At 37.8% G+C, this 244,390-nt stretch overlaps 10 protein-coding genes, 2 long non-coding RNA genes and 3 pseudogenes across 19 annotated transcripts in view; 3 read left to right on the top strand and 12 right to left on the bottom strand.

Moving 5' to 3' along the window:
- Positions 1–3,390, top strand: part of LOC138939447 (G-protein coupled receptor Mth2-like) — a 30,669-nt pseudogene extending 27,279 nt beyond the window's left edge.
- LOC138939448 (uncharacterized) overlaps positions 1–3,739 on the top strand; it is a 188,168-nt gene extending 184,429 nt beyond the window's left edge. Inside the window, exons 2-3 of the long non-coding RNA XR_011447858.1 lie at positions 3,436–3,545; positions 3,651–3,739. This is a non-coding gene — a long non-coding RNA (uncharacterized lncRNA). The remainder of the gene's footprint in view (positions 1–3,435; positions 3,546–3,650) is intronic.
- Positions 3,740–21,525: 17,786 nt separating this feature from the next.
- On the bottom strand, positions 21,526–22,966 carry LOC138939528 (stromelysin-2-like). The gene is made up of 2 exons (XM_070307384.1): positions 21,612–22,966; positions 21,526–21,559 (listed from the first exon to the last, which is right to left on the bottom strand). Exons 1-2 carry the CDS (start codon positions 22,964–22,966, stop codon positions 21,526–21,528), a joined length of 1,389 nt encoding a protein of 462 aa, XP_070163485.1.
- An 11,218-nt stretch (positions 22,967–34,184) lies between these two features.
- On the bottom strand, positions 34,185–36,374 carry LOC138939527 (uncharacterized). Its single transcript, XM_070307383.1, has 3 exons — positions 35,839–36,374; positions 35,158–35,631; positions 34,185–34,842 (listed from the first exon to the last, which is right to left on the bottom strand). The coding sequence occupies exons 1-3, from the start codon at positions 36,372–36,374 to the stop codon at positions 34,185–34,187; spliced, it is 1,668 nt and encodes a 555-aa protein (XP_070163484.1).
- A 13,294-nt stretch (positions 36,375–49,668) lies between these two features.
- On the bottom strand, positions 49,669–50,868 carry LOC138939526 (uncharacterized). The gene has a single exon (XM_070307381.1). The coding sequence runs from the start codon at positions 50,866–50,868 to the stop codon at positions 49,669–49,671; it is 1,200 nt and encodes a 399-aa protein (XP_070163482.1).
- A 7,780-nt stretch (positions 50,869–58,648) lies between these two features.
- Positions 58,649–61,512, bottom strand: LOC138939525 (uncharacterized). Its single transcript, XM_070307380.1, has 5 exons — positions 60,416–61,512; positions 60,174–60,340; positions 59,670–59,769; positions 59,003–59,437; positions 58,649–58,910 (listed from the first exon to the last, which is right to left on the bottom strand). The coding sequence occupies exons 1-5, from the start codon at positions 61,510–61,512 to the stop codon at positions 58,649–58,651; spliced, it is 2,061 nt and encodes a 686-aa protein (XP_070163481.1).
- Positions 61,513–67,084: 5,572 nt separating this feature from the next.
- Positions 67,085–194,062, bottom strand: LOC138939439 (uncharacterized). 8 transcript variants are annotated; one of them, XR_011447851.1, is made up of 5 exons: positions 193,820–194,062; positions 189,974–190,123; positions 152,642–153,274; positions 151,987–152,160; positions 151,612–151,683 (listed from the first exon to the last, which is right to left on the bottom strand). XR_011447851.1 is itself a non-coding variant. In XM_070307224.1 (3 exons), the coding sequence occupies exons 1-3, from the start codon at positions 193,847–193,849 to the stop codon at positions 67,145–67,147; spliced, it is 336 nt and encodes a 111-aa protein (XP_070163325.1). In that variant the 5' UTR covers positions 193,850–194,062; the 3' UTR covers positions 67,085–67,144. The 8 variants fall into 8 exon arrangements, 2 of the variants coding, with proteins under 2 accessions (XP_070163325.1, XP_070163326.1); XR_011447855.1 differs by lacking the exon at positions 151,612–151,683 and adding an exon at positions 190,394–190,455 and having other exon boundaries at positions 151,895–152,160; XR_011447852.1 differs by lacking the exon at positions 151,612–151,683 and having other exon boundaries at positions 151,895–152,160; positions 152,642–152,944; positions 153,112–153,274.
- Positions 83,997–96,437, bottom strand: LOC138939489 (uncharacterized; annotated as a pseudogene).
- Positions 111,151–111,908, top strand: LOC138939397 (uncharacterized). The gene has a single exon (XM_070307146.1). It carries the CDS (start codon positions 111,153–111,155, stop codon positions 111,906–111,908), a length of 756 nt encoding a protein of 251 aa, XP_070163247.1. The 5' UTR covers positions 111,151–111,152.
- On the bottom strand, positions 113,947–114,982 carry LOC138939344 (uncharacterized). The gene has a single exon (XM_070307033.1). It carries the CDS (start codon positions 114,742–114,744, stop codon positions 114,025–114,027), a length of 720 nt encoding a protein of 239 aa, XP_070163134.1. The 5' UTR covers positions 114,745–114,982; the 3' UTR covers positions 113,947–114,024.
- Positions 194,063–215,357: 21,295 nt separating the features above from the next.
- On the bottom strand, positions 215,358–215,953 carry LOC138939458 (uncharacterized). The gene is made up of 3 exons (XM_070307255.1): positions 215,762–215,953; positions 215,537–215,696; positions 215,358–215,456 (listed from the first exon to the last, which is right to left on the bottom strand). The coding sequence occupies exons 1-3, from the start codon at positions 215,906–215,908 to the stop codon at positions 215,401–215,403; spliced, it is 363 nt and encodes a 120-aa protein (XP_070163356.1). The 5' UTR covers positions 215,909–215,953; the 3' UTR covers positions 215,358–215,400.
- A 762-nt stretch (positions 215,954–216,715) lies between these two features.
- LOC138939459 (uncharacterized) lies at positions 216,716–218,041 on the bottom strand. Its single transcript, XR_011447861.1, has 3 exons — positions 217,885–218,041; positions 217,557–217,639; positions 216,716–216,772 (listed from the first exon to the last, which is right to left on the bottom strand). It is a non-coding gene; the product is annotated as an uncharacterized lncRNA (long non-coding RNA).
- A 615-nt stretch (positions 218,042–218,656) lies between these two features.
- LOC138939523 (uncharacterized) lies at positions 218,657–220,715 on the bottom strand. The gene is made up of 2 exons (XM_070307379.1): positions 220,652–220,715; positions 218,657–220,587 (listed from the first exon to the last, which is right to left on the bottom strand). Exons 1-2 carry the CDS (start codon positions 220,713–220,715, stop codon positions 218,657–218,659), a joined length of 1,995 nt encoding a protein of 664 aa, XP_070163480.1.
- A 713-nt stretch (positions 220,716–221,428) lies between these two features.
- On the bottom strand, positions 221,429–223,899 carry LOC138939467 (uncharacterized; annotated as a pseudogene).
- A 9,883-nt stretch (positions 223,900–233,782) lies between these two features.
- On the bottom strand, positions 233,783–240,694 carry LOC138939522 (nose resistant to fluoxetine protein 6-like). The gene is made up of 13 exons (XM_070307378.1): positions 240,574–240,694; positions 238,393–238,640; positions 237,739–237,932; positions 236,471–236,574; positions 235,923–236,147; positions 235,623–235,836; positions 235,305–235,470; positions 235,135–235,214; positions 234,958–235,053; positions 234,770–234,899; positions 234,397–234,571; positions 234,000–234,142; positions 233,783–233,929 (listed from the first exon to the last, which is right to left on the bottom strand). The coding sequence occupies exons 1-13, from the start codon at positions 240,692–240,694 to the stop codon at positions 233,783–233,785; spliced, it is 2,043 nt and encodes a 680-aa protein (XP_070163479.1).
- Positions 240,695–244,390: the final 3,696 nt, after the last annotated feature.

The following is a 244,390-nucleotide window of genomic DNA, read 5'->3' as shown; positions in this document are numbered from 1 at the left end:
AAGCAGTGGGTATCAACGCAGAGTACTGTTAAAATTCGTCCCCCACCCCCCACCTCCTGAGGGGGGGGTGGGGGACGAATTTTAACACTAATGTATTTCCCCCGCGGAAGGATTAAATTTTGATTATAACATTTTTTTCGTTCAGTGTTTATTTTTCGAGATATTTCAAAGTTTCAGGTTAAAAAACTCACCCTGTATATTTTGCTTAAAGGTTAAAGCAAGCAACATTCTTGGATATAATAAAATCTTTACTATTGAATAGTATAATTCGAAAAAATTAGAAAAATATAATGGTGACTTCGAATATCTTAAAATTATGGTACATTTGCGTACCATAACGAAGTGCGATGGAACAATGTACGCTGATACGAAATTATGGTACATATACTATAATTATGGTACGGTTGAGAACGCTGCTTGGGGATAATCTGTAACTGCTCGGTGGCAAGCTCGAGAATATCGCTGTCAACCGATAGAAGAAGAAACATTTTTGAGACTGAGCGGTTTCGATCCGGTGCACTTCTATAAATAGGGGCCCGATGACTGATTTTCCAAAAATCTGATTCGAGATTCGCAAGAGGAAACATGCGGTTCGTGCGACAAGCGACGATAATCAAAGTGACAAATTTTGACGATAAAACACGAGTAACGTCCAAGAAAGAAATACGCAAGCATGGAAACATGCTGTTGATTACTATACGCGGTATCATTTGCGGTCCTTCGAATTGCGGTAAGACTAACGTGTTGATAAGTTTGATAAAAAGTCCACACGGTGCACATTTCGAGAATGTGTATGTATACTCGAAATCGCTTTAACAACCGAAATATCGATACTTGGAAAATTTGCTATTATCGATCGACGAAATTGGTTATTTTACGTTCTCTAATAATAGTAACGTTATTTCACCAAGCGAGGCGCTTCCGATTTCCATTTTTATCTTTGACGATGTGGCGTGCGATAAGCAAGATATGTTAAGAGAATACTTCGTAATGGGTCGACACTCGAGCGTCGATTATTTCTATCTTTGTCAAACGTATGCCAAGATACCCAAGCATTTCATACGGGACAATGCAAATTTACTGATTTTATTTAAATAACATGGTACAAACTTAAAACATGTATACAACGATCATGTGAATATTGACATGTCTTACGATGATTCTCGTGCATTCTGTCAGAAATGTTGGCAACACAAGTGTGGATTTGTAGTGATTGATAAAGACAGTTTACAAACTAATGGACGATATCGAAAAGGATTTAACAATTTTGCAATACCGTAAAGTGGTTAGTCGCTATTGATACATCGATCGAGCAACGTCTAAAATTTTTCGTCCGAGCGCAACATGACGACGACGATTGACAGTGACGATCGTGAGAAAATTGCGAGAGAGATTGTAAAAACGAGCGAATCAATCCGCAAAGAATATCGTTCTTTAAAAACTGGTCAAATGGAGGAAGATGTCGCATTGGAGAAGCACATTAAACCAATTAGCCTCTAAAACAGCTTGTCAAAAATGCAATCAATGTGGAATCTAATGAAGCGAAAATCGAACCATTGAGTATGCTGGAAAACAAGCATCTGAAAAAAAAGTTAAAGTAGGAACAAGCGAACACGGTCAAATATATCATTAAACGATTCGCTAATAACTTCTACTCCAAATCAATCAAAGCGTAAGCAAATGAAACAATTATCGAATATGATTACTTCTACTCCGATAAAAGATGTACAATCAAGTCAAATATTGCACGAAGGATCGTCTTCATCTGTGGAAGAAATTTTCGAAACCACGCCTGAAACGTTTGTGACGTCGGTTCAACATCTATTACAAACGTCCGAGCATCAAAGTACATTGCGCACATACTTGGGCCCACTGGGGCAAAAATATGTAGAAGCTATTTTGAGTTAAGATAAAGATAACAATATGGATTATGTATACAGTGTTAAATTTCGCAACGAAGGAATGATGATGGGTGATACAATTTTTGATGTGGATGAAGATGACAATATAATTATCGGTAGAATAAGATACGTGGGAACACCAGGTCTCTACGAGTTAATTTTCAAGAGAGTGCCCGACAGTGATGTATAGACCGACAATGATAAAATTAAATACAAAAATATTGTTGCGCCCCCGGATTTGCATGCTGAATTTGTTCCCTTTGACGTTTCCGAGAGATCGTCGTCAGGGGGGTTGTTGATAAACAACGGTTTTTGGATGTTTCCTGACGCCATGTCGGATTTGGTCCGGAGCTGTCGTGCCGTGACGACATTTCCTCCAACGGCTGGCTATCACGCGCGGCTCATACGAATTCTATTACTGTTCAATATTCTCCTTTACCTGTTCCTATTATTAAAGTTCTCTTACTTACGAGTGCTTATTCATTTCGGGCGTGAGTTAACGTGAGAGTGGGAGTGTGACCTTCTGAGAGCGCAACAATATATTACTGGCGACAATGCGCATAGACGTGGCAATGATATGCATAATCCAGTATTAAGTAACAAGGGATACAAGTATAAAAAAAAAATATATATATATAATGATATGGTATATATATATATATATATATATATATATATATATATATATAATGATATGGTATATATATATATATATAATGATATGGTATATATATATATATATATATATATTAATTTATATGTATAATATAAATCAAGCGACGCGGTAGAGTCGCGACGCCAAGTATATAAAAAAAACATTTCGGTCAACGGTTTGCTTATGTTGCCTATATACAGGGGTCGCGACGCTACCAAGTAGCTTATCCGGAGTTTTACGTCTAATAAACTTTCGATTAAAATTCCTCAGGAACCAAGCCGTTAATCAAAAATCTAACGGCACTTTTCTTATACAATGTGGATGCAAGCTTTCGATTGCGACCAGTTTGAATAAGATTAGTGCAGTCAATCCTGAGGAATGATAATCGTATACCAGAAATGTGACATTTTTCGTTCTTCTTCATTATCATAATAATAAGGTAAGTTTCAGACTCTCACGTACGTATGTTCGCACGCACACACGCAAAGCGATTTTGTTCCTCAAGGCGCATTTGCAGCGCTCATGTACGATTATTCGTTTGAGTGTGCAAATACGCCTTGAGAGACAATGTGTATGTGCGTGCATACGTATATATGATACGTTTCAAGCAGTACGCGGTAGCATCGCGACGTCAAGATATAATAACGTTATAAATAAGGTTAATGTTCGTGACGTCAAGATATAATAACATTATAAGGTTAATGTTATATTTGAATCTGCTGCAGAAAATATATTTGGTCCTATCGAGTAAGTAGATTGAAATTTTGTATATATATCTCCTTATATATATCTGCTTATATATGTTTATTTATTGTTTTATAAGTATATTATTTCTTGATTATATCTGAATATTGTCTAAATTATAGCGCTTATTTGCAGGATAGAGCAAAATCAATCAATCCTTTCAAGAAGGCCGGTATACTTTTAGCTGAAGAACTTTGCTAAACAGCGTAACATATTGGGTTATAGAGATTTGGCAGTAACAGACAGTAAGTACAATATAGTAGCACATATAAAACATTCAATAGCACATATAAAACCAGATATGTAAATTAAATTAAATATTAAAATTCTGTTCTTTTCATTGTACACAGATAGAGGGAAGTGACCATAAAGCACTTAACTTCGGATGGACATAAAAACGATTAATAACTGTCGAGGTAAAAGAAATATTTACTATTTATAATGTGGTAAGGAGAATCCTTGTTCTTATGTTAAGTGATTGAACTGAAGTTGAATTCAATGTGTTGAATAGCTTGAAATTTGTGAAACACGAATACCGAAAATAAATTTAAGCTATAATTATAACTATATAGTTATAGCTTAAATTTATTTTCGGTATTCGTGTTTCACAAATTTCAAGCTATTCAACACATTGAATCACGTGTAATATTATAATAGCATGTTGCAATGCGAGATATATATTCATAAGTTTTATGAACATTATCAGAGAGAAATCACTGACATTATTACATTTTTGATAAAATCGTAGGAATTTACAAGTTTTACTTCACAACTATATAATCAAAAATATAATAATGTCAGTGATTTCTCTCTGATAATGTTCATAAAACTTATGAATATATATCTCGCATTGCAACATACTATTATAATATTACACGTATGCACAGGAAGCCAAAGTATTCATACGTGGTATTTCTTTATTATTCTCAAAGTGGATCTTACTGCAACAAAATTTTGATCGTTTTAATTTATTAATCTGTTCATCAGTATACATACATAATATGTATACTTTGGCTTTCTTTATACGTATAACTATATTACATTATTTAAGAAAAAGAAAAATCTATGATAATTATATATCACATTGCACAACATGCTATTATAATATTAGTTATACATATGCGAAGAAAGTCAAAGTATACATACGTAGTATTTATTATTCTCAAAGTGAATCTTATTGCAACAAAATTTTAATCGCTTTAATTTATTAATCCGTTTGTCAGCATATATACGTAGTATATGTATATTTTGGCTTTCTTTGCATACATATTGAAAGACAAAAGGACGAATTAAGTGTGACTTGAAAAGAACTATATTTAATTATAATGAATATACATATATTTCACATTACACATATATCTCGCAATTGTACAACATGCTATTATAATATTAGTTATATGTATGCAAAGAAAGCCAAAGTATATATATACATAGTATTTATTATTCTCAAAGTGGATCTTATTGGAACAAAATTTTAATCTCTTTAATTTACTAATCCGTTTGTCAGTATACATAGTATATATATTTTAACTTTCTTTGCATACATTTAACTGATACGTTATTTTATAAAACAAAAAACTTATGAATATATATCGCAATATCAAAACATGTTATTATAATAATAGTTATATGAATGCAAAGAAAGCCAAAGTATATATACGTAGTAGTTATTATTCTCAAGGTGGATCTTATTGCAACAAAATTTTAATCTCTTTAACTTATTAATCCGTTTGTCAGTATACATAGTATATATGTTTTAACTTTCTTTGCATACATATAACTGATACGTTATTTTATAAAAAAAAACTTATGGATATATATCTCGCAATATCACAACATGTTATTATAGTATTATACGTATGCAAAGAAAGCCAAAATATATATACTACTCCAAAATATACATACGTAGTATTTATTATTCTCAAAGTGAATCTTATTGGAACAAAATTTTAATCGCTTTAATTTATTAATCCGTTCGTCAGTATACATATATAGTATATATATAAAAAAATCCCAACATGTACGCAAAAAAAAGTTTAATATCTATCCCTACAAAATAACTTTTAAAAAAGTTTTTCCTTGAAAAATAATTTTTATACAAAATAAAAAATTGTTGTGCCTCCGGAGAGGCACGGTAGTTGGGATCATTTGCCGGAAGGAATTTAGGAATTCGGGCTCCGCCTGAGAACTTCACTGTTTTTATTTGATTAGAAATGACACCCTTGCATTTAAATAATTATATTAATATCTATTTTATTTGTGACTTGGCTTGATTACAATGTTCCCGCACTTTCGCTCGCGTCGCGTATCGCGATAACGGATATCTTAACGTGCGCGTGTCTAGAGTCGAGTTTCAGTCTCGAGACTCGCCTCTCGCTTCTTCATATATATTTCTGCCGACTGCGTGGCTATTCAATATTATAATAATTATTGATACTCGTTTTGACACTCGCGGTTGTTAGAGATATTGCTCGCGTAAAGGAATAAAGATTGCCCGTTTGGTAGTTATTGTGACTACTATTAATTAATGATCAAGATTGTCCGCGTAATATTAATGGTAAAGACTGCCCGCCGTTCGTTAGCGGTGGGCCTTTTTATTAACTCCCTTTGGCTACTCGGGAGGGGGTCGTTTAGCGACAAAGCTGTGTGTCGTGTCGCTTGATTTTGGCAATATCCGGATGCAAGCTAAGAAGTTCTAAGTAGGACTTCTTTGCTTGCACTTTCGCAATTTCTTTATTCCTTTTTATTTCGCTTTTAAGTAGGACTTCTACGTTGCATTTTCGCAATGTCCTTCTTCCGCTTGCCCTGATTTCCGCGTTTTCGCAATGAAATGATTGCACGGTCGTTCGGGCTTAACGCGTGGCTCGCGTTGTCAGCGCTTTGTTCGGTCAACGCTCGTAACGTGATCTGTATTCGCGTTACACGTTGAGCAATCATATAAAATAATATGTATTTAGAATAATATATTTAATAATTCGTGTATAGCCTGTTCGGACTATAACAAAATTAAAAAAAGATTTTCCTCTAAAAAATAACTCTAAAAAATAAAAACCTTTAAAAAATCAAAAATCAAAACTAAATGAAATCAATAGTTAACTAGCCAAGTATTTAGAAGCAATTCAGTTTATAAAGATTTGTAATTCTAAATAATATTTGTCATAAAATCAATTTTGTATTTATAGAAATGTTATAGACAGATTCACAGATTCACGAGTTTTTATGAAATTAAAACACATTTTATTTTTATTAACAGAAATCTGATTTTCAAAATAAGTTCAACAATTTTTAATATTGTATATCACAAATTACACTATTATAGAGTTTATTAAGGGTATTATATGCTATAATATCAAATCATATTGTTGATGTTAAGTGCGATTAAAATTCTTTTGATTTGCAAAGTATATCTTATAGGATGTATAATTTGAAAGAAAATTGTTCGTAAACTCAAAGTCGTATAAAACAAACTTACACCAAAGCAAAGTATAAAAACTTGGCGTTCCCCGGGTCGCATTAAGACGTGTATATATTATAAAAATATAAAATTATTTTAATTTCTAAAAATATATATGTAATAATTTTCATATAACATGAAATATTGTATGATACAAATCTGGGATCATATATATTTTAATACGACTCGGGCACGCCAAGTTTTTATACTTTGCTTTGGTGTAAGTTTGTTTTATGCGACTTTGAGTTTACGAAAAATTTTCTTTCGAATTATACATCCTATAAGATATACTTTGCAAATCAAAAGAATTTTAATCGCACTTAACATCAACAATATGATTTGATATTATAGCATATAATACCCTTAATAAACTGTATAATAGTGTAATTTGTGATATACAATATTCAAAATTGTTGAACTTATTTTGAAAATCAGATTTCTCCCAGATAGCACAAAACATCCTCAGGATCATCCTGAATATGTCCAGGACGGTTCAGAACATTTGTAGGATGTTTTAAGATATTATCATAAATATATTTATAAAAATTTAATATTCATACATAATTATTTTTAGTTGTATCGGCTATTTGATATAATTTAGAAATCTTAGGTATTATAATAAATATTAATGTCCTATAAATGTCCACTGGATAATCCCTGGATGTCTGTAGGATATATCTGCCCTGTCTATTATATTGGATGTCTTTTGGATTTCCAGAGGACATATATATGTGCTATTAATTGTTAACATTAATTTCGTTCAATATTAATAATTGAATTTGATGCGCACATTTTCATATATCCAAAATTATTATTTATTTAATATTTCATGAGAAATGTTACTGTCCGCAACATTCCAAAAAGTTTACAAAAAATAGTATTCAACCGCTAGTTTGTTTGTTTACCGCTATGCGACGCGCGAACTTGTATTTGAGATTTGGTCATGAGAATTATATAAAGCTTGCAAAGAGCAACTGACAGGAAATTATAAATGTAATTATTTTTTATCAGTTCAATTTCTGATGCAATCTCAACATAGGGAATTCAGATATTGGATTGTTTAGAAAATATTACACGACTCAAATCCGGAAGCTAAACCTAAAATATTCATATACAGCACGAAAGCCTCAAATATTAAAGAACGTGAACTATTTTTAATATTAGATTTTTAGTATTGGCAGTAAATAACAAAACATAATTTTAATTTATATTTAAATTTTAAAATTTGCTCTTTTTTTGAAACATACAAAAAATATCCCTAACATATCCTATAAAAATCCTTAGGATGTTCCACAGGATCTCCCTGGATTCTCCAGAGGTTAGTATACGGCTATCATTTATTCTTCCTCAGGACATCCAGAGGAGATCCAAGGATTAAAATGGGATATCCTGAGGATATCCTGCATGTATGTCCTGGATGCCCTTTGGACGTCCTAAGGACATCCTTGTGCTGTCTGAGCTGTTAATAAAAATAAAATGTGTTTTAATTTCATAGAAACTCGTGAATCTGTGAATCTGTCTATAACATTTCTATAAATACAAGATTGATTTTATGACAAATACTATTTAAAATTACAAATCTTTATAAACTGAATTGCTTCTAAATACTTGGCTAGTTAGCTATTGATTTCATTTAGTTTTGATTTTTGATTTTTTAAAGGTTTTTATTTTTTAGAGTTATTTTTTAGAGGAAAATCTTTTTTTAATTTGTTATTTTGTATAAAAATTATTTTTCAAGGAAAAACTTTTTTAAAAGTTATATTGTAGGGATAGATATTAAACTTTTTTTTGCGTACATGTTGGGATTTTTTTATATACTTGGCGTATTTTTTTTTATTAATTTATTTAAAAAATACTTCTTTTATAATATCATTTTTTTAACTTATGTTTTATAATTTTACAACATTAGTAACTCACTTCTTTATTTTATAACTTTATTATACTAAAAAAAGCTTTTATATAATTTTTATTGTAGATATATAATCACACACAATGTAAGTTTAAACCAATATATTTATACGCAATTTATTTATATTTAAGTGCATTAAAACAGATTTCTTTCTGTAAGGCTGATCTTACGAATCATGCAATTTTGAATTCAGCCGAAAAAATATAATGTTATATAATTATAATTATGATATAATTATGTCAGATTTAAAATTTTATCAAGGAGATCAAGTTTGGCATGTGTGTTGCAAGCATACGCCTTCGGCTCATCCATTCAGTAAATGATTGAAATAAGGAAAATGTCAAGGAGAAAGAAGAGCCTAACATATTTTAAAAATTTCCGGAAGTTTCAAATGGCAGATATATATAAAGCTAGCACAGGATGTTAAATCAGTGTAGTAAGAAATTTCCGAGCTGTAGCTAGAAAAATAGTGTATCTTTCTTCGACATGAATTTATTAGTAAGTCTAATCTTTTGTGCAAATAAAACGCATTATGTAACGCAGTGTTACGAGATCTGTATACGCAGTAACGAATCTACTATTTCTGTAAATCAAATATTTATGTGAATCAGCATACAAGTAATTTCTCTCAAACAATCAACAAAAAAAATTGTTTTGGTTTAAAACTAATTGATAATATTGAAATGTAAAAATTAAGTAGTTATGTCAAATTATCTAATATTTAGTATTATTGATAAGGCTATATAACTTAAACATTTCAATTGACTAATAAATAAGTATATAGTAGAGTGTTTACAACAAATGTTTCTCTCGAAAAGTTTCTTTAGAAAATATAGAATTTGAATTTTCAGTCATCAATATAAACGTTAATATAGAATATCGTATATAGACTAATTAATATATTTTATTGCGATTTAACAGATCACAATTACATACTAATTGTACAGAAATTAGTTGTACACACATCATCCGAGAAAAAGTCATATTGCACTTTACCAGATTATACATATATCATAAGACAAAAATATTATATTATATTAATAATAAGTTGTTTTTCAATACTAATTATATATATGTCTAATTTGGACGCATTATATATATATTTATACTACAGAGATATATTAGGTATGTTTATTTAAAACGTAGACTTTTATGAAACAACGACTTTAATCCACATTTCGGTTGAATATACCATATAAATAGATTAAGACCCTATTGTTTGTTAATTGATCTTGTCAGTATATTTATAAATATATTTAAGCATTTTTCGGTATTCTTTAATACAATTTAAAATAAATTTACGATAGATGATTTTTAAAAAACTATATAATTCGTTTTTTTCAGATAATCACTTTATGCGTTCTAATGGAAATAGCAGCGATTATAGCAGAAACACGAAGGTTGTCTTCTGTAAGTATTACAACATCGTATTTTTTAAACCTCACTACTGGCATCATGTTAAAAGTATTACTTTTTCACGGCTAAATAAGTCTTTTTGCAACTACAATTACAATGATATCGGTATTCAGGCTCAAGAAAACGGTCATCTCAATAATGTAAGCACCGAGAAAAAGATCCTGGAAACGCAAAGTGAAGGTGACAACATTTGCATTTACACTCCCAACAATAACCAGATAAAGATAAACGATCATCTCACTGATGTGATTACCGACCAAAAGGTCCTGCAAACGCAAAGTTCCAAGTGCACTGTTAAATTAACGACAGAAAATGTGCCGAATATACGGATTTTTCCAAAAATTCCAGATAATAAGAAACATGTGCAGCTTATATCGCCTTCCATATTTTCACAACGTTCGCCACCAACGCCATCCATACCACCCACGCCATCTACGCCACTCATGTCATCTCCACCTTCATTTTTACGTTACTACTTACCAAGCAAGTCTTTTTAAAGCTATAACACTGATAACGGCATCCAAGCACAAGAATATTGTGTCAATTATATAGGCACCGAGCAAAAGGCCCTGGAGGCATCAAGTAGCTACAGCTATTGTGACACTATGGATAATGATTATTCTCATATGTAATTAATGAAGACGAATCATATCACTAATTAAAACTCTTCAATATATCGCTGAACAACTTGAAAAGACGAGGAGTAATAAGAATATTGAATTGAAAATATAAATAGAATCGGCAGTGAGCCTGGACAATATGAGCGATCAGAAGAATTCGACATGCACTTGATCGCAAGCGCGTGGAGTACACAATTCTCGAAGTCAGCAATCTCAAGATCCTTCTTGTGATTATTTTTGTATTTTTATACTTATGTATATTTTTATTTTTTACATCTATATACATATAAGAAGAAAATCCTATAATATATTCTGTAAATATTATTGCAGTATATATAAGCATTTATATTTCTTATTAAATTGATATTTATCAAGGGTTATGACAGGCAATAGTACCTGGTTTTTTAATCATTACGTCAACGGCTGCTTACAATATTCTTTAACAGAAGAAGCGTTAATAATGCAATAAAATGTGTATGTGTATGTATGTCAAAGCTTTATAATTTAGAAAGTTTTATATACTACGCGCAAATTTCTTCATGCGTGAGCGTCGTTTTTTCCGAAAAATTTTATAACCTATTACTTTATAAACATATCGATTTAAAATCTTGCCAAGGCGATCAGGTTTTGCATACGCGTTTGACTTACCCGCAAACATGGTTTATCGGAATGAGGAAAATGACTAGAATGAAGAAAAAAGAAGAGCCTAAAGTGTTCCGAAATCTTTAGATAGTGTATATATAGAGCTTGCACAAGATATCAATGTAAGATATCTTCGAGCTACAGCTGTAGCTAAATAATATTTTTTTTTCGTAACATAAATTTATTAGTAAGTTCAATTTTTTATGCGAATGAACGCAATACCACGAGATTCGTATATACGCAGTCACGAATTTACTATTTTTGTAAATAAAATATTTTTGTGAATCAACACGCAAACCATTTCACTCAGTAAATATCAAGAAAAATCAGTTTTAGATTAAGATTAATCAATAATTTTAAGATGCAGAAATTAAATAGTTGTATCAAATTATCTAGTAAACAGCATTGAAACAATTATATTATTTAAACATTTTTAATTAAGTAATAATTATATTATACAGATATATAGAACAAGTTCTTACACAATAAATGTTTAAAATATATAAGTAAATCATACATAGTCTGCTTCTCTTAATATGTTTCTTCTGGAAATATAGAACTACTTGAATAATCTCTAATCGTTAATTATAACTTTCTTAATATTTTATTGCAATTTAACCAATTATAATCACACATTAATTATGGAAATATGATTAGTTGTACGTACATACATCACCTTTCAAAAAATAATATTACAAAGTGCTTTACCAGATTATATATCGTAAGACGAAAATATATTCTACCGATAATAAATTACATATATATTCTTCAGTACTAGATTATTATAATTAAAGTTTGAACACATTATATTTGCGTTACAGAGATATTTCGGTGTTTCTATCACTCATTAATCAATTTCGTCAGTATAAAATATTCAGGAATTTTCTTATATTTTATAGAAAAATAGAATTTAAATCATATTTGCAGTTTAAAAAACTATATGATTCCTTATCTTTTTAGACAATCACATTATGTGTTCTGATAAAAACGATAGTGATAATAGTGAAAACAGAAGGATTATCTGTAATAAACTCTTATGATGTAAATCAGCTCAAATTCTATCAATATACTACATATATAGTATTAGTACTATGTATAGGGTTGCCAGATTTGAAAATCCCGAATGGAGGACACGAAGCAGTTTTATCAAAAAAAGAGAGGACATAGAATGGGCAGATAGATGAAAATGAATAAATATTGCAGCTCTAATTATATATTTATTATATATATACTGTGACGTTGCCGTCTCGCGCGCGTCCACCGGATCCCTCTCCAATCGCGAAGCGCGGATTAAAAGGCCGCGCCAGTCGAAAAATAGCGAGAACCGTACCGTTGTCTCCAGAGAGGCGTTATTAATCGAGATTTCGTGCTTTATATTAATTTCGTTTATTATTTTATTTTCGTACGAGTATTTCTTAAGGGAGTCTCTCCGGCGGAGAAAGAGAGAGCGGAAGATCGCTAAAGGATAACAGAAAATACGACCGTCAATCAAGGACGATCTTCGAGGGGCAAGCAGCCAGCAATCCGGGAATCCAAAACATCTAACGGCCAAACTACATCACGACGGGATCAGGACCCGCACACGTGATGCGCAACGCACGGGACAGCGAGAGGATCCTCGCGCAAGGACCCAGGCCCGTGCGGATTCGGTCCCCGTGGAGGGATTGCAACCATGCTCCCGATGGAGTGACACGGCCCTAGGAAAAGACGATCGAAGGGATTGCAGCGATACTTCCGGCCAAGCCGTTCGCCCTAGACTTCGCGACGGCCTCGCGAAAAGGGTCCCAGCGAATTATTGTTTGAAATACCGGGAGCGCGTGCATCTCCGATACGACGGTGAGCACACCGCCCGCCGGCCACAGCGCGTGATAACGCGCGATTGGTTATGATAATACGCACTCGGATAATGTGCAGCCCCGGCTGGCCCAGAGATATCGATTTTGGATCGCGACGATCCGGGATGAGACTGGCGTGAGTTCGCGTGCGAGATAGCGGCGTATTCGATAGAGGCGATCTAGGAAGGACGAGAGCAAGCGATAGCGAGGCGGACGCAAGCGGAGAGGATCCCAGTGACCAGAAGCCCAGAGGAGCGGGCCCGAGAAAGCAGACGTCGACCCAGGGGCCATTCCAGAAGAGCTATCAAGCCAGTGAGATTATCCTCCGCCCAATTAGCCACGCGCGATCGCGCCCGGAAGTCATTTCGTTCTGTAGTCGTCGCCATGAATTCGTACTTTGATGTACAGGCTAAACCCGTTTCTTTAGTTTAGATTTTCGCGTCACGGCCACGTCGCCAAGCGATTCGAGCCCCGGAGCCTCGAGAGTATCGGTTTCCGCGGGTTGAGACATTACCTCGCGTTTTAATAATCGTATGTCGTCTCTCTGGAGATTCGGATTCCGCATATTGTAATTGCGTTGGTTCTCACATATTTAGCCTTTAAATCTCGTTCGTGTCGTGTGTCGGTTGTTTGAGTGTGAGTGTGAGTCGCGTCAATTCGTTATATTACTTTGGTATATCGTTTGCAAATCTCTGCGTTTAGACTTTATGGGCACGTTCGGTGCAACTTTCTTTCGCGATTATATCGCGAATTGTGAATCACGTGACTTCGAAGTGTGAAATTTACGATACAGATTTCTGTTTCAAAATTGTGAGCGCATTTTGTAGGCGTTTTCTCGCGATTCTCGCTGGAACAGCGAGAGAGAGTGTGTGTGTGTGCGAAGCGTTCGGTATTGCGTGTTACGTTTGTTCGGATTTAAAGTATGTCCGCGTGCGTTAATGGCTTGTTAGTTCTAAGTTGCGTGTTAGTTTGTAAGTAACAATAGCGGGCGATACGGTCGCCTTTGGAGATTGGATACCGAGAATCGGATAGATTCTCACCCGACTTATAATCAACCTCTAATTATTTGTTATCTCCGCGGTGCGAGGCGTATTTAACGCCGAGAGCAAATTACGGCCCATTTAACGGGCCAACATCGGCGTACGCTCTCCGGGATTTTCACGCCCCATTTCTAACACCCACTCTCGCCTCCGCGTTTCTTTTATCGTAGCCGAACATCCGCGCGGTCTTGATCTGCTATTTTCAAGGAGTTTCGGCTCCCGCTATTATAATAAATCTGTTATTTCTTTGTTTAATTATCGAGTTTATTTTCAGTTGTGTTTGTCGCTCCTAGTTGTATCTGTCGCCTCTTGCACAAATTATCGCGTTAGATCAACACTCGCTCTGCCCCTCTACCGTTAGGCGAACTAGTCAGCCCGTGGCGAATTCCGACAATTTCTTTCGCGTCTATTTCGCGTTTATTTTGCGTGTTTCGCGAATTGATGCATGAAAGACCGTATCTGGCGCCCAAGTTCGATTTTCGCGAGTATCTCTCAGATATCGTCACGGTACGCGTGGAACTCCTAACATTCCGTTCTCCCTCGGCGCGTGGATCTCTTTCTCCGTTTTCCCGTTTTTGTCCACGACTCTTCGGCGTCTCCCGTTCGGCGAATTAGCTCCTCTGCGTCGCAACTTACATCCGCGCGACGGGAAGATCGAAACGGCGGACACGTATATCGTTCAGCTGCGAGACGAAGATAAAAGTCGTCGCAATATATATAATTAATATATTTTAAACTATATCTATTATATACCGTATTATATCTATTGTCTAGAAAGGAAGCAGGGAGGTTTCTAGTTTCTTTTTAAATAGTACCTCTTGACGAAAGAAAGGGGAAAAAATTTTACTAAATTGGAGGACTGTCCTCCCGATTGGAGGTTCGGCAACCCTAACTATATACTAGGGTTGGGAAAATTACTTCATAAAAGTAACTCGTTACCGTTACCCGTTACCAATTTTAAAAAGTAACTCGTTACTCAAAGTAACGAGTTGTTACAATTTCTGTTAGTTTTTTTATACATAACGCTATGTTTACATACAATTTTTTTTTTTAATACAAGATTAAATTAAACACTAAAAATTTTTAAACATTGTCTCATAAAAAAACAAAATACCAAAATGAGTTTCAGTAGTTTTCATGTAATGTTGCGTTCCAACATTCTTATAAATATATTTCTTTGTATGAAAATTATATCGAGTAAATTCGAAAAAAGTAATGATAAAAGTAACTGTTGAATTCGTTACTCGTTATCGAAAAATGTAACGAAGTTACTATTCCCATTACAAATAAAATTTATAACGACGTTACCGTTACAGTTACCGAAAAAAAGTAACTGTAACGATAACGGCGTTACAAGTAACGCGTTACTTCCCAACCCTGCTATACAGAGTGTTTCAGAACAACCTTCCGTCCATAAAATAACATATTTCTGATACAATTCTAAGACGATTTTTCCTTTACCAAAATTTAAATTGAAGCGTAATTTTTGAGTTATAAGCAAAAATAGTTAAAAATCACGCGTCGAGTACAGAAGGCAAGCCACCGCATGAGTCGCTAACTATTTTATCTTATAACACAAAATTGTACTTTAAATAAAATTTTGGTAAAGAAGAAAATGTCTTAGAATTATGTCAGGAATACATATTTCTTAAAATAATGTCACTTTAGCGAAAGTTGTTCCGGATCGTCGATCGCCGGACGCTGCAATCAGCTGATTGCTATATGATGTGTCTATGGCGGAGTGTGTGCGTAAAAGAAAGAACGAGACAAAGAGAGAAAGAGAGAGAAGAAAAGGAAGGGAAGGAGGGAAGGAGGGAGAGACGTTTATACACACGTACGCACGTACGTATACACTTTTTTCTCGCTCTCTTTTTCTCTTTTACACAACACTCATACAGTCTCATTCGGTCACTCATTCACGCACTCATTCACTCACAGCGTAGCAAATCTTCATATTACATATTGTTGTTAACTGCTGAACAATTATTATTTAGCGACGGACCGCGGAGACTGCGCGACCACATTGTTACGCGGGAAGGCCGTGTTTATTATGACGGCGCGCGAGATGTGCAAGAAACAGGGTGCGGTTGGTCGGGCGTGTACACGGCAAGGCCGTGTTTATTTTGGCGGCGTGCGGAATATAATGCAGTGACACCCGACAGGTATTTCGGCGCGGTTATTATTTTCGCGAATACGGTAACACTGTGGCTATCGTTGCCGCATGTGTTATCCGCGTTTACTCAGATGTACTGGGGAGGCGATTGGAGATCGAGTATCCTCGATCGGACGGAGAATTCTCCGTCCTTGCTTTCGTACATGGAATCGAGGATAGCTCGTCGGAGTCGAGAAGTCTCGACGAGGCAGCGGACTCGCAAAACCCCGGTCTGTCTAATTGGAGCGGTCGGATAGTAGACCGTAATCTAGGAGAGCGGCGAACACTCCTCTCTCGTCGAGTTGGTCGGAATTGCGTGAGGATTTCGGAGACGGCACGGAAACCAAGAATGCTTGTCGGACGCTGCGAACTCTTCAATCTCACGTTTCGTCGTTGCTACGAATTCTAGGATTAGATCTGGTATAGTATCTTGGAGTGTACTGCTCGAGCGGATTCAAGTACCGGTCTGGTGCTGAGATGTAATCCGGCGGCCTTTTTATACCAAGCGCTTAACGGTAACCGTATCGCTTATTCAGGTAGGGGTAACGACGCGTTGTTTCGGGATCGGTAATTAGCGATGCGCGCCGCTACCCCGCGGCGGGAGAACGTCGCAGCGTTTCGGTATTGGAGCGCTCGGTACTTTTCGAAGACGTTCGGCGGTACTCGGAATTCGGGCCGTAACGACAGCCGTATAACGGCTGTACGGTATCTCCGTTACAGTGTTCATTTATGCAACGTTTAAAATAGGGCGCTAAGCGTCTCTGCCACTGCCCGGCTGGTGTTCGTCGGGCGGCAGACTTCCAGCTGGTCTACGTGCCGGGTAACAATGGGGGATGCATTGTTACAAGCACTACGCCAAAACCATTGCGTTACTATCCAAGACCAAGCAAATCTTGTTACAATTACAACTATAACACTAATACTAACATTCAAGCTGTAGAATACGGTCATCGTAATAATGTGAATACCAATCAAGAAGCGTTGGATGCGTGAAGCAACTACAGCTACACTGATAACGAGGGCGACACCTTCAAAATCTCATATATAGTTAACGAGAATAGATTTCAGCCAGAGGGTGTACCACTCTACCCACTATACTGCTACTATCTATTTCGATATAATCAACAATTAGAAACTCTGACACTCTAAGGATATAGAGTAATTAAATAAACAATTGAGCTTTATATCACGTAGGTTCATCTCATGCTCCAAATTTTGAATAATTAAAAAATTTTATATTAAATTTATGCGCGTACATTTGTTTTTGTATTAGTTGCATGAAAGAAATATTAAATTAAGAATTAAATAATAAATTAAGAAATTAGTACAAGTACAAATATACACACATACAAATATGTAATAAGAAGACATTATTTTTTTTCTTTTTTCGGCAAAATCTCCTAAGATTGATCCGGTTTTATTCTAGCACTGTTATCGTTGACGATATTATGGTCGATTTTAGTTATTTTACTAAATTCAATAAGACTATTGCTGGTTTCAACTTTTCTTTTCGAGTCGAACAAAAAAAGAACGCGCAAGAAACATGTGCCAGCACAAATAAGAAGATGCGACTACCGAGGACGATAGTTCATCGGTAGTTTTAAGAAAACAGTCTACCATATCTATATACTATTATAAAATTATAGACATGCAACAATTATATATACAAGATAAAATTCCATTACCATACTTATGATATCGTTGATCTACTGATTTGAATGTGACAGCGACATAAATATCTGAACAAAGAACGATATCACTGCTCGTGAATACACTGCGAGAAAAGCGCACAAGTAACATACATACTGCCGCGAGTATTATGACGAGACTACTGTGAACATCGAGTTATCTATAATGATGAAGAAGCAATCTATTTGCTGTGGAATCGTGTATAGCGATGATTTGAAAAAAAACTTTATTAATAAACTTTCATGCATTATAGAAAGATAGATTAATCGAACAATATCATAAAGGATATTTATCTATTTAGAACAATAATATTCAATAAACTATATTTTTCGACAGTACCAAAGTATTCAAAAACATTTTATGGAGCGATTAGAAAAGAGACAAATAACGAAGATTTTTTACTTATAATAAATATATGATGTAATCGAAACCTCGAAAAACAATTAATCCGGTACAAAAGCAAGAAAAATTTGCTTTTTTTTTAATCTTACTTTATAGATGATAATATATTTGTTAATAGCTGATAGTAAATGTTAGGTAAGCTCCGGTTTGCAATTATCCATATCTCACATGGCGCGCATTAACACATAAATCATTAACAATTATTTTTAGAAAATATCGAAGATAACGATGATGGTTCAAATTGTGCCGACATGTTCATTATCCTGATTTTTGACTCTTAGAAAAATGGTGCAAATATCAAGGTATATATAGGGTGTCCCGCAACGTGATGTCCACATTTAAACTGTATATTCTTTATGTCATTCTAAGTCAAAAAGTCTTAATACATATATGCTCTAAAGCTTGTTTCGAAGTTATAAAGAAAAAATGCAAAAGTAGTTATTTCTCACACTAATGCGAGAAAAGCACCATTATGACTTACCTTACCGCACTAGTAGTGCGTAAATAACAGATATTACAAAAAATATTGTATGTGTGACATGTGCGGAAGACAACGAACTATGTCGCGCATGAAGTTGCCGCATGAGCTGAAGCGAATATATTCGACATAATTCATTGTTTTCCGCACTTGCCACACAAGATAATATTAATAAATTGACTATCGTTTTAAATGGAAACATCGCATAAACATAGCTTAGAAATTTCTCTTACCTACCAATCATGCGTACATTTTCCAATGAAGAACATGCCGATATTCATTTTATTTATGGTTTCTGTAATGGTGACACATGTGCAGCAGTAACAGAATATCACTGACGGTTTCTCAATCGCATAGTACCAGAACGAAGAGTTTTTAGCAATGTCCACCGAAGCATTAAATTTACTGGTAAGGTCCTAAATAAAAATCTTAAGAGAATCTTTTTTCGTTATAACTTCGAAACAAGCTTTAGGGCATATGTGCATTAAAGCGACATCGTCAAATCGAAGATGTGATACTAGCGACGGTGGACAGAACTCCTACTATTAGTATCAGAAGACTTTCGACAAACTAACGTCTCTAAAACGACAATTTCGAAAATACTGCGTGATTATGATTTATACCCATTTTATTTTATGAATATTCAAGCTCTTCAACCAAATAATTATCCTGCACGCATCAATTTTTGTCACTGGCTTTTAAGAAATCGGCAAATATATTCAGTAGGATAGATAGGCCGGTTTTGGATCAGTTTTGTGTGAGTGTGAGAGAGAGGGTATCGTTGGGGAGTAAGAGAGAGAGATAGTTTCGGAGCAGCTTGTGGGCGCCCGAGGGATGGAGAGCGGGCTGGGCGGGTGCGTGGGGGGGTAAGTAGGGTGAGAGGGGAAGCGCGGTCGGGGGGAAGCGGTGGGTACGAGTCGCCGAGAGCGCTCGAGAGATGGCGCTCGGGGGGTGGCGCGCCCGACTCGCGACCTCGACGCGACTCGCGCCCCTAGCGCGCGGTCCGCCGTCGCGATTCTTTAGGGGGGCGCTTCTAGCGCGCGATCCGCCGCTTCTAGCGCGCGATCCGCCGTCGCGATTCTTTAGGGGGCGCTTCTAGCGCGCGATCCGCCGCTTCTAGCGCGCGATCCGCCGTCGCGATTCTTTAGGGGGGCGCTTCTAGCGCGCGATCCGCCGCTTCTAGCGCGCGATCCGCCGTCGCGATTCTTTAGGGGGGCGCTTCTAGCGCGCGATCCGCGAGCGGGCGGCGGGCGCCCGGCGTCGAGGGGGCGGGGGATCGTCGGTGGGCGGTCGAGCGGACGGAGGGGCGTCCCTAGTCGCTTTAGCGATGGCGAATCTTCGAAGGGTGGTGAAATAAAGAGACGTCGTCGTTCGAGCGAGAGAGGAGAGGTGTTTTTATTGTTTTCTTTTACAAATTTTTTAACGTATTAATAATACGACGATACGAGTACGCGAGCGAGCGTATCACGATTCTCCGAAGAGCAGAGCCTGCAGTTCGCAATCGATTATATCGTTGCGGTCGAAGTTATCGCTCTCGCGTATCATCGCGGGAATAAGCGCCTTATCGCGAGCGCCCGCCGCGATGTCGAGGAAACGAATTAGCTTGTTGTCCACGCGCGTGGTTAAACCGCTTAAAGATGCAACGATGCAGTTGACGCAAAGTTCCAGATTTAATATATTTACGACGGTGTTCTTCGATACGGCTAGGCGAATTTTAGGCGTTTCGAGACGAAGTATTCGGAGATTGTTGAGTTTGCCGAATCGTAGCGTCAATTGTCCGATGTGTATTGGCGTCGGGCGCGCCTCGTCGCGCTCGTCGGAGCGAAAGTGCGACAGGAGCGTGGGTCGTAGATCGAGCAGTTCCTTCCACGTATCCGGCGTTAGCGAGATCTCTTTGCCGTGGCAATCTCCGAGGACGATTTCTACGAAGGAGGGTCGGCTGACGTTAACGCTAATTTCCAGATGTTTATATGCGGTTTTGGTCAATGGATAGCGTCTTCCTAAGATTCTGAGCGGTCGCGCGATCGAGACGTCCGCGTCGTGTTTTGGCGTTCGATCGCGATCTCGTCTAAAAAATAGATATGAGCGATGAGAGAAACGGTGTTAGCGAATTATTAATTCGAATAAATGTTCGATAGTTTTACCCATTGTCCATTTTAGCTTTCTTAGCGTATTCCGCGCTATCTTCGCGGTCTCGTTCGGTTAGTCTCGATCGATCGTCGAATGAGTGTTGCTGTTGCGGTTGTCCTCCCATTGTCGCGTACATCGTCGCTCGTTCTTTCTCGTTTGTTCTTTTTCGCGCGTTAGCTTCGGTGTTCTTCGTTAATAATGAAGCGCTTAATGGATGAGCGGTCTTTATATACTCGCGTAGAGATCGCTTCTTCCCCTTTCGCGCGTTTTCTCTTATATATTCTATTTTTAAAAAATAACGGTAGGGTCGCTCTAGTCGGTCTCGTCGTCGATTCTCTCTTTCTCGATCGTGTCGCTGAGACGATAGACGCGACTAAGGAGATCGCGTAATTGCCTTAGCAATCCATCCGTAGGACACTCGATGCCGAGCGCGTGTAGATCGAAAGGACCCGCCGAGGTTACGGTATTTGTAAATTCGTTGAAGGCGTAGAACTGACGTTTGGCGAAGAAATATAGATTGCCATCGATGTATCGGAAGGCCGACGTTATCGCGGACGGAATTCCGGGAAATATATCTTTTAATGGAGCGTGTCTAATGACTATCATGCGACACTCGTCGATTTCCGCGACTTTATCATCGTCGTATACAGCGTAGGTTCGTCCCGTGTGCGTATTTATCGCCGCGTTGATTTTAACGTTTCGGGGAAGTCCGATATCGTGGAGATATCTCGGCCAACCCGATTTTAGTTTAAGACTGGGATATTCCGCGAGGTAGATCGAATCGTTCGCGAATAGAGCGAGATCGCCCGAGGGTCTTCTATACGCGGCGGATAGACGCGTGAAATTCGCCGGTAGAAACGTCGCGTAATCCGTGAGCGTCATGGGTCTACCGTAACGTTTCTCGGTTATGTCGACCGACCATATGTTGCGGCGATTAGCTATATATAATCGATGATTCATTATTAGCGCGGCGTCCACGCGTCGCAATGCGCAGAGATCCGCTCGCGCTGGATCGGTCGGCGCGACGCTCGTCGTCGCGGGCGTCGCGGTGGTCGCGGGAGTCGCCGTTGGATAATTTTCGTCGTCGTGAGATCCGTACAGATTTTGTATAGCGAGAATGTCTTCTATGCTCAGCTTAACTGGAAATTGATTCTCGATGTCGGGTATATATGGGAACATTATAGAGTCATTGCGCATACTATGCTGTAAACCCAATGCGTGGCCGATCTCGTGCGTTAGCGTTTGTAGCAGGTGATGCGTGTCGGGAGGATTTTTGTTTAGATACACGTGCCACGGTTCGGAATCGTCGACGTGTATCTCCGATGTGAAATCGGTTGTTCCAGAGGGAAAAAACGCGTGAGCTAGGGCTCCTCCCGGACCGTCGAAAGCTGCCGGGCAAATACCGACGTTTCGACGATTCGCGTAAGTGTGCGCGCCCGTTCGATACGATATTAATATATCGGGGTGTAACGGGTCGCGTGCGAAAGTTAGCGATGAGTTCGCCGCCCATAGCGCGAACGCCGTTTCGGCCGTTCGCGAGATTTCCTCGCTAGCCATCTGAAAATTCCACGCGAGACGCGTCTTCGGCCATTTTCGCGCGATTGGGCTATACGCGCGATCGGGAATATCTGCGAGACCGCATCGCGGTTTACGCATAAGGTGAAGCGTAACGGCGTTTAACGCGCCGTTTCCCGATAATTGATAATATTCTTGAAACAGCGACAGCGCGCGACGCAGAGACGTCGCGTTATCGGACGACAGCGATTCTCCATCGTCTTTTAGAAAACCGTATACGCGCAGAAAACGAAGCGCCTCGATTTTTTCCGAGTCGAAGGGCGCGGCGACCGTCGTAGCGACGAGTATTGTCGCTAGAGTGAGAACCGTCCTCGTGTTAGTCATCGCGCGAAGCGGGGAAGACGCGATAAACTGTTGAGAGACACCGAGCGCGATTGATTCGCGCGTTCCGAGAGACGCCTATTTTTATCGGCGACGAATAATGCGGGTGGGGAGAGGGAGAGGGAAATGCGTTTCTTTCGACGTCGAGCGTTTGGAATACGCGTTATCTAGCGGACGCGCTCGAGTTCCTCTTTTGTTTTTTCTATTTTATTGTTCGTTTGTCCTCTAAGAAGGACATTCGATGAGCGATTAAAGATATCCCTTCCAACGATACGCGTTATCTAACGGATGTTTTCTGTTATTTCCATTTTATTATTCGTTTGTCCTCTAAGAAGGACATTCGATGAGCGATTAAAAATATCTCTTTCAACGATGCGCGTTATCTAACGGATGTTTTTTACGTTTGTCTCCTAAAAAGGACACTCGATGAGCGATTAGAGATATCTCTTTCCGGTAATTAGAGATATCTCTTTCCGGTAACGATAAATTAGAGATACCTTTTTAGATATCCCTAGATACTTTTTTCCGGCGATGATGATCTTATTGTTCGCAGAGTATTCGGAATGCGCATTATCTAACGGATGTTTTTTATTATTTCTATTTTTATCGTTCATTTGTCCTCTAAAAAGGACACTCGATGAGCGAGTAGAGATATCTCCTTTCCGACGACGAAACGGTCGCGGAAGGAAGACGCGGCGCGATCGATAAATTGTACCGCAACATCCCGCGCGTCGATCTTTATAAAACGCGAGATCGTTTCGAGAAGCGTTAAAGTATTCTCGTTCGCGAGATAACGAAGCTCGAAACGACGGAACGCGAAGTGACGAGAATTAAAATCGGTCGTGATCTGTTCGATATGGAACGAATCGAACAGATCATTAACGCGGCTGATTATATTAACGTAAACGGGGACTTAATCGCGATAAAATCCTATGTTCTGGGAGATCTCGCTACGGATTTGCGTGTGGAAGCGCAAGGTGTTATCGATAATAGTCCGGATTCGTTTAGACTCGCTTTCCAGTTAAACGAAGACGTAGATATCGCGCGTTTAATGTAAGTATCTAATTGAAATTATAATAAATTATAATAAATTATAATAAGTTATAAAAATTATAATAAATTTTATTAATTTTTACTTTTATTAATTTTTACTTTTGTATTTTAGACAAGAAATAGAAAGCTGTGTAAAAACAGCGCGAGAATCGCTCTATGAGTTAATAAATAAAACGAGAACTATGCTCGCACAAGCGCAAAGCGTTCACAGCGCATTGCGCGACGCTCGTCGACGCGGCGAGAGCGATTTCGCCGTTCCCGAAATTAGGCGAGTCGTCACATCACGGATCGATGGGGAGCCCGAATCGCGATCGATCGGCGAACTCGAATTACGATCAATGGAGAACGAGGCCGAACCAGCGACGGTTAACGAGAGTAAATCGCAGACTAATGTACGATGGGCGAACTATGAGCCCGAATCGCAACCGTTCGACGCGGAATAATTTTAAGCGTTAATAAAGCGCATTTGTAAGATAATTTTTATGAATAAATGTTATATATTAAGCGAAACGTTGATTTTTTACGCTTTTCTTCTTCCGTATCCTCTCGTAATCATCTGTGTCCGCATTAAGTATATTTAAATAGATTTAAAATCTCTTTACTTTAAGTTTATTATGCAACCGCGATAATCTATGGATAATTATAAATTAAGGTTTTATTAGATTTAATTTTTGAGATTTGATATATAAAAATGTAGTTTAAATATAGAATGAAATACTTAATAATTAATTCAATACATTATAATTATATATAAAATTTAAAATATTCTATAATTAAGTTTATTATGCGATCGCGATAAAATAATATCTATGGACAGTTATTATAATTAAATTTGTTACGCGACCGCGATAAAGGATGCGACCGCGATAAAGAAAAAACGCGGTTCGTTCGTATAACGTATATTTTGCAACAATATATAACATATTCGTGATTAAATTTATAGATTATAATTTAAAATATATAATTAATTTGATACATTATAACTTAAATTTATATAACTTAAATTTATATAACTTAAATTTATATAATATAATATAAAATCAATCGCTCATATTGCGCAAACGGTCGCGTCGCTCGAACCACCAATCGTGCAATTTACACGCGTTTTCTAACGCGCAATTTTTCGCGTGGTATCCGCAATGAAAGGCCCGCGAAGCGTTCAGAGTCTCCAGACGTTCGATGTCTTCGTAATCGGCGTCGATAGTCTCGACAGAAACGGCTATATCGCGATCGTCGGCGACGTTTCCTAAGATCTCGATTAACCACTTCTTCTTCTCGTGACCTTTGACATAGATCTGCACCGTCGAATCAGGGTTAGATCCTCGACATATGGCATCTCGAACGAGTTTTTTCATCGACCCATAATTTGTGTGTCCATCATTCCACTTTAGCTGATGATGATTCGATATCAACCAACACGCTCGCGATTTTTCCGCTCTCGTGAGCAAATCCCACGACATCGGCGAGCGAAAGATGTGATGCGTCAATTCTACACCATTTCTTAATACGGCTACTTCTTTCACGACGAATTTTTCGTTAACTACGAAACCTTGAAGATCGACAAAAATCGGTGTGTCCATCGTCGTTGTTAGCGATACTCGAAGTGTTTCTTTCTAGATTTTTCTAAGCGTTTTATTCTGTCTCCATATTTTTTCGAGTATCATTGCGCTTACACGATTCTGCGCACGACATTAGTGAGCGGATTGTATTCTACCACTCGATCGTAAATAATAAGACAGTAAGCTGTGGTATTAGAGGGGATGTTTTCCTTGCAGTCGAACTCTATGCGAACGTCCACAGTGGCGCTTTTAATTGACTCATTCTGTCGAGAACAGTCGATGACTACGAGTGGGCCGTGAATTAAAAATTTATCTAAATTTAAGAGCGTTTCGTCGTTTTCGCATCCGTAGTACGTTTTTCGAAATTTCGAATACATATCGTATAATACGGCGATTTTATGTTTATCGAAATCTAAATTCATGTCATCGTAAGGATAAAAATCGGAATTAAGATACAGTTTGACATTAGTTAGTTTACAATTATCGAATAAAGAAGGCTCCTCGGACAGAACGTTCTTCTTTCCAGATTGTAGCGCGAAGATAACGTATCGCGGTTTCTCGAGTTGTGTTGCCGCTTTGACGGCCCACGAGTGTTTGGTCGTGTTCTGTAGAAGCGGAAACTCGTAAAGATCCCATGAGCGAAAAGCGACGCTCAAATATCGTCCACTATCTAACGTGCGCAATAATCTTAATTTATTAACATCATTCAATACTATATGAGGCATTCGCCATTGTATTTTTAACAAAACGATTTTAGGTTCTTGCGTTTCGCGCGATATGACGCAATTGTTATCGTTGCGCGCTCGTATTAAAATAAGCTCGTGTCGCGCGTTGATCACAACGCGCTTGTAATCTTCGCAAAAACCTAATAGTACGTTAAGAGGTACGCAAAAATTAAAATCACCGATTGACGAATGAGTTGTTGCTAATAAGTCCCATCCAGCGTGTTTTAATATTTTACTTCTTTCGACTGTCAGCGACGCGTAATTTTTAATCGTACTCGTTATTCCAACGTTTCTGTTTCGATCGATCTCTACGCCATCGAGCTCGTAGCGAATTTCCTCGAACATAAACGCCGCGCAATTGTTTACTAATCTCGTTATCGATGCGATTTCCTCTTGCGCGCTCGATGTTTCCTTCGATTCGAGTCTGCCCTCAATGTAGATAAAACTGTCGCAAGGTAACGTATACAAATCTTGCTGTTGTATAGGAATTCGTATCTCATCGCTATTTCCGAACGTAGTATTGGCGTAAGGGTTGTACGTGTGAGTTTCGATCTTGACGATGCGATCGTCGAAGATTGGCTCCCCACTGATACTTAGAATGTCGCACATTCCGCTTTTTACGAAGAAGCGGTTTTCGGCACGACAAAACCCAAAGAGCGCAGAAAAGTCTCATTGGCAGCGGTTAGTCTTCCTCCCTTTTTTCTTCTCTTTTCCGCGTTTAGAGGTGACGCGACAGCGATAATAGGTGCGTTTCTCGCATTCGATCCATTCACTACGAGCATCGCGCGCTTCTCTACCGTTTTCGTCGCACGTGTAGACGAATCGTAATTTCTTCGCCGCGAAAATCGATCAATTTTCCGTTTTGGTCCACAACATGCACGTTTATATCGGTAATGGTCCGTGCGATGATCGGAAGGTAAATGATCTGCGTTGGAATTTCCGACACTTTATATCCGGGTGGAACGTTAGGCGCGAATTCGTGTATAGTATGCGCGGATTTGTCGTTATGATACGCTCCTGTTGTAACGTTGCACTCTATTCGAATAAGGTTAATGGCCATAATATTTATTGGCTTATCGGATGCGTACCATTTATTCGGTTGTAATACACGAGACGAGAAACCCAGGAGCGAACCGATATTATCGGGTTTTGTAAAATTTACTCGATATGCGCATTTAATTTCGCTTCTCATAGTGTTATCGTTACCGCGAAGCGTTATAGAATTTTCACTTTTATCGCCATTCTCATCGTCTTCGAAATAATCGTCATCAACATCATATATGTAATCATCATCGTTCGTTTCCGGTTTTTCATTTTCGCGTTCTCGTTCCTCCTCTCTCGCTCGTCGTTTATGACGAATCGCCGCTCTTAGATACGCGTTTATAGCGCTTAATTCGTAAGATCCTATTGGAATTGCGATAATCTCGTCATTATTATCGAAGTAAAATTTATTATTCGTAGAATTTATATTCGGTATCGTATTATAAGTTTCAAAATTGGTTAAACCTAATTCGTAATCGTCGTCGTTTAAATCGAGAGGCGGAAAATAACTCGCCGCGAGAATACTGCTTCGTCCGGAAAGAGTGAGAGTTAGCGACATGATCGGCGAGAGCGATCGAACTGCGTTCGATTGACAAATAACGGTTGATATTATAGTCGACGATTCCTCCAATCGACTTCTCGGAGAAATCGAAGACTCAATTGTCCGCAAATATTCTGATCGCGCGTCTGCTCGGAGCGACGATTGTATCGAATGTTCGCGTCGCGCCCGAGATAACGCGCGAGTTCGCGTGGAGGACGAAGATCGCCGAAACCGTCGTAGTAAATTGCGTCGTCCCCTTTTTTCGCGTACGCTACCCAATGAGTACCCGGTCCGGATGCGTCGTCTAAATTCACAATGCCGTTCTCATCGCGGCGCGCTTGCGACGGAAGCGCGTTGCGCATAAACACACCTCTAAAATGAGGTACGCGCGAGAGTATCGCCGCGCGATTTAATTGTTCGTTCGTTGTTGCTCCGACGGATGGGAGAATCTTTAGCGTCTGTTTACGCGAAGTTTTTTTTTAGCTCTTCTTCTCGTTGAGGACACGCCACTTCCACGTTTGTACGGAGCGAGATATAAACCGCGACCTTCCATCGCGCGATCATGACGCTGCAACTCTTCCAGTTGTTGTCGCGCTGCTTTGCGATCGTTCACCGCTTTCGCGATTCCCGCCGCTCCTCCGGCCAAAGAACCGAGAGCTCCTAATAACGATAGCAGGGGTAAAAAGCCGCCGCGTTTCGCTATCGGAAGCGTTCTTTTTCTCGTAGCGATTATTCTTCTTTTGTTCTTTTTTCTCTTGATTTTCGTTGTACCCATTCCAAGTTTTGTCTTTGATTTCATAGCCATCCATACAGCCGCCGCGGCGGCTCTCTCGCCGAGAGTCGAGTCTTTAGCCGCGACACGTTCGCGCGCTTTTTTGGCAAGCGCGTGGTCAGCGACGTGTCGATCAGCGAGCTCGCCGCTCCGCGAGTACGCGATATCGTGCTCGCGGCAGGCCGCGTCCAGAGGATTGACACCTCGATCGCCTCGCGCGAGTCGTTTCGCAAGACGAGTACCCGGCCCGCAAAATTGATATCCAGGTATATGTAGTTCGAAAGGGAGTGCGTTTATCGCTCTATTCAACAAGCCAGCGCCATGACTCACACCGTACTGCTGTTTCGCGAATTGCATTCGCCGCAATCTTTAACAAGCGGCGCCGGACCGTCGATGTGTGTTCGTTGCCAAGGGCGATTATAATGCTCTAGACATCGACGGTAGCGCCGCACCTCCGGATCCACTTTTATATATTCAGGCAGTTTCTCCCACAATCGTTCTACGTAGCGACCGAAATGCTTTAGTAAAATTATTTTCGGAATATACCGCAATTGATCGGTGGTGAAATCGAGAATATCGTCGCCATCTATTAGTAAGATAAACATTTCGATTCACCGCGCGCAATTCGCTACTGCGCGATTGATGGCAATCTATTCATATATAAATTAAAAAGTCTCGCCCTGCCTTACGCGAGTGTATCGCGCACGCGCGCAGCAAGAGGAATGCGTTTCGTGCGGCAACCGATCGCGATAAAAGTGACGAACCTCGATAATAAAACGCGACCGTCGAAAGAAACGCGTAAACACGGTCGTCTATTACCGAGCGCTATTCGTTGCGTTATTTGCGGGCCTTCTAGTTGCGGCAAAACAAACGCATTAATAAGTTTGTTGGAGAGTCCGCATGGTGTACGCTTCGAGAACGTTTATGTTTACTCAAAGTCATTGCAGCAGCCTAAATATCAATATTTAGAAAATTTATTAACACCGATGGAAGATATAGGTTATTTCACATTTTCTAATAACTTTGACGTTATTTCACCCAGCGAAGCTCTCCCGAATTCGATATTCGTATTCGACGATGTAGCGTGCGACAAACAAAATACTATCAGAGAATATTTCGCTATGGGTCGACACTCGAACGTCGATTGCTTCTATCTGTGCCAGACGCATGCTAAAATACCGAAGCATTTGATTCGAGATAACGTTAATCTGTTAATTCTTTTTAAACAAGATGGTACTAATTTACGTCACGCATACAACGATCACGTGAACACGGATATGTCGTACGAGAATTTTCACGCGCTATGTCGCGCGTGTTGGCGATATAAATATGGTTTCTTAGTAATCGACAAAGATAGCGCGCTCCGCGCTGGTAGATACAGACGAGGATTTAATGATTTCATTGTACCGTAGAACGATCAGTTGTCGCGAATACGTCGAACGCGTCAATCGCTCTCTCGCGAGTTAGAAGAAGTTGCAATGGCCTCGACGGATATCGGCGAACGCGAAAAAACAGCAAAAGAGATAGCTAAAACGCGCGCATCGATTCGTAAAAAACACAGAGCATTAAAAACTGGAAAAATGGAAAGCGAGATCGCGATAGAGAGTCGTTTCAAACCGATCGTCGAACCGCTGCGACGCATCGCTGATCGCGCTGAGCGAGACGAGATAGAGCGAAATGAAATTAAGCGCGAAATGATAAAACAAGACGCAACCGACATTTCACCCTCAACGAGCGTCGAGGAAAAATGGAAAGATGAAGCACTAACTCCCGTTTGGAAAAAACCTAAAGCGAAACGAATACGCGCTCGACGACGATTGAACGCCGTTTCTACTCCATTAAACGAATCTTTCGTCGAAAGAGACCCATTCGCGCGAAACGAAACCGAAGAATATGAAACGTTCGAATCCGAGAGTCTCGAATCGCCCTCGATATCCGAAATACCCGTTAAACAAATTTCGCGAATTGCTCAAGATCGCGAAATATCGCACGGTCGACTAGGACCGTTAGGGCGAAAATATATGGGGACTCTTCTCGGCGGAGAAGCGCCGAACGAGATTGATCACGTTTACGGAGTTTACATCGGCGAGAAAGGTGCGATGCTCGGCGATAAGCGATTTGACGTAGACGCGAATGATTCCATATTTATAGATGAGATTAAATATGTCGGTACTCCCGGTTTGTATGAATTAATTTTTATGAAAATTCCTAATAGTCTCATATATACAGAAAAAGATAAATTAACATACAGAAGTATATTGTTAACAACGAACGCTCATAGACGTGATCATGACGCTAAAAAATCTGTCTTAGGAAATAAAGGATATAAATACAAATTTATTATCGCTCCGCTTATTCATAACAGCGGCGCGAAAAAAACAGGCGCGGGTCGCGTATCGTCGACTATGCGTGTCACGGACAATAAAATCGATTACGTCCATTGGGACGATCCAAACGAATTAGTGGATCGTTTGCGATTATTAGACGCTTCGCGTCGAGCCGGCAACAACGCTCACGAAAACGAGATTCTATCGATAATCGAGGAGCTTCGCGAAACAGGAGCGATCGTATAAATCGAACTGTCGCGTGGATGACTGTCGCAGTCGTACGCGGAATTCGCGATGTCCGTGAGCAAATTTGGCTCACCTTTAAAAAATCGAGGCTACGACGCGAGAACCGGAAGACTACGTCCGGCTATCGAGTCTCTGCGAAGTTACGTGCGCGATAACGCGCTGTGTCTAAGCTCTTCCATTGAATACGACGCGAGAGAGCGTAAAATAAAACGCTTGGCTCAACCTGAGGAGGACGCCGATGCGACAAGCAAAAGCTACGTCGAGGGAATCACATCGCAATTAAGAAAAGACGCGAACGAAGCGGGACAGGGCGTCATTCTACTATTCACGAGACTCGCTCAGCTCGATAGCGCTTTAGGTAAACGAATAGACGTCGCGGAGAGTTTCGTTTCCGAGATAAAAACACGCGATGACGTTCTGAGTAAACGAATAGACGCTGTGGAAAATTCCATTTCGAGAATAGAAACGAGCGTTAACGCTCTAAATAAACAAATCGATGTTTTAGATAAACGAATCAAAGGTTTAAGCGATCAAATCGAAGTCGCGAAAAAAACTATATCGCTCAACGCGACGGAGTTCTCGACGAGAAACGCGAACGATCGTAAAATAATGTTCAATCAAGGTAAAACAATACGAGAACTAAATCAAAAATCGCATATCGCGGCGAATTCCGCAGTGAAATCCGAGACGAAGATACGAGAATTGGAAAATTCAACGTCACGATTGAAGAGAGACGCAGACGAGCTATCGGGAAGAGTGAAAGAACTGGCAAAGATTAGCGGGAGCGGCGAACCGCTCGAAAGAAAGATTAGCGAGAGCGGCGAACCGCTCGAAAGAAAGATTAGCGGGAGCGGCGAACCGCTCGAAAAAGAGATTAGCGGGAGCGGCGAACCGCTCGAAAAAGAGATTCAATTCAACGTTATTCTCGAGAGAAAGAAAAAAGAACTATGAGCGTTAAAAAACGAAGACTAGTCGAGGAATTGCACGCTCCCGCGAGAAGAAACTTCTCGCGTCGTCGCGTTGCGGTGCGCGGGTACGACGACCTATGGCAAGCGGATGTGGTCGAGATGCGTCCTTACGCGAGACTCAACAAAGGCCACAACTACATACTCACCGTTATCGACGTATTAAGCAAATACGCATGGGCTGTACCGCTTAAGAGCAAAAGCGCAAACGAGGTTACTCGAGCGTTATCTAAAATAATACGAGACTCTAAGAGGTGTCCGAAAAATCTACAGACCGATAAAGGAAAAGAATTTTACAATGCCGATATGCGAAATTTTACGAAGAAGCACGAAGTAAATCATTATTCGACATATTCGGTGATGAAAGCGTCGATAGTCGAACGATTCAATCGTACGCTCAAAAATTTTATGTGGAAGTATTTCACGTTAAACGGAACGTACAAGTGGATCGACGAGTTACCACGACTCGTCGAGGAATATAACACGCGAAAACATCGCACTATAAATATGAGACCTGTCGACGTAACTCCAAAAATTGCCGATAAACTTTTAAATACTGTATACAGCAATATAAATGGACGAATCGCACAATTCTTGGATAAATAAAACAGCTGTATTATGATAAAAATGTATTTTTATTAAATAAAACTACATATTATACATATTATACATATTATATATTATACGAAATTGTAGACATGTTAAAACTAAAATAATCGTATAATTATAAAACAAGGAAAATCTTAGAAAAAATTGTAGACATGTTAAAACTAAAATAATCGTATAATTATAAAACAAGGAAAATCTTAGAAAAAATTGTAGACATGTTAAAACTAAAATAATCGTATAATTATAAAACAAAGAAAAAAATAATAACACAATACAATTAAAATTAAAACTTGTGAAAATCGATTAACCGTTTAAATAATCGATTATAGAGTAATTATCATTATTAATCTTTAAATCGTATGATTATAAAACAATCGTAATTTTGTACGAGTTCTCTCTTGCGCTCCATATAAACTCTTTCTCGCGCCGCTACGCGGCCGCCATATCCTGCGTTCTCTCTTTTGCGCTTTATGCGAACTCTTTTTTATATTTTATATATATTCTTCATCGCATTGTTAAGCGAACATCGTATCTCGCGGTAACTTTATTCTCGCGGTAGCTTTATTCTCGCGTTACTCTATATATAACACTTTCAAGAATATAATAAAGAGTCATGGAAATCATCGATCTGTCCAATTCGCGGCTAATCTCGACTCGATTTATGACAAATTCTCGCATTCTATCTCGTTTGCATGTAGCATGTAGCATAATATATGTTCGATGCTAATGAAGTAGAATGCGAATTTGTCAAATCGAGTCGAGATTTGCCAAGACTTGGACAGAATGGTGGTTTCCACGACTTTTATATCGCAAAAATACAAAAAGTTCATTTTTTCGTGTTCTATACGAGTTCTCTCTCGCACCGCTACGCGGCCGCCGTATCCTGCGTTCTCTCTTTCAAACTTTATACGTACTCTTTCTCGCGCTTTGTATACATTCTTTATTACGTCACTATGATAACGCTAAAACTCGCATTAACATCTTTTTCACATTATTCTATATAAAACACTTCCGAGAGCATAATAGAAAGATCGTGAAAATGTACGATCAGTCTTATTTATAATAGATTTTATATCTAATACCTATTATATATAAGACCGATCGAACATTTTCACGATTTTTTATTAAAATCTAATAAATAAAACCGATTAATTTTTATTATTTTATTAAAATCTATTATAATAATTATATTCAAATTATATTATTCGCGCAAATTTGTTCTTCGAAACGATTCGTAGAACGTCCATCGATGTTTTTTCGACGCAATCGTGAATTATATCGAAAATACAATGATAATATATTATTTATAAAATATGTTTATACTAAATAAACTACTAACTAAAGTTTAAATGTTTTAAGAAACGTATAGTATTTTTTCGCTCCCTACAACGGTATTTTATAATATCCCCACGGTAACGTATCCGTAGTTCCCGATATCGTGTATCGTTTGTCATCGTGCGGACTGAGCGCGATTTTCAATTCCGATACTGTATACATCTCGTGTAACTCGGATCTTATACAAAACTGCTCGCGCTTCATCTCGATCCCCTGTCGAAGACAGCGCGCGTAATCGTCAAACGTTATCGTTCTCGCGACAACGCCGCTCTTAACACCCTTGATTCTTTTTGTATCGCTTTTACCGGCGACTCGCAGCGCGTACATTTTCGCTCTAAGTCCAATAAATTCGGTCATAATCGCGCCAGCGTTCTCATCCTTCATCGCACCGGATATTTTTTTATTAGCGAGAGGCATTCCATACGCATTGTCCATTGCGTAATCGCTCGTATCGAACTTGTCGATATCGCGCTTCATATTCTCGTATATGTCCTCGCACTCGACGCGATAAATGAGACTATCCGTATCGGTGTACATTATTTTACACTTATCTCGATACAATGGTAGCATGTACTCGTAGTGAAATTCGTATAAACGAATTTTAGATATATCGAGAATACACATACCTACATAAATTGGTTTATTGAACTTAATCTCGAGTTTACGCAATTCTACAGCTACGAGATCCTCCGCGAAAACGCTTCTACTGTGAAAATTCGGCTTCGCGATCATCGCCTCCGCGCCGTATCGCCCGTCCCATCGAGTCACGAGTCGAACATTCGAATGATTGCGCACGTTTTCCATAGTTTTGCCAAACACGGCATTATTCATTAATTTGTATAGATTTTTCTCAAACTCATTTTTCGCGTTAATTCGTAATCGTGTATTCAGTTCGATGTATTCGCGCAACCATGAAGATTGCGCGAATCGCAATATTCTGTGTATTTTCGTAATGCGTAATCCGTGTCGAACGCATTGCTGCAAATTGCGATAATATATCACGTAACGGTTCTTATCGTACAGTGTGGCGAGAAGCTTCTCGTCTCGTTTTCCGGGCGGCTTATCGCGCGTCGGGCAGAATGGCAAGTCAGCGTGAGAATCGTGAAGGTCGGACGGATATGCAAGGTCGACCTCTAGAATATAACCGATAGGCGAGTCCGATGTCACGGACATTAAGTCAACGCTCGTAACGTTATCGACCCATCGAAAATTTTCGTAAGGCAACGATTGACACATCGCCCATCCGTACAAATTATTTATATCGAAGTACATGAGATACGACGATGGTTCCGAAGAATCGTATGACTGTAAATATTTGTTATTAGCGCGCGCGTATCTGTTGGAACATTGACTTAGCCCGCCGCGTATTCCACGCTCCACGAACATTACCATATCAATGTCGGTTAATAATTCGAATCGCACACTCGTATACTTCAACATAGCGTCCCATGTGTATCCCGGTAACGTGTAATAATACGCGGGATCTAAATTATAACTTCTCATACACGCGTCACGAAAATTTTCGAAAACATCGGCCAATAGAAGAACGTCGGTCTTTAAATATAAATCGCTATAATCGCCTAACGTTTCGACGCGAAATCGCTCCCAGACTCTTATCGCGCGCGCGTAATCGTTCTCAGATATCGCGTCACCGGTTAGCGAACTGTGAAAAGCCTCGCGCGGCGGTAGACGAGTCTCTAACAATTTATCTACGTCGTCGACATACTCGTACGGAAATACACCCTTTCGCGCGAGAAGCTCGAAATCGGCGTCGCTAAGATCGGAAAATTCCGAACGCGCGATTCTCAACTCGCTTTTGTCTAGATACGACGCCAATTTCTCGAGACTCGCGCTTAAAAATTTGAAAGAATCCACGAAACGCAACTTCAAGCGTTTTCCGAACCATCCCTCGTCCCACGCATCTTCGACGTTCTTCGTGAAAGAGATATACGTTTCTTTCGTTATCGGCAATATTTCCACGCTACCGGGAAAAGCGTTAGCTACATCTTTAATGATAAAATGCGCGTCGTAACCCGATAAATTGTGAAAGAATACGGGAATTACGTAAGTATCCTTATAATTTAAATTACAATTCGAATGAGCCGGACCTCTGTACCGTCCAGTCAAATGACAGTGATCGCGCACGCGAGCGTCTCCCAATTCGAACGGTTTCTCGCATATGCTGCAGCGCGTCGCGTTTACGAATCTCTCCCATTCATCCGATGTAAGATTCGTCATAGGAGCATCGATATCGAGAACAGTTTTCGCGCGAAGCGCTAGATCGTGCAGTTCTTTAACGAACCACAATACGCAATTTTCACCGCGATAAGCTCTGTAAGTAGAGCTAACGCCATCGAGCGCGCATCGCGCGTAATATCCGGCGCTATAAACTTCGTGATGCTGAACGATAGATGTATTCGACGTTCTCCTCTCCTCTTTCTTCTTCAGCACGCATTCGAGATCAGCGTACACCACGAATGGAAGTCGCTCCTTTCTACTATAGTTACGAAACTCTAACCATTTGTCGTCTTTGGTAGGAAGGACTATAGCGCACTCGTTCATCCTTCCGCAGTCCACGCTGTGAGCCGATAACTTATCGCTCGTTCGAAAATAGTGCATGCACCTGCGACATAACGCACATTTTAAATCTCGCGCATTATCAACATCGCGCGACGATTTTTTTAATTAGTACTCACCGATCGCATATATGCGATTTATGTCGTCTACCGCTGAGTTGCGAGCCGACGAGTCGCGACAAATTCTTAATCCACGCGAAATGCGTCGCGTCATCTCGTCGCGTCATATCGTCAAAATACAACAGATTAACGTGTCTGTTCTTTTTATCGTCAGTGAGACGCAAAGGAACAACGCGACAACCGTCTTTTCCCTCCTTTTTATCTCGAACGGTATACACATTAATAGATATGTCGTTAATACGCTCGAATCTAGTAATTTTGTTCAAACTCATAGGAAATTTAACGCCCTTCAGATTCAGCACCGTCGTGTAATGCGGGTACGAAGATTCCCGACCCACGTTTTTTTCAGCTGGATACAGAGCGGCGACCACCGCCCATGCGAAACACGCATTGTCATTAGATTGCACGTTTATCACCGCTTTCTTCAACGCGATCTCTCGCGGCAATTTAACGCGACATCCCGCGTGCATAGGATTGTATCTGTTCACGTTCACGGTTAAATTGAATATTCGCGATAACGCCCATCCGCTATCGCGCTCCTGAAATTCTTCCAACGAGGTTAGAGTAGCGTCGACCACTCGCTTCTCGTACCACTCTCGCGAGTCGGAAAGAGGTAGAAGCGGATAATTCTTCGTGACAATAGTCTTAACATCGATCTTGTCGCCCGAAACGAACTCGCCAACAAATACGGTATTGACCTTAACACCGTTATATTCATTCATAACATCGCGTATTCGATCGAGCACGGTATCTCTAGCGTCCTCGAGAAATCGTCGAGGTTCGATATAATCGAAATTAATAACCGCGCCGGTTAAAACGCGTCTAGAGAAAGCCGTCTCGATCTCGGACCACGAGAATCCCTCGCGTTCCTCTACGCCGCCTCCCACGCGTTCGAAACGTCGACGCAGATCGTCTCTCGCGCCCGTTAATCGAACGATCCGAGCGATAAGAGAATTGATCGCTCCGGTCGATCTCCCTCGGCGCTCTCCTCGACATCTCTCCCGCAGAGACTCGAGACACTCGTCGCACCGTCGCGCCCACGCGCGATACGCGTTCCCCGTCGCGACGTCCCGCGCGCTATCGAGAAGATCGCGCGCCTCCATCTCGTCACTCGTCGTCTAACGAACGCCAAGATTTTTTACAAATAAACCACGTCTCCTCCTCGTCGTAATTCTCGATGTAGAACAAAGCTCTCGTCTCGCAGCCGGCGCACCAATTATTCGACACGTCGAAAACCTCGTCGACGAGATCGCAAGCGGGCACCATCTCGCTATACACCGTTTTCGTCACGTGCGTCGATACGCTCTTCGCGAAACTCGAGCTACGCGCGCAATACGCGCAATATCTCTCGTTCTCCTCGAAATACTTTCCGTTCTCGAATCGGCAACCGAACTTAAAGAAACAATGCACGACGTGATTCACCTCCCACGAAAATTTCGGAATTCCGTATCGCTGTCTCCAATTGCGATAGAGCAAATAGCCATCGGCTCCGACATTCGCGAAAGGTTCGTCGAATCGCGTCTCGCTCGCCTCTCGCACGAACTCTTCCGTGAAATCGATCTCTTCTATACAGTACAAACGATCCTCTATATAACGTTCGCGTAGTTCTTTCTTCAAACAATTCGGTATCTCCAAATTCCGTATATCCTCGACATTTCCGATTCGAACGTTCACCGCTCTTCCGGCTAATCTCGTTAAAGCGCTCGGCGCGCGCTTCATCGCGCCGCGAAATATCCTCGAACGTACTAACACCTCGAGATCATCGCGGCGTCCTTTTATAACGAGGAAAATAGCGAGGACGCGCCCCCGATTAACCGAACCGGATACTCGCTCTCGGACGCGCGACGTCGTCGGAAAACGAAAAAAACTCGCCCCGAAACGCGACGAGCGCGCTCGCGCTAACGCGCGCCTCGAGAGGAGGAGAGCGACGAGGGACGCCCCTCCGTCCGCTCGACCGCCCACCGACGATCCCCCGCCCCCTCGACGCCGGGCGCCCGCCGCCCGCTCGCGGATCGCGCGCTAGAAGCGCCCCCCTAAAGAATCGCGACGGCGGATCGCGCGCTAGAAGCGGCGGATCGCGCGCTAGAAGCGGCGGATCGCGCGCTAGAAGCGCCCCCTAAAGAATCGCGACGGCGGATCGCGCGCTAGAAGCGGCGGATCGCGCGCTAGAAGCGCCCCCCTAAAGAATCGCGACGGCGGACCGCGCGCTAGGGGCGCGAGTCGCGTCGAGGTCGCGAGTCGGGCGCGCCACCCCCCGAGCGCCATCTCTCGAGCGCTCTCGGCGACTCGTACCCACCGCTTCCCCCCGACCGCGCTTCCCCTCTCACCCTACTTACCCCCCCACGCACCCGCCCAGCCCGCTCTCCATCCCTCGGGCGCCCACAAGCTGCTCCGAAACTATCTCTCTCTCTTACTCCCCAACGATACCCTCTCTCTCACACTCACACAAAACTGATCCAAAACCGGCCTATCTATCCTACTATATTCAAAAATTTTATTTTTGACGACGAAGCTACTTTTTGATGACGAAGCTACCTTTACGAGAGACAGCATTACAAATAATAGAAACTCACACGTTTGGTCATTACGAGAAGAAAATCCTCATGCTATTACTGAAACACATTTTCAAAATCGATTTTCAATGAATATCTAGTGCGGTATAATCAATAATCGTTTAATAGGGTCCATCATTATTGAAGATCATTTAAATGCTGAACGATACTTGCATTTATTACAAGAACAGAAGTCCAAACTTCTTGAAGATCTGCCTTTAAACATTAGAACACAAATGTGGTTTCAACAAGATGGAGCATCACCTCATTCTAGCAGAATTGTCACGAGATATCTAAATGAAAAATTTCCTGAGCGCTGGATTGGCCGGGGAGATCCAATAAATGAGCCTGTAAGATCTCCCGATCTATCTTCTTTGGATTATTTTTTGTGGAGGCACTGTGAAATCTCTAATCTATGCGGATAAGCCAGTCAATCGGCAGCAGTTATTAAATAAAATAACAGACGCTTGTAATAATATACGTAACGATGCGGAACTTCTTTTGCGTTCTATAACATCAATAATTCAAAAAGTTGAAATATGTGTAGACCAAAATGGTGGTCACTTTGAACAATTTAAAGTAGTTTATAAAGTAAATTATTGTTTAATTATCGTTTAATTATTGTTTAACTATCAATAAATAATATTATCTTTAATAAATAATATTGTTCTTGTTTTATGCAATTTTGATTTTTCGCTATAACTTTGAAACAATCGACTTTAGGACATACCATATGTGTATTAAAACTTTTTGACTTAGAATGACAAAAAGAATACACAGTGTGGACATCATGTTGCGGGACACCTTGTATATACAGAGTGTCTATACTGGTTATATCAAAATCTATGGAACGTACAACAATTATTTGGATCTCATTTGAAAGATAATTTAATTTTCTACAACTTTTGATTCGGTACTTTTTGTTAAAAGACGCACATTTTTTATGATATTTGGAAAAATGTGTAAAATAATCACGATTTCAGAGGCTTTTGAGCGGTAACTTCTTAAAAAAGTATTTTTCGATCCATATTTATAGGAAATTTTTTATTCAGAATTAATGATCGCGTCGTAACCTTGAGATGACCGTACGCGCGATGAGATGAAAATGCCGGGACCGCCCAGCGCTGAGCGCGGAGTGCGCGTAACACGATTCCGCAGAATCGTTGGAGGACAGACGATCACAAACGGAAAGAGAAAGAAAAGAGGCAGGATTATGCACTCAACTAAACCCTCTAAGTTTATTTCAGGTCACAAAATTAACAATAGCTGGACACTTGGTCGTGATACTCGACACGCAGCGGAGAACGAGATAGCGCTGGCCGACTATATCATGCGAGATTGACGGCTTAGACGATCATCGGAAAGCTTCCGTTTCGTGTCCTTTTCACTGCCGAGTAATAGCGCGACAGAGATCTTGTCGCGAAAGCGATTGATGAGATTCTTCGCAATTAGCGCGAACTGGATTAGCGCCCGTAATAACAACTACTTTCGACGCTGAGACGAGCCTAGGCCGATAGACGCGGGCACGAGACACAGCGAAAATGTGTAGTCGGCAGGCGAAATCGGGCGCAAGACTGACGAAACGATGGGCAAATTTTTACGGCATGGAATTCCGCCGGTTACTGTCGCTAAATTTCGATGATCTCATTGGCGGTGAGAAACATCGCGCGATCGTCTCGGCGTATTGCGAATGATACGAAAAACCGGCAAAATCGTGAAAGGAATAGCAAAAAAAAGGGGGGGCCGAATGCGAAAGAAAGCGAACGCGGGTTAGTTGTTTACGCGCTCGCCCGCTACCGAATTTCCGATCCAAAATATTTGCCTTAGCTATCGCGATATAATTTTGATGAATGTTCGAGAATAATTTTTAACGGGCAAGTTTGAACAATTAAATTTTCTATAAGATCTCAAAGTCTGGCTGGAACGGGGCCACCCTGTATAGATATATCTTATACATATATTATATAACGTTATATTATAAGACTATTACTATATAGAGATTTTACAAAAATACAGCATTGCAAGCACATACTATTTATATATATATATATATATATAGTTCTAAGGAACAACGTGTCAGAGGTAACATACGAACGCCTGTTACTCCTTTATAAAAAAAAAAACAATGGAAATCAAAACAATCAACACTAGAGAACTGCCGCGAGAACACCTCCCGGTCCTAATTACGAATATGGAATCGCCGCTGCTTTTCTGGGTGCGACTCAGACGTAACGAAAGCATGGAAAAATTTGAAGGAGATCTCAACTTTCAAATGGCAGGACGCGTCGTCTCGCCTTATGAGTCACGAAATAAAATGCGGAAAAGCCGTCGCCGTAAAAGACGAAAAAATCTGGCAAAGAGGATTAATAACTAAAATCAAAAAAACAGAATTCCTAAATGAAATCTCTCTTAAAGATATTGGTAGGAAAATTTATCGACCAATATATAAAGTTTATAAACTAAAAGACAGATTCAAAGAGCTACTGTGGCAAGCAATTGCTTGCGATTTAGCTTACATAGGCTCACTAATGCCTTCACCAACATGGTCTGAGGAGACCAGGAAGATGTATCGTCTCATCTCGGAGGATCGCAAAGGATGAATAAACATAAAGCTGCCCCTCTGGGATGGAGCTGCCCTGGTCAAATTGGAGATAAAAATGTTGAATCTCGAAGCAGTTTTTAATTTTCAAGATGCATTGATTTGATTGGGCCTCACCCAACGCAACACACGGATTGCCGAACATGTGTTTCCAGCCATATAATAAAAAAAAAGAAAAATACATATGTATATGTCAATCACGTTAGATCACTATTCATTATTATTTGATATGATTATTCCTTATTATATTAGTATATACGTAGATATTGTTAAGTATTATTGCATTATATAAATAATCTCCATTTGTTATGTTACGTCCAGACTCAATGGAAGGAAGAGTCAGCGGGAGGGCGTAACCTACTTACCTCGAAACACACTCTCTCTCTTTTCCGAGACAAGTGTTTCCGAGTCGAACGAACCATACAGGGCCTTAGACAGGTCAACGACCGGGAGGGTCGCTCTACTCTATCGAAAGGCCGTTCCATCGGTGGTCCCTTTTCGGTAAAGGAACTGAATCCTTATTACCCAGGATGGGACCCTGTGCGATTTCGGGTGACAGGAAGGAGGTCGGGTTAATAAGTTACTCGAATTTTAAAGTTTTAACGCTACATTTATTCAATAGAAAAAATAAATGAATGATCTTAAAGAGAATAAAAGTTAGTAAAGAACATTTAGTTCGGTTTATGAAAGCTTATGTGTAAAATACATTTTAAATTCTAATGTGTAATTGTAGGTATCCGTGTGCGTGAGTGTAGGCAAAGGAAGATTATGTTCTCGCGGGTGTTACAATAAATACGGAGGACATCAACCGGAATTAAACGGGGAGAATAAAATTTAAATTCCGGTTGGAGATTTACAATATAAAGTTAAATAGTTATAAATTATAGAAAGAAAAGGAAAAATTAGAAAGATAAGGGAAAAGGAAGGATGACTATTAAAGATCCCGTATTAGTACGGTAGAGGGGGAAGGGAACTTCATCCAGAAGACCTCGATAGGGACGGCTAGAGGAACTGGAGAACTAGGGACAAAAAATGGGATGATTGAGCCAGGTGGACTGGTTCGAAGGATAAGATGGAATTGGTCCAGGTCCACTATATCTGGACCGACGCGATAATCCTCGTCTGTAAGAGGGACAGAGTAAGGGGGGAATTGACTTAGGAGATATCGGTACCAGTCTTCCCTATCCCGGTCTTCGAAAAGAGACCCCAATTCTCCTTCGGGATCGGAAGATTCCGATTTGAAGTCTTCCGGTTCCTCTTTGAGGTCGGGACACTCTTCTACGAAGTCCCGGAGGGCTTCTTCGAAATCGTGAGATGCTCCTGGGAGATCGGACGATCCAAGGCGGAAAGAGGAGGGATTCGAATGGGTAGGAATCGCGGATGAGGAATCGATTGTTTGGAGAGAGGTTGTGGATGATCAGGGAGAAGAGGGGGAGTGGGAATTCTCGAAGGTTGAGGTTGTTCGGAAAGGATAGGTCGACTGTCAGAAGGGGGAGGGGGAGTGGGAATTCGCGATGGTTGAGATTCGAGAGAAGGTGAGTCAAAACGCTTGGGGGAAGAGACGGGAAAGTAGGAAGGAGGTGAATAGTCAAAAGAAGAACTAGGGGGGCAAGGGTGTGTATTGTGTGTCTGTGTGTTGATTAAACGCTGGACTCTTAATTTAAAGGAACGTTCATCTAAATTTAATTTATTGTAATCTATAATAAAGGTGGGATCCGCGGACGCCCGAGCCAATAGTTTCCGGATCTTTTTATTTTCCCGGTTGCGAATGTGTTTCGCCCAGCACTTAGAGCGTTTTGCTGGAGTTGTTTCCACTAGGAACACATGCAAGAGTTAACAGAGATATTGATGCTTAGTTAAAGGAAACAGTTTGATAATAATAAAATAATAAAGAAAAATGGAGAAAACTCTTACAGATCACATTTAATATATATATTTCTTTTTGAGAAACAGGGGAAATAAAACGATATACAGAGAGAATTATTATGGAGGTAAGGAGAGAAGATTTCCTTCTGGGCTTGCCAGCTAAGTATGAATGCCAATCATGCTATTACGCCAGGATCCTGGCTAATCACATTTAGGGACTTGCGAAGAAGAAAGGATTGCTCGAGTCTAACAATAAGCGTGAATGCCAATCTTGACAGTGTTCAAGATCTTGGCTAATTAAACCTATGCCTATGGACTCGCGAAGGAGAAAGAAAGTTCAAAGGGAGAGAGACAAATATTTAATAACCAGAATTTTATTTAATCAAAAATTTAAATTAAATTAATAAATATGTATGCATGGATTTTAATTAAAGGTTCTAACTTAACAACAACTGTTTTCTTTGAGAGGAAGGGAAGAAGGGTAAGGGAAAGACAAAACACAAACAAAGGGAAAAGAAATCTTTGGTAGACGCACTACTTGTTGTGTGCAAGGAAAAGATGAGTCTCGATAACCGAGTGACCCTCCGCCTCCTGTGAAAGAGCCGACTGGAAAATTGGTTCGGAGATCCGCCCGGTTCCTGTGGTGTTGGTTGATGCACTCAAGGGCACTCGTCACTTGTCCGCACGATTATAAAACTGTTAGCTCGTCTACCGCGAAACTCCTTGCGCTCGCACGATCGCAGAGAGGACCTTTTGAATCGAGATGCGAAGATGGACTGACTCTCCTGAGGGAGGATTTCGCGTACCTCGAATCCTGGCGTCTCTTCGCGTACCCTCTCCATTAGGCAAACAATATTCCCTTTTTTACCCAATCAATCTTTTGAATGGTGCCCCTCTCATGAGTTGAGAGTGTCTCCCTTCCAAAAGAATGTTCCGGAGATTGCGCTTATTGGTGTAGGCTTTTTGTTTTAAAAATTTAAGTCTCGCCCACTGGAGAGTCCGCCATGATCGGCCAGGTTGATTATTTACTTGAATTTTATCTCAAGCACATAACGCGCAAGGGTGGTCTAGCAGCCGAGCTCGTGGTGTCAATTGTCGCACGTTTCGGTCGCGGATCATAACTACGTTGATAAAACATAGCTCCCGTTCTTAGAAGGACCTTTGTTCGAGACTCTTCTTATACCGCGTTTTCACTAGCGGCTCTCAAGAAAAAGAAATTATCTGGTCCGTTTGTTTGTCCCTTGCATGCGCATGGTTTAGATTTCGCGCCTTCTCATGGTTCGAGTAGCTTTTAATTGTTGTTTAAAATTCCTGGTCTTCTAGCGGACCGTTGTGTTCGAATATTTATCGCGCATGGTTTAGATTCTGAAGTATTAGTCTCGCCTGCTAGATATTCTTTCAGTTTATTGTTTACGCCAAGTGCAAAGAGTTCCACAGCGTAGGTTTAATGTTACATGAAAGAAAAGAATCGTGGAGTCCACTGGACGTAACAGTTACAAGTATTCACTATAACGAAAAGTAGAACCATTTTACTTCCATCTTATGGCATGAATGTTTATTCACCGACTGCAGAAAAACGTCAATGTATCATCGCCTCTCGAGAACCCTTGAAATACGAGGAGATCATGGGCAAACTGACGAAGCAAGATTACAAAACCACTCCAAAATTTAAGGATATTTCATGGAGCTTCGATGTGTTATAGTATTAGATCAGCTTTACCAGAATATGACTAATAATTATAAAATCTGCAACTCATGTTATGACCGGATATCAGATGAACTGATAATTTCGTATGTCCTTGTGCTATCGCACAACTTAGTATATAAAAATTCGGCTGAAAACCAAACCGGAGGTACATTTTGCCATGAACTCACAGTAACGGTCAGACCTGCACACGAATGCAATGCCTGTATCGAAGAATACCCATACACTGACAAGATCTATCTAGAATATCTAGACGAAGGATGGGGAACAGCCGTTCTCAACCGCTGTATTGAAGAATAAGAAAAGAGACGGAACAAAAACCCCTTGTTTTTCCTCTTGAGGCGATGGTCACTCAAACGCGTCCACTCTTTATCCTTTACATTTTATAAACCAGAATGAAAATGAGCTCTACCGAAAAAAAGAGAAAAAAAACATGCTTATCCTTCATTATTATTCAATTAATAGTGTTATAGGGACAGTTCTAACTCAGGTCCTCCGAGGGGAATGCGGGGCGAGGGGAAACCGCGCGGGCGAGGGGGTATGACGTCACGCGGGCGGAGGGGGATTTTGTGGCGCGGGGGACTGACGTCAGACGGGCGGGGGAATGCTTATCGCGGGAGCATAATCGGCGGGGTGTATTACAAAGGCGAGCGCCGATTTCCGACTGCTCGAGAATTTATAAACATTATAAACAAATATCGTCTCACACTGTAGCGCCGATGTCCGGCTGCTATAATTTATTATAAACAAAATAAAACCAACGCGATAGATGAAAAATATACAATGAAGAACGAAGGTAAACATTGCCGCAGCAGATCTGGATTTTTTCGATGCGACAGGACAGTATCGTCAGAGTTAGCAGAGTGAACGTCAGTTAGAAGTGAGAAGTGTATTAATTTTGAAGAGAATTTAAAAAAAATGCCATCATTAATAGAAATGGTGTTGCGCCGCGGGCTATGAAACGCGGCATGGTGGGCGGAGGATGTAGCAATAGGGCTGTTGAGAGCCCTATTAAATTTAGTGGTGTTCCAAAGAGTAAGTAGCATATTTTATTTTATGTCATATTAATCATTTGTAATATATTAATTATTTGTAATATATTACAATATAATTTTGATTTATAGTACGACTTGACTCGCGAGATCCAGATTCCTGGATTTATAAATATTGAACACCGACAAATGATTAGAATGTTGCGGCGGCACGAGTGCGATTTGCGTGAGGATATATGGGAAGACAACGACCCCGACGACCTCTATTTAACGTTAAGACGTTTGTTTGGGCTCGAGCCATACGAGGAAGACGTGGTGGAAGAACCGTGGGGACGAGCCTCCGAGTAAGAGGTCGTAAAATTAATCGTAAATATATATTTTTAAAATTTTAGAACGTTCAAACTAGATATTTTAATAAGACATATTTTTTTCTGTTTCAGATGGAGCGCCGCCTTATATTTTATTTTTATTTTATCCGTATATTATATTTTATTGTATTTATCCTTATTATATTATTATATTTTTATCCTTATTATATTATTATATTATCCTTATTATATTATTCATTTTATTATTATTTTTATTATTTTATTATTTTTATTACTTTTCATTATTTTTTTATATTTTATATTTTATATTTTATACTTTATATTTTATATTTCACACACACACACACACAATTTGTATTATACACACGTTTTTAAAATAAACATTATTATATATATATAATAATTATTAAATATATTAATAATCATTAAAATGATTATTTCTGCACCTTCTTCTTTCTTTTTCCCACATGCATGCCTCGCATTATCTCTCTTTTTCCCGCGAACGTATCCTTTTCCCAGGCCAATGCGAACGCTATCCTTCTCCTACACGCGTGCATACCTCGCGCTATCCTTCTCCCACACGCGTGCATGCGATCGCCTCGCGCTATCTCCCTCATACTCACCACCTTACGAATGCCGTATCTCGTATCATCATCCACGCGCATGCCTCGCGCTATCCTTCTCGCACACCTATAGAATGCTATCCTTTTCCTACTCGTGAACGCCTCGCGCTGTCCTCCCACACGCGTGCATGCGATCGCCTCGCGCTATCTCCCTCATACTCACCGTCTTACGAACGCTATACTTATCGCACCGACTTACGAACGCTATCCCTTTCCCGCGCTCATGCGAACGCCTCGTGCCGTCCTTCTCCCACGCATTACGGCATCGTACCTTAAGATCGCGCGTGCGGTTTGTACTGAGTATATGCAAGGAAGGGAAGCGAAAGAAATACATAATCATTTTTTTTTTCAGTTTTTAACACATTTATTTATTTATTTATATTACCATACATCACCCCGTCTCAAGGTTTCAGACAACATTTTATCCACAGCATAAGCTAATAGTTCGCAATCTATGATAGATGTTTTATCATAAACTTCGCGCAAGATTTTGACCGCAGAATCTCTCTCGGTGCCGAACATACTACTTTGCAAACTCCGAACAAATTGATCGAAACTCTCATTTACAGCTTTTAGATTCTCGCACAGCTTCAAATATTCGTGATTAACACAGTGTTCGAGTTCGAATAAGAAAAATATAGTTGACGGTTTCATGTACAAGCAAGAATCGCGCAACGTAAGTTTGACAACACTCGCATTACTTATTTTAACAATCTCAATTGTTAAATCGTTAATCCATATCGGTGTATGATTAGGCGCTTGTACAAATTGTTCAATGTCCGCTCGTTTCAGCATTAGCGATTCCCATGTATCGATAGACAAAACGATTCGGTTGCCTCGGTTATCGCCCAGATGCAGTTTCACGTAAGATGTTATTCCAACGCTGATTCCAATATCCAAGTATTTATAAGCAGTGCGCGTCAAAGCAAATCTGCGTACCAAAATACGTGGTTTACTGCATCTGAAAAATACAAAAAAAAATGAAATAGCATGGAAAAAAAACATATATGAAAAATATATGAAAAATATATATAAAACATTTGTGATACTTACAAATCAAGTGGTTCCTTGTACGGCTTAATTTCATCTCGTGGTTTCTTGCACGGTTTAATTTCGTCTCGTGGAACGTAGTAATTCACGCGTTTGCAACCGTTGCAACTGGTGCTTCCTTCAGCGGAGTACATTTTGTCTCTCGGTTATGAGAAGTGGACCGTTGGTACTAGCAGTTGACGCGACACTGATCGTATAAAAAATTAATCGAATATACGTGACGCTTATTTTTCAAAAGTATGATGTGATGGGAGATCAATGCTCTGAAAATTTAGGAGAAGGGGAAACGGTTAATGTATGATGCGATGGGAGATTATTGCTCTGAAAATTTAGGAGAAGGGGAAACGGTCAACGTATGATGCGATGGGAGATTATTGCTCCGAAAATTTAGGAGAAGGGGAAACGGCCAACGTTAAAAAGAATTCTTAGAAACGATTCGCGAGGAAAGGAGTGGGGAGAATAAGAAATAAGAAACATTAAATACGTTTACACATTTTATTTATAAAAATATTGCATTTTTTTTTGGTGTTGCGACCACCAGTTAAATATTTTTAATACATTCTGTAATGCACAATTCTTAACATGTTTTTCGCATCGTATAGTAACATCTAGATTATTTAAAGATTCAATATCTTCGTAATCAGCATCCAAAGTCTCGATGATTAAATTTTCTCTTGCAAGATTCTCAAGCAAATCCACCAGCCATTCCCGTTTCTGGCATCCCTTGACGTACACGAGAGTCGACGTCTCGTCATTCTCTTCTGTTCAAAGCACGACTGATGTAATCAAGCGTTTAGCCATGCTGTACGGCACGTTTCCGTCTTCCCACCGTAATCCATGGTGATTCGCGATCAGCCAGGAAGCGCAGGATTTGTCGGATTTTGTGAGGAGATTCCATGGTAGGGGGTATGTAAAAATGTAATGCGCCAGAACGGTCCCCTTTCTCAGCACCGCCACCTCCTTTACGACAAATTTCGACAAATCCCGACGAAGAATCCTTGTAGGTCCACGAACGTTGGTACAGACATAACGTTTTTCTTTTTTATATCAGCACGTCGAGAACAAGACTGCGATTGATCCTGATGTATTATAGATTTTATATCGTCTCATTCCCCCATACTTAGGTGATTTTGCGCACAACATTGATCAACGGGTTGTACTGAATCACGCGATCGTGTATGATGAGGCAGTACGCTGTGGTATTCGGCGGCACGTTCTCCTTACACTCGAATTCCAATCTCACATCCACAGTTGCGCTTTTGACCGATTCGTTTTGTCGAAAACAATCGATGATGACGAATGGACCGTTACGTAAAAATTGCGTGACGGTGAGACTCGGCTCCAGATACTCGTATCCGTAATACTTTTTGCAGAAACGTTGATACGTGTCGTACAAAATCGACCATCTGTTTTTATCGAAATCCAAATTCATATCGTCGTACGGATAACATTCCGAGTTCAGATAGAGTTTCACGTTGGTCAATTTGCAGTCGTCGAATCGACTCGTATCCTCGGACACGACGTTCTTCCGACCTGTCTGCAGAACGAAAACAACGTATCGCGGCTTCTCCAGCTGAGTCGCGGTCTTAATGGGCCGCGAATGTTTGGTTGTACGCTTCAATAGCGGAAATTCGTACAGATCCCACGAGCGGAAACCCAAACTGAGGTATTGTCCGCTTTCCAAGGCGCGCAGCATCGATAACTTGTTAATCTCGTTCAATACGACGTGCGGCATTCGCCATTGTATCTTGAATATGTCGATCACAGGCTCCAACACCAAATTTCCAATCAGGCAATTGTTGTCGTTGCGCGATCGTATTAAGATCAATTCGTGACGAGCGTTAATCTCCACGCGTCTGTAATCCTCGCAAAATTCCAATAACATGTAGAGCGGTACGCAAAAATTAAAGTATCCATTCGTGTTAGTAGGCGAATCCCAGCCGGCGTTTCTCATAATCACGGTTCTATCGGATGATATCGTTACATAGTTCTTGAGTGTGCTGGTTATTCCCACATTTCTGCTACGATCAATCTCCACACCGTCGAGTTCGTATCGAATCTCATCGAACATGAACGCGACGCAATTATTTCCCAGTACAACATCAAACCCTTCAGCTGGTTTGTTTATCTTTAGTTTTCCCTCGATGTATAGAAAACTCTCATACGGCAACGTATACAGATCCTGTTGTTGTATGAGTATTCGTATCTCATCGCTGTGCTCAAACGTCGTATTGGCGTAAGGGTTGTACGTGTGAGTCTCGATCTTGACGATACGATCGTCAAAGACCGGCTCGCCTTCGATGTTAAGGATATCGGTCATGTTTTCTCAGATATTTCGCACCGCGAATCCCAAAGATTGCAAAAATTCAACGTTTGACGCGTTGAGTTTCTTTTTCTTGGCGCAACCGAATAATCGAATATTAGCGAAGGTTGACGTTGTTGTTGTTGTTGTCGTGTTATCTCTCGCGTCTTTCGCTCCGCTCAACACGAGCATCTCATGTATCGCGCGCTAATTTTGTCGCCGTCGTACGTGCAATCTGATGGTGATCTTTTCTCCTCGAAAATCGAGCAATCGTCCGTCTTGATCCGCAACGCGTATCGTTAGATCCGTAATGCTCCGCGTGATGATCGGCAGGTAAATGATCTGCGCCGGCGTTTCCGATATCTTATATCCTAGCGGCACGCTCGGTGAAAATTCATGTATCGTATGAATGCGTTTGCCATTGCTGTACGCACCAGCGGTCACGTTACACTCTACGCGGATAATGTTTACGTTGATGATATTAATCAGTATGTCCGATTGGTGCCATTGTCCCGGCAGCAATATACGCTTCGACGAGAATCCCAGCAGCGATCCAATGTTGTTGGGTTTGTTAAAGTTTACTCTGAAAGCGCACTTGATCTCGCTATTCATCGTATTGTAATTAGCACGGAGCACTATCGGGTATTCTACAGCCTCGTCTTCATCACCGTTCGCTCGAACGGTCTCCTCTCGGGATATCATCGTGATATCACCGCGTTTGTCGACACGATTGCCAGAGCGAACTACGCGTCGCGGGCGTTTCCGTGAAATTGCACGTTTCAAAAACTCGTGTATTGCGTGTATCTCGTACGATCCCTCGGGAATCATAATTTCCGTGTCATCCTCATCGAAATAAAATTTATTATTCGAGGAATTCACGTTCGACATCGTATGATAAGTCTCAAAATTTGTTAGACCGAGCTCGTAATCACCGTCGCTCAAATCTATGGCTGGATGGTAGTGTGCCGCGAGGACGCTATTCTTCCCGGTCAGCGTGAATGTCATAGATATGTCGGCAAAACTGTTTAACGAATACTGAGTCTTAACGACGCATCGTCAGGCTTTAAGTTCACACCGATTGTCGTCGACTGTTCGGAGAAACCGCAGACACAATTGTCCGCAGATGCTTTGATCGTAAGTTTGAAAGGATGTGCGATTGTACTCGATCTTCGTCACATTCCATCCGAAATATCGCACCAATTCATTCGGCGGTCGAAGATTACCAAAACCGTCGAAATATATAGCGCGATTTCCCCTCTTTGCGTACGCTACCCAATGAGTACCCGATCCTTTGGTGTTATCCAAATTCACGATGCCGCTCTCGTTTCGATATATACCACCAATCGGTAACGAATCACGCATGAAAACCCCTCTAAAGTACGGTATACGCATACGTTTCGCCAATTGTTCTAATTGTATGTTCGTTGTTACACCCGTGGGCATTTTTAGCGTCTTTTTGACATTTTTTTTTCTTCGTTGCCACTCCTTGTCCACGTTTGTACGGGCCGAGATACAGTCCCTGTCCGTATTTATACGGAGCGAGATAAAGCCCGCGACCTTCCATCGCGCGATCGTGACGTTGCAGCTGACGGCGCGCGGCTTTGCTGTCGTTCACCGCCTTGGCCACGCCAGCCGCTCCACCGATCAAGGATCCAAGCGCGCCCAACATCGGTAGAATCGGCAATACACCGCCTCGTTTCGCTGTCGGAAGTATCCGTTTTTTCGTCGACTTTTTCCGCGTAGTCCTCATCTTCGTCTTCGTCTTCGTTTTCATACCCATGCCGATTTTTGTCTTGGCTTTCATCGCTACCCAAACAGCTGTAGCTGCGGCTCTCTTACCGAGAGTTGAATCTTTCGCGATGATGCGAGTTCGTGCTTTCTCAGCGAGTATCCTGTCAGCCGTGTGTCTCTCGGTAAGATCGGTGTGCCGGGAATACGCTGTATCGTGCTCGCGACAGGCCGCGTCCAATGGATTTATACCCCGATCACATCTCGCCAATCGTTTTTCCAAATGAGTACCCGGACCGCAAAACTGATAGCCGGGGATATGTAACTCGAAAGGAAGGGCGTTTATCGCACGATTTAATAGGCCTCTACCTATTTTCGTTGACATTCGCCGCAATCTTTTATCAACGGTGCTGGACCGTCGATGTGCGTTCGCTGCCACGGTTGATTGTAATGTTCGTAACAGCGCCGATATTGTTGAACCTCTAAATCCGCTTTTATATGTTCCGGAAGCTTGTCCCACAGGTAGTGGACGTGATCGCCGCACATTCGCAGCAGAACAATTTTCGGCACAAATTGTAACTGTTCGGCGCTCAAATCGCAAATATCGGAAGGTCTCCACAGTAGGACGAACATTTTTGTTACTGAGCGCTTCGCGGTTCCGCGCACCTATAAATAGGCGTTCGATCCATCGTTCCTCAGTCGATAGTGTGAAAATGAGATTTGTGCGACAACCTTTGGCGATACGCGTGACGAATTGCGACGACAGATTACGATCGATGGGGGACAACGCGGAGATGCGCAAGCATGGTACGATGCTACCGACTACTATACGCGCAATCGTTTGTGGCCCCTCGAATTGTGGTAAAACCAACGTTCTGATAAGCCTGTTGGAAAGTCCGCACGGTGTACGTTTCGAAAACATGTACGTGTACTCAAAGTCGTTGTAACAACCAAAATATCGATATCTGGAGAATTTGCTGACATTGATCGACGAAATCGGCTACTTCACGTTCTCCAACAACAGTGACGTCATTCCGCCGAGCGAGGCGCGTCCAAACTCGATTTTCGTGTTCGATGACGTGGCATGCGATAAGCAAGATGCTGTGAGAGTGTACTTCTCAATGGGCCGGCACTCGAGCGTCGACTGCTTTTATCTCTGTCAGACGTACGCGAGAATACCTAAACATCTGATACGCGACAACGCGAACATGCTGATTCTGTCAAACAGGATGGTATCAACCTGAAACACGTGTACAACGATCACGTGAATATTGACATGCCGTACGATAAATTTTGCGCGTTGTATCGCGATTGTTGGCAGTGCAAGTACGGATTCGTAGTGATAGACAAGGACAGCTCGCTCAACGATGGTCGATACAGAAAAGGATTTAACGTGTTCGCGATACCGCAAAACGATTAGTCGTTGCCGATACATCGTCGGTGGTGAAATGTAAGAGAGAGAGAGAGAGAGATTGACATTTTTTGCTTTTCCGCGATGGCTGCGATCGATAAGAGCGAGGATATTCGCGAGCGCGAGAAGATTGCGAGGGCAATTGTGAAAACGAGCGAATCGATTCGCAAGAAATATCGCGCTTTGAAGACCGGTAAGATCGATGAGGATATCGTGTTGGACAGGCGCTTTAGACCTCTCATCGAGCCACTACGAAAGATCGTCGACAACTCTAGCTCGATCGCGGTGAAGAACGAGCCGGGGAGTAACACCGACGCGGGGATCGAAACGTTATCCATCCCGAAGCGCGAGAAAGATGATGCGACACCGCAAAAGAGAAAACGATCTAACGTCAGGTCGGATCGCTCACCAGCACCGCATAAATCGAAACGATCGGACCCTCCACTGGATGTACCGCCGACAACCTCTACACTGTCCGCATGAATGAGAACCGTACAACTTACAATGTCCGAATTACTCGGGAACGAGGATGTTTTCGAAACCACGGACGACTCGCTCGTGACATCCGTCCGAAATCAGTTGCAAACACTGGAAGGTCGAGAAACGTTGCGAAATCAGTTAGGTCCGCTGGGTCGGAGGTACGTCTGGCCTGTCCTGAGCGGCGATCGAGAGAGCGGTATTGACACCGTGTACGGTGTTTATTTCGACAACGATGGAATGATGTTCGGTAATAAACGTTTTGACGTGGACAACGCGGATAACATAATTATCGACGGCGTACGATAGGTCGGCACACCTGGTCTTTACGAGTTGATCTTCAAAAAAGTCCCCGACGATGTCATCTATACGGAGGATGACAAGCAAACGTACAAGAGTATGCTGTTGACGACGAACGCGCATAAACGCAATCACGATGCGCAGGGTCGATTAATGGGCAACAGGGGATACAAGTACAAAGAAATAATTGCAAAGCTGATACCGATCGAACCCAAAAAAACAAAATCTGGAAAAGGATTATTCGCGCTTCGCGCGATGACGCCAACCGACAACAAGATCGACTACGTGCACTGGGACGATCCCAACGAGCTGGTAGATCGTTTATGATTGCTCGACGCTTCGCACCAAGCGGGTCACAACGGCCACGACAACGAAATCCTATCGATCATCGAGGAACTTCGCGAAGCCGGTATTATTATAAATTAAGCGGTATCTCGACAAAACTAATCAATCAATCTACCGACGTCACTCGCATCGATGATGCGCATCAACAAATTTGGAATATCCGAGCAGAGTAAAGACGCGACGAATGCCATTCCATATCGTCGATGGAACGGATTAATGAGAAATTTCGTGCGCGATAACGCTCTGTATCGCACCGTTACGGACTTTGACGCGAGGTCGCGCAAGATTCGTCGTGTAGCGCAACCTGTGGCTGATACCGACGCCATCAACAAACTGTACGTGGATCAATGCGTTAAAACGTTGAGAAATCAACTGAAAGAATTAGACGAGAAGCTTGCAGCGTTAGAGAAAAACGTGCGAACGTTACAGATTGTGGTACACGAGCTTCGGCGTGCGAATATCGCTAGATTAGAAACGCCAACGAACGCTAACAAAACGCCAACAAACGCTAACGAAACGCCAACGAACGACAACGAAACGTCAACGAACGCTAACGAAACGTCAACGAACGACAACAAAATAACGACGAAACGTTAACGAAACGTCAAAGAACGCTAACGAAATGTCAACGAACGACAATGGATGACAACAAACGGTTCACGGACAGCTACGGACGGTTCACGAACGGCTACAAACGGTTGAAGGACGGCCGAACGGTTCAGGAACGGTTGTCGGACGGTTATCTAAAAGCTCAGGAACGGTTCAGGAACGGCTGCGAACGGGTCAGGAACGGCTACGAACGGCTATCGAACGGCGACGAATGACGGATGACAAAGAACCACTATTGAAAGACGATGAACGGGAATAAACGGTTATTGAGTGGTTAAAAGTTAGAGATATAAATTATAATGTAATCTCTTTACACGTATTATTAGCCGCACCGCTAAAAACATGACATCGTTAAAATCCAGCGGACGTAAAAATATCGAGAAGCTACGACTCGTCGAGGAACTGCATGTTTCGGCGAGAAGAAATTTTCCCCGAAGACGCGTCGTAGTGCGGTGTTACGATGACCTGTGGCAAGCTGACATCGTCGAGATGCGTCCGTATTCTCGTTTCAACAGAGGTTACCACTACATACTCACCGTCATCGATGTGTTGAGCAAGTACGCGTGGGCCGTACCGCTCAAGAATAAAGGCGGAAGCGAGACGGCTGATGCTGTCGCAGAGATAATTCGAAATAGCGAGAGGCGCCCGAAAAATATGCAAACCGATGTGGAGAAGGAATTTTACAACGCCAACGTCTCGTGAAGAAACACGGCATCAATCATTATTCCACGTATTCGGTGTTGAAGGCATCGGTCGTCGAACGATTCAATCGTACGTTAAAGAACGATATGTGGAAGATGTTTACGCTTAACGGAACTTACAAGTGGGTCGATGCGTTGCCGCGACTCGTATCGGATTACAACGCGCGCAAGCATCGAACGATCGGCATGCGACCCGTCGACGTTACCCCCGCGATCGCCGAAAGACTCTTAGATACTGTGTACAGCGCGATAAAGATCGCGGGTCCGGCAAAGTTCAAAGTAGGTGACCCGGTACGCGTTAGCAAGTACAAGACGATCTTCGAGAAGGGTTACACGCCAAATTGGACCACCGAAATGTTTAAGATCGTTAAAGTGCAACGTACTAATCCCGTAACCTATCTACTCGAGGACTATCGCAAAAAATCTGTCGCTGGAGCGTTCTACTAGTACGAGTTGCGTCGCGCGACTTATTCGGACGTGTATCTCGTGGAGAAAGTACTGCGCAGGAGAGGTGACAAGGTTTACGTCAAATGGTTGGGATTCGATGGATCGCACAACTCTTGGATACACAAGGACAATGTGGTTTAATTCGTACAAACTGTATTTTATTTTTAAAATATATAGAATATGAAATACATATAAAGTATCTGAAATATAAAAAATATATGTAAGATGTTTACAGCATATAAAATATAAAATATAAAAAAGAAAAAAAAGAAAGATAGAAATATATATTTCTTTTGTTTTCCTTATACATACATATATACATACATTACATACATACATACATACATACATACATACATTACATACATACATACATTACATACATACATACATACATACATACATACATACATTACATACATACATACATACATACATACATACATACATACATACATACATACATACATACATACATACATACATACATACATACATACATACATATATACATACATACATACATACACATACAGACATACATACATACACATACATACACATACATACACACATACATACATTACATTGCATTACATTGCATTATATTGCATTACATTGCATTACATTGCATTATATTGCATTACATTGCATTACATTGCATTACATTGCATTACATTGCATTACATTGCATTACATTGCATTACATTGCATTACATTGCATTACATTGCATTACGTTGCATTACATTGCATTACGTTGCATTACATTGCATTACGTTGCATTACATTGCATTACGTTGCATTACATTGCATTACGTTGCATTACATTGCATTACGTTGCATTACATTGCATTACGTTGCATTACATTGCATTACGTTGCATTACATTGCATTACATTGCATTACATTGCATTACATTGCATTACATTGCATTACATTGCATTACATTACATTCCATTATATGGTATCCGGTAATGTCCCCACGGTAGGGTGTCGGTCGAATCAGGTACGATATATCGCTTGTCGTCGTACGGACTCAGGGCGATTTTTGTCTCGCTGATTGTGTACACTTCGTGCAATTTTGATCTTATGCAGGATTGTTGTCGAGTCATTTCAATTTTATCGCACAGATACCGCGTGTAATCGTCGAACGTTATCGTTCTCGCTATGACACCTTTAACCTTTTTTGTATCCTTTTTACGCGTACATTTTTGCTCTAAGTCCAACAGATTCAGTCATGATCGCACCGTTATTCTCGTCCTTCATCAAACCCGGCACTTTCTTATTCTCGAGCGGTATACCGTACGCGTTGTTAGCCGGATAATCGCTCGCGTCGAATCTAGCGATATCGCGTTTCATATCCTTGCACTCGATGTGATAAATCAAACTGTCTGTATCGGTATACATTATTTTACAATTTTTGCGATATAACGGTAACATATACTCGTGGTGAAATTCGTATAAACACACTTTCGATATATCGAGTATACACATACCGACATAGATCGGTTTATTGAATTTCACCTCGAGGTTGCGCAGTTCAACGGCGACCAAATTTTCTGAAAAGACGCTCCTGCTATGAAAATTTGGTTTCGCGATCATCGCCTCCGCGCCGTATCGCCGGTCCCACTTTGTTAATAATTTTACATCGACGTGATTGCGCACATTTTCCATAGTTTTTCCGAATACCGCGTTGTTCATTAACTTGTACAAATTTTTCTCGAAATCGTTTGTCGCGCGCGTTCTAAACCGGATGTTGAGTTCGATGTAATCGCGGAGCTATGCGGATTGAGCAAATTGCAATACGCGATGTATCTTTGCGATGCGAAGACCGTGACGCGTGCATTGCTGCAGGTTGCTATAGTATATGACGTAACACTTCTTATCGTATAAAGTCGCGAGGAGCTTGTCCTGCCGCTTGCCGGGCGGCTTATCGCGCGTTGGACAGAACGGTAGATCAGCGTGTGCGTCGTGAAGATGTTGCGGATACTCCAGATCGACCTCGAGAATATAACCTGTGGTTGAATCCGAAGCGATCGCGCTAACGTCAAAGTCAGAGATGTCGTCGACCCATCGAAAATCGGCAACGGTTGACACATCGCCCAACCGTACAAGTTGTTTACATCGAAATACATCATGTACGACGATGGTTTCGATGGGTCGTAAGACGGCATGTACTTGTTATTGGCTCGCGTGTATCTGCCGGAACATTGGCTCAGGCCACCGCGTATTCCCCGTTCGATAAACATAACCATATCGATATCGGTAAGTAATTCGAACGTAATATTCGTATGTTTTAGCATCGCATCCCACGTGTATCCGGGAAGAGTATAATAATACGCGGGGTCGAGCCCGTAACTCTCGATACATTTGTTGCGAAAATTTTCAAAAACGTCGGCCAATAACAAGACATCCGTTTTTAAATACAGATTGCTGTATTCGCCTAGCGTTCGAACGGAGAACCGCCTCCAAACGTTTTCGGCGTGCGCGTAGTCGCTCTCGGATACGGTGTCACCGGTCAAAGAACTATAAAATGATTCGCGCGGTGGTAAACACGTATCGTGCAACCTATCGACACAGTCAATGTATTCGTATGGAAAGACACCTTTTCGCGTCAATAAATTGAACTCTTCGATCGATAAATTTTGAAATTTCGATTTTAAAATTTGAAGTTTATCATTATTTAGAAACGATGCCAATTTTTCGAGACTAGTACTGAGAAATTTGTACGAATCGATGAACCGTAACTTTATATCGCTTCGCCAATCTGATTTTTCGGCGGTATCTGAATGAAATATACTTTTCTTTCGTTATCGGTAGTACGTTGATCGAGCCTTCGAACGCGGTAGCTATTTCCTCGATGATAAAATGTGAATCGTAACCGGATAAATTGTGAAAAACTATTGGAATACAAAAAGAGTCTTTATAATTTAAATTGCAGTTTGAATGCGCGGGACCTCGGTACCTCCGGGTAAGATGGCAATGATCGCGTACGCGTGTATCGTCTTGCGCAAACGATTTTTCGCAAATGTGACAGTGTGTCGCGCTGTGAAACTTTTCCCGCTCATCTCGCGTTAAATTAACCATGGGGACATTCGTGGTTAAAATAATCTTTACGCGTTGCGCTAAATTTTTTAATTTTTCCACGAACCACGAAACGCAATCGGTACTACGGCGAGAATAAAACGCAGATAACGATTCGTCGTACGAACAATGTACATAATAAGCTACGCTAAATACTTGATGATGCTGAAATGTGTACGTAGACGCCATCGGATCACCGTCGGTCTTCCTCAGCACGCACTCCAAGTCGGCGTATACGACGAAGGGAAGTCGCTCCTTTTGTTGTAGTTGTTGAACTTGAGCCACTTGTCTTTATCGCTCGGTAACCGGATGGCGCACTCGTTCATTTCTCGGCAATCTACAATGTGCGACTGCAACTTATCGTCCGATCCAAAATAGTGTAAACATCTGTAAAAAAAAAAAGAAATAATTAATTTTTCTTTCATATATTTTATGTATTGCATTTTTATTAAATAAACGTACCGATCGCAGATATATTTTTGGCCATCACGTTTGCTCAGTTGCGAGCTCACGAGGCGGGATAAATTCTTGATCCACGCAAAATGTCCTACGTCTTGCGAATCTTGCATGTACAGCAAGTTGACGTGTCTGTCCTTTTGCATCGAAAGACGTATCGGGACAATGCTATTCTCTTTCTCGATGCAGTATACATATATCGAAATGTTGTTGTGAAGTTCAAATTTTTTAATTTGACTCAATGTCATCGGAAACTCAATGTCTTGGAGATTTAGCACTATCGTATAATGTGGATACGAAGATTCCCGTTCCGCGTTTCTTTCAGCTGGATGTAGAGCGGCGACCACCGCCCACGCGAAACACGCATTGTCTTTAGATTGCACGTTTGTTACCGCTCTCTTCATTGTTATTTCTCGCGGTAATTTAATATGACACCCCGCGCACATTGGATTATATTTATTTATATTTACAGTTAAATCGAGAATTCGCGACAAAGCCCACCCGCTATCGCGTTCTTGAAATTCTTCGAGCGAGGCAAGCGTGGGCTCGACGACGCGTCGCTCGTACCACTCGTGTAAATCGGACGTGCGAAAAAGTTCATAGTTTCTGGTATTTACACTTTTATTTACGCTCTTATCACCCGACACGAATTCACCGTTGAACACAGTGTTCACTTTCACATTATTATGTCTTTCCATAACTTTTTGCACGTGTTCGAGCACGATGTCTTTGGCGTCCTCGAGAAATTGTCGCGGTTCGATATAATCTGCGTTAATCACCGCACTGGTCAGTATACGGTTTTCGAACGCGGTATCGATTTCTGGCCAAACGAGTCTTTCCGCGGTATTGTCACCACTGTAATCACCACCGCTGTGTATAAACCGTCTCTCTAATCGAGTCCTCGCACCCTCGAGTCGCGCGATTCTAGCCACCAAAGATTGTCGAACTCCGATGGAGAGTCGCGGACGCTTGACACGACTGTGTTCTTCGAGCTGTTTGATAAATTCCTCGCATCGCTGCGCCCACGCAAAATACTCGCCCAAGGTAGCGACTCGACGCGACAGCTCCAACAGGTCGCGTTCGGTTTGCTCGGTGTTTTCCATGTTTTTATTATTATTATTTTTTCACACTTTTTTGCCAATGTTTTTTTTTTACTGTGTGCAAATTGGGCACATATTGCATGGAAAGATCTGATACATCGGAAGTCTGCAATTGGAGCAGGACCGGCCACTTATCGCGTCGTATATCTCAATCACATGCTTCCGAACAGCATACATGTGTCCGAAATCAGTATCTGCTATGGAGATCATACACGAAGCACATACGGCAAAAGAACCACCCGTGGAATAATAAAAGTATATAGCACAACACTTTGTACGTCCGTTTAGCGCAATAATTTGCGAATGAGGCACTATCTTGTCAACACGTTCCGTAAGGTCCTCGCTTTGATCACTCTTGTAATTACTGTCATCCGACAATGCGTGATCTTCGTCGGACGATTCATCTAATATTACCTCGAAAATATTATCTATTTCCATTTTTATGCAGATTATCACAAGATCTTCCTCTACACCGAACACTTGCCACACAAAAATTTACAAGTACCCGTCGTACCTCTTTCAGGCGATATACGGACCGCAAGCTTTCAAATCGCATACTGAGTTTTTGACACCCTTCGTTCTTCATTATATATTTTTAATCTATCGTGTTATGGTATCGCGAAACGTATTCCGACAAGCGACGCGATAAACAGCTCTTCCTGGAAAAAAAGATGAAAAGAGCACCGCGATGGTTCTATCTTGTTTATATTATTTATAAATTTTCGAGCAGCCGGAAATCGGCGATTGCCTTATATTTCAGACATCGACACCCGCCTTTTGTAAGTACACCGATAAACATGCCCCGACGCGAATTCTAGCAGCCGGATATCAGCGCTACAGTGTGAGACGATATTTGTTTATAATGTTTATAAATTCTCGAGCAGTCGGAAATCGGCGCTCGCCTTTGTAATACACCCCGCCGATTGTGCTCCCGCGATAAGCATTCCCCCGCCCGCCTGACGTCAGTCCCTCGCGCCACCAAAATCCCCCTCCGCCCGCGTGACGTCATGCTCCCTCGCCCGCGCGGTTTCCCCTCGCCCCGCATTCCCCTCGGAGGACCTGAGTTAGAACTGTCCCTATAACACTACTTCGATTATACGCATTATTAGCTAATACATTTGTATATACATTAAGAGGTCTTATTTTTCCTTATTTGTGTTGATAAATAATTTATAATCCACAAGTATATCTCCAAATAAATAAGATATTAAGTATATCTCTAAGTATAATATTAAGTTATATATATATTTCTAAATAATTTAGATACTAAGTATATTACCTTCCTCCCCTTCAAAAAAAAAAAAAAAAAAAGAAATTATGTACAAGAAGAACGAAAGAACGAAGGAAGCGGTTTTGGAGGTCGCCTTCTCTTTCCTTTTTCTTAAAAATTAAAGGGGGATTAAAATTTTAACTTTTTAAGATTTTAATATTTTGTAAGATTTCAGAAACCGCATTTAATTGCGGCAATTGAATGCGATCTTTCCAAGTATGTAACTCAGAAAAAAAAGAATTGTCAAAAATTTTTTTTGTTGCAAATGTTGCATCCCCAACATTTATCTAAGGCGGGGGATGTTACATCCAGTGGACTCCGCGATTCTTTTCTTTTACGTAATATTAAACGCCTACGCTAGAATATCTAGCAGGCGAGACTAATATTTCAAAATCTAAACTGTGCGTGATAAATATTCGAACAAAGGTTCGCTAGAAGATCACAAACAGCAACTAAAAGATACTCGAACCTGAGAAGGCTCGAACTTTAAACAGTGCGCAAAAGACAAATAAATGGATCAGATAATATTTTTTAAATTCCGCTAGTGAAAACGTAGTATAAGAGGAGTCTCGAATAAAGGCCCTTCTAAGAACTAGAACGATGTATTATCGACGTAATTATGATCCGCGACTGAAACTCGCGACATTCAACACCACGTGCTCGTCTGCTACACCACCCTTACGCATTATTTGCTTGAGATAAAACTGAAGCGAATAATAAAACTGTCAACTTAGCCGATCATGGCGGACTCTTCAGTGGGCAACATTTAATTTTTTAAAACAAAAGCCTACATCAATAAGCGCAACCCTGGACTTTCTTTTGGAAGGGAGACACCCTCAACTTATGAGAAGGGCACCATCTTAAAGATTGATTCGTTAAAAAAGAATATTGCTTGCCTAATGGAGAGGGTACGCGAAGACACGCCAAGATTCGACGTATGCGAAATCCTCTCTCAGAAAAACCAGTTCATTTTTGGCTCTCGATCAAAAAAAAACCTTACACCGAGTTTAGTTCAGCAGCTCGCTCCGACTTATCGAGTCTTCAAGCCTATTCTCGCAGTTCTGTCTGCGATTATGATAGTGCAAGCAATTCCTTTTTCGATCTGTATCCAACTATATCTTTACCGCTAGATACAGTTATTATCAGTGCTCTTCAAACAATTAGTTGCTAGCATAAGCATTATCTTTTACATAAGGCCTTAAGAAGTTAAATTGTGAGTGAAAAGCAAAACTATTCAGTGTAAGAGTCCGAATTGTGTTGTAAAACCACCTGCGACTACACCGATCTCCATCCAACCTGACAGCAAGATCTTCCCGCCCCCGCAAAACCTTTGTGGTTTAATTTAACAACGCTCTCAATAAATAGTAAGTCATTAAATTTTTATCTTCATCATCTTTTCATCATTCAATTTTAATTTTCATCTCCTTTACTTATTCTCCCTTTTTCTTTTTCTGAAATGATTCTTGGATAATAAATTTTATTTTATTATTAATTTCGATTTTTTTTACTCTCGTAAACTGTCTAACCCCTTCGCGGAAACATTACTTCAAGTCTCTTCTCTCACATCCTCGCTCGTCACCAAGAGTCACCTGCAATTCGCAAAGCGATCCGTGAGTTCCTCATTCGTCACCGAGGGTCACCTGCATTTCGCGAAGCGACTCGTGACTCCCTTCTTCTCACCGAGGGTTACTTGCATTTCGCAGAGCGACTCGTGATTTCTTACTCGTCACCGAGGATCACCTGCATTTCATAGAGCGACCAGTGACTTCCTTCTCCTCACCGAGGGTCACCTGCATTTTGCAGAGCGACGCGTGACTTCCGTCTCTTCGCCAAGGGTCACCTGCACTTCGCAGAGCGACTCGTGATTTCTTACTCGTCACCGAGAATCACCTACATTTCGCGGAGCGACCAGTGACTTCCTTCTCCTCACCGAGGGTCACATATGTCTTACAGAGGGACTCGCGATTTTATTTAGTCCCTCTCTGTGGCTTTCATCTCGCCTAACTATATAATAAAAAGAAGATATAATAAATATATTAATAAAAATAAATAAAAAAAATATATACCAGGTATATAAATATGAAACCGGAATTTTTGTATAGAAAATACACGTTTATTGTATGAAAATGATAAAAAATATTTTATTCGAAGTATTGCCCATTGCTAGCTATACATTTTTCCCATCTCTCTGACAATTTGTGGATGCCACGCCAAAAAAACTGTTGCTCCTTTGAGGCAAACCAGTCATCGAGCCATTTTCATACAATTTCGTAAGAAGTGAAGTGCTGCTCAGCAAGTGCGTGTCCCATCGATGCAAATAAGTAGTAATCGGATGGAGCCAAGTCTGGTGAGTAAGCCGCATGCGAAAGTATTTCCCAACTAAACGCCTCAATCGTTTCCTTGACCGGTTTTGCTGTGTGTGATGGTGCATTATCATGAAGCAAAATCACTTTGTGTTGCCTTTTTTGCTATTCTGGTCGTTTTTCACGCAAAGCTTGATTCAAATCGATCATTTGTTGTCGGTAACGTTCAGTATTAACGGTTTCGCCAGGTTTTAGCAGCTCTTCAAACTTTTTCGGTGGTCTTCCACGTTCTTCGTTTCTCACGTCAAAATCGCCACTTTTGAATTTTTTAAACCACTCAAAGCACTGTGATTTACCAAGAGCATGCTCACCGTAAGCTTCGACAAGCATTCGATGCGATTCTGCAGCAGTTTTCTTCAAATGGTAACAGAAAATCAATGCTGTCCGCAAATCGTAGTTTCCAGGCACAAAATTCGACATGTTCAACGCTATTAAAAACTATGCTGTTGTATGAAACTTGTATTGTTGTAAGTTGAAAATCTTTATCAGATGTCAAAACAAGAAAATGGCGCCAATGACGCGGTTTGATGGTAACTACATTGACAGCTAGGGTCATCTATGGGCAAATTCCAGTTTCATGTTTATATACCTGGTATATAATTATATATATGTATATATATATATATATATATATATATATATATATATATACATACATATATATAATTATATACATGTATTGTATATGTATATAAAACAAAATATAAAACACATATACTTTTATATACCTAATATTTAAATAACAACTTTTATTATCCGGATATAATCCTTAAAACAGAAACTCCAAAAATTATTTCACATTTCCTTCCTACCATACAATATTATTGTTAATATTACTCATTTACGAATCTTTCCTTAGTGGAAAGAGTAAAACGGTCTTCCCGAGCGGCAACTAAATACTAATGTAACCGTCGCAATAGGCGGCTTAAGAAGGAATTGGCTCGAGCGTCCGTAGACCTCAACTTTGTTAGAAATTTCACTAAACAGCTAACTCAGCAAGATTTACACAATATACAAGTACACAATACACAACCTCGCCCTCTTTCTTCTGCTTCCTCCCCTCCTTCTTATTCTCCTATTTCTTCTCCTGAGCATTTTCACTCAGCTTCTCTCGAATCTCAATCCTCGCGAATTCCCATTCCCCCTCTCCCTTATAATTGTCCACCTATCGTTTCCGAACAACCTTAACTCTTGAGAATTCCCACTTCCGCTCCCCCTTCTGATTGTCCACGTATCCTTTCCAAACAACCTCAACTCTCGAGAATCCCCATTCTTCCCTCCTCCTCACGCCTCGAATCGTCCGATCTCCTAGGAGCGTTGCATGATTTTGAGGAAGCTCTCCAAGACTTCGCGGAGGAATTACCGGACCTCAAAGAAGAACCAGAAGATCCCGAACAGGGATCTTTCGATACCGAAACAACAGGCTAGACAAAGCTGGTATAGGTACCTCCTAAGTCAATTTCCTTTTTATCTTTACGGACGATGATTATCGCATCGGTCCGGACATAGTAGACCTCGATCTGTTCCATTATATCCTTCGTACCAGTCCACACGGTTCAATTATTCCATTTTTTGTCCCAGGTTCCCGATTTCCTCTAGCCGTTCCTATCAAAGTCTTCTGGATGAAGTTTCCTTCACCCTCCATGGTACAACTTCAAAACCTCCAATAGTCCCCTACCCCTTTTTCTCCCTACTTAAAAATTTTTCTCCTTTTATTTTTTATATCAGTATTCAAATTAATTATTGTAAATTGTCAACCGGAATTTAAATTTTAGTTTAATTCCGGTTGATGTCCTTCGTATTTATTGTGACACCCGCGAGAAAGTTTCTTTTTCATGCACCTACACACATACACAAACATATTAGATCTTAAGCAAATTTATTTTATAATAACAGTTTATTAAATCGAATTAAATGATTCATTATTAAATTCTATCTTTTAAAATCATTCATTTTTATTTTTGAATAAATGTAAAGTTAAATTTTAAATGTGAGTAATTTATTAACTCAACCTCCTTCCTGTTGCACGAAATCGCACAAGGTTCTGACCCGGGTAATAAGGATTCAGTTCCTTTACCAGAAAAGGACACGCATCGTCTAGCGTTTGTCTAGAGGTAAGTAGATTACGCCCTCCCGCTGACTCTTCCTTCCATTGAGCCTGGAACGTAACACAGTATATTACCTCTGTTCATGATGCATGTAGAAAAAAAATAAAGACACTTTCATTGTATAATTCAACTCCAAGCTATCAATTAAGCTTATTAAAAATACAATCGTTTCAGCCGTTATTGAGGTTCGCTAATCTAAGGTACTCGCAACTGTCTGACTCGCATATAGATACCCGGAGTGCCTCGCAGCTTCGCGTGAACTTGACGCGAGATACTACCATATCTCTTAATACCTCGGACGATAAACGGATTTTTGTTTGACGAAAATATTTATCTCACGTAAAAGGTATATACAATACTTATAATTAACATATAAAAATACGAAAACGAATCACATGAAATATCGATGGATTATTATTTTTAATAGAAAAGTTGTAAATCAGTTACGAAGAAAATATATATTTTGTGTCCGGAAAAGGTTAAGTTTCTGAAATTTTTAAGTACATACACGTTTTAAAAACGGCTCAAGTAAAAAAATTGTTTAATAAAAAATGTATTATGGGACAAAAGTAGAGTAATAATAATAAATAGCTAAGATGTTTAATTTATTCAAATAAAGATTCCGACCGGAGTTGAGCAAAAATTGTCTTTGCTATTCTCTAAGTCTTTTTAGGATGTGATGTGATTTTAATGTGTGATATATATTTCTATCGGATAATTTTAAGTTCAGTTCGATAGACTTCTCAAAAATTGTCTTTATTCACATTTATAACAACCAAAGTTATTAAAGTAATATATTTGGGTCGATAAGAACAATTATCTAATTTTTTGGAAAATGTGGCTGTTATGAATATAATTAAAGACTTGATATTTGATTCGAGAACATTTTAGAAAGAGTTAGTGGGTAAAAGTGACGTTTATGGGATGCAGCCCCGATGACGCTGATCTTGGCATATGTTGTCAAGGTCACCCTCCTGAGTAACCTTCAGAAGATTTTACCCGTCGCTCGTCTTTTATTAAAAAGTTGTATATAGTATATTTCGGCATGAATTACTAAGCTTATATTCTAAAGATAGAGAGAAATTAAATTAGAAAAAGGTTTGGGTTAAATTATTTCTTCCGGAAGTGGAACCCACCGTAGGGAGGGGGGGGGCAGAACCCACTGTTTTATGCATACACTTTTTAATGCGAAGTGAGGTTCCACATGGGTTTACAACTTTCCACGCGAAGAAGTAGACACATTGGTTTGCGTTGAACCTCGCTTCGCGTGGAAAGTTGTAAACCCATGTGGAACCTCACTTCGCATTAAAAAGTGTATGCATAAAACAGCGAGTTCCGCCCCTTCTACGGGGGGCTCCACTTCCGGAAGAAATAAAGTAACCCAAACTTATTTCTAATTTAATTTCTCTCTATCTTTAAAATATAAGCTTGGTAATTCATGCCAAAATATACTGTACAGGGTGTACCATTTTAATGTCCCACCCGAAATAATTTTTTTATTTTTGATTGTAGAAAAAATGTTTCAAAAGTAGCATGACTTCGAGAGGGCCACATGATAAAAATATGGACTTGAGCTTGAGTGATCTTTTCAAGGTGAGATTAATGTGATTAATGTTTTCTTAAACGGAATTCCCCATTTTTTATTGCACATTCATGTATCTTATCTCGAGAGCTTTTCAAAACACTATAATGAAGTATTTTTTCATTAAGTACTTTTTGAGTTATTCTTGAGTTATTTATATCTTAATCTGACATTCTTGATATAAAAAATATAATATCTCATTAAATATTTTGTTTTCTGTATATAAAAATATTACGGTAAGATTATCGAAAACTAAATATTTTATAAAATATTTAATTTTTTATATTAAAATATGTCAGATTAAAATATACAATAATTCAAAAAGTACTTAATGAAAAAATACTTTATTATAGTATTTTGGAAAGCTCTCGAGGTAAACTATAAGAATATGCAATAAAAAATAGGGGGTTCCGTTTAAGAAATTAAAGGTGTCGTAACCCGACCAATCTTTCTTAATATCAAAAGATAAAACAAGCAAAGTAGAGAAAAGATTAGGAAAGAGTTTACTAAAGCAAAGAATTAAAATTAGGGAAAGAGCCCAAGAAAAAGAAATTAAAAAAGATTATTAATAAAATAAAGTAAAGATACGTGACTAAAGAGAAGGAAGTCACGGTCAAGTTTTCAGAAGCTGAGTAAGCAGCTGACGAGACAGACTGACAAGCGGAGCACGAGACATGCTTCGGTTAGGGACACCACACTCCTCCCTAATCAATAACCTAATTAATTAAGATATATAATAAGCGCGAGATGCACCGCGCGCAGCTTAGCTTAGCTCAATAACATAGCTCGTTAACATCGCTCTAGCTCGTTCAAGTACGGTACATATCGCGCCCGGCTATTATAATCGCGAATAAGTGAAAAGTGCATAGAATCTTGCAAAATATATTAATTTCTACCTAACGTCCGGGAGTGTCTTATTTGGAGCGTGGATCCTAATCCTTTGGGCGTACAAATCCCGAAAGACCTCTTCCTTAGCGGCTAGAGGCACAACAAAGGTGTCCTTGACTTGACCTTAACGATGCCATCCAAGGTCAAATCAATGACACCATCTTATGTTCCCCTCAAAACCATATAATTTTTGTTCAAAACGTTTTTCTCTAAAATGCTTAGTTTTTGAAAGAAAAGGGATGTACAGGTGGTCTAGGACACCCTGTATATATATGATAGTGATCAAAACAATCATATTATTCACAACAATAATATTATTTCCGAAAATCAGCAAGTGAATAAGAAAAACACTCATCCAACACCACTGCCATTATTAAAATGTTTATTGTCAATAAATCTACAAACAACGAAATAATGCAAAGCAAAGAATTCTATCCTAATTCTAACAAAAATATTATAAAAGAAGCCTTAGTCATTTCAGACACTCCAAGCAAAAGTTAGTATAAAATATTATATTACAAAATTATATATTTTATATACAATAAATTAATACGAACAAAATTACTTATTTTTATATTATGATAACAATTATTATACGTGTGTCCGAAAATATGTATTATATCTTTTTTGTAGATGTACCACTGCCTGAAATATTGAGACGACTAAATCAAATATTGGCAAAATTAAGTTCAATAGATGATCGGCTCTGCAAACTAGAAGAAAATAATACCCAAAAGAATAGAGAAATGTCAGTTTTACAGGAGTTTATAGCTCTACCTTTAAAAACCAATGAAAAAATTCAAGATATGGAGAGGAATTTCAAAAACCAAGACTTTTTCGAACGAATGGTAAATATTTTATATATACTGTGACGTGACGTTTTTGGGACGTCCGTCACAAGGGCCGAATGACCCGATCGGGGGCGGTTTTTCGGGGTCCTGCGTCTTCCTAATTTAGGGAGAGAGCGGCCCGATGGTCAGATCAGCGGGATCTGACTTTCGGTTAGGAAAAATCGAAACTGTAAGCTCGGAATGAGCCCGCGAATTGTTTGTCGGCACGAGGTCGAGCGGCGGGATCCCATCCGGCGGAAGGAGAGGAAGAGAGAAGAGCGACGGCCAAGAGCGGAAGTCCAGGACACCAAGGAAACAGGAGACGTCAGGTCGTAATTGTTAACTATTAAAAAACACTTTTAGTGGCTAGTAAACATCGCTGCCGGTAATGTATATTTCTTACGGCAGGAAAGGAGAGCGGAGGGCCGGAATAATCCGGCCAAAGGGGAGGCCACTTCACCCGCACGAAGCGAGGGAGTCCCAAGGACGGAGCGACGAGCGGACTCTCAATCCGGAACCTATTCGATCAAATAGGAAAGAGAGCCGATCGGGCGCAGCCGTAAGCCCGCACCTTTAAGCCGAACAAGAAAATCTTGGAAACTCCGGGGCGATGAACCCACCAACACGGCCGTCATGACAACAAGGATCGCGAGGACCGCAGGACGGCCCTGCGTAACGCGAAAGCGCCACAACTGGGATATAGCGATTTATCGCGCCGGCGTGTCTCCTGCAGGACTCTCGCTCGGCACTGTTCGGCGAGCCTTGAAGAAGGACGCAGGTCGCCCAGAGCGTACGAGCGAGAACGAGATCGCTAAGGAAAGATCCGAAATATTCCTGCCGGTGGGACGAGCGTCGTCGACCCGAGTTTGCTGCCGATTTATTGTAGGTAATTAATTCGGATGAGTCGCGCCCTTAATAGTTGTCGAGCCACGCGTTTTGGTGGATTCATTTGGTGAATAGTTTTGGTAGATTAAGTCGCACGGCCGACAGGCACATGTCGCTCATCCGAATTATGTAAAATAGGCTCTCTCTATTCATTTCGCCGCCGCCGACAGTCATTAATGTTAGTCTCGCGTTTGTAATAATTGTATGTTGCGCCTTATCGGGATTTTGCGATCACGCGATCGATATTCCGACTCGCGCAAAATATTGCGCCGCGCGACTCGTACACCACAGTCGTTATCGATAGTTTCCGTATTGTTTCTGTGTATGGTTAGCGCGTGTTTTGTGAGTAATGTAAGAAATTGGAGTCAGGAGGAAGCGAAATCCTAAAAATTCGTACAAGAAATCTATCGGGTGTCTGTGAGCCCGCTATTAGTTTCCGCGAGTCATGCGAGTTAGATATTCGGTATTTCAACGGAAAGGTCACCGTCATTGTTATTGAGACGTATATCGGCTTACCGCGAGCCGGACCAACGAACCGATTTGAGTCGTACAACCTAGTATTTTCTATTATATCGAAGCGGATTCACGAGCGTGCGTAAAGTAGTTACCGGCGTATTCGAGAGATTTCTTTAGCTGTCGCGGCCTAATTAAGTCTCGTACGGCGGAAATCCTCGCGGCCGAAAAGTCGAGTTAATGCGCGTAAGACGCTCGGTAATTTGATACTGTTGCGCACGGTCGTGCCGATCTCCGCGGAAATAATATATCTTATTCGCCTGTAAAATAATTACTGTCATCCAAGGCTATTATTTATACGAACTGCTCTATACTCTTGTTTCTTTCGTTTTAATATATTATTGTTATCTCTATTATAATACATCGAATGCTCATTTTGGCTCCCGTGTTCTCGATTCTCAAGAATTCTCCCGTCTTCCCCAAACCCCCTCCTCTACCATTTCGGGTATACTGAATAGCCGCGGAATTTTGCCGTCGCGTTAATTATCGGTCGCGCGATTATCTTTTGGTGTTGCGTTTTTCGTGAATGGTGCGGCCGTACCTGGCGCCCAACTTGGTTTATTCGCGATTCCGGGAATTTTTGTGGATCGCGAGATCGATATTCGAAATACGCGCCGAAGGTGTACCGTGGGCATCGGAGAACCGCCCGCCGAATCAATAATTATTAATTAAATAATTTTTAAAAGCAATTTACGGTTACAATACATATTGTGGCGGCTCGAGAAACCACCACAATTACGCACGAACTACCCGGTAGACGCGCGAACGAATTCTCACGCGCGGAGCACGTGAAACCCGCGCGCGAGCACCGCGCGAGCCACGAAGGCTTACCGTGAGGCGGCCACGAGCGGGAGTCGGCGCCAGCAAGTGAAATCCAGTGAGTGGGGTTTATAAGACGGCGCAAGCCTTCAATTCGCAGCCCGCTCTGACTGCGGAGAGGACCTCCTGCCCGTTAGTCAGTCCGAGCTCACGAATTCTTTTGCATAGCGACAGCCTACGCTGCCTCCTGTATTACCACAGGACCTGAGTCTTCCTCGACCACAGCTGCCTCCCACTTCACCCGGGACTAGTCGGCAGCCCTTCAGTTGGAGAGAAAAGACACCAGGACTTACAGGCAACCATACGTGTACGAGCTTCAGGGAGTGGACGCTACACCCGATAGAGCTGGCGCCCGTGGAATTCACCCGACCGCCACGCTTCTCTTCCTGAGTCAGTGGGACATCCGGGTACGGCGATACACGTCACCATCGACGCCGTGGGGTCTGCCACCACCGCTACTATCACCGCTAGCGGCCTCTCCACTTCACCATCGAGACAATTGGACACAGTCGCAACCGGCAATACGCATCCATCGCGGCACTCAGTGCCCCTCACGGGAATTAGCGGACAGCGGAACTCAATCCGACAGTGACTGGGAGACCAACACCCAGGAGACGGCTACGCAGACGGGGACGGACCGGGAAGAGCCTGGCTATACGCCCCCCCAGGACTACACCAGCTCTTCCACCCTCGCCCGAGCTACTGCGCATCGGTTCCCTCCACGTAACCAAAGCCGAGCCGCGTATCACTTGGCGGGAACGCACACAGCGTTAACCCGTAAACGGCCCTTTTCAGGGCCACCACAATACCTAGAAACTGTAAATATACTATAAATATAATTTTATCATTGACAATTAGAAAAGAAGTCTCGTGATTGACTTCACCTCTGTACGCTCGACCTATCCCTCGCGCCATCTTCTGAAGGCGAACACGCCTCTACATACCCACACATATATTACATATATGATGACATATTTTAAAGTTCATATATAAGGAAAAAAATATTTACCATTCGTTCGAAAAAGGCTTGGTTTTCGAAATCCTTCTCTATATTTTGAATTTCTTTATTTGTTTTTAAAGGTAGAGCTATAAACTCCTGCAAAACTAATATTTCTTTATTTTTTTAGGTATCATTTTAATTTTCTTCTAGTTTGCAGAGCCGATCATCTTGTTACGTCCAAACTCGGGGAAGGATGAATCGACGGAAGGGCGTAACAACTATCTTTTATTATCCCGAAGTTTAAACGTCTCGTGGCATTTGGAATCGGGTCGAACGAACTGACAGGTCCGCAAAGCAGATAAACGACTGAGTCGTTATTACACTGTTTTCGGAAGTTCGCTCGGCGGTCCCTTTTTGGTAAGAGAATTTAATCTCTTTTACGCAGGATGTGACCAAGTGCGATCTTTATCTAGGAACGAGTGGGGAATTAATAAAAGGTTTACTTGATTTTAATTAACAACTTTAAATTTATTCATTTTAAAATTAATGATAGGTATACATGAAAAAAAAGAATAATAATAATAAAAATATAATGCTGCTTGAGTTCTTAATATGTGCGTGTGTGCATGTGTGTATATGTTTAATTCGCGGGTGTTACATTAATACGAAGAGCATCAATCAGAATGACGAGGGAAAGTTTCTACCGTTAAATTTTAGGTTCTGACTGGTTAATACAATATGAAGATTTAATAATAAATAAAAAAAATACATGTGTGTGTGTGGTAGAGTGAGTAAGAGAATGCGGTATGGAGGAGGGAGAGAGAGAGAGAGAAGGGAGATTTTTTGGCTTTAGTTAATCCTGGTAGGACGAGTCGGCTTCCAGGTCGGGTAATTCATTGCAAAACTTCTTTATAGCTTGCTCGAATTCCGATTCTGAAAGGGGAAGTTGGGGATGAATTGTTCAGGAGGACAGTAGATAGGGAGGAGAAGGAATGAGGGGAAAGCGGAAGTTCAATGACTGGGGTGATATGTTCGGGGAAGTAGATTGGGGAGTAGCTGGGGGAGGAGTAGTTAGGCGAGAGGGGAAGAGTAGGTCTAACAGATACTGATATTGAATTGTTAATATGAGTAGCGCAGAATCTGCATTTTACAGGCGTTCGAGTCCTCTGACTCCTGCGAATGACTGTTTGGCTGGGCAATAAGGTGTGAGTAATGCCGGATCTGGTTTTCACTATAAAACCAGCGTTAATATAACGTAATACGTTATGTCTCGCGAGGGTTAATAGCGCAAAATGAATTGGATGAATGTGACTTACTTTTTATCCCGTAGATGAAGGTGCGGATTTTACTAAGGTGTTGAGTTGCTGGGTTCCAGATTAGTCGGGTTGCAGTCAATCAGCGATGAGTGCACTGGTATAAATTTTCTAATTTGTTTTTCACGGTGCCAGAGCACTTAATGAAACTTATGTGAAACTGGAGAGTACGCACGCAAGTAAGTAAGTGAATGGCCCTTTGGGTCCTCTTTTTATATCTCTTTTTTAGGGGTGTATTCTAATTTCTAAGAGTGGGAATCTTCCAAGTTTCCAACGAATTAAAAATTATGCTAGTGCCCTCATTAGGCGGGGTGTTTTTCCTACTTTTCGAATTTTTACCCGTGGTAATCGTCGATTGGTGATCTCGATATCAGTTCAAGTCTCTTGAGCATTAGATTTCCCTTGCGCACGTGATCTGATTAGAAAAGGTCTTACTTCTTTATGATTATTTTTATTTTTATATTAATATAGCTGTCGTTACTGAATATGTCGTCACAGGAGTTTCATCATTATTGATTTAGTTACGTTTGTCGGATATTTTCTTAGAAGGAATTTTATTATCTTTTCGATATCAATTTATTCTTCCGCTGGAAAATTCTATTTCGAATCTACTATTTTTTAAATTTACTTTTAGGCGACCGGCGCGGTTTCGTCACCGGTCTCTCGCCTTTTTCCCACGGTTACTCATAGATTTTGATATTGACAAATGACTAAATGTTTAAAGAATTGCGTGGCGCAAGATGCTCCATTTACTGAACGACTCATTTTTATCACCGATCGATCATCGTTGCCGCAACGTTGCGGAAGGAAGGAATCGTGGAGTCGCCAGGACGTAACAATCTATTGAACTTAATTTTGCCAATATTTGATTTAGTCGTCTCAATATTTCAGGCAATACATCTACAAAAAAATATATAATACATATTTTCGGACACACGTATAATAATTGTTATCGTAATATAAAAATATTATAAAATTATTAAAAATATTATAATATTCAATTATTATAATATTAAAAATATTATAAAATATTATAAAATTTATTGTATATAAAATATATAATTTTGTTCTTCTTCTGATGCATATCCACTAATGGATGTTAGCGATCACATTTTCCATTGCCTTCCTGTCTCTTGCGGTGCCTATCAGTGACTGCACGTCCCGCAATCCCGTCCACTGTCTTATATTTCTCAGCCAAGACATCTTCTTCCTCCTCATGCCCCTCCTGCCCTCAATCTTTCCCTCAATTATCAACTGTAGAAATTGATATCTTTCGCCTCGCAGTACATGTCCTAGGTAAGCTGTTTTCCTTTTCTTTATTATATTAAACAGCTCGCGTTCTCTGTTAACACGTTTGAGAACCTCCTCGTTTTTCATTCTTGCCGTCCATGGCACTCTAAGGATCCTGCGATACAGCCACATTTCGAAGGCTTCTAATTTGTTGATAGCACTTACTTTCAGAGTCCATCCCTCCATTCCATAGAGAAGCACCGACCAAACATAGCATTTCACGAATCTTATTCTCTTATCAAGGTCAAACTCTGAACAGGTTAACACTCTCCTTAATTTTAAGAATGCCTGTCGGGCCTGCTCTATGTGACATTTTATCTCACTGTCTGATGCCCAATCCTCGAACAAACATGTTCCCAGATACTTGAATTTGTTAACCCTTTCTATGGGTCTGTTATCAAATGTTATGCTGGAATCATTGAATGCGTTCAAGTCTCTGGCCACGACCATGAATTTCGTCTTTTTGGAATTGATATTCAAGCCCATTGACTTACTGTGTTGTCCTACCACATTAACCAGGTGTTGCAAGTCGTCTATATTGTCAGCTATTAAGATCGCGTCGTCGGCGTAGTGGATGTTATTAATCTATACTCCATTAACCTTGATCCCCATTTCCTTCCCTTCCAGGGCCTCCTGAAAAATTGCTTGCGAGTACATGTTGAATAGGAGTGGCGACAGCACACATTCCTGTTGCACACCTCTCCTAATTTGTATGGAGGCGGACATGTCATTATCCACTTTAACCCGTGCAGTTTGGTACCAGTACAGGCTTTCAATACATCGGATGTCCTTTTGGTCCACATCGAGTTTTTTGAGGAGTAACATTAATTTGTGATGTTGCACCCTATCGAATGCCTTTTCGTAGTCTAAGAAACATAGGCATATATCTTTCCTCTGATCGTAGCAGTTCTGAACGAGAACTTGCGTTGCGACCAGTGCCTCCCTTGTACCCAACCCTCGTTTAAACCCAAACTGTGAGTCGCTTATATCTCTTTCACACTTTTCATAGATTCTTTGGTATATTATTTTTAAGAATATTTTTAGAGTATGACTCATTAGACTAATGAGCCTGTGGTCTTCACATCTCCTTGCGTTGGTCTTTTTAGGCAAGGGGACAAGGGTGGAGGTCAACCACTGTTCCGGGTAACGACCGGTGTCATAAATGATGTTAAATATTTTTTGTAGAGCTGTGATGCCCCTCTCGTCCAAGAGCTTGAGTATTTTCGATGGAATTTCGTCCGGCCCAGCAGCCTTGTTAGATTTTGAACCTTGTATGGCCTTTTCTATCTTTTCTTTGGTGATTGAGGGACCCGTTAGGTCGGCAATTTCATTCTCCTTCTCCTTCACGAGTCTGTCATCGTGAAAAAGGTTCTCTAATTTTGTTATATAATATATAATACTAACTTTTGCTTGGAGTGTCTGAAGTGACTAGGGGTGAGACACTGAGACCCGGTTCCACAAATTCTAGTTTAAACCGAGCTTAACTGAACGGCTGTTAAGTTTAACGTTATAGTTGAAGTATTGCGTTTTATAACGTATTTTTAACTGTAGACTACGTAAACCTATACTCTGTACGAAAAAAGTCTTAAAAATTTAACTTTCTTCTCAAACGCGGAATGTGATTGGTCAGTAATTAATGAAAGGCGCGAAAACAAGTCGCACGCTGGGATCTCATATGTACACATTACGTGTATATTTAGCACAGAATTTTATATTGCGTAGAAAACTTAGAAGCGAAATACAGAATGTCGAAAGTGCAATCAGCTAATAAAAAAAGATTACCAAATTTCTCAAATTTAGAAAAAATAAAACTAATCGAATTAATAGAGCAGGAAAAAAATATTATTGAAAATAAAAAGACTGACAACGTAAGTACAAAAGACAAAAAGAATTATTGGATAAACATCACAAAGAAATTCAATAGCGATTGTATCTCAGGACATCGAGATATGAGTTGTCTAAAGAACTGTTGGGATAACTTGAAGAAAAAAAGTCGTAAACATTATGCTGAAATTTGTAGTGAAATTTTCAAAACAGGTATGTCATATATTTTATTAAATATTAATTTTATTTATTTCATCTACATTTTAAAAATATTAATATAAATCATTGTATACATATCATATAAATTCAGCAATTCGTACAGGTAGTGGAAAGATGAATATTATCGAAGACCCTATTGCTGAAATGATCAAAAATATTATTCAGCCATCGGTTGAAGGTTTACAAAATAGATTTGACAGTGATTACATGCTAGGTATATAAAATAATTTTATATTTTTCTTAGAACATTTTTAAAATCAATAAATTTAAAATTTGTAATTGAAATAAAAGAATATAAAGATTTAATAATATGTGATGTATCGTAGTCACAGATGATCCACAGTGCAGCAAAGAGTTGGAAAATGAAGATTTTTATCAAGTTGAGGTATACATATATATTCCAAATACTTATTTATTTCATACACCCGATATTTAAAATATCATTAGAAGAACTGTTGTTTTGAAATACTTACATTTATTATAGATCCTCGAAGAAGAAAATTTAAATGCGGTGACTTGGGTTGACTGGACACTAGCTAAGTTGAGTTCTCAAAAGAGCAAAGAATTGCAGTTTTTAAACAATAATGAAAATGACGATCCGTTGACACTTGGAGATATTGAAACAACAACAAACTTTACACAATCTTCTAAGGAAAACTGCAATCCACTAACAAACAGCTCATCACGACCAAATTTAAAATATAAGAGAAAACAGCCTGAAATAACCGCTTCCAGACGAAATGAACGGTTTTATGATTTTGCACAATCTTCAAACAACAATGAAAATGACGATCCATTAACACTTGGAGATATTGAAACAGTTTGTGCACAGTCTTCTAAGGAAAACTGCAATCCACTAACAAATAGCTCGTCACGACCAAATTTGAAATATAGAAAACAGCCTGAAATAACCGCTTCCAAACGAAATGAACGGTTTTATGATCTTGCACAATCTACAATAAATTCGAGTTAGTGGAATTAATAAAGGAAGATTTTCGTAAAATATCGTCAATACAAATATCAATTTATGAGAAACAATTAGAAAAAGAAAGACTTTATATTGAAATCCTTAAAAAACAGTTGAAATCTTATGAAAATAAATAAAATTGTTTCTTTTTTCTATTATTTTTATAATTCCAATTTGGATTGTTACGTCCGGTAGACTCCACGATTTTTTTCTTTCATGTAATATTAAACGTCTACGTTCTGGAACTCTTTGCACTTAGCATAAACAATAAACTAAAGGAATATCTAGCAGGCGAGACTAATATTTCAAAATCTAAACCACGCGTGATAAATATTCGAACAAAGATTCCCTAGAAGATCAAGAATTTTAAACAGCAATTAAAAGATACTCGAACCATGAGAAAACTCGAAATCTAAACAGTGCGCATGCGACAGATAAATAAATAGATCAAATAATATTTTTTCTTGGAAGTCTTCTAGTGAAAATGAGTTATAAGAAGACTCTCGAACAAAGGCCCTTCTAAGAACTAGAGTGATATTTTATAAATGTAACTGATCCGCGACTGAGATCACCCTTGCGTGTTATCTGCTTGAGATAAAACTCAAGTGAATAATAAAACTGTCAACTTGGCCGATCATGGCGGACTCTCCAGTGGACGAGACTTAATTTTTTAAAACAAAAAGCCTATACCAATAGGCGCAACCTCCTGAACCTTCTTTTGGAAGGGAGACACCCTTAACTCATGAGAGGGGCACCATTTAAAAAACTGATTGGTTAAAAAAGAATATTGCTTGCCTAATGGAGAGGGTACGCGAAGAGACGCCAAGATTCGATACGCGAAATCCTGGCTCAGAAAAGTCAGTTCATCTTCGACTCTCGAAATAAAACACCTTTACACCAAGTCTTCAAGCTATTCTCGCAGTTCTATCAACGATTGTGATCATCTTTGAAAGTTAAATTGTGAGCGAAAACCAAAACTAATCAGTGTGTTAAGACTCTTAATTGTGTCGCGAAACCACCAGTAACTGCAGCGATCTCCATCCGACCTGACAGCACGAGCCAAGATCTTTTCACCCCGCAAATCATTTGTGACTTAGCTTAACAACGCTCTCAATAAATAGTAAGTCATTAAATATTCTCATCTCTTCCATTTTTCTTTTCCTTTTTTTTCTTTACCTGAAATGATTTTTGGATAATAAATTTAACGGAAACCTTAGCGGAAACATTACTTCAAGTCTCTTCTCTCTCACTCTCATTCGTCACCGAGGGTCACCTGCATTTCGCAGAGCGACTCGTGATTTCCTCACCCGTCACTGAAGGTCACCTGCATTTCGCGGAGCGACCCGTGACTTCCTCACTTGTCACCGAGGATCACCTGCACTTCGCAGAGCGACCCGTGACTTCCTCACCCGTCACCGAGGGTCACCTGCATTTCGCGGAGCGACCCGTGACTTCCTCACTTGTCACCGAGGATCACCTGCACTTCGCAGAGCGACCCGTGACTTCCTCACTCGTCACCGAGGGTCACCTGCATTTCGCGGAGCGACCCGTGACTTCCTCACTCGTCACCGAGGGTTACCTGCATTTCGCGGAGCGATCCGTGACTTCCTCACTCGTCACCAAGGGTCACCTGCATTTCGTGGAGTGACCCGTGACTTCCTCATTCGTCACCGAGAATCACCTGCACCTTGCGGAGCGACCCGTGACTTCCTCACTCGTCACTGAGGGTCACCTGCATTTCGCGGAGCGACCCGTGGCTTCCTTCTCCTCACCAAGACACATATATCGTGCAGAGAGACTCGTTATTTCAATCTCTCTTTGTGGGTTTCATCTAGCCTAACTAGATAATAAAAGGGAGATGTAAGAGATATACTAATAAATAAGTAAAAATATATATATATATATATATATATATATATATATATATATATCAAGATACAAAGCACCTCTACTTTTATATATCTAATATTTAGTTAACAACTTTTATTACTCGGATACAATCTTTAAAACAGAAACGCCAAGAATTATTTCACATCTCTTTCCTACGATATTATTGTTATTATGACTCATTCACAAATCTATCCTTAGTGGAAAGAATAAAACGGTCTTCCCGAGCGGCCACTAAATGCTCGCGTAATCGTCGCAATAGGCGCCTTAAGAAGGAATTGGCTCGAGCGTCCGTAGACTCAAATTTTGTTAGAAATGTTATCAAACTTAAGCTAGTTCCGCGAGACTTACACAATATACAAGTACACAATACACGACCTCGCCCTATTTCTTTTGCCTTCTATCCCCTTTTCTCTCTACCTTCCAATTTTCATTTCCCCAATAGTTTATGTCAATAATTAAAACCACATATATCTATATTGTAAATTTCCAGCCGGAATTTAAACTTTAGTTCCTCCATCTAATTCCGGTTGATGTCCGCCGTACTTATTGTAACACCCGCGAGAACATAATTTCCTACACATTTTACCTACACTCATGCACACGAACACACCTACACATTAGCATTTAAGAAAATGTATTTTATTTATATATATATATATATAAAATTTCGTAAATCCAATTCAATGTTCATCACTTAAACTTTATCTTTCTTTAAAGAACTTTTTTTACATTTTCTTGAATAAATCTAACACTAAAATTTAAATTCTAGTAATTTATTAACCCGACCTCCTTCCTGTTATCCGAAATCGCACAAGATCCTGTCCCGGGTAATAAGGATTCAGTTCCTTTACCAGAAAAGGGACCGCCGAACGAGCGGTCTTTCGATAGAGTAAGAGCGACCCTTCCGATCGTTGACCTATCTGGGGCCCTAGTCTGTTCGTTCGACTCTAGGAGACGCATTGTCTAGCGTTTGTCTAGAGGTAAGTAGATTACGCCCTCCCGCTGACTCTTCCTTTCATTGAGTCTGGACATAATAAGATAGCATGTTTTTATGTTAAGAGTTTTAATCATATAGCATGTTTTTATGTTAAGAGTTTTTATATTTATGTATTTATTGAAACTGTTCTGTTATTTTGTTTTATACTTAGTATTAAAGAAACTTTAAATTTTTATTGTAAAGTACCAAAGAACAATATTAATAAGCAAAATATATTGAAATAATTTATTTTCTATTAGTTATATAAATCCTATTAATTCTAATTTGGATTGTATTGAATGTATGTTAAAAAATTTTGATATTTATGTATTCATTAAAATTGTTTTGTATCGCTTTACTTAGTATTAAGTGTACAAGTTATCTTACATGAAGTATCAAAAAGAAACTAAATTGTTATTTTGAGATATTAAAGAACCTCTATTAATATGTACAATATGTAAAAATAAGAATTTATTTTATTATTATACATATTTAATATCTCTCAAAAAATACAAATGAAAAGTTAATTACATGTATATCTTTTAAATAAAAGTTTGATACTTGATAATACAAATTTTTGTTCATTTTTTCTCATGATATCCGGATAATTCAATTTCGTTAAGACACTTTTTGCAATAGTCCTTTCTTTTATAATCGGGTGGTCCAAAATACAGCATTTCTTATATCTAATGTCAGTGGATGTTTTATGTTTAATAAAGCCATGATCCATAAAATAACCTCGTCAACTTTCTGCAAAGGCTATATTTGTTTAACCACCAAAACTGATTGCTCTACAATAAGCTGAAAAAATTCAATATGTTAAAATAATAATAATACATTTTTTAATTACTTTTTAGCGGGTAAATTAATGGTAAAATAATAATTTTCGCATACAGTAGTGTATCTAGGCCGGTTCTAAGCCATGGTCCTCTGAGGGGGGGTGAGGGGTGAGGGGAAACCGGCGCGGGGGGGATGACGTCACGGGGGAGGGGGGTGACGTCACGGGGTGGGAATGACGTCAGGGGGGGGGTATGACGTTACTGGGTGGGAATGACGTCGGGGGGGGGGGTGAAGTCATGGGGGTGAGTATGACGTCACGGGGGTGGGAATGACGTCATGGAGTGGGAATGACGTCACGCGGGGGTGACCGCGGCGGAACGGTAGGCGCGGGGTCCGCGGAGAGGGGGAGGGGACCGCGGCGGAACGGTAGGCGCGGGGGCCGCGGAGAGGGGAAGGGGGACCGCGAAGGTACGATGCCGCGAGTAGGTGTGGCATTGGTGTTGGAAAAGGATGACGTTCGCGGGAGAAAGAGATAAAGAGAGATAGCGCGAGGCATGCATGTACCGATGAGATAGCGCGAGGCGATGCGAGAGAGAGCATACGCGAGGCGGTGCGAGAGAGAGCATACGCGAGGCGGTGCGAGAGAGAGCATATGCGAGGCGGCGCGAGGCAATCACAGGCACGAGGGAGAAGGATAGCGTCCGCATTGGTGTTGGAAAAGGATGACGTTCGCGGGAGAAAGAGATAAAGAGAGATAGCGCGAGGCATGCATGTAGGAAAAGGAAAGAAGAAGGTGTAGAAATAATTGATACTTTAATTACAATTATAATAATAATAAGTTTATTTCATAATTGTGTGTATATTACAATGTGTGTGTGTGTGTGTTAAAATAAAAATAAAAATAATAATAATAAAAATATATATATATATATATATATATATAGGCGGCGCTCCTTCTGAAACAGAAAAATATTAAATATTAAAAATTAAATTTATATTAATATAATATTTTTTTAAATAGATACTTACATTATCCTCCTGGAGCCGCAAGCTCTTCCTCCCAATCCTCCTCCCAATTCTCCTCCACCTCTTCCTCTAAATTTTCTTCCTCATCTGACACCTCTTCCTCTTCCTCTTCCTCCGGCTCCCAATTCTCCTCTTCTTCATACGGCTCCAAGCCGAAAAGAGGCCGTAAATAAAAAATGTCTTCGTACTGCGTTGGGTGCACGCATGCACACTCGCGGGCTTCGCGAGTGTCACCCCACAAGCTTGCGTGCACCCAACGCAAATTTCCTCTCATCCACCGCATGTATCGGCGGTGGATGACATCAATTTGCACGAACTGAAATATATTATTAATTAATACATATCACACATAATGTCGCATACACGTGTCCAAAACACTGAACACTACTTACCAGATTAAGACGAAACATTTTTATTCGCCGTTCTTTAAGTCACTCACTTCTGACTGTCAAACACTTTGTGACGAACATAACGGGATAGACATTGTCTCAAACATTTTATAGTAGGAGATGTATCACTTACGAAGAACGCTTACTCTCAGCTCTTGATAAGAAAACAAAAGTTAGCATGTTTTCACGAGCAAATATCTAAAGCCTTTTAAATATGAATAATATATTATAATATGTAAACCACTATCGAACGACTATCGAACGGCCATTGAACGGCCATTGAACGGCTATCGAACGGCTTTGAACGACCATTGAACGGCTTTTGAACGGCTTTGAACGACTATCGAACGGTCATTGAACGGCTATCGAACGGCTTTGAACGGCTATCGAACGGCTTTGAACGGCTTTGAACGACTATCGAACGGTTTTGAATGACTATTGAACGGCTATCGAACAGCTATCGAACGGCAATCGAATGACTATAAACGACTATTGAACGGCTAACGAACGACAATTAAACGACAAAACAATTATTTATACACCATTCAAATATTTAAAGTCTATGTGCATGTACTGAAATGTAACATCCGTAGCCTGATAAGGTGGCTGACGCCGCTATCTAACGTCACGTACTGAAATTTAATACTCGCATACTGGGATATTAAAGAGGAAAAGGGAAGAATAAGAGAGAATAAAATATATTTTAACAATAGTTTATTCTAAATAATGTTTGGGTGAATCTTTATGATGATTCGTCCACCAAATGAATATTTTAAATACATTTTGTAAAGCGCAATTTTTCAAATGTTTTTCATAACGCATAGTATTAGTAACATCTAGCTTATTTAACGAAGTGATATCTTCATAATCCGCATCCAAGGTCTCAATAATAACGTCGTTTCTCGCATCATCGTCAAGTATATCGACCAACCATTCTCGTTTTTCGCATCCTTTAACGTACACGATAGGAGTTGCTCCATCTTCCTCTTCCGTCGCACCCATCACAGCTCTCGTAATCAAACGCCTAGCGAAGCTGTATGGAATGTTTCCATCCTCCCATTGAAGTCCATGGTGATGTCCGATTAGCCATGAAGCTTGACATCTCTCAGATTTTGTAAGCGCACGCCATGGTACGGGACTTGCAAAAAAGTAATGAGAGAGAACAGATCCATTTCTCAATATCGCTACTTCCTTCACGACAAAGTTTCTCCCGATAATGAATCCCTGCAGATCCACAAACGTTGGCGCGATCATGCTGATAATATTACCGTACAATTGCAAGAACGATGTACGACTGTTGCCGATCATCAAAATCTCAATCTTTATATATTTTGACATTGGAGGGGATATTTGCTGATTTAGGTAATTTTACGAACTACGTTGGTCAATGCGCAATATTCGACAACGCGATCGTGTAAGATGAGACAATAGGCGGTAGTATTTGTCGGTATATCCTCCTTGCACTCAAACTCTAATCTCACGTCCACGGTGGAATTTTTGACAGACTCGTTTTATCGCGAGCAATCGATAACCACGAGAGGATCGCAATGTAGAAATTTTGAAATGTTTAATAGCACATCATCATTATCACATCCATAATAAGATTTGCGAAAACGAGAGTACATATCGAACAAGAGGGCGAATCTATTTTTATCGAAATCTAAATTCAAATCATCGTAGGGATAAAATTCCGAGTTTAGATAGAGTTTAACGTTGGTCAATTTGCAGTCGTCGAATGTAGTAATATCTTTTGACACAGCATTTTTTCTGCCAGTCTGCAGCGCAAAGATCACGTATTGCGGCTTCTCCAGCTGAGAGGCGGCTTTCACGGTCCACGAATGCTTGGTTGTATTATGCAATAGAGGAAATTCGTATAGATCCCAAGAGCGAAAACTGATATTCAGGTATCGCCCGCTTTCCAACGCGCGCAGCAAGGATAGTTTATTGACCTCGCTCAATATTACATGTGGCATACGCCATTGTATCTTGAATAATTCGATAACAGCTTCAGCTGAAGCATGTCCAAATATGCAATTGTTGTCGTTGCACGAACGTATCAGAATTAATTCGTGACGAGCGTTGATCACAATTCGATTATAATCTTCGCAAAAACCCAATAGTATGTTTAGCGGCACGCAAAAATTGAAGTAAGATTCAACAGCATTATGTGACATATTCCACGCAGCATTCCCCAAGATTTTACCTTTCTCGGTTGTTAGAGAGATATAGTTTTTAATCGTGGAAGTTATTCCAACGTTTCTGTTGCGGTCAATCTCCACACCGTCGAGTTCATATCGAAGTGCATCAAACATAAACGCGACACAATTGTTTCCCAATACCACTCTTCCCTCTTCAGCAACTTTACGCACTATCAACTTTCCTTCGACGTATAGAAAACTTTCACATGGTAATGTGTACAAATCTTGATGTTGTATCGGTATCCGTATCTCGTCGCTATATCCAAGCGTTGTGTTGGCGTATGGATTGTACGTATGAGTCTCAATCTTGACGATACGGTCGTCAAAGATCGGCTCACTTCCGATATTCAAGATGTCAATCATATTGTTAAGTATTTCGTACGACGAATCCCAATGATTTTAAAAACTCGCGATTCAACGCGCTCAGCTTCTTTTTAGCGTAACCAGATATCTGATTATTGTCACCCGATACAGCAGTCACTCGCCTTCTCGCAAAAATATTGTCCCTTGCAAAGATATTGTCTCTCGCGTGCTCCGTGCTTCCGTTCAACACAAGCATTTCATTTGTCTAACGCTTTATTTTTGCCGCCGTCGTATATGCAATCTTACGGTAATTTCCTGTCCTCCAAAATCGAGCAAATGTCCTTCTTGATCAACAATCCGTATCGTTAAATCAGTAATGCTCCGTGCGACGATCGGTAGATAAATGATCTGTGCTGGCGTTTCCGATATTTTATATCCTAGCGACACGCTCGGTGAAAATTCATGTATCGTGTGTACGCGCTTGTCATTGCTATACGCGCCAGTGGTTACGCTGCATTCTATACGAATAATATTTACGCTAATAATATTTATTGGTACATCCAATTCGTGCCATTTCCGAGGCTGTAATATACGATTCGACGAGAATCCCAACAACGATCCAACGTTGCCCGGTTTACTAAAATTTATCCTATAGACACATTTGATTTCACTTTTTAGCGTATTATGAGCGCGAAGCGTTATTGGATATTCATCGTGTTCTTCGCCATCAACAATATCGTTGGAATCAACTACGCGTCGATGTCGTAAAATTGCATGTCGGAGATATTCGTTTATAGCGTGTAATTTGTACGATCCCTCGGGAATCGTAATTTCCTTATCGTCGTTATCAAAATAAAATTTATTATTCCAAGAATTCACGTTCGATATCGTATGATACGTTTCAAAGTCCGTTAAACCAAGCTCGTAATCGCCATCGTTTAAATCTATAGCCGGAAAGTAGCTTACAGCAAGAGCGCTACTCTTGCCGGTCAACGTAAGTGTGAGCGACATGCTGGAAAACTGTCAAACGAATACTGAGTCGCGACGGTGAATTGTCAGGCTTTAAATTCATATCAATCATCGACCGTTTGAAGAAATCGAAGACACAATTGTCCACAAATACTTTGATTATAATTTTGACAGGCCGTGTGATTGTATTCTATATTTGCAACATTCTGTCCAAAATATCGCACTAATTCCTTGGGCGGTCGCAGATTTCCAAAACTATCGAAATATACTACACGATCTCCCCTCTTTGCATACGCAACCCAATGAGTACCGGAATCATCGACGTCATCCAAATTGACGATACCGTTCTCATTTCGTCGTACACCGTTTATCGGTAAATTATTGCGCATGAAAACACCTCTAAAAAATTGTATACGCATACGTCTTGCAAGCTGTTCCAATTGTACATTGGTTGTTACACCGGCAGGCATTTTTATTTTGACATTTTTTTTTCTTGGCTGCTGTTGAGAACCCTCGTCCACGCTTGTATGGAGCGAGATAAAGTCCGTGACCTTCCATGGCGCGATTATGACGTTGCATTTCTTCGAGCTAACGTTGCGTCGCCTTGCTATCGTTCACCGCCTTCGCGATTTCCGCTGCTCCGCTAGCCAACGAACCGAGAACTCCCAATAATGGTAAAATTAGTAAGATACCACCGCGCTTCGCTATAGGAAGTATTCGTTTTTTCGCAGTCTTTTTCTTCATCGATGATTTTTTTGTTTTCAGCCCCATACCGAATTTTGTCTTTGCCTTCATAGCCGCCCAAACAGCTGTAGCGGCTGCTCTTTCGCCAAGAGTCGAATCTCTCGCGGTAATATGTGTTCGCGCTTTCGTGGCGAGTATATTATCCGCAACGTGTCGTTGACCAAGATCGTTGCTTCGGGAATAAGCTATGTCGTGCTCGCGACACGCGGCATCCAATGGATTGATACCTCGATCGCCTCTAGCCAATCGTGTTTCTAAATGAGTTCCTGGTCCGCAAAACTGATAGCCTGGAATATGTAATTCGATAGGAAGTGCGTTTATCGCACGATTTAACAAACCGCTACCTCTTATAATTTTTGCTGACATTTGTCACAATTTTTTATTAACGGTGTTGGACCGTCGAAATGTGTTTGCTGCCACGACAAATTATAATGTCGCGTGCATCGACGATACTGTTGAACCTCTGAGTCAGCTTTTATATGTTCGGTAAGCTTGTCCCACAATTGTTCCACGTATCTACCAAAGTCTCGCAGTAAAACAATCTTGGAGATAATCTGTAACTGCTCGGTGGTAAGCTCGAGAATATCGCTGTCAACCGATAGAAGAAGAAACATTTTTGAGACTGAGCGGTTTCAATTCGGTGCGCCTCTATAAATAGGGCCCCGATGACTCATTTTCCAAAATTTGATTTGAGATTTGCGAGAGCAAACATGCGGTTCGCGCGACAAGCGACGATAATCAAAGTGATAAATTTTGACGATAAAACACGAGTAATGTCTGAGAAAGAAATACGCAAGCATGGAAACATGCTGCCGACTACTATACGCGGTATCATTTGCGGTCCTTCGAATTGCGGTAAGACTAACGTGTTGATAAGTTTGATAGAAAGTCCACACGGTGTACATTTCGAAAATGTGTACGTATATTCGAAATCGCTTCAACAACCGAAATATCGATACTTGGAAAATTTGCTATTATCGATCGATGAAATTGGCTATTTTACATTCTCTAATAATAGTGACGTTATTCCACCGAGCGAGGCGCTTCCGAGTTCCATTTTTATCTTTGACGACGTGGCGTGCGATAAGCAAGATACGATAAGAGAGTACTTTGCAATGGGTCGACACTCGAGCGTCGACTGTTTCTATCTTTGTCAAACGTATGCCAAGATACCCAAGCATCTTATACGGGACAATGCAAATTTACTGATTTTATTTAAACAAGATGGTACAAACTTGAAACATGTATACAACGATCATGTAAATACTGACATGTCTTACAGCGATTTTCGCGCATTCTGTCAGAAATGTTGGCAACACAAGTATGGATTTGTAGTGATTGATAAAGACAGTTTACAGACTAATGGAAGATATCGAAAAGGATTTAACGATTTTACAATACCGTAAAGTGGTTAGTCGATATCGATACATCGATCAAACAACGTCTAAAAAATTTTCGTCCGAGCGCAACATGACGACGACGATTGACAGTGACGATCGTGAGAAGATTGCGAGAGAGATTGTAAAAACGAGCGAATCAATCCGCAAAAAATATCGTTCTTTAAAAACCGGTCAAATGGAGGAAGACGTCGCATTGGAGAGGCACTTTAAACCAATTATCAAACCTCTAAAACAACTTGTCGAAAATACAATCAATGTGGAATCTAATGAAGCGAAAATCGAACCATCGAGTATGCTCGAAGACAAGCATCTGAAAAAAGAGTCTGGAACAAAGCGAACAAGGTCAAATATATCATTGAACGGTTCGCTAATAACTTCTACTCCAAATCAATCGAAACGTAAGCGAATGAAACAATTATCGAATGTGATTACTTCTACTCCGATAAAAGATGTACAATCGAGTCAAATATTGCACGAAAGATCGTCTCCGTATGTGGAAGAAGTTTTCGAAACCACGCCTGAAACGCTTGTGACATCGGTTCAACATCTGCTACAAACGTCCGAGGGTCAAAATGTATTGCGCACACATCTGGGTCCACTAGGGCAAAAATATGTTGGAGCTATTTTGAGTCAAGATAAAAATAACAGTATGGATTATGTTTACGGTGTTAAATTTTGCAACGAAGGAATGATGCTTGGTGATCAAATTTTTGATGTGGATAAAGATGACAATATAATTATCGGTGGAATAAGATACATGGGAACACCAGGTCTCTATGAGTTGATTTTCAAGAGGATACCCGACGGTGACGTATACAATGATGATGATAAAATTAAATACAAAAATATATTACTGGCGACAAATGCACATAGACGTGGCAATGATATGCGTAATCCAGTGTTAAGTAACAAGGGATACAAGTATAAAAATATAATAGCACCATTAATCTCTATTAAAAATATAATAGTGTCTGGAAAAAAAGCTGGAAGAGGTATAAACATACCGCCCGCTATGACGTTAAACGATAATAAGATCGATTACGTGCATTGGAATGATCCCAAAGAATTGGTAGATCGCTTGCGATTGCTGGAAGCTTCGCGTCTAGCCAGCAACAATGCCCACGACAATGAAATATTATCAATTATCGAGGAACTTTGCGAAGCTGGCCTTATTATAAATTAATCTATGCGTCGGCGAAGCGAGTCAGTCTGTCATTATTGTTTGTATCGAAATGTCGATTAATAAATTTGGATTATCGTTGGGAACACCCAACAACTCATACTATCAATGGAATGGATTACTAAGAAATTACGTGCGCGATAACGCTCTGTGTCAGACAGCCTCCGGCTTTGACGCAAGGTCGCGCAAGATACGACGCGTAGCGCAACCGGAAGATGATACTGATGCAGCAAACAAACAGTACGTGGAAATACGTGTCAAGCTTTTGGAAGACAGACAGGAAGAACTTGAGAAAAAAATAGTCACGCTCGAGACGAATGTGCAAACGCTGCAAATAATGATGGATGAGATGCAGAAAATGCTTCGGTATGCAACTCACGCGCAGACTACATCTAATTCAGCGCATGAGAAGAAAGATATATAAAGAATATATGTGGAGGAATTATCTCATTATTGCAAATTATGTCTCAATCAAATATGTCGCAAAAGACCTCTGAAAAACAGCTGCTCGTGGAAGAATTGCATGCTCCAGCGAGAAAAAATTTCCCACGTAGACGTGTCATAGTATGCGGATACGACGATCTGTGGCAGGCGGACGTGGTCGAGATGCGTCCATATGCACGATTCAACAAAGGTTACAACTACATACTCACAGTTAACGATGTGTTGAGCAAGTATGCGTGGGCTGTATCGCTCAAGAGCAAGAGTGGAAACGAGACGGCTGATGCTATCGCAAAGATAATTCGAGACGATGGAAGAAGTCCGAAAAATTTTCAAACCGACAGAGGAAAAGAATTTTACAACACAAATGTACAGAAACTCGTGAAGAAACACAGCATTAATCATTATTCGACGTACTCTATTATGAAAGCCTCGGTCGTGGAACGATTTAACCGAACGTTAAAGAGCAATATGTGGAAAATGTTTACGTTTAATGGAAATTACAAGTGGATCGACGCGTTGTCCCGGCTCGTTAGAGAGTACAATGCGCGAAAACATCGCACTATCGGCATGAGACCTATCGATGTTACCCCCGCGATCGCCGATAAACTTTTAAATACGGTATACAGCAACGTAAAGATTGCGGCACCGGCAAGATTCAAAGTAAGCGATCCGGTACGCGTGAGTAAATTTAAGACCATCTTTGACAAAGGTTACACACCAAATTGGTCGACCGTAGTGTTTAAGATCGTTAAAGTGCAGAAAACTAATCCCGTGACCTATGCACTCAAAGATTCGCGCGGAAATTCCGTCGCCGGCGGATTTTACAAATACGAGTTACAACGCGTTGCCAATCCCGACATACATCTCGTGGAAAAGGTAATACGCAAAAAGGGCGACGAGGTTTATGTGAAATGGCTGGGATTTGATGCAACGCACAATTCTTGGATACATAAAAATAATATATTATAAATATGTTAACAATAATACATAATATTAAAAATATTTTACAAATATATAAACAAAATTGTACACTTTATAAAATATACATATAATTTACAATAAATATACATATAATTTTAATTTACAATAAATATACGTAATTTTTTATTTACAATAAATATACATGATTTTTATTTACAACGGTATTTTGTAATGTCCCCACGGTAGCGTGTCGGTGGTTTCGGGTACGATATACCGCTTGTCATCGTACGGACTTAGAGCAATTTTTGTCTCGCGAATAGTGTATACTTCGTGTAATTTAGATCTTATACAAGACTGCTGACGCGTCATTTCAATCTCTTCGTTCAAACACCGCGTGTATTCGTTGAACGTTATCGTTCTCGCGACGACGTTATTTTTGACGCCTTTTACCTTTTTTATGTCTTTCTTACCATCTACTCGCAACACGTACATTTTTGCCCTAAGCCCGACGAATTCGGTCATGATGGCGCCATTATTTTCATCCTTCATTAAACCCGGTATCTTTTTATTCGCGAGCGGTATACCGTACACATTGTCCACCGCATAATCGCTGGTATCGAATCTGTCGACGTTGCGCTTTATATTCTCATATACATCTTCACACTCGATGTGATATATGAGACTGTCGGTGTCGGTGTACATGACTTTACATTTCTATCGATACATAGGTATCATATAATCGTGGTGAAACTCGTACAAACATGTCTTGGATATGTCGAGTATACACATACCCACGTAGATTGGTTTATTAAATTTCACCTCGAGATTGCGAAATTCAACGGCGATCAGATTCTCCGAAAACACGCTTCTACTATGAAAATTTGGTTTTGCGATCATCGCCTCTGCACCATATCTTCCATCCCAATGTGTCACGAGCTTAATATTAACGTGATTGCGCACATTTTCCATCGTTTTGCCAAATACCGTATTATTCATTAATTTATATAAATTTTTTTCAAAATAATTTTTCGCGAGTGTTCGGAATTGTGTATTAAGTTCGATATAACTGCGAAGCCATGGAGATTGCGAAAACTGTAATATTCGATGTATTTTTGTAACGCGAAGTCCGTGTCGCGTGCATTGCTGCAGGTTGCGGTAATGTATTACGTAACGTTTCTTATCGTATAAGGTTGCGAGCAGCTTATCCTGCCGCTTACCAGGTGGTTTGTCGCGTGTCGGGCAAAACGGTAGATCAGTGTGCGCATCGTGAACACGTTGCGGATACTCGAGATCGACTTCAAGGATGTAGCCTATAGGCGAATCGAGCGCGATCGATGATGTATCAAAATCGGATACGTCGTCGACCCATCGAAAATCTGCATAGGGCAAGGGTTGGCACATTGCCCATCCGTACAAATTATTTACATCAAAGTACGTAAGATACGTTGAAGGTTTCGATGGGTCGTACGACTGCATATACTTGTTATTAGCATGTGCGTATCTGTTGGAACATTGACTCAAACCACCGCGTATTCCGCGTTCGATAAATAAAACCATGTCGATATCCGTAAGCAATTCGAATGTAATATTTGTATGCTTCAACATGGCGTCCCACGTATATTCGGGAAGAGTGTAGTAATACGCGGGGTCGAGCCCATAACTTTTAATACAACTCACGCGGAAATTTTCAAAAATGTCTGCTAATAACAAGACATCAATTTTGAGATACAAGTCGCTATATTCGCCCAGCGTTCGAATGGAGAACCGCTCCCACACGTTCTCGGCGTGCGCGTAATCGCTCTCGGATATCGTGTCACCGGTCAAGGAACTGTAAAATGATTCGCGCGGCGGTAAACACGTATCTTGCAACCTGTCGATGCAGTCAATATATTCGTACGGAAAGACGCCCTTCCGTGTTAATAAATTGAAATTGTCATTCGATAAATTTTGAAATTCAGATTTTAAAATTTTGAGTTTGTCTTTATTCAAGAATGATGCCAATTTATCGAGACTAGCTGTGAGAAATTTATACGAATCGATAAAACGCAATTTATAATATGATGTTTTGATTTCTCTTCGGTAAGATTAACATTTTTCGTAAATGATATATATTTTTCCTTTGTTATTGGAAGTAACTCGATTCCCCCTTCGAACGCTGTAGCTATTTCCTTGATAATGAAGTGCACATCGTAACCGGATAAATTATGAAAAACTATTGGAATGCAAAAAGAATCTTTATAATTTAGATTACAATTTGAATGCGCGGGACCTCTGTATCGCCCGGTCAGATGGCAATGATCACGTACGCGTGTATCGTCTTGTACAAATGGTTTCTCGCAAATGTGGCATTGTGTCGCGCTATGAAAATTTTCCCATTCATCAGATGTTAAATTTACCATGGGGACATTAGCTGATAAAATACTTTTTACACGCAGTGCTAAATTTTTAAGTTCTTCGACGAACCATGATATGCTATCGATATCGCGACGAGAATGATACGCGGATAACGAATCATCGTACAAACAATGTACATAATATGCTAAGCTAAATACTTTGTGATGTTGGTAGTTTCTCTCTTCCTCCGTCTTCTCTAAAACGCACTCCAGATCGGCGTACACGACGAAAGGAAGCCGCTCCTTCCGATTATAGTTGTTGAACGTGAGCCACTTGTCCTTAACGCTCGGTAATCGGATAGCGCACTCGTTCATCTCGCGACAGTCCACCGTATGTGATTGTAACTTGTTGTTCGAGCCAAAGTAGTGCAAACATCTGTAAAAGAAATAATTTTTAATTTTTGTTCAAAGATTTCTGTAATATAATTTATTAAATATATACGTACCGATCGCAGATATATTTCTTGTGTTCTTTTTTGCTCAATTGCGAGCTCACGAGGCGGCATAGATTCTTGATCCACGCGAAATGTCCAACGTTGTTGTCTTCCACGTACAACAGGTTGACGTGTTTGTCTTTTTTCAGCTCACTCAGACGTATCGGGACAATGTTCTTTTCCTCGATACTATATACATTGATTGAGATATTGTTGGCATGTTCGAATTTTTTAATTTGATTCACATTCACTGGAAACTCAATGTCCTGGAGATTTAGCACTGTCGTGTAATGCGGGTACGAAGATTCCCGATAAACATGATCTTCAGCTGGGTATAGAGCGACGACCACAGACCACGCGAAACACGCATTGTCATTAGATTGCACATTGATTACTGCTCTCTTCATCATTTCTCGCGGTAATTTTATGTGGCATCCCGCGCGCAATGGATTATATTTATTTATATTTACATTTAAATCGAGTATTCGCGATAATGCCCACCCGCTATCGCGTTCTTGAAATTCTTCGAGCGATGCTAGAGTGGGCTCGACAACGCGCCGCTCGTACCATTCGCGTAAATCGGATGTGTGAAAGAGTTCATAGTTTCTCGTATTGATACTTTTATTTGCGCGTTTATCACCCGTCACAAATTCACCATTGAACACTGTATTAATTTTCACATTAAAGTGTTTTTGCAGCATGGTTTGCACGTGTTCGAGCACAATGTCTTTAGCATCCTCGAAAAATTGACGAGGCTCGATGTGATTATGATTTATAACCGCACCAGTCAATATGCGGCTCTCGAACGCCGTATCGATCTCTCGCCAAATTAATCCGTGTTGCCGCGTGCTGCATCCTACACCCGCGTGTACAAAACGTGTGCGTAACGAGTTCTTCAATCCCTCGAGTCGTGCAATTCAGGCAATCAGCGATTGTCGAATCCCAATCGATAATCGTGGACGTTTGATTCGACTTTGCCCTTCTAATGATTCGATATATTCGTCGCATCGTTGCTCCCACGCAACGTACTCCTCTATCGAATTCACCCTTGCAGATTGCTCGCGTAGATTTCGTTCAGCATTGTTTTCCGCCATATTTCCAAATTTATACAAAAAATTTTTTTGCTAACAAGATGTGCTTATTAACAGCTCTTGTCTCGGAACTCTTGGTGAAAATACTGACAGGGTGTGCCTCTTTACCATGATTTTATATTCTATCTTGATGTCTCTTTCCATCATGTGTATCTAAATCTTTATTTCGCGATTTGTCACGTACATTTTGGCTAATGTCGATTATTGCATTTTGTCGTCTAGAGATGATGTCAAATCCCAGATGTATCGCAAAAGTTTCAAATTACATGCAGCTGTCCAATGTTAGTGCAATTTAATCATGAGGATTATCCTTATATTATAGGATTTTGTCATGTTTTGACACGCGCGTTTTAAATCTGATATCTATAGGCGATGTCATCGCGAAGCAGCCGCACATCGGCGCTTGCAAATTTTATATTACGTTGCATTTTTGTGCGTTCGGCTAAATCTCACACCTGGTGATGATGTCATCGCGAAGCAGCCGTATATCGGCGCTTGAATGGAAAAATTGAAAAAAATATCGCTTCATCAATAATCCCCCACCACATTGCAATTTTGAAACGCTAATACATATTTTAAATATGTTCAATACGTTCAGTATTGCATCAACCACTTGTGTGAAAGGTTCATATAAAAACGTATCCCACTGAAGGAAGCCGCATGAATTATTACGTTCCGATTCAAGATGCTGATGAAACTTCACCGTGTAAGAAGAAATGTAACAAGTAAGTTTTAATTAACTTGAATATTTTTTATACTTTCTAATATTTTTTATACTTTTTAAATATTTATATAAATAATATTGTTTTTACTCCCTAGCATTTCATCCGAGTCTCGTCGCGCGGTTCGTATACTCGGAAGACGATACGCCTTAACTCCGACGTCAGTAGTAATACTAGGCGGGTTCTAACTCAGGTCCTCTGAGAGGTGGTGAGGGGCGAGGGGAAACCGGCGCGGGGGGGTTGCATGACGTCACGGGGGGGGGTTGTATGACGTCACGGGGGGGTGTATGACGTCACGGGGGGGGGGGTATGACGTCACGCGGGCGGAGGGGGATTTTGATGGCGCGGGGTCCGCGGAGAGGGGGAGGGGGGCCGCGGCAGAACGGTAGGCGCGGAGTCCGCGGAGAGGGGGAGGGGACCGCGGCGGAACGGTTGGCGCGGTGTCCGCGGGGAAGAGGGAACGCGAAGGTACGACGCCACAGCGCGGTGTATTACAAAGGGCGAGTGTCGATGTCCGGCTGCTCGAGAATTTATAAACATTATAAACAAATATCATCTCATATTGCACTATTGCACGTGCGGCATTGTTGAATTTCGTAGAAAGATTATTGCACGTGCGGCATTGTTGAATTTCGTAGAAAAATGATAAGGTTAGCGCCGATGTTTGGCTGCTATAATTTATTATAAACAAAATAAAACCATCGCGGTGGTCTCTTCATCTTTTTTTTTTCTCCAGGAAGAGCCGCTCGCGCACTATTGCGCATAACATTAAAATTAGATGATAAGGCGAGCGCCGATGTCCGGCTGCTATAATTCGCGTCGGGACATGTTTATCGGTGTACTTAAAGGCGGGTGTCGATGTCTGAAAAATAAGGCAAGCGCCGATTTCCGACTGCTCGAGAATTTATAAATAATATAAACAAGATAGAACCATCGCGGTGCTCTCTTCATCTTTTTCCAGGAAGAGCCGTTTATCGTATCGCTTGTCGGGATACGTTTCGCGATACCATAACGCGATAGATTAAAAATATATAATGAAGAACGAAGGGTGTCAAAAACTCAGTATGCGATTTGAAAGCTTACGGTCCGTATATCGACTGAAAGAGGAAGATTTTGTGATAATCTACATAAAAATGGAAATAGACGAAATTATTGTTATTGAAGATGAGGATATCATTCTCGAAGACGCCGATGATGAAGTTATTATTATTGAAGATGAGGATGTCATTCTCGAAGACAACGTGATGGAAATTGTAAATTTGTCGGACGATTCATCAGACAAAGACGAAGACCGCATACTTTCGGAGGATTCCGATTATAATAGTGATTACAGCAGTGTTAGTACCGACATAAATCAACGTACTTTAAACCGCGTTGAAATAAATAGTTTAGGTGCGGTAAAAATGTGCTGCATATACTTTTATTATAAAAGTGAACACAATGAAAAAATTTGCACATGCTGTTTTATGCGCATTGCAGACTTATTTTCAAATATTCGTGTTGTGCGACAGCATGAAAATGCAATTTACGAACTAATCCTGGGAGCGGAGAGAATTTGCAGAGAATGTGGAAAACCGCTGCATCAGATAATGCCCTGCAACATGTGCCCAATTTGCACTGTATAAGCTGGACACATTTTGTGGGTGAGAACCACATTGAAATACTCAAAGAATTAATTGTATCTATTTTAAAAAATATTAAATTTATATTAATATAATGTTTTTCTGTTTCAGATGGACATAACGCGATAGATGAAAAAATATATAATGAAGAACGAAGGGTGTCAAAAGTGTATAACGAAAAATTTTGGTCGCTCGAAGAAAAGTCAAGTGCTTTTCCTTCGCACATGCTCTCCGACACACTTGAACGCGTCAGTAATAAACACTGCCGCAGCAGATCTGGATTTTTCCGATGCTATAGGATAGTATCGTTCGAGTTGCCGGCGAGAACGCTACGTAGTGAAAAGAGTAAAAGTTAAGTAATAAGATATAAAAATGCCATCATTGATCGAATTAGTGTTGCGCCGAGAACGCTATAACGCGTCGTGGTGGTCGCAAGACCTGGTGATGGGGCTGCTGAGAGCCCTATTAAATTTGGTTGTATACCAGAGAGTAAGTAGCATATTTTATTTTACGTTGTATTAATTATTTATAATATATTATTATTATTCAATTTTAATTTTATTTTACAGTACGACAGTACAATGGAAATAAAAATCCCAGGATTTGTAAACATTGAACGCCGGCAATTTGTGAGAGCGGTGCGGCGGCACGAACGCTATTTGCGTGAGGACGTATGGGAAGACAATGGCTCCGACGGTCTCTATTTAGACCTGAGACGTCTCTTCGGCCTCGAACCCTACGAGGAGGACATAGAGGAATTATGGGGTTGATTGTATCTATTTTTAAAAAATATTAAATATTAAAAAAATTAAATTAGTATACTAATAAGACTTTTATTTTTCTGTTTCAGAAGGAGTGGTATATATTCTGAAAAAGAATTAAAAGATCTGAGAGATCATATAATGTTTCCGGCCGAACGACCGTCAGTACTTAACACCGTAGCAAGAGGAGTAATGGGAAGACCCACTTCTCTACAGGGGGGCTCCATTTCCAATTTATTGGATGAAGCATCTATGGAAAAGATAGCCGCTTCCGCTTGGAAAAAATTCTGGAACAAGTTCCTGTTTTTCGGGAATATCAGTGCTGGATTACTCGGCATATATCTAATTGCAAGAGTTTCCAAGTTAATATTGGACACAGTTGTGCACGGTTATGCCTTACATACCGTGTACGGATGGTCCATATACTTACTTGGAGCAATCTGGGACTCTCTTACAAATATTTTATTACATCTGGGAAGACGGAGGCGACCCGAGAGGCCACAACAGAGCCCACCATCACCACCACTACTGCCAAGCGCACCGCAAGAAAACAATAAAGCAATAAAACCCACCAAACAAGGAGATCACAACACCATAGAAATGAATGCGGTATATCCTCTACTACGACCGGAAGAAAACTCTACCTATACGTTAGAGATAAGAGAATAAAAAAAAAGAAAAAAAAAGAAAAAAAGGGTAAATCAAATTTTATTTTATTTTTGTTCATTAATAATAATAAGAATAGTAATATAATAATAATAATAATAATAATAATAATAATAATAATAATAATAATAATAATAATAAAAAATTTTTATATGAAAAGAGAACGACGAAACGCCTTTTCCCCTCTTCCTCTCCATCAACCTAAAGCAATGGGCCCCTCTTAAAAACTTTTCAATTATATCAACCTAGTCTTACCTATTTTTAGAAAATGGAAATCAAAAACATCAACACCCACGAGTTGACCCGCGGACGATTGGAAGTACGGATAACTCGCACAGAGTCTCCATTACTTTTCTGGGTCCAATTAAAAAACGGAGAGAAAGACCTAGTAGAGCTCATCGAAGAGCTCAACTTTCGGATGAACCGACGAAGTCGCTACCTCCACTGTTGGCCCGAAGACTTGAGGGAAGATGAACCGTGCGCCATCCAAATAAAAAACCTCTGGCAACGCGGTCTCATTATAGGAATAAACACAGCAACAGCCATGGTGAAAATATCTCTGAGAGACTGGGGCCTGGCAGTCTGGAAACCGATGAGCCAGGTATACTTCTTGGAAGACCGATTCAGAGAATTGCCATGGCAGAGCATCAAGTGCGGCTTGGCGCACACGGGTCTCGTAAACGTAGCCACGAAATGGCCCGAAAAAACGCGATTGATATGCAAGATTCTCGGAGATCGCCAAGAGGGGTGGATACGAATTATCCATCCTCTGGGTGAAAGAGAAGCCATGGTGAAACTGACGATCTATAATGAAAACACCGAAGGGGCCTACAACCTACGAGACTCGTTGATCCAGCTGGGACATGCGCGACTCATCGACGACGTCGCCACAAATGCATTCCCCCACTTGTAAAAGTGAGAGGAAGCCTTTTACTTAACCGTTCCCTAACATAGACTAATCACAAAAATATACATATAGAAAAAATATATATATATCCTATAGTATTAATAAGAATAATAGTAGTAAAATTTTATATATACACATACTATTGTAGTAATAGTGATAATAATAACAATAATTTACCTTTATAAGAAAAAAATGTATCTCAATAATCTCAAAAAAAAAAAAAAAAAAAAAAAAATTACCATTATATATATATAGTATGGCATTACCGTATTTTATTAATTAACTAACAAAACCAAAACTATCTTTTCTAACACTATGGAACAGCGTTACTTGACCGATAGTTACAAAAAAGTGATGTCAACTAATATCAGCAAGCTACAGAGAGATATATATATATATACATGTAAAACATGTCACAGAAAAAATCTATTCCAGCGTTTGTCAATTGACAAGTCATCATTGCATATCTATCAGCAAATCTACTTTTAACTCAGATCCGGGCAAATGAAGCTTGGACATTCTATTATGGGATTCAACATGGAATCCTAGTCAATGGCTAATTGCTCGTAATAAACGAGAATCCAAGCCAAATACCAAAAACCTTCCCGACAAGCAGAACATATGCTGTTCAGATGACTCCAACAACACAAGAGGGAAGAAGAAAGAAAGGAATATCCTATCTCTCTCACAGGGCAATAAAACCCTCCAGCCGAAGACCCAACCTTATCAATAATGGTCAGGTAAACATTATGACATATACAGTTTTTTTCTCTATCTCTTACGCCATAAATGGGCACATATAAGAAAAGATAGTTTTGTATAAGAATTATATATATAAAAAAAAATAATAGTTAATTGAAAAAGTAAAAGAAGGACGAAGGAAAGAAGGAAGGGGTTTTGGTGATCGCCTTCTCTTTCCTCCTTCTTAATAAACAAATCAGCATGCCCGAAACCATATACAATTAGGATACCTTAGTTAATCGCAAAAGGAAGGAATCTATTTCATTTTTGCAAATGTCGGGCTCCTCCCCAACATTTGTCTAAGGCCGGGGGTGTTACGTCCTGGCAACTCCACGATTCCTTCCTTTCGCAATGTTGCGGCAACGATAATCGATCGGTGATAAAAATAAGTCGTTCAGTAAATAGAGCATCTTGCGCCACGCATTTCTTTAAACATCTAGTCACTTGTCAATATCAATATCTATGAACAACCATGGGAAAGACGCGAGAAACCGGTGACGAAACCGCGCCAGTCGCCTAAAATTAAACAAATCGGTAGATACCCTCGAAATAGAATTTCCCAACGGAAGAATAAATTGATATCGAGAAGATAATAAAATTTCCTCTAAGAAAATATCCGACAAACGTAACTAAATCAATAATGATGAAACTCCTGTGACGACATATCCAGTAACGACGGTAAGACCCTTTCTAATCAGATCACGTGCGCAAGACAAAATCTAATGCCCAACTGATATCGAGATCACCAATCGACGATCGCCACGGGTAAAAATTCGAAAAGTAGGAGAAACACCCCGCCTAATGAGGGCACTGGCATAATTTTTAATTCGTTGGAGACTTGGAAGATTCCCACTCTTAGAAATTAGAATACACCCTAAAAGAGGAGATATAAAAAGAGGACAAAAAGGGCCACCCACGGTCTTACTTAGCACTTGCTTACCACTTCACTTACTTAGCACTTGTTTTATTCACTTAATTCTGTGCGTGCGTCTTCAGTTAACATAAGTCTCATTAAGTGCCGTGGCACCGCGAAAACTACTAAAAAAATTATACCAGTGCACTCATCGCCTGGCTAATCTGGAACCCGACAATCCGGCACATTAAGAGACTCCACACCTTCACCTACGAAACAAAAAGTAAGTCACATTCATCCAATTTAATTTACGCTATTAACCCTCGTGAGATATAACGCATTACGTTATATTATATTAACGCTGGTTTTCATAGTAAAAACCAGATCCGGCAGTCCAAGCCAAACGGTCATTCGCAGGAGTCGGAGGACTCAAACGCCGGTAAAATGCAGATTCTGCGCTACTCACAATAACAATTCAACAACAGTATCTGTTAGACCCACTCTTCCCCTCTCGCCTAACTACCCCTCCCCCAGCTACTCCCCAATCTACTTCCCCGAAGTCACTGAACTTCCGCTTTCCCCTCGTTCATTCTCCTCTCTATCTACTGTCTTCCTTAACAATTCACCCCCAACTTCCCCGCACCTTTCAGAGTCGGAATTCGACCAAGCAATAGAAGAGTTTTGCAACGACTTGCCCGACCTGGAAGCCGACTCATCTTACCAAGATTAACCAAACCTAAAAATCCCCCCTTCTCTCTTTCTCCCTCCTTCATACCGCATCCTCTTACTCACTCTCACACATACACATGTTTTTATTTTTTTTTTTTATTATTAAACCTTTACATTGTATTAACCAGTCAGAACCTAAAATTTTACGGTAGAGACTTTCCCTCGTCATTCTGATTGATGCCCTCCGTACCATTGTAACACCCGCGGAGCGATAAGCTCAACCACACACCATCACTCACACTCACACGATAAATGTAATCACTTCCTACATATATATATATTATACCATGTAATCGAACTTTTATTTTTATTAATGAATAAAATTATATTTTTTATTAATTAAACATTTCTTAACCCCTCTCTCGTTCCCAGTACGAAGATCGCACTAGGTCCCATCCCGCGTAAAAGGGATTAAATTCCCTGACCGAAAAGGGACCACCGAGCGAACGTCTGAATAAACAGCGTAATAGCGATCCGAACGGTCGTTTACCTGCTTTGCGGACCTGTCAGTTCGTTCGACCCGATTCCGAACGCCACGAGACGTTTAAACTTCGGGAAAATAAAAGATAGTTGTTGCGCCCTTCCGTCGACTCATCCTTCCTCGAGTCTGGACGTAACAGAATAATGTTCCTATTGCGGCGCTCGTACACATGTTGACAGTTTTTGTGAACAAACGGTAGTTATTTTCGTTGCCTTCCTCCTCCGACATTTGCTCGAGATATTTTTTAGCCTCAAATTGAGGTATCGCGACACTACATAATAGTGTAATTTTTCTTAAAATATCGGCGACACACATTTTCGCACACTCGGACTTCGCATAACTTACTACACAAAAAATTTCAAGAGACGAAAAATTAATGTTGGATTTTTCATGGGAAATAAGAATTTATACATGATCTCCCCACTTCCAAAGGACAATAAAGTGGGGAAAAAAGTTTCCTTATTCTAGCACTGCCTATTTTTAGTTATTTTCGTTTATGGCTATTTCCTTAGTTCCTATAGGGCTTCGCATTTGCCGGGCCGAAAGAAATTACGTTACCTCAATCAATGAAAAGTTCAAACGTTTGGAGCATTATACTGTAAAAGGAAAAAGGGCGAATGAAAAAAATTTAACAATTTAAGTAAAAATTCCCATATTTATTAATATTAATTTTTCATAAATCAATATTCTTATTACTTATAATTAAAATATTACATAGAAGTACATCGTTTATTTTCTATATCCTATTACAATTCAAATTATAGGATTAAACACGACAACGTATAGCGTATAATGTGTTATGTCCTGGCGACTCCACGATTCCTTTCTTCCGCGACGTTGCGGTAACGATCGTCAGTTGGTGATAAGAACGAACCGTTCAGTAAACAAAGCATCTTGTGCCATACGTTTCTTTTAAACACTGTCATTTGTCAGTAACTACATCCACGAGTATCCGTGGGAAAGACGCAAGGAAATCGGTGATGGAAACCATGCCGGTCTCGAGATAAATAAAAAATAACAGCTACCCCTTGCAATAGAATTTCTGGCGGAAGAACAACGAGATAACAAGAACTTTTAACGAAATGTTTAATAAACTCAGCTGCATTAATACTAATAATAATTTTCTAACGGACAAGTAATAAACACAGCTGCATCAACGTTGACAAAAATAATTATAAGGAAGTAAGACACTTTTCTAATCAGATCATGTGCGCGAGGGTCCCCCGGAAAGGCTAATGTTTAAGGAACTTTTGAACTAATATCGAACTCACCAACCGACGATCAGCACGGGTAAAAATACAAAAATAGGAGACACCCCCTGCCGAATGAGGACACTGGCACGATTCTAATTCGTTAAAATCTTGAAGAATCCTTACTTTTGCATAATTTTAATTCGTTAAAAGTTTTGAAAGATCCCACTCTTAAAATTAGAAGACACCCTCAAAAAAAGGTTATATAAAAGAAAGAACTCGTAAGACTAGGGGATTCATTCATTCATTCATTTATTCATGCATTCAGTCATTTCTGTCGACTTCAATCAGTGCCGGGCAATTAGTCTCGTGTGCGCGCATTAAGAGCAAAAATTCATAATTAGAAAAAGAGTGACCAGTTCAACATCAGTGTCCTCATCTTGGCGTCGTCTCCAGGGCAACCCGGCACCCGCACAGCGTTACATCTTAGCTAAGGACGACAAGTTTTGTCAACCTACTCAACCTACTAATTAAAAGTCAGCAACGGAAGTAGGTCTCTAATAATTCAGTTTAATTATATTGCTGCAATAAATAACGTTGTCACCGGTTCCATAGTGAGAACCAGATTGGGAAAAATATACGAATTTCAACCCGCTACCGCAAAGGTCCGTTCCGCGAGTCAGAACACGCGAACTTCTGTAGATTTTTAATCAACCGTAGCCAGTAGTAGTAGTAATAATTACTCAATCACCGCACACATAGAAACAATCATTGACTTCCTCCCTAGTTACTCCCTAATATATCCTTCGGAACCATCTTCTCCCGAACTGCCGCTTTCCCCCCGATTGTTCTCCTCGTTGTCAACGATCATCCTTGAAGATTCACCCCCTCCTTCTCCTCCTTCAGAATTAGACGAGTTCGCGAAGGCAGTGCTGGATTTCTGCAACGAACTCCCTGATTTGGAGGACGAATCCTGCTATCAATCTCCACTCCCTCTTGAATCCGACGAATTCGAGAGAGCACTGGAAGAGTTCTGCAATGAACTCCCAGATCTCGATGACGAATCCTCATACCAATCCTAGAATTATGAAATCAACCTCCTAATATTCCTACACACTCACTCACACAAATTGTTTTATTTTCTTTTCTAACAGATATTTTGTAATAACTAGTCAGAAATTCAATATTAATAATAGAATCTTGCCTCATTATTCTGACTGGAGTCCTCCGTACGATTGTAAGAACCGCGAACAACCAAACACACACACACCCATACGCATATTAAAATAACTATTGTTCTCATCATTTTGATATAATGTATACCAAAGTAATTTAATTTATTATGAATAAATTTATATTCTAATTTAAATCCAATCTTTATTAACCCCTCTCATTCTCCAGTCAAAAGATCGCACCTGGTCCCATCCCGCGTAATAGAGATTAAATTCTTTTACCAAAAAGGGACCGCCGAGCGAACTTCTGAAAAACAGAGTAATAGCGACCCTAACGGTCGTTTGATTTTCGGACCGTCAAGTTCGTTCGACCCGATTCTAACGCTTCGAGACGTTTTCGGGATCATAAAGATAGTGGTTGCGCCAGTAGTGTTAATAGGCCGGTTCTAACTCAGGTCCTCCGAGGAGAATGCGGGGCGAGGGGAAACCGCGCGGGCGAGGGGGCATGGCGTCACGCGGGCGGAGGGGGATTTTGGTGGCGCGGGGGAATGACGTCACGCGGGCGGGGGGCTTATCGCGGGAGCATAAACAGCGCGGTGTATTACAAAGGGCGAGTGCCGATGTCCGGCTGCTCGAGAATTTATAAACATTATAAACAAATATCGTCTCACACTACACTTGCACGTGCGGCATTATTAAAAGTAGTAATACTATGCGGGTTCTAACTCTGGTCCTCTGAGGGGTGGTGAGGGGCGAGGGGAAACCGCGCGGGCGAGGGGGCATGACGTCACGCGGGCGGAGGGGGATTTTGATTGCGCGGGGTCCGCGGAGAGGGGGAGGGGGCCGTGGCGGAACGGTAGGCGCGGTGTATTACAAAGGGTGAGTGTCGATGTCCGGCTGCTCGAGAATTTATAAACATTATAAACAAAATAAAACCATCGCGGTGGTCTCTTCATCTTTTTTTTTTTCCAGGAAGAGCCGCTCGCGCACTATTGCGCGTAACATTAAAATTAGATGATAAGGCGAGCGCCGATACCCGGCTGCTAGAATTCGCGTCGGGACATGTTTATCGGTGTACTTACAAAAGGCGGGTGTCGATGTCTGAAATATAATGCAAGCGCCGATTTCCGGCTGCTCGATAATTTATAAATAATAATATAAACAAGATAGAACCATCGCGGTGCTCTCTTCATCTTTTTCCATGAAGAGCCGTTTATCGTATCGCTTGTCGGGATACGTTTCGCGATACCATAACGCGATAGATTAAAAATATATAATGAAGAACGAAGGGTGTCAAAAACTCAGTATGCGATTTGAAAGCTTGCGGTCCGTATATCGACTGAAAGAGGTACGACGGGTACTTGTAAATTTTGTTGTGGCAAGTGTTCGGTGTAGAGGAAGATTGTGTGATAATCTGCATAAAAATGGAAATAGATAATAATAATTTCGAGGTAGTATTAGATGAATCGTCCGACGAAGATCACGCATTGTCGGATGATAGTAATTACAAGAGTGATCAAAGCGAGGACCTTACGGAACGTGTTGACAAGATAGTGCCTCATTCGCAAATTATTGCGCTAAACGGACGTACAAAGTGTTGCGCTATATACTTTTATTATTCCACGGGTGGTTCTTTTGCCGTATGTGCTTCGTGTATGATCTCCATAGCAGATACTGATTTCGGATACATGTATGCTGTTCGGAAGCATGTGATTGAGATATACGACGCGATAAGTGGCCGGTCCTGCTCCAATTGCAGACTTCCGATGTATCAGATCTTTCCGTGCAATATGTGCCCAATTTGTATACAGTAAAAAAAAATTGACATAAACAGTGTGAAAAAATAATAAAAACATGGAAAACACCGAGCAAACCGAACGCGACCTGTTGGAGCTGTCGCGTCGAGTCGCTACCTTGGGCGAGTATTTCGCGTGGGCGCAGCGATGCGAGGAATTTATCAAACAGCTCGAAGAACACAGTCGTGTCAAGCGTCCGCGACTCTCGATCGGAGTTCGACAATCTTTGGTGGCTAGAATCGCGCGAGTCGAGGGTGCGAGGACTCGATTAGAGAGACGGTTTATACACAGCGGTGGTGATTACAGTGGTGACAATACCGCGGAAAGACTCGTTTGGCGAGAGATCGATACCGCGTTCGAAAACCGTATACTGACGGGTGCGGTGATTAACGCAGATTATATCGAACCGCGACAATTTCTCGAGGACGCCAAAGACATCGTGCTCGAACACGTGCAAAAAGTTATGGAAAGACATAATAACGTGAAAGTGAACACTGTGTTCAACGGTGAATTCGTGTCGGGTGATAAGAGCGCAAATAAAAGTGTAAATACCAGAAACTATGAACTCTTTCGCACGTCCGATTTACACGAGTGGTACGAGCGACGCGTCGTCGAGCCCACGCTTGCCTCGTTCGAAGAATTTCAAGAACGCGATAGCGGGTGGGCTTTGTCGCGAATTCTCGATTTAACTGTAAATATAAATAAATATAATCCAATGCGCGCGGGGTGTCATATTAAATTACCGCGAGAAATAACAATGAAGAGAGCGGTAATAAACGTGCAATCCAAAGACAATGCGTGTTTCGCGTGGGCGGTGGTCGCCGCTCTACATCCAGCTGAAAGAAACGCGGAACGGGAATCTTCGTATCCACATTATACGACAGTGCTAAATCTCCAAGACATTGAGTTTCCGATGACATTGAGTCAAATTAAAAAATTTGAACTTCACAACAACATTTCGATAAATGTATACTGCATCGAGAAAGAAAACAACATTGTCCCGATACGTCTGAGCGAACAAAAGAAGGACAGACACGTCAACTTGCTGTACATGCAAGATTCGCAAGACGTTGGACATTTTGCGTGGATCAAGAATTTATCCCGGCTCGTGAGCTCACAATTGAGTTGTGGCAAACGAAGACAATATATCTGCGATCGGTACGTATATTTAATAAAAATGCAATATATATAAAATATACGAAAGAAAAATTAATTATTTCTTTTTTTTTTTACAGATGTTTACACTATTTTGGATCGGACGATAAGTTGCAGTCGCACATTGTAGATTGCCGAGAAATGAACGAGTGCGCTATCCGGTTACCGAGCGATAAAGACAAGTGGCTCGCGTTCAACAACTACAACAGAAAGGAGCGACTACCCTTCGTCGTATACGCCGACTTGGAGTGCGTGCTGAGGAAGACCGACGGTGATCCGATGGCGTCTACGTACACGTTTCAGCATCATCAAGTATTTAGCGTAGCTTATTATGTACATTGTTCGTACGACGAATCGTTATCCGCGTATCATTCTCACCGTAGTACCGATTGCGTTTCGTGGTTCGTGGAAAAATTAAAAAATTTAGCGCAACGCGTAAAGATTATTTTAACCACGAATGTCCCCATGATAAATTTAACGCGAGATGAGCGGGAAAAGTTTCACAGCGCGACACACTGTCATATTTGCGAAAAACCGTTCGCGCAAGACGACACGCGCGTACGCGATCATTGCCATCTTACCGGGCGGTATCGAGGTCCCGCGCATTCAAACTGCAATTTAAATTATAAAGACTCGTTTTGCATTCCCATAGTATTTCACAATTTATCCGGTTACGATTCACATTTTATCATCGAGGAAATAGCTACCGCGTTCGAAGGCTCGATCAACGTACTACCGATAACGAAAGAAAAGTATGTTTCATTCACGAAACACGTTAAAGATACCGCCGAAAAATCAGATTGCCGAAGCGATATAAAGTTACGGTTCATCGATTCGTACAAATTTCTCAGTACTAGTCTCGAAAAATTGACATCGTTTCTAAATAACGATAAACTTCAAATTTTAAAATCAAAATTTCAAAATTTATCGATCGAAGAGTTCGATTTATTGACGCGAAAAGGTGTCTTTCCATACGAATACATCGACTGTGTCGATAGGTTGCACGATACGTGTTTACCACCGCGCGAATCATTTTATAGTTCCTTGACCGGTGACACCGTATCCGAGAGCGACTACGCGCACGCCGAAAACGTTTGGAAGCGGTTCTCCGTTCGAACGCTAGGCGAATACAGCGACTTGTATTTAAAAACGGATGTCTTGTTATTGGCCGACGTTTTTGAAAATTTTCGCAACAAATGTATCGAGAGTTACGGGCTCGACCCCGCGTATTATTATACTCTTCCCGGATACACGTGGGATGCGATGCTAAAACATACGAATATTACGTTCGAATTACTTACCGATATCGATCTGGTTATGTTTATCGAACGGGGAATACGCGGTGGCCTGAGCCTATGTTCCGGCAGATACGCGCGAGCCAATAACAAGTACATGCCGTCTTACGACCCATCGAAACCATCGTCGTACATGATGTATTTCGATGTAAACAACTTGTACGGTTGGGCAATGTGTCAACCGTTGCCCTATGCCGATTTTCGATGGGTCGACGACATCTCCGACTTTGACGTTAGCGCGATCGCTTCGGATTCAACCACAGGTTATATTCTCGAGGTCGATCTGGAGTATCCGCAACATCTTCACGACGCGCACGTTGATCTACCGTTCTGTCCAACGCGCGATAAGCCGCCCGCCAAGCGGCAGGATAAGCTCCTCGCGACTTTATACGATAAGAAGCGTTACGTCATACACTATAACAACCTGCAGCAATGCACGCGTCACGGCCTTCGCATCGCAAATATACATCGCGTATTGCAATTCGCTCAATCCGCATGGCTCCGCGATTACATCGAACTCAACACCCGGTTTAGAACGCGCGCGACGAACGATTTCGAGAAAAATTTATACAAGTTAATGAACAACGCGGTATTCGGAAAAACTATGGAAAACGTGCGCAATCACGTCGATGTAAAATTATTAACAAAGTGGGACGGGCGATACGGCGCGGAGGCGATGATCGCGAAACCAAATTTTCATAGCAGAAGCGTCTTTTCGGAAAATTTGGTCGCCGTTGAACTGCGCAACCTCGAGGTGAAATTCAATAAACCGATCTATGTCGGTATGTGTATACTCGATATATCGAAAGTGTGTTTATACGAATTTCACCACAAGTACATGTTACCGTTATATCGCAAAAATTGTAAAATAATGTACACCGATACAGACAGTTTGATTTATCACATCGAGTGCGAGGATGTGTACGAGAATATGAAACGCGATATCGCTAGATTCGACACGAGCGATTATCCGGCTAACAACGCGTACGGTATACCGCTCGAGAACAAGAAAGTGCCGGGTTTGATGAAGGACGAGAATAACGGTGCGATCATGACTGAATTTGTCGGGCTTAGAGCAAAAATGTACGCGTTGCGAGTAAATAGTAAAAAGGATACAAAAAAGGTTAAAGGTGTCAAGCGTAACGTCGTAGCGAGAACGATAACGTTCGACGATTACACGCGGTGTCTACGCGATGACATTGAAATGACTCGACAACAATCCTGCATAAGATCAAAATTGCACGAAGTGTACACAATCAGCGAGACAAAAATCGCTCTAAGTCCGCACGACGACAAGCGATATATCGTACCTGATTCGACCGACACCCTACCGTGGGGACATTACCGGATACCCTTATAATGTAATGTAATGTAATGTAATGTAATGTAATGTAATGTAATGTAATGTACGTATGTACGTATGTACGTATGTATATGTATGCATGTATGTATGTATATATATATATGTATGTATGTATGTATGTATGTATGTATGTATGTATGTATGTACGTATGTAATGTATGTATGTATATATGTATGTATGTAATGTATATATGTATGTATGTATGTATGTATGTATGTATGTATGTATGTATGTGTATAAGGAAAACAAAATAAATATATATATATTCCTATCTTCCTTTTTTTTCTTTTTTTATATTTCATATTTTATATGCTGTATACATCTTACATATATTTTTTATATTTCAGATACTTTATATGTATTTCATATTCTTTATATGTTAAAAATAAAATACAGTTTGTACGAATTAAACCACATTGTCCTTGTGTATCCAAGAGTTGTGCGATCCATCGAATCCCAACCATTTGACGTAAACCTCGTCACCTCTCCTGCGCAGTACTTTCTCCACGAGATACATGTCCGGATAAGTCGCGCGACGCAACTCGTACTCGTAGAACGCTCCAGCGACAGATTTTTTGCGATAGTCCTCGAGTAGATAAGTTACGGGATTAGTACGTTGCACTTTAACGATCTTAAACACTTCGGTGGTCCAGTTTGGCGTGTAACCCTTCTCGAAGATCGTCTTGTACTTGCTAACGCGTACCGGGTCACCTACTTTGAACTTTGCCGGACCCGCGATCTTTATCGCGCTGTACACAGTATCCAAGAGTCTTTCGGCGATCGCGGGGGTAACGTCGGCGGGTCGCATACCGATCGTTCGATGCTTGCGCGTGTTGTAATCCGATACGAGTCGCGGCAACGCGTCGACCCACTTGTAAGTTCCGTTGAGCGTAAACATCTTCCACATATCGTTCTTTAACGTACGATTGAATCGTTCGACGACCGATGCCTTCAACACCGAATACGTGGAATAATGATTGATGTCGTGTTTCTTCACGAGACGTTGCACGTTGGCGTTGTAAAATTCCTTCCCCATATCGGTTTGCATATTTTTCGGGCGCCTCTCGCTATTTCGAATTATCTCCGCGATAGCGTCAGCCGTCTCGCTTCCACCTTTATTCTTGAGCGGTACGGCCCACGCGTACTTGCTCAACACATCGATGACGGTGAGTATGTAGTGGTACTCTCTGTTGAAACGAGAGTACGGACGCATCTCGACGATGTCGGCTTGCCACAGGTCATCGTAACCCCGCACTACGACGCGTCTTCGGGGAAAATTTCTTCTCGCCGAAGCATGCAGTTCCTCGACGAGTCGTAGCTTCTCGATATTTTTACGTCCGTTGGATTTTAACGATGTCATGTTTTTAGCGGTGCGGCTAGTCGGCGCGTAATAATACGTGTAAAGAAATTACATTATAATTTATATCTCTAACTTTTAACCACTCAATAACCGTTTATTCCCGGTCATCGTCTTTCAATAGTGGTTCTTTGTCATCCGTCATTCGTCGCCGTTCGATAGCCGTTCGTCGCCGTTCGATAGCCGTTCGTAGCCGTTCCTGGCCCGTTCGGTAGCCGTTCCTAATTCGTTCGCAGCCGTTCCTGAATCGTTCCTGAGCCTTTAGATAACCGTCCGACAACCGTTCCTGAACCGTTCGACCGTCCTTCAACCGTTCGTAGCCGTTCGTGAACCGTCCGTAGCTGTCCGTGAACCGTTTCTTGTCGTCCATTGTCGTTCGTTGACGTTTCGATGACGTTTCGTTGTCGTTCGTTGATGTTTCGTTAACGTTTCGTCGTCGTCGTTTCGTTGTCGTTCGTTGACGTTTCTAATCTAGCGATATTCGCACGCCGAAACTCGTTTACCACAATCTGTAACGCTCGCACGTCTTTCTCTAACGCTGCAAGCTTCTCGTCTAACTCTTTCAGTTGATTTCTCAACGTTTTAACGCACAGAGCGTTATCGCGCACGAAATTTCTCATTAATCCGTTCCATCGACGATACAAAATGGCATTCGTCGCGTCTTTGCTCTGCTCGAACATTCCAAATTTGTTGATGCGCATCATCGATGCGAGAGACGTCGGTCGATCGATTGATTAGTTTTGCCGAGATACCGCTTAATTTATAATAATACCGGCTTCGCGAAGTTCCTCGATGATCGATAGGATCTCGTTGTCGTGGCCGTTGTGGCCCGCTTGGTGCAAAGCGTCGAGCAATCGTAAACGATCCACCAGCTCGTTGGGATCGTCCCAGTGCACGTAGTCGATCTTGTTGTCGGTTAGCGTCATCGCGCGAAGCGCGAATAATCCCTTTCCAGATTTTGTTTTTTTGGATTCGATCGGTATCAGCTTTGCGATTATTTCTTTGTACTTGTATCCCCTGTTGCCCATTAATCGACCCTGCGCATCGTGATTGCGTTTATGCGCGTTCGTCGTCAACAGCATACTCTTGTACGTTTGCTTATCATCCTCCGTATAGATGACGTCATCGGGGACTTTTTTGAAGATCAACTCGTAAAGACCAGGTGTGCCGACGTATCGTACGCCGTCGATAATTATGTTATCCGCGTTGTCCACGTCAAAACGTTTATTGCCGAACATCATTCCATCGTTGTCGAAATAAACACCGTACACGGTGTCAATACCGCTCTCTCGATCGCCGCTCAGGACAGGCCAGACGTACCTCCGACCCAGCGGACCTAACTGATCTCGCAACGTTTCTCGGCCTTCCAGTGTTTGCAACTGATTTCGGACGGATGTCACGAGCGAGTCGTCCGTGGTTTCAAAAACATCCTCGTTCGCGAGTAATTCGGACATCGTAGGTTGTACGGTTCTCATTGACGCTGATGGTGTAGAGGTTATCGGCGGTACATCCAGTAGAGGGTCCGACCGTTTCGATTTATGCGGTGCTGGCGAGCGATCCGACCTGAAGTTGGATCGTTTTCTTTTTTGCGGTGTCGCATCATCTTTCTCGCGCTTCGTGATGGATAACGCTTCGATCCCCGCGTCGGTGTTACTCCCCGGCTCGTTCTTCACCGCGATCGAGCTAGAGTTGTCGACGATCTTTCGTAGCGGCTCGATGAGAGGTCTAAAGCGCCTGTCCAACACGATATCTTCATCGATCTTACCGGTCTTCAAAGCGCGATATTTCTTGCGAATCGATTCGCTCGTTTTCACAATTGCCCTCGCAATCTTCTCGCGCTCGCGAATATCCTCGCTCTTATCGATCGCAGCCATCGCGGAAAAGCAAAAAAAAAATGTCAATCTCTCTCTCTCTCTCTCTCTTATATTTCACCTCCGACGAAGTATCGGCAACGACTAATCGTTTTGCGGTATCGCGAACACGTTAAATCCTTTTCTGTATCGCCCATCGTTGAGCGAGCTGTCCTTATCTATCACTACGAATCCATACATGCATTGCCAACAATCGCGACACAATGCGCAAAATTCATCGTACGGCATGTCGGTATTCACGTGATCGTTGTACACGTGTTTCAGGTTGGTACCATCCTGTTTGAACAGGATCAGCAGGTTCGCGTTGTCGCGTATCAGATGTTTAGGTATTCTCGCGTACGTCTGACAGAGATAAAAGCAGTCGACGCTCGAGTGCCGGCCCATTGAGAAGTACTCTCTCACAGCATCTTGCTTATCACATGCCACGTCATCGAACACAAAGATCGAGTTTGGACGCGCCTCGCTCGGCGGAATGACGTCACTGTTGTTGGAGAACGTGAAGTAGCCGATTTCGTCGATCGATGTTAGCAAATTCTCCAGATATCGATATTTTGGTTGTTGCAACGACTTTGAGTACACGTACACGTTTTCGAAACGTACACCGTGCGGACTTTCCAGCAGGCTTATCAGAACGTTGGTTTTACCACAATTCGAGGGACCGCAAACGATCGCGCGTATAGTAGTCGGTAGCATCGTGCCATGCTTGCGCATCTCCGCGTTGTCCCCCATCGATCGTAATCTGTCGTCGCAATTCGTCACGCGTATCGCCAAAGGTTGTCGCACGAATCTCATTTTTTCACACTATCGACTGAGGAACGCTGGATCGAACGCCTATTTATAGGTGCGCGGAACCGCGAATCGCTCAGTAACGAAAATGTTCGTCCTACTGTCGAGACCTTCCGATATTTGCGATTTGAGCGCCGAACAGTTATAGTTTGTGCCGAAAATTGTTCTGTTGCGAATGTGCGGCGATCACGTCCACTACCTGTGGGACAAGCTTCCGGAACATATAAAAGCGGATTTAGAGGTTCAACAATATCGACGCTGTTACGAACATTACAATCGACCGTGGCAGCGAACGCACATCGACGGTCCAGCACCGTTGATAAAAGATTGCGACGAATGTCAACGAAAATAGGTACAGGCCTATTAAATCGTGCGATAAACACCCTCCCTTTCGAGTCACGTATCCCCGGCTATCAGTTTTGCGGCCCGGGCACTCATTTGGAAAAACGATTGGCGAGAGGTGATCGGGGTATAAATCCATTGGACGCGGCCTGTCGCGAGCACGATAGAGCGTATTCCCGGAACACCGATCTCACCGAGAGACACGCGGCTGACAGGATACTCGCCGAGAAAGCGCGAACTCGCATCGTCGCGAAAGATTCGACTCTCGATGAGAGAGCCGCAGCTACAGCTGTTTGGGCAGCGATGAAAGCCAAGACAAAAATCGGCATGGGTATGAAAACGAAGACAAAGACGAAGATGAGGACTACGCGGAAAAGGTCGACGAAAAAGCGGATACTTCCGACAGCGAAACGAGGCGGTGTATTGCCGATTCTACCGATGTTGGGTGCGCTCGGATCCTTGATCGGCGGAGCGGCTGGCGTGGCCAAGGCGGTGAACGACAGCAAAGCCGCGCGCCGTCAGCTGGAGGAGCTGCAACGCCACGATCGCGCGATGGAAGGTCGCGGGCTTTATCTCGCTCCGTATAAATACGGACAGGGGCTATATCTCGGCCCGTACAAACGTGGACAAGGAGTGGCAACGAAGAAAAAAAAACGTCAAAAAGACGCTAAAAATGCATATGGGTGTGGCAACGAACATACAATTAGAACCATTGGCGAAACGTATGCGTATACCGTACTTTAGAGGGGTTTTCATGCGCGATTCGTTACCGATCGGTGGTATATATCGAAACGAAAGCGGTATCGTGAATTTGGATAACGCCAAAGGACCGGGTACTCATTGGGTAGCGTATGCAAAGAGGGGAAATCGCGTTATATATTTCGACGGTTTTGGTAATCTTCGACCTCCGAATGAATTAGTGCGATATTTCGGATGGAATGTGACGAAGATCGAGTACAATCGCGCGTCCTTTCAATCCTACGATCAAAGCATCTGCGGACAATTGTGTCTGCGGTTTCTTCAAACGGTCGACGACAATCGGTGCGAACTTAAAGCCTGACAATGCGCCGTTAAGATTCAGTATTCGTTAAGCAGTTTTGTCGACATGTCTATGACATTCACGCTGACCGGGAAGAGTAGCGTCCTCGCGGCACACTACCATCCAGCCATAGATTTGAGCGACGGTGATTACGAGCTCGGTCTAACAAATTTTGAGACTTATCACACGATATCGAACGTGAATTCCTCGAATAATAAATATTATTTCGATGAGGATGACACGGAAATTACGATTCCCGAGGGATCGTACGAGATACACGCAATACACGAGTTTTTGAAACGTGCAATTTCACGGAAACGCCCGCGACGCGTAGTTCGCCCCGGCAATCGTGTCGACAAATGCGGTGATATCACGGGGATATCGCGAGAGGAGACCGTTCGAGCGAACGGTGACGAAGACGAGGTTGTAGAATACCCGATAGTGCTCCGTGCTAATTACAATACGATGAATAGCGAGATCAAGTGCGCTTTCAGAGTAAACTTTAACAAACCCAACAACATTGGATCGCTGCTGGGATTCTCGTCGAAGCGTATATTGCAGCCGGGACACTGGCACCAATCGGACATACCGATTAATATCATCAACGTAAATATTATCCGCGTAGAGTGTAACGTGACCGCTGGTGCGTACAGCAATGGCAAACGCGTTCATACGATACATGAATTTTCACCGAGCGTGCCGCCAGGATATAAGATATCGGAAACGCCGGCGCAGATCATTTACCTGCCGATCATCGCGCGGAGCATTACGGATCTAACGATACGCGTCGCGGATCAAGCCGGACGATTGCTCGATTTTCGAGGAGAAGAGATCACCATCAGATTGCACGTACGACGGCGACAAAATTAGCGCGCGATACATGAGATGCTCGTGTTGAGCGGAGCGAAAGACGCGATAGATAACGCGACAACAACGACAACAACATCAACATTCGCTAATATTCGCTTATCCGGTTGCGCCAAGAAAAAGAAACTCAACGCGTCAAACGTTGAATTTTTACAATCTTTGGGATTCGCGGTGCGAAATATCTGAGAAAACATGACCGATATCCTTAACATCGAAGGCGAGCCGGTCTTTGACAATCGTATCGTCAAGATCGAGACTCACACGTACAACCCGTACGCCAATACGACGTTTGAGCACAGCGATGAGATACGAATACCCATACAACAACAGGATCTGTATACGTTACCGTATGAGAGTTTTCTATACATCGAGGGAAAACTAGTGATAAACAAACCAGCTGAAGGGTTTGATGTGGTACTGGGAAATAATTGCATCGCGTTCATGTTCGATGAGATTCGATACGAACTCGACGGTGTGGAGATTGATCGTAGCAGAAATGTGGGAATAACCAGCACACTCAAGAACTATGTAACGATATCATCCGATAGAACCGTGATTATGAGAAACGCCGGCTGGGATTCGCCTACTAACACGAATGGATACTTTAATTTTTGCGTACCGCTCTACATGTTATTGGGATTTTGCGAGGATTACAGGCGCGTGGTGATTAACGCTCGTCACGAATTGATCTTAATACGATCGCGCAACGACAACAATTGCATGATTGGAAATTTGGTGTTGGAGCCTATGATCGACATATTCAAGATACAATGGCGAATGCCGCACGTCGTATTGAACGAGATTAACAAGTTATCGATGCTGCGCGCATGGAAAACGGACAATACCTCAGTATGGGTTTTCGCTCGTGGGATCTGTACGAATTTCCGCTATTGCAGCGTACAACCAAACATTCGTGGCCCATTAAGACCGCGACTCAGCTGGAGAAGCCGCGATACGTTGTTTTCGTTCTGCAGACAGGTCGGAAGAACGTCATGTCCGAGGATACGAGTCGATTCGACGACTGCAAATTGACCAATGTGAAACTCTATCTGAACTCGGAATGTTATCCGTACGACGATATGAATCTGGATTTCGATAAAAACAGATGGTCGATTTTGTACGACACGTATCAACGTTTCTGCAAAAAGTATTACGGATACGAGTATCTCGAGCCGAGTCTCACCGTCACGCAATTTTTACGTAACGGTCCATTCGTGATCATCGATTGCTCTCGACAAAACGAATCGGTCAAAAGCGCAACCGTGGATGTGAGATTGGAATTCGAGTGTAAGGAGAACGTGCCGCCGAATACCACAGCGTACTGCCTCATCATACACGACCGCGTGATTCAGTACAACCCGTTGACCAATGTTGTGCGCAAAATCACCTAAGGGGAATGAGACGATATAAAATCCATAATACATCAGGATCAATCGCAGTCTTGTTCTCGACGTGTCGATATAAAAAAGAAAAACGTTATGTCTGTACCAACGTTCGTGGACCTACAAGGATTCTTCGTCGGGATGAAATTTGTCGTAAAGGAGGTGGCGGTGCTGAAAAAGGGAACCGTTCTGGCGCATTACATTTTTACATACCCCCTACCATGGAATCTCCTCACGAAATCCGACAAATCCTGCGCTTCCTGGCTGATCGCGAATCACCATGGATTACGATGGGAAGACGGAAACGTGCCGTACAGCATGGCTAAACGCTTGATTACATCAGCCGTGCTTGGAACAGAAGAGGATGACGAGACATCGACTCTCGTGTACGTTAAGGGATGTCAGAAACGGGAATGGCTGGTGGATTTGCTTGAGAATCTTGCGAGAGAAAATTTAATTATCGAGACTTTGGATGCTGATTACGAAGATATTGAATCTTTAAATAATCTAGATGTTGCTAATACTATACGATGCGGAAAACATGTTAAGAATTGCGCATTACAGAATGTATTAAAAATATTTAACTGGTGGTCGCAATACCAAAAAAAATTGTAATATTTTTATAAATAAAATGTGTAAACGTATTTAATGTTTTTTTTATTTCTTATTCTCCCCACTCCTTTCCTCGCGAGTCGTTTCTAAGAATTCCTTTTAACGTTGGTCGTTTCCCCTTCCCACTCCTTTCCTCGCGAGTCGTTTCTAAGAATTCTTTTTAACGTTGGCCGTTTCCCCTTCTCCTAAATTTTCAGAACAATAATCTCCCATCGCATCATACGTTGACCGTTTCCCCTTCTCCTAAATTTTCAGAGCATTGATCTCCCACCACATCATACTTTTGAAACATAAGCGTCGCGTATATTCGATTAATTTTTATACGATCAGTGTCGCATCAACCGCTAGCATCAACGGTTCACTTCTCATAACCGAGAGACAAAATGTACTCCGCTGAAGGAAGCACCAGCAACGGTTGCAAACGCGCGAATTACTACGTTCCACGAGACGAAATTAAACCGTGCAAGAAACCACGAGATGAAGTTAAGCCGTACAAGAAACCACTTGATTTGTAAGTATCACAAATGTTTTATATATTTTTTTATATATTTTTCATATATGTTTTTTCCATGCTATTTCTTTTTTTTTTTTTTTTTTTTTTTTCAGATGCGATAAACCACGTATTTTGGTACGCAGATTTGCTTTGACGCGCACTGCTTACAAATACTTGGATATCGGAATCAGCGTTGGAATAACATCTTACGTGGAACTGCATCTGGGCGATAACCGAGGCAACCGAATCGTTTTGTCTATCGATACATGGGAATCGCTAATGCTGAAACGCGCGGACGTTGAACAACTTGTACAGACGCCTAATCATGCACCGATATGGATTAACGATTTAACAATTGAGATTGTTAAAATAAGTGATGCGAGTGTTGTCAAACTTATGTTGCGCGATTCTTGCTTGTACATGAAATCGTCAACTATATTTTTCTTATTCGAACTCGAACACTGTGTTAATCACGAATATTTGAAGCTGTGCGGGAATCTAGAAGCTGTAAATGATAGTTTCGATCAATTTGTTCGGAGTTTGCAAAGTAATATGTTTGGCTCCGAGAGAGATTCTGCGGTTAAAATCTTGCGCGAAGTCTATGATAAAACATCTATCATAGATTGCGAACTATTAGCTTATGCTGTGGATGAAATTTTGTCTGAAACCTTGAGACGGGGTGATGTATGGTAATATAAATAAATAAATAAATATGTTAAAAAAATGAAAAAAAATGATTATGTATTTCTTTCGCTTCCCTTCCTTGCATATCCTCCGTACAAACCGCGCGCGATCTTAAGGTACGATGCCGTAATGCGTGGGAGAAGGACGGCGCGAGGCGTTCGCATGAGCGCGGGAAAGGGATAGCGTTCGTAAGTCGGTGCGATGAGTATAGCGTTCGTGAGACGGTGAGTATGAGGGAGATAGCGCGAGGCGACCGCATGCACGCGTGTGGGAGAAGGACGGCGCGAGGCGTTCGCATGAGCGCGGGAAAGGGATAGCGTTCGTAAGTCGGTGCGATGAGTATAGCGTTCGTAAGACGGTGAGTATGAGGGAGATAGCGCGAGGCGACCGCATGCACGCGTGTGGGAGAAGGACGGCGCGAGGCGTTCGCATTGGCGTGGGAAAAGGATACGTTCGCGGGAGAAAGAGAAATAATGCTAGGCATGCACGAGTAGGAAAAGGAAAGAAGAAGGTGCAGAAATAATCATTTTATTATATATAATAATGTGTTTATTTTACAAAATGTGTGTATAATACAAATGTGTGTGTGTGTGTGTGTTAAAAATAAAAAATAATAAAAATAAAAAAATAATAAAAATAAAAAAATAATAACAATAAAAAAAAATAATAAAAATAAAATATAATATACGGATAAAAATAAAATATAATATACGGATAAAAATAAAATATACGGCGGTGCTCCATCTGAAACAGAAAAAATACGTCTTATTAAAATATCTAGTTTGAACGTTCTAAAATTTTAAAAATAGATACTTACAATCATCCCCATAATTCCTCTATGTCCTCCTCGTAGGGTTCGAGGCCGAAGAGACGTCTTAACATTAAATAGAGGTCGTCGGGGTCGTTATCCTCCCATACGTCCTCACGCAAATCGCGCTCGTGCCGCCGAAACATTCGAATCATTTGTCGATGTTCAAAATTCATAAAACCAGGAATCTGAATCTCGCAAGTAAAGTCGTACTATAAATCAAAATTATAATTCAATCAAAATTTTAATTGTAATATATTACAAATAATTAATATATTACAAATGATTAATATGACATGAAATAAAATATGCTACTTACTCTTTGGAACACCACTAAATTTAATAGGACTCTCAACAGCCCTATTGCCACATCCTCCGCCCACCATGCCGCGTTCCATAGCCCGCGGCGCAACACTATTTCCATTAATGATGGCATTACTATCGAAGAAAATTGCGACGAACTTATCAGACTTTTCCTTTTTTCACTATGTAGTGTTCTCGCCGGCAACTCGAACGATACTATCCTATAGCATCGGAAAAATCCAGATCTGCTGCGGCAGTGTTTATTACTGACGCTATATTATTTATAAATTATCGAGTAGCCGGAAATCGGCGCTTGCATTATATTTCAGACATCGACACCCGCCTTTTGTAAGTACACCGATAAACATGTCCCGACGCGAATTCTAGCAGCCGGACATCGGCGCTCGCCTTATCATCTAATTTTAATGTTACGCGCAATAGTGCAGTGTGAGATGATATTTGTTTATAATGTTTATAAATTCTCGAGCAGCCGGACATCGGCACTCGCCCTTTGTAATACACCGCGCTGTTTATGCTCCCGCGATAAGCCCCCCGCCCGCGTGACGTCATTCCCCCACGCCACCAAAATCCCCCTCCGCCCGCGTGACGTCATGCCCCCTCGCCCGCGCGGTTTCCCCTCGCCCCTCACCACCCCTCAGAGGACCTGAGTTAGAACCCGCATAGTATTACTACTATTAAACTTCGTAGAAAGATGATAAGGCTAGCGCCGATGTCCGGCTGCTATAATTTATTATAAACAAAATAAAACCATTGCGGTGGTCTCTTTATCTTTTTTTCCAGGAAGAGCCGCTCGTGCACTATTGTGCGTAACATTAGAATTATTATAAACAAGATAGAACCATCGCGGTGCCATAACGCGATAGATTAAAAATATATAATGAAGAACGAAGGGTGTCAAAAACTCAGTATGCGATTTGAAAGCTTACGGTCCGTATATCGACTGAAAGAGGAAGATTTTGTGATAATCTACATAAAAATGGAAATAGACGAAGTTATTGTTATTGAAGATGAGGATATCATTCTCGAAGACGCCGATGATGAAGTTATTATTATTGAAGATGAGGATGTCATTCTCGAAGACAACGTGATGGAAATTGTAAATTTGTCGGACGATTCATCAGACAAAGACGAAGACCGCATACTTTCGGAGGATTCCGATTATAATAGTGATTACAGCAGTGTTAGTACGGACATAAATCAACGTACTTTAAACCGCGTTGAAATAAATAGTTTAGGTGCGGTAAAAATGTGCTGCATATACTTTTATTATAAAAGTGAACACAATGAAAAAATTTGCACATGCTGTTTTATGCGCATTGCAGACTTATTTTCAAATATTCGTGTTGTGCGACAGCATGAAAATGCAATTTACGAACTAATCCTGGGAGCGGAGAGAATTTGCAGAGAATGTGGAAAACCGCTGCATCAGATAATGCCCTGCAACATGTGCCCAATTTGCACTGTATAAGCTGGACACATTTTGTGGGTGAGAACCACATTGAAATACTCAAAGAATTAATTGTATCTATTTTAAAAAATATTAAATTTATATTAATATAATGTTTTTCTGTTTCAGATGGACATAACGCGATAGATGAAAAAATATATAATGAAGAACGAAGGGTGTCAAAAGTGTATAACGAAAAATTTTGGTCGCTCGAAGAAAAGTCAAGTGCTTTTCCTTCGCACATGCTCTCCGACACACTTGAACGCGTCAGTAATAAACACTGCCGCAGCAGATCTGGATTTTTCCGATGCTATAGGATAGTATCGTTCGAGTTGCCGGCGAGAACGCTACGTAGTGAAAAGAGTAAAAGTTAAGTAATAAGATATAAAAATGCCATCATTGATCGAATTAGTGTTGCGCCGAGAACGCTATAACGCGTCGTGGTGGTCGCAAGACCTGGTGATGGGGCTGCTGAGAGCCCTATTAAATTTGGTTGTATACCAGAGAGTAAGTAGCATATTTTATTTTACGTTGTATTAATTATTTATAATATATTATTATTATTCAATTTTAATTTTATTTTACAATACGACAGTACAATGGAAATAAAAATCCCAGGATTTGTAAACATTGAACGCCGGCAATTTGTGAGAGCGGTGCGGCGGCACGAGCGCTATTTGCGTGAGGACGTATGGGAAGACAATGGCTCCGACGGTCTCTATTTAGACCTGAGACGTCTCTTCGGCCTCGAACCCTACGAGGAGGACATAGAGGAATTATGGGGTTGATTGTAAGTATCTATTTTTAAAAAATATTAAATATTAAAAAAATTAAATTAGTATACTAATAAGACTTTTATTTTTCTGTTTCAGAAGGAGTGGTATATATTCTGAAAAAGAATTAAAAGATCTGAGAGATCATATAATGTTTCCGGCCGAACGACCGTCAGTACTTAACACCGTAGCAAGAGGAGTAATGGGAAGACCCACTTCTCTACAGGGGGGCTCCATTTCCAATTTATTGGATGAAGCATCTATGGAAAAGATAGCCGCTTCCGCTTGGAAAAAATTCTGGAACAAGTTCCTGTTTTTCGGGAATATCAGTGCTGGATTACTCGGCATATATCTAATTGCAAGAGTTTCCAAGTTAATATTGGACACAGTTGTGCACGGTTATGCCTTACATACCGTGTACGGATGGTCCATATACTTACTTGGAGCAATCTGGGACTCTCTTACAAATATTTTATTACATCTGGGAAGACGGAGGCGACCCGAGAGGCCACAACAGAGCCCACCATCACCACCACTACTGCCAAGCGCACCGCAAGAAAACAATAAAGCAATAAAACCCACCAAACAAGGAGATCACAACACCATAGAAATGAATGCGGTATATCCTCTACTACGACCGGAAGAAAACTCTACCTATACGTTAGAGATAAGAGAATAAAAAAAAAAGAAAAAAAGGGGAAATCAAATTTTATTTTATTTTTGTTCATTAATAATAATAAGAATAGTAATATAATAATAATAATAATAATAATAATAATAATAATAAAAAAATTTTATATGAAAAGAGAACGACGAAACGCCTTTTCCCCTCTTCCTCTCCATCAACCTAAAGCAATGGGCCCCTCTTAAAAACTTTTCAATTATATCAACCTAGTCTTACCTATTTTTAGAAAATGGAAATCAAAAACATCAACACCCACGAGTTGACCCGCGGACGATTGGAAGTACGGATAACTCGCACAGCCTCCATTACTTTTCTGGGTCCAATTAAAAAACGGAGAGAAAGACCTAGTAGAGCTCATCGAAGAGCTCAACTTTCAGATGAACCGACGAAGTCGCTACCTCCACTGTTGGCCCGAAGACTTGAGGGAAGATGAACCGTACGCCATCCAAATAAAAAACCTCTGGCAACGCGGTCTCATTATAGGAATAAACACAGCAACAGCCATGGTGAAAATATCTCTGAGAGACTGGGGCCTGGCAGTCTGGAAACCGATGAGCCAGGTATACTTCTTGGAAGACCGATTCAGAGAATTGCCATGGCAGAGCATCAAGTGCGGCTTGTCGCACACGGGTCTCGTAAACGTAGCCACGAAATGGCCCAAAAAAACGCGATTGATATGCAAGATTCTCGGAGATCGCCAAGAGGGGTGGATACGAATTATCCATCCTCTGGGTGAAAGAGAAGCCATGGTGAAACTGACGATCTATAATGAAAACACCGAAGGGGCCTACAACCTACGAGACTCGTTGATCCAGCTGGGACATGCGCGACTCATCGACGACGTCGCCACAAATGTATTCCCCCACTTGTAAAAGTGAGAGGAAGCCTTTTACTTAACCGTTCCCTAACATAGACTAATCACAAAAATATACATATAGAAAAAATATATATATATCCTATAGTATTAATAAGAATAATAGTAGTAAAATTTTATATATACACATACTATTGTAGTAATAGTGATAATAATAACAATAATTTACCTTTATAAGAAAAAAATATATCTCAATAATCTCAAAAAAAAAAAAAAAATTACCATTATATATATATAGTATGGCATTACCGTATTTTATTAATTAACTAACAAAACTAAAACTATCTTTTCTAACACTATAGAACAGCGTTACTTGACCGATAGTTACAAAAAAGTGATGTCAACTAATATCAGCAAGCTACAGAGAGAGATATATATATATACATGTAAAACATGTCACAGAAAAAATCTATTCCAGCGTTTGTCAATTGACAAGTCATCATTGCATATCTATCAGCAAATCTACATTTAACTCAGATCCGGGCAAATGAAGCTTGGACATTCTATTATGGGATTCAACATGGAATCCTAGTCAATGGCTAATTGCTCGTAATAAACGAGAATCCAAGCCAAATACCAAAAACCTTCCCGACAAGCAGAACATATGCTGTTCAGATGACTCCAACAACACAAGAGGGAAGAAGAAAGAAAGGAATATCCTATCTCTCTCACAGGGCAATAAAACCCTCCAGCCGAAGACCCAACCTTATCAATAATGGTCAGGTAAACATTACGACATATACAGTTTTTTTCTCTATCTCTTACGCCATAAATGGGCACATATAAGAAAAGATAGTTTTGTATAAGAATTATATATATAAAAAAAAAATAATAGTTAATTGAAAAAGTAAAAGAAGGACGAAGGAAAGAAGGAAGGGGTTTTGGTGATCGCCTTCTCTTTCCTCCTTCTTAATAAACAAATCAGCATGCCCGAAACCATATACAATTAGGATACCTTAGTTAATCGCAAAAGGAAGGAATCTATTTCATTTTTGCAAATGTCGGGCTCCTCCCCAACATTTGTCTAAGGCCGGGGGTGTTACGTCCTGGCAACTCCACGATTCCTTCCTTTCGCAATGTTGCGGCAACGATAATCGATCGGTGATAAAAATAAGTCGTTCAGTAAATAGAGCATCTTGCGCCACGCATTTCTTTAAACATCTAGTCACTTGTCAATATCAATATCTATGAACAACCGTGGGAAAGACGCGAGAAACCGGTGACGAAACCGCGCCAGTCGCCTAAAATTAAACAAATCAGTAGATACCCTCGAAATAGAATTTCCCAACGGAAGAATAAATTGATATCGAGAAGATAATAAAATTCCCTCTAAGAAAATATCCGACAAACGTAACTAAATCAATAATGATGAAACTCCTGTGACGACATATCCAGTAACGACGGTAAGACCCTTTCTAATCAGATCACGTGCGCAAGACAAAATCTAATGCCCAACTGATATCGAGATCACCAATCGACGATCGCCACGGGTAAAAATTCGAAAAGTAGGAGAAACACCCCGCCTAATGAGGGCACTGGCATAATTTTTAATTCGTTGGAGACTTGGAAGATTCCCACTCTTAGAAATTAGAATACACCCTAAAAGAGGAGATATAAAAAGAGGACAAAAAGGGCCACCCACGGTCTTACTTAGCACTTGCTTACCACTTCACTTACTTAGCACTTGTTTTATTCACTTAATTCTGTGCGTGCGTCTTCAGTTAACATAAGTCTCATTAAGTGCCGTAGCGAAAATTACTAAAAAAATTATACCAGTGCACTCATCGCCTGGCTAATCTGGAACCCGACAATCCGGCACATTAAGAGACTCCACACCTTCACCTACGAAACAAAAAGTAAGTCACATTCATCCAATTTAATTTACGCTATTAACCCTCGTGAGATATAACGCATTACGTTATATTATATTAACGCTGGTTTTCATAGTGAAAACCAGATCCGGCAGTCCAAGCCAAACGGTCATTCGCAGGAGTCGGAGGACTCAAACGCCGGTAAAATGCAGATTCTGCGCTACTCACAATAACAATTCAACAACAGTATCTGTTAGACCCACTCTTCCCCTCTCGCCTAACTACCCCTCCCCCAGCTACTCCCCAATCTACTTCCCCGAAGTCACTGAACTTCCGCTTTCCCCTCGTTCATTCTCCTCTCTATCTACTGTCTTCCTTAACAATTCACCCCCAACTTCCCCGCACTTTTCAGAGTCGGAATTCGACCAAGCAATAGAAGAGTTTTGCAACGACTTGCCCGACCTGGAAGCCGACTCATCTTACCAAGATTAACCAAACCTAAAAATCCCCCCTTCTCTCTTTCTCCCTCCTTCATACCGCATCCTCTTACTCACTCTCACACATACACATGTTTTTATTTTTTTTTTTTATTATTAAACCTTTACATTGTATTAACCAGTCAGAACCTAAAATTTTACGGTAGAGACTTTCCCTCGTCATTCTGATTGATGCCCTCCGTACCATTGTAACACCCGCGGAGCGATAAGCTCAACCACACACCATCACTCACACTCACACGATAAATGTAATCACTTCCTACATATATATATATTATACCATGTAATCGAACTTTTATTTTTATTAATGAATAAAATTATATTTTTTATTAATTAAACATTTCTTAACCCCTCTCTCGTTCCCAGTACGAAGATCGCACTAGGTCCCATCCCGCGTAAAAGGGATTAAATTCCCTGACCGAAAAGGGACCACCGAGCGAACGTCTGAATAAACAGCGTAATAGCGATCCGAACGGTCGTTTACCTGCTTTGCGGACCTGTCAGTTCGTTCGACCCGATTCCGAACGCCACGAGACGTTTAAACTTCGGGAAAATAAAAGATAGTTGTTGCGCCCTTCCGTCGACTCATCCTTCCTCGAGTCTGGACGTAACAGAATAATGTTCCTATTGCGGCGCTCGTACACATGTTGACAGTTTTTGTGAACAAACGGTAGTTATTTTCGTTGCCTTCCTCCTCCGACATTTGCTCGAGATATTTTTTAGCCTCAAATTGAGGTATCGCGACACTACATAATAGTGTAATTTTTCTTAAAATATCGGCGACACACATTTTCGCACACTCGGACTTCGCATAACTTACTACACAAAAAATTTCAAGAGACGAAAAATTAATGTTGGATTTTTCATGGGAAATAAGAATTTATACATGATCTCCCCACTTCCAAAGGACAATAAAGTGGGGAAAAAAGTTTCCTTATTCTAGCACTGCCTATTTTTAGTTATTTTCGTTTATGGCTATTTCCTTAGTTCCTATAGGGCTTCGCATTTGCCGGGCCGAAAGAAATTACGTTACCTCAATCAATGAAAAGTTCAAACGTTTGGAGCATTATACTGTAAAAGGAAAAAGGGCGAATGAAAAAAATTTAACAATTTAAGTAAAAATTCCCATATTTATTAATATTAATTTTTCATAAATCAATATTCTTATTACTTATAATTAAAATATTACATAGAAGTACATCGTTTATTTTCTATATCCTATTACAATTCAAATTATAGGATTAAACACGACAACGTATAGCGTATAATGTGTTATGTCCTGGCGACTCCACGATTCCTTTCTTCCGCGACGTTGCGGTAACGATCGTCAGTTGGTGATAAGAACGAACCGTTCAGTAAACAAAGCATCTTGTGCCATACGTTTCTTTTAAACACTGTCATTTGTCAGTAACTACATCCACGAGTATCCGTGGGAAAGACGCAAGGAAATCGGTGATGGAAACCATGCCGGTCTCGAGATAAATAAAAAATAACAGCTACCCCTTGCAATAGAATTTCTGGCGGAAGAACAACGAGATAACAAGAACTTTTAACGAAATGTTTAATAAACTCAGCTGCATTAATACTAATAATAATTTTCTAACGGACAAGTAATAAACACAGCTGCATCAACGTTGACAAAAATAATTATAAGGAAGTAAGACACTTTTCTAATCAGATCATGTGCGCGAGGGTCCCCCGGAAAGGCTAATGTTTAAGGAACTTTTGAACTAATATCGAACTCACCAACCGACGATCAGCACGGGTAAAAATACAAAAATAGGAGACACCCCCTGCCGAATGAGGACACTGGCACGATTCTAATTCGTTAAAATCTTGAAGAATCCTTACTTTTGCATAATTTTAATTCGTTAAAAGTTTTGAAAGATCCCACTCTTAAAATTAGAAGACACCCTCAAAAAAAGGTTATATAAAAGAAAGAACTCGTAAGACTAGGGGATTCATTCATTCATTCATTTATTCATGCATTCAGTCATTTCTGTCGACTTCAATCAGTGCCGGGCAATTAGTCTCGTGTGCGCGCATTAAGAGCAAAAATTCATAATTAGAAAAAGAGTGACCAGTTCAACATCAGTGTCCTCATCTTGGCGTCGTCTCCAGGGCAACCCGGCACCCGCACAGCGTTACATCTTAGCTAAGGACGACAAGTTTTGTCAACCTACTCAACCTACTAATTAAAAGTCAGCAACGGAAGTAGGTCTCTAATAATTCAGTTTAATTATATTGCTGCAATAAATAACGTTGTCACCGGTTCTATAGTGAGAACCAGATTGGGAAAAATATACGAATTTCAACCCGCTACCGCAAAGGTCCGTTCCGCGAGTCAGAACACGCGAACTTCTGTAGATTTTTAATCAACCGTAGCCAGTAGTAGTAGTAATAATTACTCAATCACCGCACACATAGAAACAATCATTGACTTCCTCCCTAGTTACTCCCTAATATATCCTTCGGAACCATCTTCTCCCGAACTGCCGCTTTCCCCCCGATTGTTCTCCTCGTTGTCAACGATCATCCTTGAAGATTCACCCCCTCCTTCTCCTCCTTCAGAATTAGACGAGTTCGCGAAGGCAGTGCTGGATTTCTGCAACGAACTCCCTGATTTGGAGGACGAATCCTGCTATCAATCTCCACTCCCTCTTGAATCCGACGAATTCGAGAGAGCACTGGAAGAGTTCTGCAATGAACTCCCAGATCTCGATGACGAATCCTCATACCAATCCTAGAATTATGAAATCAACCTCCTAATATTCCTACACACTCACTCACACAAATTGTTTTATTTTCTTTTCTAACAGATATTTTGTAATAACTAGTCAGAAATTCAATATTAATAATAGAATCTTGCCTCATTATTCTGACTGGAGTCCTCCGTACGATTGTAAGAACAGCGAACAACCAAACACACACACACCCATACGCATATTAAAATAACTATTGTTCTCATCATTTTGATATAATGTATACCAAAGTAATTTAATTTATTATGAATAAATTTATATTCTAATTTAAATCCAATCTTTATTAACCCCTCTCATTCTCCAGTCAAAAGATCGCACCTGGTCCCATCCCGCGTAATAGAGATTAAATTCTTTTACCAAAAAGGGACCGCCGAGCGAACTTCTGAAAAACAGAGTAATAGCGACCCTAACGGTCGTTTGATTTTCGGACCGTCAAGTTCGTTCGACCCGATTCTAACGCTTCGAGACGTTTTCGGGATCATAAAGATAGTGGTTGCGCCAGTAGTGTTAATAGGCCGGTTCTAACTCAGGTCCTCCGAGGAGAATGCGGGGCGAGGGGAAACCGCGCGGGCGAGGGGGCATGGCGTCACGCGGGCGGAGGGGGATTTTGGTGGCGCGGGGGAATGACGTCACGCGGGCGGGGGGCTTATCGCGGGAGCATAAACAGCGCGGTGTATTACAAAGGGCGAGTGCCGATGTCCGGCTGCTCGAGAATTTATAAACATTATAAACAAATATCGTCTCACACTACACTTGCACGTGCGGCATTATTAAACTTCGTAGAAAGATGATAAGGCTAGCGCCGATGTCCGGCTGCTATAATTTATTATAAACAAAATAAAACCATTGCGGTGGTCTCTTTATCTTGTTTTCCAGGAAGAGCCGCTCGTGCACTATTGTGCGTAACATTAGAATTATTATAAACAAGATAGAACCATCGCGGTGCCATAACGCGATAGATTAAAAATATATAATGAAGAACGAAGGGTGTCAAAAACTCAGTATGCTATTTGAAAGCTTACGGTCCGTATATCGACTGAAAGAGGTACAGTGGGGTACTTGTATTTTTTTTGTGTGGCAAGTGTTCGGTGTAGAGGAAGATTTTGTGATAATCTGCATAAAAATGGAAATAGATGAAGTTATTGTTATTGAAGATGAGGATATCATTCTCGAAGGCGCTGATGAAGAAGTTATTGTTATTGAAGATGAGGATGTCATTCTCGAAGACAACTTGATGGAAATTGTGAATTTGTCAGACGATTCATCAGACGAAGACCGCATACTTTCGGAGGATTCCGATTACAATAGTGATTGCAGCAGTGTTAGTACGGACATAAATCAACGTACTTTAAACCGAGTTGAAATAAATAGTTTAGGTGCGGTAAAAATGTGCTGTATATACTTTTATTATAAAAGTGAAGACAACGAAAAAGTTTGCACATGCTGTTTTATGCGTATTTCAGACTTATTTTCGAATATTCGTGTTGTGCGACAGCATGAAAGTGCAATTTACGAACTAATCCTGGGATCGTTTTGCAGAGAATGTGGAAAACCGCTGTACCAGATAATGCCCTGCAACATGTGCCCAATTTGCACTGTATAAGCTGGACAAAACATATGTTGTGAAAAAACTAAAATAGGAAATATGGGGATTCCGAACATTTTGCGGAATTAGAACAATTTCTATGAGAGGATTTCATACAGGTGAACTCGGTGTGTACATGCGAGTTATGATTATAAAGAACATGCCTTAATTGTCTCGAGTGGTTGGAAGAACAGTACCGACTCGAGATGTTACAACAAGGGCATGGAATTCGGCTAGTTAATCACGCGACTTGAAAGTTTAAGACATTCGTTACGCAAAAAGTTGGTAGTAAGGCCGGTTTTGGCTCAATTTGTTGTGAGTGTGAGAGAGAGGTTACCGTTGGGGAGTAAGAGAGAGAGATAGTTTCGGAGCAGTTTGTAGGCGCCCGAGGGATGGAGATCGGGCTGGGCGGTGTATGGGGGGGTAAGTAGGGTGAGAGGGGAAGCGCGGCCGGGGGGTAGCGGTGGGTACGAGTCGCCGAGAGCGCTCGAGAGATGGCACTCGGGGGAGGGGGGATGGCGGTTCCTCCCGATTCGACCTTGACGCGACTCGTTCTTTAGGGGCGCGCGCCGCTTCCGACAACGGAGCGGTCGCGGAAGGAAAATGCGGCGCGATCGATAAATCGTACCGCGATATCCGCGCATCGATTATTATAAAACGCGAGATCGTTTCGAGAAGCGTCAAAGTATTCTCGCTCGCGAGATAACGAAGCGCGAAACGGTGGAGCGCGAAGTGGCGAGAGTTAAAATCGGTCGCGAACTGTTCGATATGGAACGAATCGAACAGATAATTAACGCGGCCGATTATATTAATGTAAACGGAGATTTAATCGCGATAAAGTCCTACGTTCCTGGGAGACCTCGCCACGGATTTGTGCGCGGAGGCGCAAGGTGTTATCGAGAATAGTCCGGATTCGTTTAGACTCGCCTTTCAGTTGAACGAAGACGTAGATATTGCGCGTTTAATGTAAGTATTCGATCGGAATTATAATAAATTATAATGTTTTAATAACGTTTTACTAACTTTTACTTTAATAACTAGAACGAGGACTATGCTCGCACAGGCGCAAAGCGTTCATAGCGCGTTGCGCGACGCTCGCCGACGCGACGTCGCGCGAGCCCCCGAACGGTTCGACTTAATCGGTCGGCTTCACGAGCGCGAGCGCGACTTCGCTATCCCCGAGTTAATCGGTCCGCTTCGCGAGAGCGAGCGCGACTTCGCCGTTCCCGAGGTTAGGCGAGTCGTCGCATCGCCGATCGACGAGGAGCCCGAATCGCGACCGATCGACGAGGAGCCTGAATCGCGGCCGATGGAGAACGAGGCCGAACCGGCGACGGTCGACGAGGGTGAATCGCGGGCGGGTGTACGATTGACGAACTACGAGCCCGAATCGCAACCGTTCGACACGGAGTAATTTTACGCGTTAATGAAGCGCATTTATAAGATATGATTTTTACGAATAAACGCTATACGTTAAGCGAAGCGTCGATTCTTTAAGCTTCTCTTTCCTTCTCCCGCATCCTCTCGCTCTCGCGTTTCTCGTAGTAACCATCTGTGTTCGCATTAAGTTTGTGTTTTGGTAACAAAACTTGCTGACATAACCTGACAGCAAATTGACGGCAAGAACCGAGCAAAGCTTGATATAACTTGACTTCAAATTGATGGCAAAAATCGAGCAAAATCTGCGCAAGACGATCTGATAACAGAGTGTCAGCAAAAACCGAACAAATTCCGCGGGTTTTGGCCATTCATATAAAATAGTATATTTAAATGGATTTAAAGTCTCTATAATTAAGTTTGTTACGCGACCGCGATAAAGGACGCGACCGCGATAAAGGAAAAACGTGGTTCGTTCGTATAACGTGTATTTTGCAACAGTATAAGTATAATTAATACATTCATGATTATAGATTATATAATTGACTCGATACATTATATATAAAGTTTAAAATATATAATTAATTTGATACATTATATATAAAACTTAAATTTATAAATTAAATATACAATAATGTAATATACAATAATATAATACAATTTATACTATAAAATCAATCGCGCATATCGCGCAAACGATCGCGTCGCTCGAACCACCAATCGTGCAGTTTGCACGCGTTCTCTAACGCGCAATTCTTCGCGTGATATCCGCAGCGAAAGGTCCGCGAAGCATTCAGAGTCTCCAGACGTTCGATGTCTTCGTAATCGGCGTCGATAGTCTCGACGGAGACGGCTATGTCGCGATCGTCGGCGACGTTTCCTAAGATCTCGATCAGCCACTTCTTCTTCTCGTGACCTTTGACGTAGATCCGTACCGTCGAATCGGGGCTAGATCCTCGACATATGGCGTCTCGAACGAGTTTTTTCATCGACCCGTAATTCGTGTGTCCATCGTTCCACTTTAGCTGGTGATGATTCGATATCAGCCAACACGCTCGCGATTTTTCCGCTCTCGTGAGCAGATCCCACGACATCGGTGGGCGAAAGATGTGATGCATCAATTCCACGCCATTTCTTAACACGGCTACTTCTTTCGCAACGAATTTTTCGTTAACTACGAAACCTTGAAAATTGACAAAGATCGGCGCGTCCATCGTCGTTGTTAGCGATACTCGAAGTGTTTTCTTCTAGATTTTTTCTAAGCATTTTATTCTTTCTCCGTATTTTTCGAATATCGTCGCGCTTACACGATTCTGCGCACAACGTTAGTGATCGGATTGTACTCTACCACTCGTGAATGATAAGACAGAATTTGTCGCCTACGTTAAATAGTGAACGCTATTTATCAGTGTTATCGGACGAATCGTCGGAAATAAATTACTCAGTTCTTCGGGCATTTGCGTGTGCTAGTTCGAATACTATACTCGCTGTGCTATATAGACTAGGCTATTTTGGCAATTATGCCGAGTTGTTGCATATCGCGGATGAGATAATAGAAATGCGCGAGGCATTTGACCACGAGGAGGAGGATGCAGACGGCCTTATAGCCTTCCTGCTATCAAACCATCGAGGAAACCGCTTAAACGGTAAGCAAAATGTTTTTATTTATATTGTACAATTGTATTGTAATCGAATACGATAGACAGTGATTAATCAAAATTTTCAAAATCATAATTTGTAGATCGAAACACGTCTGCGACTGATGGGCGAGAAACTCCCTTTCAGCTTCGAAAACGTTCGGCTGAAGAAGAGCTCGAAACAGGAACTTCAGGTAAGTTTCGCATAAAAATAAAATAAAAATATTAATCTTTATATACTGATTCTATATTCAATATTGATAAAATATTAAATTTTAGGAAGAGCACGTTCCGCCGAAAACGACAGCGAAGCTGATATCACGGCATCACCAGGTGAGATGTAATTTTTATTTTATTTATAATTAAATTTTGTTTGTTTCGACAGTGCAGAGAGGCGGTGGTGGACAAAATGAAGAAGCGACTCCTGAAGAACGAACAACGCAACTCTGCAATAACGAGGAAGTAACTGACGTGGATGAGAATGAAAAGGAAGTCGTCGGTGAAGAACGCTGTAATCCCTCGTCGGAGACAGAAGATGGTGAAGAGAAGCCGGAGGTGGAAGAGGAGCAACAACGTCATGAGGTCGGCGATATTAATTTTAATTACGTAGATTTATTGACGGAAAATATGCGACAATTTAGGAGGTTCGGCATAATCGGAAGAGAAGCGAGTTTCGCGATTCGACCGTTGCTTGAAGGCGGAGATATTTATCATTTGCTAGGAAACGCGTTCCGTGAAATTCACGCGTATGCAATAAATTCATGCGAATCTGGCGATTATATGGGGTTATCTTTTCATTCTGCGGATTTAACTCATGGCCCTGCCAGATTATCTTTTCGTCCTGCGCGTGACTTGACGTATGAAGATATTTGGGGAATTGTGAGTTCGGTAGCGCAGAGCGCGAGAGGTCTCGATATTGCGGAACGCTTCGATATTCGAGTTTTTAACGTTACGGTTCTTTCAGGGCGGGGACGTGTGAAATTAACACGCGAAGATATTGCGAAGCGTTCAATACTAACAATAAAAAATTCCGATAATTTATGTTTTCCCCGGGCTCTTGTTGTAGCGAAAATTTATTGCGAACGCGGTAATTTACGTACGGGAGAATTGCATGAAAAATGGAATGCTGTAAGATGCACGCGATCCCCTCTTCAACGGGAATTCGCGTTACAATTAGCACGGGATGTCGGTGTTACGATACCTGAAGAGGGTTGCGGAATTCGGGAAATCGAACGCTTCCAACATTATTTCGCCGTTGACAATATCGCGATAGTTGTATATAATTTTAGTACTTTCGGTCGCGGAGAAAAACCTATGTACGACGGAACCGCAATACTCGCTTCTCTCGGACGGGAATCGTCGCACCGATTAAATATAATGTATTACGAGAGCTCGCGACATTACAATCCTATTTTAAATTTAAAAGCAGCCGCTAGTTCTCGTAATTATTGTACGTCGTGTAATGTAAGTTTTCGGGACGAGATAGGTCATCGGTGCTTGAATAAATGTCCGCGCTGTTTCGCAGAGTCGGCATGCGTCGATTCCGTTGCGCCTGAGAAATGTGATTCTTGTAATCGAACATTTTACGGTGCAAAATGTTTCGATCGTCATCCTAGTAAAAAATCGTATAACGGTAGATCGCTCGCGAGTGTTTGTAATGTCGTGAGATTTTGCAATGAATGCGGATGCGCGGTTAAATCGAATGCGAAACACGAATGCGGTATTTCTTACTGTAGGCTATGTCGGTCGCCGCAATCTCGAAATCATTTATGTCATATGCAACCTCTTCGCAAAACGGTTAGTTCCTCTACCGAACCGTCCTCGTCAACGCCGATGACTACGTTGATATCGGATACGCGAGGAACAACAAAGAGTAAAGAAGCTGCTGGCGAAGAGGTAAACGAGAGCAAAAAGGACCTCGTGGCATTTATATTTTATGATTTCGAAACACGGCAAGACGAGACGCTTGAAGGTACGATGAACGTGAAAAAACATGTACCTACCCTCTGCGTAGCGCAACAGATTTGCGAAGCATGCGCGCAGGAAAACGACATGTCCGTGCGATGCCGTTGGTACGGGATACGCGAATTCATATTCAGACATGATCCAGTAAAACAATTTGTCGAATTCGCAACGCGAAGGACGAAACGTTTTAACCAGATCATATGCATAGCACATAATGCGAAAGCGTTCGACGCGCAGTTTATTCTTCAATACATCGTAGAAAATCGGAATTATTTAGAGCCGAAAATAATTTTGAGCGGTACAAAAATTGTAATGTTATTAACAGGAAATACAAAATTCATCGACAGTGCTAATTATATGCCAATGCGATTATCTGAATTACCGAAAGCTTTTGGCCTAGGGGACTCTGTGGATAAAGGCACTTTTCCGCATTTATTTAACACTGTCGAAAATCAAACGTATGTCGGACTGTTACCAGACGCGAAATATTATTCTCCTGAAAACATGAAGACATCGGAACACGAACGCTTTCTCGCATGGCATACGGACATGACGCGAAAAAACACCGTATTCGATTTTCAACAAGAAATTGTTCGCTATTGTCGTACCGATGTAGACATTCTTCGACGCGCGTGTATAGCATTCAAAAAAATTTTTATAAACCGCGGCAACGTATGCCTGTTCGAGGAATGCACCACTATTGCCTCGACGTGTATGACCGTTTTCCGTAAAAACTTTTTGCGCGAAAAGGAAATAGGTATTATTCCTTCCGGTGGTTATAGAAAAGCGAGCAATTATTCGCGTAAAGCTCTACAATGGCTGGTATGGATGGAGCGCGAAATTGGGCATCCTATAAAGCATGCGGGGCGTGCGCGTGAATATCGTACGACTGATGGTACGCTCGTCGACGGATATTATGAAACGACCGCTGTTGAGACGACACAGCGTCACATTTTACAATTTCACGGATGCTTTTGGCCCGGGTGTCCGACTTGCTTTCCTTCGAATCGCGATAGAGCGCTTTCTTCGACTTCGGATCATGGAGATACGATTGCTTCGCGATACGAGCAAACTCTCGCGATCTCGTGGCGCCTTCGACAACGGGGATATATGGTGACGGAAAAATGGGAGTGCGTTTTTGATCGGGATATGCTCGAGAATCGCGAAATGCGAGAATATCTCGAAAAACCATCCGTTGGTGGAAATACCACCGCTCGACTCTCGCGATGCGTTTTTCGGCGGCCGTACGGGAAATATCGTGACTCGATACGAAGTTACGGGTGCAGAGAAAATACATTACGTAGACGTATGCTCTTTATACCCGTATGTATTGAAGACAGGCGCTTTCCCGATCGGACATCCAGATATTTATGTTGGCAAAGAATGCGCCTCTTTAATCGGAATAGCTCCAAATTACAATTTTGATTCGCTCGAAGGTCTTATACGCTGTACTGTGCTTCCACCACGCAACCTCTTTCACCCTGTACTCCCGTATCGCGTACGCGGAAAATTACTTTTCGCCTTATGTCGTAGTTGTTGCGAAACATTTGCGCAGACATCTTGCACGCCCGACAGCATTAATGAGCGGGAATTCGAGGGTACGTGGGTGTCGTGCGAATTACGAAAGGCAGTCGAAAACGTTATCTCGTGACGGCAGTAAGCGAGATTTGGCAATATAAAGTTAGTCAATTCGATCGCGCATCTTGACAAGGCGATTTGTTCGCCGAATATATAAACTCATTCTTACAATTAAAACAAGAAGCAAGCGGATGGCCGGGAGAATGCGGAGACGACGATGACGCTAAAGAACGGTATCTACGGGAGTACGAAAAAACCGAAGGTATTGTTCTCGATAAGTGCAACGTCGCGTTGAACCCTGGTTTACGTTCAGTTGCAAAACTCTGTTTAAATTCATTTTGGAGAAAATTCGGCCAGCGGGCCAATTTGCCGAATACTGAGGTTGTGAGAACACTTCAACGTTTTCTGACATTACTGACGAGTAGCGAGCATGAGATAACCGATATATTGCCCGTGAACGACGATGTAATATATGTTTCGTGGCGATTGCGACAAGAGGCCGTCACGCCCTCACCTATAACTAATGTTGCGATAGCGGCGTATACGACGGCTCAAGCGCGCTTAAAATTATATGAATATTTAGAACGTTTAAATCGACGCGTGTTATATTATGATACTGATTCGTGTATATACGTAAGCACAGGTAAACCGAATGAGTATGAACCGCATACGGGAAATTTTCTGGGTGATATGACGGACGAGCTCGAAAGCTACGGTCGTGGTAGTTATATCGAGGCGTTCATGTCCGGTGGCCCAAAATTTTATGCCTATGTTGTTCGTATGCCGGACGGCTAAGGAACGCGACGCTTTGTCTCAGGAGCGTCCGTATATAAGAATGCCCAAATATAATAATAAGACAATACTTTTCTATAATTAAAAGTTTTTCTTCAATATTTTATATCAATAAATTATAAAATATTGAAAAAAAGCTTTTAATTCTAAGAATTTTCGCGGTGTATTTAGAAAAGTATTGTCTTATTATTATATTTGGGCATTCTTACATATAAACGCTCCTGAGACGAAGCGTCGCGGTCCTTAGTCACGCATATCTGGCGACTCGTTGCTATCGCACGAGCGGTGAGTGGGGAGCAATAGGCGTGAGACACAGAATCGGGCCGAAATGTGCAAGTTAATCCCAGCAGCACTGATATAAGTGAACTGGGATTTATATGTAACTTTCGGCTGGATTTTTTAGCTCACGCCTACTGCTCGCTGCTCCCCTCTTATCCCTCGCTCCTTAGTAACGCATCACTGCATCGTAAATCGTAACTAAGGAGCGCATCACTTAGTTTCAAGAACGTGCGTATCACAAATGTGATAACACAATACTTTGATAACCATAAAACATAAATATTTTGAATTGTTATAGAACGTACATATACGTAATTAATAATAGAATAATAATTATTTTTGTTATTAATACAAAATAAAATATTGAATAGAAAATTTTAATGAGAACCTCTACTACTAGAGAACTAAAGTATTGTGCTATTATATTTATGATGCGCACGTTCCTGTGACTAGCAGGGGAGGACGCGACTTTAGGATTACCGAATTGAAAAAGGCTTTTATAGTGTAGTACTCTATTAGAAAAATACTTGCGCAAAGGGATAGAGCGCAATGCTAGCCATTTCCAAGAAAATGATTTAAACAATATGGCTTTCATATATCTGGCTCCGTTATATCAATTAGCGAAAAGGTGGTGTAGCTCGGGCATTAAACGCGTGACTATCACGCATCCAACCCGGGTTCAATTCTTGTCCCTGCCACTCTTTTTCTCATTCTTTTTTCATACAATCTAACAACGAATATTTATTCATGTAAAATAAAGTTAATTAAATTAAATTTTTTTTAATTTGCACTTTTGGAAGGCAATTTTCTTTTAATTTATTCATGAAACTGAGCATAATTTTTATTAAACTTACAACCTTATTATTTTATGCATTCTACTCGATATAAAATAAAGCAAATAAAACGCCACTATTTGAACATAGTTATAATTTAATACAAAATTACAAACAAATGTGTCAAAATTTATTCATCCTTATTATCACTAACATCAACATTCTCTACAGATCGGTTACAATTATTCGGATGATATACTTGTCGTAATTACTTGTTGTAATTTTGTATTAAATTATAATTATGTTCAAAAAGTGGCGTTTTATTTACTTCGTTTAGTATCGGATAGAATGTATAAAATAATAAATTAAAATTGAATAAATTAAATTGAATAAATTAAAAGAAAATTGCCTTCCAAAAGTGCAATTAAAAAAAATTTAATTTAATTAACTTTATTTTACATTAATAAATATTCGTTGCTAGATTGTATAAAAAAGAATGAGAAAAAAAGGTGCCAGGGACAAGAATTGAACCCGGGTCTGATGCGTGGTAGTCACCCGCTTTAATGCCCGAGCTACGTCGCCTTCTCGATAATCGACCTAACGGAGCTGTATATAAGAAAATATATTATTTAAATATTATTAAAATCAAATTTTTTGGGAAATGGCTGAGCATTGCGCCCTTCCTTTGCTCAAGTATTTTTCTAATAGAGTACTACACTATATAATAGATATATAAAAGATATATACTATATATATGTTACGTGTTAGCTACAAGTTATCAGCGTGTTACCCATATGTCAGAATTTTTATGCAGCGCCTCACGTTGCAAATCGATAAACTATGAGGCGTGAAAAGTGACGTTTTGGCAACCCAAATTATTCTTGCGTGCCATTTCGTAATTATTCACTTTATGCTAATGCTGTGATGTGTAACGTATTTGTGAAACTTATAAAATTGTCCGAAAACTAAGCTTAGCAAGTTAAGTATTATGTAAAAAGAACATTTTCCACTTCTTTCGACAGCTGTCAAACTACATGTTTTCCCATATGACTAGGCTTACTTTGACACTCATTTTACAGTTATTTACTAATTGTCAAAGGAAAAGCTTAGTTTTCGGACAATTTTACGAGTATACTAAAGCGATCTGTAGTCTTGTTTCTTTAAAATATCTTTTTATTTAAAAATGGCACGCAAGAATTCTCAGCGTATCATTTCTCGCTTCTGACGTCATCATTCCAATATGGCCGCGGCGACTACTCAGGAGCCTTAAAGCAACCATGTGAAAATATTTTTCTTCCCTTCCTTTCTTCCCGATGTCTCAGTGACGTCATAGACTCTGCCCTAAGCCTCAGCGTCAAACAGCCTCAGGTACCCGTATATATTTCAAGACCCTTTCTATCGTCTCCAGCGATGTTGTTACCGTATGTCTACCTGTGCAGCGGGGCTCACCCTCCTCGGACAAGCGTACCCGTACATGCACGCACGTGTTCGTTACCACGTCATAGCATCTAGTTTATTCTAGCGGTACCTTATCCAATTTTTCTCTTTTCAACAGGAAAGGGTGGAAGAGGGCGGGCAACATATAGCGTACATCTCCCCTGGTTTTCCTCTAAGGGGGGCGATGGGACGATGTTGTATACCGAACGATATCTTTCGGTTTTCCGTAAGGGGAGGGGAGGCTAAGTGCCTTATGTCTAGACGCATCTCCGGTCTCGATGGTCGCCATTTTGTCGGTTGTTGTCACGTCTGCTTTCCGGCAGACATCATGTCCGCTTTCTCCCACGCACTATTTTTTGGCTCGTTTTTCCAACCCGCTTTTTTAAATCGACGGAACCGACGGAACCAATCGGAGGACTGGGCACTATGGGGAGAACCAATCGGACCGTCAGGACCCCTATCTTAGCGCTGGACTATTCTCCATAAATACTACGTTTAACTTCTATTCTAATAAGTTTTCAGCTAGCTCAGCATACTAGGACCCTGTTTGGAGAGGCGGAGGACCCAGGTTCGAGCCCGAGCATGTTCACGCGACCGAAAAAATAAAAAAAATAAAAATAAAAAATAAAAAAAATAAAAAAATTTAAAGGGAAAATTGCCCCGTAGACGTCCACGAGTCCCCGCCACTTTTTTTCCACAGACACCCTTAGGGGGGAGGGCCCCAGACCGTCACAGCAGGGGGTCGGCGCCAGTGGCCGAGGAGTGGGGGTTTGTTTTGATGCCCCATAGTGCCCAATATCTACTGGAGTATATTCTTATATGACAGCTATTATTCCTCAATCCTGATTGGCCAAAATTTATGTTTATGCATATTTGTGTACGTTGAATATCTTTCTTATGCTTATGCTCTGTTATGTCTACCCAGCAAACACAGATACATAACTGGAACATTGCCATAATGAAACGGAATGTAACAAGTAATATAACGTATTTGTTACATATAACATTCACGTTAGTTGTAATTTCCCACTCACATAAAATTGCAGTTATATAACATGAATATAATATGTTACTAAAATGTTATATGATCGTGTTACGTCTTGGCGACTCCACGATTCCTTCCTTTCGCAATGTTGCGGCAACAATAATCGATTGGTAATAAAAATGAGTCGTTCAGTAAATGAAGCATCTTGCGCCACGCATTTCTTTAAGCATTTAGTCACTTGTCAATATCAATATCTATGAGCAACCGTGGGAAAGACGCGAGAGACCGGTGACGAAACCGCGCCAGTCGCCTAAAAGTAAATGAAAATCAGTAGATATCCTCGAAATAGAATTTTCCAACGGAAGAATAAATTGATATCGAAAAGATAATAAAATTTCCTCTAAGAAAATATCCGACAAACGTAACTAAATCAATAATGATGAAACTCCTGTGACGACATATCCAGTAACGACAGTAAGACCCTTTCTAATCAGATCACGTGCGCAAGACAAAATCTAATGCCCAACTGATATCGAGATCACAAATCGACGATCGCCACGGGTAAAAATTCGAAAAGTAGGAGAAACACCCCGCCTAATGAGGGCACTGGCATAATTTTTAATTCGTTAGAGACTTGGAAGATTCCCACTCTTAGAAATTAGAATACACCCCTAAAAAAGAGATATAAAAAGAGGACCCAAAGGGCCACTCACTCACTTACTTACCACTCACTTACTTACCACTTACTTACTACTCACTTACTCACTCACTTAATTCTGTGCGTGCGTACTCTTCAGTTAACATAAGTCTCATTAAGTGCCGTGGCACCGCGAAAACTACTAGAAAAATTATACCAGTGCACTCATCGCCTGATTAATCTGGAACCCGGCAACCCGGCACATTAAGAAATTCCACACCTTCACCTACGAAACAAAAAGTAAGTCACATTCATCCAATTCAATTTGCGCTATTAACCCTCGTAAGACATAACGCATTACGTTATACTATATTAACGCTAGTTTTTATAGTGAAAACCAGATCCGGCAGTCCAAGCCAAACGGTCATTCGCAGGAGTCGGAGGACTCGAACGCCGGTAAAATGCAGATTCTGCGCTACTCACAATAACAATTCAACAACAGTATCTGTTAGACCCACTCTTCCCCTCTCGCCTAACTACCCCTCCCCCAGCTACTCCCCAATCTACTTCCCCGAAGTCACTGAACTTCCGCTTTCCCCTCGTTCATTCTCCTCTCTATCTACTGTCCTCCTTAACAATTCACCCCCAACTTTCCCGCACCTTTCAGAGTCGGAATTCGACCAAGCAATAGAAGAGTTTTGCAACGACTTGCCCGACCTGGAAGCCGACTCATCTTACCAAGATTAACCAAACCTAAAAATCCCCCCTTCTCTCTTTCTCCCTCCTTCATACCGCATCTTCTTACTCACTCTCACACATACACACACATGTTTTTATTTTTTTTATTTTTTTATTATTAAACCTTTACATTGTATTAACCAGTCAGAACCTAAAATTTAACGGTAGAGACTTTCCCTCGTCATTCTGACTGATGCCCTCCGTACCATTGTAACACCCGCGGAGCGATAAGCTCAACCACACACCATCACTCACACTCACACGATAAATGTAATCACTTCCTACATATATATATTATACCATGTAATCGAACTTTTATTTTTATTAATGAATAAAATTATATTTTTTATTAATTAAACATTTCTTAACCCCTCTCTCGTTCCCAGTACGAAGATCGCACTAGGTCCCATCCCGCGTAAAAGGGATTAAATTCCCTGACCGAAAAGGGACCACCGAGCGAACGTCTGAATAAACAGCGTAATAGCGATCCGAACGGTCGTTTACCTGCTTTGCGGACCTGTCAGTTCGTTCGACCCGATTCCGAACGCCACGAGACGTTTAAACTTCGGGAAAATAAAAGATAGTTGTTGCGCCCTTCCGTCGACTCATCCTTCCTCGTCCTTCCTCGAGTCTGGACGTAACAATTGTTACAGTCATGTAATAGTCCATCCAAGTAGGAAACTGACGTCACAATGAGTAAATTTTGGTTACGAAATGACCAATTAGACATCCTAAAAGTTAGGTCTCATGAGACCCGAAAATGAAGTCGATATACTGTATTACATCCACGGGACGTCATTTTCTGACGTTTGTTTGACGGCAAAACTAAGACCAATTACAGTAATAATATAACACATATTAATGTGATATATATTATAGGTAAATTTAAATAATTTAATTTATAAAATTAAAGATTTTGTTTACATGGAAGTTAATTTCTGTTTTATATTTTAAGTAGATAATAACAAACAATTTTCATATATTCGGATAGAAATTGTCCGAATAAATTAAAATCGGATATTATCTGTCCGATTTTCCAAAAATCAGTTCAATATCTGAATTTCCAGGTACGGAAATCGTATTAGAGATTGAACTGATAAAAGTAATTACAATATTATTGGCCGCATTTTGCAGGCTTTATATACGCTTATAACAGAAATTTAAATACGAGTATAGATAGTGAATAGCGCGCCGCATAGCGGTAAGCAAATGAACTATAATCCCAATATTAGTTACAAAAGGACTTTATTTGGACGATCGTAAAACGTCTTCAAAATTACGTCTTTGGCTAATCTAAGAAATGAGATCTTTTAAACGTCAATTATTAGTCGCCGATATTAGAGATCAAAAATAAACGTCATTATGTCGTCTTTTGACGTGACTCTGTTACTTGGGCTGTTATATTACAATACATATTACTCCCATGTTATATAGCAGTTATATTCTGGTGTTATATTGCATAAATAAAAGACAGTTATATAATCCCAATATAAATTAAGTATAACAAATGTTACATTACATGTTACTCCCATGTTACATAGCAGTTATATTCCGGTGTTATATTACATAAATAAGAGACAGTTATATAATCCTAATATAAATTAGGCATAACAACTGTTACATTACATGTTATTCCCATGTTATATAGCAGTTATATTCTGTGTTTGCTGGATATATTCTATGCATTTTGTGTGCGATAACCTTTAATCCAAGATACTCAGCTTCAGTACTAGAGAGCGCAATTGTTTTCTGTTTTCTTGACTCCCAACTTATAGCACAGTTTCCAAGTTTGAATACCAATCCTGTATATGATTTTCTATCTGCAATATCTCTTGCCTAGTCTGCGTCAACAAACGCTTCAATTTTCTTATCATCTTTTTCAAAAACAAGTCCGTAATCTTTTGTACCTGAAAGATACCTAAGAACTCTTTTTGCTGCAACCCAATGCGTGTTATCATGACACTGATATTGAATTGGCTCAACAAACTGGAAACATATGCTATATCCGATCTAGTGCATACAGCCAGATATAACAGTCCGCCAATCAATTGTTGGTAAGGATATTCTGAATCGTTGACAATAGCCTTTTCAAGTTTTGCATTTAATGCCATTGGCGTTGCAACTGTTTTTGCATCCGTCATTCCAAAACGAGCGAGTAAATTTTCCACGTATTGACTTTGACTCAGATTCAGAGTACCCTTATCCTTGTTATGTACTATTTTCATACCTAAACAATCCGTTATAGATCCTAAGCACTTAACGTAAAAATTACTCTTTAATACATTCATCAATTTCTTTTTTTCTTCCATACAATTGCTGAAAACAAAGAAATCGTCTACATACAGTGCTACTATTACTAATTTACCACGTTATGATCTTTGGTCTATTAACTAATTCCTAAATTCCTTATTATCAATTAATGACTTATATTCTAAAGACATTTATTGTTTCCAAAAGACTGCATTTTTGCATGAAATTGCCTCTTGAAATGTTCGCGGTTCATCATCAATTGAACTAGAGCTTAAAGATACGTATGACATATCATAATCGCCATACCGTTCTGGTGCATGACGTTGACGCACAGGCCTTCCATCATTGTTCCTTTCAGGTACATTTGGTTCCTTAATTATAGTCGCATCTTCTTCTTCTTCTCCTGTAGTCAGCATACTTTCAGAAGAGTCATTCGAAGCTTCATCGTCATCCAATAAGTTTTTAGGATCAAATCCTTCCCCTGAAGATTGACTTTCATCTTCAGTGTTTTCATCGCCTTCCGGGAGTTGTACTTGAACTACAGATTCTGGAATTATGTTCACGATCTATTGATTAAAGGAACATGTTTTACCAATTTTTTTAACGGGTTCATTATTCATAGTATCTTCAATAAATGTCACATCTCTGGCTTTTATTACTTTTCCAGGCTCCGAAGGGTCAGCAAGTCTGTATTCTTTGGAATTTTCACAATACCCTACCATTATGTACATTTTAGATTTACTGTCGAGCTTCTTTCGGCGTTCATCAGGTATCAGAGCGTAAGCTTTGCACCCAAATACACGTAGATTACTCACGTCGACCCTTGAATTTGACCAGATTTCTGCAGGTGTTGCTCTTTGAACTGCTACAGTTAGGCTTCGATTCTTGAGGTATATCGCAGTCATCACCGCCTCTCCCCAATAGCGTTTTTCCAATCCGGATTCCTGCAGCATAGACCTAGTCTTTTCTACGGTTCTGTTCAATCTCTCCGAGACACCGTTTTGCTCAGGCGTGTATGGTATAGTCGTCTCGTGTATAATGCCATTTCCCTTTAAAAAACTTTCAAAGACTTTATTGCAGTATTCACGATCATTGTCAGTCCTTAACCTTTTTATTTTTAATTCAGTCTGATTTTCTACAAGTTTCTTGAATTCTACGAAGGCGCTGAATGTTTCTCCTTTTGACTTGAGTAAATAACCAAAACTTTTTCTTGAGAAATCATCCGTAAAAGTAAGCAAATACCGCGCTCTACCCCAGGACTTCTCAGACATTGGTCCACATAAGTCAGAATGAATTAATTCTAATTTTTCCTTAGCTCTTTTAGCTTCGCCTTTTGGAAAAGAATTTCTTCTTTGTTTGCCCTCGATACATGGAATGCAATGATTTACCTGTTCACCTTCTTTGAAGTTTATACCGTCAACGAGTCCATTTTGAAGCATAGTCATGCTTTTCTAACTTAGATGTCCTAAACGCTTATGCCAGATTTCTCGCGATATTCCGGCTGTCGACAACGTTGCAGATTCCTCACTGACCTCGGCATTTTTATCCTCCGTTGTTGTCGCAGCAACTTTATGTTGTATCTGAGATAGTGGCTTCGCTGATTGATCCAGTCTGTAGACTCCATCGACGTTCGAGGCTGAAACTCTGCAATTACCTTTAACTTTATAATCAGTCTTGTCATAAATATGACACTTATTTTTCTCGAAAACAACTATCAAGTCTTTTTCAGTCATTTTGCTCACGGATAGCAAATTCGCGGCAATGTCAAATACGTATATCTGTAATAGTCTTTTGAATGTCACCTTTTAGGTTAATTTTTACTTCACCTACACCATTACCTTTTAGTTTTTGATTAGTGGCAACGGTTATTTCTTTTGAATCTTTATTAGAATAATTAACAAACCAATCCTTGCGCATGCTCATATGAGCGGTACAACCAGAATCGACAATCCAGTCGCTGTTGTTGAATGCAGCAGTACTTAATGCTGTCGTTAGTAGAAGAGATCCAGACTTTTTGGACGTTGAAGACTTCTGTTTCCGGTGAGATTCATTTTGATCTGTCTTGTTCTCCTTCTTGAGATCTGGGCACTTCGGCTTAATGTGGCACGATTTTCCACAATTATGACAGATTACAATCTTCTTACGTTGCATATTCTTCGAAAAATGTCTCACAGTAATAGCAGCATCCTTTGATTCACTTGTCGCTACATCGCTCTTCTTCAATAATCTTCTTGCAACAGTCTCGATTTCACCATTGCACTTGAAAGTTTGGTATGCGTTGCTTCTATTCCCATGACTAATGGTTCGAACTCTACGGGTAATCCACCCAATAGAAGTACAGCGATTTCTTCATCATCGACCTTGTGACCGATGTCGGCTAGCTGTTGTGCTAACGAAACTAGTCCGCTAACATAGTCTCCCATCGATGTAAAATCTTCATACTTGGTTCGGAGTAGTCGTCGCATAAGACTTAGTCGTCGACATAGGCCTTTGTCTTCGAATGCTGTCTGAAAGTTATTCCAAGCTTGTTTAGCTTTGTCAGCGTCTCTGACGTGTGCGTAACACGATGGTTGGACTGACAGACAAATTTTTGCTAATGCCCTTTGGTCTCGATTTACGTCGGTATCGGTTCCTACAACATAGTTCCATAAACCATCCATAATTAATGACATCCGCATCGTGAATTTCCAATTGTTGTAATTTGCAGTCCCTTCCAGTTTCTCGAATGTATATCCACTACCACCAACCATCGTTGATGTAGTTGTAGTCACCATGTTAGTGGTGGCTGTATTGTCCGCAGTACATATTTTTATAGATTTATATCGTATTTTACAAACGCAAATTATGCACGCGAAATGTTCATACCACGAGGTGCCGTAACCTCGAAAAAGAGTAACTTGAAAAATTATCGAACGCAAATATAACTGTCCCGTAAATAATACTTTTACATAGCGCGAAACACTCTTGGGCCCATAACCTGTTGGTTATTTAGGAAAAATACCATAATTTAGCGGTGGATGGAAAGTGATAATCAAATATGATTTATTCACCATGTGCACATATAGTAGCATTGTCGCGAAAAAAAAACAAACCCTAGACATACTTAATTTATATAGAGAGATCCTTAGTTTCTTATATCTAACTAGTAGTTGATTATATAATAGTTCATGCTCTAACAGTTATACATACAACATGTACATAATAAAAATGCACATGTTACATCTATGTTATATGGCAGATACCCAGCAAACATAGATACATAACTGTAACATTGCCATAATGAAACGGAATGTAACAAGTAATATAACGTATTTGTTACATGTAACATTCACGTTAGTTGTAATTTCCCACTCATACAAAATTACAGTTATATAACAGGAATATAACATGTTACTAAAATGTTATATGATTGTTACAGTCATGTAATAGTTCATCCAAGTAGCAAACTGATGTCACAATGACAGTAAATTTTAGTCACAAAATGACTAATTAAATATCCTAAGTGAGATCTCATAAGACTCGAAAATTACATCAATATGTCACATCCACGGGATATCATCTTTTGACGTTTGTTTGGCAGCAAGACCAATTACAATAGTAATATAACACATATTAATGTGATATATCCCAGCAAACACAGAATATAACTGCTATATAACATGGGAATAACATGTAATGTAACAGTTGTTATTCCTAATTTATATTAGGATTATATAACTGTCTCTTATTTATGTAATATAACACCGGAATATAACTGCTATGTAACATGGGAGTAATATGTAATGTAACAGCCCAAGTAACAGAGTAACGTTAAAAGACAATATTGACGTCTATTAATGTCGGCGACTAATAATTGATGTTTAAAAGACCTCATTTCTTAGATTAGCCAAAGACGTAATTTTGAAGACATCCTACCCATATAGCACCGAAAGATTGCAAAAACGTTGCATAGATCTTACATCCCAGCAAACACAGATTATAATTATTATATAACCTACAAGTAACACGTAATATAACAGAAGTTATACGTTATTAATGTTAATGCACAATATTTTTTTTGTAACTGCAATATAACTGTGTTTTAAAACTGTTATATTTTTTTGATATTTATTGATTATAATAGTATAACAGCAATACAATGGAAATATTACATGTTATATAACAAACGTTGCATTAGCATTACTTTAATGTTATATAACATATTTTGTAATATGCGTCACTTTTAAATTTTGCCGCGCAACAAGTTCTGTGTCCTGTGTGTATGATATGTAGAAGCCATGTTGCAGAGAAGAAATAGCTCTTTCCGGTTTGCCCTTCATCTGATCTGTACGGAATTTTCGTGGATAATTTATATCAAAGGTAATCTTTTTCGTATTTATAAATAATCAGCTAATATATATACAAAAGATTTTCTACACAACATGTTAAAGTAAATTGATCTATATTATTATTTCTACTAGTATTTGTTCGAAAACTTGCAAAATTGCTGTCCGAAAAATTTAGGTTACGCTCTACGTTGCAATATAAATTCTTCGTATAATATATTTTTTATAATATATTTATTAGAATATATATATTTGTATAAGCTATTTTGTTACATTTTGAGATGGATGAGTTAGCGCTTTACCATTTTAAATTATAAACCATAATTATATGCAAATATTGATAATTTTTTTCAAATATCTTGTTGCAGCATTCTCCAGGCTAGAGCATTGATACGAATCATTGCTTATCTAAATTGATTAGTGAAAGCTGTCCCCTATGTTGAAGTTTATAAACGTCAGCTGTTTCATCGAAGGTGCTGTAAGTAAATAATACAAATACCTGTAATAATTACGCTTATTGACTGGTTATATCTAGCGATGAATATTTATATCTAATAAAGAAAATATGCAGCTAAACAGACTTATAAGAGCCAGTTACCGGTTCTTATAGGTCTATTCAGTTGCATCTTTTTTATTGATGAAATGCCAGTTCATGAAATACCAGACTCCAATATAAAAAGTATGTATTAATACATGCGTATGATGGCTTTTAGTTAAATAGTAATATAAAAACATGTATAATAAAAAATACATTGTACATTGCAGAATACTTCAATCAAGTGATACATACACAGCAAGAAATAATACGTAAACAAGAACAAATAACACGTACACAAGCTACATCCAATTTAATCTTAAGGGACATAAAACAATTGGTAAACCGAATGGAAGATGTTATGAGGAGCCGCGCTCCTCTTGCAACAAAAAGCAATGACAGCTTGATTGCCGAAATTTTACCGTTATGCACGTGTTACGTCCTGCCGACTCCACGATTCTTTCCTTCTGCGAAATTGCGGCAAGGATCGTCGATTGACAATAAAAATAAGTCTTTCGGTATGTTACGTTCTGGCGACTCCACGATTCCTTCCTTCCGCAACGTTGCGGCAACGATAATCGATCGGTGATAAAAATGAGTCGTTCAGTAAATGGAGCATCTTGCGCCATGCATTTCTTTAAACATTTAGTCACTTGTCAATATCGATATCTATGAGCAACCGTGGGAAAGACGCGAAAGACCGGTAACGAAACCGCGCCAGTCGCCTAAAAGTAAATTAAAAATCAGTAGATATCCTCGAAATAGAATTTTCCAGCGGAAGAATAATTTTTAATTCGTTGGAGACTTGGAAGATTCCCACTCTTAGAAATTAGAATATACCCCTAAAAAAGAGATATAAAAAGAGGACCCAAAGGGCCACTCACTTACTTACTTGCGTGCGTACTCTCCAGTTTCACATAAGTTTCATTAAGTGCCGTGGCACCGTGAAAAACAAATTAGAAAAATTACACCAGTGCACTCATCGCTGATTTATCGCAACCTGATTAATATGGAACCCAGCAACTCAGCACATTAATAAATTCCGCACCTTTCATCTACGAGATAAAAAGTAAGTCACATTCATCTAATTCATTTGTGCTATTAACCCTCGCGAGACATAACGTATTACGTTATATTACATTAACACTGGTTTCATAGTGAAAACCAGATCCGGCATTACTCATACCTTACCGCCCAGACAAACAGTCATTCGCAGGAGTCGGAGGACTCGAACCCCTATAAAATACAGATTCTGTGCTATTCATATTAACAATCCAACATCAGTATCTGTTAGACCTACTCTTCCCCTCTCGCCTAACTACCCCTCCCCGAGCTAATCCCCAATCTACTTCCCCGAACATATCACACCAGTCATTGAACCTCCGCTTTCCCCTCGTTCCTTCTCCTCCCTATCTACTGTCTTCCTGAACAATTCACCCCGAACTTCCCCGCACCTTGCAGAATCGGAATACGAGCAACCTATAGAGAAGATTTGCAACGAATTACCCGACCTAGAAGCCGACTCGTCCTACCAGGATTAACTAAAGCAAAAAAATCTTCCTTCTCTCTCTCTCTCTCTTCCTCCTTCATATTGTATTAACCAGTATTCTCTTACTTACTCTCACACACACACACACATGTATTTTTATTTATTTATTTATTATTAAATCTTCATATTGTATTAACCAGTCAGAACCTAAATGTTAACGATAGAATCTTTCCCTCGTCATTCTGACTGATGTCCTCCGTATTAATGTAACACCCGCGAATTAAACACACACACACACACACACATGTACACACTCACATACTAAGAACACAACCAGTATTATATATTTTGTTTTTAATTTTAATCAAGTATACCTATCACTAATTTTAAAATGAATAAATTTAAACTTTGTTAATTAAAATCAAGTAAACCTTTTATTAATTCCCTACTCGTTCCTAGATAAAGATCGCACTTGGTCCCATCCCGCGTAAAAGAGATTAAATTCTCTTACCAAAAAGGGACCGCCGAGCAAACTTCCGAAAACAGTGTAATAGCGACTCAGTCGTTTACCTGCTTTGCGCACCTGTCAGTTCGTTCGACCCGATTCCAAACGCCACAAGACGTTTAAACTTCGGGATAATAAAAGATAGTTGTCACGCCCTTCCGTCGACTCATCCTTCCCCGAGTCTGGACGTAACAGGTAAATAGAACATCTTGCACCACATAACGTTTTAAACTTTAAACATTTCATCATTTATCAGTAAATATATCTATGAGTAACCGCGAGAAAAACAAGAAGAAATTAGGCCGATCAATAGATATTCCATATATAGACTTTCCAGCGAAAGAACAAATAAACAGCGAAGAGACGATGAAATCACCTTACGAAATATCTAACAAAATAACCGCATCATCATCGATAGAAATCATAGACCTTTGCTATTCACCTCAAAATCACGTGTGCAAAGGTCCATCGGAAAATGTTCACCTTCGACCAATCGACGAACTATAAAAAGGGAGCCCGCGAGACTCCATCATCTCAGTTTTCATCAGAGTCACCCGGTTAACGAATCAGTCCGGCAGTAAGTCATTCAACAAGTCAATTAATTAGTCCGTTCTCAGTGCAGTTATTAAAAATCGTTTACATCGCGAACTGTGACCAGTGTCTTGTTCAACGGCATCTCTCTCAATCACGAACGACAATCTCCGAGTTAAGCTGCCCGTCCGTCTTCTACTTAAAAAGAGTAAGTCGCTACTGTCACGTCCCGCGACCATTTTTTCCGAATTTCCTTCCTTTATTATATTCTTGAAATCGGTTAAAAGAACTCTAACAAAGTCTCTTTTATGTGATTCGAAAAGCCCGCCTTCGGCGGCCATGACACCTTGCTTCTTCTAGTAGCTAAGAGCGGCGCTACCATAGTAGCGCGTCATCCCACTACCTCGTCGTCCCACAACCACGTACCCCCACTTGCGGGCGACGGCAGCGGCCGAGCCGCCGAAACGAAGGACCTCAGTACAGGCCCCGACTTCGCCAGTCTCATCCGCGACCTCAAACCGACAACAAGTCTAAATCGGGACTCCACATCTAATTCAATCTCTAAATTCCAACTCTAGTTTAACTAACTTTAGTCATAACTTTAAAATATAAATTCTTAAGTGTATTAGCCACAGTGTATAAGTAGTGAATAAATATATTGTAGTGTATGGTTAAAATTCTAGTTGATTATTTTAAAAATTAAAACCCCTCCTATATCTACATACTTCTTTACTACTACCGAACGCGCAACGTATCATTTTATTCCGCCACGCGTTCAACACGTTAATTATTCTCTATTTTTGGATATCCATCCCTCGTGTATTTAAGTGAAAGCCTACAAATTCAAGCTCTATCTGGCTTCATTCATTACCCAGTAACACATCTAATTACAATACAGCAGTGCGGTCCCTCGCACGCCAATATTGTTATTAGCAACAGACACACAATACAGCAAGTGCGGTCCCTCGCACGCCGTATTGCATAACACACGCACCTCCGAAATAGCAGTGCGGTCCCTCGCACGCTACGCGTCTACACACACAACCAATGCATAAAGCCAGTGTCTCAACTTTAATTATCAACATTAACAAATGCCGAAGAATAGGCGAGGCGGAGTAAAGAAACGTGCACGACGTCAATTAATAGAATTATCCACGGAACCCGTGAATTCCTACGAAACGCAATACATCGGGGTCGAATCACCCTACGACTCGGAATACGAAGCATTCTCTAAGCCTAGTGCTGTAAACTCACTCGCAGATCAAAATAATAACAAAAATTGTGAACTCGTGAAGTGGCCAATTAAATTGACTGTAATAACCATCGAACACCCGTGGATCCCGCCTTTCGACATTGACGAAAAGGACCCGAGACGGACAAGGTATCTACAAATCCGAGCGGAAATCCTACATAAATGGTACGACGCCTCGACGCCTGAACATTGGGGAACTGCAGAACACCCCATGTTGCTGGAGTAATACCGCTATAAGGTAGGACTATATCTATATTTAATCCATTTATCTTTACCGAAAGGGAATATGCATGTATTGTGTTACAAGTTCAAGCCTTTGAGTAACAATAGCACACGATTTTGAGAATTGCTTACCCTTGGGCTCTTAACCCAAATCCATTAAGAAATCCATTAGGAAAAACCATTTAACCCAAATCCATTAAAAAGGTTAGTCAAAGAAAACCTTTGCAATCCAAATCCATTAAGAAATCCATTAGGAAAAACCATTAACCCAAAATCATTAAAAAGGTTAGTCAAAGAAAACCCTTGTAACTCGAATCAATTAAGAAATCCCTTAGAAAAAGTCATTAATCCTATCCCATTAAAAGGGTCAGCTAAAGAAGATCCTTCTTACCCAAATTCATTAGGAGAACCACCGAGGAAAATCTTTTTGCCCCAAATCAATCAATTCCTTTTTTTTACCCACTATCTCTTAAGATTAACATTGCAAAAGAATTCAGAAATACCAAGAAGCTTACTTAGTCCTTATTGATACTTAGACTAGCCATTAACTATCTATATGTCTCCCGTCTATACCAGATATACAACCAGTATTTGGGATAGAAGCAACGCAGACCCTTCCCTTCTATTTTTGCGTCAGAACATTTGGAAGATATCATGTATTAACTAAATTTGCCCTTTGCAACGATTGCTATCGCGATCTTCCAAGCATCGAATTGCGTGAATGGTCCGCGATATCCTTGCATATAGTCGAGATAGGTTACTACGCACCCGGTAGTATTGTATGTTATAAATGCAACAAAGCATTAAGTTTTGCTAGATCAGGAACTTCGTGCCGTTTGTGTACCGACAAGTTAAACGAATTCGATCAAAACCCTGCGAGTATAAACGGTCTAATTAATAATCTTGAACGAAATCTGGTGCTCCGCACTGAGGAAGTACCCCAGCTGCCTAATCTGCACCGTTAACTACACCTCGCCTTGACTCAAATCTCGCAATTGGTCACGATCTTCACCAATATCCTCGCGTATTCTACGAAAATCCGGTAACCTTCCGTCGCGGGTTATCCCCGGAGACATTCCGAAATAGCAACATAGCCCGGTACCAATCCGAGAACGCGAATTCACCGTTATCGCGCCGCGATAGTACAGGGACGTAACACTACCAACCAATTTTTCTTTACGCGAATTCTAAGTAGAAATTATCTCTTATAATTTTCTATAATGAAAAAGATCACATTGCGTATTTCGATCAAGCGACTTCATTCGCGAGCCAAGTACATACATCGAGTTTATCGCAGGACTCGGAGGACGTTGGCGCAAGCTGACTCAAAAACGATTAGGATAGTTAACCAATATAACGCTAAAATCAACCATAATTTAATCAAAGCGAATAGAATTGTTAGAATAATTAATAGATTTAACAATCACGATTACGATTTTGCATACACCTACAGACATTCTAGCGACCTCATTACTCCAAGTTCTCCTCTCTATTTTTTCCCCTCCTACTCCCCTGAATATTCTTCCTTGCCTTCTCCAAACCTACCCCCCTCCCCGCAATCATTCTCTTCACTTTCAACAGTGATCCTCGATAATTCTCTCCCTCCCTCTCCTCAATCTCCCGAATTGGATTACATAGACAAGGCAATCCAAGAATTTATTGGTGAGCTTCCTGACTTGGAAGCAGCATCGTCCTACCAAGATTGACACAATTTAAAGATCTCCATATCTCCTTCGTTCAATAACCCATTTCCTCACTGACCTACTTTTACACTGTTTTTATTTTTTCCGAAAGATAATAGAAGATATTGTATTTACCAGCCAGAATTCTAATCTTAACGATAGAGCCTTTCCCAACTCAGTCTGGCTGATGTCCCCCGAACCATTGTAACACCCACGGAGCGATAAGCTCAACCACACACAAACGCACGCACTTTTTTCCCGTCTTCAATTTCACACAGTCTTACTCTGTGCTTTTGCACCGTAATTCGCGAGTTAGGCACTTGTGCCACCAGTGTCCTTACTCGGCATCATCTCCAGGCCAACCACGTATCGAACATCAGGCTGCCGACATGAGACACAGAGCGAAACACCGTACCAATTCACCACCCCTCTGAATTACTATTAAAAAAAGTAAGTTTAATTGTATAATTTTTCTTTTCCTTCTTTTTGTCTTGTTCCTTATTTAAATCAAAACTTTCCGAAGAATGTCTTATTCTTTTAAATCATCGACCAGTTCCGGCGATAAATCTTAGAAAGTTTTAACCTAACACATATGCGAGCGACTAATTTTATATTTCCGACCGTTATTAATATATACGGTTATTTACTTATACATATTGATTTTGATCTTATTTTTTTTTAATCATATATATATTTATATTGTATTAACCAGTCAGAACCTAAATGTTAACGATAGAATCTTTCCCTCGTCATTCTGACTGATGTCCTCCGTATTAATGTAACACCCGCGAATTAAACACACACACACACACACACATGTACACACTCACATACTAAGAACACAACCAGTATTATATTTTTTGTTTTTAATTTTAATCATGTATACCTATCACTAATTTTAAAATGAATAAATTTAAACTTTGTTAATTAAAATCAAGTAAACCTTTTATTAATTCCCTACTCGTTCCTAGATAAAGATCGCACTTGGTCCCATCCCGCGTAAAAGAGATTAAATTCTCTTACCAAAAAGGGACCGCCGAGCAAACTTCCGAAAACAGTGTAATAGCGACTCAGTCGTTTACCTGCTTTGCGCACCTGTCAGTTCGTTCGACCCGATTCCAAACGCCACAAGACGTTTAAACTTCGGGATAATAAAAGATAGTTGTCACGCCCTTCCGTCGACTCATCCTTCCCCGAGTCTGGACGTAACAGGTAAATAGAACATCTTGCACCACATAACGTTTTAAACTTTAAACATTTCATCATTTATCAGTAAATATATCTATGAGTAACCGCGAGAAAAACAAGAAGAAATTAGGCCGATCAATAGATATTCCATATATAGACTTTCCAGCGAAAGAACAAATAAACAGCGAAGAGACGATGAAATCACCTTACGAAATATCTAACAAAATAACCGCATCATCATCGATAGAAATCATAGACCTTTGCTATTCACCTCAAAATCACGTGTGCAAAGGTCCATCGGAAAATGTTCACCTTCGACCAATCGACGAACTATAAAAAGGGAGCCCGCGAGACTCCATCATCTCAGTTTTCATCAGAGTCACCCGGTTAACGAATCAGTCCGGCAGTAAGTCATTCAACAAGTCAATTAATTAGTCCGTTCTCAGTGCAGTTATTAAAAATCGTTTACATCGCGAACTGTGACCAGTGTCTTGTTCAACGGCATCTCTCTCAATCACGAACGACAATCTCCGAGTTAAGCTGCCCGTCCGTCTTCTACTTAAAAAGAGTAAGTCGTTACTGTCACGTCCCGCGACCATTTTTTCCGAATTTCCTTCCTTTATTATATTCTTGAAATCGGTTAAAAGAACTCTAACAAAGTCCCTTTTATGTGATTCGAAAAGCCCGCCCTCGGCGGCCATGACACCTTGCTTCTTCTAGTAGCTAAGAGCGGCGCTACCATAGTAGCGCGTCATCCCACTACCTCGTCGTCCCACAACCACGTACCCCCACTTGCGGGCGACGGCAGCGGCCGAGCCGCCGAAACGAAGGACCTCAGTACAGGCCCCGACTTCGCCAGTCTCATCCGCGACCTCAAACCGACAACAAGTCTAAATCGGGACTCCACATCTAATTCAATCTCTAAATTCCAACTCTAGTTTAACTAACTTTAGTCATAACTTTAAAACATAAATTCTTAAGTGTATTAGCCACAGTGTATAAGTAGTGAATAAATATATTGTAGTGTATGGTTAAAATTCTAGTTGATTATTTTAAAAATTAAAACCCCTCCTATATCTACATACTTCTTTACTACTACCGAACGCGCAACGTATCATTTTATTCCGCCACGCGTTCAACACGTTAATTATTCTCTATTTTTGGATATCCATCCCTCGTGTATTTAAGTGAAAGCCTACAAATTCAAGCTCTATCTGGCTTCATTCATTACCCAGTAACACACCTAATTACAATACAGCAGTGCGGTCCCTCGCACGCCAATATTGTTATTAGCAACAGACACACAATACAGCAAGTGCGGTCCCTCGCACGCCGTATTGCATAACACACGCACCTCCGAAATAGCAGTGCGGTCCCTCGCACGCTACGCGTATACACACACAACCAATGCATAAAGCCAGTGTCTCAACTTTAATTATCAACATTAACAAATGCCGAAGAATAGGCGAGGCGGAGTAAAGAAACGTGCACGACGTCAATTAATAGAATTATCCACGGAACCCGTGAATTCCTACGAAACGCAATACATCGGGGTCGAATCACCCTACGACTCGGAATACGAAGCATTCTCTAAGCCTAGTGCTGTAAACTCACTCGCAGATCAAAATAATAACAAAAATTGTGAACTCGTGAAGTGGCCAATTAAATTGACTGTAATAACCATCGAACACCCGTGGATCCCGCCTTTCGACATTGACGAAAAGGACCCGAGACGGACAAGGTATCTACAAATCCGAGCGGAAATCCTACATAAATGGTACGACGCCTCGACGCCTGAACATTGGGGAACTGCAGAACACCCCATGTTGCTGGAATAATACCGCTATAAGGTAGGACTATATCTATATTTAATCCATTTATCTTTACCGAAAGGGAATATGCATGTATTGTGTTACAAGTTCAAGCCTTTGAGTAACAATAGCACACGATTTTGAGAATTGCTTACCCTTGGGCTCTTAACCCAAATCCATTAAGAAATCCACTAAGAAAAATCATTATCCTAAAACCATTAAAAGGGTTAGTCAAAGAAAACCCTTGCAACCCAAATCCATTAAGAAATCCATTAAGAAAAATCATTATCCTAAAACCATTAAAAAGGTTAGTCAAAGGAAACCCAAGCAACCCAAATCCATTAAGAAATCCATTAGGAAAAACCATTTAACCCAAATCCATTAAAAAGGTTAGTCAAAGAAAACCTTTGCAATCCAAATCCATTAAGAAATCCATTAGGAAAAACCATTAACCCAAAATCATTAAAAAGGTTAGTCAAAGAAAACCCTTGTAACTCGAATCAATTAAGAAATCCCTTAGGAAAAGTCATTAATCTTATCCCATTAAAAGGGTCAGCTAAAGGAAGATTTTGTGATAATCTACATAAAAATGGAAATAGACGAAGTTATTGTTATTGAAGATGAGGATATCATTCTCGAAGACGCCGATGATGAAGTTATTATTATTGAAGATGAGGATGTCATTCTCGAAGACAACGTGATGGAAATTGTAAATTTGTCGGACGATTCATCAGACGAAAACGAAGACCGCATACTTTCGGAGGATTCCGATTATAATAGTGATTACAGCAGTGTTAGTACGGACATAAATCAACGTACTTTAAACCGCGTTGAAATAAATAGTTTAGGTGCGGTAAAAATGTGCTGCATATACTTTTATTATAAAAGTGAACACAATGAAAAAATTTGCACATGCTGTTTTATGCGCATTGCAGACTTATTTTCAAATATTCGTGTTGTGCGACAGCATGAAAATGCAATTTACGAACTAATCCTGGGAGCGGAGAGAATTTGCAGAGAATGTGGAAAACCGCTGCATCAGATAATGCCCTGCAACATGTGCCCAATTTGCACTGTATAAGCTGGACACATTTTGTGGGTGAGAACCACATTGAAATACTCAAAGAATTAATTGTATCTATTTTAAAAAATATTAAATTTATATTAATATAATGTTTTTCTGTTTCAGATGGACATAACGCGATAGATGAAAAAATATATAATGAAGAACGAAGGGTGTCAAAAGTGTATAACGAAAAATTTTGGTCGCTCGAAGAAAAGTCAAGTGCTTTTCCTTCGCACATGCTCTCCGACACACTTGAACGCGTCAGTAATAAACACTGCCGCAGCAGATCTGGATTTTTCCGATGCTATAGGATAGTATCGTTCGAGTTGCCGGCGAGAACGCTACGTAGTGAAAAGAGTAAAAGTTAAGTAATAAGATATAAAAATGCCATCATTGATCGAATTAGTGTTGCGCCGAGAACGCTATAACGCGTCGTGGTGGTCGCAAGACCTGGTGATGGGGCTGCTGAGAGCCCTATTAAATTTGGTTGTATACCAGAGAGTAAGTAGCATATTTTATTTTACGTTGTATTAATTATTTATAATATATTATTATTATTCAATTTTAATTTTATTTTACAATACGACAGTACAATGGAAATGAAAATCCCAGGATTTGTAAACATTGAACGCCGGCAATTTGTGAGAGCGGTGCGGCGGCACGAGCGCTATTTGCGTGAGGACGTATGGGAAGACAATGGCTCCGACGGTCTCTATTTAGACCTGAGACGTCTCTTCGGCCTCGAACCCTACGAGGAGGACATAGAGGAATTATGGGGTTGATTGTAAATATCTATTTTTAAAAAATATTAAATATTAAAAAAATTAAATTAGTATACTAATAAGACTTTTATTTTTCTGTTTCAGAAGGAGTGATATATATTCTGAAAAAGAATTAAAAGATCTGAGAGATCATATAATGTTTCCGGCCGAACGACCGTCAGTACTTAACACCGTAGCAAGAGGAGTAATGGGAAGACCCACTTCTCTACAGGGGGGCTCCATTTCCAATTTATTGGATGAAGCATCTATGGAAAAGATAGCCGCTTCCGCTTGGAAAAAATTCTGGAACAAGTTCCTGTTTTTCGGGAATATCAGTGCTGGATTACTCGGCATATATCTAATTGCAAGAGTTTCCAAGTTAATATTGGACACAGTTGTGCACGGTTATGCCTTACATACCGTGTACGGATGGTCCATATACTTACTTGGAGCAATCTGGGACTCTCTTACAAATATTTTATTACATCTGGGAAGACGGAGGCGACCCGAGAGGCCACAACAGAGCCCACCATCACCACCACTACTGCCAAGCGCACCGCAAGAAAACAATAAAGCAATAAAACCCACCAAACAAGGAGATCACAACACCATAGAAATGAATGCGGTATATCCTCTACTACGACCGGAAGAAAACTCTACCTATACGTTAGAGATAAGAGAATAAAAAAAAAAAAGAAAAAAAGGGGAAATCAAATTTTATTTTATTTTTGTTCATTAATAATAATAAGAATAGTAATATAATAATAATAATAATAATAATAATAATAATAATAATAATAATAAAATTTTATATGAAAAGAGAACGACGAAACGCCTTTTCCCCTCTTCCTCTCCATCAACCTAAAGCAATGGGCCCCTCTTAAAAACTTTTCAATTATATCAACCTAGTCTTACCTATTTTTAGAAAATGGAAATCAAAAACATCAACACCCACGAGTTGACCCGCGGACGATTGGAAGTACGGATAACTCGCACAGAGTCTCCATTACTTTTCTGGGTCCAATTAAAAAACGGAGAGAAAGACCTAGTAGAGCTCATCGAAGAGCTCAACTTTCGGATGAACCGACGAAGTCGCTACCTCCACTGTTGGCCCGAAGACTTGAGGGAAGATGAACCGTACGCCATCCAAATAAAAAACCTCTGGCAACGCGGTCTCATTATAGGAATAAACACAGCAACAGCCATGGTGAAAATATCTCTGAGAGACTGGGGCCTGGCAGTCTGGAAACCGATGAGCCAGGTATACTTCTTGGAAGACCGATTCAGAGAATTGCCATGGCAGAGCATCAAGTGCGGCTTGGCGCACACGGGTCTCGTAAACGTAGCCACGAAATGGCCCAAAAAAACGCGATTGATATGCAAGATTCTCGGAGATCGCCAAGAGGGGTGGATACGAATTATCCATCCTCTAGGTGAAAGAGAAGCCATGGTGAAACTGACGATCTATAATGAAAACACCGAAGGGGCCTACAACCTACGAGACTCGTTGATCCAGCTGGGACATGCGCGACTCATCGACGACGTCGCCACAAATGTATTCCCCCACTTGTAAAAGTGAGAGGAAGCCTTTTACTTAACCGTTCCCTAACATAGACTAATCACAAAAATATACATATAGAAAAAATATATATATATCCTATAGTATTAATAAGAATAATAGTAGTAAAATTTTATATATATACATACTATTGTAGTAATAGTGATAATAATAACAATAATTTACCTTTATAAGAAAAAAATATATCTCAATAATCTCAAAAAAAAAAAAAAAAAATTTACCATTATATATATATAGTATGGCATTACCGTATTTTATTAATTAACTAACAAAACCAAAACTATCTTTTCTAACACTATAGAACAGCGTTACAAAAAAGTGATGTCAACTAATATCAGCAAGCTACAGAGAGATATATATATATATACATGTAAAACATGTCACAGAAAAAATCTATTCCAGCGTTTGTCAATTGACAAGTCATCATTGCATATCTATCAGCGAATCTACTTTTAACTCAGATCCGGGCAAATGAAGCTTGGACATTCTATTATGGGATTCAACATGGAATCCTAGTCAATGGCTAATTGCTCGTAATAAACGAGAATCCAAGCCAAATATCAAAAACCTTCCCGACAAGCTGAACATATGCTGTTCAGATGACTCCAACAACACAAGAGGGAAGAAGAAAGAAAGGAATATCCTATCTCTCTCACAGGGCAATAAAACCCTCCAGCCGAAGACCCAACCTTATCAATAATGGTCAGGTAAACATTACGACATATACAGTTTTTTTCTCTATCTCTTACGCCATAAATGGGCACATATAAGAAAAGATAGTTTTGTATAAGAATTATATATATAAAAAAAAAATAATAGTTAATTGAAAAAGTAAAAGAAGGACGAAGGAAAGAAGGAAGGGGTTTTGGTGATCGCCTTCTCTTTCCTCCTTCTTAATAAACAAATCAGCATGCCCGAAACCATATACAATTAGGATACCTTAGTTAATCGCAAAAGGAAGGAATCTATTTCATTTTTGCAAATGTCGGGCTCCTCCCCAACATTTGTCTAAGGCCGGGGGTGTTACGTCCTGGCAACTCCACGATTCCTTCCTTTCGCAATGTTGCGGCAACGATAATCGATCGGTGATAAAAATAAGTCGTTCAGTAAATAGAGCATCTTGCGCCACGCATTTCTTTAAACATCTAGTCACTTGTCAATATCAATATCTATGAACAACCGTGGGAAAGACGCGAGAAACCGGTGACGAAACCGCGCCAGTCGCCTAAAATTAAACAAATCAGTAGATACCCTCGAAATAGAATTTCCCAACGGAAGAATAAATTGATATCGAGAAGATAATAAAATTCCCTCTAAGAAAATATCCGACAAACGTAACTAAATCAATAATGATGAAACTCCTGTGACGACATATCCAGTAACGACGGTAAGACCCTTTCTAATCAGATCACGTGCGCAAGACAAAATCTAATGCCCAACTGATATCGAGATCACCAATCGACGATCGCCACGGGTAAAAATTCGAAAAGTAGGAGAAACACCCCGCCTAATGAGGGCACTGGCATAATTTTTAATTCGTTGGAGACTTGGAAGATTCCCACTCTTAGAAATTAGAATACACCCTAAAAGAGGAGATATAAAAAGAGGACAAAAAGGGCCACCCACGGTCTTACTTAGCACTTGCTTACCACTTCACTTACTTAGCACTTGTTTTATTCACTTAATTCTGTGCGTGCGTCTTCAGTTAACATAAGTCTCATTAAGTGCCGTAGCGAAAATTACTAAAAAAATTATACCAGTGCACTCATCGCCTGGCTAATCTGGAACCCGACAATCCGGCACATTAAGAGACTCCACACCTTCACCTACGAAACAAAAAGTAAGTCACATTCATCCAATTTAATTTACGCTATTAACCCTCGTGAGATATAACGCATTACGTTATATTATATTAACGCTGGTTTTCATAGTGAAAACCAGATCCGGCAGTCCAAGCCAAACGGTCATTCGCAGGAGTCGGAGGACTCGAACGCCGGTAAAATGCAGATTCTGCGCTACTCACAATAACAATTCAACAACAGTATCTGTTAGACCCACTCTTCCCCTCTCGCCTAACTACCCCTCCCCCAGCTACTCCCCAATCTACTTCCCCGAAGTCACTGAACTTCCGCTTTCCCCTCGTTCATTCTCCTCTCTATCTACTGTCCTCCTTAACAATTCACCCCCAACTTCCCCGCACCTTTCAGAGTCGGAATTCGACCAAGCAATAGAAGAGTTTTGCAACGACTTGCCCGACCTGGAAGCCGACTCATCTTACCAAGATTAACCAAACCTAAAAATCCCCCCTTCTCTCTTTCTCCCTCCTTCATACCGCATCCTCTTACTCACTCTCACACATACACATGTTTTTATTTTTTTTTTTTTATTATTAAACCTTTACATTGTATTAACCAGTCAGAACCTAAAATTTAACGGTAGAGACTTTCCCTCGTCATTCTGACTGATGCCCTCCGTACCATTGTAACACCCGCGGAGCGATAAGCTCAACCACACACCATCACTCACACTCACACGATAAATGTAATCACTTCCTACATATATATATTATACCATGTAATCGAACTTTTATTTTTATTAATGAATAAAATTATATTTTTTATTAATTAAACATTTCTTAACCCCTCTCTCGTTCCCAGTACGAAGATCGCACTAGGTCCCATCCCGCGTAAAAGGGATTAAATTCCCTGACCGAAAAGGGACCACCGAGCGAACGTCTGAATAAACAGCGTAATAGCGATCCGAACAGTCGTTTACCTGCTTTGCGGACCTGTCAGTTCGTTCGACCCGATTCCGAACGCCACGAGACGTTTAAACTTCGGGAAAATAAAAGATAGTTGTTGCGCCCTTCCGTCGACTCATCCTTCCTCGAGTCTGGACGTAACAATGTTTTTGAAAATAGAATTTAAAGCTATTGCGCAATTGTGCGCATTATCTTATATGATTCCTCCAAGACGATGGGTTAGAACAAAGAAATAACATTGGAAACCATCCATGATTGAATGTGAAGAGAGTCTTGTTATACATGTTAAAGTATGATTTAAATTTTTGTTTTGTTACGTTCTGGCAACTCCACGATTCCTTTCTTCCGCGACGTTGCGGTAACGATCGTCAGTTGGTGATAAGAACGAACCGTTCAATAAGCAAAGCATCTTGTGCCATACGTTTCTTTTAAACACTGTCATCTGTCAGTAACAATATCCACGAGTATCCGTGGGAAAGACGCAAGGAAATCGGTGATGGAAACCATGCTGGTCTTGAGATAAATAAAAAATAACAGCTACCCCTTGCAATAGAATTTCCAGCGGAAGAATAACGAGATAACCAGAACTTTTAACGAAATGTTTAATAAACTCCGCTGCATTAATACTGATAATAATTTTCTAACGGACAAGTAATAAACACAGCTGCATCAACGTTGACAAAAATAATTATAAGGAAGTAAGACCCTTTTCTAATCAGATCATGTGCGCGAGGTTCCCCCGGAAAGGCTAATGTTTAAAAAACTTTTGAACTAATATCGAACTCACTAACCAACGATCAGCACGGGTAAAAATACGAAAATAGGAGACACCCCTTGCCGAATGAGGACACTAGCACGATTCTAATTCGTTAAAATCTTGAAGAATCCCTACTTTTGCATAATTTCAATTCGTTAAAGTTTTGGAAGATCCCACTCTTAAAATTAGAAGACGCCCTCAAAAAAGGGTTATATATAAAAGAAGGAACTCGTAAGACTGGGGCATTCAAGTACCGATACATTCGAGCAGTCATAGATTCAAGTACTGATACATTCGAGCAGTCATAGATTCAGAAACTGATAGATTCGAGTATTCAAGTATTCATAGATTCGAGCATTCATAGATTCGAGCACTCATAGATTCGAGCATTCAGAGATTCGTAGATTCAGCATCCATAGATACAGCATTCATAGATTCAGTGCCGGGCAATTAGTCTCGTGTGCGCGCATTAAGAGAAAAAGAGTGACCAGTTCAACATCAGTGTCCTCATCTTGGCGTCGTCTCCAGGGCAACCCGGCACCCGCACAACATTACACATCAGCGAAGGGCGACAAGTTTTGTCAACCTACTCAACCAATTAAGAGTCAGCAAAGAAAGTAGGTCTCTATAATTCGTTTAATTATATTTTTATTCCCGCAATAAATAACATTGTCATCGGTTCCATAATGAGAACCAGATCAGGAAATATTTACAAATTCCGACCCGCTACTGCAAGAGTCCGTTCCGCGAGTCAGAAGACGCGAACTTCTGTAAATTTTAAGTCAACGTTAGCCAACAGTAGTAGTAGTAATTACACAATCACCACACACACAGAAACAGTCATAGACTTCCCCCAAAGTTACTCCCCAATATATCTTTCAGAACCATCTTCTCCTGAACTGCCGCTTTCCCCCCGATCGTTCTCCTCGTTGTCAATGATCATCCTTAAAAATTCACCCCCTCCTTCTCCTCCTTCAGAATTAGACGAGTTCGAGAAGGCAGTACAGGATTTCTGCAACGAACTTCCTAATTTAGAGGACGAATCCTGCTATCAATCTCCACTCCCTCCTGAATCCGACGAATTCGAGAGAGCACTGGAAGAGTTCTGCCATGAACTCCCAGATCTCGATGACGAATCCTCATACCAATCCTAGAATTACGAAACCAACCTCCTAATATTCCTACTCACACTTACTCACACAAATTGTTTTATTTTCTTTTCTAACAGATATTTTGTAATAACCAGTCAGAAATTCAATATTAATAATAGAATCTTGCCTCATTATTCTGACTGATGTCCTCCGTACGATTGTAAGAACCGCGAACAACCAAACACACACACACACACGCGCGCGCGCGCGCGCGCGCTTATTAAAATAAATTGTTCTCATCATTTGATACAATGTACACCAAAGTAATTTTATTTATTATGAATAAATTTATATTCTAATTTAAATCCAATCTTTATTAACCCCTCTCATTCTCCAGTCAAAAAATCGCACCTGGTCCCATCCCGCGTAATAGAGATTAAATTCTTTTACCAAAAAGGGACCGCCGAGCGAACTTCTGAAAAACAGAGTAATAGCGAGCCTAACGGTCGTTTACCTGATTTTTGGACTGTCAAGTTCGTTCGACCCGATTCTAACGCTTCGAGACGTTTAACTTCGGGATCATAAAGATAATGGTTGCGCCCTTCCACTGACTCATCCTTCCTCGAGTCTGAACGTAACATTTAGATAAATAATAAAATTTTAGTTTACAGATTTACTTATTACAGATATTATTATGATTTCAGAACGCTGGAGATATAAGTAATATTCAACAAAAATGAATTAATACGATGTTTGAAATGAATTTATTGCTTCAACCATACATACTTGTCGTTGGATGTACCTTGGATAAAATAACATCGTTTTTCATATCAGTAGATAAAGTCTTGTATAAAGTATCGGCGTTTGAAGCAATTGATACTTGTTTCAAAATTTTGCATGTGCTAAATGCTACATATCCTGCAGCAAGTGATCATATTTGGCTATTAATTTAATGTGAGTTATATAACTTTACAACAAAAGATGATAAGTGTCCATCATATATTATAGAGATAATAACTGCATTAAAAAATATCTCAAAATAAGTTTATTCAAACAAAGTTTTAAACAGGTTTTAAACAGGTCTATATTTTAATATATATAATCTATAAATTGCAATTACATAATTAATTAATAATATTTCTTATGTACAAGTATTCATTGTCGGTTTATTTACTTTCATAAATAGAATTTTTCGACTATAATAGTATTACGTCCGGTGGACTCCACGATTCTTTTCTTTCGTGTAATATTAAACGTCTACGCTCTGGAAGTCTTTGCACTTAGCATAAACAATGAACTAAAGGAATATCTAGCACGCGAGACTAATATTTCAAAATCTAAACCATGCGTGATAAATATTCGAACAAAGATCCCCTAGAAGACCAAGAATTTTAAACAGCAACTAAAAAATACTCGAACCATGAGAAAGCTCGAAATCTAAACAATGCGCATGCAAAAGATAAATAAATAGATCAAATAATATTTTTTTCTTGGAAGTCCTCTAGTGAAAACGCGTTATAAGAAGAGTCTCGAACAAAGGCCCTTCTAAGAACTAGAGCGATATTGTTACGTCCTGGCGACTCCACGATTCCTTCCTTCCGCAATGTTGCGGCAACGATAATCGATCGGTGATAAAAATAAGTCGTTCAGTAAATAGAGCATCTTGCGCCACGCATTTCTTTAAACAATTAGTCACTTGTTAATATCAATATCTATGAGCAACCGTGGGAAAGACGCGAGCGACCGGTGACGAAACCGCGCCAGTCGCCTAAAAATAAATAAAAATCAGTAGATATCCTCGAAATAGAATTTTCCAACGGAAGAATAAATTGATATCGAAAAGATAATAAAATTCCTTCTAAGAAAATATCCGACAAACGTAACTAAATCAATAATGATGAAACTCCTGTGACGACATATCCAGTAACGACAGTAAGACCCTTTCTAATCAGATCACGTGCGCAAGGGAAATCTAATGCTCAACTGATATCGAGATCACCAATCGACGATCACCACGGGTAAAAATTCGAAAAGTAGGAGAAACACCCCGCCTAACGAGGGCACTGGCATAATTTTTAATTCGTTAGAGACTTGGAAGATTCCCACTCTTAGAAATTAGAATACACCCCTAAAAAAGAAATATAAAGAAGGACCCACTCAAAGGGCCACTCACTCTCTTACTTACTACTCACTTACTCACTCACTTAATTCTGTGCGTGCGTACTCTCCAGTTCACATAAGTGCCGTGGCACCGCGAAAACAACTAGAAAAATTATACCAGTGCACTCATTGCTTGACTAATCTGGAACCCAGCACCCAGCACAATAAGAAAATCCGCACCTTCACCTACGGAACAAAAAGTAAGTCACATTCATCCAATTCAATTTGCGCTATTAACCCTCGTGAGACATAACACATTACGTTATACTATATTAACGCTGGTTTTCATAGTGAAAACCAGATCCGGCATTCCAAGCCAAACGGTCATTCGCAGGAGTCGGAGGACTCGAACGCCGATAAAATGCAGATTCTGCGCCACTAATATTAATAATCCACCAACAGTATCCGTTAGACCTACTCTTCCCCTCTCACCTAACTACTCCTCCCCCAGCTACTCCCCAATCTACTTCCCCGAAGTCATTGAACCTCCGCTTTCCTCTCGTTCCTTCTCCTCTCTATCTGCAGTCCTCCTAAACAATTCACCCCCAACTTCCCCGCACCTTTCAGAGTCGGAATTCGAGCAAACTTTGGAAGAGTTTTGCAACGAATTGCCCGACCTGGAAGCCGACTCCTCTTCCAAGGATTAACAAAAACTAAAAAATTCCCCCTTCTCTCTCTCTCCCTCCTTCATACCGCATCCTCTTATTCACTCTCACACATACACACACATGTTTTTATTTTTTTTTTATTTATTATTAAATCTTTACATTGTATTAACCAGTCAGAACCTAAAATTTAACGGTAGAGACTTTCCCTCGTCATTCTGACTGATGCCCTCCGTACCATTGTAACACCCGCGGAGCGATAAGCTCAACCACACACAACCACTCACACTCACACGATAAATGTAATCACTTTCTACATATATATTATATATCATGTATTTGAACCTTTATTTTTATAATGAATAAAATTATATTTTTTAATTAATTAAACAATTCTTAATCCCTCTCTCGTTTCCAGTACGAAGATCGCACTAGGTCCTATCCCGCGTAAAAGGGATTAAATTTCCTGACCGAAAAGGGACCACCGAGCGAACGTCTGAATAAACAGCGTAATAGCGATCCGAACAGTCGTTTACCTGCTTTGCGGACCTGTCAGTTCGTTCGACCCGATTCCGAACGCCACGAGACGTTTAAACTTCGGGAAAATAAAAGATAGTTGTTGCGCCCTTCCGTCGACTCATCCTTCCCCGAGTCTGGACGTAACAATATTTTATAAATGTAACTATGATCCGCGACTGACAATGAGACTCGCGACATTCGACACCACGTGTTCGCCTGCTAGATCACCTTTGCGCGTTATCTGCTTGAGATAAAACTCAAGTGAATAATAAAACTGTCAACTTGGCCGATCATGGCGGACTCTCCAGTGAGCGAGACTTAATTTTTTAAAACAAAAAGTCTACACCAATAGGCGCAACCTCTTGAACCTTCTTTTGGGAGAGAGACACCCTCAACTCATGAAAGGGGCACCATTTAAAAATTGATTGGTTAAAAAAGAATATTGCTTGCCTAATGGAGAGGATACGCGAAGAGACGCCAAGATTCGATATACGCGAAATCCTGGCTCAAAGGTCAGTTCATCTTCGGCTCTCGATATAAAAAAAAACCTTACACCAAGTCTGGCTACAACTCGCTCCGACTTATTAAGTCTTCGAGCCTATTCTCGCAGTTCTATCCGCGATTGTGATAGTCCTAGAAAGTTAAGTTGTAAGTGAGAAGGAAAACTAATCAGTATATTAAGACTCTTAATTGTGTTGCGAAACCATTTGTAACTACAGCGACCTCCATCCAATGTGACAACACGAGCCAAGATCTTCTCGCTCCGCAAACCATTTGTGACTTAGTTTAACAACGCTCTCAATAAATAATAAGTCATTAAATTTTCTCATCTCTTCTTTTTCTTTTCTTTTTTTTTCTTTTCCTGAAATGATTCTTGGATGATAAATTTAACCCCTTAGCGGAAATATTACTTCAAGTCTCTTCTTTCACATCCTCACTCGTCACCAAGGTTCACCAGCATTTCGCGGAGCGACCCGTGATTTCCTTCGCTTCACTGAGGGTCACCTGCATTTCGCAGAGCGACTCGTGATTCCTCACTCGTCACCGAGGTTCACCTGCATTTCGCGAAGCGACCCGTGACTCCCTCACCCATCACCGAGGGTCACCTGCATTTTGCGGAGCGACCCGTGGCTTCCTTCTCCTCACCAAGACACACATATATCGTGCAGAGAGACTCGCTATTTCATTCCCACTCTATGGATTTCATTTTGCCTAACTATATAATAAAAGGGAGATATAATAGGTATACTAATAAATAAATAAAAATATATATATATAACAAGATATAAAGCACATCTACTTTTATATACCTAATATTTAGTTAACAACTTTTACCCGGATATAATCTTTAAAACAGAAACGCCAAGAATTATTTCACATCTCCTTTCTACTGTACAATATTATTGTTATTATGACTCATTTACAAATCTTTCCTCAGTGGAAAGAACAAATCGGTCTTCCCGAGCGGCCACTAAATGTTCATGTAATCGTCGCAATAGGCGCTTTAAGAAGGAATTGGCTCGAGCGTCCGTAGACCCAAATTTTGTTGGAAATTTTATCAAACTTAAGCTAACGCCGCAAGATTTACACAATATACAAGTACATGATACACGCCCTATTTCTTTTGCCCCCTATCCCCTTTTCTCCCTACTTTCTAACTTTTATTTTCCTAATAGGTTATATCAGTAAATAAAACTGCATATATACATATATATATATATATATATATATATATTGTAAATTTCCAACCGGAATTTAAACTTTAGTTTCTCCGTCTAATTCCGGTTGATGTCTTCTGTATTTATTGTAACACCCGCGAGAACATAATTTTCCTTTACCTACACTCATGCACACGAACACACCTACACATTAGAATTTAAGAAAATGTATTTTTTTTTTTTTTTTTTTAATAAGAATTCGTAAATTTAATTAAATGTTCTTCACTTAAATTTTATTTTTCTTTAAACCACTTTTTTCCATTTTCTTGAATAAATGTAACATTAAAATTTAAATTCGAGTAATTTATTAACGCGACCTCCTTCCTGTTATCCGAAATCGCACAAGGTCCCATCCCGGGTAATAAGAATTCAGTTCCTTTACCAGAAAAGGGATCGCCGAGCGAATGGTCTTTCGATAGAGCAAAAAAGCGACCCTTTCGGTCGTTAACCTATCTGGGGGTCTAGTTTGTTCGTTCGACTCTAGGAGACGCATCATCTAGCGTCTAGAGTCTAGAGGTAAGTAGGTTACACCCTCCCGCTAACTCTTCCTTTCATTGAATCTTGACGTAACAATAGTTACTTTTTATTTTGTAAAACATTAACTTTTATCCAAGATATTTTTTTTATCCATTTTGTTCTGAATCGTGCATTTGTATTAAAAGTTTAAAGGCTCATTGCAAATTTAAACATTATACAAAATTATATTCTTCTTTTAAATGTAAACAAAAGTCATGTCCTTATGTTTTTAGTGATATTTATACTTTTTTAAACATTTAATTAAAAGCCATTCAGAACAAAACAAAACAAAAAATTATATAAAAGTTAATACAAAAAAAATGATACAGAAAAAAACAATATTATTAATGATGATATATCACATACAAATTCTAATATTAAAATTAATGAAAATATTGAAGAAGTAATGTACAATCCATGCTTAGATCAAGTCAAATATCATTAACTTCTTGTGATTAAAAAATACGTAACATCAATAAATGCAATATCGTAAATATCACAACCGAACAATTTGCAGAAGAGATCGCAAAAACTTCGGCTTTATTTGCTAGACTTTCGGCTTTATATGCTAGACTATCTTTATCACGTATCTTTTGTCAAGAAATAATTAATTCAACAAAACCTTTTCTTGAGTGTATTAAACATATAGAGAACAAGTACAAGTCTATTGAATTGAATTCTCATTTACAATTAGATTTGAATTCTATGTTTCATATTTTATATAATGCATTTATCAATTATTCTTCAAAATACAAAACAATGCTTTATTTCAAAACATTAGGTTGTTTAATAGAACCACAAGAAATATCTATTGGTGCATGTATCAGTTCTAAACTTACGAAAACCGATAAACAAGTTCTTGTAGCAAATAAAAAGATATGTATTCTTCCTCTTGAAAAAATACTAAAAAAATTCCTAGAATTATGAAACGTATATAAAAAATAACATCTAATATTAAAAAAATTAAAGAGAATAAAATAGTAACAAGTAATCTGCAAAGTAAATTATGGTGTTCTATTAAACAACAATATGATAACGATGTTTCGTTAAGCTTATATTTTGATGAAATAAATATTCCATTAGGTAGTCACCGAAATTTACATAAACTCGGAGCAGTATATTGTATCATCGGTGGTATCGAAGAAGAGTACGCAAGTATTCTTGAAAATATATTTTTAGTACAGTTACATAATGTTGTATATTATAAACAATTTGGAAACAAACGTATTTTTTCAAATCTTATTAATCAGATTATTAAACTTCAGATTGATGGTATAAAGATAAATATTCTAAATTTGGAGCGAAAAATAAATTTTGTTATTAAATATTCTTGGGGAAAATTTAGGACTTCACGTTATATTCGGATTAGTTACAAGTTTTAATTCTAATTATTGCTGTAGAATATGTATAGTGGATGAAATAACTCATGAAAAGCAAGCTCTTGAAGATGCAAAACTACTTTGAAATATGGAAAATTATGCACTAGATGTCATTGATCAAAAACGTGATATATTGTATTAGAGGAATGTGTCTTTCATTCAATAACAAATTTTTATATGACACAAAATATCAGCGTTGATGCAATGCACGATTTATTCGAAGGAATTTGTCGATTTAGATCGGGTTTTATACACATTAATAAAAATAAAACAATTATTTTTTCTTGAAACATTAAACAATAGAATGCTTTTCTTTAATTTTGGATCAGATCATTCTATAAATATACCGCCTTCAATTAACGTAGATGCTATAAATAAGAAACACATTATTTATTCAGCATCTGAAATGCCTTGCTTTTTACAATTTTTAGGCATAATAATCGGTGATCTAATTTCGAAAAAAAATAAAACTTGGCAGTTATATATAATTCTTCGTAAAATGCTATCTATTATAATGTCACAAGAAGTAACCGATGAAAAAATCTGCATACTAGAAAAACTAATAAGTAAGCATCATCAATTATATATGAATTTATTTAATGACACATTAAAACCAAAACATCATTTTTAATTCATTATCCGCGCATTATGAAGCTATTTGGACCACCGAAATAAATGTCTTCCAAACGATTTGCAGCTAAACATAAAAAACTTAAAGAAACAGCAAAATCTGTATCATCTAGAACAAATCCAGCCTATATTAGCCTTAAAACATCAATTACAATTAAATTTTAGATTTATTTCAGCTAAAGGATAAAGAAACTATTACAAATTATAATGATTATAATAATAAACACTTCCTGGATTTATTGAACAAAGCAGAATATTTATAAGATCCTTATTATATAATCAGAGAGAGATTAATTAATGCACAGAATATATCAATATTACAAACAGCAATCTTAGGGGTATTACACAAAAAGAAAACTAAACGGAACTAACTAAACAACACTGACTAGAAGTGAGTGTGTATAAAGAAAGGAAGAAAGAAAACTCCCTAAGGCGATTAACGACACATGCGCACAGGGAAAACGCGTCACACAACTATCGCCATCTACCACACTGCTAAATCACAGAACAATATAATACAAAAGAACTAAGATTAAATTATAGTATTCAAGAAAAGATTATAACTAAGTACAATATTATAACACTCCCACTACTTAGTTATACACGCAAAGACAAAAGTTCTTTGAGAAAATTAAAGCGTCCTCGGGCTAGTCCTTTTATTAAAATGTCGGCTAATTGATATTCAGTTGATACGTATTTCATTTCTACTCTACCGCTCTGAATTTCCTCTTTAACAAAATTCCACTTATTATCAATATGCTTAGTGCGGCGATGAAATCGATTAGTTTCGCTATGTCGAATTGTACTTTGATTATCACATAATAACACAAATATGTTCTGATTATTATTAAGAGAAACAATCAATCGCCGTAGCCAAATCAGTTCCTGTATTGCTGCTGCAGCTGCAACATATTCACTTTCTAGCGTCGAAAGTGCATTCACTTCCTGTTTTCTAGAAGTCCATGCGATTGGTCCACCGCACATTATCATAATGTAGCCACTCGTTGATTTGCAATCATCCTGATCGCCCGCCCAATCCGCGTCAGAATAGCCTTTCAAGTTCATTTCGTCTTCATTTGATCTGTTGTAAATAATCCCTTGTTCGATTGTACCTTTCAAATATCGAACGATTTGTTTGGCTGCTTTCCAATGTTGAAGACTTGGATTTTCCTTGAATCGACTTAGTAAATTTACGCCAAACGCTATATCTGGTCGTGTCATATTAGCTGCAAACTGTAAGGACCCCAATAGCTCCTTATAAGGTTTGTGCTGCATCTCTTCCTTTTCTTCATTACTGTGTGGACACATTTCCTTTGATAATTTGATAGATGAGTCTACTGGTATTAATGAAGGTTTTGCATCTTCCATTCGAAACCTCTCGATTAATTTTTCAATATAAGAACTTTGGTGAAGTTTAATCATCCTTTTTTCTCGATCTCGTTCGATTTCAAAACCTACAAAGAATTGCGGTTTCTTGGTCTTGATTTCGAAGGCTTGTTTAAGATCGTTTAAAAATTGAGTCAAGATATCCATTGAATCGCTCATGACCAGTCCATCGTTAACATACAGTGCCAAGTAAATTAAGTGCTTGCCTCTGCGTCCGATGTAAATGCAGTCATCCGCGCTTGACCTCTCCATGGAAAAACTCAGGAGTATTTCATCGAATTTTCGATTCCAACAATTCGGTGATTGTTTTAATCCATATAAACTTTTTTGCAACTTTACACGATGTCCTTTCGGCCATGGTCCATCTGGTAGTTTGATCCAAATATCTTCTTGCAGTTCACCATACAAGAAAGCAGTTTTAATATCAAACTGCATCATTTCGAGGTTTTCTTTTGCTGTCTTGGCAAATAAAACTCGGCAACTTTCCGATCGGGCCACTGGCGCGTATACTTCTTCGTAATCTATACCCTTACGCTGAGTAAATCCTCGAGCAACTAAGCTTTGAAGCGATCTTCTTCGCCTGGCGTCTGTTTTAATTTAAACACCCATCGACAATCAATAGTTTTTCGGTTCACAGGCATTTCCTCTGCACACCACGTGCAGTTCTTAATATGCGATTCTACTTCCTCATTGATCGCCTTCTTCCATTGCTCTGCCTCTGAACCTGATATTGCTTCAGCATAAGTTTGCGGCTCATCAATTGCCAATAACGCGTGACTAAATCTCGTCGGTGGTTTTAACGTTTTACGTGGCCTCAGTGTTCTTATATTTAGTTTTTTTTGTTCGAGTTCTTCTTTTTCCAATAAGTGTTCATCTTGTTCATTATCGTCTTTGTCGTTAGTTGGATCCATTGATTTTTCATTCCCAGGAGTCATATTATCTCCCACTGTAACAGTAGCAAATTCGAAGTTCCCAACTTCTTCATCATCAAATTTTACATTTGTTGCTTGCGTAAACTTGCGTGTTTCGGGATCAAATAGTTTATAATTATTTGACTCTCCTTGGTACCCAACAAAGATTCGTTGAACTGCCTTTTTGTCTAGTTTACGTCGTAGTACTTTCGGCACCTGCGAATAACATACTGAACCAAACACATGAATGTTTGAAATATCTGGTTTTTTCTTATGCCATAGTTCAAAAGGTGTACTGTTTCCGCTTCTCACAGTAGTAATTCGATTCAAAACTTGAGCTGCCGTCAACACAGCCTCATTCCACAAATATTTTGGTACCTTTCTTGCGAACAACATTGAACGTGCACTTTCCATCAACGTTCTAATTTCTCGTTCTGCCTTCCCATTTTGCTCGGGATTATGCGGTGCTGTTTTTTCGTGTATAATTCCTCTTTTCTTAAATTATCCGAGCAGGAATCCATTGACAAATTCGCGACCGTTATCTGATTTAATTATCTTGATCTCTGAACCGAATTTTGTTTTAACCATATTGCAGTATTCGATTATTCGTTGACCTACCTCTTCTTTATTGCGTAGTATATACACTGTTCGAAAGTCAGTTGCTTCATCCTTCAAAACCATGAAGTATCTACCAGTATTCAGTGCTACTTCTTCGATCGGGCCGCATACATCCGTATGTGTAATCTCTCCTGGTTTTACATCCTTTGGAATCACTGAATGAAACGGTCTTCTTGCCTGTTTACCATACTGGCATGCTTCACAGAAGAAAGTTCTTTCATCATTAAGCTCGATACCAGTGACTGAATTATTTTTGATCATTTTACGCAATGTATCAACACTTGCATGTATCAACACTCCCATTCTTTCATGCAATAGCTTTAGTGACATCTTTTGAGCTATACACGTTTGTGATGGCCACACTGGTCTAAATTTCATTTTGTATGTATTGCGGTCCCATAATCCATAAGCATAGACTTGTTTATCTTTAATTACCTTAATCTGCTGCTTACTTGTTATTATCTTAAAATTGTGATTTGTTGCGGCTTTAAAACTAAATAAATTTTTACCTAATTCTGGTATCCAACGAACATCACTAATAGTTACGGTCTTCCACTGGTCATTTACCCAGGCTTCAACTTTTACTTGACCGATTCCTTTAACTGATAGTCTTCTATTATCTGCTAGACCAATTGTCTCATGAGTTTCTTCTTCTTCTATCGAGCAGAACATTTTTCGATCAAATGCCATATGGTAGCTTGCTCCACTGTCTGCTATCCAATCTGCTTTCTTATGTCCTGGTTTATGACAGTGATGGCATTTACCAACAAATTTTCCTGTAAATTTTGTATTATTGCTAACCTTTGATTTGTTCTTTGTTTCCTTAGGCTCAAAATTCCTGGATTTTGTTGACCTTGACGCTGCTAAAGCCATTACATCATCATGTTTCTGTAAACGCTCGTCAGCATTCATTAGCGCATTATACAATCTTTCAAGCGTCTGATCTACATCAGGTCTATTATCCCATGTAGTACAGAAATGAACGAAACTCGACGGCAAGCCATCCAGAATGATCGCAATCACATTCAGATCCTCGATCTTACCTCCTGCCGCTTTCAACGCACTAAGCGTCTTCTTGATGTTTCCAATGTAGTCAGTCATTGACATGTCCGCAGTCATTCTTGAATTATGCAGCTATCTATATAGATTTACAATTCGTTGACCCGACTTCTTTTCATAGAGTCCTAGAATTGTCTCCCACATCTCATTTGCAGAATCACATCCCATGATGAGATTAATCACATTTTCCTCGACTGTTAAGCCAATTAATCTTCTTGCGCCTTTGTCTTTTCTCAGCCAGTTATCCAGTTGTTCTTACTCTATCGGCCTAAGCTCAGTTCCATCAAGGACACCATCAAATCCTTTTTCTTGCATTATGAGCATTAATTGAAATTTCCAGACTGAAAAGTTGTCCTGTCCCGACAATTTCTTAATAACAGCAAGTTCATTACTAGACGTTGCCATTTTTGTCTGATTTTATTTTATAATCTTTCAACTGCTTCCTTTCTTTCTCTCTTACTGAAATTGTCGTGAATCGAGTTTTACAGGCGTATGCTCGTCTCGAAATATGAGACCTAACTTTAGGATTAACTCTAATTGGTTATTTTGTGACCAAAATTTACTGTCATTTTGCTACTTGGACTCGAGACCCTTTAAATGTTTAAATCCATTTAAATATACCATTTTATATAAATGTCTAGAAATTGTTCGATTTCTGCTGTCAATCTGCCGTCAGATTGCGCGCAGGCTCTGCGTGATTTCTGCTGCCAATCTGCTCACATTGCCTGTCAGCAGGCTCTGTCGACAAAACCTGAGCTTAATGTGGTCACAGATGGCTATGGTTTTGGCATGAAATTTTGATTAAATTTGCTGCCAATCTGCACGCATGCTGCTAGCATTTTGCTATCTGGGTACAATATTATAACAGAAACGTTTAAAGGGCGTTACATTACATTAAAGATTGAAAAATATTGAATGCTACGTAGATTTTAAAAATGTTTTGCCTTCTGATTCTTTTAATAATTATGAGTCTATATCTTGGATAAAAGTTAATGGAACATTTTACAAGCCAAAGATGGTTATTTTAGTTGACGATAATAATTATAAATTTGCTTTAATTCAATTTATATTAAAAAACAATTTATGTGATATATTTTTTATATATAGACAATTAAAAACTTTACAATTTTGTACTCATACTTATGCATATGAAGTGACAGAATCACACTTTTGGAGTTTAGTATCGCAATCAAAACTTAATACATATAAAGCCTATAACATACATGTTGATGCTCAGGGTAAAAGTTATATCTCAGTTATACCTTAAACTTTATATTTTAACGTTTGAAGGTCATAGAAAAAAAGAAGTTAAAGTTTATGGATTGAGGTTTTTCTTTTCACAAAACAAAATGTACTGTTAATGCTTTATTTTTTTCCAGTTAATGAGTTTGAAATCTGAAAATTGTTTTATTATAATATGATATAAAAAGTATAGTTTGTATCATGCAACAATAAAATTTCTTAAAAACATATTCTTTTACACTTATAAATATATTTTAAACTTTTAAGTTTTTTTGTAAAATTTAGAAAAATCAACAACCCTTTTTTGTTTTTCATTTAAATTTTAGTTATATATTTTTACAATTATGAATATGATTGATGTAATATGATTGATAGTTGTAAGTATATTTAGATAATATAAGTAAGTATATTTAAGTATATAGATTAACGAAAGGTATCTCACTGTCGCAATACATATTTTTTTCTGAAATTACGTATTACTTTACATTATTTTTCATTGATTTATAAGCAAAAAACAATAATACCCAGGCAAAATTAAAACGTCTTAAAAAATACGTTATGACATATTTTCGATATATATTTAATCAAATTTTATCATTTATGAAATAATTAATATTTGATATTTCATTTGTTCAGCACTAATTTTATTTATATTTTTGTGTGTATTCAAGTTTATATAAGAGAAATTTCTATTTTTTTTCTTTTTTTTTTTTTTTTATAAATTAAACAACATCAAATTAAACAAAATATTAAAATATTATATTTTATTTTAAAAAATTAACATAATTACACATAATTACTCGTATTATACTTAAAAATTATATAGAACTTACATTTATGGAATTACTTATTGAATTCTTGGTAATATGCAACACATACATGCATCAATTTTTGATGAGTAAGACACCTCTGGATATTTAATAATTTAAATAAATTTATTGTAAAATTGCAAAGCAATTATATTGTATACTATGTAAACTGCCATGTACAATTTTTTTTTTCAATTGTCAAATATATTATGTAAAATGTATAAACAAGTATATTATTATTTAATACCAATATGTTATGTAACTTATACAGCAAAAAATAACAGTGTAATTGAAAGAAATTTTATTAATTTAACAACATATTATTATTCTATTCAAACGCATTGATGTTTTATTGATTTTGATTAATATCCCATGCGCTTGATTTGGATAATAATACTATTGAATTAATAATTTTTTTAAATTTCACTAATGATTGATACAATATTTTTATTATATGTTCGAACTTCATATCTAATTAAAGTGATAGATTAATAAAAGCGTTTTAATGTAAAATTGGTTTAACGCAAAAGTATAGATAATTATTATAATTAAATATTAATTTATAAAAACACGACATATAATTCGGAGAATTAAATTTATATGTTTAATTAATTAATTAACGTATAATTATTTAAGTATTATTAAGTATTAATAATATTATTAAAGTATAATATTTCAATTCAGGATATTATCAGAGCAATTGCTTTTTTATTTACAAAAAATATATTAATAATTGATTTAATTGCACATGTAAGTTAATGAAATGTGCGATTAATACATTGAATAATATATTTGGATACATTAAATCTATATGTATTATATGCATATATAAGTTTATTTAAATTTACTAATAGTTTGTATCTGATTTAAGTGAAAATATAGTTGCATTTAATTTATAATTAATCAATATAATCATACAAATTAAATATGAAATTAATTTTAAAGAAAAATTAAATTGGAAAAATATCGTGCAATATTCTTATAATCATATATATGATAATCCCATAATTACATTGTAATTAGATTGTTTACTTAAAAAAATTCTTATAATTCGGCATATTGTTAATATAACATTATATATCATTACTTCAAATATGATACATAATTCTTTTAATATAAATGTTTAATGAAATTTAACTAAAATATACAGACTGCAAAAGTTTGTGGCAGCCTGTGACATTGCCGTTTAATTGAATCAAAGCGATTTTTTTTTATTCGACAGTATTTTTTTCTCAGTGTATGATCTTATTTATCTTGTAGGATGTAAAGGATATAAAGAAGTTTGATCCACTAGTAATATTAGTTCATACAAAAAAAATTTTTTACGAACATTGAAAGAACTGTTAAAAAAGTTTAACAAAACTTTACGACAAATTGTTCGAAGATATATCGAACATGAAAAAAAGTAAGTAGCAAAAAACTTACGACAGAAGAAACTGTAAATTTTATAGTAGATTTCTATAGTAGATTTATAGTAGATCTCTCTTTTTCTCTCTTTCTTTCTCTATTCATTCATTTGGTCCATTAATACATGGTTGTTTTAATTCACAATATAAAATAATAAAAAAAATACAAATATGACTTTACGTACTAATGTAATAGCTGATAATTGTTGTACAATAGTCGATGGAACTATTGTGATAATAAAAAGCATAGCAGACAATAAAGATCTCAATATAGATGTAATTATAGGTCACAAATTTTTATATAAAAAGGATTTTTACGACATTCCATGTCCTTCATTATTATTAAAAATATTTAATGTATATAATTTAAGTTAATTATAGATGTGATTGATAGAAAATATTCATACAATATATATTAAATTATCATTATTGGAAAATAAATATATATAGTACTTTTATTAAAACATCTGCTACCTGGGTCAAGGATTATGGTTTGAAAGAATGTAACCTAGAATCAATGATGCCAGAACAAGATTCCGGCCCACACGCACACAATCAGAAAACCTCATACATGTACTCTGTACTGCGCAGAGCGCTCTGCGTAGCACGAACAAACTTTCGCAAAATTCTTTTTTAATAATTCTTTTTCTACAAATGAGCACACGAAAATTCAGACTGTATGTAATTGCAAACACGAAAATCTATCGATTAGATTGATTGGAAACCATTTTTGTAAAAAGCGGAGAGCTTACGTAAACTTGACTCCTTCAAAAGTTTTCTTGGATAACTCTTTTTTTAGAAATGTGTAAACTCTATCAATTAAATGTGTATAATCCATCAATTAAATGTGTATAATCCATCAATTAAATTGATTGAAAACCATTATTATAAAAATTGGGAGGCTAATGTAAAGCTGATGTGAATTTCAACTCTTTTGAATGTGAAAAATTGCTCCCTCCCCCCAAAAAAAGTTTTTTTTTAATAACTTGTTTACTAGAAATGTACAAACAAAAATAAAAAAGTGCATTTCTGTGCAAACAATGTACAATCGAATCATGTATAAAAATTTAATTATTATAATATTTAACTAGCATAATATTTAATTTATTTCTAATATTAGGGGGCTAACTTCACGTGTCTGGCCTTAAGTATTAAAATCGTAAGAAAAAGGGCGCTGTATTTTTAAAAACAATCTAAAAATTAATTTAGTTTAATTTAATGTAAAAAAATATACATCGAGATACGTATACATATACTAGATAATTGCAATCTTTTCTTAAAATTTCCAATATGTGTCGTTTTGTCTGTTAAATAATATTGACATTATTATTTGTAAAAATATTAAAATTTTACTTTCCTGAAGTCCACTGCCATTATGCTGCGCATGCAGAAAAAGAACGTCTCTGAGAACAACATTGTGTAAATGTGCAGCAATACGCAAATGCCTGCTATTTGTTTTCTTTAATGAAAATGCTTAGTAAATAGTAAATAATATTAATAGTTGTAATTAGAATAATAGAGAATATTTATAGATGTATATAAAATCTAAAAGTAAACAACAATTACTTGAGAGGATATTTATAGATGTATACAAAATCTAAATTGTAAAAATAATACTGTTTTTAAATATTAATGTTTTTTTGAAATCTATGAAACCAACATAAACATATAAATGTAATTTAAGTACTTTACTAAAGTGATATAAAAGTGTATCCATATGTATACAGGATGTCCGAAAATTCGTGCAACACCCTCTACCTTCCGTTAAAGAATGTTACGCAAATTTTCGGACACCCTGTATGTGTTTAGTAACAGTAACTATATATACAGGGTGTTCGACAAATAAGTGACCAAACGAAAGGTGGAGGTAGATTGGGTCAAACTGAAAAGAAAAGTCCTGTACCATTTTGCGATTTTTGTAATAATTATTGAGAAATTAATTTAAAAAAATCGACCAATTTGCGTGAGTATTACCGCGCGGTGAAAAAAAATGGCCTAATATGGGCATCATTGAAATGTGGTTACTAGGACAAGAGAATCCATCGTATCGCTCGTACGCAACTGTTATTTTTTGTAGAACGCTCCTCCCAAAACTTTGTCGCGCGCCTACTCTTGGATTGTCTTTTCTCGCTGCGCACTCATATTCACGCAGCGAATTGGTCGATCTTTTTTAATTAATTTATCAATAATTATTACGAAAATCGCAAAATGGTACAGAACTTTCCTTCTCAGTTTGAGCCAATCTACCTTCACACTTCAGATGTGTCAAAAATTATCGGACATTCTATACAGGGTGACCCGCAATGATCACCTACTAGGTACATAGCGTTTCCTTACCAAAAACTGAGTCGAAAAGTCCTGAACCATTTTTTTTATAATGCTTAATAAAAAGGAGTTATTATTGAATAAATTCTGGCCAATCAGCGCCGATCTTTAGTCGGACGCATGTCGATAAGCTGCGCGCCTGGTAGTGTGCGTAAGCCCTCCGCCTATAGACATAGTATATCTGGACCGAGCGTTTGCTTTATTTAAAGAGTGAGGGTAAAGATACGCGTAGAAAAGGATATACTCTGTTTCGTGCTCCTTGCGTTCTCTCTCGCTCGCACAGAGCATAGTGCTTCTTTCGTCATGCTACGTGTGAACGAGTGAGAACGCAAGGGGCACGAAACAGAGTATCTCCTTTTCTACGTGCACCTCGGCTCCCATTCCTCAACACTCGGTCTAGATATACTATGTCAACTATGTCTATGGTCCGCCGTTACGGTGGCGCGGCGACATTTGTCCTTCGCGCATGCTGCTAGCATGAAATATTTTTACGCATCATAATAATAGAAATAATTTTTTCTTGTATGTATTAAAAATCATATTCATATAAAATATAAAATAACTCAAAATATACTTGAAAAAATACTTTGTATAGTGTTTTAAAAAGATTTCAAGAACTATAAGAATATGCGATAAAAAATAAAGGTTTCCATTAAAAAAATTAAATTGACTTTAAATAACTTCGAAAAACGTCATCTACAAACATTCCTATAACATTAACTTATGTTCTCCTTGAAATACTGCATCTTTTATTTGAAACATTTTTCTCTAGAAACAAAATTTTTAGAGATAAAAATTCATCACGCTTTATTTTGTCTACCCTGTAAAAATACTGCAAGAAAAAATTATTTCTGTTATTGTATGATGTATAAGAATATTCTATGCTAGCGGAGCGATCACGCATACTACCAGGAGTGCGGCTCATTGCGCCCAGCTAAAGGTCGGCGCTGATTGGCTCGACTTTATCCAAAAATAACTTTTCTATTAAGTGTTATAAAAAAAATGGTTCAAGACTTTTCATCTCAGTTTTTGATAAGGAATAACGGTACGTATTTACAAGTAAACCTACCCAAGTGTTACACTCCGATTTTTATCAAATTTGGCACAAATGTAGAACTATCAAAAATATTTGACCCGTATTTTTTCATTTGCGCTCATATGCGGTTTTACGGGTAGTTAATACTCTTTCAATATTCAACTCTCTACCATTATAAGTACAACAAAAATGCATAAAAAACAAAATTTAATGCAAGATGTAAAAGTTTTTTGGATTGCTAATTATGAATGTAAAGTAAGATTTGCAAAATTATTTGTTTAAATAATAAAACGTTGAAATCAATTAGAAAAAAAGTTGAAAAAATACAGTATATAGTGATCATATGTTATAAAAATTATCCGTTAAGTGATATTAAATATGACATTAAATTTGTAAAGATTGTTTTAAATTATTTAAACAATAAACGGTTTAAACAAATCGGCAACAAGATTGAAGAAAAAATTGAAGTGCTTTACAATGGCTTAAGATATAGAAGATTTTTGGATTGTTTATCACATATGTTATTAAAGCACACACACACACACACACACACACAGAGCACAGAGCATACATGCATTTTTCATTAATATTATTATTACATATATTTCTTTTTTAATTTTATTAAATATAAGATCTTTTGTAGGTTTTACATTTTTATTTTCTTTTGTAGATTTTTAAAAATGTTTTTTTCATTTATATCTTTCTTATTCTTTCTTATCTTTCTTATTCTTTTCTTTGATAACTTTTTTAAATCTGTTAAATTTTTATCTCTTCAAAATATGTACAGTAGTGAGGACGATCAGAATTTTTCGGATAAAAAGAATGCTGTATGTACTTTGATTTTGTGCACCAAGTGCATCTAAAAGTTGTAATATCATAACAGGAATCACAAATAAGATCACCATTTTTCAAACAAAAGTTTATAGGTGTTTCGCAAAAATCTAGAAAAAAAAATAAAAATATAAAATCAACAATAGATCTTATATTTAACAAAATTTAAAAAAAAATAATATATATAATATGTAATAATAATATTAAAGAAAAATGTGTGTGTTGTATGATGTGTGCTGTGTGCCGTGTGTGCTGTGTGCTCTGTGTGTTTGTGCGTGCGTGCGTGCGTGCGTGCGTGCGTGCGTGCGTGCGTGCGTGCGTGCGTGCGTGCATATTTAGAATTACTTACCCGAATAACTCTTATAACATATAGTTACTATATTGTATTTCTTTAACTTTTTTGCTCATTTGTTTCAACACTATATTATTTAAACAAATAATTTTGCAAATCTTACTTTACATTCATAATTAGCGATCCAAAAAACTTTTACATCTTGCATTAAAATTTATTTCTTATGCGTTTTTATTGTATTTATAATGGTAGAGGGTTGAATATTGAAGAGGTATTAACTACCTGTAAAACCGCTTATGGGCACAAATGAAAAAATACGGGTCAAATAATTTTGGTAGTTCTACATTTGTGTTAAATTAGAAAAAAATCGGAGTGTAAAAATTTGGTAGGTTTATTTGTTAGTAGGTATATATATGGAAATAAATAGCGCATGCTTTGTAAAGTGTTCTAGTAATAACAAATTATACATAAGTATTTTTATGTTACAGTTGCGGCTCGAAGAAATCGAAAGACTCGAAATCTGCACCAAATTCGATTATTTTTTTCAAATATATTTCCCAGAAATCGCCCGCGTTTAGTGAATGTCCAAATATAACAAAAAATAAAATTGTTAGTCTGATTGGTTAATGGGAATTTTAACCAGATCGTATAATATATAATTGAAGATGATCTCCGTCGCTTGTCAATTTCGAGAAAAAAATTTAGATAAGCAATGGAACACATATCGAACTCGCCATGCAATCTAAATTTTGTTATTATTCGTTTACACCCGGTGTAGGCTAAATCCGCGTAATGATAATTATTCATATTATTACAACATTTTGTAATAACAATCCACAAGTGCAAACGAAATTTGTTCGGATGAAAGGATAGTATTAATGTCATTGCAATAAGCGGCTTTATCGTTTAGATCTCGATAACCGCGGTCCTTGGAGCAATGAACAATATACATGTGATTATATTGTTCTAGAAGAGATGAAAAAGGACAGTACTTTCTCCCTCCCCCGGGAGGGATGGTCTAAAAACGTCCGCGCAAACATTAAGTTTTTTTTATAACTTATAAATAGTTAAATATTCAGCTTAATTATTTATTGTTTATTAATTAATTAATTAATTAATTAATAATTAATTGTCATGTTATCATCAAAACGAAATTAATTGAAGTAAAACGTCGAATAATACAACTAAAATAATAATAGAATAAATATAGTATATAGAATAGGATAAACATATTAAAGAAAATTATTATCTATTATTACTTATTATAACAACAATATTAAACAATGTGGACTTACAATTAGTTAATTTTATAAAAGCAAGTTTAATTTACATAAAATATTAGATGATGTAATAATGGCAAAATGAATAATAAAATTATCATGAACAATAACATTCCATAAAAGTAAATTTATATAAAATATTCTTAAATGAATATTTTAGAAAATATTATGCAGTATCTAACTGTAAGGCTATAGGTATGGTCATTGAAACTACGGTTTCAGTCGAAGGTCCAGAAATAATAAATATGAATGTCTCGAGTGCAATAAAAGAGAAAGCCCTCAGTTTCCCTTGTCCATTGTGTTAAGTGTAAGGCTAAAACGGAAGGTTTCCACTTACATTGTAGTGTAATATTCTAGATAATTCTAGAATGTTCCAAATCACGTGCTGACAAATATTGTAGAACGGTATGATCATTTTGAACGCTGCGTTGAAGGTCATTGACGAAAATCCTGGACGCTCTCCACAAGCGAGTTGTTTCGACAAGATCTGATTAATGTAGATGATTCAAAATTATTATTAGGTATCACGAGAGAGAGAAAGAAAAACTGTACTAATAAGAACACTATAATAATCTATTATCTATTCCGATATACGCGAAATTGTTAGCAGAGACAGGATTGTAATATTATGTGATCAGACGACGATTGGTTTTTTCAGCGTGTTTCATGTATTTTAAGCATTGAAAAATATTTCCAGAATTATTAGCTTTAAATAACAATTTTTATTAAACGACTGAGTGTCGTGTTGTTACAATACCTTGCCATGCAACGATCCTCGCTAGCGAGATTCACTTTGATTGTTACGACGAGTGGATCATCCTTTCAACCATCACCATGAGATCCAGAGTAATTAATTTTAGAAAATAATTTGTTATTGCGTGTGTGCCAATTCAAAAAATACTTAATGGGAGTGGGAATATATATATATATATATATATATATATATATATATATATATATAAGATTCGTTTTACTGATTATAAGAACACTGAATTTAATAACAAAAAAAAATTATATTCTAGATATCTTTGTTAGTTACACTAATATAGAAATCGAATAAAAGAGCCTATACGGATAAAATTTAATAAGTCAACACTAGAAACTAAAGATTAGAAACCGAAAATTGGAAACGACTGATCGTTTCGAAGCTCGAAGTAAGACTGGTTGACGTAGAGTATAGAGTCTAGGGTCTAGAGATTAGAGACAGAGATGCCAAACTGGAAACTCTAGCTAGCAACATGCAAACATAGGACAGCATTCGAGAATGTCATCCGTGTGCACCAAGCGTCGTTCTATCTTTGTTAGTTACTGAAAGTTGAACAAAGATAGAACGATGCTCGTGTGCACACGAGTGATGTTTTCGAACGCAATCTAATGAAACGATAACACACACAAGTAAAAACCGCGTACGTGTGAGCTTCGGTTAACTTTCGAAGCAGAAAAAGACAGCTATATTGTTTTCTATTTCCTTCCTATCAAACAGATAACGAAAACGCTTGATATGCGTGACAGTATTAAAAATGTTTTGGCTGTACAATAGTAACAAAAAACTCTCAAAATTTTAGAAAAAGAAATATTTCTTACGTTTATACTATTTGAAAAATCAAATAAATAAATCCGGATTATAAAAATAATTAAAATATCATAAAATAATATGATTTTTAACGTCTTCGTAAAAGAAAATAGTTGTAATTAATACTTTTCCTAATTTATGACAAAAACTTTTGATCGTGAAATTAACTTTTGATCCCCTAAAATCAACTGCAAGAAAGAAAAAAACCAAGTAATTTACAGAAAGAGAGAGAGAGAGAGAGAGAGAAAGAAATAATATTATCTACAATTTTTAGTAAATAACATTTAAACGAATAAATAGATTTAAATCAAGTTTTCCATGTATATCTTTTCTTTCAAGTCAAGCATTGCAATTTCTTGCAATGCTTGACTTGAAAAAAAGATATTCATGGAAATAACAAATGGATAAATATATAAATTGCTAATACATGTAAAAATATGCACGTAAAAATAAGAATATAGAGAAGGAGAAAAAAAGAGAAAGAGAGATAAGCAATATGATAATCCAATATGATTGTCAATATTGCGCAATGTATTTTATTGTATATAAATGTATCAATCGCCAAAGTTTTTATACATTAAAACATTAACAGATTGCAGCTAACTCTCAATATTGCTCCAAACTTTAGAAATATGTGTAAATAGTATTGTGCTATGAATCAGCAACCAAAATGATATTACTCATAGATAAGCTTCTTTACTTTCTACATTTTTTATTGATATGTAGCGATAAGTAATATGCCAGTTGTGAAAAACTGTTATATGTATTTATAAAACAATATTATTTTAATTTAATATGCACAAAATAATGTTATTATAAATTATTGAAAATAAAAACTTATAAAAATATTTTAACACAAAAAGTTGTACAAATATATTCTACAAAATAATGATATAAAAAATTGCACCAACAGAAAAAAGATTTGTTATAAAATTTTTTTATTTTATTTCTAATATTAAAAAAAATTATATTTAGTTAATCGCAATATAATTAAAGTAGTAGGGCGTAAAGCTAAATAGAGTTATTTTGTAATTAATTAAATGCATAATATATACATATCTAACGCTTTAGGATATATTTATTGAAAAAAAGTTTCTTATAAACTCTAAGTTGCATAAAACAAACTTACACTAAAGCAATCGGATTTGCACATTTCGGTCCGATTCCGTGGCTCACGCCTATTGCCCCTCACTCACTGCTCGTACGTTAGCGACGAGTCGCCAGATATGCGTAACTAAGGACTGCGACGTTTTATCTCAAGAGCGTCCGTATATAAGAATGCCCAAATATAATAATAAGACAATACTTCTCTATAATTAAAAGTTTTTCTTCAATATTTTATATCAATGAAATATAAAATATCAGAATTTTGATAATTTTCGCGGTGTATTTAAAAAAATATTGTCTTATTTATTATATTTGGACATTCTTACATATGAACGCTCCTGAGACAAAGCGTCGCGCTCCTTAGTTACGCGTATCTGGCGTCTCGTCGCTAACGCACGAGCGGTGAGTGGGGGGCAATAGGCGTGAGCCACGGAATCGAGCCGAAATGTGCAACTAAATCCGAGCACTGCACTAAAGCAAAGAATAAAAACTTGGCGTGCCTGGATCGCATTAAAACATATTGTTCCAGATTTATTTGCATTAAGACGTGTACATTTTATAAATATATACATTATTTTGATGTAATATATGTGAATGATAATATATGTAGATAATATATAAATGTATATGTATTTATAAATTAAAATTTTAGTAAACTTCTAAATCATTATACATTTTTTAACATATGCTTTTTGTATAAAACTTAATAAAATTTTATATAAAATGTAAATAAATTATACAAAAATTTCTTTTCAAACACTTTTAAATATACATCCTATAGGATATAGTTTACAAATGAAAGGAATCCTAATTGCACTATACATTGATTATGAATTGATATTGTAGCATATATCTATAAATATATACATATATATACAGGGTGTTTCAGAACAACTTTCCATACTTAAAATGACGTATTCCTGATACGATTTTAAGACGATTTTTTTCTTTATCAAAATTTGAATTGAAGCGTAAATTTTAAATTATAAGCAAAAATAGTTAGCAAATCACGCGTCGAGTACAAAAGGCAGAAGAAGCGGCGCAACGCGCCGCAGCTGACCGTCCAACGCGTGATTACCACCGCATGAGTCGCTAACTATTTTATCTTATAACATAAAATTATGCTTTAAATAAAATTTTGGTAAAGAAGAAAATGTCTTAGAATTACGTCAGGAATACATATTTCTTAAAATAACGTCACTTTAGCGAAAGTTGTTCCGGATCGCCGCACGTCGGACGCTGCAATCAGCTGATTGCTACACGTGATGTGTGTATGGCGGAGTGTGTGCGTAAATGAAAGAAAGAGACAGATAGATAGAGAGAGAGAGAGAGAGAGAGAGAGAGAGAGAGAGAGAGAGAAAGGGAAGGAGGGAATGGGGGAAAGACGTTTATACACACACACGCACGTACGCATACACTTTTTTTCTCGCTCTTTTTCTCTCTTTTACACAACTCTCATACACTCTCTCATTCGGTTACTCATTCACGCACTCACTCACTCACCTGCTCACTCACAGCGTAGCAAATCTTCATACTACGTATTGTCGTTAACTGCTGCACAATTATTATGTAGCGGCGGACCGCGGAGACTGCGCGATCACATTGTTACGTTGCCTAGCGATGCGAGAAACGCGACATGTACCGTGCAAGTTGCGACGTGCGTGTGGCGCATGGCGCGTGATTGACGCGAGATAAGACGAACGATCTTTTAAAACAGTGCTCGGATTTAATTGCACATTTCGGCCCGATTCCGTGGCTCACGCCTATTGCCCCCCACTCACCGTTCGTGCGTTAGCGACGAGTCGCCAGATACGCGTAACTAAGGAGCGCGACGCTTTGTTTCAGGAGCGTTCGTATGTAAGAATGCCTAAATATAATAAATAAGACAATATTTTTTTAAATGCACTGCAAAAATTATCAAAATTCTAAAAGTTTTTCTTCAATATTTTATATTTCATTGATATAAAATATTGAAGAAAAACTTTTAATTATAGAGAAGTATTGTCTTATTATTATATTTAGGCATTCTTATATACGGACGCTCCTGAAACAAAGCGTCGCGCTCCTTAGTTACGCATATCTGGCGACTCGTCGCTAACGTACGAACGGTGAGTGGGGGGCAATAGGCGTGAGCCACGGAATCGGGCCGAAATGTGCAACTACATCCGAGCATTGTTTTAAAACCTTCGCATTACGAATGCGGTAGAAAACATGAAACGTATAATGACGTACCAAAAAAAATTAATTATTTATCATAATTAATAACTATTTCTAATTATAATAAATAATTATTATTTTAAAAAGCATGTATTATACGTTATTACATTTTTGAAATTATTGCATTCACGATGCGAAAGTTTCAGTCAATCGCAAGATCATAAGAATAATGTAATTAATAAATTATACTTGGGAAAATTTATTTTTATTCTGCTCAAATCAAATGTTCCAATATTAAAATGTATTGATTGTATGTATTGGTGTATTGTATGTATTAAAACGCATGAGAGCTTGCATTAGGATGGATAGCAGTCATTTCGAACATCTGCTCTAAAATTTTTTTTTTTAATCAATCCGGTCTTTTCAGAGCGATCAATACATTTTAACATTGGAACATCTGATTTGAGCAGAATAAAAATAAATTTTCCCAAGTGTAATTTATTAATTATTGTACATTATTCTTGCGATTTTGCGATTGACTGAAACTTTCGCATCATGAATGCAATAATTTCAAAAACGTAATAACGTATAATACATGCTTTTTAAAATAATGATTATTTATTATAATTAGTAATAGTTATTAATTATGATAAATAATTAATTTTTTTAAGTACGTCATTATACGTTTCATGTTTTCTATCGCATTCGTAATGCGAAGGTTTTAGAAGATCGTTCGTCTTATCTCGCGTCAATCACGCGCCACGCGCCACACGCACGTTGCAACTTGCACGGTACATGTCGCGTTTCTCGCATCGCTAGGCAACGTAACAATGTGATCGCGCAGTCTCCGCGGTCCGTCGCTAAATAATAATCGTGCAGTTAAGGACAAAACGTAGTATAAAGATTCACTACGTTGTGAGTGAGTAGGTGAGTGAGTGAATGCTTGAATGAGTGACCGAATGAGAGACTGTATGAGTGTTGTGTAAAAGAGAGAGAGCGAGAAGAAAGTGCGTACGTGCGTGCGTGTGTATAAATGTCTCTCCCTTATTCCCTCCTTCCCTTCCCTTCCTCTTCCCCACCCCCCTCACACTCTCTCTATCTGTCTCTATCTTTCTTTTACGCACACACTCCGCCATACACAATCAATTAGTATAAAAAATAATTGTTTTTAAGAAAATTATTAACGATGTATTTTTTTTAAACAATTATTTGTTTTTTTTTGCATTAATTGATTTGTCTCATTATTCTGTATGTAAAAGTATTATGGTAAGATTATCGAAAACTGAATACTTTACAAAATATTCTATTTTTTATATCAAAATATGTCAGATTAAAATATAAAATAACTCAAAAAGTACTTAATGAAAAAATACTTTATTATAGTGTTTTGGAAAGCTCTTAAGATAAGCTACAAGAATATGTTATGAAAAATAGGGAGTTCCATTTAAAAAATTCAAAGTGATTTTTATAAGACCTTGACGGTGCTATTTAAGGTCATACTGATATTATTATACAATAATGCGCCACTTAGAGCTCTACAACTTTGGTTGGAAACATTTTTCTCAGAAAAGTTTCGTTTTTGAGATATTTGACCGTTTCCAGACTTTTCTAACACCCTGTATATATATGTATATATATATCAGGGTTGGGAAGTAACGCGTTACTTGTAACGCCGTTACCGTTACAGTTACTTTTTTTCGGTAACTGTAACGGTAATGGCATTACAAATTTTATTTGTAACGGAAAAAGTAACTTCGTTACATTTTTCGGTAACGAGTAACGAATTTAACAGTTACTTTTATCGTTACTTTTTTCAAATTTTTTGATTTATTTAAGATATTATTCTTGCTATTGTGCGTGATAAAATTTTTATCTTAACCGTAAAGCCGTAAGCAAATCGAGCAATTAGCATTCTTATTATGTTGTAAAAATGCTTGAATGTGATTGATCAACATATGGCTCTTGCAGACCAGTGCGATGACGCGACGCGCGATATCCAATGAGAGCTTTATCTTTTCGGAAAAGCAGAGCTCTCATTTACTACCAATTCTAAGTACCTTGCAACGAAAATTAGAAAATCTCAATAAATCTGACCTTATAGATTGCCATTCATTAGTTGAAGCTATTCAGCAAGGTTTAAATAAAAAGTAACTTATTAATTTGATTAATACATATGTTATTTAATTTTAAATAAGGATTTAATTGAAAAATATTATTTTATTTTAAACTATTGATTCAAAAGTATTAATTTCAATAAAACAAACAATGTCGCTTAATTTACTATATTTGATTTTAGATTTCTTACGATATTTGAAACAAAAGAATTAATAATAGTAACATGTTTACATCCAAAATTTAAGTTAAACTGGTTAACCGGAGAAAAAAGAAAACGTGCTGAAAATTATTTGGAGGATTTATTGGGAATCCGATCAACTGAAAATTCTTCAAAAGCTGGAAAATCTGACGATCACGATGATTTTTTCATTTTTGAGCAAAAAACGGTGCAAAATGAATCTGAACAAGAAGAATTGCAACGGTTTTTAAAATCAAATAATTGTAATATAGAAATGTTAAACGACTATCCAAAACTTAAGAAACTTTTTATTAAATATAATACAGCTCTACCAAGCAGTGCATCTGTAGAAAGAATGTTTAGCATCGGTGGCTCTGTATTAACACCACAAAGAGGGCATTTAAATGATGATACTATGGAGCAACAAATTTTATTAAAAATTAATAAAGAATTTCGATAAAATTTAATCATTTATTTTGTAATAAACTGAATTGAATGAAATCTTGCTTACAATTTTTTAAAAGTTTTTCTTATGCAAAATAATTTATTAGTTTGTATTGTAAAAAAGTAACGGAAATTGTAACGACTCGTTACTTTTTAGTAACTGTAACGGTAACGAGTTACTTTTTAAAATTAGTAACGAGTAACGGTAACGAGTTACTTTTTAGAAAAAATAACGGTAACGGTAACGAGTTACTTTTATAAAGTAACTTTCCCAACCCTGATATATATATATATATATATATATATATATATATATATATATATATGCATCTTTTTTTAAGTAATGTATGTGAATGATATACAAGGTGGTGAATTTATATTAAGACACCTAAATATCTAAAAAATAAAGCAAGATAGAAAGAAATGTTTCAGACAAAAGTTGTTCGGTTCTAAGGGGGTCATAAGATGGTGCCATTAGTTTGACTTTGAGTGAAGGCGCTTCGGAGATTTCAATGAACCAAACAACTTTATCTGAAACATTTCTTTTTATTTTGCTTTATTTTTTAGATATTTAGTCTCAATTAAATATTGAGACACCTAAACACCTAGACACCTGTATTTGCATCTGACGTAACAACCTAAATCTGAAAATGTTTATTATCATATCTTTTTATTTTATTATATTTCAGTATTATTTATATATACAGCTAATATAATTTTGTGATGTTTTTTACACATTAATATTATTTTCTCAATATTTTAATTAAATCTTGAAATAAAATTTATTTGCGCCCTATACATATTTGCTGGTTCCTAATTACCATTTCTATTTCCATTAATTATTAAGTTTTAATTTTTCGGAACCTTTAATTTTTTATTGTATTATAAATATTTATCCTTTATGTATATACGTATATACATAGAATCTAAAATGAGATTTATATTGGTCAAAATCGAGAAATTGACAAATATGACAATTGTAATTTAATCATCTTCATTAAAACACATACAAATGCTTATAATATACAGTAAAATGATTAATGGCACTAATTTTTGAAAGCTGCACGTCTCGGTGAAGTACTGACGGTCAACGTTGAGACTATACGTGCTAGTAAGACCTTGGCGTTTCTTGCAATGGAGATTACAAAGAATGACGGTGATGTCGTTGTTCATGGACAACATACCAAGTATATTCCAATTAAAAACGATAAAGTTATTGAATGAAAAATTATTAAATAAAATTATTGAATAATAACTTACCGATCCATCAATGTGTCATTATATGTATATAACAAAAGGAATACAACATTGTAATATATTTCTATAGCTTAACTTATGTTCTTTTAGTGGCTCATTGTAAAGATCATTTAGGTTTTTCTGCAACACGCGTGTGCAATTGCAACTTGGCGATAGTTGCACTAAGAAACATAACGATTGCTATACATTTTGCTTCTATGCAATGTGTTTCTGTTTAAAATGTCTAATAAATATACAAGAGAAATAAAATATATCAGAGACAAAAGCAGGAACTCATCTGCAACAGAAGAAAGATCTAAGTATGAGCATTTATGCAATTTACCTGTCATCGTGTTTTGACATCTTCTAATAATGAAAAATAAGCTTTTTTACTCTGTGCAATAAGTTGTCGGTCTGTTCTCGCAACCTCGTAGCCTCTCGATGGCTCTCCTCCAACATGTTCTTCAAGTATTTAACTTTCTCATTACGACTCAACGATTTCGCGTCCTTTGCGTATATATAGTCGCGCTCAGGCGCAAAATGCTTCTCAACCTCCTTGCACACATTAGGAATTAGGACAAACATTTGTCACATTAGGACAAACGGGATTTAATTACGCTTATTGCTGATTCACAGAATCGCAAACTGATTCATCGACGTTTGTTATGTCTTTGTTGATTTTGTGCAACAACTTTCAACAAAAATAATAAAGAGCTCTTCGTACAGATTATTACCGGTATTTTTCTTCTTTCCAACGAGAGCATTGAAATTTATAGACACCTATGCGGTATCAATGACAGATATAAATAAAGTATTTATTAAATATTTAATAAATATTAAATATTTTTCGGAGTACTTGCGTATTTTACACTAAGTAAGAAAATGACTGCCATGACGAGGCCGGTACGATATATCGTCCTTAATTTCATATCGGAAAGACACGTTCGTTGATAACATTGACGGTACGTATTTTTTTGAGACGAAAGAAACGTACCCTTCACAATATAAAGCTAAATAGATATAGGATCGTATGTGATAGCTGATTGTTCAAAATGTATTTAATTGTTGCATTTTTAATTTATTTGATTTTTAAATTACATTTTTTCTTTCCATTCATACATGATGTATTTTTATTTATCTGTAATTGTTCTGAGGATGGTCCAAATCCAGGACCGAAATGTTTAATAAATTTTTTTAACACATCAAAAAACTTTACGCATTGCTTACTTTTTACTAAATAAATAATTGTAATGGATTAATAAGATTTTTGCGATTGATCATGACATCAAACGACATGACATGTCATGTTAAATGACATCAAACATGACATAAATTGAATCATTTTTAATTAAACATGTTATCAAAATTTTTATTATTTATTTAGTGAAAAATTATTTGATTTATGTCATGTTTGGTCATTTTAATCGTAAAAATCTCATTAATCCATTACAATTATTTTCAAATTGATAAAATACAAAATGTTAGTCATCTCATAAAAACTAAAACTTGTATTTTATATTTTATATTTTTCGATTTGAAAATAATTGTAATAGTTTGATAAGATTTATGCGATTAAAATATGACATCAAACGCGACATAAATCGGATATATCGTACATTTAAATATATCATACGTTTAAATATTATACATTATTTTTTATAATAATAAATAAATATTAATATATACAAATAAATATTTAAAAAAAGAAAATAAATTTTAGAAAATTTTGATTCAAAATCTATTTTTCAAAGTGATAGAGTGATGAACACTCTCTTGAGCTACTGCGTATTGTTAAAATTGATGTCAACATTATCAGTATACTTATGTAACATATATAACATTCTCGCATAAAACTTTATAAAGTCATTGGCCCTTATTCTGCAGCTCACATTTAGAGGCATATCTAAAGTGCCACATTTAGAGGCGCAGGTAAATGTACTAGTAATATGAATAAAGTCAGTCGTATTCTCATCGCATATTGCTAGCGCCTCTAAGTTAGAGATACATTTATGATTTTAGAGGTACATTTATTTATGTACCATGTTGTACATTATGCTTATTAGGCGCATACGTAATTGTGATACGTATTGTGATTGGCCTTCAAACAGTTTATTATATCGCGCGCCATAAGTTAAATTAGTAAATTTCATTTCCATCTTTATTTCGACACTACTGCAATACAAAACGCAAACGCGCATGTAATTAAAACAACATTCTTTAATTGACCGAAATTTTTATCGAAATTTGTGATCATTATAAACGTCTTCAAAAACATCTATTTTATTTCGAAATACCCGCGGGTCACGATCACGCACTGTTTTTATTTCTCAAATTTCGATTGCACGATCAATGGTCTAGTTCAGTGCTGGGATTTACTTGCACATTTCGGCCCGATTCCGTGGCTCACGCCTATTGCCCCCCCACTTACCGCTCGTGCGTTAGAAACGAGTCGCCAGATATGCGTAACTAAGGACCGCGACGCTTTGTCTCAGGAGCGTCCGTATATAAGAATGCCCAAATATAATAATAAGACAATATTTTTAATTCTAAGAATTTTCGCGCTGTATTTAGAAAAGTATTATCTTAATATTATATTTGGGCATTCTTACATATAAACGCTCCTGAGATGTCGCGGTCCTTAGTTACGCATATCTGGCGACTCGTTTCTAACGCACGAGCGGTAAGTGGGGGGGCAATAGGCGTGAGCCACGGAATCGGGCCGAAATGTGCAAGTAAATCCCAGCACTGATATAAATATTAATATAAATATTTATAAATGCAAACACATAAATGTATTTTTGTCCGCAAAACATTGCAACAAAATTGTTACAATATTTTGAATATTTATAATATAGAAAAGGCTCCTCCATCGCCCATTTTCGTGAGAACGCAACCAAAATATTTTATTTATTATTTTCATATCTGCAATTATAATTTGCAAACGAGATTAAGGCATCTTTTTTCTAGCCAATATTGTTACAAGTATCAGGATAGATTTTTTTAATCATAATTTTTTATCATTTTAAAAAAGGCAGCAGTTTATTGCTTGCTATAATATTACAAAACCGTTTCCTCATACTCTTTACATCCTTAGAGTATTTTTTCTCATAAAGATTGCCTCCTAATAACGAAGATGTATATATTTTTTCTCTTTAGCTACCAACTTGTATATACACAGCCTGATAGACTGTTATGTACGCGAAATATGCCATCAAAAAAAGAAAAAATACATCGCCAGGAATTACAATAATAATTCCTTCCAATAATTTGTAAGCTTTTATTACTATATATGATTGGTTGCAATCATATGAAGGAATACCAGATATTCCACACTTAATCTTTCAAAAACGGAAATTTCTTTTAATTTCTTCTGGAATAACTGTTTTTTAATAACCAGGGCGCACATGCAAACCGCTTCTGGAATAAAATATTTTTTAAACCAACCAGCACACGAATAAAAATCGCCTCTGGGATAAAATATTTTTTTAATAACCAGAGCGCACATGCAAAACACTTCTGGAATAAAATATTTTTTAAACCAACCAGCACACGAATAAAAATCGCCTCTGAGATAAAATATTTTTTTAATAACCAAAGCGCACACGCAAATCGCTTCTGGAATAAAATATTTTTTAAACCAACTAGCACACGAATAAAAATCGCCTCTGGGATAAAATATTTTTTAAACCAACTAGCATATGAATAAAAATCGCCTCTGGGATAAAATATTTTTTTAATAACCGGAGCGCACATGCAAAACGCTTCTGGAATAAAATATTTTTTAAACCAACCAGCACACGAATAAAAATTGCCTCTGGGATAAAATATTTTTTGTATAATCAGAGCACATACTCAAATCGCATCCATTGTAAAATATTTCTTAAAACAACCAGCTCACGATTAAAAATAGCCTCTGGAATAAAATGTTATTTTTTTAATAAGCAAAGCGCACATGCAAAATGTTTTTGGTGGGAAATATTTCTTTCGATAACCAGTTCACGAATTGATCGCTTCTGGGATACATTCTTCAACCAAAACGCTTCAATGCAAAACGCATTTGATGAGAAATATTTCTTTCAATAACCAGCTCACGAATTGATCGCCTCTGGTTAACAACTACTATTGCAAAATAAATATAATCAATTTTCAGTGAAATATACAAATAAGCAAAAGATTAATATTTTAATAAATTTAAAGTTACTATTATATATACACAAACATATACATGTAGATAATATATAACACACATATAGTATGCTCGGATAAGAAAGAGATGGGTAAGAATGGGCAAAGAGAGAAAGAAGATATAAGTGTAACAAGTGTCTGTACAAGTGCCAATGTAAGAAAAAAAAGAAAATAGTTATATCTTTCTCCGTAGCAATACTTTATGCCAACTAATGTTCAGTGACTGACGTGAATTATCAATCGATATATCGTTTTAAAGCCATTCCCTCGTTTACTCATTCCTATTCTCTCTCTCTCTCTCTCTCTCTCTCTCTCTCTCTCTCTCTCTCTCTCTCTCTCTCTCTCTCTCTCTTCCTCTTTCATTTTTTGCCCATATCTGTCCATTTATTTATAACAAAAATACTATATAAGTATTAAATACTATGTGCATCATATATAATGTATATGTTTATGTGTATACATCATTCTAAATTCCATTTGAAGATCAATTTTATATTACAATTTTTTATACAAAAGTCTTTATGTTTTCTATTTAGGAATTGCTTTAAAGATATAATTTTAAAAAAAGAAATTTGGAATATTATATTTTTATATAATATTACATTATTATATTTATATTTTTATGTAGACTGCACGGAAATAAAATTAACTAATATCTAGCAACATATTAGTATATAGTATACATTAAAACAATTCCTTCTAAAATTATAGTATATAAACATACTAACTTTTTGACCCTTATTCTTTTTGGGATCGTCCCAGTTGCGCACATTACCGATCGGACACGACAATATTTCCCGATCGGACACCATCCCGATCGGACACAGTATATCAGAAATATATAGGTTTGGGTTAGGTTATATTTTCTGGAAGTGGAGCCCCCCCGTAGGGGGGGGGCGGAACCCACTGTGTCCACGCATACATTTTCCCATCCACACAATAATTGTAGGATGGACCTAGCTTCGCGATGAGGACTGTGTCCGATCGGAACTGTGTCCGATTATAACCATATGTGTCCGATCGGAATTGTATCCGATTGGGTCTGTGTCCGATCTAGCCTATGTCCGATCGGGACTGTGTCCGACCGAGCCTGTGTCTTATTGGGTCTGTGTCCGATTGGGAAATATTGTCGTGTCCGATCGGTAATGTGCGCAATCGAGACTCACTCTTCTTTTTAAAGAAAGTCTGCGGGCAAGCGTCTCTCGAAAATTATATTTTCGTCCCATTATGTGGACACACTATTAAAACCACACTACAAAAACATAACACTCGTTTTTTTAAATTCAACGCGTCATAACGCATTATAACAGTTGAACGTACTTTTGCGGTAATCTCTTGTTACACGTATGTACACAACATACGCGACTGAGTATCTGCCGCGCACTTATATGATCGCGGATGTCTGCCTGCATGTGTGTGTGCATGGTACAGTCGATTTATTTCCCGATACATACATATAAAAACAAATATGCATCTTTATAAACGAATATTCTCTAACCAAATAAAAAAATTATTTCCATATTGATTAAAATTATGTAACAAGTCCGCTTTCGCGAGCACGTGGATTAGCTCAATCGGGATCAAGATTCAAGAAAGGGGTGAGACACACGGTAATTGTTGGATGTGATTTAGTTTGTTTATTTTGTCTCGGCCGGCGGTGGTCACAATACAATGCGAAGCGAGTTCGTGACGGCTTCCAGAACACGGGTAGAAGAGCGCGAGAGATATTTGGACGCTATAATTATCGCGTGATAAATTGGCACAGAAATATCGGGAACGCATGATAATGAAAGTGCGCTCGTAATTCCGGCGTTAGTTTCGATGTATCGAAATCGTCGGTGCACGGCGAGGCCGTGTTTATTTTGACGGCGCGCAAGACGTATAAGAAACAGGGCGCAGTCAGTCGGGCGCGTGTACGGTAAAGTCGTGTTTATTTTGACGGCATGCGAAATACAATGGAGTGGTATGCGACAGGTATTTCGGCGCAGTGATTAGTTTCGCGAGTATCGTAAAAACTGATCGTTGCCGCGTAGTTATTCGCGTATTCCCAGTTGTACGGGGGAGGTGATCGGAGATCGAGTACCTTCGATCGAGCAGAGAACTCTTCGTCCCTGTTTCCGTACGCGGAGTCGAGGATAGCTCGGTGGAGTCAAGAAAGCTCGACGGGGCAGCGAACTCGCAAACCTACGGTCCGGCTGGCTGGAGCGGTCGGATATTAGACCGTAATCTAGGAGAGCGACGAACATTCCGTTCTCGTCGAGTTGGTCGGAATTGCGTGAGGATTTCGGAGACTGTACGGAAACCGACAATGCTCGGCGGAGGCTGCGAACACGTCAACTCCACGTTCCATCGTTGCTGCGAATTATAAGGGTCGGATCTGGTATCGTATATCGTATCTCGGAGCGTACTGCTCGAGTGAATTTAGATACCGGTCGAGATGTAATCCGGCGGCCTTTTTATACCGAGCGCATAACGGTAACCGCGTCGCTTATTCTGGTGGGGGTAACGACGCGTTGTTTTCGGAATCGGTAATTAACGGTGCGCGCCGCTACCCCGCGGCGGGTAAATGACGCGGCGTTTCGGTATCGGGGCGCTCGGTACTTTTCGGAGGCGCTCGGCGGTCTTCGAAGTTCGGGCCGTAACGGCAGCCGTATAACGGCTGTACGGCATCTCCAATATCATTCGGTTATTGTGGAAGTATTAAAAAAGAACGCTAAGCGCCTCTGCCACTGCCCGACCGATGTTCGCCGGGCGGCAGACTTCTGACGGGTCAACTGCCAGGTAACAATGGGGGGTACATTGTTACAATTAATTCGATACATAAAACCATTATTCATAAATATTTTATGACAAAAATTAAATTTCTAAATTTTGGCTTTAGAAAAAGTTTATTTTCTATAAATATAGGCAAGCTTGTATAAATATGCAAATATTTGGTAACATAAGAAGATAAAATATCAAATTTTCTTTTCGTATTTATAAATTACTAAATATAACTATAAATAATAATAAAGTGTCATGAAGATTATATGTGTATATATATCATGTCCCTCGCACATTCGTTTACACGTTCATTCACGCTGCTCTCTTCCCCCCTTTCTCCCTCCCCCGCCCCTCTACCCCTCTCTCGCCCCTCTCTCCCTCTCCCTCTTTCACTCCCTCTCTCTTCCCTCTCCCTCCTTCTCTCCTTTTTTCTCCTTCCCTCCCCTCCCTCTCTCCCTCCCCTCCCCTCCCTCTCCCTCTCCCTGTGTATCTTATAAATAGAAAAAGTATTTAATTATGTGTATTTTTGTATGTATATGTGTTGTATTTAATTATATAGTTAAATAGATAAAGGAAATAATTTATTGTTGTGTATCTTATTTATGCTTTAAAATAAAAATAAATAAATAAATTTATATATTTTCATGTAGGGAGACGAGAATAGAAAGAATAAAAGTTGAGCAAATAAAAGAATATAATAATAAACAAGCAGAAAGAGAGAGAAAGGGAAAGAGAGAGAAAAGCGCGAGTGAACGCATAAGTGAATATGCGAGGAGCATGAAGCTAAGCGATACGTTGTACATAGCGAGCGAGCGATTAGAAAAAGACAGAGCGTGTGATCGAGAAAGAAAAGATACTGCAATAATGTTAGTGCGTATATGTATGTTACTCTCACACGCACGAAAGAGACAAAGATAGTACGATTATATCTGTCCTTGTCTTGTAAGATTGCAGCTCTGCCTATCGCGACATCACGCAACTAATCTACTGCTCTGTTTTACTCTTGAGCCTCGATCTTGCATACGCATATATGCATGAAAATTTTATTTTGCAAAATCTTTTTTATAAAACTTCTAAACTCACCTCTCTAAATTCACTTATACTCTTTGATGAAATGCCGAGTGCGGAGTTTACTGATTAGGCACGCGCAAATTATAAATTTGTTATATTAAATAAATGTTGACAGCAGAAGCCAATAACAAAACTGTAATTTTCTCATTTTTTTTTACTTTTCATATGAAATCGTAAACTCCGCATTCCGTTATTATGTATACTTTAATTATGGAAAAGAATTTGTTGATATCTATAATAAACAAGAAGATTTTGAATAATAACAAATTTTCGTATTCTGTCGGTAAAAAAGCACAGTCCTACATCCTCTTAAGAGTTTTTTATTTATTAAATTTGAAACATTTTGCATATTAAAGAGCTATTATCAAAATTTTGGTTTTATATAAAAATAAAAACTATTAAATAATTTTCTGTTATCTAATTAATATTGCTATTTTACAAATAATGTACAAGTTTAAGAAATTGAAAACGATTAAATAATTTCATTCATAAAAATTAAAATTTTATTTATATAAATATTAGACTCTATTTTACATCTTAAGTAAACAATAAACGAATAATTTTAACTTTTTTTGGACATTTATTTGTCCGATTTTTGAATAATCAGTTCAATATCTGAATTCCCTGTGTTGGAATCATATCAAACAAATTAAACTAATAAAAATAGTTATTATCCTTCAATCTTACTAGCCGCTCTTTGGAAGGTTTATATAACCATCGTGATTAAAACTTAAATGCGGGATTGATAACGCAATGCGCACCGCATAGCGGTAAACGAAGAAACTAGCGATTACCGAAAAATGTTTTTTGTAATGTTTTTGGAATGTTGCTGTAACATTCTCATGAAACATTACAATTATATGTTCCAGTAATGTCTCAACAATATTACATTGTATCTTGCAAGATTGTAACATTACTGCAATGTAATTGCAATGTTCTGTGCTGTATGGGTATAATCAAACATACTGGATGTCATCCTCATATAATTGAAAGATGTTTCTTCATCTTGTAATCTCATTTTGTAAACAAGATTATGCCAATAACCTCCTTGTTGTTGTTTTAATTGTAGTATAGGATGTACATATCCAATATCTTCTTTTCGTCGATTTAAAATGTTTCTTTTATTTCTCTTTCTTCTTATATAAAGCAGGACCAACAGCAATATTCGACGTTTTTTATGCATAGCCGTATCCATATTTATGATAAATTAAAGCAAATAATTTTGTAATTTTGTAATTAGGATATATATTTTTCTATTTTATATTATTATCTAATCTTATCTGTTTTATATATGATATATGTGTATTTCTAGATTAAAGATTATGAAGAAACTATACATAGTTTGCGCATGCTTACTCCAATCTTTAACGTGTATTGTGTGAACACCAGAAAAACTATTTTTTATTTGCCGCATCGCTTTTTGCCGCGCGGCAAACGTTGCCGCGTCCTATGTGCAGGAGCCATGAGCGTTGCGATAGACAAACGCGCGCTCACTGTAGAAAAAGAGATACTATATGGCAGGCCTATTTTGTTTCTTTTCCTTGCATCTCATTGGTAATTTTGTCTCCCTCCATAGATAATTACCAATGAGATGTTGGGAAAAGAGACAAACATAGACCTTCCATATAGTACCTCTCTTTCTACAGTGGGCGCGCGTTTGCTATCTCACAATATCTTACAATGCTCAATCCAGTCTATATATCTATGGTCTAGTTTCCACTGAAGTCGTCAATCCGATTCTGTTTCGGTGTGCATCGAATTTAATGTACTGTTTCCACTGAAAGTAGAATAGAAGCGAGAAAAATTGATATTTCAGTAGATATTACACGACGAAGGCACGCAGGATCAGCGCACATAGTTGTATCAGAGAGAAGCCTGAAAGGGGCCACGCCGGCGTTTTTCTTACGACACTTTAACTAGCCGGTACAGTGGCGCTAACTGGATCCATTTTATGGCCGAGCGGAACTACATGGCCAGATCCACTTTCAGTGCCACGGTAAAACGACCGGGTGGTTCATATCTCTGCTAGATCCATAATTGTGGATCTCAAAAGCAATGGTGTACTGATATACATATTTCATATTAGTTGCATGTGATCTTTTTTCAATTTACTATTTTTATTTTCAGTGTAGTACATATTAGGGACATCAATATATGTAATATATTATTGAAATATTGTTATAGAAATTATTAATATGATTTTTTATGTTTATATATGTATATACATGTGTATACCCAGTAAGCAATTTGATAACAAATTGTTGCCAAATTGGCATCAAATTCGCTCAAAACTTGGTAACAAATCCAGTGCCATCTGTGTCCGCATTAAGCTTGTGTTTTGGTGACAAAGCTTGTTGACATAACCTGACAGCAAATTGACGGCAAAAACCGAGCAAAGCTTGACATGATTTGAATTGATGGCAAAAATCGACCAAGATCTGCGCAAGACAATCTGACAGCAGATTGTCAGCAAAAACCGAACAAATTCTGCAGCTTTTGGCCATTCATATAAAAGTATATATTTAAATAGATTTAAAGCCTTAACCCTAAGTAACAAAATGATGATAAGTTTTGGTCATAAAATGACCATTAGATAATTAGACATTATATAAAATCATATATTAATATGTTAAAACATATAGGTAAATTCAAATAACTTAATTTATAAAATTAAAGATCTTTTTGGACAGAAATTGTTTGAATAAGTGAAAATCGAACAATTATCTGTCCGATTTGCCAAAAATCAATTCAATATCTGAATTTCCTGTATAAGAATTATGTCAAAAATTGAACTGATAGAAATATATATATTATAATATTATTAGCATTTTGTAGGTTTTATATACACTCATGACAAGAATTTGAATACGGGTATAGATAATGAATAACGCGCCGCATAGCGATAAGCGACTGAACTATTTTATAATACTTTGTAATAAGCTGCAGATTTTGTTCGGTATTTGCTGCCAATTTGCCATCAGATTGCGCACTCTAGATCTTGCTCAGTTTTTGCCGACAATCTGATGTCAGTCATGTCAGCAAGCTTTGCTCGGTTTCTGCCGCCAATTTGCTGTGTAGTTATGTTAGCAAGCTTTGCTTGATTCTTGCCGGCAATCTGCCAGCTTAATCGGTAATAACAACTCTTGTACCAAATTTGTAGCCTTTTTGCTGACAATAATTTGTAGCAAGCACTTGGCAATATCTGTTAGAACAGACCTGGCTGACTGGGTATACATATATAAAAAATCATTTATATCCTTTTATATAACTTTAATATTTAATTTGGTGTACAATTTATGATATAATTATTTCTAATGTTTTTGCTACAATATAGAATATGAATATATGTTCAAGAAAGTAAACGTTTTATAAATCATATTATTAAATTTGTTTCTCGAACGTTCTAAAGCGAGACGTTACGTGCGAAGCCTTGTTTTCATTCCGTTTTTGCGGTTTCTTCGTATCGTTCGATTCTGACAAACACCTCGTTGTCGATAGCCGATTGGCTCTCGGAATCGAACGATCGAAATTCCTCCTTTTTTGTAGTACCCGTATCAACCAGGACTATTGTACGTGGATAGCAGAGAAGGTTTTTAAGACACTTCGTCGCAAGCCTTCACCGGGAGCACACCGAACGCCTAACACTCATAAAGTTATAATTAAACGATAATTTGCGTGTCCGCTCATATCTTGCTGTCGCGTGCGATTACCTAAGACGGTCCGGGAGTTGGTGTCGAAAGGAATAAATACTGTTCAACAAACTAAACCCGGACAAATCAATTACGTCCTATCTCTCCGATCGGCGAAACAAATAAATTCTGTTAATGTAGACGTGTAAATCGAAGGCGCGGCTACAATATAAAATATATGACAGGATTTACATTTTATTTACATATTTGATATATTTTTATTATGATATTTTTATAAATTTTTATAAATTTTTATAAATAGTAATATATTTCTTTGTACTGTCTTTTTGCAAATAATTTTTTAAAAGTTTTATAAAGTTTTATAAAATATTCGTAAAAATTGCATGGTTTTACAGGGTGTCCACAAATAAATGACTAAATGAAAGGTGGAGGTAGATTGGGTCAAACTGAAAAGAAAAGTCCTGTATTACTTTTTTATATAACGCTTAATAAAGGAATTATTATTGAGTTAAGTATGTCCAATCAGCGCCGACCTTTAACCGGACTCTCATCAGTGAGGCGTGCGCCTAGTAGTGGTGTCCCGCCGTAACGGTTGAGCGCTCACGCACACTACTAGGCGCGCGGCTCAGAGACGTGCGTCCGGCTAAAAGTCAGTGCTGATTGGCCAGACTTTACTCAATAATAACTCCTTTATTAAGGGTTATACAAAAAATGGTTCAGGACTTTTTAACTTATATGAACGTTTAATATAATTTTCGAATATTTAATGTGAATGTTATGTATGTATTGATAATAAAAAAGTAGGCAAAAATTATTATTCTCCTTTACATATATATATATATATATATATATATATATATATGTCAAAGGGCTATTTTGACGACATTCAAAAAATAAATATTTTATTGCATACATAAGAGTACATTTACTTTCTAACGCATACATTACTTTTATTTTTAACATAAAATGTACTAGTACATATGTATAAGAAATAAATTACCAATTGGCTAGTACAACGACAGTACAAAACTATTTACAATAATATATCATATGATTAATATGACGACACTATTATTTTTTATGAAACGATTATTTTAACGACATTCTATATATCAACTATTTTAAAATACACAAGTAAATTTCAAACACAATAAACGAGTAAAAAAGAATTAATGAAAAAAATATAAAGAATTAACAACACAAAATTACTTTTGATGAAAACTACTTTTAAGTCGATTTTAATTTTAATTATTACAAAACTATACTATAAAAAACGACATCCGACAATTGGAAAGAGATAAACTCTGAACTAGTAAAGCCATTTCAGTTATAAAGGATAAACTTCATTATTGCTTCAACAAATATTGAATAATATAAGTTCATAGATAAATGTTGATCATTCCATTATAGATTACAAAATTATATGTACAGAGACTTTAATATTGAACTCTAGTTTAAAAAATTTTTCGTGCTTTGTAATGGATTACTTATTTATGTGCAATAATATACATATATGAAAGAGAGATACACATATATAGTACATATAATAATATATAAAAACAACATGCTCTTTATAAAAGTGTGATATGTTAAAGCACTGTCTTCCATGATTTATTCAATAACTGAAAATCAATATACAAATGTCATTTCAATATTCTAATAAATCAACAATACAAAGTTATTATAATTTCAACTATTAGTGACAATTAATGAATTAGCATTCCACTACATATAACAAGATTCTATTAGCGGAGATTATAATATTAAAGTCCCGTTCGAAAAATTCTCGTGCTTTGTAATGGATTTCATCTTGGTATTTGACATACGCTAGATCTGTGCATGCTTTGCCAATTAATATTCATTTATTACTGTTGCCTGTTGAAATCAAAATAAACATATATAATATTAATAGACAGCAAGACATTAAGATTTTCTTCTTTGTAAAGGAATCATACTTATATATGCAATTATTATCATCATGATTTTGTTTTTCTTTAAATTCAATTTAGTCTCTTCTTTTAAATTCAATAAGTAAAAACATACAAAACTTAAACATACTTTTTCATAATGTAGGTACAAAATTATCTCAATAGTATTCACTCCATAGACAAATTTATTATTTCTAATGTACAAATTTCACTATAAATAAAAAAGATCAAATATATAAGCAATATACAAATGCCATTTCAATCTTCTAATACTATTACCAATACAAAGTTCTTATTATTTCAATTATCAATATAAATGAGTGTTGATTACTCCACTACAGGTCACAAGATTCTATTAGCGGAGATCATAATATTGAACTCTCGCTTAAAAGATTTTCATGCTTTGTAATGGATTCCTTTTTAACATTCGGTGCACGCTGGATCTGTGTGTAGTTTGCAAATTAATATCCATTATAGTTACCTGCTAAAATCAAAATAAATGATAAGATATGATATTAATACGAATTTAAACATTTTCCTTTGTATAATAATCTTACCTGTATAATTGTTATTACCAAAATTCAATCCTTTTTCAATTTAGTAGAAACCACACAATATTTATATTATTATTTCATAATGTAGTTGCACAATCCCAGTATTGCTGATGTACTTCATTATTGCTTCAATAGATATTGCAAGTTGATGAATAAGCGTTGATCATTCCATTACAGATCACAAGATTCTATTAGCGGAGACTATAATATTGAACTCTCGCTTAAAAGATTCTCGTGCTTTGTAATAGATTGCTTCTTGATATTCAATGCAAGCTGGATCTATGTGTGGTTTGCAAATTATTTTATACATTATTGTTGTCTGCTAAAATCAAAATAAACATGATGTAATATTAATAGATATGACTTTAAATCATTTTCCTTTGTACAACAATCTTGCTCATATAACTGTCATCATCACAATTCAGTCTTTTTTTCAATTTAATAGAAAACACAATACTTAAAAATATTATGTAAATTATGAAAATATAATAAAATTACTCACTTTTAATTATAATGTGCCTTGTTGCAAAATTTTTAGAATTTTTTGTACATTCCTATAATACCCAAACACTTTCACGAACAAAATGTTTATTCAATGACACTTCAGTAAGATTAGAAAATCTAAAAAGCTTACAGATATATATTTTGAAAAACTATCAAAATGATAACTAGATATAAATATAATAATGGAAAGAAACACGCGAGGTTAAAATAACTGTCATGTACCTTGTTGCAACATTTAAGAATTTGTTGTACATTCTTATGGTACCCAAATACTTTCACGCAAAAAATGCTTATTCAATGACACTTCAGTAAGATCAGAAAATCTAAAAAACTTACAAATATATATTTTGAAACTATAAATGCGATCACACAAAATATAAATATAGAGAGAAACACGCGAGGTTAAGATAACTATCATGTATGCAGTAGGTAATATAGGCTACGCTACGGTTGGAAAAAAACTATAGATGTTCCGAAACACTGCATTAATCAATTATGAAGTGAGGAAATTTTATAATTTTTTAATCTCATTGACCAACCTCCAAAATATTATTCAGCATCTATATCGACTAATCTCTTATCGACTGCAGTCATAGAAAAAAGCATTATTAGGATATTTTTATTATTTATATACAGATTTATTTTTTGCATAAATTAAAATACGTTATTCAGAAAGAGCACCGGCGATAATAGATAATTTCGGTTTAAAACACGGCAACCGCTAATTAAGAAATCAATGTCGTTCAATGACTGACAAACGCGAATACCAAATCAAATTTTTTAATTAATTTCAAGCAAAATAAATGTATTTTTACTTGGAATTAATTTAAAAATTTAATATTGTATTTGCGTTTGTAACAAGTGTGTGACAAATAAAATTTTTATTACATGTCTTGTGAGGTGCAAATAATAATATATTTGTTTTTATATAAACAAATTTTTTTTATTAATACACTTGACGTATATATATTATCCCAGTCAGCCAGATCTGTTCTAACAGATATTGCCAAGTGCTTGCTACAAATTATTGTCAGCAAAAAGGCTACAAATTTGGTACAAGAGTTGTTATTACCGATTAAGGTGGCAGATTGCCGCCAAGAATAAACCAAAGCTTGCTAACATAACTACACAGCAAATTGGCGACAGAAACCGAGCAAAGCTTGCTGACATGACTGACATCAGATTGTCGGCAAAAACTGAGCAGGATCTAGAGTGCGCAATCTGATGGCAAATTGGCAGCAAAAACCGAACAAAATCTGCAGCTTATTACAAAGTATTATAAAATAGTTCAGTCGCTTATCGCTATGCGGCGCGTTATTCATTATCTATACCCGTATTCAAATTCTTGTCATGAGTGTATATAAAGCCTACAAAATGCTAATAATATTATAATATATATATTTCTATCAGTTCAATTTTTGACATAATTCTTATACAGGAAATTCAGATATTGAATTGATTTTTGGCAAATCGGACAGATAATTGTTCGATTTTCACTTATTCAAAACAATTTCTGTCCAAAAAGATCTTTAATTTTATAAATTAAGTTATTTGAATTTACTTATATGTTTTAACATATTAATATATGATTTTATATAATGTCTAATTATCTAATGGTCATTTTATGACCAAAACTTATCATCATTTTGTTACTTAGGGTTAAGGCTTTAAATCTATTTAAATATATACTTTTATATGAATGGCCAAAAGCTGCAGAATTTGTTCGGTTTTTGCCGACAATCTGCTATCAGATTGTCTTGCGCAGATCTTGGTCGATTTTTGCCATCAATTTGGCGTCAAATCATATCAAGTTTTGCTCGGTTTTTGCCGTCAATTTGCTGTCAGGTTATGTCAACAAGCTTTGTCACCAAAACACAAGCTTAATACGGACACAGATGGCACTGGATTTGTTACCAAGTTTTGAGCGAATTTGATGCCAATTTGGCAACAATTTGTTATCAAATTGCTTACTGGGATTATATTATTTATTTAGTTCTTTACAATATAAAGCAAGAATAAATAATATTTATAATATTATATATATTATTTATTTAGTTCTTTACAATATAAAGCAAGAATATATATACAATTTTGTTATGTGTTTCACCTTATTGAAACTTAGGGCAAGAAGAGGGTTGTAATTTTGATATTAGAATAAATATTTTTATATTTATATTATATATACACTCTCTGAAATATATATTTATATTATATATATTTATATATTAGAATAAATATTTCTATATTCCTCTTTCTTCTCTCTGCTTCCTCTGCTTGGCGAAACGTAGCCATTCCGCCACTATATGTTATCAAATTCGGCTTCTGTTAAAGAAGAGTGCTGTAGAGTAATGTCTCCTGAAAAGAAAAATATATAGTTAGTTAAACAAAAGAAATTTTGGATGATAGATACATTTTTAATAATATGTAAAACGTACTTCTCATAATTTTGATGAAATATAAGTCGGAGATTTTAAAATTGTTGCGAATACCCTTCCATGAGCAATTCATCGCACATTTGTTCGTAAATATTTTGGAAACAGCACGATGAATGTTATCTCTGGGATTATTTCCCCCAACTTTCAAGAGAAACTCTCTCTGTAAAAAGAAAAATAAGCAATGCTTAAAACTTTATACAATTAACAAATTAATGTAAAACTTACAAATTGTGTAACTGCTTCATCCGTGTCATGCAGTAAATCCTCAAAATCTTTTATAGCTTGAACCGTGGATAATGGTAAAATTTCGGCAATCAAGCTGTCATTGCCTTTTGTTGCAAGAGGAGCGCGGTTCCTCATAACATCTTCCATTCGGTTTACCAATTGTTTTATGTCCCTTAAGATTAAACTGGATGTAGCTTGTGTGCGTGTTATTTGTTCTTGTTTATGTATTATTTCTTGCTGTGTATGGTATCACTTGATTGAAGTATTCTGCAATGTACAATGTATTTCTTATTATATATGTTTTTATATTACTATTTAACTAAAAGCCATCATACGCATGTATTAATACATACTTTTTATATTGGAATCTGATATTTCATGAACTATTTCTTGCAGTTTTTGCTCTTCATGTTCTTCAGCTAATGAAACATAATCTACAAAAAAGAAATATTAGACATATTACATATATAAATATTATAACTAATTTTTATTGATTAACTAAATTTTGTTGAGCATCGATATATAAGCGGACGGACGCCAGCTGTAGAAAGAGAGGTACTATATAAGAGGCTTTTATCTAGCACCTTTTTGGTCATTTTTTCCCCCTCCAATCTGGATGATCAATAAGATGCTAGTTAAAAGCCTCCTATGTAGTACCTCTCTTTCTATAACTGGCGCGCGGCTTCTTATTCCATGTTCAGTCCATTCTCCTTCATATACCTCCAAATATTATGGGTATATCACTAATCTGATGTATTTCCTCAGGTTTTGTACAAGAAATTTTCTTTTTCTTTGGAAATGTATACAATATGTAATAAAAATCAAAATATCATAGATTATAATAATACCACATACTATACATACCACAAGAAGGTTGTGAAAATGGTATTTTGTGTACTGTGTCAATCACATTTTTGACTTCATTGTTAGAAAAATTATTCAAGGTTAAATTATCCGGACATGGTGGGAAAGCAGATATAATTTTATTCGTACTGCTTGCTTTCTCTTTCCCTGTAAAAAATATAATTTTTTTATCATTTTTTGCTTATATAGCTCTTTAAAAATTAAAATCTTCTATCTTTGTTTTACATAATCTTCTGTACAAAAACAAGACAATTGTTAATCTGTAGAAATTGTTTGATTTTACTAAACATTTCTTAAATATTGTATTAAGGGCTATTTGATGATGCGTCGCGAAGAACTTCGTTGCCAATTGCAAAACGTTTACGATTCAATTAGTATCAAATTAGCTCGATAGTTATTGGATTACAAATGCTTTGCAACTGGCGACGAGACATTTGCGATACATTGTGGAATGGCTCTTAATCTTTAGGAAATATTTGATATGTTATTTATAATAGCTACAAATATTTTAAGATGTTTAGTAAAATCCTGCTTTTCTATCAAACTCTGAATTCGTTATAGCCTTATAGTCTTATGGCTTCAGCACATAGGACGCGGAAACGCTTGCCGCGCGGCAAAAAGCAACGCGGTAGTCAATTAATTTGCTGCTTTTCTGTAAAAGCGAAAGAATGATTGGCTATCGCGTCGCTTCTTGTCGCGCGGCAAGCGTATCCGCGTCCTGTTTGCTGGAGCTATTACAATATATTATATTACTATCATATATTCTCCCCAAACTGTGTTTTGATATCTTTGTTAAATCCCAAGATAATCTGATAGTTTTTAAATTGAGACTCTGTATCAAATATGATAAAACATGCTGTTTTAATACGTACTCTTAGTTTTATATGGTCGATGTACATAATTGTCACTTTCTTCTTCTTCACTGTCATACCGATTGTACAAAGTATGCTGCCTTTTGCCACGTCCCAATTTGTCTTCGTCGGTGTTTGGTAGTTGGAGTCAATTGCACTTTTCCTTGCAGATTCCAAAAATGATATAATAAAAAAATAGATATACTTATGTTAAGTTGCACGTGCATTAATAATAATAATAATAATAGTAATAATAATAATAATAATAATAATAATAATAATAATAATAATAATAATAATAATAAAGCATTATAATTAATATTTTCTGCTTTAACTTACATGATTTAATAATATAATATAATATAATCATAACATATACATATAAGATATAAATGCATAAGTACTTACTACAATGTTTTATGACATCAACTTTATACTTATTCCAAGTTTCTAAATTCGGACTTGCGTAGTTTGCGATTAGAGATGCAGCATTTGCTGTCCGTGGTGGCCACAAGCACATCTTTTGTTGATTGTCATCTAGTATAAGCCACGATGTTGGTATTTCTGAATAAGAATTATCTATGACAAACTTGACAATATTTTTTTCCTGCAATTTCACTATAATCCATTTTTTTCTATAAAAGAAAACAGTATATATGTGTTAATTTCTCCACAAATTCAAACATGTTTGTACATCTAATCACATTAATTATATCTTATCGACATTGGAAAAACATTGGTAAAAAAAATTGATTGCTTTAATGCAAAATTGTAATATCACTTTTGATATTATGTAATATAAAAGTTTTCTTTTTGCATTAATAAATAAGAAAGAAAAATTTTTGTTAAGAAATAATTCTTTTATATGTTAATGATTATCGATCAATCAAAATTATAATTTTATGCATAAGATTTAAGTACATAAAGTATTGCAAAATTAAAAAATTAAATATTAATACAACATATTTGTAAATATTAGACTCACCTTACAAATATTTGTTAAATTTCATTTGAATATTTGCGCTTTTCTAAATATACAAGTTAAAAAATATTTTCACTAAGACAAAGGAATACATTTGAATGACATTCATATTATATTATTCAAAATACATTTTTGATTCTCGGCTAAAATACGGAAAATTAAATAAAAATATTTAATTATTAACTGTGAAGACAGCGTCTAATTATTAGTATGTAGAAGCGGTATTGTTATATAATAATCAGCCTGATTCATGTATTTCAATATTAAACATTTTTGTTTTATTGCATTGAGTGGAACCGTTATAATTTCTGAAGCAGTTGTGCTTGAAATGACAAATATACCAAGTTTTTCAGAAGCATATGGCACAATAAAAAAAGATTTCGGATTTAAAAAACGTTTTGCGCGGAAAAATAATATATCTTCCTCTTCAATTACATCCAAAATAAAAACTACAGAATTATCGTTAAGCAAAGCACATTTATCATTCTCAGTTATTGCAATTTTAAAGTTTTCATATTGAAAATATGAAATTTTTACTTTATTTATATATATAACAACCGGATAATTTACGATCGGGTATTGTATAATTGGTTGTTGTAATTCTTCAAATATGCGATTTGATAATTCTTCTAAAGGTTTTCCACATTGATGCAATTTCTTTTTAATCTTTTGCATATTATTTTCGTATTTAAAGCAACTGAAATTATCAAGACAACCAAAGTTTTTTACATCATTAACAATATGAAGAAGGCTATGAATATTATGTGATAGATATTGTTCACCGTAAATAGTACCGTAATTGGATACAAAATATAATAATAAAGAATGTGCATAAGCAAGAAATGTGTCATTTGTACATATTTGTGGATTTGCCATTATTCTAATCGCAACACTAAGAGAAAGAAAATGATTATACCAAATCGGAGGAATGGTTGACTGCAAAATTACTATACCAGTATACAATAAAAATTGACGCAATTCCGTAGCTTTCCATTTATCAATATCAACTAAAGTTCTAGGCTTTCTAGCAAATTCATATGGAATGTTTTGTTTAATATTCATTAAATATTGTGAAATTGAATCAATACTTTCTGTACTCAATCTGTTTTGTTTATTTCCTTTAATCCATAATTGCAACAACCGTTTTATAACACCCAAGCAAACAAGGTGCATACAGTCGAGCGGAATTTGTGAAACCATTCCGATGGAAAGCTTTTCCAATACAGAATTGCCTGTGTGATGTTCAATTTGAATTCGATTCTTAAACGAGTCATCTGTACGTAAAATGTTATTAATTTCAGGAAAAATTACTCTATTATGTACGAAGTTGCCTTCTTGTATACATTTGGAACACGAAAAATATCCTGTGTGACCTTTTGTGTACGTTATAAATGATTTAGCTGGAGCATCGCAAAGTATTGCGTTAATATTCACTTTATATTTCTTGTTATCAACAATTATGCCATTTTCAGAAAGAAACAGAAATTTGTTAACAAAACTGCTAAGAAAATCATTCGCATCGCTCGGCTTACACATACCATGATATATACCAATTACGAATGGCAATGTACGAATAGCGATATCTTCAATAGATGCCATGATAGGCCAGAATTGGCTACTAGAACTTTTCGAAATTGGTAAGCCGTCTACATTTATATTAATTTTAATTTCATTTGTCTCAATAAATTGGGAGTAAATTTTTATAGATCGTTCCAGAACAGAAGTAAGGCCAAAATGTGCATAACGACCATTATCCATACGTTTTATGTTTACGGATGCATTACCATTACGTGGTGTATTAACTAAAACTCTAACATCACTAGGCAATTCAGTATGACCGTGCTTTCTTAATATTCTCAATAATTCATTAGCAATATTGTGAGGAACATTACATTCTATAATTAATTTCTGTAAGTCTTCCTGTAAGCTTAGCTCATTGTTGTACTTATTATTATCTGTCAATACAGGTATATTATTTTCCTTATCAAAAGTACATATATCATTGTTTTCAACCTGAAAATCTATTGATAATTCCTCCGATTGGTCTGTATCGTCGAATAATGTACTATTCGTGCAAAAATTTTCTGAATTTGTATTAATATTAGCCGCTTCTTCTATTACATTAGATGCTAAATTTGATAAAATGGAATATGAAGTAGAACTTGGACTATGTAATAAAATCGAATCTTCTACGTAAATCTCGATTAATAATCTGATTCCTTCGTCTTTGTGTTAAATATCTAATATCTTTAGGCATGATAAATAAAGAGTTATACCTAAACAAATATTGTAAAAATTATACGCGCGTTATACACCTCAATATCTAATCTGAAAAGAACCTTAAAATAAAAATATATTTTAATTAAAAAATATATATATATGTATAATATTCCTCTCTCTCTCTCTCTCTCTCTCTCTATATATATATATATATATATATATATATATATATATATATATAAGTCTATACAAGTAATGTGTGCAATTGTGTTCAAATATGCAATAACGACAGACACGTGTCTATGTTATACTGTTATCTATACGCTTAGATACGCTTAGATATGCGTGCGAGGCAATAGAGCAGTAGAAATACACGATGTTGTCCGATTTCATCATATTGAACACAATTCTCTTTCAAATATGCATAAAACATGCAGAAATATTATCGGTAACAGCGGAACTAAAATTATTGATATTATCGATAATTTCGGTCGGTGTTATCGATAATTTTAGTTACGCTTAGATGAGAGCGCTAACCCGTCGGAGTTCGGCCGTCATTTTAGGATCCCCTTAAGTCATTAACGATTAGATATTCTGGATCAACTTCAAAATTAGAAAAATAATCAATTTATAATATATTAATTTTTAAAGACAGAAAAAATGATATTACTACACACACACACACGCGCGCGCGCGCGCGCTCACACATGGGCGTGTGTGCGCGCGCGTGCGGGTGTATGTGTGTGTCCAAAAATTAAAAAATTAGATAATATCTATTAAGTAATATAAATCACAAGTTTAAAAATTTATAATATAAATATCTATTACCTGAGGTTTGCATAATGCCTATTATTTTGATTTTATCACCTTTATTTATTTCGAGTTTAAGAAAGTCATCATAAGAAAAATTTATTATATGAACTTCTAATTTATAAATGACATCTGTTATTGGCCCGCAACCGATAAATTTATTCAATTTATTATTATGTGTTTCACAGTAAAATTTGTTTTGACAAACTCTTCCAATATTACAAAATATATAATAAAGCTTTTAAAATAAAAGTCACTGAAAGACTTTTCAATTTAAAAATAGAAAACCTTTTTAATTTTATAAATAGAAAAAATATTTTGAATAAAAAAGAATTGTTTAATTTAAAAGAAAACAAAAAAAATAAAAAGTATAAATTACTATATATCCTGCTATGATTATTTTCTAATTATCTAATTCTAATTAAAAAATAAATTTAAATAAAACGGTTTTTCATCAACAAATATATAGAAAATGTATTTAATATGGATAGAAATATCATCATTAACATGACTATAAAGATATCTATATAAATATATATTTAGTATACATAAGAGAACTTACTAACGCGACCGGATGTATTTAATATTTCACGTAATTTTGTTAATATAGGTTTATCATTTAATGTGCAAATTGGTTCGAATTTACCCAAGTTTGTAACAACAGTGTTGTTACGAATTAATAATTCGCATGAAACATTCCCGTTGTTAAAATTTGCAATTTTTGGTGTTCTGGCTTGAACACTATCTAAATGTATAATCTATACATATGTATCTTATATTAAATATATATATTTTTAATACATTACATATATATATGCGTTAGTTTTTAAGGAATATATATTAAAGATAAACTAAATAAGATATTATTAATAAGATATAAAATATTATTATAAGATATTATAAGATATTATTATAAGATATTATAAGATATTATTTATTTTATTCTTTTATTATTATATATTTATAGAATTATAAAGAAAAAAGATAAGGGCACTTACATGATTCGATATATATTATCGAATCATGTAAGTTCTACATGATCGATGTCTTCGTTCCATACAACCACTTGAACTCTTTTTCCATTATTATTATTCAAATAGAATTTAAAAAACTTATATTGTTGTTTATTTCCGACTAGGCGTGGAGACTCAATACCATCAACATAGCCGATTATTTCACTATATATTGTAATATAGAATAAATAAAAATAATATAGAATTAATAAAAATAATTTTTTTTCATAATTATATATAAAACATTCGATAGTTAAGACACTCTAAATAATAAAAAGAAATTGATATAAGAAAGGAGACAGGTTTATAAAAATAATTATACAAGATGGTTTAAAAATATGTAAACGATCAAATATTTCTCATAAACAATACATTTTACAAAAAAAAAGGTTTCAGGTAAAAGTTGTATGAGCAAATTATAATTTTTTTTAATAAGGTCCTTCGCGAGCTTAATATTTCAATAAGAACACATTGATAATATAATAGATACTTAAAATAACAATGATTATTAACTCTTTAAAATTTTGGGAAATATTTTAATTTGTTCGCGCGTGAATTAATATATTAAAATATATTTTACTTTATTTAAAGATTTTATCGTTAGATAAGATTTATATAGGTATATTTTCAGTAATAAAAGTTTACGATTAATTCAAGGTAATTTCCAATTTATCAAAAAAATAATTTAAGAGACTTAATTTTTAGTTAGTTAATGTTAAAAGTTTAAGAAGAGATTGTAAATATGTATATATGTTAATTACGTAACATCCTTGCCAAATTAAAAATTTGGTTTAGAAAAAAAAACATTTATAGAAAACATGAGAAAAATTTATTAAAAAAATGAAAATAACCGTAACGCTCTGCCCTAAAAAATCGTTAAGACATAGATCTAAATTTTTTCGAAATTGTACATTAGTATTAATAATTATATTAATAATTAATTTTATTGTATATTATCACTTCAATCAAACCCATATTTTTGTTGATAAATAAAACTATAATTATTAATTTTTTGCTTTTAATAAAAATGAATTTGACATTTACTTACACAGTTGAATCGTAAATTTATATATTATCCAACACATCATTAGGAGTTAATAAGCTTTCTGCATTGTTTTGCAAATCTTCATATTCTTTCTTTTCAAACACATCATTAGAGATTAATAAATTTTCTGCATTCTCTTGCAAATCTTTATTTTTTTTATTTTTCATGTTTCTTCGCGTAGTTTTCCACTTCTCACTTTTCAATTTCGTACCGTTGAATACAACAAATTCAAAATAATAAACATTTGTAATTTCGTTAAGTTTATGTTTAAATTGCAAAATTCAAGAGACAAAAAGTTTGATCAATATTTGTTACTCTGAATGTAGTCAAATATATTCAATAAATATATTCGATTATTTATGAATGTAACGGAGATCAAAAAGAATCAGAACAAGAAATATATATATATATATATATATATATATATATATATATATATCTTTCTTGTTCTGATCCCTTTCTATATATATATATCTATATCTACATATATATATATATATATATATATATATAGAGAGAGAGAGAGAGAGAGAGGGTGTATGCATATATAAATATGAATATTATGTGTGTGTGTGTGTATGTGTATGTATATATTCTACATAATATATCTGTACACGTATACACGTATACACATATGCACGTATATACGTATGTATGTAGATATGTACCTAATGTACCTAATGTACCTATGTACGCATGTACATACGTATGTATGTACGTATGCATATGTATATGTGTGTGTGTATTTGCGTGTGTGTGCGTGCGTGCGTGTGTGTCTGTTATTTATTAAGGAAAAAAGCGCGCGCGTAGCGCGCGTCTGTGTTGTTCTAGTATATATATATATATAATGAAAAGTCTGACGTTTACGAAGCACCAATGCATCCATTGAATTTATTTTACTTTTCAGTGCTGCATTACTTTTCTACTTTTTTCTTCATTTCTATTTTACGAAGTATTGCGGTTTAAGGTAAAGATAGCTCCGTTTCACATTTATCATCTCCTATTTTCGTTTGCTATTTTTCTGTCAGTCATATAGTGTGCGAGATATAGATGCTATTATTTGTTCAATTATTTGTTATTTAAGTCTTTTCTATCTATATATATTTTAATATTATTTCCAATTATTTAACATTTCTCTTTTTGATATATTTTTATTATCTAATCTTTTATCATTTATATTTTACTACGATATTATAACTTATTCTTTGGAAAAAAATTTAAGAAATGAAAAGCAATTTTACTATCATATATCCTATGCATTGCATGTCATTATTTAATTACATTGCTGTACATCTCTACGAAAAACAAGTTACACCTATTATTAATGATATTAATATTCAGTAAATTAAACCATATACAAAATTACGAAATCATTCAACGTGCGAATAGCGCGCCACTTTTTTTTCATTTTTACAAGCTCAGTATAAAACCTTGCATGTAGATATATTTCAGCACTTTGCGAGACTCTTAAATTCATGAACCCTTAACAGCGTATAAAAAAAAAGTCGAGATAGTTAACACTCCTCTTTACAAAACTTCAGATTTAAACATTAATTTTTAATGAAACTGTCGGGAAGGATTCGCGTGTAAGAAAGAAACACAGATTTTAAAAGCTTTCGTTAAAGTATTTAAATGGCGCGAAGCTGTTATTATTTAATCGTGATTTTACATTAAATAGATTTCCGATAGTCCAGAGGAGAGAACTTAAATCGAATCTTCGAACCGATGGAATGAAAGCACCGATCGGTATTTTCAATGTATACGGAAGTGGTATATAGATAAAATCCAAAAGTCGGAAGCAATATTTAGCATTAATTTTGCGCGAATACAAAAACCGACGCTTCCCTGCCGTTTAAATCTTCATAGGAACACTGACCAGTGATGGTTCATAAAAATTCATTTGCTCGCCATGCACGTGATCACAGAATAAATCACGAAGAAACATCGTGTACCAAGCCCACTACGAAATCCACAGGGTATTATCAAATCAGAGAGTTCTTCCTCGGTCTTCCCTTTTTCACTCAGCACGCTTAAGAGAATTTAAGAGGCGACTGCCTTTCCCGTGTGTGAGTGCGAAGCTATATATTACAACGTGCCGTAATCGAAGGTTGTTTTCCTCCCTCTTTCTTAAATGCTCTTCTATTACGTCACTATCCGCGATACATTTGAACAATCGCAAGAATTATATTCTTGTTAGATGACAAAACATAATCTAGCACGAATGTATTTAACAATTATCGATTATATAAATTATAAAATATGAGTCGCACTTTAAGTATTACAAGATGACATTTTTGCACCACAGATCTAGGAGACAGAAAAATGTGATTTAGGTATCATTGCATTTACATTATTTCGTTCGTTATCGAAATATCGAATAGATAAAATAATTTCAATTTTTTTCCAACGGCAACACGTGCTCCGATTTGTACTGTATCCCGTATACGCTGTATGGACGTCTTCGACCAGAATCCATGTCCATTTACCCGCAATACCACCCTCGACGAGCATGCATTGTACCCGCTCGTATTCTGTGTTCGTACCCTTTTAGTGAATACGCCATTTTATCCGCGCTCATGTGTGCAGAAGCCCACACGTGAACACCTACACGATCGCGTGTATTTGTTCGCGGATCGAGAAGGGAAGAAAGGGGTGCACGACAGTGCTAACCAGTGTTCAGGGCGGAACGTGGCCATTGGCGGTTGGCGCAGCGGAGTGAGATGAGGGAGTGATTCGGGTCGAAAGGACGTGCCTGCTCGTATACCTCTTTCCTACCTCCGGCTTTATTTTTCTCCGTTTCGCCGCGACACTGTCTTTGTCTTCTGGCGAGTTTCCTCCTGGGAAACTAAAGGGGAAATGCGGAAATGTGCCGTAACCCTTAACTTCATTATTCCAGAATGCTTTAATTTCAGTCGCGTCGCGTCGCGGAAAGGAAGAAGGAAACAAGAGATATCGAGAATAATATTACATCCGAAATACGGACAATGTATAGTAATAATTATATAAAAAATATGTATATTGAAATCCCAAGACATAACTGCAATAGAAATTCTAACTGAGAAAATAAAAGTAATTAATTTTGAAATTTTGAAAATAAAAATAATTAATTTTAACCATATCGCGATTATCTATAAAACGAATGATAATAATGCGTATAAATAAAACGATCAAACAAACTCTCTCGTTTACGAAAGAGTGAATATATATCCTTAAAACGACGGTATCTTATAAAATGTATAACGCTTATCCATGGAGCTTGAATTCGATGGAGCTTTTCGCCCGTCCGTAAAACTGTCAGATCGTTCAAATATTTATGTGAACGAAACTCCTTGAGCTGCATCATAAATAAGATTGAATTGCGTCTGCTACTGCTTTTGCATTAAGTGTGTACTCTCATCATAACAATAAATACAATCATAATAAAAACTGTAAAAAGTTTTAGTAATTATAATAATAATATTACGAACTATGAAACAGAGTTCGTTCAGTAAAAAAACATTTTCCAAGTAATGATTCTGTCGCTGCAGGAACTAGCTACATAAGGCTGTAAGTGGCAAAGACTTGATAGACTAGCTATATAGTTTGCGAGAATAACACGAGTTACCCGCGCTCGGCTAAGAGGCAATATACGTAATAACGAAGCGATGCATTCTTTATTGACGCTCGTCACGATTATCTTGTTTACACGTAGAGATTGAGAGAAAATATTGGGCCGTAGATTGCGTACTTTATCCACTTAATGGCAATCGTATAGCTTGCACAATCCCGGTACTGTAACAACTACCTCGTATTGATTTCTTTAAAGTGCACGCTCGAGCAATACAAACGTCACCTCGTTCAGTTGTTGCAAAATTGATCTCATAAATTGAATAATTACATGGATCGTGATGTGATCACTTGCCATCGCAAATCTCGAGAGTTTACTCGATATCTGCGTAACAACGTACGAGGAAATTATATATGGGACCTTCGCCTTTATGATGCATGCCCATTCCCTTTGTGCTCAAAACGAAATGATTATATTATGCTTGGCGCGTATAGTGCATCCTAATCGCGCAAGTAATTTGCATTAACGAATCGAGGAGGTATGTATTACCCAAATATTGTAAATTGAATGTAGCGACGATTGAAATCTGCATTAATTGTACTCTAAAGTTACGCCGATGGGGAATTAAGACTGAAATATTCCGGAATATTTGCACGTCTTATTTTACTGTTTACTCGCTTCACTTTACGATCCCCTTTGCACGTTTCTCATCGCGAGAACGAGCCGTATGCTTCATTGTTATCGCCGTTTTCGTTTGCTCTTCGCGTTGTATTTGTTCCATATTAGCGCATTACATTTCATACTTAATCGAGATGCTTGCCGCTAATATATACAGCGATATATAATCGCATAAAAGAGCATCAATAATGCTAGATAAATAATAAATCTGTTCAATGTTCTTCTGTAAGCTAATTCTATTGTTAGAGAGACTCTGGCAATACAATTGATATGAAATATTTTTACATCAAAGTCCTATCTCGCGAGAATACCGTAAAAAATATTATCATCAATATCATACCGATTTTCGTTCAACTCAATGCAAACATTATATTGTATACAGAAATGCCTTCAGGCATTCGTAACGCATATTATGTGGCGACGATTTAAAAGAAAGCAGCCTTACATATTTACCGCCGGTATATATTTGAATATATATATATATATTGTAACCGTATATTTCTTTTAAAATTATTTAATTAATAATTATTTATTCAGCGGGCGGTTCTCCGATGCCCACGGTACACCTTCGGCGCGTATTTCGACTATCGATCTCGCGATCCACAAAAATTCCCGGAATCGCAAAATAAACCAAGTTGGGCGCCAGGTACGGCAGGCCGCACCATTCACGATAAACGCAACACCAAAAGATAATCGCGCGACCGATAATTAACGCGACGGCAAAATTCCGCGGCTATTCAGTATACCCGAAATGGTAGAGGGGTGGGTTCGGGGAAGACGGGAGAAATCTTGAGAGTCGAGAACACGGAAGCCAAAATGAGCATTCGGTCGATTAAAACAAAGATAACAATAATATATTTAAAACGAAAGAAACAAGAGTATAGAGCAGTTCGTATAAATAATAGCCTTGGATGACAGTAATTATTTTACAGGCGAATAAGATATATTATTTCCACGGAGATCGGCACGACCGTGCGCAACAGTATCAAATTACCGGGCGTCTTACGCGCTTTAACTCGACTTTTCGGCCGCGAGGATTTCCGCCGTACGAGACTTAATTAGGCCGCGACAGCTAAAGAAATCTCTCGAATACGCCGGTAACTACTTTACGCACGCTCGTGAATCCGCTTCGATATAATAGAAAATACTAGGTTGCACGACTCAAATCGGTCCGTTGGTCCGGCTCGCGGTAAGCCGATATACGTCTCAATAACAATGACGGTGACCTTTCCGTTGAAATACCGAATATCTAACTCGCATGACTCGCGGAAACTAATAGCGGGCTCACAGACACCCGATAGATTTATTGTACGAAGTTTTAGGATTTCGCTTTCTCCTGACTCTAATTTCTTACAATACTCACAGAACACGCGCTAGCAATACACAGAAACAATACGGAAACTATCGATAACGACTGTGGTGTACGAGTCGCGCGGCGCAATACTTTGCGCGCGTCGGAATATCGATCGCGTGAACGCAAAAATCCCGATAATTCACAACATATTATACAGACGAACGCGAAAATAACACTAATGACTGTCGGCGGCGGCGAAGTGAATAGAGAGAGCCTATTTTACCTAATTCGGATGAACGACATGTGCCCGTCGGCCGTGCGACTTAATCTACCAAAAATATTCACCAAGTTAATCCACCAAAACGCGTGGCTCGACAACTATTAAGGGCGCGACTCATCCGAATTAATTACCTACAATTATTCGGCAACAAAATCGGTCGACGACGCTCGTCCCACCGGCAGGAATGTCTCGGCCTTTCTTTTGCGATCTCGTGCTCGCTCGTACGCTTTGGGCGACCTGCGTCCTTCCTAACGGCTCGCCGAACAGTGCCGAGCGAGAGTCCTGCAGGAGACACGTCGGTGCGATAAATCGCTATCGCGCCACTTGTGGCGCTTACGCAGAGCCGTCCTGCGGTCCTCGCGATCCTTGTTGTCATCACGGCCGTGTTGGTGGGTTCCTCGCCCCGAAATTTCCTAAATCGGTTGTTGTTTGACTGACAGATGCGGAATTTCGGCAGCGTCCGAGCGGTTCTCTTTCCTATTTCGAAAAATAGGTCCATGGTCAAGAATCCTCCCGCCGCTCCGTCCTTGGGACTCCCTCGCTTCGCGCGGGTGGAGTGGCCGCCTCTTCGGCTGGTTCCTTCCGGTCCTTCGCTTCTGTTCCTGTCATAGTGATATTAAATTATCGGTAGCGAGGTATATTGGCCACCATGAATGTAGTTAATATTGAAAGACTACGACCTGATGTCTCCTGTGTCCTGGACTCCCGCTCTTGGCCGTCGCTCTTCTCTCTTCCTCTCCTTCCGCCGGATGGGATCCCGCCGCCCGACCTCGTGCCGACAACCAATTCGCGGGCTCATCTCGAGCTTACATTTTCGATTTTTCTAACCGAAAGTCAGATCCCGCTGATCTGACCATCGGGCCGCTCTCTCCCTAAATTAGGAAGACGCAGGCCCCCGAAAAACCGCCCCCGATCGGGCCATTCGGCCCTTGTGACGGACGTCCCAAAAACGTCACGTCACAATATATATATATATATATATATATATATATATATATATATATATATATATATATATATACATATATATATGCATATAGATGATTACCATTGACGCTAGGTAGCCCCCACAAAAGACATCATGGATCGTAGAAACGTCATGCATTCCGTTTGGCCGACTTACTGCTCCCAACTCCCAAAGGCTCGTTTCGCACATGAGGTGCATAGCGACCTTTTGGTCTCTAACCGTCTTCTGCTTGATGTATTCCCGAGGGAATCGATTAATACGCGCGGTTGCGGATGCAACGAGCCGCTTCCAAGACCACGCATACCGTAATGGTCAAACGACAGTATTTCCATGCCCTTTAAGCCTGAGCGCTTCTATTATTCGCAGACGTGAAATTAAATAGAGGAACGCATTATATGCGATTTGCATTATGCTCATAATCTGATTATGTTAAATTCCTTTTATAGCGTACAATAATATTGCAATAATTAATTTACGAAGTAATCTATTTTAAAGTTATCAATTTGAAATAATTGTACGTATATCCTTTGATAAATGACATAAATCATTAAAACCATTAATGTGTTCTGCAATGTAATGAGTAACTAGATACTGAGTATACCGTGGATAAACCGCGCATAATTAATTGGGATAATTACAGCCATAGTTACGGAGATACTGATTCATCTCTAATCAGGGTTGGGAAGTAACGCGTTACTTGTGACCGTTATGACTCGTTACCGTTACAGTTACTTTTTTTCGGTAACGATCGTCACTTTTTTCCGTTTGTAACGGTAACGGTAACGTCATTACATTTTTACAGTAACGGTAACGAATTAGCCGTTACCCATACAGCACAGAACATTGCAATTACATTGCAGTAATATTACAATCTTGCAAGTTGCAATGTAATATTGTTGAGACATTATTGGAACATATAACTGTAATATTTTATGAGAATGTTACAGCAACATTTCAAAAACATTACAAAAAACAGTTTTCAGTAATCGCTAGTTCGTTTGTTTACTGCTATGCGGCGCGCGTTGCGTTATCTATCCTGCATTTAAGTTTCAGTCATGATGATTACATAAAGCTTGCAAAGAGCGGCTAATAAGATTAAAGATATAACTATTTTTATCAGTTTAATTTATCCGATAAAATCCCAACACAGGGAATTTAGATATTGAACTGATTGTTCAGTAATCGGATACATAAATATCTAAAACAGTTAAAATTATTCGTTAATTGTCTACTTAAGATGTAAAATAGAGTTTAATATCTATATAAGTAAAATTTTAACTTTTATGAATAAAATTATTTAATCATTACTATTTTCTTAAACTTGTAAATTATTTATAAAATAGCGATGTTAACTAGATAACAGGAAATTGTTAAATAGTTTCCATTCCTATATAAAACCAAAAATTTGATAATAATTTTTTAATATGCACACGATATTTCAGATTTTAATAAATAAACTTCGAGAATATATAAAGACATCTAAGAGAGAAAAAACTCGTAATTGCGTAAATTCACAATCTTTTTTTCTTATTTCTCTTGGATGTCTTTATATATTTTCAAAATTTATCTATCAAATTTAAAGCGTTCTGCGTATTTGTAGCAACGCATTTCAATATTACAAATACATTGCACCGTAACATTACTGTAATATTACATTGTAATATTTCTAAGGGCGGGCATTTCAACGTTGCCGCAGACTTGCAGTAACATTGCAGAAACATTTCGCAATTTCCATGCAATATTACAATGTTTCAATGCAAGGTCTATGCAACGTTTCTGCAATCTTTCGGTGATGTATGGGTACTTTTATCCTTATTTTTTGGTTCTTTATTATCTTATATCTATTCAATAGATGTATTTTTTGAAAAATATTTTGTAGCCTTCTATCATAGGCTGTATTCTGATGCCAGTACTGAAAATCTATAGTAAGGTAATATTGGTAATATTCAGACTTTACAATACTGATAGCGAATATTGGAATACACTCTTAATAATATCAATATTTCTGTTATCAATATTTAAAAACAATGTTTGATAAAAATTTTCGACAAAATTGAAATTTGTAAATTACAATTTAAATTCCTATAAAGATAAGTATATTAAAAAGTAAAGATATTAACATAAAAAATTAAAATCATTAAATAAGTTTAATATAAAAAACGCTTGTGCTATATAGAGACTAATTTAGAATTTTTAATTGTAACATAGATTATTACATTTAATATTGATTATTAAATAATTTTATAATCTAATAGCTTATTTTAGCATTACAAAAAACAAAAACATAACGAAAAGATAACGAATCGTTACTTTTCAAGTAACGGTAACGGTAACGCGTTACTTTTTAAAATCAGTAACGAGTAACGGTAACGAGTTACTTTTTACAAAAAATAACGGTAACGCGTTACTTTTATAGAGTAACGTTCCCAACCCTGTCTCTAATCAAAAGAGTAAATCTCCCTATATTCTACTTTGCGGACATCGCAACAGTACAAGGCAACCGTGTCCCATGTGCAATAGGAGTTATTACGTTGCTTCTGTCGTGCAATTGCAACTTCGAAGACGTCAGCTCCAACTGACGTATGCTCCAACTTCTAACTCGAAAAATGTACGTAGAAAAGGACATACTCTGTTTCTTACCCCTTGCGTTCTCTCTCGCTCGTATGGAGCATAGCGCTTTCGTTCGTCATGTTACATGCGAGCGAGAGAGAACGCAAGGGACACGAAACAGAATATGTCCTTTTTTACGTGCACCTCGGCTCCCACTCCTCAACATTCGGTCTAGATATACTATGTCTAGAGTCTAGAATATGGCTTGATGCACACGGGTGACGTTCTCGAACGCAGCCGATCAACGTTTATTTATTGTGCTAACGCGATACGCTTTCATTCTCTTCATAAATTGTTCCTGAAAAGATAAATGTACTCTTGCAAAGTGAACGGATGCATTTAGCGAGTGAATGCGTTTTTGGACGTAATTTTATGCCTTTTTTGTGTTTTGCAACATTCTTGCAATCAGCATAAATTATTATATAGCAAAATTCACGATCTTCGGCGTATGTTGTTTCAAAGTAATATTGTTGCATTGTGTTAATAACGAAAATTAAATGTGGATGATAAATGGCGTACGCATTGCATAAATAACAGACAAAAATCAAACTATCGATTAAGAGTCTGTCTATTAGGAATTTGATCGGTTCAAACGTTACTGATAATGAGATCCAATAATTTAAAGTACACTCAACTAAGTATAAAGTATACTCAACTAGTGAACCGCGTATAGATGTATAATCTGTCTGTATTACGCTTGACATGGCGCAAAACGACAATGTCCCTTGATGAAACAAAAAATTTTTTATTAAATGAAAGATGTTATATTTATATTAATGTATTTCAATATTACATTATATTATATATTTAATATAACATATTAAATATTACATATTTTAATAATAATTTAATATGCAAAATTACAATCTTTTGCGACATGGATATCTTCTGTCCTTGCGAGATTGAAGGAACATTCGCATTAGTAAGATATATGGTATTTCTGCTATTAAAGATAATACGTAAGCACAAACGTAACTAATCATCAAGTATCCTATAAACATAGGAATCTAAAAATTGATAATAAATGTTAAAAAGTCTTCTGTTAGTATCGAAATTTTAGAGATAATCTTCACTTACCAGAGGCAGTAATTCCAAATGAACGGATGTTTCACTAGAGAAATGAATCGATTGTATAATGAAGGGATTTACGAGATAAGCACAATAAGTAAGTTTGCTGAAAGGGATAAAGACTTTCAACGATAATAACCGATTAACAATACCTGTAACATAATAAAATAATTTGTATATATATATATGTATGATGATAAAAATAACATTTTTTAAAATTATAGAATTATTTTTATGCGTTATGCCATTAAAAAAAACTATAAATTAAAAATAAATTAAATGAGAGATGCAAGAAATAATATTACACAATATTATTATTATATTAATTATAATATTACAATTTATTTGCGTAGATTTATGTGCAAATGTGTAATAAGATTTATAATATTTTATGAAATATACTAACCACCATGCTTAGTAAAACATCCTATTACAATCCATGCTATACCTATGGCCCAGAGTGTTCTACTTAACGCAACATAAACAGCAACATACAGAATAGATACGTTTCGTTCATAAAAGCCTAATAATACGAAAATAATACACGCGCTACTAAGACACCAACATAAAATTACAATTTTCTGAAAGTAAATTATACACAAATTGTAAAAATTCACAAATATTTAATTAAAATATAAATATATTAATATATATAAAGTAATATATAAATAATTAAATAAAATCATCTATTCATGTATTTTGTAACTATTTTTATAATTGTTTAATAATTGCTTATTTTTCACATTAAAAAGTCATATGATAATCAAATTATACTTTACTTTTCTCAAGACCAATTTTTTATTTAGTCTTCTTACAATGTAACCTGTAATTATGCCAATAATATATGGTCCTATTCTGATCCATGGGGGATAGTACAAAACACTAAAAAGTCTATATTGTTCGTCCAATCTGCAATAAGACAATATTTAAGTAATCTTATAATTAGCAAAATGTTTTTATTACTTACGTCGGAATATATTCGTAAATATATGAAATATAACCGGTAAGTACAATAGAGCCTATTAAAAGTGCACCCAATATGACAACAGTCATGTAGAAGTACCTAAAATTAGCAATTTATATTTATTTAAATATATACTTAATATATTGTGCTGATTATAATATCCTCGATACATCAACTTACACAGTTGACAAAATCAATAGCACAGTAGCAATTATAAAATATTGCATGTCATTGGCTAAATACCAACTCCAAATCATGCACTATAAGAAAATAGAAAATTTAAAATAAAATTTTAATATTTTTTAAGCAATATTAAATTAATTATAACTATTTAAAATATATTTATATACCATCGAATCGAGATCGAACAGATTATTTATGTATACAAAATTTCTCCACCAATATTTCCTACAAATTTCGTGCAATCTAAAATTTGGATAAAATTGTGAATTCTTGTCGTACCAAGCCGAATTTAATTGTAGTATTCCTATCATCATCATGTACGCAGGTGTCAACCTTAATATAAATTGTTTTGAGATATAAATATATATACAATACATAAAAAGAGATAATATTATTATCTTAAATTTTATTTCTAAATTGTTTTTATATGCATTGTTCTTATTTATTGCCTATATAAATAAAGATAATCAGCGAGAAAAACGTACCGAATAAATCTTTTTATTATATGAATAAAGAATTCATTTAATTTTGCTTTGTAATTAATCGATGTGGTTTTATCTTTACCTATCTTATCCTTCAAATATAAATAGGCTATTAAAAATCCGCTTGTAAACAAGAAGGTATCTGTCGATATGATTATGTTACACAATACTTGAGTGAAGAAATCCGAAAAGATTCTCCGTAAGAATGTTTTATTGTCTATATATACAAAATAATCTCTGTTATATATAGAAAACAAGATGTATATATATATTAATTCTATAAGTCTTTTTCGAATTACTCACCGATATAATTCAACATGAAGAATATTGTATGAACAAAAATTATCCAATTCATAGTCAGAAATTTTAAACCGTGAATAGTAGGTATTGCGTTAGCATCCAATTTTGTGCTGAATATTATTTTTGTATTTGTGTATACAGAAAAACATATTAGTATTTTTCCAATTCTATTTTCTCGATGTGAAGATAAAGATGTTATTTCCATTTCCTCGGACATGTTCTCCACATCTATATCGCAAGATAGAATTTTCAGTAATATATTTATATAAAAATCAACATATGCTTTAATTAAATAAGAAAACTTGAAGAAAGAAGCATTATTTAAATTTAAAAAAATATATGCATATACAAGATGACTATTAATATATAAATCTATATATAAATTTTTGCTGATCTTTATTAAAATATTTCCTTATTAAATTATTCGACTTGAAAATACACTAATTTTAAATAGTCAAATATCATTTTAATGTACAATGCATAAGCGTGATTTTTCAAATACGAGTATAATACATAATCAAAATTACGAATAATTTAAATACGATACTTACTAGTTGTAATATTAGTTTTATCTTTTGCAAGTAAATATTTTTGATGCACGAATATATCGTACATTGTTCCAATTATCATTATAAAAAAAGTAAGCGCTAAAACACTACAATTATAAAATAAATACAAAATATATCTCTCTATTATTTCAAAATTTTAAAAACTATACAAAAATTTGCTTGTTATTATTCACTATTCAAAAAACAAAGAATAAAAAACAGTATTTTAAACACTAAAAATTAGGATATTTTCGAGCCGTTTAAATCCGCGAAAAATCATCGTAAGAAAAAAATTAAAAAGCATTTTGAAACTTAAAATTTTAACTTTAACGCGCTCTCAACAGTTTTCTCAGATTTTTATATTTTTCTTGTTCTGTGCTTTAAAAACGAATACATTGTTTTGTTCTTAAAATTACGTAGTTAATACTTTGCAGCTCGATAAAAAAATTTTTCTCGAAAAATTTATTTCAAGTTTCATAAACTATAACATTTTATCTACAAAATGCTATTTTTTAATAATATATTTGACCGAGTTACTTGATTTTGAAACCTGTATTTTTTAGAATTAATGTCGATACTCGGCGATATCAGATTAAAATTAAAAAAGCCTGAAGTTTCAACTTTAACGAACTATCGAATTTTTTATATTTTTTATATTTTTTCAATTCTGTGCCTTAAAAAGGATGTTTAAGAGATACTAGTTTAGTTTCAAAATCGTGTAACTCGGTCCAAAAAAAAGAAGAAAAAAACAAGAAAATCCTCTCTAAAAAAGTCATGTTATTGACATTGTTGCCTCTTTTCCACGATGCTGATTAGTTCTCTCTTTTAAAACTACCAAAAAACGCGCTAAAAAGTTAAAAAAGTTAAAACTTCAAGCTTCAAAATGTTTTTTAATTTTTGGTCTGATGATTTCTTCGCGGAGTTTCAGCGATTTAAAAATAGCCTATTTTTTAGCGTATGAGAAGTATTCCTTATTTCTTTTGAGTAATGTTTTGCTATTTGCTGGTAAAATAATTATTATTTTATAACAGAGTGTTTCATTCATAAAAACCATCCCTTCTTTCAATTTTGACAATAAAATTTCAAAGCGAAGCAATTTGAAATTTTTACAAAAATGGCGATAATTTGAAAACAACGCATTTCCAGATCTATGTTTATACTAAGTTTTTTTCTTGTTTGTGGGTCCTCAATAATCTCTCGAGCGATGGACTTCTACTTTTGAAACACCTGTATATTATTAATTATATATTTTTTTTGCTTTTTTGATATACCAGATGAAAAATATTGCATCATAAGATAACCATTGTTGATCGTCTTTTAGATTTTTAATCTCGATCAATTTGAAATCCACGGAATAAAGGTCACTGATAAAAAAAATTCTATCGCGAAATATTTTTTCCAGAATTAAAGTTAGATCATTTATAGAACATGATGCTGGTAAACAGAGGCCGAGTGTAATTAAATCCTAAAACAAAATATATTGTATAGTACATATTAAAATACTTTTGTGTGTATATGTACATATATTATATAATATAGAACATTTTATAAATACACCTTATATAATTATGTATATTAGAATGTTTAAAAGAAACAAATCAGAGTTTATTTTAAGATTTAAGAATAAACATAATATCTAGGATTAGTTTGTTCTATAATATTGTATATATATATATATTATTGCTAATAATATGTACTGAATGATTCAGGACCACTGCGACAAACTCTGAGGTACGCGATACGAAACCTATCGTTCCTCAGAGTTTGTGACAGACAATTATATATATAATTTGATAAAAAATTGAAAAATCTATATTAGTTCACTGGCTTTAATTTAATTTATAATTTGATATTCTTTCTAGCTAACTTTATGTATGGGTAGAGAAAAAAAGAGAGAGAAGCTTATTTTATAAAAATGAACTTACTTCATTGGTATCGACATTCATATGGTATTGAAGAGTACTGTTGTGTGTGAAATGAGAAACAAAGTAATTTACTTCGAAAGGCGGAAATTCCTTTTGTGGATCACGATATATCGTATTATTTAATATATGCCGTTCTGCGATTTCTAGAGGAGCTGTATTCATTGTATCGAGACATTGACTACGACTCCCTAGCCAGTAATTATTTCCATAAAGAAAGCCTGGTTTAAATCCCCCGCTAGAATCCAGCACTCAAAAATATAAAATAAACAATTATTATTTAAACATAAATATTGAACAATAATTTTTATTTATTATTAGTACATCATCAATGTTTTCATTCATTGTTGAATTTAAAAAGTAATCTTTAAATATTTCATTAATTAGACCCGATCGCACCAATGTTTTTTTGGCTTTAAGCGAGATCTAAAACTTTTTTGGCGTTTGGTAATAATTAATGTCATATGTCTTTTGGCTTTATTAGACTTTAAACTAATCAAAGATTAAATTATAGTCTAAAGCTTAAAGCCAAAAACCAAATGACATTAACTATTATCAAAAGCCAATATAGTTTTAAATATCGCTTAAAACCAATATAACATTGATCAACTGAGAGAGAGAATTAGAATATCAGGAATTAGATTATTGAATACTTATACAATTTGTGTTATATTGTTATTATTTAATAATCATAGAATCATGTTTTAAATAGAGAATTTTAAATAATTTTTCTCAATAAGTTATATATTTTTGCGAAAAATAACATTACTGTACATCTTAATATACTGGGTGTCCCATGGGCGTGTTATTAAAGTCATTTAGAGTTGAAATTGTTTAATAAACATATGTTCGTAAATGCTTCTTAATAAAATTACTATCATTCAAAGTTGATGTAAATATTTGAAAAAGAAAAGAAAAAAGATTTTTAATTGAACTTATTTTAACTGTTTATTTACAAATGCATTACAAATTCTATTCAAATTCACATTTGAAAAATCACAAATCACATTATTCACATCAACTTTCAATGGTTATAGTTCTGTTAGGAAGCATTTACGGACATATGTTTATAAAACAATTTCAAGTAGCATTAGAGAGGGAAAAAAAAATTATATACAAATTTATTTCATTGACAAACAAAAAACAGTAAAATAAAACGTTAAAAATAAAATAGAAAATTGAATTTTAAATATTAAATTATAATGATCATATCAATGACTAAACTGAAAAATGATTATATACCATTAAAATAAGAGATCCCATACTATTTAAATAGTATGAGATCATCTTTCTATCCAGTTCATGAAACCGGTTTATGATATAACGGTAGAAAGTTTGAACATCTCTTTGAATAAAGCATATGCCTAATGTAAAAATTCCAAATATTTCGTAAAATTATATGAATACAAGGATAAAAAATAGGCTAATAAGAGCCGGGTGCAGTAAGCCGGCATAAAAAAATTCAAATAGAAATCTTCTTTAATAAACGTTTCGGTTCTTTTTCCGGACCATCTTCAGCAAATAAACAGATAAAAACTCGTATGTCTTGACCTTTGATCTCGTAGTTTCCTATCGGTTCTAGTCGTTAAGAGATGACATAATGTTCACAGGATAGGACATTATAAAGCTGGAGGGAAATAATTAAAGATCAATAATAAAAAAGAAAACCTTTCCGAGATATAAAAAACTAAAAATCTTTTAAAATAAATAAAGAGTAGCGGGATGATTCACCAAATTAAATGCAAAACAGAGAGCCGAGATCAAAAACATCCGAGAGACATACGACACACACTATACAAAAATAAATAATAATAACACGGATTTTCGAGACAAAATTTGTCATTGTAACATTTGCCTTCTGTTCTTCTGTATAACATAAGTAACTCACTCTCATTCTTCATATTATTATTGTCACATTTTTGATATAATGTATTCCATTTACTTTGTAATTGTGATGAGGATAGTCCAAAAAAAGAGACCGAAACATACGCTTTTTGTGAATTTGTCTATCACGTAGTCAAAATATCAATGTAATTTGATTGTAATAAAACATATGCGTACAATTTACTGTGCTGATTCTTGATTGCTTTTTATCTCTTTCGTATAAATTTTTTATCAATTAATTTTTTTAATTTTCGAGTTTTTTTTATATAAGCATGATTAAATAAATAAAATTTTACTTACTTTTCAAGCTCCACAATATTCGTTGATCCACGGCGTCTCGGAAGTCTCGTAATTCCTTTCCGCATATAGTTGAGTTAACAAGATCGGCTCTCGAAGCAACCATATAAACAGGCAATGTCATACTAATAACTTTTTTATATTCATTTTCGTCAGATTTGTTAACTTGCGCAAAAACACTAATTAAGGCGTCAAAATTTACACAGATACATAAAATAAATACAAATCGATAAAATAACATAATGCAGAATATTTCAATATCAATTATAAACTGCAATAAACTTCAGAATTTTATTTATTTTTGTTGGTTTTAATAATAATATTAAATGCAACTAGTAACCTTGTTGAAATAAGATTTATCATAAATGGATTATAAATATTTGTATTGTTATGCCTCCGGAGACTCACTGACTTTAATGTAGTTGACAATGACACTCTTGTAGTTGGAATAAAAATATATATATATCTATTTTATTCACAAATTGACTTAATTACAAGATTCCTGCACATTAGCTCACGTCGTGTATCGCGATAGCGGATATCTTGGCGTGCGTATGTCTGGAGTCGAGTTTCGATTGCGAGACTCACTCCTCGTTCTGACGTATTTAATTCTGCCGACTGCGTGGCTTTAACTTAATATTGACTGCCCACGTAGTAGTATTATTAGGAGAGTTTTAACGCTGGTCCTCCGAGGGGTATGCGGGGCGAGGGGAAACCGTGCGGGCGAGGGGGCATGACGTCACGCGGGCGGAGGGGGATTTTGGCGGCGCGGGGGAATGCCGACAAGGTAATATAGTTTTTCAAACAGAAACAAAAAAAACCAATATCCTTTTCATTTTTTCTAGGAAGATGGATTTATTGGGGGTTGGGATATGTTTATAATCGGCTTATGTATTACAAAGGTGGGTGCCGATGTCCGGATCCTCGAATTTACATTATATTATATTATATTTATATTATATTATATTATAAACAAATAGCGTCTCGCAAGATTACACATGCAGCCGAATCGGCGCGTATGTATTACAAAGATGGGTGCCGATGTCCGGATCCTCGAATTTATATTATATTATATTTATATTATATTACAAACAAATATAGCGTCTCGCAAGATTGCACGTGCGACCGAATCGGCGCGGTATCCTTTTCATTTCTTTTCTAGGAAGAGCCGTTTATCCGGGGGTCACAATATTTATAAATAATATTGTTACGTTCTGCCGATGGATGATAAAAACAAATCGTGCAATAAACAGACCGTAATTATATTTATCGGTAACCGTGAGAAAGATACAGGAAGATCCGTGATGAAACGACACCGGTCTCCTCGAGATGACAAAAAAGAAAAAATACAAACCAAAAAAAGATATAATAAAAGATAAAAGATTAGTGGAATTTTTTGGTGGAAAACTAAAAGATACCGACTAGATAATAAAGTTCTTCTAACAAAATACCCAACAAGCACAGCTGCACATAATGACAATAATTTTTTCTAACGAAATATTCAATAAACACGGCTGGATCCGCAGCAATAAAAATACTCATAAGAAAATAGAATTTTTTCTAATATGATCACGTGCGAAGGAACCCTCGAACCGATATCCAAACTCACCAATCGACGATAATAGTATAGGGGCCACTATAGCGAGACACAACAAACCCTCACTCCTCGGCCACTGGCGCCGACCCCCTGCTGTGTGCCTGTCTGGGGCCCTCCCCCCTAAGGGTGTCTGTGGAAAAAAAAGAGTGGAGGGGACTCGTAGACGTCTACGAGGCAATTTTCCCTTTAAATTTTTTTATTTTTTTTTTATTTTTTTTATTTTTTATTTCTTCGGCGCGTGAACATGCTCGGGCTCGAACCTGGGTCCTACACATTTCCAGACAGGGTCCTAGTATGCTAAGCTAGCGAAAATCTTATTAGAATAAGGATTAGATGTAGTATTTGTAGAGAGTAGCCCTCCGGCATAGGGGAACCTGCGCTCTGATTGGCTTCCCTATAGTGGCCGGCAGTTTGATTGGATGAGGAGCATTGTTTCTGAGTGAGAGGGAAAAACGCGGCAAAATAACACGTGTGTAAGAATCGGCAAGATGGCGGCCACCGAGAATGGAGACGTCACGAGAATAGAAGAGGTCGTAAAAAGCAAGTCTGTGCAGGTAGCGATTACGATGGTTTTAGAGCTTTATGACGTCACTTAGACAAGGAGAGAAAGGATAGGAAAATAGTAAATGTTTTTATATAAGCGATTTAAAATAAAAAATTTTTATTAAATATTATACTTATGTTTAAATGTAAATAATAATTTCGCAATGTACAAAATTTCTTATGTGACGGGAAATATGCAAATTCGCTGCTATATACATCGATAAAAACGAGAGCCGAGAAAAATTAACGTTCTATTATATATCCGTATGATAACGAACAATGACTATCAATAAACCTACGTTTTAGTAATACAGGCTCACATACTTTAGTTTCGTGACCGGGTAGCTGAGACTGTTTGATACGGTGTCTTAGGACAGAGTCTATGACGTCACGGAGACGCAGGGAAGAAAGGAAGGGAAGAAAAATATTTTCGTCTGGTTCTTAAAAATAAAAACATCTTTATTTATATAGCAAGGAAATATGATATAATATACAGGGAAAAATATTTACATAGTGCTTAATATTTATTTACAGAAAGATTATTTTACCGCTACGGAAAGTACACGAAATTATATTACATAATACAACGATAAAAGAGAGAAAATTAAAAAATTAATGAGAAAATAGTATGTGATTAATTTTGGTAGGAAGAGTCGGCTTCCAGGTCTGGGAGTTCATCGCTGAAATCCTGGATAGCCTCCTCGAAATTATCATCCTCGAAAGACTGTGGAGAAAACGAACGGGGGAGGGAAAACGGTGGATCGGGAGAAGGACGCTCAGGAGAATATACAGGAGAGTAGCTGGGTTCAAATGAGTCGTCTTCATCGTCCGAGTCTATAAACAAAAAATAAAATTATGTATATATATATATATATATACAGGGTGAGTTTTTTAACCTGAAACTTTGAAATATCTCGAAAAATAAGCACTGAACGAAAAAAATGTTGATAATCAAAATTTAACCCTTCCGCGGGGGAAATACATTAGTGTTAAAATTTGTCCCCCACCCCCCACCTCCTTCAACTTTAAAATCTTAAATAGAAACTCCCATTTTTTATTTAGTATTCTTGTAGCTGACATCAAGAGCTTTCCAAAACACTATAATAAAGTATTTTTTTAATAAGTACTTTTTGAGTTATTTTATATTTTAATCTGACATATTTTGATATAAAAAATAAAATATTTCGTAAAATATTCAGTTTTCGATAATTTTACCGTAATACTTCTATGTACAGAATAATAAGACAAATTAATTAGTGCCAAAAAAAACAAATAATTGTTTAAAAAAATACATTGTAAATAATTTTCTTAAAAACAATTTCTTTTTTTATACTAATTGATTTATCTCATTATTGTGTACATAAAAGTATTACGATAAGATTATCAAAAACTAAATATTTTACGAGATATTTAATTTTTTATATCAAAATATGTCAGATTAAAATATAAAATAACTCAAAAAGTACTTAATAAAAAAATACTTTATTATAAGTACTCTGCGTTGATACCACTACAAGAATACTAAATAAAAAATGAGGGTCTCCATTTAAAGTTGCCCCCCCTCCCCCCAGGAGGTGGGGGGTGGGGGACGAATTTTAACACTAATGTATTTCCCCCGCAGAAGGATTAATTTTGATTATCAACATTTTTTTCAAGTACTCTGCGTTGATACCACTGCTT

This window comes from Polyergus mexicanus, unplaced genomic scaffold (genome assembly GCF_030449975.1).
Source record: "Polyergus mexicanus isolate NDT 795.1 unplaced genomic scaffold, iyPolMexi1.0 SCAF_14, whole genome shotgun sequence".
In the NCBI taxonomy this organism is placed as follows: domain Eukaryota; kingdom Metazoa; phylum Arthropoda; class Insecta; order Hymenoptera; family Formicidae; genus Polyergus; species Polyergus mexicanus.
The sequence above is the reverse complement of the archived record's forward strand: the minus strand, read 5'-3'. Positions and strand labels throughout refer to the sequence as shown.

Coding starts and splice junctions, on each gene's coding strand:
- LOC138939439 (XM_070307224.1), bottom strand. CDS start 193,849: ATGAAGATTTGCTACGCTGTGAGTGAGCAG. Junction 190,124..193,819: donor GCTACGCTGTGAGTGAGCAG/GTGAGTGAGTGA, acceptor TACATTAATCAG/ATCTTGTCGAAACAACTCGC. Junction 67,301..189,973: donor CTAGAATATTACACTACAAT/GTAAGTGGAAAC, acceptor GTTACGTTCCAG/GCTCAATGGAAGGAAGAGTC.
- LOC138939523 (XM_070307379.1), bottom strand. CDS start 220,715: ATGCCTAAAGATATTAGATATTTAACACAAAGACGAAGGAATCAGATT. Junction 220,588..220,651: donor GATTATTAATCGAGATTTAC/GTAGAAGATTCG, acceptor TATCAAATTTAG/CATCTAATGTAATAGAAGAA.
- LOC138939344 (XM_070307033.1), bottom strand. CDS start 114,744: ATGAGAACCGTACAACCTACGATGTCCGAATTACTCGCGAACGAGGAT.
- LOC138939397 (XM_070307146.1), top strand. CDS start 111,153: ATGGAAAACGTGCGCAATCACGTCGATGTAAAATTATTAACAAAGTGG.
- LOC138939525 (XM_070307380.1), bottom strand. CDS start 61,512: ATGGAAAACACCGAGCAAACCGAACGCGACCTGTTGGAGCTGTCGCGT. Junction 59,770..60,173: donor GTCGTATACGCCGACTTGGA/GTGCGTGCTGAG, acceptor GTATTCCAATAG/TTTTTCACAATTTATCCGGT. Junction 59,438..59,669: donor CTACCGATAACGAAAGAAAA/GTATATTTCATT, acceptor CTGTGTCGATAG/GTTGCACGATACGTGTTTAC.
- LOC138939527 (XM_070307383.1), bottom strand. CDS start 36,374: ATGACGAATCTTACATCGGATGAATGGGAGAGATTCGTAAACGCGACG. Junction 35,632..35,838: donor GTCGACGACGTAGATAAATT/GTTAGAGACTCG, acceptor GTGTATGAGAAG/TTATAATTTAGATCCCGCGT. Junction 34,843..35,157: donor GAGAAGCTTCTCGCCACACT/GTACGATAAGAA, acceptor GAATTTTCACAG/TAGAAGCGTTTTCGCGGAGG.
- LOC138939526 (XM_070307381.1), bottom strand. CDS start 50,868: ATGACCGATATCCTTAACATCGAAGGCGAGCCGGTCTTTGACGATCGT.
- LOC138939528 (XM_070307384.1), bottom strand. CDS start 22,966: ATGACTAACACGAGGACGGTTCTCACTCTAGCGACAATACTCGTCGCT. Junction 21,560..21,611: donor GGAATTCCGTCCGCGATAAC/GTCGGCCTTCCG, acceptor GCCAAACGTCAG/TTCTACGCCTTCAACGAATT.
- LOC138939522 (XM_070307378.1), bottom strand. CDS start 240,694: ATGACATTGCCTGTTTATATGGTTGCTTCGAGAGCCGATCTTGTTAAC. Junction 236,148..236,470: donor TAAAACTAATATTACAACTA/GTAAGTATCGTA, acceptor CTTGCGATATAG/ATGTGGAGAACATGTCCGAG. Junction 234,900..234,957: donor ATTTACGAATATATTCCGAC/GTAAGTAATAAA, acceptor GTCTTATTGCAG/ATTGGACGAACAATATAGAC.
- LOC138939458 (XM_070307255.1), bottom strand. CDS start 215,908: ATGGAAGATGTTATGAGGAACCGCGCTCCTCTTGCAACAAAAGGCAAT. Junction 215,697..215,761: donor ATGAAGCAGTTACACAATTT/GTAAGTTTTACA, acceptor TTCTTTTTACAG/AGAGAGTTTCTCTTGAAAGT. Junction 215,457..215,536: donor TTTCATCAAAATTATGAGAA/GTACGTTTTACA, acceptor TTTTCTTTTCAG/GAGACATTACTCTACAGCAC.